The sequence below is a fragment of the Oncorhynchus masou genome, chromosome 18, assembly GCF_036934945.1.
Source record: "Oncorhynchus masou masou isolate Uvic2021 chromosome 18, UVic_Omas_1.1, whole genome shotgun sequence".
Taxonomy (NCBI): Eukaryota; Metazoa; Chordata; class Actinopteri; order Salmoniformes; family Salmonidae; genus Oncorhynchus; species Oncorhynchus masou.
Genome location: NC_088229.1, coordinates 62,140,605 through 62,378,546, shown reverse-complemented (window position 1 = coordinate 62,378,546; position 237,942 = coordinate 62,140,605). Strand labels below are relative to the sequence as shown.

The following is a 237,942-nucleotide window of genomic DNA, read 5'->3' as shown; positions in this document are numbered from 1 at the left end:
CCAAGTTCCCAAATGAATGCAAATCACTTTTCACCCGGTAAATGGGCGCCCGGTGCAGCTTAATCGACTCTCCTCCTTGGTGTGTCCCTATGATGTCTTGCCCCTATGCGGAAACTGATTGGCTCAATTCTTTATTACAAACCACATCCGCCCGTCAAGCGATTCCCACTGGCTACATAAAAGCACTGGTGGCAAATACATTAAATACATCACACTGACTGTACCAAATATATTTTAACTATCCCTTTTATTTGTTACTAAAATATACAGTTCCATCTTCCATATTAAACGCATTCACGTCCAGAACACGTTTGGTGTAAAGGCATGACTTTGGGTTGTCAACATACTGTGCATTAGGAAAGTATTCAGACCCCTCGACTTTTTCCACATTTATTTCTAAAATCAATGACATAGTTTCTCACCAATCTACACACAATACCCCATAATGACAAAGCAAAAACATTTATATAACTATTCATACCTTTTACTCAGTACTTTGCTTTAGCAGCAATTACAGCCTCAAGTCTTTTAGGTATGACACTACAAGCTTGGCACATCTGTATTTGGGGTGTTTCTCCCATTCTCTTCAGATTGTCTCTAGTTCTGTCAGGTTGGACCGGGAGTGTCACTGTACAGCTTTCTTCAGGTCTCTCCAGGGATGTTCAATCAGGTTCAAGTACGGGCTCTGGCTGGGACACAAGGACATTCAGAGACTTGTCCCAAAGCCACTCCTGGAGTTGTCTAGGCTGTTTGCTTAGGGCTGTTGGCCTGTTGGAAGGTGAGCCTTTGCCCCAGTCGGAGGTCCTGAGTGCTCTGGAGTAGGTTTTCATTAAGGATCTCAACTTTGCGCCGTGCATCTTTCCCTCGATCCTGACTGGTCTCCCAGTCGCTGAAAAAAAAAAAAAAAAAAAAATCACCACAAACAATGTTGCTACCATGCTTCACCGTAGGGATGGTGCCAGGTTTCCTCCAGATGTGACGCTTGGCATTCAAGCCAGAGTTAAATCTTGGTTTCATCAGACCAGAGAATCTTGTTTCTCATGGTCAGAGAGCCTTTAGGCAAACTCTAAAAGGGCTGTCATGTGCCTTTTACTGAGGAGTGGCTTCTGTCTGGCCTGATTGGTGGTGCTGCAGATATGGTTGTCCTTCTGGAGGGTTCTTCCAATGCCACAGAGGAACTCTGGAGCTCTGTCAGAGTTACCATCGAGTTCTTGGTCAACTCCCTGACCAAGGCTCCCCATCTCCCCAATTGCTCAGTTTGGCAGAGCGGTCAGCTCTGTCTTGTTGGTTCCTTCTTCCATTTAAGAATGATGGATGCCACTGTGTTCTTGGGGACCTTCAATGCTGCAGAAATCTTTTGGTACCCTTCCCCAGATCTGTGCCTCAACACAATCCTGGCTCTGCACTCTAGGAACAATTCCTTCAACCTAATGGCTTGGTTTTTGCTCTGACATTCACTGTCAAATGTGGGACTTTATATAGACAGCCTTTCCAAATCATGTCCAATCAATTGAATTTGGCACAGGTGGACTCCAATCAAGTTGTATTAACATCAAGGATAATCAATGGAAACAGGACGCACCTGAGCTCAATTTCAAGTCTCATAGCAAAGGGTTTGCATACTTAAGTAAATAAGGTATGTTTTTTAATATAAATTAGCAAACATTTCTAAAAACCTGTTTTCGCTTTGTCATTATGGGATATTGTGTAGATTTGAGGACATTTTTTTATTCCGTTTTAAAATAAGGCTGTAACATAACTACAATGTGGAAAAAGGAAGGGGTCTGAATACATTCCAAAGGCACTGTAGTTAGTACAAGTGTCCAGACAGGCCACATTGGCCAAATGTTACAATTTTCATAATCCATCATACTTCCAATGTCAAAGTTGGATTTGAGAAAACGTAAAAATATATAAAAAACTTCAGCATATGTATATTGAAATATATTAGACTTAAATTGCTTAAAAGCAACCACTATTTTTATTTGACCCATTCTAAGCCCAATGCCAAATATGTTTCAAAAGGTAAAAATATATGAAGTTATTGCATGTGATTTGTCGTGAATATTGACTGAAGTAACCTGTGCTGTCTGCGGTGGATATTTTTGGTTGTATCATAACACCAAGTCACCAGACAGACAGGACCTATCATGGCTGTTTATGTTAAATATTATGTAGAGTACTATGCATGACATCACCATGGAGAGGAAGAGATAGGAGGAACAAGAACTCAAAAAAGATGTATGGAGAGAATGTAAGGGGTGAGAGACACCCCTCAGGAGGGAGCACAGTTCCAAACCTGAATAAGCCTTGGAGATGAACAGATCACAGAGGAGAAAAAGGATAGATGAGATGATTCTCCTTCACTCTATTTCAGGATTAGTTCTATACGGTGTATCAGCAATGATGGTGCTGAAGAATGGAAATATTGCTCATTCTACAGGTAATAGACTTGCTAGGCTAAGAGTTCTCGTTTTCTCAATCCCCACTCTTTATTTTGGCCCCTATTGGAATGTATTAGGTTCCTCGTATGACCCTTTTAAATGGGTTATATAAGGGAATTTAGGTTTAAGCACCTTCTCTTCCTTTACTGACCTTAATGGGTATTGCCGTCAGACACCAGATGTTGCCATTCCTGGATTTCGTGAAGGGTCCGATGAGGTCCACCGCTAACATTTAAAGTGTTAAAGAGTAGATTACTTTATTCTTAGCCGTATCATACAGTATACAGATTTCATATGTGTAAGTATTCTTACACAACGTTCAATACTAAAAACTACTGAAGTGATGGAATAATAATGACAAATGGCAACAATATACTCATAGAAAACAAACAATGAGAATTCAAGTATACACACAGAACTTCAAGTAGCATACATGTCATTTTAGAAACACCAAAATAAAGAATAAAGCAATGTGTTAAAGTTGGTCCCCCTATGCTGCTAGAACAGCCTCCACAGGGCACCGATGTTGGTCGATTAGGCCTGACTCGCAGTCGGTGTTCCAATTCATCCCAAAGGTGTTCTATGGGGTTGAGGTCAGGGCTCTGTGCAGGCCAGTCAAGTTCTTCCACATCAATCTCGACAAACCATTTCTGTATGGACTTCGTTTTGTGCACAGGGGCATTGTCATGGTGAAACAGGAAAGGGCCTTCTCTAAACTGTTGCCACAAAGATGGAAGCACAGAATTGTCTAGAATGTCATTGTATGCTGTGGCATTAAGATCTCTTCCCTGGAACTAAGGGGCCTAGCCCGAACCATGAAAAACAGCCCCAGACCATTATTCCTCCTTCACCAACCTTTAGTTGGGATTCGCAAAACCCAGATTCATCCATCGGACTGCCAGATGGTGACGCATGATTCATCACTCCAGAGAACGCATTTCCACTGCTCAAGAGTCCAATTGTGGCGAGCTTTACACCACTCCAGCCAACGCTTGGAATGGTGATCTTAAGCTCGTGTGCAGCTGCTCGGCCATGAAAACCCATTTCATGAAGCTCCCGACGCACAGTTCTTGTCCTGACCTTGCTTCCAGAGGCCATTTGGAACTCGGTAGTGAGTGTTTGGCACCGAGGACAGGTGATTTTTTACCTGCTTCAGCACGCTTTTTTGTGTAGATGGATAGGACACACACGTCCAGGCAATCTATATACCAAACATTATTAAGATCTGATCATTTGAACATGTATTCACATGACTTGATTAATGAAATGTAGTACAATACCAAAAACTCACATTGTATACATAGGCTTTGGCCGATACTTTTTTTTCTCTTCTTCAAATGATCCATCAGTAAGCTCAGAGAACAAGTGTACCAAAGGACATTTAAAAATGTCTTATGGACATGAATGGGTTAAGTTGAGGCTTTGCAATACAATAAATCCTACATCTCTCTGTTCACATATGACAAACAAAACACTGCACAAATAGCTGAGGCATAAGTAGCACAGAATGTCAGAAGACTAGGGTAAACACTGCTGACAAAACAGGAATGTGATGTGATCCATTTAATCCAAAACTGTGTCAATTTACTGAATCAATGTATTCTTGAGTCCTTCCAGATAACTATGACTCCAGCTCAGAGCTCATCCCACCTGCAGTAAATGCAAACTACAGTACAACACAGTACACGAGAGACCTCTAGGGGATGGAAAAAAACAGTGCACCAATTGTTTTATTTTTTTTAAGCTGTACTATCCGCTCTACATTTGTTCATGGGCAGATGTGCAGCCTTGTTTTTCTCCATGTGATAAATTTTCTGGCATGTCTAGCAGGTCGAGAGAAATTACTGATCTTCAAAACATGAGACTTAAGATTTCCTCAAATGTTGCACGTTATCCTATAAGGAAATTCCTAAAAAAAATATCATGCAACAGAAAAACGGTGCTTTAGCACACATTCCTTTTGAACAAATAAGTCCAGTTTTTATTATTATGGTTGTTAATGCAGCAGTGGCTCTTCCGCCTGAACAATGATAAATAAAACACTGACAAAATTGTTTTTTTGTTTAGGGTTCCTCAAGACACCGTGAAAGAAATAACCAAATTATCATTCCACACATTTAGATTTTCCTTGACCAATGTCCATACTCAATAGAATGTTTTTCCACTTTAAAAAAAAGTCATCCAATGAGAACCTGAAGGGTGGCAGTGTTCTCCCCTGTCCATGGCCCTCAGGAGTAACTTGACGTTTTGCTGCCTACATCATCCTCCTGCGTTCCCATACTCTGAAACACACAATGTGATGCTAACCATTAGTAATAATTTCTATACTAATAACTGGAAGACCAGACGTTTCATATAGCTACTTCATATGTCTTAGAATGGGATAAAAAAAATATATATTCTAAACCCTCAAACACCTGAATTTCAAATATACTCCTCTTGGAAAACCTCTAGAGGAGCCTAGAAAACGGAACAGTTGCTTTTTACCTTCTGCACAAACTGCGGGTTTACTGTGATTTCTTGATCCATGGACTTTAGTTTCTCATCCAGCTCTATACACTTCAGCATCTGTGAAGGACACAGAACAAGGCATTTACTTCACTAAAACATTACCAAAAGAGACGCCAATGTACCTCAGTCATTTTCATACAAGGATAGATAATCAACACTGCTATTCTCTTACCTCTTGGTCAATTTTGTGAAGCATTGCGGGGTTGTTGTATTTCTCCGGGTTGTCATGGAAACAGACCATGCCATCCTTTTGGTTGATACTGGCATAGATCTCGCCATCTTCAATCTGTAAGGAACAGAAAATGTAACCAATGGGAAAAATCTAAATCAGGTAAAGCCCATTTTCTTTCAGACATTCAAAAGTGAGTGTTCTTAGGAGTACTGAGATACAGCATGCCTTTCCTCCTGCGGTCGCATTGGCTTACCATGTGCAAGACATACTTCTCCGCCTCCTGGGGCCCTGACAGCTGCACTCGACTTGCCATGTCTTGCAAGGACAGCGTCAAGAAAGTCTGCAAAAATAGAACGGTGGTCATATACAAGCTGACCATTTACTTGAAAAACTGTGTTTACACCCTGGTAACAGGGCGAAGATACGGATGTGGAAGGTTCATTTGAGGTGAAGGACAGACGGTATATTTTGAATATAGCTGAATGCGGACGGAGGGATATTAGGGTTGAGAATGGTATGTTAGGGGTAAAGGTGAGGTATTTAAGGTGAGCAGGGACTATTGGTAGACATATTAGGAGGGAGGTATATGTGAGGTGAGCATATGAAGTTAAGAAGATACATGAGCTAAAGGGGGTATATTTAAGGGAGGTATATTGGAGGTAAGACTAAGTCCATTTGGAGGTTGTGGGAGGATATATTTGGGCTGAGTTGCTAGTCAAATTTGATTGGTCGTGTCTACAGCTGAAGTCAGAAGATGACATACACCTGAGCCAACTACATTTACACTCAGTTTTTCACAATTTCTGACATTTAATCCTAGTAAACATTCCCTGTCTTAGGTCAGTTAAAATAAAGTGGTGATCCTAAGGATGTGACATGTCAGAATAATAGTAGAGAGAATTATTTATTTCAGCTTTTATTTCTTTCATCACATCCCCAGTGGGTCATACATTTACATACCAGATACTAATTGAGTGTAGCATTGCATTTAAATTGTTTAACTTGGGTCAAACATTTTTGGGTAGCCTTCCACAAGCTTCCCACAATAAGTTGGGTGAATTTTGGCCCATTCCTCCAGACAGATCTGGTGTAACTGAGTCAGGTTTGTAGGCCTCCTTGCACGCACATGCTTTTTCAGTTCTGCCCATATATTTTCTATAGGATTGAGTTCAGGGCTTTGTGATGGCCACTCCAATACCTTGACTCCTTAAGCCAATTTGCCACAACTTTGGAAGTATGCTTGGGGTCATTGTCCATTTGGAAGACCCATTTGCGACCAAGCTTTAACTTCCTGACTGATGTCTTGAGATGTTGCTTCAATATATTGTGGCAAACCTCTTCAAGGTTAGGAGCGTTTGTCACAAACTAAGTGGTAAACTGTCACCAAATCACCCAAGAATGAGAGTTCTTTCGAACAGGACAGTACCTGTGTGTTTGTTTCTTCGTCCTGGTCCACCCAGGCCGTAGGCGAGGTCAAGGATAGCAGGGTTCGGTACACGAATCGGGTTCTCGGTAGGTCCAGGTCCAAACGCCAACAGGTAAGTCCAAAACAGTCCAGCTCATACACGGTAAATCCAGCCAATCTCTATTGTCTCTTTCTCTATTGTTCATAGATCCTTCCAGCACTCTCTTCTCCTCTTCCTGGTTTTTCTTGACCCTTTATCTGTGGGTTGGCTCCACCTTCTGAGGGTTCCCCTTGCTTCTGGGACTTGTAGTTTTGGTGGTCGGCCATTTTGTGATCTGTAGTTCTGACAGGGGTGGCCATTTTAGTGATCGGGCAGAGCCACTCGACCCCTTTCTTTGCCACAATATCCACATAATTGTCCTTCCTCATGATGCCATCTATTTTGGGAAGTGCACCAGTCCCTCCTGCAGCAAAGCACCCCCACAACATGATGCTGCCACCCCCGTGCTTCAAGGTTGGGATGGAGTTCTTCGGCTTGCAAGCCTCCCCTTTTCCTCCAAACATAACGATTGGCCATAATGACAAACGGTTCTATTTTTGTTTAATCAATCTACAATCTTTGTCCCCATGTACAGTTGCAAACCGTAGTCTGGCTTTTTTATGGCAGTTTTGGTGCAGTGGCTTCTTCTTTGCTGAGCATCCTTTCAGGTTATGGTGATATAGGACTCGTTTTACTGTGGATATAGATACTTTTGTACCCGTTTCCTCCAGCATCTTCACAAGGTCCTTTGCTGTTGTTCCCGGGATTGATGTGCACTTTTCGCACCAAAGTACGTTCATCCCTAGGAGACAGAACGCGTCTCCTTCCTGAGCGGTATGGCGGCTGCGTGGTCCCATGGTGTTTATACTTGTGTACTATTGATTGTACAGATGAACGTGGTACCTTCCGGCGTTAGGAAATTTCTCCCAAGGATGAACCAGACTTGGAGGTCTAAAAATATTTTTCTGGGGTCTTGGCTTATTTCCAAGCTGTTTAAAGGCACAGTCAACTTAGTGTATGTAAACTTCTGACCCACTGGAATTGTGGTACAGTGAATTATAAGTGAAATAATCCGTCTGTAAACAATTGTTGGAAAAATCACTTGTATCATACACAAAGTAGATGTCCTAACTGGCTCGCCATAATCAGTTTGTTAACAAGAAATTTGTGGAGTGGTTGAAAAACAAGTTTTAATGACGCCAACCTAAGTGTATGTAAACTTCCGACTTCAACTGTATATGAATAGAAAAGGTGTGTACAGCAGTAGTTACAATGCATTCAGACACCTTGACTGTTTCCACATTTTGATACGTTACAGCCTTATTCTAAAATTTTAATCACAATATATATATATATATTTTTTATCAAATCAACCCTACACACACAACAGCACCTAATGACAAAACAAACTGTTAAGAATGTTCTGCAAATACATTAAAAAATTAAATACCTTACTTACATAAGTAAAACTCTTTGCTATGAGACTCAAACTTGAGGTCAGTTGCACCCTGTTTCCAATGACCATCCTTGAGATGTTTCTACAACTTCATTGGAGTCCACCTGTGGTAAATTCAATTGATTGGACATGATTTGGAAAGGCGTGGTGTGTCCGTCTATATAAGGTCCCACAGTTGACAGTGCATGTCAGAGCAAAAACCAAGCCATGAGGTGGAAGGACTTGTCAATAGAGCTCCCAGACAGGATTGTGTCGAGGTACAGATCTGGGGAAGGGTACCAAAAAATGTCTGCAGCATTGAAGGTCCCCAAGAAAGCACTGGCCTCCATCATTCTTAAAAATGGAAGAAGTGTGGAACCACCAAGACTCTTCCTAGAGCTGGCCGCCCATCCTAACTGAGCAATCGGGGGAGAAGGACTTTGGTCAGGGAGGTGACCAAGAACCCGACAGCCTGCTTGGAAAGGACTCTGACCATGAGAAACAAGATTCTCTGGTCTGATGAAACCAGGATTGAACTCTTTGGCCTGAATGCCAAGCGTCATGTCTGGAGGAAACCTGGCACCATCCCTACGGTGAACAATGGTGGTGGCAGCATCATGCTGTGGAGATGTCTTTCAGTGGCAGGGACTAGTCAGGATCAAGGGAAAGATGAATGGAGCAAAGTACAGAGAGATCCTTGATGAAAATCTGCTCAAGAGAACTCAGGACCTCAAACTGGGACAACGACCCTACGCACATTCGGGACAAGTCTCGGAATGTCCTTGCGTGGCCTAGCCAGAGCCCAGACATGAACCCAATCGAACATCTCTGGAGAGACCTGAAAATAGCTGTGCAGCTACACTCCCCATCCAACCTGGCAGAGCTTGAGAAGCTCTGCAGAGAGGAATAGGAGAAACTCCAACTACAGCTGGGCCAAGCTTGTAGCGTCATACCTAAGAGGACTCGAGGCTGTAATCGCTGCCAAAGGTGCTTCAACAAAGTACTGTGTCAAGGGTCTGAATAAATGTGATATTTCCGTTATTTTGACATTATGGGTTATTGTGTGTAAAATCCATTTTAGAATAAGGCTGTAACGTAACAAAATGTGAAAGTCAGGGGGTCTGAATACTTTCCGAATGCACTGTATATAGGATGAGCCTCGACTTGAATACAGTATGTATGCATGTATGAAGTGGGTAAAACAATATGTAAACATTATTAAAGTGACGAGTGTTCAATGACTTTGTACATAGGGCAGCAGTGTCGAAGGTGCAAGGTTGAGTGGTAGCCGGCTAGTAACAGTGACTAAAGTTCAGGGCAGCGTACTGGGCGTAGGCCGGCTAGTTGGGGAAGCTGTTTTTCCAGGCTCTCGGTCATAACTTTGATGCACTTGTACTGTCTCCAGCTTCTTGATGGTAGTGGGGTGAACAGGCTGTGGCTTGAGGGGGGGGGGGGGGTGAGGGAAGGATATCTTGGCTAAGGGTGACATGTGGTAAGGGAAGGAAGTATACCTTTGTTAGCCTCTGTATATTCTTCTTGTAGAGGGATGACAGGCACTGCTTGACAAGGCCTGTATTGTTGTCGCGTGTGAAGGTCTCGCTGTGTTTGTTCACCTGGGTGCGCAGTTCTGCTGGGTTGTTGGTGGCGTACACCTGAGCAAGCTCATGGTAGGCATTGCTGAGAGGCTGCAGAAACAAAGCAGTAGAATATGTAATACTATGTCATATGTATAGTACAAGAAGCACAACACTAGAATCGCTAAAGCAGTTATTTGGGCTGTTCATAAAATGTAAATAAATTATTACTCTGCCATTTTTAAAGTCATGCCCCCCCTCCGACCACGACTCTATATAACACATGGTTGTTAGAATATTAATATCAGACAGACTGGAGTTACAGCCAGTTGAAGGAGGGCATGTCATTTTTTGAATCGTTTTCCCTCCCAACAGTAGGTCCTGCTCCGCTCCTTCTCCCGATAGTTGAAGGTGCAGTGCTCAGTTGATGATCACCCCGCACCCCGCAGGGTTTCAGTTAGCCAGTCACTGCCGGCTTTTGGACAATATTCTTTGTTGAAAAGCAGATAAATAAAATTGGCACTGGCCAATTATCCCAGAGAAGAAAAAATCCCATTGCGAAATAACGCTTTTTAACCTATTAATTGATGGAAATAACAGTCGATGGAAATACATTTGACTGGTCATGCTTATCGGTCTACAGGTGACACTGCATCATTTTGTGCAATTAAATTGGCGCGTGTACAGTATATTCGTTATGTATCTTATGGATCACACACACCTACAGTATACAGAGCCTTTGAGTGGAAAACCTGTCAGACAGCGTGAGCTGCTGCTTCAGCATCTCAAACAGCATGCATAGGCAACAGAACAGGCTTCATCAGCACGTCACACACCACTTTGCAATGAGCTGGAGGCAGTATGCATTTTGAAAACATATACTTAATTGTTTGAAACCTGAACGTTTTACTACATATTACGAGGCATGTCTTACCTTGCTTCAAAGTAGCCTATAGCCAAAATCATATCATATCCCTGAAGGCAATTATTTGATATCAACTTTCTTTCATTGTCCAGTAACCAAAGGCACAATCCTAGTCAAATTAGCAACCCATGCTAGTTGTTGCATACGAGATCTCCCCTCTCTAAATTATTTATTTTAAGATATTTTCATCTCTGTCACATGAAAGCACTCACACATGTGGTGCGCTTTGACACCGATGTTTTCCAGTTAATTGCATTATGGAACAAACATTTGCGGTTACCCTACTGCCTTGCACGCATTGCTGCGCTTATAATGTGAAGAAATAATAGTTTATCAACAGTTTAAGCTAAATGTTCTGATCAGACTTAATATAGCCTAGGTCTACTGGTTGTACACATTTTGGATCTCTAGTCCAACAACTGTCCCAGAGTCTGTTGGGAATAGGCCATTTCCTTCTTGAAAAGCTGACCAATAGAAGAGGTCAACTTTTATACTATGGGGGATTGTAGATTGACATAGGCTAGTGATTTTTCTGTTTGTTACTTGTCTTGTCGGCTGAGGAAAGTCAATGTGGACAGTTATTCTAACATCTTCATAGTGAGCATCAGAATTTGGTGAGGACACACGCCACTGCATCCTTGACTTGCATGTTCTATTAACACAAATTACTATATTCTAACTCGGATTTCTCTCATTCTGAGCACCAGTTGCGCACCCAATGCATATGGGTCCAGTAAATTTCTCAAAATGTCCGGTAAATTAAAATGCTGCCAGTTTCCTAACGGAAACCCTGGTATGTACCCTATATCAGTCCACCCAATCCATCAGTCCACTCTGGTCTACTTGAAGTACACAGTGAGAGTGTGTGGAATTTACAGTGGCAAGAAGACCAAGACTAATAGATGCACATTTGCTACAAGATCCGAGTCGTTTTCTTTCAGAAGGCAGGGGAAGAAATTAATCATGACGTCTCTGATGATTATTCTTCTGATTCTGAGCCACAGCCTGAACCTTCACCTCTGAGGCCTAATCGTTTAAAAAAAGCCAGAATAGTGAGCAGGTGGGTGTGCCACCACCAAATGAAAATGGTGAGACAGGACAAAACAAAGCCGGTGACAATGCTGCAGCTGATTATCAGCACAAAAATATCAGAGAGCAGACCCAACATTGCAAGCAAAAAAACCCACCTGCAACGCACTCACCAGCTTTCATTGACATGAACACCCTCCAACTGATGCCATTGCATGAAGCAGCACAACATGTAAGCACAAGCTGACAATAACTGACGATTTGAGTTTACTGCGGTCATATCAAAATTATATTCATTATAATGGGGCGGCAGGGTAGCCTAGTGGTTAGAGCGTTGGACTAATAATCGAAAGGTTGCAAGATCGAGTCCCCGAGCTGACAAGGGAAAAATCTGTTGTTCTGACCCTGAGCAAGGCAGTTAACCCACTGTTCCTAGGCCATCATTGAAAATAAGAATTTGTTCTCAACTGACTTGCCTAGCTAAATAAATGTAAATAAATAATGCCATTAATGCTTTTGATTTTCATTACTCATCAGGCACACTTATGATGTTTAGGCTACTGATGTTTTTATCATTTGGCCACACGTCTTGGTGGTTGGTGTTACCGCGATCCAACACGTATGCTTTCTGTTTCATACTTAAAAAGGTACTCCACACTTGAATGTTGGTGCTTTTTCTTTTTAAAAACATAGTGTACAGTAACAAACTAATGAAAATGCTATTGTGTTATTTGAACATTTTGTTTTTTATTATTCCAATGTTCCTAAGACCTTCATAAATACAACCAAATCATATTTTTTTGCGATAGCATATATATGATGTATTAATTACACCGTTAGACTGGTGCAGTCAGAATGACTGGGGGGGTCCTTCGAGCCCCAGCGGTTCTAGTGTTCGAGATGTAATGGCACATCTAAGGATGTAAAATATGGCCCTGTTTGCATATTCACGCTCACCTTTATGAACCTCCCAACTATCTGTGATGTGTATTTGGGGAGCTGCTGCACTTTGCCGTGTAGAATCAAGGAGACCAGGATGTACTTTTTATAGGCCTCCAACATGATGTGACTGACTGCCATAGCTGGAGTGGTTATTGCCTGGGGGGGGGGGGGGGCATAAGAATATCACACAATGGAATTAGAGACGTAACCAACTACAGCCAAGTCAATGCCCTCACAGATTCAACGTCAACGCGAGGTGTAGTGTACTTGACTACTGCATGCATGCATACACCGTATCAAAATAGTAACTTCAAAAAGGTCATTTCAAATGGTATTAAGATGAACAAATGTGTTACTAGTAGTCTGCTAAATCAATTCACTTTCGATAACAGGAACACACATCCAAAACAGCTTTAGCACACACATTTTAGATTCTCAAATAAGCCAGTACCTGTTCATAAAAATACAGTGCTCTTTCAAAGTTCTTCAGACCTGTGTAGATCATGCCTCCGTAATAGTAGTAACATAGAAAGTGCTTTGCGTCGTAGGCGCCATTCTCCTTACAGATGTCCATCATGTCAAGCTCAAGAAATGGGAGGACAGGCTTGAAGCACTTTGCTAACAAGCACAGCTGTGGATGTACACACAAAATAATGGAGAGCTCATTCATGCTTAGTCTCATAGCCAAGCATCAATACATTTCAATAATCATGTAAAGTCCAAAGAGCCAGCTGACATGAGGCGGTTACACACCTGACACAGGTCCGCATGAACTGAGGTAAGTTGGTTTGTGTTCATCTGCATTTTGTCTATTGCCTGTTTTAGAATGCCGACGCCTCTCAATGGCTGTGAAGGAAAGAGATGCATTAAACCAAATGTAACAGAGACAACAATGTGCCATGAACTCACTCCACAGCTAGCTTGAAATGTCGCCAATGGTGCCATCGAGGTTCCGTTTTGGTGGCATAACTGGATAGTACATTGCCAAGCAGGGCGATCACGTGTGCTAGCAAGACAGAGGTCCACAGGTTTGAGCCTTGGTACGATCAGTTTACCCTGAGTTGTCTGGCACACGTCTGTTTCACATACCCTCCACTGCTGTGATTACAAATAAAATATCCAAGCATGGAGTTAACAGAGCCAATTCTATCCTTCTTTGAAAAAACTGCTGCATTAAACTTATTTAAAATAGAATGAACCAATATGCTTTCTCATTGGTTGGCTTTATGCTTTTTTTTTATCATGTAGAGTGGTAATGACATAAGCTGGGTCTTATCTTGTAAAAACACCAAGTCCTTTTTTCAAACAGACCAAGTTAATCGACAAGTAAGTTCATGCATTAGCTCTTCTGATTGAAATGTGTTGCTCCCATTTTGGCAAGACTTACCTGTTTCCGTTCTACAAGGGCGTTTGTCAACTGATGGCAGAGGCCGGCAACTGTGGAGACAAAAATCAAATAGTGGGTTTTGCATTTCCCAAACTAGGGGTCACCGGATATGAAAATGGGATTGAGAAACTCTGGGGGAAAAAAATACAGCACAATTGTGCTTGGTTCATAAAATCGCGGTTACATCTAATCTCTGGTAGCCGCTAGATGCGGTTGTAATTAACAGAGCCATTTCTGTTTGCTTCCTACAAGATGTGTCTCTATCCTTTTGAACGGTTTATGCTACAAAATATTACAACCACATCACTGAAAGATAACACTCTCAGGAACCCGTACCCATCTTCTGTTTCCCTCTACAATGACCACAAGCCGAGCAGGATTCACTAGAACACTAAATCATTAGGCACGAAATCAGACAGGGAAAAGAACACCAACAATGATGTTCTTTTCTACACAGATCATCATACAAAACAAGAAAACATGTCACACCCACGAATGATGCAGCACACCCCCTTGGGCCAATTGGGATATCACACATTTCAGTTCATTACTACAGCTCCCGCATTGGGCCAATCAGTATCATTTTGTAAATGCCGAATCTCTACAAGACACATCATTCACCCAAGTTACATCAAAAATCGGGCCAGTGCTGTCTGACACGCGTGTGACTAACGTACAGGGACAGATCCACAGTCCCCTCCCCGATTCCATTGCAGTTATTGCCTGATGATCTTCAGCTTGAACAGCTTCTATCTCAAGGCCATCAGACTGTTAAACAGCCACCACTAACATTGAGTGGCTGCTGCCAACACACTGACACTGACTCAACTCCAGACACTTTAATAATGGGAATTGATGGGAAATGATGTAAATATATCACTAGCCACTTTAAACAATGCTACCTTATATAATGTTACTTACCCTACATTATTCATCTCATATGCATACGTATATACTGTACTCTATATCATCGACTGCATCCTTATGTAATACATGTATCACTAGCCACTTTAACTATGCCACTTTGTTTACATTCTCATCTCATATGTATATACTGTACTCGATACCATCTACTGTATCTTGCCTATGCTGCTCTGTACCATCACTCATTCATATATCCTTATGTACATATTCTTTATCCCCTTACACTGTGTATAAGACAGTAGTTTAGGAATTGTTAGTTAGATTACTTGTTGGTTATTACTGCATTGTCGGAACTAGAAGCACAAGCATTTCGCTACACTCGCATTAACATCTGCTAACCATGTGTATGTGAAAAATAAAATTTGATTTTGATTTGATTTCTGAACATCCCAATACCTTTGATGCATTTCAGTCACTTCAAACTATGCTTCCTCAGATTGAAATACTGTCCAGAAACATACTGTAAGACTGATATGTAATAGACTGTCATAAACCAATTTAAAAAAGTAAACATTGGCCGTTGATTACCGCTTTTTTCTTTCTTTTTTCCCCCCACATGGTGGGGTCGAAAGAAATGTTGACGTCAAATGGGGTTGCAGGGCAAAAAAAAATTTGCGAACCCCTGGTTTAACAGGTTCAAGCGAAATACATTTTGCCCTGATCATTTGACCTTGAAAAACATTATCCACATTGCTTAGAAAACACTTCGATCACTACAAGACGTTAACACTGTATGGAGTAAACACATCAATACATGGCTTCGAGAAACCAAAAATAAGTTACGTTTAGACTTACAAGTGTCTGTTGCATATCTGATGTGCTCCCCATTGCAGGTACTGATAAAGAGCTGGACTTGGGAAAAGAGCGTCTCAAAGTCAGGGATGTTTGGCATGGAGAACTTCACAAACCTTTATGAAGGGAAAGTGAAAACTGGCCGTGAGTACACAAGAAACAAATGTTGTCACCGTATTAAAACAAAGAATGTAGACTGTAAAAGACAACCAGTTTCAACAGACACAATTGTATTTTAACACATTGATCTGTGTGATATTTGTATTATTTCACCAGGTAGGCTAGTTGAGAACAAGTTCTCATTTGCAACTGCGAGCTGGCCAAGATAAAGCATAGCAATTCGACACATACAACAACACAGAGATGAAATAAACAAAACATACAGTCAATAATACAGTAGAACAAAAGAAAACAAAAAGTATATATATATATATATATATTGAGTGCAAGTGAGGAAAGATGAGCCTCAAATGCACACAGGTACAGTAAGCAGAAACAGACAGTCATATCCTAGATCAGTGATTGACTTATAAAATCATTGATCAAGGATTAGATAACTGCAGAAGAGAGCAGGCTACTCACAGCACAGCCAGCACGCCCAAGGAGTGCTCCTGGATGTCCAAGGCCCCCAGTACAGTGTCCAGGTGGGACAGGTTCTTGGCCAACAGCTCCCCGCTCTTGTTGATCAGTTCACACAGCTGTGTCATCTGACCTGATATGCAACAGTAAAGACAATAGGTAAACAAACAATGCAGCACTTGATAGTTGAGCCATTAGAGCTGGTTGAAGTGTACAGGTCCAAATTAAAACGGGAGTTCATGTGTGAATATAGGATGAAGAGTCTATATCATAAATAGTTTAATTGACACAAGTGTTTCTCCCATTTTTAGATGGAGCCCTCCCAAACTATTGTCCAACAGCAGACCCACGTTACACTCATCTTACCCAGAGATGAAAGCCCATGATAGTCAGAAATAAATATTTAATTATGTTGCTCGCTTATTTCTAACAATATAATACAGACTATAATAGCAAACCTCTATAAACCTCTGTACCAACAAAATAGCCAGAATGTCAAATGAATACACCCGCATATGTAAATGATAACGTTAATCATTTAGTAATATATATTTTTTTAAAGAATATAATATTGGGTGCCACTAAGAATATTGAGCACGTTTTTATAATGGAACGCGGTCTAGCTGCATAGCTCACATTCTTTGCGGCTACTAAACTTCCCCCGTGGATGAAATCATCGTGGACTTGAGGTACTTGGCAACTGTAAAATATATCGGCCGGTCAAGTGTCCTGTCAAGGCCTGCACTGGGTACATTACCAATGGAACTATTGCATATTGCGTTACAGATGGGACTGTCGCCCAATAACATTTGACAATGGCGCTCTTCATCCAATCGCGCGTGCTTAGGGCGGAACTACCGGAAGGCATACCCCAGAAATTATTTTCTCTAACAAAAACAAAAAGTAAGATTTTAAAACACGTATTCGTTTGCAGTGTTGTTTGAGGTACACATTAGTGTCCCGGGGTAAAAACGCATCTTTGTGAACTACTTTTTTGAGGCCTCGTTCACCAAAACAATAAATTTAGCGCTGTGTTTACATGATAAAGCAAAACGGATCTATCCAGTTTGGCTACCTAGCCTAGCTAGTTGTACATGATAACAGCACAGTAACCCATTGCTTAGCATTAGCTAATAGTTCCAGCTCGTCTGAGAACTGAAACCTGTTTAGTGTCCATACCTTGAGCAGAGAGCTGCCGCACATTGTTCACGAACTGCTCCAAGGCTGAAGCCATTATTTCATCTGTCCAAAGTGGTAGCAATTCAAACTGTTTTTCATTCAAATGTCAGAAACAACTCCGTCCGTGCTGGCTGAGACAGGGGGCAACACAGCCGCCACTGAGAGAGAGAAGTGTCGTGAGATCTTCGTAAGAACAGACGGGATCTAACGAGATTTACGGTCGCAACTTTAGGCTCTGAAATTGACAGGCACAGATTTGCTAAACGCAAAATATAAATTTATCCAGAAACCTAGTTATTGCTGTTTGTTACCGTTTATTTCCTCCTTTGCTCGAAACGTACACTCCCTGAAAACATCTGCTGATTGTCTTTATGTTCTATCATGAATTTTATTCATTGGGAATTTGTCTCCCTGTGCTACCACTTTAAGGATCACACACACTAGTAAACACAGGAAGTACAGTGCAGATGCTACCGGGTTGCAGGCAAAGACATTATATAATTGGAGATTTCCCACTCGAATGCAGCCGTGGAGGCCATAGGGCAGTACTGTTTTGTTGTTGTTTCCCTAATCGGACTGATTCAAATTTAGACTGGGACACCAGTAACACAAGGTTAATTGAATAGCCCTGCACCTGTATTTTTGACTGTATGTGTGTATGAAGTCAAGTTTACTTGTCATATTCACAGGATACACATGGTACAGTACAACAATTAAAATAATACATGAATTATCATGTCTACAATGTTAGCCTTGTTTCAGATGTGATTTGGCAAAACTAGATTGGGGGCCCCTACAAGGGGACACTCAACGTCTCCTGCAGCTTAGCAACGAGCCAGAGACCTCCCCTGCTCCCTACCACAGACAATTATCAAACCACACAATAGGCCAGCACACTCCACTCTTAACTGTAGCTGCTTCTCAGAATCTCTTCATTGTTCTGGGGCCTCCTCATTGGATATGTCTTCCCATTGACCACACCTGTGTAGTCTTGCTAGCCAGATTCATGGCACTCATGGCTGTGTGGGAACTGGAAAGATTCTAGCACCTGTGTTCTCCAGAGCTGAAATTTGTCCTGTCCCAGAGGGCCCCCACCCCAACGACATTCATCACTGTTGCAGTTGTTAATATGTATATTATTACTCTTATTTCACTTTGGTCTTGCTGCTCATTCTCCCACCCCCTCAACAGGCTTTACTCTAATGGACATTTATTTATTAATCACTGCTACAGTTTGTATGGTGTATATAGTGCTATTTCTATTGTTGTTTTTATTACAATTTTCATTATTTTATTCCACTTAGTATTGCATGTTGGAGCTCAGCACCTAAGATTTTCACTGTACCCTGCAATCACACCTGCAAACCCTGTACATGTGACTATTAAACACTCTGAATCTGACTGATTCCTCCCTTCCCTGTTATTTTGCTCCCTCTGCTGCATGCATGCTCAGCTTCTTTTGATGTAAAATTTAAATGTTGTAGATGTTTTCCAGTTAACACTCCATGATACAAGAATGCCTTTTTAAACTCCACTGAGAAACTGAGGACACGTGCGTAATCTTGTTTCACGACATTGTCTTTGACTGCAGGATTTTGTACAGTAGGCGACACATCTAAGAGTATTTGTACCCAATTTCACAGCTGCTGTGCGGCTGACAATGGTTGGGAGATGCGACACTAACTGCTGAAGAACCAGTCCATACTGACAAGAATCGTAAACAAGTCCAAATACATTGCTGAAAGGCATTGGTCAAATTTGACCCTGTGCGCTAATCAATATACCGGTAGTGCTAACGTTAGCTAGCTTGCTGCCAAAGCCTGACCAATTGCAATAAAGGTTGAAACCATAAATAAATAGCTTACCGTGTCAAATAGTTAGTTACATTAGCAACGTCCCAAAATATATTTGGTTTAAATAGCACCCTGTCAGTATTAGGAAAAACACATTTTTCTCTTCTGGACTTTCGAATACTTATCTCGCGCTTCGTGAGTCTTGAAGCCATCGTTCGATCACCGACAGAAATCAGCGAGGCAAGTAAATCATGTCATTACTGCCCAAGATAGTAACGTTACGCGACAGAGGGAGGATCTTACTCCATGACCAGTTCAAGTATATTTCCGCGAAGATGTCTTCATCCTCTGGTAAGAGACTTCGGGTTCTAGTGGACATGGATGGCGTCATTGCAGACTTCGAAGGGGGATTCCTGAAGAAATACCGGGCCAGGTACCCCAATGAACCGTACATCACCCTGGAGGACAGACGAGGATTCTGGGTGTCGTCTCAGTATGGGAACTTGAGGAGTGACCTGTGTGTAAGTAGTTCCGAACTGTGCATTCTGTCTGAAAACGGGAAATATCCATACATTAATTGTCTGTACAGTCTGGCATTATGTCGCTCATTCATTTGCATCAGAAGTCCCCTGCATGTTCAAAAGGTTTCAAGAGCAGCAGCTGTCAATACATTGCATTCTGTAAATGCCAGTCACACACAGATCTGATTTATAAGAAAGTCCTTGTGCTGAGTTAACCCCTACTCACATGGTGGCTCGACAAAGTGCTTTAATTTCTGCTTTATAATGCAACCCCAGTTTCTCCAGACAGTGCTCTATTTCCACAGTATAGTCATAGCAAGCATGCACTTGATAAAGATGTCTCCCATTTCCCTATTATTGTATAATTGTATATAATACTCTCATTGTATAATGAGAGTATTAAAGTATGCCATGCGTCTAGGTCCTCAGTGTCTGCCATAAATTAACACACACACAATCTGTAAAAGTCTGGATGATAAGCAGAGGCTATATTGACTGTAGGAGAAGGCCATCAGCATTTGGGAGTCAAAGGACTTCTTTATAGAGCTGGAGCCCCTTCCTGGAGGAGTGCAGGCCGTCAAGGAGATGGCTAAGATGGAGAAGTAAGTTTGAACCATTTATGGTTATTCAAACCATATCTGAACAATACCATAGCTTATGAAATATTCTTAAAATACTCACATTTATTTCAAAGACACTTGCCCGGTGAGTCAGCTGTATTGAGTCAGCTGTTCAAAGAGAAGGAATTGCTGTTTTGCTTGTGTTCCCAAAGTGCTTTACAATGTTTTGACCCTCACCTAGAGACTATTTGCCATTTAGTCATCACCCGTTAGGCTATAAACAAATAGGGTGGAGAAGGCGGGCAGGTGGTCCTGGAGTAGCATGGTAACCCTCTCAGGAAGGGAACTGCTATGTCATGGTGTGCTCTGCTGTATGCATTTACCGTGTTAAAATGTCATCATGCTAATAGCACATTAACAGACAGATGCTTTTCTCCAAAGCGACTTAGTCATCCACGCATGCATTTTATGTATGAGTGATCCCAGGAATCGTACCCACTATCTTGGTTGGTGCAAGTGCCATGCTCTACCAACGGCTACAGAGGACCACACCGTCTTTATAGAGGGAACCTTTGCTTTAGTGTTTCATTTTGGCCGACCTTATGTCAACAACCATATAGTAGTTAACCTCAAGCAAATGCCCTCACCATGAAACAGTACATTCACAGTAACTCTGTTCCAATACTAGCCCATATCCTCATGTTAGGACATCCCCTTTGCTCACCTTTCAAAAGCGCCACGTTGTAGAAGATTTACCTTGAAAACAAATGAACCCTGTTGTGTTCTTCTCCGTTTTCCAGCACAGATGTCTTTATTTGCACCAGCCCTATAAAACATTATATCCACTGCCCTGGTGAGAAGGTAAGCTCGGAGTCAAGACAGTAATCCTTTAGGCTGGAGGCCGAGTGGTGGTTGTGGTACCTCTTTCTAACAATAGTTTGGGTCTTTGCGCTCTCCCTGTTGTGTGTTCAGTATGCCTGGATAGAGAAGCACCTGGGCTATGATTTCTTGGACCAGATCATCCTAACCAGAGACAAGACTGTGGTGACTGGGGATGTCCTCATAGATGACAAGCCAGACATCCTCGGTGAGTCAAGTGTTTGTAGCAAAGCTGGAAAACTGTGCGTGTAAATATATGTGCATGTATTTATATGATGGCGCTATATGCATGCTCGTGTCATACATATAGGTATTTTCGGTAGTTAGTATTTGACTGTTCGATTAATCTACAAGCGTTACATGACCTTTGTGATGTGCCTCTGTTGCAGGTGTAGAGCCTAACCCAAGCTGGGAGCACATCCTATTTACAGCCTGCCACAACAAGCACATACTTCCCAGCTCCAGCCACCGGCGCCTGCTCTCTTGGGCAGATGACTGGAGGGGCATCCTGGAGAACAAGAGGCTCTGAGCCCCCTCATACACACATCAACCTCCCCTTCTCCACCCTGATTACCTACACTGTATTGGGGTACAAAGGGTGAATACCTCCACTAATACACCACAGTCAATCTTGAACTTGAAGTTTAGGGTTCTACTTTACCTTATTTAGCCAATGTCAGAGAATATGAATTTGTTTTACCACTAGGGGGCACACATCGACTGAAGCATGTGGTAGAAATACTGAAAATGATTGCAGTGAAAGACCAGCAACAATATTGAGTAGAGAGTAAATGCAGAGTTTACTGTTTTGACTCACTCTTTATAGTTGTATAAGACTATTATTAGTTGTTCCTTCTACATATTTTGTTTGTATGTTGACCAGGACATTGGCCAGAGGGCAATACAGTTTTGTTTCACATATACTGTATAGGAGTGACTCCATTTTGTAAATGTTGTGTTCCAACATTGTGCCAACATGGAACAAATTGTAGCCTATATATTATTTTCTCAACTTAGTTTAGGTAGATTTTTAAAAGTGTTTTAAAGCATCCACCAATCCACAGGCAAGTGTTGAGAATGACAGATATGACTAGGTTGCATGATATTAACTTTAAAACACACATTTAGAAAAAGTGAATATACTTTATTTAAAAATATATATAAATTATATATCAAATGTATTATAAAGACATGCTAAACCTTCCTATTTTATTTCAAATTTTAACATCACGTAATCAATTTGCATTAGTCTTATGTGTCTTATTGTTTGAGACAAGAAAATGGTTGACTGAATATCATTACTTATTACACCTCAAAGTATCCAATATGCTCTGCTGTGAATATGGTCAAGCTCTTCAATCAAAACAAATGTATTTCTTTTCATAAGTGTCTTTACAGGCCTTAAAGTATATTCACAAAGCAACCTAACGTAGCAGGCGTAGCAAGACACCTGAGCGGACTCCCCACGTTTTTCAGGGGAAATGGAAGTTTGGTTGAAAATATTGTATCCCTGAAAACCAGAAACATACACTTTCTGCTGACTCCGCTGAGAGTGTTCACAAAGTGGTCCAGGGAATAAGTTATACTTACACCTAGCTGAATGTCTCTAGCCTTTTGTAAACATTTTCAAAACTGTTGAAATTGGTGCTAATGTTGTTCATTGCTAGTTCACCTATTGTGAGTATCCCTTACCCCAGTGATTCACATAGAGGGCATAGCTAGCTCTGGCCTGACCTCTATAGAGGCCCACAATGGAGGTGTCATAATACCCATAAAACCTAGTGGTCAAACAGGGAAATGGTTCCAATTGTTTTTCGACCATACATTTTTCCCATAGTGGATTTTTAGAGACGCTTAAAATAAGGGTTGTTTCGTGTAGGCTTACCATGTTGTGACATTTTGATAAACATGTAAATCTCTCTTGTACATGGTGACTTCTATCAATATACTCGGCTCTATTTACTCTGATTCAAAAATCCTAATTAGCATCAAAGTAGACACCATTCAAAACTACAAATCCCTCCAAGCTCCTGCACGTCATCTCTAATGATACCTTTGCTAACAGGTAATGTGTCAATTTAAAACGTACACAAGACAGTTCACAGAATTGTCCATTTAAAAAAATGTAGCCTATTTATTATTTACTACATTTAGCTAACATTAGATAGTTAATCCAGAGATTCTTACCTTTGCCTTGATTCGACAGTCTCATCCAGATCATCATGACATTTGTTGTTCTTTATGATATCCAGTTTAGCAGCTAATTAGCATTTTCATTTTTGGGGGTAAATATAGGCAAATATATTGATTTAAAAATGACCTTGTCCTAGAGAGATTTTCACAATTAGCAAAATGTCACGCCAGGGTAAGCCTACACGAAACACAGCCCTTATTTTAAATGTTTCTAAAATCCCCTATGGGACAAATAAATGGTGGGGAAATTATTGGAACCATTTCCCTGTTTTAGGTTGTATGGGTATTATGACTCATACTATGGTACTCTATAAGGCTCTGATTCTAACTGGTTTTAGTCTAACCCTTTCAGCATGCTGTTGTATCCTCATTAGCTAGCCACGTGTCCCAATGCCACCTCCTTTCCTCTCCTCGTATCTCATGTTAATCACATTTTAAAAGCCATGGATTCTCTTGTAATTGATTTTTTTACCCTTCCAAGTGTCTTTTCAGTTGTCATGAAGGGAAGGCGTTGTTGTCAAGACTTTTGGAAAATACTGTATGTACACAGCCTAAGTGTTACGATTGCCCTGATGATGACCCTGTCTGTGGGGTGAGTTAGGGTTAAGCGATGTGTGTAGAATCCACTGCTAGGTCAACCACTGTATCTCACAAAGTCTGTTCACTACCTGTCACTGCATCTTGTCAATGAATGTCTCATGTCTTTGGTGCTGGATGATATCTATGTCAATGTGTTTTTTGGAGAACAGAGAATATACTAAATGTTGTCGTTAACAGATCGAATAAAGAATGCAACATTGAAAATAGCAATATTCAATACTTTATAGATGTCATTTTTTTGTATAATTACATTTTTTTTTTTTTACCTTTAATTTATCTAGGCAAGTCAGTTAAGAACAAATTCTGATTTACAATGATGGCCTACCCCAGCCAAACCCTAACCCGGATGGCGCTGGGCGAATTGTGCGCCGCCCGATGGGTATACAAAGCATTAGGAACACCTTCCTAATATTGAGTTGTTTCCCCCACCGCCCTCAGAACAGCCTCTTTGTCCAGGCATGGACTCTACAAGGTGTCAAGCGTTCCACAGGGTTCCTGGCCCATTGACTCCAATGCTTCCCACAGTTGTGTCAAGTTGGTTGGATGTGCTGTGGGTGGTAGACCGTTGTTGATACACACAGGAAACTGTTGAGTGTGAAAAACCCAGCAGTGTTGCAGTTCTTGACACAAACCAGTGTGCCTGGCACCTACTACCATACCCCGTTCAAAGGCACTTAAATATTTTGTCTTGACCATTCACCCTCTGAATGGCACACATACACAATCCATGTCTCAAGGCTTAAAAATCCTTCTTTAACCCGTCTCCTCCCCTTCATCGACACTGATTTGAAGTGGATTTAACAAGTGACATAAATAAGGGATCATAGCTTTCACCTGGATACACCTGGTCAGTCTATGTCATGGAAATAGGGAAGCAGATATTCCTAATGTTTTGTACACCTGTTACGATCTGGAATGCCATTCCACAGCCACCCATAGAAGGAGCCACCACCACAGTGACATTTTCCTAAAAAAGAAGACAGGCCAGATTTGAAGCAAGAAATGCAGACAACGAGCCCCTAGCTGGCCCCTGGTCAATGCCTTGTGGTGACTATAGCGGCCCTGGGTCTGCAAAGACCAAATGCGTCAGAGGCCTGAGCATTCCCACTGGGGCTTTAAAATACAGACTGAGGATTCCATGTAATGATGACCTGGCAAGAACACAGAATGGAACTATAATGGAGGACATTCTAGCGATCAGGACTCTGTGTTTCCTATGATGGGTTGATGGGACTGTTTTTGTGTGTCTCTGTAAATATGTAGCCTTGCATGAGCGAGCGGGAATGGCTTATATAAGCAGGAACCTGTCCTGTTTCTGTAGCATGAGGCAGCTTGATCTATTAAGTAAACCCTGTGGACAGGATGCTAGTCTAACGCAGTGCCTTACCTCCATTCTATCTCCTTAATGCTGAGTGCCAAGCAGAGACGCATCAGGTACCAATTTTACAGTCTTTGGTATGACTCGGCCGGGGATTGAACTCCCAATCTCAGGTCAGACAATAAAGGCCACTGAGTTAACACTGTGTCTCTGTGGATAAGGAGTAAGGCTCTGCTGTGATTAAGTCGATCTCAATTATGAAACAGAACCTTTTGTGGAAAAAGCACTTTGTCCAGTCACTCACAAACACTGGGAATACAAGCTGGAAAAACAGGCAGAGACAGAGCACTGAGGAGTAAACAACCAAGGTACAGCATATAGCCAACCTCTGGGCTCCCTCTAAACTGTTGTTCAGTTCCTTACCATCTTTCTATTTGTCTTTTCCCACTCTGTCTATGCGCTTCATAGAGGAAGGGATCCATCTGTCTTTTCGTTGAGACAGTGTGCTTCCCAGCACTGACTGGCCCACCAGTGAAGTGTTGTACTTTGGTCCTCACAAATTGCAAGGTATCTTATCGATTTTTCTAACAAAGTCTTTATTGTAATGTTAATGTACTTTGATTATGATTTGGGTAAACGCGAGAAAATGTCTCCATGACTGCTGAAATGACATGGAACATTAAAGAGTTGTGATGATCCTGCATTTGACTTCCTGCTTCCAGACCCATGTTATGTTGTCTTAGATGATAGTGTAAACAGCTGAGTTAGGTGTTCTTACTCTTCTGTATACCTACCTGGCCTACTGTTCTCTTTACCTACGTACCTACCTACCTGGCCTACTGTTTACTTTACCTTCCTACCTACCTACCTGGCCTACTGTTTACTTTACCTTCCTACCTACCTACCTACCTGGCCCACTGTTCTCTTTACCTACCTACCTACCTACCTACCTACCTACACTACCTAACTACCTACACTACCTAACTACCTACTGTTCGCTTTACCTACCTACATACCTACCTGGCCTACTGTTCTCTTTACCTACCTACCTACTTGGCCTACTGTTCTCTTTACCTAACTACCTGGCCTACTGTTCTCTTTACCTAACTACCTGGCCTACTGTTCTCTTTACCTACCTACCTGGCCTACTGTTCTCTTTTACCTACCTACCTACCTGGCCTACTGTTTTCTTTACCTACATACCTTCCCAACTGGCCTACTGTTTTCTTTACCTTCAAACAGTTGAAGTCGGAAGTTTACATACACCTTAGCCAAATACATTTAAACTCAGTTTTTCACCATTCCTGGCATTTAATCAGAGTAAATGTAAATGTAAAAATTCCCTGTGTAAGGTCATTTAGGATCACCACTTTATTTTAAGAATGTGAAATGTCAAAATAATAGTTGAGATAATGATTTATTTCAGCTTTTATTTCTTTCATCACATTCCCAGTGGGTCAGAAGTTTACATACACTCAATTAGTATTTGGTAGCATTGTCTTTAAATTGTTTAACTTGGGTCAAATGTTTTGGGCAGCGTTCCACAAGCTTCCCACAATAAGTTGGGTGAATTTTGGCCCATTCTGCCTGACAGAGCTTGGTGTACTGAGTCAGATTTGTAGGCCTCCTTGCTCGCACACACCTTTTCAGTTCTGCCCACACATTTTCTATAGGATTGAGGTCAGGGCTTTGTGATGGCCACTCCAATACCCTGACTTTGTTGTCCTTAAGCCATTTTGACACAACTTTAGGCTTGGGGTCATTGTCCATTTGGAAGACCCATTTGCGACCAAGCTTTAACTTCCTGGCTGATGTCTTGAGATGTTGCTTCAATATATCTACATAATTTTCTTTCCTCATGATGCCATCTATTTTGTGAAGTGCACCAGTCCCTCCTGGAGTAAAGCACCCCCACAACATGATGCTGCCACTCCCGTGCTTCACGGTTGGAATGGTGTTCTTCGGTTTGCAAGCCTCCCCCTTTTTCCTCCAAACATAACGATGATCATTATGGCCATCGTTATGAGTTTGAAGGTAGCCCTTGAAAGTCATCCACAGGTACACCTCCAATTGACTTAAATGATGTCAATTAGCCTATCAGAAGCTTCTAAAGCCATGACAACATTTCTGGAATTTTCCAAGCTGTTTAAAGGTACAGTCAACTTAGCGTATGTAAACTTCTGACTCACTGGAATTGTGATACAGTGAATTATAAGTGAAATAATCTGTCTGTTAACAATTGTTGGAAAAATGACCCGTGTCATGCACAAAGTTGATGTCCTAAACGACTTGCCAAAACTATAGTTTGTTAACAAGAAATTTGTGGAGTGGTTGAAAAACGAGTTTTAATAACTCCAACCTAAGTGTATGTAAACTTCCGACTTCAACTCTACCTACCTACCTACCTACCTACCTACCTACCTACCTACCTACCTACCTACCGGGCCTACTATTCTCTTTACCTACCTACCTGGCCTACTATTCTATTTACCTACCTACCTACCTGGCCTACTATTCTCTTTACCTACCTACCTGGCCTACTATTCTCTTTACCTACCTACCTGGCCTACTATTCTATTTACCTACCTGGCCTACTATTCTCTTTACCTACCTACCTACCTACCTACCTACCCACCTACCCACCCACCCACCCACCCACCCTACTATTCTCTTTACCTTCACTACCGTTCAAAGGTTTGGGGTCACTTAGAAATGTCCTTGTTTTTGAAAGAAAATTTAAAAAAATTCCCATTAAAATAACATCAAATTGATCAGAAATACAGTGTAGACATGGTTAACGTTGTAAATGACTATTGTAGCTGGAAACGTCAGATTTTTATGGAATATCTACATAGGCATACAGAGGCCCATTATCAGCAACCATCACTCCTGTGTTCCAATGGCATGTTGTGTTAGCTCATCCAAGTTTATAATTTTAGAAGGCTAATTGATCATTAAAAGCCCTTTTTTCAGTTATGTTAGCACAGCTGAAAACTGTTGTTCTGATTAACGAAGCAATACAACTGGCCTTTAGACTAGTTGAGTATCTGGAGCATCAGCATTTGTGGGTTCGATTATAGGCTCAAAATGGCCAGAAACAAAGACCTTTCTTTTGAAACTCGTCAGTTTATTCTTGTTCTGTGAAATGAAGGCTATTCTATGCGTGAAATTGCCAGAAACTGAAGATCTCGTACAACACTGTGTACTACTCCCTTCACAGAACAGCGCAAACTGTCTCTGACCAGAATAGAAAGAGGAGTGGGAGGCCCCGGTGCACAACTGAGCAAGAGGACAAGTACATTAGAGTGTCTAGTTTGAGAAACAGATGCCTCACAAGTCCTCAACTGGCAGCTTCATTAAATGGTACCTGAAAAACACCAGTCTCAACGTCAACAGTGAAGAGGCAACTCTGGGAGGCTGGCCTTCTAGGCAGAGTTGCAAAGAAAAAGCCATATCTCAGACTGGCCAAAAAAAGAAAAGATTAAGATGGGCAAAAGAACACAGACAGAGGAATCTTGCTGTGGGGATGTTTTTCAGCGGCAGGGACTGGGAGACTAGTCAGGATCGAGGCAAAGATGAACGGAGCAAAGTACAGAGAGATCCTTGATGAAAACCTGCTCCAGAGCACTCAGGACCTCAGACTGGTTGCAAAGGTACACCTTCCAACAGGACAACGCAGGAGTGGCTTCGGGACAAGTCTCTGAATGTCCATGAGTGACCCGGACTTGAACCCGATTGAACATCTCTGACGAGACCTGAAAATAGCTCTGCAGCAACGCTCCCCATCCAACCTGACAGAGCTTGAGAGGAGCTGCAGAGAAGAATGGGAGAAACTCTCCAAATACAGGTGTGCAAAGCGTCATACCAAAGAAGACTCGAGGCTGTAATTGCTGCCAAGTGATTTAAAAAAGTACTGAGTAAAGGGTCTGAATGAGTACTTATGTAAATGTGTTATTTCAGTTTTAGCTAGAATTTCTAATATCCTGTTTTTGCTTTGTCATTATGGGGTATTGTATGAAGACATTTGAGGGGGAAAAAACTATTTAATACATTTTAGAATAAGGCTGTAACCCACCAAAATGTAGAAAAAGTCAAAGGGTCTGAATACTTTTCGAAGGCACGGTATAGCCTAATATCAGCTCTTGGCTGTTTGTCAGCCTGGCAGCAGCAGCAAGCGTGTGGAGGCAGTCTAAAGGGAGAGGAAACTTCCTCTGCAGTGGATGACGTGCCACTTTGTGCATCTTTAATCAGTGTAGATGTGATTTGAAGGGTGGGAAGAGGAAGGCGGTCAACCCACTCTATGTACACAGCTACTGTTGAGAGGGCAGTGGGATGCTTGTTTCATTACCGGTCATGGACTGGCAGGGCTTATGCATCTCTTGTGGAACATTTTTTTGTTACACACACACACACACACACACACACACACACACACACACACACACACACACACACACACACACACACACACACACACACACACACACACACACACACACACACACACACACACTCAGTGTCCATCCTTCAACAGCCTCCCATTAATTGAGTTACAGTAACTGTTTGCTCAGTGCCTGGCCCCTGTCAACACTCAGTAATAACAAGGGTCCCTAATATAATAAACTAAACAAAAAAAGAAACGTCCCTTTTTCAGGACCCTGTCTTTCATAGATAATTTAAAAAATAATAATTAAATATCTTCACAAATCTTCATTGTAAAGGGTTTAAACACTGTTTCCCATGCTTGTTCAATGAACCATAAACAATTAATGAACATGCACCAGTGGGACGGTCGTTAAGACACTAACAGCTTACAGACGGTAGGCAATTAAGGTCACAGTTATGAAAAATTAGGTCACTAAAGAGGCCTTTCTACTCACTATGAAAAACACCAAAAGAAAGATATCCAGGGTCCTTGCTCATCTGCGTGAACGTGCCTTAGAAATGCTGCAAGGAGGAATAAGGACTGCAGTTGTGGCCAGGGCAATAAATTCTAATGTCCATACTGTGAGACGCCTAAGACAGCGCTACAGGGAGACAGGACGGACAGCTGAACGTCCTCACAGTGGCAGACCACGTGTAACAACACCTGTACAGGATCAGTACATCCAAACATCACACCTGCGGGACAGATACAGGATGGCAACAACAACTGCCCGCGTTACACCAGGAACGCACAAACCCTCCATCAGTGCTCAGACTGTCCGCAATAGGCTGAGAGAGGCTGGACTGAGGGCTTGTAGGCCTGTTGTAAGGCAGGTCCTCACCAGACATCACCGGCAACAACGTCACCTATGGGCACAAACTCACCGTCGCTGGACCAGACAGGACTGGCAAAAAGTGCTCTTCACTGACGAGTCGCGGTTTTGTCCCACCAGGGGTGATGGTCGGATTCGTGGTTATTGTCGAAGGAATGAGCGTTACACCGAGGCCTGTACTCTGGAGCGGGATCGATTTGGAGGTGGAGGGTCCGTTATGGTCTGGGGCGGTGTGTCACAGCATCATCGTACTGAGCTTGTTGTCATTGCAGGCAATCTCAATGCTGTGCGTTACAGAGAAGACATCCTCCTCCCTCGTGTGGTACCCTTCCTGCAGGCTCATCCTGACATGACCCTCCGGCATGACAATGCCACCAGCCATCCTGCTAGTTCTGTGCGTGATTTCCTGCAAGACAGGAATGTCAGTGTTCTGCCATGGCCAGCGAAGAGCCCGGATCTCAATCCCATTGAGCAAGTCTGGGACCTGTTGGATTGGAGGGTGAGGGCTAGGGCCATTTCCCCTATAAATGTCCGGGAACTTGCAGGTGCCTTGGTGGAAGAGTATGGTAACATCTCACAGCAAGAACTGACAAATCTGGTGCAGTCCATGAGGAGGAGATGCACTGAAGTACTTAATGCAGCTGGTGGCCACACCAGATACTGACTGTTACTTTTTTATTTTGACCCCCCTTTTGTTCAGGGACACATTATTCCATTTCTGTTAGTCACATGTCTGTGGAACTTGTTCAGTTATTGTCTCAGTTGTTGAATGTTTACACATGTTAAGTTTGCTGAAAATAAACGCAGTTGAGAGTGAGAGGACATTTCTTTCTTTTTCTGAGTTTACATCTCTTGGACACTGACAGTGAGCCATCACAACAGAATCACATAGAGTTATAGCAACACAACGGACATTGCTTACCAGAAGGCAAACATATTATCTGAGTGACCATAACACAAGGACCAACCTACAACAAGGCAGTTGCATTGAAAGTTTTTGCATTGAAAGATGTGACAGCATGTTTGGCTGTGAGCAGTGACATTGTTTTTGAGTGTGATTTATTTTGCCTTGTTGCATCCTTGGTGCATCCTACCTTTCCAACCTACAACAACAAATTATAGGTAATTGGGTCAGAATATACTGTATTAAGTTATGTATATAAGCAGAACACATTGATATCCAAGAGGCTGGTGGGTCAACAACAATTTGCGAGGGCTTCCAAACATGAGTCATTCATGTCAATAGCGAGCTACATCAGTCAGAGCAGTGGGCTGGGTGGAGGTTTCCATAGACTGGTGGCATAAATAATACAACATGCTTAGCGGAAATAGGAAAACAACATTACAATCAATCCATACAATGCGAAAGCATACAGACATTGACGTCACTCACTGACGCATACACCCGTGAGATGTGATCGGTATACAGCTTGGGTAGAAGTGTGAGCGTGTTAGGCTTTCGAATTTTGACTTCATTGAGTCGATTAGACCATCACAAAATCTGAATTACCCAACCCATATGCATGAAGAAACACATGAATGGTAAAAATATTGGGAACTTTTTCATTTTAGTTTCCTTATTAGGTCAAATCAAATCAAATTCTATTTCTCACATGCGCCGAATACAACAGGTGTAGACCTTACAGTGAAATGCTTACTTACGAGCCCTTAACAAACGATGGTTTAAGAAGTTTCTTTTTTTTAAGTGTTAAGTAAAAAACTGAAAACAAAAGTAACAAATGATTAAACAGCAGCAGTAAAATAACAAGCGAGGCTATGTACAGGGGATACGGGTAAAGAGTCAATGTGTGGGGGCACCAGTTAGTCGAGGTAATTGAGGTAATATGTACATGTAGGTAGAGTTAAAGTGACTATGCATACATAATAAACAGAGAGTAGCAGCAGCATAAAAGAGGGGTCTGGGTAGCCCTTTGATTAGCTGTTCAGGAGTCTTATGGCTTGGGGGTAGAAGCTGTTGGACCTAGACGCGGTGCTCTGGTACAGCTTGCCGTGCGGTATTGGAGAGAACAGTCTATGACTGGGGTGGCTGGAGTCCTTGACCATTTTTAGGGTCTTCCTCTGACACTGCCTGGTACAGAGGTCCTGGATGGCAGGAAGCTTGGCCCCAGTGATGTACTGGGCGGTACGCACTACCCTCTGTAAGTGTCTTGTGGTCGGAGGCCGAGCAGTTGCCATACCAGGCAGTGATGCAACTCGTCAGGATGCTCTCGATGGTGCAGCTATAGAAACTTTTAAGGATCTGAGGACCCATGCAAAATCCTTTGGCATTGTCATGCCCTCTTCACAACTGTCTTAGTGTGTTTGGACCATGACAGCTTGTTGGTGATGTGTACACCAAGGAACTTGACGCTCTCAACCTGTTCCAATACAGCCCTGTCGATGAGAATGGGGGCGTGCTCGGTCATCTTTTTCCTGACGTCAACAATCATCTCCTTTGTCTTGATCACTTTGAGGGAGAGGTTGTTGTCCGGGCACCACACGGCCAGGTCTCTGACCTCCTCCCTATAGGCTGTCTCCTCATTTTCTGTGATCAGGCTTACCACTGTTGTGTCATCAGCAAACTTGATGATGGTGTTGGAGTTGTGCCTGGCCGTGCACTCATGAGTGAACAGGGAGTACAGGAGGGGACTGAGCACGTACCCCTGAGGGGCCTCTGTGTTGAGGATCAGTGTGGCAGATGTGTTGTTCCCTACCCTGACAAATCAAATCAAATGTTATTGGTCACATACACATGGTTAGCGGATGTTAATGTGAGTGCAGCGAAATGCTTGTGCTTCTAGTTCCCACTGTGCAGTAATATCTAACAAGTAATCTAACAATTTCACAACAACTACCTTAAACACACAAGTGTAAAGGAATGATTAAGAATATGTACATATACAGCGGGGCAAAAAAGTATTTAGTCAGCCACCAATTGTGCAAGTTCTCCCACTTAAAAAGATGAGAGAGGCCTGTAATTTTCATCATAGGTACACTTCAACAATGACAGACAAAATTAGGGAAAAAAACCCAGAAAATCACATTGTAGGATTTTTCATTTATTTATTTGCAAATTATGGTGGAAAATAAGTGGTGGCTGACTAAATACTTTTTTGCCCCACTGTACTTATTCAGACTTATTTAAAGTCCATTCACACCTGCATTTTGAAGACTCAGCTTTAAATGCAGGTAGAGAAAAACAGACAGGTTTTAGACTATAGGTGCCTCTATAGGTTCCCCTTCAAATAGAAAAATTAGAAAAATTTGGATCTTAGTCATAAGCATAAATGTTAGCGCAATGGCGAAGTCTATGGGTAGTCTCTCGGTCCCAGCTTTGATGCACCTGTACTGACCTAACCTTTTGGATGATAGCGGGGTGAACAGGCAGTGGCTCGGGTGGTTGTTGTCCTTGATGATCTTTTTGGTCTTCCTGTGACATTGAGTGGTGTAGGTGTCCTGGAGGGCAGGTAGTTTGCCCCTGGTGATGCGAGGTACAGACCTCACTACCCTCTGGAGAGACTTACGGTTGTGGGCGGAGCAGTTGCCCTACCAGAGGGTGATACAGCCCGACAAGCCACATTTCTTCAGCCTCCTGAGGTTGAAGAGGAACTTTAAACTTTCCACCTTCTCCACTACTGTCCTGCCGATGTGGATAGGGGGGTGCTCCCTCTGCTGTTTCCTGAAGTCCATGATCATATCCATATCCTGTTTTGTTGACGTTGAGTGTGAGGTTATTTTCCTGACACCACACTCCGGGGGCCCTCACCTCCTCCCTGTAGGCCGTCTTGTCGTTGTTGGTAATCAAGCCTACCACCGTAGTGCCGTCTGCAATCTCGATGATTGAGTTGGAGGCGTGCATGGCCTCGCAGTCATGGGTGAACAGGGAGTACAGGAAAGGGCTGAGAACACACCCTTGTGGTGCCCCAGTGTTGAGGATCAGCGGGGTGAAGATGTTGTTTCCTACCCTCACCACCTGGTGGGCGGCCCGTCAGAAAGCCCAGGACCCAGTTGTACAGGACGAGGTTGTGACCCAGGGTCTTGAGCTTAATGACGAGTTTGAAGGGTACTAAGGTGTTGAATGCTGAGCTGTAATCGGTGAACAGCATTCTTACATTATTCCTCTTGTCCAGATGGATTATGGCAGTGTGATTGTGATTGTGTCGTCTGTGGACCTATTGGGGTGGTAAGCAAATTGGAGTGAGTCTAGGGTGTCAGTAGGGTGGAGGTGATATGATCCTTGACTAGTCTCTCAAAGCACTTCATGATGACGGAAGTGAGTGCTACAGGGCGATAGTCGTTTAGCCCAGTTACCTTAGCTTTTTTGGGAACAGGAACAATGGTGGCCCTCTTGAAGCATGTGGGTCAGCAGACTGGGATAGGGATTGATTGACTATGTCCGTAAACACACCAGCCAGTTGGTCTGCGCATGCTCTGAGGACGCGGCTAGGGATGCCGTCTGGGCCAGCAGCCTTGCGAGGGTTAACACGTTTAAATGTTTAAATGTTTTACTCAAGTTGGTTGCGGTGAAGGAGAGCCCGCAGGTTCTGGTAGCGGGCCGTGTCAGTGGCACAGTATTGTCCTCAAAGCGAGCAAAGAAGTTGTTTAGTTGGTCTGGAAGCAAGACATCGGTGTCTGCGACGTGGCTGGTTTTCTTTTTGTAGTCCGTGATTGACTGTAGACCCTGCCACAAACGTCTCGTGTTTGAGCCGTTGAATTGCGACTCTACATTGTCTCTATACTGACGCTTAGCTTGTTTGATTGCCTTGCGGGGGGAATAGCTACACTGTATTCGGTTATGTTTCCGGTCGCCTTGCCATGATTAAAAGCAATGGTTCGTCGCGGAAATTAGAGTAGCAATGATCCATAGTTTTATTAGTCTGGGTCGCGCATTCGATATGCTGATGACATTTAGGGAGCCTTGTTTTCAGATTAGCCTTGTTAAATCCCCTGCTACAATAACTGCAGCCTCAGGATATGTGGTTTCCAGTTTACATAGAATCCAATGACATTCTTTCAGGGCCGTCGAGGTGTCTGCTTGGGGGGGAATATACACGGCTGTGATTATAATCGAAGAGAATTCTTTTGCAAGATAATGTGGTCTGCATTTGATCGTAAGGAATTCTAGGTCAGGTGAACAAAAGGACTTGAGTTCCTGTATGTTGTTATTATCACACCACAACTCGTTAATCATAAGGCATACACCCCCGCCCTTCTTCTTACCAGAGAGATGTTTGTTTCTGTCGGCGCGATGCGTGAAGAAGCCGGGTGGCTGTACCGACTCTGATAAGGTATCCCGAGTGAGCCATGTTTCCGTGAAACAAAGAATGTTACAATCTCTGATATCTCTCTGGAAGGCAACCCTGCTCGAATTTCATCTACCTTGTTGTCAAGAGACTGGACATTGGCGAGTAGTATACTTGGGAGCGGTGGGCGATGTGCCTGTCTACGGAGCCTGACCAGAAGACCGCTCCGTCTGCCCCTTCTGCGACGCCGTTGTTTTGGGTCTCCTAAGGGGATCCGATCCATTGTCTTGGGTGGTGGTCCAAACAGAGGATCTGCTTCGGGAAAGCCATATTCCTGGGGGAGGCCCGTCACGAAGTCCAAGATCAAGTTGCAGAGAGAGGTGTTTAGTGCCAGGGTCCTTAGCTTTGTGATGAGCTTTGAGGGCACTATGGTGTTGAATGCTGACCTGTAGTCAATGAATAGCATTCTCACATAGGGGTTCTATTTTTCCAGGTGGGAAAGGGCAGTGTGGAGTGCATCTGTGGATCTGTTGGGGCGGTATGCAAATTGGACTGGGTCTAGGGTTTCTGGGATAATGGTGTTGATGTGAGCCATGGCTATAGATGTGAGCGCTACGGGTCGGTAGTCATTAGGCAGGTTACCTTAGTGTTCTTGGGCACAGGGAATATGGTGGTCTGCTTGAAACATGTTGATATTACAGACTCAGTCAGGTGGAAGGAGGTTTAGATTTTAAGAGGTGTTCTTCAGATTTGAAGATTCTATGAGACATCTTATGCAGGGAAACACGTCCAAAATAGACCTGTTTTGTCTTGGCATTTAATATTTGTGTCTAAATATTTACTCTCAGACAACAATAGCCCACACCAGACAGACTCACAGATTTACGTCCTTTAGTATCAGCTGAGCAGATGGAGGATTTTACGCAGAAGAACACACACAGTGTGACACCAGGAATGATGACAAGGTGTAAGTGCGTGTGTGCGCGCCTGTGTGCATATCTGCACACGTGTCTTGCTTGTGTGTGTGTGTGTGTGTGTGTGTGTGTGTGTGTGTGTGTGTGTGTGTGTGTGTGTGTGTGTGTGTGTGTGTGTGTGTGTGTGTGTGTGTGTGTGTGTGTGTGTGTGTGTGCCAATGTTAGGCTTTGTAATATATATTTAAATGCTTCACGATAAAATGCTCCCTATAGAACTCCCTTACCAAGGGATGTGACAAACTGCTAAATTTTACAGCCAGAATTACACTAGAAAGACTGCTCCTATTACTATTGAAGGACTCAAATACCCTAAGGGATTAGCAGCAGTTATTAACAATTTCAGTAGGACAGAGAAAATTACTGTAGGCAGGGAAATTGTCATTATAGTCACATTACAGTAGCAGTGTATTCGAAAGCTTGAATAAAATACATTTGTTTCTGCAGAGCACGGGTGAATCATCACCATCCTGGAAGTTTCCATATGCTATTTAATTGGAAACACACATGGCTGTCCCTCTGCCTGACGTGGGGTTATTTTAGGCTCATGATTAACTGTTAGTGGCTTGTTTTTTTCACACTCCATATTTGGAGCACCGAGAACGTATGGACAGAGATTAAAGGCAGCTATTAACTTGGCCACAAGGCTTCCAGCCTGAAATCGATCACCAGCCCACAGCGTCCCACGCTCCTGTGTGGAGGGAGTACCAATCCGTCCATGACTAGCTCCCTCTACACACACACACACACACACACACACACACACACACACACACACACACACACACACACACACACACACACACACACACACACACACACACACACACACACACACACACACACACACACACACACACACGTGTATGCACACGCACGTCCCATCATCACGCACTCTGATTCCTTCATGCTACCACCAGTGCCAGTGATGGTGTGTATCTGTCTCCTCAACACCTTGAGGAAACACAGACTCACTCAGAATGGATGTTAGACACATGTAGCGTGTCAACCTGCGTACTAGGCTTCTGATCACGCTTCCACTTACGCACATGCCACAATTTTGCAGCATTTATTTTTGTTGCTTCCTGGGGGATTACTCATTGTAAAGTTTACTCATTGTAATCTATTTAGTCTATTTAGAGATTTCTTATCTACATGACTATATGCAAAACGGCTGAATGACAACGAGACAATCTATAGAGACAAGTGACTCACTGTTATTTTCCCATTGAACAGTTTAAGTGCGTGCAACACTAACAGTCGTTTTTATCAAGTGACATTTCGCAAATTAGTGTTCAGGCAGAGAAAAGAGAGAATGAAGACACTTTGAAGACCAACACGACACAGTCGGGAAATTGAATTAATCTAATGAAATGAGAAATGCAGAAACAGTGGGGTACCCTCCAAATGTAGGTCTCTAAGTACCTACGTGCCTTAAATTCTAAATCTCCTCACTTAACGAAAACAAATGTGACAGACACTGCCTATCTGTCCTTCTGGGAAGGGATAAGAGAATGATTCCTTGAAACCCTTGATGTGTCTATAATTGTGTTGTGCTGCCTCAATAGGTGTAATTACCAAGTCAACAATTGAGCTCTCTTACCAAAGCAATATAGAGAGGAACTGTGGGAGATAAATTAGTATAACATTTGGAAGATGCAGGAGCCTTAAAACCTCAATTTGACCTGTTGTTTCAGAATCATTTATCAGAAGTGGTGGCATTTTAGTTTTCCGTTATCCAAAGAGCACTTTCAACTGAAAGTTTAAAGTGTGTATTTTCACTGCTGACTGAGAAAGCATTTGTGTCTAAAGCTGTGTAGGTTTTCTCACAAACATACAGGAGCAATAGGTTACCTAAATATTCCAGGTTTATCTTGGAGTGTTTTAGTTCCATTAGTGCTGAGCAAATGATCCTTCACCAAACTCTAAAACCTTAGGAGTACCATATTCCATTTCCTCTAGAAGGAGTTACACAGTATGGATTAAGCTACAGACTTGGCCAAAACGTTATCACTAAATTGCCATGCTACAAAGGTCAACATTTTCGACACGAGCTGTCGGTTCGGGCTGATGGCGACCATCTAGACCAGTGTTACTCAACTCCAGTCCTCAAGTACCCCCAACAGCACACATTTTTGTTGTAGCCCGGGACAAACATACCTCATTCAACTCATTTAGGGCTTGATGGTTAGTTGACAAGTTGAATAGGTGTGCTTGTCCAGGGTTAGAATAAAAATGAGTACTGTTGGGTGTACTTGAGGAATGGAGTTGGGAGACACTGATCTCAGTGGTGTGGTTTGTAGATTGTATGGATTGTGTCCAAAATTGTGACTGGCTGTACTATACCACAATCATTGGGATTCAGAACATTTAGGGTAAAAAAAGAAAGTCCACTGAAACAATCCCTTCAAGGAAACAGCGGCCAGAACATTAGTGACGACATCAGCGGTCACCGCGAACGTGCAGTCAACGAGAGGCTCTCCAAGGGGCCTTGGACTGTGTCAAGGACGTGTACTCTTTGTTGCTGTTTCTCTCTTTTTCTCTCTCTCCTTTCTCTGTCATTATTCTAACACATCATTTTACTCATGGTCAGTGAAGAGGAATGTATGAGAAAATTGTGCCCTTTTCCTTACAAAAACCGACAGATATGTGTCAGATTACAGATATCAAGTGAGGGCAGTTACAGAGCCTTCAGAAAGTATTTATACCCCTTGACGTATTCCACATTTTGTTGTGTTACAGCCTGAATCTCACCCATCTACAGGCAGTACCCCATAATGATGAAGTGAAAACATGTTTTTAGAATTTTGGGGGGCAAATTTATTGAAAATGAAATACAGATATCTCATTTACATAACTATTCACACCCCTGAGTCAATACTTTGTGTCACGCCCTGACCTTAGTGTTCTTTGTTTTCTTTATAAATTTGGTTAGGTCAGGGTGTGACATGGGTGATGCATGTGTTTTGTTCCTGTCTAGGGGTTTTGTATGTCTATGGGTGTTTACTCGTCTCCGTGTAGTATGTAGTAGTATGGTTGCCTAGATTGGTTCTCAATTAGAGGCAGCTGTTTATCGTTGTCTCTGATTGGGAACCATATTTAGGCAGCCATATTCCTTGGGTATTTCATGGGTTAATGTCTATGGTTAGTTGCCTGTGTCTGCACTTGTTTTTATATATATAATATATATATATATATATATATATATATATATATATATATATATATATATATATATAGCTTTGTTTTGTAAAGTTTGTTTAAGTGTTCTTTGTTAATAAATATAGGAATGTATTCACATCCCGCTGTGCTTTGGTCTCCTCCATTCAACGAACGTGACACTTTGTAGAAGCACCTTTTGCAGCAATTACAGCTTTGATTCATCTTGGGTATGTCTGTATTAGCTTTGCACATCCGGACTTGGGGATTTTCTCCCATTCTTCCTTGCAGATTTCCTCAAGCTCTGTTAAGTTAGGTAGGGTGCGGTGGTAAAAAGCAAGTCTTTCCACAGATTTTCAATGGGATTCAAGTAGGGGCTTTGCTGGGCCACTCAAGGACTTTCAAATTCTTGTTCTGAAGCCATCCCAGTGTTGCTTTGACTGTATGCTTGGGGTCATTGTCCTGTTGGAATGTAAATCTTCACCCCAGACTAAGGTCGTTTGCACTCTGAAGCAGGTTCACATCAAGGATTTGCCTGTATTTGGCTCCATTCATTGTTCACTTTATCCTTACCAGTCTCCCAGTCTCTGCCGCTTAAAAGCATCCCCATAGCATGATGCTGCCACCACCATGCTTCACAGCAGGGACGGTGTTAGACGGGTGATGAGCTGTACCTGGTTTTCTCCAGACATACAGTGGGGCAAAAAAGTATTTAGTCAGCCACCAATTGTGCAAGTTCTCCCACTTAAAAAGATGAGGCCTGTAATTTTCATCATAGGTACACTTCAACTATGACAGACAAAATGAGAATTTTTTTCTCCAGAAAATCACATTGTAGGATTTTTAATGAATTTATTTGCAAATTATGGTGGAAGATAAGTATTTGGTCAATAACAAAAGTTTATCTCAATACTTTGTTATATACCCCTTGTTGGCAATGACAGAGGTTAAACGTTTTCTGTAAGTCTTCACAAGGTTTTCACACACTTTTGCTGGTATTTTGGCCCATTCCTCCATGCAGATCTCCTCTAGAGCAGTGATGTTTTGGGGCTGTTGCTGGGCAACACGGACTTTCAACTCCCTCCAAAGATTTTCTTTGGGGTTGAGATCTGGAGACTGGCTAGGCCACTCCAGGACCTTGAAATGCTTCTTACGAAGCCACTCCTTCGTTGCCCGGGCGGTGTGTTTGGGATCATTGTCATGCTGAAAGACCCAGCCACGTTTCATCTTCAATGCCCTTGCTGATGGAAGGAGGTTTTCACTCAAAATCTCACGATACATGGCCCCATTCATTCTTTCCTTTATACGGATCAGTCGTCCTGGGCCCTTTGCAGAAAAACAGCCCCAAAGCATGATGTTTCCACCCCCATGCTTCACAGTAGGTATGGTGTTCTTTGGATGCAACTCAGCATTCTTTGTCCTCCAAACACGAGTTGAGTTTTTACCAAAAAGTTCTATTTTGGTTTCCATCTGACCATATGACATTCTCCCAATCTTCTGGATCATCCAAATGCTCTCTAGCAAACTTCAGACGAGCCTGGACATGTACTAGCTTAAGCAGGGGGACACGTCTGGCACTGCAGGATTTGAGTCCCTGGCGGCGTAGTGTGTTACTGATGGTAGGCTTTGTTAATTTGGTCCCAGCTCTCTGCAGGTCATTCACTAGGTCCCCCCGGGTGGTTCTGGGATTTTTGCTCACCGTTCTTGTGATCATTTTGACCCCACGGGGTGAGATCTTGCATGGAGCCCCAGATCGAGGGAGATTATCAGTGTTCTTGTATGTCTTCCATTTCCTAATAATTGCTCCCACAGTTGATTTCTTCAAACCAAGCTGCTTACCTATTGCAGATTCAGTCTTCCCAGCCTGGTGCAGGTCTACAATTTTGTTTCTGGTGTCCTTTGACAGCTCTTTGGTCTTGGCCATAGTGGAGTTTGGAGTGTGACTGTTTGAGGTTGTGGATAGGTGTCTTTTATACTGATAACAAGTTCAAACAGGTGCCATTAATACAGGTTACGAGTGGAGGACAGAGGAGCCTCTTAAAGAAGAAGTTACAGGTCTGTGAGAGCCAGAAATCTTGCTTGTTTGTAGGTGACCAAATACTTATTTTCCACCATAATTTGCAAATAAATTCATTAAAAATCCTACAATGTGATTTTCTGGATTTTTTTTCTCATTTTGTCCGTCATAGTTGAAGTGTACCTATGATGAAAATGACAGGCCTCTCTCATCTTTTTAAGTGGGAGAACTTGCACAATTGGTGGCTGACTAAATACTTTTTTGCCCCACTGTATGTCAGTTTGTTAGAAATTCAAAAATGCCTAAAAACATATTTTTACTTTGTCATTATGTGGTATTGTATGTAGATAGGTGAGATAAAAAAATTATATCTAATCTATTTTGAACTCAGGCTTTCACACTACAAAATGTGGAATTCCTCAAGGGGTATGAATACTTTCTGAAAGCACTATGCAGCAATGAACTGTATAGGAACAGCATCATTTGCTCTCAGATGTCTCATGATATGACATAACAGATTCCAATAAAAATATTGCACTTCCAAATCTGCAATTCTGAAAGGCAGAGAGGATGCCTAGTACATTGAGTTGTCTGAAGGGTCAATCTTCAATCTTTCAGTGTAGCCAATCACAGAGTAGAATAACCATACACGCCCTCTTTGTGGCTCGTGCCATATTTCTATAGAATATCCCCTCCAAAATAACAGAAATTATGCAGCAATCGTCAACATAGTGTATGGACACACACAACATACTGTATGGACACAAACAATGTGTATACACTGAGCATACAAAACATTAAGAACTCTTTCCATGGCATGGATCGCCCAGGTGAATCCAGGTGAAAGCTATGACTCCTTACTGATGTCACTTGCTGCTTGGTTTTTCATCTCAATATTAGGAAGGTGTTCCTAATGTTTGGTATACTCGGTGTATGAGGCTTTGACTGAGAATCAATCAAGCCGTCATTTAAATGTTATTTGTATGGAGTTTAGAAATGCATGTGACACTGTGTGTGTGTGTGTGTGTGTGTGTGTGTGTGTGTGTGTGTGTGTGTGTGTGTGTGTGTGTGTGTGTGTGTGTGTGTGTGTGTGTGTGTGTGTGTGTGTGTGTGTGTGTGTGTGTGTGTGTGTGTGTGTGTTGAGCTGAGCTGAGCTGCAGGTTGGAGATGTTGAACACTGTGGGAAGGTTATTTTGAGATAGAGAGAGGAGAGCACATTTCACTCTGTGACAGTGTTGGGTCACTGAGATAAGCAGGCTGACCTTCTGCCTCCCCCCATACTCATGTACGTAGGCAGCCCTTTGCCCCCCCCTCCCCACACACACACACACACACACACATATTCACATGGAAATCGATTGATATTTATGGTATACCACCACACAATCAAGAGGTGTGCACACATAATAACTAGACATTGCTAGATCAAATCAAATGTATTCGTCACGTACACAGTTTACTGCATGTACAAACGCTGACAGTGAAATGCTTGCATGATCATACACACGCGAGCAGTTACGTACACAAAACACAACAAACAAGTTGACACTAAAAAAACTTACCTTATGTGCTTAGTGTTAGTGCTACTAGAACAATCATACACTGAAACCCTTCTCTGAGGTCTTTAATGCGTGCACACTGGGTCCTATCTTAGCCATAACTATACGATATGTACACCGACACACCGGTGTTCACACAGGCCCCAACATGGTGGAACACTGTGTCTTACCCATGCTCTCTCTGGCACAGATAAGACCACATTACAGTGTGTAATGTGTCTCTGTTCTTCCATCAAAAATGCTGCTTAGCTAGCCTCTTTCAACTGCCACTGTGTCAGTCTGATATTCCTCCTTTAAAAGTTGCGAGCTTACACCGCGGGACTTAGAGGTACCCAGCGTCACGGCTTCATTGCTCCAAACCACCACAAGGGGGAGTTAGAGCACTCATTATGCATTTGGGTCCCAAGGTTTTTATATGACCAATCATATCCAGTGGTTCTACTGACGAATTTGACGCGAGTCACCCGTCCCTGGTGACTTTATTCAGCAAAGGGGGCTGACAAAACATTACGGTGGAAGCAAATGTAAGTAATTATAATGTCATAACGAGTCAAGCAACAAAAATTACAATTGAGAGGAATATGTTAGTTAATGTAGAGACAAACGATTGTGCATACTTTTTCATTTACGAAAATTGCTATTTAGCAAGTTAGCTGACTAGCTAACATTAGCCAGCAAGCTAGCTGGTGTTATGACATGAGTATGACATTGTAATTCGTGTTGTTTAATGTTTTAGGGTGTAACGGTTCTCGTCTGTCGAAGGAGAAGCGGACCAAAATGCAGCGTGGTGGTTATTCATGTTCTTTAATAAAAATGAACTAGACATGAAAAAACGAACAAAACTAAGAACGAACGTGAAAACCTATACTGGTGAACACAGAGACAGGAACAATCACCCACGAAATACTCAAAGAATATGGCTGCCTAAATATGGTTCCCAATCAGAGACAACGATAAACACCTGCCTCTGATTGAGAACCACTCCAGACAGCCATAGACTATGCTAGATACCCCCATTAAGCCACACACCCAACACCTAACAACACCTCAAGACAAAACACACCACAATAAACCCATGTCACACCCCGGCCTGACCAAATAAATAAAGACAAACACAATATACTACGACCAGGGCGTGACATAGGGACTCCTGAGAAAACCAGCAAACCAGGCCGTCATCTTGGGAAACAGTGGATGTTAAGAATCTAGCTAGCTAATGCATTTACTGCAAATTGAATGTACAATTGTGTAAGCTTGCCTTGCCGTGCAATGCAGCTGAAGTAACATAGCGAGCTAACTATTTACTTCCTTATTGTGTAGTGGAGGATAAAAATAACTGTATGCTGCCTCCCGGGTGGCGCAGTGTTCCAGGGCACTGCATCGCAGTTCTTGCTGTGCCACCAGAGACTCTGGGTTCTGTCGCAGCCGGCTGCGACCGGGAGGTCCGTGGGGCGACGCACAATTGGCCTAGCGTCGTCCGGGTTAGGGAGGGTTTGGCCGGTAGGGATATCCTTGTCTCATCGCGCACTAGCGACTCCTGTGGCGGGCTGGGCGCAGTGCACGCTAAGCTAACCAGGTCGCCAGGTGCACGGTGTTTCCTCTGACACATTGGTGCGGCTGGTTTCCGGGTTGGATGCACGCTGTGTTAAGAAGCAGTGCAGCTTGGTTGGGTTGTGTTCCGGAGGACGCATGGCTTTTGACCTTCGTCTCTCCCGAGCCCGTACGGGAGTTGTAGCGATGAGACAAGATAGTAACTACTAACAATTGGATACCACGAAATTGGGGAGAAATTAGGTTAAATTGAAAAAAGAAATACATAAATAACTGTATGCCTATGGATGTGTAGCTAGCTACAGCATGTAGACGATCTGTGTATGGACCCTAAAACGTTAAGTTCTGAACTAATATTCATACCAATCGAGAAACCTCAGCTATCATAGTTGTTCTATCAACTTCAAATCTGAATGGCATTAATGAAGCCTGTGGATAGAGTAGAATATAATATCTTTATTGGGAGAAGGATGCGAGTCCTATATACATGTACTGTAGTTATTACCACACATGAGATCCCACACATTGTAGCCTGTACATTGAATATATTCACTGATCATGATCATGTACTTTTCCTTGGCAAATAAAGGTGTGGTTCAGGTACGAATCTCTGTGAGACAATCTTTTTCAGTCATATCCAATACCAGGTGTATTAAACTCCATTCTTTGAATGATGCTGTGTCTGCATGTATGTATTACAATTATACACTTCAACAGTGTTTACCACTCCTGCTCCTGGGACATCAATGATTACACATTGTAACTATGCAATGGACTAGAAACATGATTTAAGTAAAGGCTGATTTGTAATTCATATATACAGAAAAAAAAACGATGCATATCTAACTCCCTTTATGTGCATTAATCTGAGAACACAGGATAGTATTTGAGATACTTAATTTCAACCAGTGGAGAATGTGAAACACTTTATTGAAAGAACTTAGTTATTCAAGTGTTATAAATACATAATACATGCATTATAATTATGATAATTGTAATATTATATTATAAATACAAGTTCAATCTGTACTTCAATGCACATATGGTGTGCATTATAAAATGAGGAAGAAAGACGAGGTGGGGAGAGAGGTGTAGAAGACAGAATGGGAAAGAGGTAAGAACAGAGGCAGACAGCATATGCTTAATGAATTACAGTGCTACCCTAATATTCTCTCAGTTCATCACAATTACAGTGTCTCTAGCAGTGTCTCTAGCAGTGTCTCTAGCAGTGTCTCTAACCAGCCGTGGGCTCCCAGTTGGCCCGAAGATTATCTTAAGAGCGGGTGAGGTGGCGATGACGGGACTGGCTTCCTCTCTCACATGAAAACCTACCTGCAGACGAGAGACGGATGGATAGAGAGAGAGCATGATTAAGCCTTGTTGTTTTTTATTCTAACATGGTCGGACAGTCATAATCATCAGAAGGTGAAATGCAAAACTGACCTTGGATCATTAACTCTGGGACTACTACATCTCTTTAGTAATACTTCCTGTATAATATAAGCTGACCTTGGATCATTAACTCTGGGACTACTACATCTCTATCTGTATTTCAATGTAAAGCATCTCTTTAATAATACTTCCTGTTGTCCCAACCAAGTGACCTCTCACCTATGATCATGCTGTGCCCTCTGTGTCAGCCAGTTCAGATGCGGGAGGGGTTCACCAACACAGCTGATATAACCTAGAGGATTTAGGGAGAATGATGAACTGAAGGAGAGAGACTGTTATTGTGTGTGGTCTCACCTGGTGGCTACAGAGTACTTCATACTGAAAAGCAGACACATGAGGAGAAACAATCGAAGATAATAACATTATTAGACATAAGGCAAAAACAAAGATGTGCCTTGGTGTTGGAGCATTCCGTTATGTCACAGTTGGTGAGGTGTCAGGTACTTAAAGGGTGATTATTCCAATTCTCTGTGAAATGCTGCAGATCTGCCTGCAGACAAGGTAGGACCACATACCCCACACAGAAGAGGTGGATAGAATTCGACAGGTCAAGGTATTTTCTCATTTTGTCTGTCATAGTTGAAGTGTACCTATGATGAAAATTACAGGACTCTCTCATCTTTTTAAGTGGGAGAACTTGCACAATTGGTGGCTGACTAAATACTTTTTTGCCCCACTGTATGTATGTATGTATGTATGTATGTATGTGTGTGTGTGTGTGTGTGTGTGTGTGTACGGAAGAATGCCCAGTGCTGCTCACCTGAGATGCCAACATCACACAGTCCTTTATAGGTGTCCACTATGACTTCCTTTGTGTTGGAAAGAAAGGGTGAACAGTATTGGTTGTAGCCAAACTGACACTCAAAAAATTGTCAAAATGGAGGGTGGTTGATAGCAAAATTAAATTAGAGTTTTGTTTTCAAATACAATTATTGTTGTCAAAATATTTTGGGAGAATAAAATACATAAAATGCAAGTTTTGCGCTCTATTACAAAATTTTTGATAGCAACATTTTTTGTTTTACTTCGAAGCCTCAATTTTGCTTTCCGAAAAATTATTTTTGATTAAAAATAAAAACATTTTCCTTTCGACAAAAAGTTTGTTGCAAGTTGGGGAGGGGGGCTTATAGCTGAACAATAGACTATTCAACCTTTACTAAAGAATAGTCTAATAGCCAAGCTAGGTGTGGAGTTAGAGCACTGATTATGCTTTAGGGTCCCAATGCACTACAGTGTCTCTAACTGACAATGAATGGGCAATATAAGCCAAATAATAAACTGATAATTGTGGACAACTTCAAATGAAACAAGCAGGGAGCAGGTTTCGAACTCTCAACCTTCTTGCATGAAGTTCAGCGCGCTATTGACTGTGCACAAAAAGCATGCTCAAGGTGCAGAACCGATAGAGCGCATCCTCGCGGTAGCTTGCTACTCAATGTAATGAAGTAATGACTTTTCAAATAAGTTACAGAATAAGAACCACATAGCATATCATTACAGCAGTTTGTACCGGTATGTTAGCTAGCTACCTAACGCTAGTAGTTATATCAAACTTGCCAGTATATTAACTATAGGCTATCTAGCTACCCAATGTTTATTGACTTGATTATTCCTGTCATTCTTAGCTTAGCTAAATGGTATAGTCGTTGTGCATTCTCAATGGACATTCGGGTGCTTTCGTAAATTCGCTCTGGCTATCGACTCCGATTTCAGAGCAATCTCGTCTGAGTGTACCAGAGCGCAGAATAATGAATTGACAAACGTTCAACTCCCGTTGAATATGGCCGGTGTCAGTAAACGTCGGCAAAAAAAGCACATTTAAATTGTTTCCGGCAGCACAGTTACAGTCTCCAACGCTCTGGTTAAAAAGAAAACTGCCTAACCAGCTCTGCTAGGGTGAGTAAAATGGTCAGAGTGGTTTCATTTGTGTCTGGAAGTAGCTAGCAAGCTAGCCAACGTTAGCTTGGGTGTTTGACTGCCGTTGTGAGGCCAGAGCATCCAGCACTCTGAGAGCGAAATGGTCTGAATTTACCCAGAGGGTTTTTTGTTTCTCATGGAATAGAAATACCATAATATTAATCTAATTAATTAAGCAAGTACCAGTCAAAGGTTTGGACACACCTACTCATTCCAGGATTTGTCTTTATTTGTACTATTTTCTACATTGTAGAATAATAGTGAAGACATCGCAACTATGATGTCATTGTATTTTGTGTTTTCGTTATATATTTGGTTAGACCAGGGTGTGACATGGGTTATTATGTATTGTAGTTTCATGTTGGGATTGTAGCTGATTAGGGGTGTGTGTGTTTAATAGGTTTGGCTGCCTGAGGCGGTTCTCAATCAGAGTCAGGTGATTCTCGTTGTCTCTGATTGGGAACCGTATTTAGGTAGCCTGGGTTTCGCTTTACATTTCGTGGGTGATTGTTCCTGTCTCTGTGTTAGTTTCACCAGTCAGGCTGTAACAGGTTTCATGTTCTGTTTGTTGTTTTGTATTTATTTGTTACTTCATGTATAGTTCGTTTTGTTTGTTTCACTATTAAACATGAGTAACTTACACGCTGCATTTCGGTCCGACTCTCTTTCAACAAAAGAAGAACGCCGTTACATATGAAATAGCAGATATGGAATCAGTTAAGAACAAATTCTTATTTACATGGACTGCCTACTCCTTCCTCCCTGTCGGGGGATTGAACCCCGGTATCCCGTCCGCACGACACAGGGATTCTTTAGCTAAATAGCCCAGTATTGTACTGCCAACGGTCACGTTGTACAACGCCATATTTTCCGTCCCATCCTAACAGAAACCAAGAGGATTTTTCATGTGTCATGGAATAGAAACACCATAATATTAATCAAATCAATTAAGCAAGTACCAGTCAAAAGTTGGACACACCTACTCATTCCAGGATTTTTCTATATTTTTACTATATTCTACATTGTAGAATAATAGTGAAGATGTCACAACTATGAAATAACACATATGGAATCAGTTAAGAACAAATTCTTATTTACAAGGACTGCCTACTCCTTCCTCCCCGTCAGGAATTGAACCCCAGTCTTCAGCGTGCCCTTCCCGTCTCTGGTAATGCCAATATGAAAGACTATTGAATGCTTCTCAAAGATGCACTCTGGTGGTCAAACTAGCACGAACTTGCAAAAACAGAAAAAAATGTCTGACAATTAAATGATGTGCCACAGAATGCGGCACATCATTTAAGATGCAACTTTTAAAGGAGGAACCACTGTACAAGCTGGTGGCGCTCAAGTACAGGCAGGTCACCTGTAGTACAAGTCAGTATTCAACATCTGTCCATGTCTGAGGACATCGGGAGATGACATGGAAACCGTCCACTAGGGGGCAACAGTGAGCTCTGTTACCTTCAAGTAGGTTTCGGCTTTGCTTGTTGTGGACAAGGCTGACTGTCACGCCCTGGCCATAGAGAGGCTTTTTATTCTCTATTTTGGTTAGGCCAGGGTTTGACTAGGGTGGGCGTTCTATGTTTTTGTATTTCTTTGTTTTTGGCCGGGTATGTTTCTCAGTCAGGGACAGCTGTCTGTCGTTCTCTCTGATTGAGAACCATACTTAGGTAGCTCTTGCCCACATGGGTTTTGTGGGTAGTTGTTTTCTGTTTTGTGTGTATGCACCTTACAGGACTGTTTCGTTCACTCTCTTTGTTGTTTTGTTATTCAGTGTTCAGTTGATTTATTAAATATTAACATGGACACATACCACGCTGCGCATTGGTCCGATCTTGACTACTCTTCCTCAGATGATGAGGAGAACCATTACATTTACATTTACATTTAAGTCATTTAGCAGACGCTCTTATCCAGAGCGACTTACACTGGCGGACGGAATCTGCCTCTGATTCCAAAGGTTGGTTTAAGGTTTAGGTAAATGTCTAAACTGAAATTTAAACACTTAAACACATTAGGATCAACTTTGAAATTTGAAATTTCTGAAACATGGATGAATGTCTAATTCTGATGTAAGACTGAGAGCTTGAAGCTCAAATGAGGGTGATGGTGGTGATGATGACAATGATGACGATCACCATCGTCAACATCTTCATTATTGCCCCATTGTTGCAGATTCCTGGTAAATGTCTGAGTTCACTGAAACTACATAACTGCATGTAGAGAAACAGACAGACATTGAGCACTTTTGTTCCATACTAATGGGCCCATTTGAACAGAAGATACAACTATATTTCCCTGAACAAAAATACAACAGTGAATGTTCACATTTGGACACAAAGAGGACAATTGGCTTCTTCTTGGAATTCATTTTGGCAACTCATATTGGCATCACAATACAGTAAGTACTGCTGCTTGTACTGTAGCTACCAACCAAACTTGATCTATGCAGTGAAGAAGTACAGGACAGAGTGTTTAAGGGAATAGGAGAGAGGGAGTTATAAAGGACAACCAGGGTTGGATAGGTTACTTTCTAAATGTAATCCGTTACTAGTTACCTGTCGAAAATTGTAAAAAGTGACTTTTGGATTACCCAAACTCAGTAAAATAATTACATTCAGTTACTTTTAGATTACTTTCCCCTTAAGAGGCAAAAATGTACAGTACCAGTCAAAAGTTTGGACACACCTAGTCATTCAAGGGTTTTTCTTTATGTTTAATATTTTCTACATTGTAGAATAATAGTGAAGACATCAAAACTATGAAATTATACACATGGAATCATGTCATAACCAAAAAAGTGTTAAACAAATCAAAATATATTTCATATTTGAGATTCTTCAAAGTAGCCACCCTTTGCCTTGATGACAGGTCTGCACACACTTGACATTCTTTCAACCAGCTTCATGAGGTAGTCACCTGGAATGCATTTCAATTAACAGGTGTGACTTCTTAATTTGTGGAATTTCTTTCCTTCTTAATGTGTTTAAGCCAATCAGTTGTGTTTTGACAAGGTATGGGTGGTATACAGAAGATACCCCTATTTGGTAAAATACCAAGTCCATATTATGGCAAGAACAGCTCAAATAAGCAAAGAGAAACGACAGTCCAACATTACTTTAAGAAATGAAGGTCAGTCAATCAAGTACGTTTCAAATACGTTGAAAGTTTCTTCAAGTGCAGTCGCAAAAACCATCAAGAGCTATGATGAAACTGGCTCTCATAAGGACCATAACAGGAAAAGAAGACCCAGAGTTACCTATGCTGCAGAGGATAAGTTCACTAGAGTTAACTGCACCTCAGATTGCAGCCCAAAATAAATGCTTCACAAAGTTCAAGTAACAGACACATCTCAACATCAACTGTTCAGAGGAGAATGTGTGAATCAGGCATTCATGGTCGAATTGCTGCAAAGAAACCACTACTAAAGGACACCAATAATAAGAAGAGACTTGTTTGGGCCAAGAATTATGAGCAATGGACATTAGACCGGTGGAAATCTGTCCTTTGGTCTGATGTGTCCAAATTTTAGATTTTGGGTTCCAACTGCCCTGTCTTTGTGAGACACAGAGTAGGTGAACAGAGGATCCCTGCATGTGTAGTTCCCAGTGTGAAACATGGAGGAGGAGGTTTGATGGTGTGGGGGTGCTTTGCTGGTGACACTATCAGTGATTTATTTAGAATTCAAGGCCCACCATCATGGCTACCACAGCATTCTGCAGTGAAACACCAGCCCATTTGGTTTGCGCTTAGTGGGACTGTCATTTGTTTTTCAACAGGACATTGACCCAGCACACCTCCAGCTGTGTAAGGGCTGTTTGACCAAGAAGGGATGGAGTGCTGCATAAGATGACCTGGCCTCCACAATCACCCGACCTCAAACCAATTGAGATGGTTTGGGATGAGTTGGAAATCAGAGTGAAGGAAAAGCAGCAAACAAGTGCTCAGCATATGTGGGAACTCCTTCAAGACTGTAGAAAAAGCATTCCAGGTGAAGCTGGTTGAGAGAATGCTTTTTGGTTGACTGTGCACAGCTGTCATCAAGGCAAAGGGTAGTTACTTTAAAGAATCTCAAATATAAAATATATTTAGAATTGTTTCACACACTTTTTTGCTTACTACATGATTCTATATGTTATTTCATAGTTTTGATGTGTCCAAACTTTTGACTGGAACTGTAGGTAAACAAGTACAATCACCAGGATAACATTGGCAAAACGAAATAAGTCATGTCACAAACAGCTTTAATCACTTTTTGCAGTGAGTTTGTGAGATAATGAATAATGTGCATAGAAAAGACAATGTAAGAAAAAAAAGTTGCTCAAATTGCACTTGAAGCAGATTGTATGATCATAGCATACTTCATGCCATTGAAATCAGCTAATTTGAATAATGCAGTGTATAACCATTTTCTTTTAATTTTTTCTCTGTCATTACTCTTTGCAAATTGCATCAGTGAGCGCAGTGACATCAACACATGGATACTCATAACACATGATGTAATGGATGACATTGTATGCAGGTGATCCTATTCAATAAACAAGAGCAGTCACGACTGTCAGAATTATGCAATGACATGAACAATTACGTTTCCTATCCAATAAACAGCACTACAATGTACAAAACCACAGTTATGCACAAAGTAACTGCAGCAAGATCGGTCTCTATTTTTACGATGACTCATATCTTGACCATCTAAATCTTCACTTCCTAGTTCTTTTTGGGATGTGACGTGAGGTCACCTCGGGAAAACACCCCCATGGGAATCATGACGTCCTCACTGTCACTATAACAAACATTGTGACCACCACCAAGGAAACCCCTTCTAGAAACCTTTAGACAACTCTAGACACAGCCAGCGTTCCTCTACCTTCTTTTTGCTCCAGTTCTTTGGGCGTTTACACTGAAACTGAGTCTGACAATGGGCCAGTGTTATGCATTTAGCACAGACCAACTCTGTCAGTATCATAAGGCCCCATACCAACAAAAAAACTAATTTACCATCTTGGCCAATATTCCATGACTAAGGGCTATTCTTATGCACAACGCAACATGGAGTGCCTGGATACAGCCCTTAGCCGTGGTATATTGGCCATATACCACAAACCCCTGAGGTGCATTATTGCTATTAAAAACTGATTACCAACGTAATTAGAGCAGTAAAAATACATGCTTTGTCATAACCGTGGTACCATGTCTGATATACCATGGCGGTCAGCCAATAGCATTCAGGTCTTAAACCACCCAGTTTATAATGAAGAATAACTCGCTGTTTAAAAAAACAAATGTGTCTCCAACTGGCAGTGTCTTCTGTTGACTGTTGACATTAACACATGCCAAAGGAGGTTACTGTATCACAAAAGGGTATCTGTTGTTCATCTCGCTTACAGCCATGCACAGTAATTTACTGTTACAAGCCTGTGAACTCATCAGAGTGTACTGATGTAAAAAATTAAGTTAGCAAACTCACTTCAAAGACTTCAAACATTAACAACAGAAGGTGCTCCTATGAATACATAATGAGAGAGATCAAGACACACCCGGACTGTCACCTGGACTGTCACCTGTCTGTGCAGACTAAGATATACTTAACAAAAATATAAATGCAGCATGACCCATGTTTCATGAGCAGAAATAAAAGATCCCAGAAATGTTTCATAGGCACAAAAAGCTAATTTCTCAAAAGAAATGTTTTTTTTTACATCCCATGAGCATTTCTCCTTTGCCAAGATAATCCATTCACCTGATAGGTGTGGCATTTCAAAAAGCTGATTAAACAGCATGATCATTACACAGGTGCACCTTGTGCTGGCGACAATAAAAGGCCACTCTAAAATGTGCAGTCTTGTCACACAACACAATGCCACAGATGTCTCAAGTTTTGATGGAGAGTGCAATTGGCATTCTGACTGCAGAAATGTCCACCAGAGCTGTTGACAGATAATTTAATGTTTATTTCTCTACCATAAGCTGCCCAAATGTCATTTTAGAGAATTTGGCAGTACGTCTAACCAGCCTCACAACTGCAGACCACGTGTAATCATGCCAGCTCAGGACCTCTGCATCCGGCAACTTCACCAGCCACCCGGACAGCGGATGAAACTGTGGGTTTGCACAACCGAAGAATTTCTACACACTGTCAGGAACCATCTGGAATGAACTACAAAATTGTCTGGAACTGGAAACACATCTTCCTCACTAGCTTTAAGCACCAGCTGTCAGAGCAGCTCACAGATTACTGCACCTGTACATAGCCCATCTATAATTTAGCCCAAACAACTACCTCTTCCCCTACTGTATTTATTTATTTTGCACATTCTTCCACTGCAAATCTACCATTCCAGTGTTTAACTTGCTATATTGTATTTACTTCGCCACCATGGCCATTTTTTGCCTTTACCCCCCTTATCTCACCTCATTTTCTCACATTGTATATAGATGTCCTGACCTTAGTTCCTTTTTTATGTCTCTATTTTTGTTTGGTCAGGGTGTGAGTTGGGATGGGCATTCTATGTTTTTGTTCTATGTTTTGTATTTCTGCTTTTGGCCTGGTATGGTTTCCAATCAGAGGCAGCTGTCAATCGTTGTCTCTGATTGAGAACCATACTTAGGCAGCCTGTTTTCCCACTATGATTTGTGGGTAGTTGTTTCTTGTTGTGTTGCTGCACCTTACAGGACTGTTTCATTTTTGTTTCACTCTCTTTGTTATTTTGTTTAGTGTTTCTGTTCTAATAAATATAACATGAACACTTACCACGCTGCGCATTGGTCCGATCCATCTTATTCCTCATCAGAAGAGGAAGACAATCATTACAATAGAGTATTTTTCTACTGTATTATTGACTGTATGTTTGTTTTACTCCATGTGTAACTCTGTGTTGTTGTATGTCTCAAACTGCTTTACTTTATCTTGGCCAGGTCGCAATTGTAAATGAGAACTTGTTCTCAACTTGCCTACATGGTTAAATAAAGGTGAAATAAATCAATCAATCAATCTCAGGGAAGGTCATCTGCATGCTCATCATCCTCACCAGGGTCTTGACCTGACTGCAGTTCGCCGTCATAACCGACTTCAGTGAGTAAATGCTCACCTTCCATGGCCACTGGCACTCTTCATGGATGAATCCAGGTTTCAACTGTATCGGGCAGATGGCAGACAACGTGTAATGCATTGTGTGGGTGAGCAATTTGCTGATGTCAACGTTGTGAACAGAGTCCCCATGGTGGCAGTGGGGTTGTGGTATGGTCCAGGCATAAGCTACAGACAACACAATTGCATTTTATCAATAGCAATTTGAATTGCACAGAGATACCGTGACGAGATTCTGAGGCCCATTGTCGTGTCATTCATTCGCCGCCATTACCTCATGTTTCAGCACAACAATGCATGGCCCCATGTCTCAAGGATCTATACACACATGTTTGGGATGCTCTGGATCAACGTGTACGAAAGCCTGTTCCAGTTCCTTCCAACATCCAGCAACTTCGCACCGCCATTGAAGATTGGGACAACACTCCACAGGCCACAATCAAGAGCCTGTTCAACTCTATGCGGCGTTGATGTGCAACATTGCGTGAGGCAAATGGTGGTCACACCAGATACTGACTGGTTTTGAGACCCAAGCCCCTACCTATTTTTAAGGTATCTGTGACCAACAGATGCATATCTGTAAAATCTTTGAAATTGTTGCATGTTGCGTTTATATTTTTGTTCAGTGTATATATACAGTAACCTCCTTTGGTATGTGTTTATGTCAACAGTTAACAGAGGACACTCTCTGCCAGTAGGAGACACATTTGTTATTTTGATCATGTGACCTTACTCTCAGCGGGTTATTCTGCAAAGTCTCTCTTCTTTTGGTGCAGATCAGACACAAGCTACTGTCGCTGTAATTTGGCCTTGAGTATTGATGTTTCTGTGCACTAAACAGAAAGACGGTGTGTGAGACCTTGTATGTCAGGTAGATTCTCACAAAGTATTTCCAAAACTCAGTCCTCGGGACCCCAAGAGGTGTATATTTTAGTTTTTGCCCCTAGCACTACACAGCTGATTCAAATAATCAACTAATCCTCACGCTTTTTTGTTTCATTCTATTTTTGTTTCATCAGCCCAGAGGACATTTCTCCAAAAAGTGCGATCTTTGTCCCCATGTGCAGTTGCAAACTGTAGTCTGGCTTTTTTATGCCATTTTTGGAGCAGTGGCTTCTTCATTGCTGAGCGGCCTTTCAGGTTATGTCGATATAGGACTCGTTTTACTGTGGATATAGATTATTTTGAACCTGTTTCCTCCAGCATCTTCACAAGGTCATTTGCTGTTGCTCTGGGATTGAGTTCCACTTTTCACACCAAAGTACATTCATCTCTAGGAGACAGAACACGTCTCCTTCCTGAGCGGTATGGCGGCTGCGTGGTCCCATGGTGTTTATACTTGCGTACTATTGATTGTACAGATGAACGTGGTACCTTCAGGCATTTGGAAATTGCTCCCAAGGATGCATCAGACTTGTGGAGGACTACAAGTTTTTTTTCTGAGGTCTTGGCTGATTTCTTTTGATTTTCCCATGATGTCAAGCAAAGAGGCACTGAGTTGGAAGGTAGGCCTTGAAATACATCCACAGGTACACCTCCAATTGACTCAAATGTTGTCAATTAGCCTATCAGAAGCTTCTAAAACCATGACATAGTTTTCTGGAATTTTCCAAGCTGTTTAAAGGCACAGTCAATTTAGTGAATGTTAACTTCTGACCCACTGGAATTGTGATACAGTGAATTATAAGTGAAATCATCTGTCTGTAAACAATTGCTGGAGAAATGACTTGTGTCATGCAGAAAGTAGATAGTCCTTAACCGACTTACCAAACTATAGTTTGTCAATAAGAAATTTGTGGAGTGGTTGAAAACCTAGTTTTAATGACTCCAACCTAAGTGTATGTAAACTTCCGACTTCAACTGTATAAGAAACAGTTGACCCATAAAAACATCCGCCTTGTGCCTATCACACGGTGTTTGCAGAGGGAGGGCAACCATAACCAAGCGGTAACTCATTAATTGTTCATTATTAACGGCAAATACCTTATGAAGGGTGTACTAAACAAGCTAATTTTACATTAGAAACATAGCTACTTGGCTAGGTAAACACACTGAGGAATGGGAAGTATGTGTGAGGAAGCCATTTACTGAAACACCTTGTGTCAGCTCACAGGATGTTCCAAAGGGCCAGGATGTTGACGTTTCCATTTGGGGAGTCTGTGACCTACTCGTGCCATAGATTCTCAAGTGTCCTTTATGCCCATTCTTGCAGTCATCAGTAATGGCATTGGCAAACTCTTTTACTGTAAAGAGAAGGACATTAAAAGAACTCCACCACTTCGAATTATGCTCACCATTGAAAGGTTTGACAATAGAGCTTCTGTAAATTATGCAGGCTGTCCGTACATTACTGTGCCCTTTAGAAGAAAAAGCTTGGACTTCTCTGAACAGCCCCTCCACCCCTCCTACGCCCAATTACTAAGAAAAATGATGTGGTCAAACTTGTTCTCTTCTGACTTTCTTATTACAAGTACAAAAATTGCATTTTAATAAGGATGTGGCTTTGGATCCAAATGTCCTCAAATTTGAAAGGTCCCGAAGCTTCTGGCATGTGGGGATGGATCACATTCTGGACATGTGTTTATTCTCTAATTTATGCAGTCTCTGCTCTACTCTTCTGGCGAATGGTACTGGTTTAATAACGTTAGATCAAAACTGAATCAATGTCTGCAAGATCACATATTGATAACATTCTAGATAACATAACTGAATATAATAGCATAGTCGTTACTATAACGTTACTTAACAGCTTCTACCCCCAAGCCATAAGACTGCTGAACAATTAATCAAATGGCCAGCCGGATATTTTGCATTGAACCCCCCCAAATTTGTGCTGCTTCTTGCTGTATATTATCTATGCATAGTCACTTTTCCCCTACCTACATGTACAAATAACCTCGACGAACCTGTACCCCCGCACATTGACTCGGTACCGGTACCCTTTGTAAATAACCTCATTATTGTTATTTTATTGTGTTATTTATTTATATTTTACTTTAGTTTATTTTGTAAATATTTTCTTAACTCTATTTTCTTAAAACTGCATTGTTGGTTAATTAAGGGCCTGCAAGTAAGCATTTCACGGTTGTATTCAGTGCATTCTTTGATTAGACAAAAACACCCCAGCATTTTTCTCTTATATGGCCAAAACTCCATAGCATGTGCAACTAGGTAAAACATGGTCACGTTGGCTATGCTACAGTTTGTTAATTAAGACCATCTGAAATTCTCCCACTGTATATCATTCAACATCACTGTAGGCTACATCAAAACAACAATGTAAATCTCAATAAGATCTAAATGCATATCCCAATGAAACTGATTGAGGTCAAACGGCCGGTAAGCAGATGCTGCATGGACGTTTCACTGGAAAAAGTCGAAGAATTATCCTTCACGATTGACAGTGAGAAATGTGAAGGGAAGGAGACCACAAAAATGTGTGCGTAAGGTAAAGAAACACATGTGGAGAAAGCAACAACTGAGTAAAAATGTTCTGTCCTCGGTTGGCGGCACTCACTACCGAGTTCCAAACTGCCTCTGGAAGCAATATCAGCACAACAACTGTTGGTCGGGAGCTTCATGAAATGGGTTTCCATGGCCGAGCAGCCGCACACAAGCCTAAGATCACCATGCGCAATGCGAAACGTTGGCTGGAGTGATGTAAAGCTCACCGCCATTGGACTCTGGAGCAGTGGAAAAGTGTTCTCTGGAGTAATGAATCACGCTTCACCATCTGGCAGTCCGAAGGACTAATCTGGGATTGGCAGATGCCAGGACAACGCTACCTGCCCGAATGCATCGTGCCAACTGTAAAGTTTGGTGGAGGAGGAATAAGGGTCTGTGCTGTTTTTCTTGGTTCGGTTTAGGCCCCTTAGTTTCAGTGAAAGGAAATCTTAATGCTACAGCATTCTAGATGATCCCGTGCTTCCAACTTTGTGGCAACAGTTTGGGGAAGGCCCTTTCCTGTTTCAGCATGAAACACAAAGCGAGGTCATAGAGAAACGGTTTATTGAGATTGTTGTGGAAGAACTTGACTGGCCTGCACAGAGCCCTGACTTCAACCCCATCAAACCCCTTTGGGATGAATTGGAATGCAGACTGCGAGCCAGGCCTAATCACCCAACATCAGTGCCCGACCACTTTTGTGGCTGAATGGAAGCCCCCACAGCAATGTTCAAACATTTAGTGGAAAACCTTCCCCGAAGAGTGGAGGCTGTTATAGCAGCAATGGGGGGACCAACTCCATATTAATGCCCATGATTTTGGAATAAGATGATCGACGAGCAAGTGTCCACATACATTTGGTCATGTGGTGTATCGAATGGAGGGGTAATTTGTGCAAAGGTCCTGCTCTCCCAGCAAAGTCCTGGCGTCATTACGCACTTCCACTGCACACTCACTCAGGCTACTTCTGTAACAACTTAGGTACTTATGTTAACTCAGGAGCAAGGAAGATCATAGGATCATTTTCATGAACACACTCATTATCACCTATACATGTGATTGGACCATGGCAACCCTCATGTCAAATAGGGCGTGCTTGTCAGTGGAGGCTGCTGAGCGAAGGACAGCTCATAATAATGTCTGGAATGGAGATAATGGAAAGGCATCAAACTATGTGGTTTCCGTGAGGTTGATACCATTCCATTGACTCCATTCCGGACATTATTATGATCCGTCCTCCACTGGTGCTTGTATTTGTCCTGTTTCACACGTACAAGTGTGTGGTGTGAAATGGAAATTTATTTTTTGCATATCCCACTTCTGGAGCAATTAGGGTTACGTGCCTAGATCAAAGGCAGATTGACAGATTTCACCTAGTTGACTCGGGTCGGGTATTCGAACTAGCAACCAAGGAGATCTATAATCGGGGGTTGGACACATGATATAGTAACAAAGCATTTTGAGGCCACTTCCTGTCAAATTGAGGTCATCAGTAAAATGGGATTTTATCCATTTGGCCGATGTCCACACATTTCCAGGAAAATGTGAATCGGCCTAACTAAAAGAAATCAAAGTGATATGGTGGAGCAAGATGCACAATCACACAAACAACAGACACACCCAAACATCAGAGGTTAACTAGTCATGTATATATTGATTCAAACATAAATGAAAACATGCCAGACAAAGATCCTCAGAACATAAAAAAACACAAGGAAATTATTAAGACTGATACTCAGCACAGATATCAGGGCCTGACAGAGTCACAAGCCCTGACAGGGTGTTTATCATGGGGTTGGAGCAATTTGCATGGGTTTAGGAAGACTGGGCATGTTTTTGTGTTTAAGCGAGAGAATGCGTCAGAGAATGGCCCATCAAACCCAACCGGAACGCTTTGTGCTGATATCATCTGTAATTGAATTTATCTCTTGTTGGTTTATGGCCAGCTTCTAGCCCCAAAGCAGGCTCGGAGAAGGGGATGAAAACCACCCAATAAAAACAAGGATGATTCCATCAGAATATTTTATATCCAAAGACGAGAAAGATGCGGATGTGTCGAGGAAAGCGATTTTTGTTGTGGATCTGTGACTTAAGTGAAAATTGAATGCAAGTGCATAAAGTTTAAGTTGGACCTTTTTTTACCTCTTGAAGGAGAACGATACACTACATGAGCAAAAGCATGTGGACACCTACTCATCGAACATCTCATTCCAAAATCATGGGCATTAATATGAAGTTGATCCCCCCTTTGCTGCTATAACAGCCTCCACTCTTCTGACAAGGCTTTCCACTGTGGCTGAAATAGCCGAATCCACTAATTTGACGGGGTGTCCACATACTTTTGTATATATAGTGTAGGTCCCGATAAAGTAATTTAGGAGCACCTTGTTCAATACAGGCCTAGTCATACACAGCCCCCACCTGTGGGTGTGTGTATGCCTGTAACACTCTGTCTGTATGGTGTGTGGGTGAGTACGTGTGTGTGTGTGTGTGTGTGCGCGCGTGCGTGAGTGCGTGCGTGCATAAGTGTGTGTGTGCGTGTGTTTGTGTGTGCCTGTGTTTGTGCGTGTATGTGTGTGTGCGCGCGTGCGTGTGTGTTCGTGTGTGCGTACCTGTGTTTGTGTGTGTGTGCATGCGTGTGTGTGTGTGTGTGTGTGCCTGTGTTTGTGCGTGTGCGTGTGTTTGTGTGTGTGTGTGTGTGTGTGTGTGTGCGTGTGTGCGTGTGTGTGTGTGTGTGTGTGTGTGTGTGTGCGTGTGTGTGTGTGTGTGTGTGCGTGCGTGTGTGTGTGTGTGTGTGTGTGTGTGTGTGTTTGTGCGTGTGTGTGTGTGTGTGTGTGTGTGTGTGTGTGTGTGCGTGTGTGTGTGTGTGTGTGTGTGTGTGTTTGTGCGTGTGCGTGTGTGTGTTCGTGCGTGTGTGTGTGTGTGTGTGTGTGTGTGTGTGTGTGTGTGTGTTTGTTCATGCAGCCAGGTGTGAGGGGATGTCAACATAATAACAGCTCCAAGTTGCCCGTTCATGGATGTCCTGACCAAAGGTTCTTCTACTCATGTGATTCCCCAATTAGGGGGAGGTGGTATTTCAATGGCCATTTCTTGGAATGTAACCAAATAGACCAAACACTATCCTGCACACAGCCACTTACACATCAGCAGAATTGGCCCCTCCCTCTTCCTGTTTACTGTTTAACCAAAGTCAGGTTTAGAGCAATAGGACATCTGCATTTGTAGACCATGTCCCTAAAATGGATATTGCAGTGTTTTAGAAAAATAATTTGTAATTGACTGTTGTCTCTAACCGGATATGATGCTAGTGAGTGAATGGAATGTTCCATGCTTGTTTTTAGGCCAGACATATATCAATATACATATATACCATATGTATAATACAGTAGTTGTAAGTATTTTTCACCTACTGTAAGAAATTCCCTCTGCTGAACATGATACATTATGAGACAAAACTCCCCCCAGGACAGAGTTATGTTATTGGTATGATGCTAGTGGTCAGCAGTGTCATATTGAAACGAGAAAAGTTTCAACCTGGTCTTGGAATCACTAAGATCACATCTGCAAACCGAACACAAATCCATTTTATCTGGTAATGTACCATGGTTCACTGAAAAAGCCCATTACATTATGATTGTCATTTGGTAAATGTGATTGAATTGTGGCTTGTCACGACATGCCAATGCATATTAAGGCTGTAATGTAGATACTAGCTAACACAGTAACTAGTCAATGGGACAGTATTTTTCAGAAAGTTACAAATACAAATATATAATTAAATAAATCAAATGGGATTCATAATTAAATGGGATTTATACAGTTGGACGTACTACCAAAATCTCTGAGACGACATTGGAGGCAGTGTACGGTAGAGAAATTAACATTAAATTCTCTGGCAACAGCTCTGGAGACATCTGTGGCATTGTGTTGTGTGACAAAACTGCACATTTTAAAGTGACCTTTTATTGTCCCCAGCACAAGGTGCACCTGTGTAATGATCTTGCTGTTTAATCAGCTTCTTGATATGCCACACCTGTCAGGTGGATGGATTATTTTGGCAAAGGAGAAATGCTCACTAACAGAGATGTAAAGAAATTTGTGAACAAAATTTGAGAGAAATACACTCTGTGTTTATGGAAAGTTTCTGGGGATTTTCTTTTTGGCTCATGAAACATGGGATCATTACTTTACATGTTGTTTATATTTTCGTTCAGTGTAAATACCAAATAGAAACATATTATTTCAACCCAAATTAAATGAACATCTCTAATCGAAATCACTGTGCAGTAAGAGTATACCGGTATGTTAGGCCCTTGATTTATTGGATCAGTGGACCCAGGTTCAAATGCCCTGTAGCCTTGCACAGACACCACCCCCTATCATTGGCCCATCCAAATGAGGCACTTCATTCTTATTTAATAGGATCATCCAAACAACTGGAGGCCTTCTTCAATTGACTCTCCAAACAACAAGCACAATGTTATTTGAAGCATGAGGTCTCTACGTTGACCTCCTGATCCAAATCAGTTGCTGTAACTGTGCTGCAATGTGCTTAAGGGTCATTTAAACCCTGTTACATCACAACGTGTTTCTTGGTAGTCTTAAACAAATCTACGCATACACCTCACACGCATTGTTATTGGCTTAAAAAAAAGAAGCCAGCTGTATCATTTCAAAATTAGAGTTGAAATGTATTACATTTTGCATCCCAATATTACACTTTATACACAGTACCAGTCAAACGTTCGAACACCCAGTCATTCAAGGGTTTTTATTTATTTGGACTATTTTCTACATTGTCAAAACTATGAAATAACACATATGGAATCATGTAGTAACCAAGTGTAAAACAAATAAAAATATATTTTAGATTCTTAAAAGTAAAAACCCTTTGCCTTGATGGCAGCTGTGCACACTCTTGACATTCTCTCAACCAGCTTCACCTGGAATGCTTTTCCAGCAGTCTTGAAGGAGTTCCCACATATGCTGAGCAGTTGTTGGCTGCTTTTCCTTCACTCTGCGGTCTGACTCATCCCAAACCATCTCAATTGGGTTGAGGTTGGGTGATTGTGGGGGCAGGTAATCTGATGTAGCACTCCATCACTCTCCTTCTTGGTCAAATAGCCATTTCACAGCCTGGAGGTGTGTTGGGCCATTGCCCTGTTGAAAAACAAATGATAGTCCCACTAAGCCACTCGGGGCTCAGCAGTCTAGGGCACCTCATCTCAGTGCTAGAGGCGTCACTACAGACCCTGGTTCGATTCCAGGCTGTATCACAACCACCTGTGATTGGGAGTCCCATAGGGCTGCGCACTATTGGCCCAGTGTTGTCCAGGTTAGGGTTTAGCCAGGGTAGGCCGTCATTGTAAATAAGAAATTGTTCTTAACTGACTTGCCTAGTTAATTGATGGTGAAATAAAAAATGAAATAAAAAATAAGTGCAAACCAGATGGGATGGCGTATTGCTGCAGAATGCTGTGGTAGCCATGCTGGTTAAGTGTGCCTTGAATTCTAAATACATCACTGACAGTGTCACCAGAAAAGCACCCCCACACTATCACACCTCCTCCTCCATGCTTCACTGTGGGAATCACACATGCTGAGATCATCCGTTCAGACATGGCGGTTGGAACCAAAAATCGCAAATTTGGAGTCATCAGACCAAAGGACAGATGTCCATTGCTCGTGTTTCTTGGCCCAAGCAAGTCTCTTCTTATTATTGGTGTCCTTTAGTAGTGGTTTCTTTGCAGCAAATTGAACAAGAAGGCCTGATTCACGCAGTCTCCTTTGACCAGTTGATGTTGAGATGTGTCTGTTACTTGAACTCTGAAGCATTTATTTGGGCTGCAATTTCTGAGGCTGGTAACTCTGTTGAACTTATTCTCTGCAGCAGAGGTAACTCTGGGTCTTCCTTTCCTGTGGCGGTCCTCATGGCGGTCCTGTGGCGGTCCTCATGGCGGTCTTGTGGCGGTCCTCATTACATTTACATTTACATTTAAGTCATTTAGCAGACGCTCTTATCCAGAGCGACTTACAAATTGGTGAATTCACCTTCTGACATCCAGTGGAACAGCCACTTTACAATAGTGCATCTAAATCATTTAAGGGGGGGGGGGTGAGAAGGATTACTTTATCCTATCCTAGGTATTCCTTGAAGAGGTGGGGTTTCAGGTGTCTCCTCATGGCGGTCCTGTGGCGGTCCTCATGGCGGTCCTGTGGCGGTCCCGTGGCGGCCCTGTGGCGGTCCTCATGGCGGTCCTGTGGCGGTCCTCATGGCGGTCCTCATGGCGGTCCTGTGGCGGTCCTCATGGCGGTCCTGTGGCGGTCCCGTGGCGGCCCTGTGGCGGTCCTCATGGCGGTCCTGTGGCGGTCCTCATGGCGGTCCTGTGGCGGTCCTCATGGCGGTCCTGTGGCGGTCCTCATGGCGGTCCTTTGGCGGTCCTCATGGCGGTCCTGTGGCGGTCCTCATGGCGGCCCTGTGGCGGTCCTCATGGCGGTCCTGTGGCGGTCCTCATGGCGGTCCTGTGGCGGTCCTCATGGCGGTCCTGTGGCGGTCCTCATGGCGGTCCTCATGGCGGTCCTGTGGCGGTCCCGTGGCGGCCCTGTGGCGGTCCTCATGGCGGTCCTCATGGCGGTCCTGTGGCGGTCCTCATGGCGGTCCTTTGGCGGTCCTTATGGCGGTCCTGTGGCGGAGCCAGTTTCATCACCAGTGCTTGATGGTTTTTGCGACTGTACATGAAGAAACTTTCAAAGTTCTTGACATTTTGATGATTGACTGACATTCGTGTCTCAAAGTAATGATGGACTGTCATTGCTTATTTGAGCTGTTCTTGCCATAATATGGACTTGGTATTTTACAAAATATGACTATCTTTTCTATACCACCCCTGCCTTGACAAAACACAACTGATTGCCTTAAACACATTAAGAAGGAAAGAAATTCAACAAATTAACAAGGCACAACTGTTAATTGAAATGCATTCCAGGTGACTACCCCATGAAGCTAGTTGAGAGAACGCCAAGAGTGTCCAAAGCTGTCATTAAGGCACAGGGTGGCTACTTAGAAGAATATAAAACATATTTTAACTACATGATTTCATATGTGTTATTTCATAGTTTTGATGTATTCTACAATGTAGAATAATAGTAAAAATAAATAAAAACCCTGGAATGAGTAGGTGTGTCCAAACTTTTGACTGGTACTGTAGCTTTTTGTTCAAACTCACCTGTTTTGTATTCTAGGGACTCACAATCAATCCTTTCTCCAGTACAGTGCTATATTTGTACTGTACCAGGCAACCCACTTTAAGCTGTCTGACCGCAGTAAAAGTCCAGCAACAGTGTCCCATGAAATCAAATCAAATTGACAACATATATGGATTGTACAGACGCTACTTAGTATTCCCTCAAATACTTTTACTGTGGCGCCTAGAATAGTTTTTTACTCTATAAGCCAATATGTATTCCATATACAGTACATAGTTTGAGTAAAAGGTCAGCAACACTCCGTATTATTCAGAGCCCCATGAAATTACACCATTTACATTCTACACAGGCACATATGGAATACATATTGAGTACTCCTCACCCCACTTTCACATCAGCGCAAGAAATCGTTTTTTAAATTTTATTTAAATTTTACCCAATTTCGTGGTATCCAATTGTTACAACTCCCGTATGGGCTTGGGAGAGACAAAGGTCAGAGAGCCATGCGTCTTCCGAAACACAACCCAACCAAGCCGCACTGCTTCTTAACACAGCACGCATTTCAAAATTTCATCCTTGAACAATAGCACCAGTTAATAAACAAGAATCATACAATCTAAATGATGATTTATTTTGTCATTTCTAAATGTTTTACCAGTAGGCTATTATTATGTTCTTGACATTAATTTACTTAAGCTCCAACCATTTCTCAATGTGCTCCACCTTATGCTATTATTTTTTAAATTAAATTAATTTATTTCACCTTTATTTAACCAGGTAGGCTAGTTGAGAACACGTTCTCATTTGCAACTGCGACCTGGCCAAGATAAAGCATAGCAGTGTGAACAGACAACACAGAGTTACACATGGAGTAAACAATTAACAAGTCAATAACACAGTAAAAAAAAGAGAGTCTATATACATTGTGTGCAAAAGGCATGAGGAGGTAGTCAAATAATTACAATTTTGCAGATTAACACTGGAGTGATAAATGATCAGATGGTCATGTACAGGTAGAGATATTGGTGTGCAAAAGAGCAGAAAAGTAAATAAATAAAAACAGTATGGGGATGAGGTAGGTAAAATTGGGTGGGCTATTTACCGATAGACTATGTACAGCTGCAGTGATCGGTTAGCTGATCAGATAGCAGATGTTTGAAATTGGTGAAGGAGATAAAAGTTCTCAACTTCAGCGATTTTTGCAATTCGTTCCAGTCACAGGCAGCAGAGAACTGGAACGAAAGGCGGACAAATGAGGTGTTGGCTTTAGGGATGATCAGTGAGATACACCTTCTGGAGCGCATGCTAAGGGTGGGTGTTGCCATCGTGACCAGTGAACTGAGATAAGGCGGAGCTTTACCTTGCATGGACTTGTAGATGACCTGGAGCCAGTGGGTCTGGCGACGAATATGTAGCGAGGGCCAGCCGACTAGAGCATACAGGTCGCAGTGGTGGGTGGTATAAGGTGCTTTAGTAACAAAACGGATGGCACTGTGATAAACTGCATCCAGTTTGCTGAGTAGAGTGTTGGAAGCTATTTTGTAGATGACATCGTCGAAGTCGAGGATCGGTAGGATAGTCAGTTTTACTAGGGTAAGTTTGGCGGCATGAGTGAAGGAGGCTTTGTTGCGGAATAGAAAACCGACTCTAGATTTGATTTTAGATTGGAGATGTTTGATATGAGTCTGGAAGGAGAGTTTACAGTCGAGCCAGACACCTAGGTACTTATAGATGTCCACATATTCTAGGTCGGAACCATCCAGGGTGGTGATGCTAGTCGGGCATGCAGGTGCAGGCAGCGAACGGTTGAAAAGCATGCATTTGGTTTTACTAGCGTTTAAGAGCAGTTGGAGGCCACGGAAGGAGTGTTGTATGGCATTGAAGCTCGTTTGGAGGTTAGATAGCACAGTGTCCAAGGATGGGCCGGAAGTATACAGAATAGTGTCGTCTGCGTAGAGGTGGATCAGGGAATCGCCCGCAGCAAGAGCAACATCATTGATATATACAGAGAAAAGAGTCGGCCTGAGAATTGAACCCTGTGGCACCCCCATAGAGACTGCCAGAGGACCAGACAGCATGCCCTCCGATTTGCCACACTGAATTCTGTCTGCAAAGTAGTTGGTGAACCAAGCAAGGCAGTCATCAGAAAAACCGAGGCTACTGAGTCTGCCGATAAGAATATGGTGATTGACAGAGTCCAAAGCCTTGGCAAGGTCGATGAAGACGGCTGCACAGTACTGTCTTTTATCGATGGCGGTTATGATATCGTTTAGTACCTTGAGCGTGGCTGAGGTGCACCCGTGACCGGCTCGGACACCAGATTGCACAGTGGAGAAGGTACAGTGGGATTCGAGATGGTCAGTGACCTGTTTGTTGACTTGGCTTTCGAAGACCTTAGATAGGCAGGGCAGGATGGATATAGGTCTGTAACAGTTTGGGTCCAGGGTGTCTCCCCCTTTGAAGAGGGGGATGAATGCAGCAGCTTTCCAATCCTTGGGGATCTCAGACAATATGAAAGCGAGGTTGAACAGGCTGGTAATAGGTGTTGCGACAATGGCGGCGGATAGTTTCAGAAATAGAGGGTCCAGATTGTCAAGCCCAGCTGATTTGTATGGGTCCAGGTTTTGCAGCTCTTTCAGAACATATGCTATCTGGATTTGGGTAAAGGAGAACCTGGAGAGGCTTGGGCGAGTAGCTGCGGGGGGGGGCGGAGCTTTTGGCCTGAGGTTGGAGTAGCCAGGAGGAAGGCATGGCCAGCCGTTGAGAAATGCTTGTTGAAGTTATAATCATGGATTTATCGGTGGTGACCGTGTTACCTAGCCTCAGTGCTGTGGGCAGCTGGGAGGAGGTGCTGTTGTTCTCCATGGACTTCACAGTGTCCCAGAACTTTTTGGAGTTAGAGCTACAGGATGCAAATTTCTGCCTGAAGAAGCTGGCCTTTGCTTTCCTGACTGACTGTGTGTATTGGTTCCTGACTTCCCTGAACAGTTGCATATCGCGGGGACTATTCGATGCTATTGCAGTCCGCCACAGGATGTTTTTGTGCTGGTCGAGGACAGTCAGGTCTGGAGTGAACCAAGGGCTATATCTGTTCCTAGTTCTGCATTTTTTGAACGGAGCATGCTTATCTAAAATGGTGAGGAAGTTACTTTTAAAGAATGACCAGGCATCCTCAACTGACAGGATGAGGTCAATATCCTTCCAGGATACCCAGGTCAGGTCGATTAGAAAGGCCTGCTCACAGAAGTGTTTTAGGGAGCGTTTGACAGTGATGAGGGGTGGTCGTTTGACTGCGGATCCGTAGCGGATACAGGCAATGAGGCAGTGATCGCTGAGATCCTGGTTGAAGACAGCGGAGGTGTATTTGGAGGGCCAGTTGGTCAGGATGATGTCTATGAGGGTGCCCATGTTTACAGATTTAGGGTTGTACCTGGTGGGTTCCTTGATGATTTGTGTGAGATTGAGGACATCTAGCTTAGATTGTAGGACTGCCGGGGTGTTAAGCATATCCCAGTTTAGGTCACCTAACAGAACAAACTCTGAAGCTAGATGGGGGGCGATCAATTCACAAATGGTGTCCAGGGCACAGCTGGGAGCTGAGGGGGATCGGTAGCAGGCGGCAACAGTGAGAGACTTATTTCTGGAGAGAGTAATTTTTTAAAATTAGTAGTTCGAACTGTTTGGGTATGGACCTGGAAAGTATGACATTACTTTGCAGACTATCTCTGCAGTAGACTGCAACTCCTCCCCCTTTGGCAGTTCTATCTTGACGGAAAATGTTATAGTTGGGTATGGAAATCTCAGAATTTTTGGTGGCCTTCCTGAGCCAGGATTCAGACACTGCAAAGACATCAGGGTTAGCAGAGTGTGCTAAAGCAGTGAGTAAAGCAAACTTAGGGAGGAGGCTTCTGATGTTGACATGCATGAAACCAAGGCTTTTTCGATCACAGAAGTCAACAAATGAGGGTGCCTGGGGACATGCAGGGCCTGGGTTTACCTCCACATCACCCGCGGAACAGAGGAGAAGTAGTATGAGGGTGCGGCTAAAGGCTATCAAAACTGGTCGCCTAGAGCGTTGGATAAAAGGAGCAGATTTCTTGTATAAAGTAGTAATTCCCTTTTAGTTTAGATTTTTCCCCCATGTAGTTACACGAGTTTCTGTTACATTGGTTTAACATTATGCAAAAATATTGATTTCGTATCATACACAGCGTTTTAGCACAGACTTCTACATCCGAAAACTGGAAGTCTTATGGCGGATAGGATCCAGCTAGTGTTGCTGCCATGATGCTAATGTGAAGCTACACTGGGCTCAGCATTTGCAAGCTGCACGAAGCGCCCTGAACCAGAGCTACATCTTTGAGCCAATAACACTTCATAATGAATTACTATGTTGCCTAAAGTCTTACAGAAATATCCAGATTGTAACCCTGGTCCTCCAGAACCCCCAACAGTACACATTTAGATTGTAACCCTGGTCCTCCAGTACCCCCAACAGTACACATTTAGATTGTAACCCTGGTCCTCCAGTACCCCAACAGTACACATTTAGATTGTAACCCTGGTCCTCCAGTACCCCAACAGTACACATTTAGATTGTAACCCTGGTCCTCCAGTACCCCAACAGTACACATTTAGATTGTAACCCTGGTCCTCCAGTACCCCAACAGTACACATTTAGATTGTAACCCTGGTCCTCCAGTACCCCAACAGTACACATTTAGATTGTAACCCTGGTCCTCCAGTACCCCAACAGTACACATTTAGATTGTAACCCTGGTCCTCCAGTACCCCAACAGTACACATTTAGATTGTAACCCTGGTCCTCCAGTACCCCCAACAGTACACATTTAGATTGTAACCCTGGTCCTCCAGTACCCCAACAGTACACATTTAGATTGTAACCCTGGTCCTCCAGTACCCCAACAGTACACATTTAGATTGTAACCCTGGTCCTCCAGTACCCCAACAGTACACATTTAGATTGTAACCCTGGTCCTCCAGTACCCCAACAGTACACATTTAGATTGTAACCCTGGTCCTCCAGTACCCCAACAGTACACATTTAGATTGTAACCCTGGTCCTCCAGTACCCCAACAGTACACATTTAGATTGTAACCCTGGTCCTCCAGTACCCCAACAGTACACATTTAGATTGTAACCCTGGTCCTCCAGTACCCCAACAGTACACATTTAGATTGTAACCCTGGTCCTCCAGTACCCCCAACAGTACACATTTAGATTGTAACCCTGGTCCTCCAGTACCCCAACAGTACACATTTAGATTGTAACCCTGGTCCTCCAGTACCCCAACAGTACACATTTAGATTGTAACCCTGGTCCTCCAGTACCCCAACAGTACACATTTAGATTGTAACCCTGGTCCTCCAGTACCCCAACAGTACACATTTAGATTGTAACCCTGGTCCTCCAGTACCCCAACAGTACACATTTAGATTGTAACCCTGGTCCTCCAGTACCCCCAACAGTACACATTTAGATTGTAACCCTGGTCCTCCAGTACCCCAACAGTACACATTTAGATTGTAACCCTGGTCCTCCAGTACCCCAACAGTACACATTTAGATTGTAACCCTGGTCCTCCAGTACCCCAACAGTACACATTTAGATTGTAACCCTGGTCCTCCAGTACCCCCCAACAGTATACATTTAGATTGTAACCCTGGTCCTCCAGTACCCCCAACAGTACACATTTAGATTGTAACCCTGGTCCTCCAGTACCCCAACAGTACACATTTAGATTGTAACCCTGGTCCTCCAGTACCCCAACAGTACACATTTAGATTGTAACCCTGGTCCTCCAGTACCCCAACAGTACACATTTAGATTGTAACCCTGGTCCTCCAGTACCCCCAACAGTACACATTTAGATTGTAACCCTGGTCCTCCAGTACCCCAACAGTACACATTTAGATTGTAACCCTGGTCCTCCAGTACCCCAACAGTACACATTTAGATTGTAACCCTGGTCCTCCAGTACCCCAACAGTACACATTTAGATTGTAACCCTGGTCCTCCAGTACCCCAACAGTACACATTTAGATTGTAACCCTGGTCCTCCAGTACCCCAACAGTACACATTTAGATTGTAACCCTGGTCCTCCAGTACCCCAACAGTACACATTTAGATTGTAACCCTGGTCCTCCAGTACCCCAACAGTACACATTTAGTAACCCTGGTCCTGTAACCCTGGTCCTCCAGTACCCCAACAGTACACATTTAGATTGTAACCCTGGTCCTCCAGTACCCCAACAGTACACATTTAGATTGTAACCCTGGTCCTCCAGTACCCCAACAGTACACATTTAGATTGTAACCCTGGTCCTCAGTACCCCAACAGTACATTTAGATTGTAACCCTGGTCCTCCAGTACCCCCAACAGTACACATTTAGATTGTAACCCTGGTCCTCCAGTACCCCCAACAGTACACATTTATATTGTAACCCTGGTCCTCCAGTACCCCAACAGTACACATTTAGATTGTAACCCTGGTCCTCCAGTACCCCCAACAGTACACATTTAGATTGTAACCCTGGTCCTCCAGTACCCCCAACAGTACACATTTAGATTGTAACCCTGGTCCTCCAGTACCCCCAACAGTACACATTTAGATTGTAAACCTGGTCCTCCAGTACCCCAACAGTACACATTTAGATTGTAAACCTGGTCCTCCAGTACCCCAACAGTACACATTTAGATTGTAACCCTGGTCCTCCAGTACCCCAACAGTACACATTTAGATTGTAACCCTGGTCCTCCAGTTCCCCCAACAGTACACATTTAGATTGTAACCCTGGTCCTCCAGTACCCCCAACAGTACACATTTAGATTGTAACCCTGGTCCTCCAGTACCCCAACAGTACACATTTAGATTGTAACCCTGGTCCTCCAGTACCCCAACAGTACACATTTAGATTGTAACCCTGGTGCTCCAGTACCCCAACAGTACACATTTAGATTGTAACCCTGGTGCTCCAGTACCCCAACAGTACACATTTAGATTGTAACCCTGGTCCTCCAGTACCCCAACGGTACACATTTTTGTTGCAGCCCCGGACAAGCACACCTGATTAAACTTGTCAAATAATCATCAAGCCCTCAATGAGTTGATTCAGGTGTTTTTATCAGGGGCTATAACAAAAATGTGTGCTGTCGGGGAACTGGAGGAGTCGGGAACCACTGTAATATAGGACAGTTAGAGAACAGAATTATCATGAATAACAGCTGATAAGAGGTGTTAAATAGTATATATTTTACAGATTGTATGGTTGAATTTAAGACATATTGTAGAAATAAACATTCTCATTGTAGGAATATGTTTTTTTCTCCTCAGTCATGTATGCTACCTGAAGTATTCGCTGATAACAATGATTGATAGACACACCAAAGCAAATTCCTAGACAGGCCTAGTCCATTGAAGTATCTCTATTGTTCAGGTGCTGTACTGTATGTGCAGTGCCTGGAATTCACACCCATCCACATTTACAATGTGACACTGGTGCCTTGTGTCATTTCTCTACAAATGGGGGTGGGGGCTGTGAATTTCATCCCAGAATTGTTCATATTGTAATGTTACATTTTGGGACACTGTGGTCTTTGGAAAATGTCAGTAAGATCTATTTAATACATGATGGTACATGGCCTATATTGATTCTAGGCAGTTGGCCAATAGTACAACCTGCTTGTGTCCTATGATAAGGCGTCATGGAGCGCTAAATAATATTGGCAAACACAAAGCAGTCACCTGCCAAGAGAGAACTGTGCATATTAATCAGCGTCGTAATAATGCATTTTAGCAATTAAACCAGATGGACAAACAGAATGTTACAGAAAGCAGGGGGATTATTTCGCTGGAACGGTTCTAGAAGATCTTGTCCCAGTCTTTGTAGGATAATCAAGACATGTCACCGTTCTTCTGTATGAATTTACAGGATATACGTATAGGCCTAGGCCCCTAAAATTCAACTCAGGACCTTGAAGTCAGTTCCACTCTTTTTAAAAATTGTTCCCCTCTAATAAGGGACTTATTTAGAGCTGGGACACCAGGTGGGTGCTGCTCAGATAGAACAGGGCCAGCGGGATCCGGACCTCGTTGGGGAAGAGTTGAATAACCCTGTTCCAGACTATACATTATTTCCATGATTTATTGTGTGACGTTTCACACGTTTGTGTCTGGCACCAAGGAGAGAGACATCTGCACACTGCAAAGTTTGAACTCAGAAGTCTTTAAAAAATATATATTTATTGTAGTATGTAGGCCAAGAAAAAACAATAGTGCAAAAGGTGAAAAAGCTGACATTGTGCATGTCCCTTTAAATACACAAAAACAGGCGTGGACACCCCTTCAAATTAATGGATTTGACTATTTCAGCCACACCTGTTGATGACAAGTGTATAAAATCGAGCACACTGCCATGCAATCTCCAAAGACAAACATTGGCAGTAGACTGATCCATACTGAAGAGCTCAGTGACTTTCAACTTAGCACCACCTTTCCAAAAAGTCAGTTCGTCAAATTTCTGCCCTGCTAGAGCTTCCCCGGTCAACTGTCAGTGCTGTTATTGGGAGGTGGAAATGTCTAGGAGCAACAACGGCTCAGAGCGAAGTGGTAGGCCACACAAGCTCACAGAATGAGACCATTGAGTGCTGAAGCGCGTACCATGTAAAAATCGTCTGTCCTTGGTTGCAATGTTCACTAGCAAGTTCCAAACTGCGTCTGGAAGAAACATCAGCACAAGAACTGCTTGCCGGGAACTTCATGAAATTAGTTTCCATGGCCGAGCAGTCACACACAAGCCTTAGATCACCATGCGCAATGCCAAGCGTCGGCTGGAGTGGTGTAAAGCTCACCACCATTGGACTGTGGAGCAGAGTAAAACACATTCTCTGGAGTGATGAATCATACTTCACCATCTGACAGTCCAACGGACAAATCTAGGTTTAGTGGATGCCAGGAGAACGCTACCTGCACCGAATGCATAAAGACAACTGAAAGGTTTGGTGTAGGAGGAATAATGGTCTGGATCTGTTTTCATGGTTCGAGCTAGGCCTCTTAGTTCCATTGAAGGGAAATCTTAATGCTACGGCATACAATGACATTCTAGACAATTCTGTGCTTTCAACTTTGTGGCAACAGTTTTGGGAACGCCCTTTCCTGTTTCAGCATAAAAATACCCCTGTGCACAAAGCGAGGTCTATACATTAATGGTGTGTCGAGATCAGTGTGGAAGAACTTGACTGGCCTGAACAGAGCCCTGATCTCAACCCCACCGAACACCTTCGGAATGAATTGGAACACTGACTGCGCCAGGCCAAATCGCTGAACATTAGTGCCTGACCTCATTAATGCTCTTGTGGCTGAATGGAAGCAAGTCCCAGCAGCAATATTCCAACATCTAGTGGAAAGCCTTCCCAGAAGAACAGAGGCTGTTATAGCAGCAAAGTGGTGGACCAACTCCATATTAATGCCCATGATTTTAGGATTAGATGTTCGACAAGCAGGTGTCCACATACTTTTGGCCATGTAGTGTATGTTCCATCACTGGGTAATTATAGTTCTGACATCAATTAGGCTGCATTCTTTATCAATCACTAACCATGTGGTGTGGTAGGGGACCATTTGGCTAGCAGCTGTCATGAATTCATGCTTTGATGTTTAGCCTAAGTAGTTTCCCTGGATCTCTAGGCCTACTGCTAGGTAGGTGTATGGAGTGATGAGTGAAGTGTGGGCCATTTCAAAACACTTGTAAGAGAAGAAAACATGAAGAAACAGAAGATTCAGATTATGTGTATTTATTTTTTTCAGTTTTTTTTTTTTTTTTTGCAAAAGTTGACTGACACAAAATATACATTCACAATATTAAATGTTTCAGGTTGCAACAATCAAGTATTAATTATCTGTTATAAAATGTGTTCCAAAATGTAAAACTATTCTCAACATTGCACACGCCAGAATTCTCTTTTCTCGCCTGTCTGTAAAGGCTGATGTCAAAACAATACATTTTACCCATTTGTGAAGAATATCATAATATTTTAAGCCACATCACAAAAGGCTCTTAACAGAACAAAGTAACATTCTTAAAAGTCTCGTGAACAAGCGCTTCCACGTGTGCGGAGTGTCTGAATCTTGTCAGTGTCATTGCGCCCGGAGCACATCCGCTCTCGGCATCGCTGTCTCAAGTGTCCTCACTACGGAGCGACGGTAAGCTGCATGGGCAGCCTTGCGCGCCCAAGCCCCGTCTGTCATGTGCATCAAAAATGAAGCACACCTTTTTGGTTTCAAGATCTATAAGATTAATCTCAGTCTTAACTGATAGTACATCTCTCTTTATCCTTTCCCTGTCCGCCGATCGCCTTCTCCTTTATGTACATCAAATCACTGTGGACGCTCGGCCGCCGGGCGAATGGTGCCACGATGCCGTAGGCGTCTCCATTGTCCTTCTTGTTCTTGTGTTTCAGGGACTTACTGCGAAGCATGTCGCAGTACTGCACTGAGACCTTACGGTGGAGGTCCGGGCTCATCTCATTGGGCAGCTTGGCCATGGTGAATAGGGTCTGGAACATTTGATCCACGTTGGTGTTGCGCTTGGCTGAGATCTCAAAGTATGCGCACTGCTCGTCTCCCGCCACCAACTGCTCAATCTCTTCCTTCTGCACCTCCCGGTAAAACTCCCGGTCGCCCTTGTTTCCGCAGATAACAAGAGGAACGTCAATGTTCTCCTTGGTCTTGTTTTTCAGGCACGACTTTGTCTCAATTATCTGTTGCTTGAGCCTCTGCACCTCCTGGAAAGAGTCTCTGTTGTCTAAGCTGAAGACCAGGATAAAGACATCACCTGAAGGGAAACAAGAGGAGCAACGCATTTAGTATTTTAGCTTCTAAGAAACACATTGACATAGGCTATAGTATTTACATGCGTAATGGCACCAGTGGCGCGTTGTGCAGCCAATGCAAAATTCGCGCACAGTACATACACCCTTGAGGCTACAAAAATGCACGACTATAGATTGCTATTGGACATGCACTCTTTGAGCCGCATTAACTAGAGATGGAATATTTACCTGTCAGTATGGATAGTCTCCTCATTGCAGGGAACGGGTGGTTGCCTGAGGTATCCAATATGTCCAGTTGGTATACATCTCCCTTAATGCTATACAGTTTCCTGTGAAAGTCCTCGATGGTCGGCGTGTACTGCTCCTCATCGAATCTTCCGTTCAGAAACCGGGACACGATGGCTGTTTTGCCCACCTTGGTGGATCCCAAAATCACCATCCTGCAGCAATTCTTTGCCGGGATATCGAAATCGTTCTCTGAAGGAGACATTTTCTTGATCATGATTCTAAAGTAGCCTAAATAGTTGCCTAGAGTGAGTCAAATGTGTTCGGACACTTCGTTTCGTTTGATAGATTCAGCCAAAGTTGGATTTAACAGTAGGCTACCGTTCGATAGTTCTTAGTGTGCTCTGTTGCGTCTGTCTGAACTACAGTGAGCGCCTGATATTTAAGGTGAAAGCGGAGCCCTCCCTCTCCCGACGTCACGGGTTTCAGTGCTCCATTGAGCAGAATGTAAAATGTAATATAGGTGCCCACTGATGCATCAGTCAGTTCCAGTCTGAGACTGAGAACGGCTGACCAACTACCTACCTTGGGGACTGGGACAGCAAAGCATTGTAGCTTAAAGCACATGAGAAGACGGAGATAAACAAAGCATTGACTCGACTTTGACAGTTGGGCATCCGCATATTTATCTTCTTCTATTGTTAGTAATATTGTGCGTAATGCCCGCTTTCTGCAATATTACATTGTTAATAAATTACACCATTTCCGTCATTTAGACTACTCTGGGACATTCTGTTTGGAATGATGATGGACCTTGGACAACATTAGTAATAGTAAATCTACAGAACGGAAGTGAGGACTTGTGACTCAAAATAACACTCCATACCAGCCAATTCCTATGCGTCAGAGCAGTGGGCCCTACACAATCTGTCCTTTTACTATTTAACTGTGTCAGATCGTTTGTTTGATTAAAAGGAAACCTGTCCATGCACATTCAGACAGGTGGAAATGAAATTGTCATTCTAGACATTAACTAATTTAATTAAAGTGTAACAAAATGTAGCCTTGTATTATTCAAGTGCACTTAGTTGATTCCTATTAAGCTAACACGAATACGTTTTGTTAAAGGGGCATGTTGGTTTCCTACCCTGTAAGCAGTCTATGGAAAAGGTATGACAGCAATCCATGCTTTGGTTTTGTTTACCTGGGCACTGTTTCAATTGCAAACTGCTTATTGGCATTTATGGCACAAATCCAACGCAAGTCAATGGTACCTATATTAGTATTTTTGCGCTTCATGCCCAATCAATTCTAAAGTACCTATAACCACATTATATGTTATAGTTCTTAATTCAAGGCCTGTCAAAAAAGTGTTGTTGTGCACGAAGTACATATGTATTTACAAAGCCTACCACAAGGGGGCACTCATGTTATGACCCATACATGTGCCTTGGCAAACATGCTTTGTGTGATTATTAGCCATAGACACCGTATTTAGAGATGGTTCCCTCAGTGTGTGGCTGCATAATCCATAGCCATTGTGTGACACATATCTGCGCTTACATGTGTTCCTGTACGCATATTTGTCCTGTTTCACTGCATGTACAAGTGTGAGGTGTGAAATGGAAATGAGTTTTTTTGCATATCCCAACTCCCTGTGAGACTAGGGTCACAGCCAATGGTTGCGTGCCATGTCATCAAGTATGTCATCGACTGACAGATTGCTATAACATATGTGGTTAGCTGCTACATGAGATAGCTATCCAGGCATTGTAAGATCAAGCACACGTCAGTTATGCCTGGGCAGAGGAATGCACCCAAGGCATGGGCCAAATGTCCCCTCTCTGTTCCGAAATTCGAAATATGCTAACAAAGTTCTTCGATAGTCGTTGCATCCAGATACCTTCCTTTTACGTGCGCCTGTCCACGAGAGACTAGGTATAGGCTAGAGGCAAGGCCTCCCACATGTTTGAGATGCCCATACCCAAGGTAGAACAAAACACACCTGTGTTTTTTCACATGCCTAATAACCATATATGAAATGGATGGTTGTGTAGAAATATTTCACTGCAAAAGTGGTTAAATTGATATCGTGACACACAGTCAAAAAGTACAGAATATGCCTGGCTGGAGGGGGGATTAGCAACATAAATTCATGTAACCCATTAGTGCTGATATTGCAAAATTTGGACTAGTGGAGTGGGCCTATCGAGGAAGGTGTTTTTGATGATTGGCCACTAGCCTAGTAATCGGTATGTAACTTCAACCCTCCCTGAGGTGGAGGGTGGCAGAGGCATCCCCGCTGGCTGACTCACTGAAGGGGACTTCCAAGTGGGACGTGTGTCGGCCTCTCAGCGAAACCACTGGTGGGTTATGAAAGAGAGAATCCAGAGGTACTGTGACCCAACGTACCCACATCCTGTTTATGATGACTTACCCAGGGTCTCTCTGACCCGGAGCCTGGTGCACAGGTAATGACCCAATATTAGAAACAGGTCAATAATATACCATGATGAGTTTGATTGATTGGAGAAAAAAAATCACCACTGTAAAGTGTCAAGCAGCTACTGGCTTTATGTGGTTTCGCACCACAGGGCTCCTCAGTGTCCCCCCGCTGTTAAATAGCTTTTGATTGTGCCCGGTCCCCAGAGGCAGCCGGCCAGCCTCATGGTAAACGGGAAAGAGTTGAGCACAGCTTGTAAGAAGAACGGGGGAAAAGGTATTGAACCTCCCTTTCCCTGCAATTTATCCTCGTTCCCTTTTCATCGGTCGGAAATGTATTACTCTGGTCTGCAGTAACAGCTCACTAACTGCTCTCTCTTTCTCTTTGCGGTGTTTGCTGAGGAGAGGTAGCTACTGTACAGTGCATTCGGGAAGTATTCAGACCCCTTGCCTTTTCCCACATAGTTTGTTACTGCCTTATTATAAAATTGATTAAATATAGATTTTTCCTCACTATACCCCATAATGACAAAGCGAAAACAGGTTATACATTTTTGCAAATGCATTAAAAACAACAAACTGAAATATCACATGGACATACAACCGCCGTTCAAAAGTTTGGGGTCACTTAGAAATGTCCTTGTTTTCCATGAAAATGTACATGAAATGAGTTGCAAAATGAATAGGAAATATAGTCAAGATGTTGACAAGATAATAAATAATGATTTTGAATTGAAATATAAATTCTGTCCTTCAAACTTTGCTTCGTCAAATAATCCTCCATTTGCAGCAATTACAGCCTTGCAGACCTTTGGCTTCTAGTTGGCAATTTGTTGAGGTCATCTGAAGAGATTTCACTCCATGCTTCCTGAAGCACGTTCCACAAATTGGATTGGATTGATGGGCACTTCTTACATACCATACGGTCAAACTGCTCCCACAACAGCACAATAGGGTTGAGATCCGGTGACTGTGCTGGCCACGCCATTATAGACAGAATACCAGCTGACTGCTTCTTCCCTAAATAGTTATTGCATAGTTTGGAGCTGTGCTTTGGGTCATTGTCCTGTTGTAGGAAGAAATTGGCTTCAATTAAGGACCGTCCACAGGGTATGGCGTTGCAAAATGGAATGATATCCTTCCTTCTTCAAGATCCCTTTTACCCTGTGCAAATCTCCCACTTTACCACCACCAAAGCACCCCCAGACCATCACATTGCCTCCACCATGCTTGACAGATGGCGTCAAGCAATCCTCCAGCATATTTTCATTTTTTCTGCGTCTTACAAATGTTCTTCTTTGTGATCCGAACTCCTCAAACTTAGATTCGTCTGTCCATAAAACTTTGTTCCAATCTTCCTCTGTCCAGTGTGTGTTCTTTTGCCCATCTTAATCTTTTCTTTTTATTGGCCAGTCTGAGATATGTCTTTTTCTTTGTAACTCTGCCCAGATGGCCAGCATCCCGGAGTCGCCTCTTCACTGTTGACGTTGAGACTGGTGTTTTGCGGGTACTATTTAATGAAGCTGCCAGTTGAGGACTTGTGAGGCGTCTGTTTCTCAAACTAGACACTCTAATGTACTTGTCCTCTTGCTCAGTTGTGCACCGGGGCCTGCCACTCTTCTTTGAGCTGTTCTGTGAAGGGAGTAGTACACAGCGTTGTACGAGATCTTCCGTTTCCTGTCAATTTCTCGCATGGAATAGCCTTCATTTACGTTTCTTATTTTTAATACATTTGCAAAAATGTCTAAAAAACTGTTTTTGCTTTGTCATTATGGGGTATTGTGTGTAGATTGATGAGGGGGAAAAACTATTTAATTAATTTTAGAATAATGCTGTAACAGAACAAAATGTGGAAAGTCAAGGGGTCTGAATACTTTCCGAATGCACCGTATATTCACAAGCGCTCCAATGTATACATGTTTTGAAAGCTTAAAACAAGCATTTCATAAATGTAAATGTTCCTATGTTGTATTCCTATGACTAGCGAAATATTGGTGATGAGATAATATTTTGTAAAAAGCTATTTTAGCACGCACAGTATCTGGACTTTCCCTTTTTCTACTGCAGCTTCATTTTAGTTGAGTCATTTAGCAGTTACTCTCATCCATCACTCTTATAAAGAGTGACTTATAGGAGGATTTAGCGTAAAGTTCCAGATTTTTTCAAGTAGTCTGCTTGGGATTTGAACCAGTAACCTTGGTTATTGGCCCAACGCTTTTAACTGCTAGGCTACCTGCTGCTCTGTAATAGACTGGTACTATGTAGTCAGCTAGCTAGCTATACATATTGCCAGCCAGCAAATAAATAATTTAGCTAATAAAAGCAGAATCTAATTTGTGTTAATAAGCTAACCCCATCCATTTTTTGTCATAATGGTATTTGGTCCTATTATTATGGCAGGGGTCAAAGACAGGCAGTAGTGAGAGTGAGAGAGCGTCACCCATGCTGAGGCAGGGAGAGGACGAACAGATCGTCAGGTGAGATTTTCAATTATAAGGCACTATCAGTTCAACTCCTCATCTTTGCTGACTAAGTGCTATAACAAATGTTGCCTACATTCGGATTTAATTTGGTTGTCATGGTAGGGGCCAGAGTGAGAGGGAAGCGTGGTGAAGGGTACACAAAGAATAATTGTTTTTGACATTAACGGGCTCAAATCAATCAGATCCGCTTTAGCCAACATCCGCACAGAGCTGGAACTGGGTTAGAGGTGTCAAATCCACAAGTGGCTCCCGGCATTACACCTAAAGTGGACATTGCCAGAAATCCCATGCAGCCTGGTTTACGAACACTGGAATGTCAGATGTAACCTACACCTCGATTAGGATGACACAAATCCTAATTATTTCCTTTAATTATTTTTCAATTTGAGCTGAATTATTTCTATATAGCCTACACTTTCTCGTTCTAATAACAGGAGTGGGGTGGATGTAGCTTCGTGACAATGATCGCGAGAGCAGCTTCTCACCGATTGGACGGCTCCAACTCCTGACAATGCCAAAACATCCGACACTGCCAAAATATCTGGGTGGCTAACGCTTGACCTGATTGAATCTAGGCCTAAATGTATAAAAACGGGGTGTGGTGGTGACTTTCTGAACTGTTAAAGAGATTCTTCAGAACTTTTTAACCAGTAGTTCTGAAAGTAGCTCTCATGAGCCAAAACTGGTCCCTGAAAATTGCGAACTGAGTCACATATGTTCAGATATGTGCACCAAGTCACTGCTCGCTCTCTCACTCTTCTATGTGTGCATCTTGCTAGCTGTCACTCAAATGGCGAGGGGCTGAAGCTCATTGGCTGAAACTCGAATTGCTAGGAGGCTGGCCTACATGGGGGAAAATATAGGGAAAATGGCGCAGCACAACTTCCAGAAAACAGTCATTTTACAACTTTTGTGGCAATTTGAGGTAAAACAGTCATTCTGCTCATAGATTATGCATGTACTGTATGAACTTAACATTGACACATCCAACCCAAAGTCTCATATTTCAAAAACAGTTACTCCTTGACAAAGTTCCAGAGCATGTCTTTAAAGGCTCAATGCAGCCGTTTTTATATCAATATCACAATTAAGTACCTTAATGTAATACTTTTCTAATAAAATTGACAAAAATAGCTTTTTAACAAAAAACTTTCTCAAGCAAGAATTTTGCTAGGACTGTCTGGGAGTGGTCAGAGTGGAGAGGGGAAAATTTTCTAACTAGCTGTTATTGGCGATATTGGTGATGTCACCAGGCAAGCCAAAACTCTTGCTGGTTGAAAGTACAAATGACAAAAAATGTCTCTATTCAATCTGTAAAGCTAAAATGTTGCAGAGTTCAAAATATACATTTTAAGTTCATTTGTGATGGAACCGACATATGCAGCGTTTATCGTGAATAACGTCTCTGCGAAAGCAGGAACATTGTCTTCAAATTTAAATCCCGCTGTAAAGCTGAACTTCTGCAATGCAGATTTTATAGAGCCCTTAGTTGCATCAGCTGTTGTATAATATTATACAAAATACAGGAAAACAGAATTTGGGCCTTTAAAAGTAAGGGGAAAGAGGGATACCTTGTCAGTTGTACAACAATGCCTTTTGGTTACTGGCCGAACGCTATAACCATTAGGTTACCTGCCACCTAAGAACACAGTAATAGTAATATAGAAAAAAATAGTATTTCAGTTGTGATTGGGGTATATTTTTGGATGTCAACCCCCCAATATGCAATCAAAAGTTACGCCCTTGTCTCTAAAGGAATACAGGCACATAGCAATGGAACACACTCAGTGCCAATGGCTCCACGGAAACAGCAGAAGACACTGAACCTTTTAATCATGATACATTTTGCATGTTTATTTCACGCAATAGACTAGAACAAACAATTGACTGTATAGATATGCCATTGTGTGCGAGAGAGGCTGCAGAAGAGACAGTCAAGCAGAGCTAAATAAAAAAGAGCCCTTTCTGATAGCATGGCGAAGGATTTCTAAGAAATGACAGTGAATGCAGACAAGACATGACACATTAAAATGGAGTAAAAAAAAAAAAAAAAAAAAACGTATAACCGGTTAGGTAGCGGTGGACACAGAGGGCCTTTATTACAGAGCTTAAGGGATGAGACAGAACATTGACACAGAGAGAAGGAGAGGTGATCTCTCTAACACTCTAGGAGGGAACCAGGGAAGGAGACAGGGCCCTGACATGAAGGGTCCAATTTCCCACTGCTGTATCCACCCATCCTTCACCTCCCTCGTTCCACATTACCAATGAGAGGAAGAAATGACATCACTTTCACTGTGAATATGAAAAAAAAAACTATGCCCGGAGCGAGACCACAAAACACACATAGAAAAAAAGATGACCATTGGGCCATTTTAATGTCAGATAACAATCTGTGATAGGAGAAGACAAGGATGCAGGTAACTGGTTACGGGTCCAGAGGCGATGAAGGAGAATAATGTGGAACACAAAATGTACAAAGCAAACAGAGGACTTCAAACAGCCGGATTACAAAGGACTCTGGATGTGTGGGAAAGAGAGAAGCAGAAGCAGGCAGGGGACACACAGCTTGGTGCATCAGCGGTTGCAGCCATGCTGGGGGATTGCTACACAGACGGTGATGGGAATACAACACTCACACTGGTAAGTTGCCCTGTACAAACACGGGTTCCCACAAGCTGCAAAACATGGGGTGTCCAGAGTTCACATTACACTTAACACTGGCCAGCTGCTGGATGCAGGAGGTGTGTTGATCTGGTGTTTGAGACAGTTTTTTGTAAGCAGATGTAATTCTGTAAGTCACAGGGCTCTCCAACCCTTTTCCTGGAGAGCGACCCTCCTCTTATACGTTTTCACTTCAACCCTAGTTGTAACTAACCTGATTCAGGTGATCAACCAGCTAATTATTAGAATCAGGTGTGCTAGATTAGGGTTGGAGTGAACAGGAAATAGGTTGGAGAGCCCTGGTGTAAGACAAGTTACACAATCCATTTTGTAATGTTCAGTAGATGCCACTAGTTTCTAATATACCTTCTCTGCATTCACCTCTTCCAGACATGTTCAAACATCTTATGGCCATTGGTGAAGTGAACGTTCGTGTATCTGGTAGTTTCTAGTGTGTGTTTATACCTTTTTTGGTCGTTTTTAATGGTCTCGTTAAACATTCCTTGCAACCACCCATCCCTTCCAGTCAAAACCCCAAACAATGACTGAAGGCATACTAGTATATATCTGGTAGTTTCTAGTGTGTAGTTATACCAAGTTTGGTAGTTTTTAGGGTCTAGTTATACCTTCCCTGCACCCACCCATCCCTTCCAGACAGAACCCCAGACCATGACTCATGGCAGAGCTGCTGTTCCATCAATGTTTATTAAGGGTTTGCATAGCAACAAGTCTGACTGTGTGTGACTACCTGGTCCCATCATAACCCAGTTAACTAAATTACAAGCAGACTTAATAATTACATACTATTATTCAAATAATATCATCAGTCAAGCAATCAATCTGGCAAGTGTGCTTAAGAGCGTCTGGGAGAGTCTTCATTGGTCAGATTTCCTGGTCTGATTGTAAACAGACTGGGTAATAAATGGTCTGGTATACTTGTTTGGCGGCGTAACTGTGAGCAGCTGCTGTTACGGTCATTGTCACTGAAACCACACACACCAGTCCGTCCATACATCCACCCAGTATCATTTGATTTACACATCATGCCTACCACTTTGAAGATGCAAAATATTTTTTATTGTGAAACAAACAAGAAATAAGAGAAAAAAACAGAACACTTGAGCATGTGTAACTATTCACCCCCCCCCCCAAAGTCAATACTTTGTGGAGCCACCTTTTGCAGCAATTACAGCTGCAAGCCTCTTGGGGTATGTCTCCATAAGCTTGGCACATCTAGCCACTGGGATTTATTTTGATTCTTCAAGGCAAAACTGCTCCACCTCCTTCAAGTTAGACGGGTTCCACTGGTGTTCAGCAATCTTTAATACCACAGATTCTCAATTGGATTGAGGTTTGGGCTTTGACTAGGCCATTCCAAGACATTTAAATGTTTCCACTTCAACCATTCGAGTGTTGCTTAAGCAGTATGCTTAGGGTCATTGTCCTGCTGGAAGGTGAACCTCGGTCCCAGTCTCAAATCACTGGAAGACAAACAGGTTTCCCTCAAGAATATCCACGTATTTAGAGCTATCCATCATTCCTTCAATTCGGACCTGATTCCCAGTCCCTAACGATAAAAAACATCCCCACAACATGCTGCCACCACCATGCTTCACTGTGGGGATGGTGTTCGACGTGATGAGAGGTGTTGGGTTTGCGCCAGACATAGCATTTTCCTTGATGGCAAAAAAGCTCAAATTTAGTCTCATCTGACCAGAGTACCTTCTTCCATATGTTTGAGGAGTCTCCCACGTGCCTTTTCACGAACACCAAACGTGTTTGCTTATTTTTTTCTTTAAGCAATGGCTTTTTTTTCTGGCCACTCTTCTGTAAAGCCCATCTCTGTGGAGTGTATGGCTTAAAGTGGTCCTATGGATAGATACTCCAATCTCCACTGTGGAGCTTTGCAGCTCCTTCAGGGTTATCTTTGGTCTTTTTTTGCCTCTCTGATTAATGCCCTCCTTGCCTGGTCTGTGAGTTTTGGTGTGTGGCCCTCTCTTGGCAGGTTTATTGTGGTGCCATATTCTTTCTATTTTTAAATAACAGATTTAAATGGTGCTCCTTGGGTTGTTCAAAGTTTGATATATTTTTAAACGCAACCCTGACCTGTACTTCTCCACAACTTTATCCCTGACCTGTTTGGAGAGCTCCTTGGTCTTCATGGTGCCGCTTGCTTGGTGGTGTCCCTCGCTTAGTGATGTTGCAGACTCTGGAGCCATTCAGAACAGGTGTAAATATATTGAGATCATGTGACACTTAGATTGCACACAGATTGACTTCATTTAACTAATTATGTGACTTCTGAAGGTAATTGGTTGCACCAGATCTTAACTAGGGGCTTCATTGCAAAGGGGGTGAATACACATGCACGCACCACTTTCCTGTTTATATTTTAGAATTTTTTTAAACCAGTAATTTTTTTCATTTCTCTTCACCAATGTGGACTATTTTGTCCATTACATGAAATCCAAATAAAAATCCATTTAAATTACAGGTTGTAATGCAACAAAATAGGAAAAACGCCAAGGGGGTTGAGTATTTTTGCAAGGCACTGTATAAGCCTCAAAGGTCTCTGGTCAAAAGTAGTGCACTTAATAGGGGATGTGGTGCTATTTAGAACATATACTTCAGTTATAATGTTGATGGTGTGTTAATCAACAACACAGAACACAAGACAGACAGACTGGTAATGAAACAACAGTTCAGGTAGTTATGGGATCAGATCTGTATTTACAGTTTCATTAAGATACATGGGACTCTGCAAACATAGCCATGCAGAAGATATTATGGAATGATTGTCATTGGCTTTTGAGATAAAAACTACACGACTAAATAGTATGAAATATGAAAACTACAGAGCATTCAATTTAAAAGCTGAAAACGATTGATCCAGCCCTTGCATTGTTAAGACTTGCTATTCAAATACTGCAAGCAGGGATCAAAGTCTTTATAAAGAGAAGTAGAATATCTTGGAATTGGGCCAGGAGGAAGACTGTGTACTTGATCTTAGCCAGAATACAAAAACACCCTCCATCCTTTCTCTCTCTCTCTCTCTCTAGCCCACCTCTCGTGCTCTGTGTAGCAGGCTGACGTGGTGTGTGGCCTGGTAGTCAGTCTGGTAGTCTCTGATCTGTAGGTATGATCCTCGGACAAACACAGTTCATCCTTCCTCTTTATTTGTGCTTGCAGCACTGTGCTCTCTGTCGATAGATATCCTCGGTGAAAGGTCTGTAAAAACCAGAGAAAAAACCCCACATAAACAGGAGAAGAGAGTATTACTGTTCCTCCACCGTACCAACCCGTGCCTGGAGCCCCGTGTGTGTCTGTAAAAGGTGTACCTCATCCTGCATGTTATCCATTGATGTACAATTTTCTGCACCATTGAGCCTCCTTCTAAGGCCACGTCCTATACAGAAATTTAACTGCAGGGCCACTCTTCCTCCCTACCGATGGACTGACAACAGGTAGGTGGAGACTGGGGAGGGATAAGTTTTGAGTGGGAAGGACAGGGACAGGTACAGTAAACAGAGCTACCTATTATTTTACTAGTCTGTAAAGGAGTGGGAGGTAGGACATCAAATATTGAGGGATGTTTGGGATGAGAATTGAGCTTACAAATGTATGTTAACAATAACGCTTATTTAAATTCAACGTGAATCAACAATATCTGTGAACGCCTTGAGGGGAATACAATGGCATAGAAATGTAATCTCATCCTCGTTCTGCAGTGGCACCTGACTGAAATAGAACACGGACTTGATTGACACTTAGTTTCATGGAGAGTGATTGTGAATGCAGTATCAGGGAAATGCAATCTCAGCATCATCAGATGCATATCTTCTTCCATGAGTCTCTTTGATGTTTGTTTTGATAGGTGAGTAAATGAGTATGTCTTTATGTGTCCCTGTGTTGATGACCGGTCTGGTGTGTCATCCAAAGACAGGCAGCAAACAATCACCTTTCTGTTGTCCATCACTGGGGTGTTGATGTCTCTTGCTCACACACACCCACATGCTCCACCGACAGCACGCACGCACACACATACATACCACACCCACAAGCTGAGTGAAGGAAAAGCAGCCAACAAGTGTGCAGCATATGTTTGGAACTCCTTCAAGGATATTGGAAAAGCATTCCAGGTGAAGCTGGTTGAGAAAATGCCAAGAGTGTGCAAAGCAGTCATCAAGGTAAAGGGAGCTGCTTTGAAGAATATAAAATATATTTTGATTAACAATTTTTTGGTTACAACATGTGTTATTTCATAGTTTTGATGTCTTCACTATTATTTCACAATGTAGAAAATAGTCAAAATAAAGAAAAACCCTTGAATGAGTAGGTGTGTCCAAACTTTTGACTGGTATTGTACTAAACTAAAATATAAACGCAACATATAAAGTGTTGGTCCCATGTTTCATGAGCTGAAATAAAACATACCAGAAATGTTCCACACAACCCCAGGACCTCCACATCCGTCTTTTTATTTATTTAGCCTTTATTTAACTAGGCAAGTCAGTTAAGAACAAATTCTTATTTACAATTAGGCCTACCCCGGCCAAACCCTCCCCTAACCCGGACGACGCTGGGCCAATTGTGCGCCGCCCTATGGGACTCCCGGTCACGGCCGGTTGTGATACAGTAGTAGTGATGCCTCCAGCACTGAGATGCAGTGCCTTAGACCGCTTACCCACTCGGGAGCCCTGCCGGATCAGAGACTTGTCCCAAAGCCATTCCTGCATCGTCTTTGCTGTTTGCTTAGGGTTGTTGCAAACTACTAGTCGGCTGTCATGTGCCTTTTACTGAGGAGTGGCTTCCGTCTGGTCACTCAACCAGAAAAGGCCAGAATGGCGCAGTGCTGCAGAGATGGTTGCCCTTCCCCAGATCTGTGCCTCGACACAATCCTGTCCCAGAGTGCTGACATGCTCTATAAACTGTTGGACCTTATTTAGGCAGGTGCCTTCTGGAACGTTCCTCCATCTCTGACACTCTCCATCCAAGCTTGTAGTGTCATACCCAAGAAGACTCAAGGCTGTAATCGCTGCCAAAGTACTGAGTAAATGGTCTGAATACTTGTGATATTAACGTGATATTTTTGGCTTTGTCATTAGGGTATTATGTGTAGATTGATGTGGGAAAAAAATAACTTAATCCATTTTAGAATAAGGCTGTAACGTAACAAAATGTGGAAAGGGTGAAGGGGTTTGAATACTTTTTGAAAGCACATAAATACAGTGTATGTATGTGGACCCCCATTCAAATGAGTGGATTGGGCTATTTCAGCCACAACCGTTGCTGACAGGTGTATGAATGAAATCGAATACACAGCCATGCAATCACCATAGACAAAACATTGGCAGTAGAATGGCCTTACTGAAGAGCTCAGTGACTTTCGATGAGGCACCGTCATAGGATGCCACCTTTTCAACAAGTCAGTTTGTCAAATTTCTGCCTTGCGAGAGCTGCCCTGGTCAACTGTACTTGCTGTTATTGGAAAGTGGAAACATCTAGGAGCAACAACGGCTCAGCCGTGAAGATGTAGGCCACACAAGCTCACAGAACGGGACCGCCAAGTGCTGAAGCACGTAGCCCATCCTCTTTCTATTCTGGCTAGAGCCCGTTTGCTCTGTTCTGTGAAGGGAGTAGTACACAGCATTGTACGAAATCTTCAGTTTCTTGGCAATTTCTCGCATGGAATAGCCTTCATTTCTCCGAAGAAAGTTCTTTGTTTCTGGCCATTTTGAGCCTGTAATCGAATCCACAAATGCTGATGCTCCAGATACTCAACTAGTCTAAAAGCCAGTTTTATTGCTTCTTTAATCAGTACAACATAACTGCAGAAGGGTTTTCTAATGATCAATTAGCCTTCTAAAATGATACACTTGGATTAGCTAACACAACGTGCCATTGGAACACAGGAGTGATGGTTGCTGATAATGGGCCTCTGTACGCCTTTGTAGAGACTCCATAAAGTTAAAAAAATCAATAATAAAAAAAAGTAGTAAAATAATAATAATAATCTTCCGCTACAATAGTCAATTACAACATTAACAATGTCTACACTGTACTTTTTATCAATTTGATGTAATTTTAATGGACAAAAAAAAAATAGCTTTCTAAGTAAGCCCAAACTTTTGAATGGTAGTGTGTGTATATATATAAAAATTACCCATCCACCTCTATGGAGGATAAAAATAAACGTTTTGAAACATTTTTTATTTTATTTTATGTCTCATCGCATATTACCTACAGATTCTGAACCTGTCTGCTCACTCCATCTCTCACTAATATAACGTTGAAGAACGCTTGCGGGGGAGTTTGATCAGGGACTGGAAGACAAAACGTTTCTCTTTATCCTCACTCAACCCTTTCATGTGTGCAGCACGAGGGAGTGTGGATTTGTATGGGCTTGATGTGACTCAGCATTGAGACAGATGTTGGTCTGCTAACAGTAACAACTGTTATAGAAACTGTAAAGTTAAACTTCTGTCATTGTAAAAACCAAGGGAAAAACCCATAGGGAGGCTGGATTGGGATCAGCCTATTGGGCTTTTTTTATTTATTCAACTTAGTTGTATAAGTCATCCCACATCATCATGATTAAAATCACATTGATCTGATGCAACGCATGCTAAGAAACAACCAAACTTAACAAGGCCAAGGCCAATCAAGGAGATCAACATGTAACTTTATTTATGTCAATTTTAGTCATTTAGCACAGTGGTCCTCAACTGGTTTGGCCTCGGGACCCAAATTGAACCAGTTTGTTTCATTCGCGACCCAGTATTTGAATCGCAAAAACAAATTGACAAAATACATGGAACATTTTTGTTTATGCTATATTGATAGTAAATGTAGCAATTATATGACAAGAGAACAACATCCCCACCTCTTTCATTGTCAATAATACAATTTTGCTCATATTTTTGATGAATAATGTTAAACTCACTGGCTTGAGACCATAAAATCAACCAAAATAGTGCTGCTAATAGCTCTATATTGAAAATGCTGTGATTGGAGAAACATTTTTCAGATATTAAAGTATTAAAAAAATGTAAGTTCATTATCATTTCTACTCACTTTCTACCTGGTTTAAGTTGTTAATGTTCAGACTGGAGTATTTTTTCACCAGATTTTTTATAATAATTTGTAACTCAAGATACCGGCGACCCATTAAAAAAATGTGGGTTGTGACTCACCACTTGAGAATAGCTGATTTAGCAGACGCTCTTATCCAGAGCGACATATAGGAGCAATTAGGGTTAAGTGCCTTGCCCAAGGGCACATTGACAGATTTTTCTTTTTTTGACTAGAATTTGAACCAGAGACCTTTCGGTTAATGGCCCGACACTCTTACCTAGGCTACCTCCTGCCCTGTACGTGTCAGTCCATTTAACTGAATGTGATCTGATAGTGTCTGCATTGACGCAGCCAGCTTGTTCAGCGCCTCTCAAGGCTACAAACCCTGTTCACCGCTGAGACAGAAGAGTGTGATAAGATAGCCACAGTGAACAGACAGAAAACAAGAGAGATGCTTACCCCTCAAAAATGATGGCCACTTGGTATGATATGGCAACCACTGCTGTCAGCACCAACCCCACCGGACTGGCATTCCTGAAGGAGGGAGAGGAGCATTATAATATGTTCACAATATGTACATTTATTCGTAAATATGTTATTCCACTGGCAAATGATACAATCCGATTATCTAGGTCAGGGGTGGGGAACGTCCGGCCTCCAGGCCGTTTACGGCCTACAAGACCGTTTGATCAGGCCCCTGAGCCAATTCATAAATAAAAAATAATTTAATTTAAAAAAAAAATGTTTTTTAAAATCCACCCACACACCTCCCCCAAAGCCTTGGCGGTACCAGACTGCTCGTCATCATCGAGCACCTGTAGATCATAAAAATGACTATCGTAAAGAAAAGAAAAGTAGATGCGGAGTGTCATGCTTTCCAAGAAAAATTTATATTTTTTTGTCGAAGTGAAAGGCAAACCTGTATGCCTAGTTTGTGGGGATGCACTTGCAGTAGTGAAAAAGGCGAATTTGGAGCGTCATTGCAGCTCGAAACATGCTAAACCGAATGAGTTGCAAGAACAACTTCGCGTGGATAAAGTCATTGCTCTTCAGTGGGGCGTGGTTGCCCAACAAGCCGCCTTTACGAAACCTCATTTGGATGAGGAAAATGTTATGCAAGCAAGTTGCGGTGAGCGAGCTTATCGCAAAGAAACTGAAGCCTCATTCGGAAGGAAAAAACATTGAAGGACTCCGCAAGACATTTCTTTGGCATGTGACGAAACGACTGACAACAAAAAATGGGCACTTTGCAATTTTTATGCGTGGGATTACCGCTGAGTTTGACACAGGGGAGGAATTGCTGTCTTTAGAAGCCATGCATGGCACCACCAGAGGTGCGGACTTGTTTGAGAGACTTGGCTTGAGCAAATTTGAGCTACGGTTTGAAAAATGATGTGGCCTTACGACAGATGGAGTACCAGCCATGGTTGGCTCGAAAAAGGGGTTAACCTCATTAGTGAAAAAAGACGTGTCGTCTCAATCTTGATCCAAGTGTATGCAACTGCATCAGAAAGTCTGTGTGTACAGTCCCTAAAGCCGAACAATGTAATGGCAACTGTAGTGTCGACCATTAAGTTTATCAAAAGCAAAGGGCTGAACAACCGGCAGTTTAAGGAGCTATTGAGTGATCTTGAATCGGAGTATGGTGATCTGATTTACCACTGAGGTGTGATGGTTGAGCCGTGGAAACATACTTTCACGGTTTTCAGACTGAAGGATGAAGTAAAACAATTCATGGAGATGAAGGGGAAACCTGTCGCGGAACTGAGTGATGACAAGTGGATGTGTGATTTGGCCTTCATGGTGGACATGACTTGAACGTCAAGATTCAAGGGCCGAACCAGCTTTTCAGCGATCTGCCATTAAATGTGAAATTGTTCGAAGCGAAATTAAAGCTGTGGCAAGTCCAACTAGAAAGGGGTAACACAGTTCATTTTCCTACTCTGCAAGGACAAGAGTAGGAGATTATGTCGGAATATGCCGGTGAGTGTGGAAAGCTCGCAAAGGCATTTTGTGAGCGGTTTAAGGATGTGAAAAGTAAACAACTGGAGTTGAACATATTTGCAACCCCGTTTAACGTCAAACCAGCGGATGTGCCAGATGGCCTACAACACGAAGTCATTGAGCTGAAAAGCAATAATGAGCTCAAAGCCAGGTATAACAACCTCCCTCTCCTTGAGCTCTACAAAATGTATGTTAGCGCTGAGCATTTTCCTGTTCTGAGGAGACATGCACTTAAATTTGCATCTGTGTTCGGGACGACCAAACTGACTCTCGCAAAGACTCGATTCTGCTCAAGACTAACTGACACAAACCTGGAAAAGCAGCTGCGAGTAGCGTCATCTTCTCTGCCAGCTGACATCAAACGCCTCGTCAAAGATAAGCAGTTTCAGCCATCGCATTAGAGGTGAGCTTGAACAAGTAATCATAATAACAACAACATTATTTACAATACTAATATTTATTTAAATAGGATTTGCACTTTTCTAAATACTCAAGGACACAAGAAACGTCATAAAAGTCATATTTAAACTATAAGACCAATGTCAGTGATTAAAGTCACATTAAAACATGAATAAAGCAGAAAATAGCACATTTTAATAAGGCCGCTGAATTAATTTATAAATATCCAAATGGCCCTTGATAGAAAAAAGGTTCCCCACCACTGATGTAGATGATACTTTCATGATACTAGTTGATTATATACAGTGTTTTTAAAGGGGGAGTGTGAATGAATGATGTTGTGGGATCATTAGGATGACAAACAACAGGAGATGATCAGGCTGGATTCAAGCCATGTGTTTTGTAATCGGATGTCAATTTCAGGCGCCTGTGTTATCGGCAATTATAGTAATTATAGAGGATATGGACAAAGCTGAAAGAAGTTGTACGGAGCTGGACAACAAGAGAAGGAGAGAGAGAGAGTTACTCGGGCTTACATATCCTCCATGTAAGGGGAACAACTGAAGACTATTTATTTTCTACACCAGCGATTACTAACGGAGCAAATGACCACTCTGCTTTCAGATGGAGTTTGGCCACGCTTCATGTGGACTCAATTAGGCACTAATCACACACATATTGAGCAGCAGTAGCATTTACAGTGAGGGATGAGATATGGAAGGCTTTTGGGAATGAAATGGAAGGCGCGCGCGCACGCACACACACACACACACACACACACACACACACACACACACACACACACACACACACACACACACACACACACGTCTCTTGACCTGGCTGAAGGTCTGCTGGGGGTTAAACGAAACATGGGCATTGCTGGTCAAAGTGCCCTTTTCCATTGACTTTCATTCAGAGACAACTGAATGATAATTGTAAGACAAAGCGTCACCTTGAGTAATCCAGCCTAACCTTTGCTTCTGTGCAAAGTCTGTACTCATTATTTTGCAGTGGGTTTCAAACATAGCGAGAAGTTGGAACAAAGGTGAAATAAAGGTGAAGTTAAAGGGATACGGGGCCTTTTACCTACTTCCCCAGTGTAAGATGAACTAGTTAGCATGTCTCTGTGTCCAGTATGAAGGCAGTTTCGCAAGTCAACGCTAACTAGCGCTAGCGCAATGACTGGAAGTCTATGGGTATCTGCACGCTAGTCTATCGTGGATACCCTAAGACTTCCAGTCATCGCGCTAGCGCTAGTTAGCATTGGCTCGAGAAACTACCTCGTCAAGAAAAGTGTAAACAAGGACTTGTTGATGGACTTTTCTGTTACCATCTGGTGCAAACATATAATAAATTAATACCTTATTCAGCACCAGAACCTGAAGTGAGCCACATTCATTATACAGATCAAATAAATATCTATCTATTCTATGCAGCTGACAAACCCCACTCGATAATATGGGTCACAAGCTATATTTCGACATCCCCATTGCCCTACATCCCACACTGTCCAATGTTATATGAGCCGTGAATTGACCGTGCAGAGCCAGACAAGTAAAGTACTGTAACTAGAGCTTTTCACTGACTCAGAACAGCAGCATGTGTCAGACTCACCCAGTCTGGACGTGACTAAAATGCCACACAACATGGCCTGCATATCAGTGTGAGCTGTTTGTCGGGCCTCTACTACAGACTGTGGCTACATGTCAGATGACATTCCCTATGATGTACTACTTTTAGACTATAGCCTTATGTGACTTGGGTCAATTTTATAGAGAGTAATGTGGAGTGGTTTGGTGCTCTAAGATCGGTATAAAATCTTCAGAAAACTTTTGCCTGTTGTCGTCATACCATACCGTCAGAGTTATGGTCAAAGTTGGCTAAAACACATATAGATCTGGGGTGCATAGATTACCAAAGTATGAGTCATAATACCCATAAAACCTAGTAGTCAAACAAGCAAATGGTTCCAATTGTTTTCCCACCATTTATTTGTCCCATATGGGATTTTAGAAACATTTAAAATAAGGGCTGTGTTTCATGTAGGCTTACGTTTGTGTGACGTTTTGATAACCGTGAAAATTCTCTCTAGGAAAAGGTGACTTATCAATATATTCACCTGTATTTACCCCCCAAACATGAAATGCTAATTAGCTGCTAATTAGCTGCTAAAGAACTACAAATGCCATTATGATCTGGACGAGACTGCCAAATCGAGGCAAAGGTGAGAATCTCTAGATTGACTAATGTTAGCTAAATTTTGTAAATAATAAATTGGCAAAATTTAATTTAATTGACAATTCTGTGAACTGTCTTGTACAAGTTTTAACTTAACACAGTACCTGTTAGCAAAGGTGTCAGCAAGAGATGATGTGCAGATGCTTGCAGGGATTTGTAGTCTTACATGATGTCTACTTTGATGCTAATGATAATTTTCTGATCTGAGAGTAAATAGTGCCGAATATATTGTCAGAGAGAGATTTACAAGGTCATCAAAACATCGCCAGGGTAAGCCTTATATTAAGTGTATCTAAAATTTCCCATGGGAAAAATGAACAGTGGAAAAATGATTGAAACCATTTCCCTGTTTGACTGCTAGGTTTTATGGGTATTATGACACTGTGGAGCTCTATTCAAATAAAAAAAGTTTAATGACTTCATTATTAAAGTGACCAGTGTGTGTGTGTGTGTGTGTGTGTGTGTGTGTGTGTGTGTGTGTGTGTGTGTGTGTGTGTGTGTGTGTGTGTGTGTGTGTGTATGTATACACACACACACACACACACAGGTCACTTTAATAATGTTTACGTACAGTTGAAGTCAGAAGTTTACATACACTTAGGTTGGAGTCATTAAAACTTGTTTTTCAACCATTCCATTCCACACATTTCGTGTTAAATTATAGTTTTGGCAATTCGGTTAGGACATCTACTTTGTGCATGACACAAGTCATTTTTCCAACAATTGTTTACAGAGATTATTTCACTTATAATTCACTGTATCACAATTCCAGTGGGTCAGAAGTTTACATACACTAAGTTGACTGTGCCTTTAAACAGCTTGAAAAATTGCAGAAAATGATGTCATGGCTTTAGAAGCTTCTGATAGGCTAATTGACACCATTTGAGTCAATCGAAGACCTCAGATAAAAAAACTGTAGACCTCCACAAGTCTGGTTCATCCTTGGGAGCACTTTCCAAATGCCTGAAGGTACAAGCAATAGTACGCAAGTTTAAACACCATGGGACCACGCAGCCGTCAGACCGCTCAGGAAGGAGACGCGTTCTGTCTCCTAGAGATGAATGTACTTTGGTGCGAAAGGCGCAAATCAATCCCAGAACAACAGCAAAGGACCCTGTGAAGATACTGGAGGAAAACAGGTACCAAAGTATCTAAATCCACAGTAAAAACGAGTCCTATATCGACAGAATCTGAAAGGCCGCTCAGCAAGGAAGAAGCCACTGCTCAAACAACTCTATAAAAAAAGACAGACTATGGTTTGGAACTGCACATGGGGACAAAGATCATACTTTTTGGAGAAATGTCCTCAGGCCTGATAAAACAAAAATAGAACTGTTTGGCCATAATGGCCATCATTATGTTTGGAGGAAAAAGGGGGAGGCTTGCAAGCCAAAGAACACCATCCCAACCGTGAAGCACGGGGGTGGCAGCATCATGATGTGGTGGTGTTTTGCTGCAGGAGGGACTGGTGCACTTCACAAAATAGATGGCATCCTGAGGTAGGAAAATTATGTGGATATATTGAAGCAACATCAAGACATCAGTCAGGTTAAAGCTTGGTCGCAAACGGGTCTTCCAAATGGACAATGACCCCATACTTCCAAAGTTGTGGCAGGACAACAAAGTCAAGGTATTGGAGTGGCCATCACAAAGCCCTCAATCCTATAGAAAATTTGTGGGCAGAACTGAAAAAGCGTGTGCAAGCAAGGAGGCCTACAAACCTGATTCAGTTACACCAGCTCTGTCAGGAGGAATGGGCCAAAATTCACCCAACTTATTGTGGGAAGCTTGTAGAAGTTAAACAATTTAAAGGCAATGCTACCAAATACTAAATGAGTGTATGTAAACTTCGGACCCACTGGGAATGTGATGAAGGAAATAAAAGCTGAAATAAATCACTCTCTACTATTATTCTGACATTTCACATTCTTATAATAAATTATCCAAACTGACCTAAGACAGGGAATTTTTACTAGGATTAAGGTGTATGTAAACTTCCGACTTCAACTGTATTCTAGTCAAGGCCATCCTATTCAACTATTGCTGTATATATACTATTCTATCCACGTATTCTTCAGATAAACTATATAGTATATGCACAGAAATTGTTGAAAAGGATGGCCTTGACTAGAATACAGTATATACCCATTTTCATATGCAAAACAGTATTTAACATGATTAAAGTGACCAGTGTTCCATGTCTATGTACATAGGGCAGCAGCCTCTAAGGTGCAGGGATCAGTAACCAGGTGGTAGCCGGATAGTGACATTGACCAAATTTAGGGCAGCGTACTGGGTGGAGCCCGGCTAGTGGCAGTCTGGACGGCCTTGAGAAGAAAGTTGTTTTTCAGTCTCTCAGTCCCTGCTTTAAAGCACCTGTACTGACCTCGCCTTCTGGATGATAGCGGGGTTACAAGGCTGTGGCTCGGGTGGTTGAGGTCCTTGATGATCTTCTTGGCCTTCCTGTGACACTGGGTGCTGTAGATGTCCTGAAGGACAGGTAGTGTGCTCCCGGTAATGTGTTGGGCTGACCGCACCACCCTCTCAGAGGTGTATCTGTAAAAGTTTGTGAGGGTCTTAGGGGCCAAGACAATTTCTTCAGCCTCCCGATGTTGAAGAGGCATTGTTGTGCCTTCTTCGCCACACTGTCTGTGTGGGTGGAACCTTTCAGATTGTCAGTGATATGTACACAGAGGAACTTGAAGCTTTTCACCTTCTCCACTGCGGTCCCATCGATGTGGATAGGGGCATGCTCCCTCTGCCGTCTCCTGAAGTCCACGATCAGCCCCTTCATTTTGCTGAGGGAGAGTATTTTCCTGGCACCACTCCGCCAGGTCTCTCACCTCCTCCCTGTAGGCTGTCTCATCGTGGTTGGAGGTGTGAGTTGGAGGCGTGCATGGCCACGCAGTCATGGGTAAACAGGGAGTACAGGAGGGGGCTGAGCACGCACCCTTGAGGGGCCCCTGTGTTGAGGAACAGCGAAGTGGAAGTGTTATTGCCTAACTTCACCACTTGGGGCGGCCAGTCAGGAAGTTCAGGACCTAGTTGCACGGGGCGGCCAGTCAGGAAGTTCAGGACCCAGTTGCACAGGGCGGGATTCAGACCCAGGTCCCCGAGCTTAATGATGAGCTTGGAGGGTACTATGGTGTTGAAGGCTGAGCTGTCGTCAATGAACAGCATTCTTACATAGGTATTCCTCGTGTGCAGTGCGATGGCTATTGCTTCACCCGTGGATCTATTGGGGCGGTATGCAAATTGCAGTGGTTCTAGGGTGTCGGGTAAGGTGGAGGTGATATGGTCCTTAACTAGCCTCTCAAAGCCCTCCATGATGACAGAAGTGAGTGCTACTGGGCGATAGACATTAAGTTCAGTTACCTTCGCTTTCTTGGGTGCAGGAGCAATGGTGGACATCGAGAAGAAAATCAATTCACCTCAATGTTTTGCTTCGTTGCGTGTTGGTTTGTACTGAACAACACCGAAATGGTGTGCACCCTTCTTCAACAGCCTTTGGGGGTCACCATTTGAAATCGATCTTCCTATTGCTTTTCAACCCTTTTCCCCAATCTCCACCCAGAGAAATATGACATTTGTGATGTCAGGTAAAAAAAAGATAATCCTTTATCTCTCGTGTAACTTTGGGGTTATCGCTGGGAGGCCATGACAATAGACATTCTCATTCCCACCAATAGGAAAAGGGGATTACTTTTTGTCCTTCTCCATTTTCAAACTTGTATCTCAGGGCAATGTGTTACATATACTGTACATATACAGTGTGTGGGTTGGATAACAAACAACGTACAGTATTCTTCACATTATGAAAGGATACATTATCATTGCTTTAGACGATAAAGGAGGACCTGGCCTGGTATGGCTGCCACTGTAGTAGACGCAACCAGGCCGGCAGACGTAACCAGGCCGGCAGACGTAACCAGGCCGGCAGGCGCAACCAGGCCGGCAGGCGCAACCAGGCCGGCAGGCGCAACCAGGCCGACCTAACCAGGCCGCAACCAGGCCGGCAGACGCAACCAGGCCGGCAGACGCAACCAGGCCGGCAGACGTAACCAGGCCGGCAGACCTAACCAGGCCGGCAGACCTAACCAGGCCGGCAGACCTAACCAGGCCGGCAGACCTAACCAGGCCGGCAGACCTAACCAGGCCGGCAGACGCAACCAGGCCGGCAGAACCAGGCCGGCAGGCGCAACCAGGCCCCAACGCAGCCAGGCCGGCAGACGCAACCAGGCCGGCAGACGCAACCAGGCCGGCAGACGCAACCAGGCCGGCAGACGCAACCAGGCCGGCAGACGTAACCAGGCCGGCAGACGTAACCAGGCCGGCTCTCACGCAGGATCCCTCCTCTGCATTTCATTGAGTTACATTCATCTTTATATCTCCTGTTATCTGATTACCTTTCTTAATTGGAGCAGTGGGATCAATGATAATTTGATTCCCGCTGTCCTGTTCTGGACCAGGAGAGAGGTGGATGACAGACCGAAGGAGACAAAATGAGAGGGAGAGAAGATGAGTGAATGAAAGTCAGTGGGAAAATGAGGAGGAGGTTTGGATACTTGGGTCAAGGTGACCACGACACACCTGAAGGACACTCTTTGTCTGATGACGTGACCAAGCCACCCACCTCTGGAATACAACAAGCGTGTATACATATCCCCACATGCTCAGAGAACACCCACAGACACTCACACAGAGGTAAATTCAGAATAACTGTATGAGAACAGTGACTACCTGGGAATTGCTTTGGTCCTCTGTTTTGCTTCACAACCTACTGAAGTTAACCATTGTGTAAAAACATCCTGAACTTATTGTGCCAAAATGACAAAGATTATAGATTCAGAATTCAGCACAAGAGCTAATCTAACAAACGCCTTTGCACATGTATTATCACTACAGAAAGGCGAGTGCAAACACTGACCTGACCCCCCCCCCCCCCCACACACACACACACTCACACAACTCCCCCACACACACACAATGGCCGTCATCTAGGCAAAGTGTCATCTCATATTGAGCAGCAGAAAGTGGGTCAATGAGATTCCGTCGAGGGAACAGGGTGACAGGTTGTCGGTGTTGTCGCTGCAGACCAGATCGCTGGGTGGGTGACTCTTGCTAACGCTCTGCTCAATACGGACCTTTTTTCCATTCCATACGTGTCCATCCGCCATGCAGGCAGGGTGGAAGGCCTCAGTCAGGGACAGCTGGCTAGAACAGAAACGTCATCTGCCAGGATGACCACAGGAGAGAGAGGAGCGGATAGGAAGGAGGAGAAGGTAACAGAGGGATTGAGACTTGAATAGAAGGGCAACCCTGGGGGATTTGAGACCAACATAAAACCTAGATGATATGCTACGGGGTTTGAGACTAAAATAAAACCTAGATGACTTGCTGGGGGATTTGAGACCAAAATAAAACCTAGATGACATGCTGGGGGATTTGAGACCAAAATAAAACCAAGATGACATGCTGGGGGATTTGAGACCAAAATAAAACCTAGATGACATGCTGGGGGATTTGAGACCAAAATAAAACCAAGATGACATGCTGGGGGATTTGAGACCAAAATAAAACCTAGATGACATGCTGGGGGATTTGAGACCAAAATAAAACTAGATGACATGCTGGGGGATTTGAGACCAAACAAAATCATTTACATTTTTATTTGTCATACGCTACATAAACAACAGGTGTCACTAATAGTGAAATGCTTAGTTACGTTACGGGTCTTCCCAACAATGCAGAGACAAAAAAAGAGAAATAATTTAAAAAAATAACGGCAAGGAAGAAACACACAATGAGTCGATGTCCAGGGGTACAAGGGTATTTGTGTTTAGATATGTACGTATACTGTAGGTAGGGGTAAAGTGACTAGGCAACATGAGAGATAAACAGTAGCAGCAGTGTACGTGATGAGTCAAAAGAGTTCAAAAAGGGTCAATGCAGATAGTCCGGGTAGCTGTTGGTTAACTATTTAACTTACTATTTAGCAGTCTTATGTCTTGGGGGTAGAAGCTGTTCAGGGTCTTGTGTGCAATAATAGTGCAATAGTAATGTTTAACATGATTTTTGAATGACTACCTATCTCTGTACCCACACATACAGATAATTGTAAGGTCCCTCAGTCGAGCAGTGAATTTCAAACACAGATTCAACCACAAAGACCAGGGAGGTTTTCCAATGCCTTGCAAAGAAGGGCACCTATTGGGACATGGGTGGAAGAAAAAGCAGACATTTAATATCCCATGAAAAATGATGAAGTTATTATTACCATTTGGATGGTGTATCAATACACCCAGTCACTACAAAATACAGGCGTCCTTCCTAGCACAGTTGTCAGAGAGGAAGGAAATCGCTCAGGGATTTAACCATGAGGCCAATGGTGACTTTAAAGCAGTTATAGAGTTGAATGGCTGCGATAGGAGAAAACCTAGGATAGATCAACAACAACATTGTAGTTACTCCACAACACTAACCTAATTGTGATGGATAAACAACATAGTTACTCCACAATACTAACCTAATTGACAGAGTGAAAAGAAGGAAGCCTGTACAGAATACAAATATTCTAAAACATGCATCCTGTTTGCAACAAGGTACTAAAGTAATACTGCAAAAAATGTGGCAAAGCAATTCACTTTTTGTCCTGAATACAAAGTGTTGTTTGGGATAAAATCAATACAACACAATACTGAGTACCACTCCATATTTTCAAGCATAGTGCTGGCTGCATCATGTTATGGATATGCTTGTAATCATTAAGGACTTTGGAATTTTTCAGGATAAAAAAAAGAAACAAACTAAGCACAGGCAAAATCCTAGAGGAAGACCTGGTTCAGTCTGCTTTCCACCAGACACTGGCAGGGGAATTCACATTTCAGCAGGACAATAACCTAAAACACAAGTCCAAATCTACACTGGAGTTGCTTACCATGTAGACAGTAAATGTTCCTGAGTGGCCGAGCTACAGTATTGACTTAAATCTACTTGAAAATCTATGGCAAGACGTGAAGATGGATGCCTATCAATGATCAAGGACCATTTGACAGAGCTCGAAACACAATCCAGGTGTGGAAAGCGCTGAGAGACTTATCCAGAAAGATTCACAGCTGAAATCACTGCCAAATGTGCTTCTACAAAGTATTGAGAGTTGCTTCTACAAAGATGTGTGAATACCTATGTAAATTAGATATTTCTGTATTTCATTTTCAATAAATGTGCAAAAATTTCACTTTTCATTATGGGGTGTTGTGTGTAGATGGGAGAGAGAAAACAATCTAATCCATGCACAGTATTCAGCCCTAGACTTTTTCCACATTTTGTTGTGTTACAACCTGAACTCAAAATGGATTAAATAGTTTCCCCCCCACTCTTATTTCTCTCTTACAGCCTTATTCTAAAATAAATAAATAAATAAAAATCCTCAGACATCTACACACAACACCCCATAATGGCAAATCGAAAACAAGTTGACATTTTTGAAAATGAAAAACCTTATTTACCTAAGTATTCAGACCCTTTGCTATGAGACTCGTAATTGAGCTCAGATGTATCCTGTTTCCATTGATCATCCTTGAGATGTTTCTACAACTTGATTGGAGTCCACCTGTGGTAAATTCAATTGATTGGACATGATTTGGAAAGGCACACACCCATCTATAGAAGGTTCCACAGTTGACAGTGCATGTCAGAGCAAAAACCAAGCCATGTGGTGGAAGGAATTGTCCGTAGAGCTCCGAGACCAGATTGTGTCGAGGCACAGATCTGGGGAAGGGTACCAAAACATGTCTGCAGCATTGAAGGTCCCAAAGAACAGCGGCCTTCATCATTCTTAAATGGAAGTTTGGAAATACCAGGATTCCTCAAGGAGGTGACCAAGAACCCGATGGTCACTCTGACAGAGCTCCAGAGTTACTCTGTGGAGATGGGAGAATCTTCCAGAAGGACAACCATCTCTGCAGCACTCCACCAATCAGGCCTTTATGGTAGAGTGGCCAGACGGAAGCCAGTCATCCTCAGTAAAAAGGCACATGACAGGCCGCTTGGAGTTTGCCAAAAGGCACCCAAAGGACTCTCAGACCATGAGAAACAAGATTCTCTGGTCGGATGAAAACAAGATTCAACTCTTTGGCCTGAATACCAAGTGTCACGTCTGGTGGAAACCTGGCACCATCCCTACAGTGAAGCATGGTGGTGGCAGCATGATGCTGTGGGTGTGTTTTTCAGCAGCAGGGACTGGGAGACTAGTCAGGATCCAGGCAAAGATGAACGTAGCAAAGTACAGAGAACTCATTGATGAAAACCTTCTCCAGAGTGCTCAGGCTGAGGCAAAGGTTCACCTTCCAACAGGACAACGACCTTAAGCACTGCTAAGACAAAGCAAGAGTGGCTTAGGGACAAGTCTCTGAATGTCCTTGAGTGGCTCAGCCAGAGCCTGGATTTGAACCCGTCTCTGGAGAGACCTGAAAACAGCAACGCTTCCTATTCAACCTGACAGAGCTTGAGAGGATCTGCAGAGAAGAATGGAAAAACTCCCCAAACACAGGTGTGCCAAGCTTGTTGCTTCATACCCAAGAAGACTTGATGCTGTAATTGCTGCCAAAAGTGCTTCAACAAATTACTGAGTAAAGGGTCTGAATACTTATGTAAATGTCATATTTCAGTTTACATTTGATTTATAAATCAGCAAAAAAAAATGAAAAAAAAAGTTTTTGCTATGTCATTATGGTGCATTGATGAGAAAAAAACAACGATTTATGTGGAAAACGTCTGGGGTCTGAATACTCTGAAGGCACTGTATAAGCAGAGTCAGGAAGGATATTAGGAGAGCAAGGGAAAATGAAGGAGAGAAGAAGGAGGTGTGAAAAATGTTATAAGGTGAGGATGGCGAGAATGTATTGGGGGTTGACAAACACAGGAGGACGGTTTCCAGGTGCTGGTGAATGAGGGAGGTCTCTGTTAGAGCCAGATGGATATGGATAACAGGTAAAGTGTTAAAACCTACTCGTGACAATACTGCATCAGTCTCAATGCATCTGCTAATCTCCTTTAGGTCATGGGATGGACAGAGGTAGAGTAAGTGGATGTGTGTGTGTGTATGGGGGTGGGGGGTCAGTTGGGTGAGTGTGTGGCGGTGCTTTGCCTGGATGAGCTAAGGAGAGCAAGGGAAGCAGAAATTGTAGCCTACGTGAAAATCTATTTTGTGGCAATGGAGACAGAGAGGTGGTTAAATCCCTTAAAAAAAACTAGGCACCAGGCACCTGTTAAGAATGATCCCAGGAGATGAAGCCTCATAACTGTTGAACAGTCATGTGACGTTAAGAAATGAATGAACATGCAGTAATGCAACATCTCCAGTACTGTATCAGTCTGCATCATTGATACAATGGTGCAGTGCTATAGTTTGTGTGACTAAACAGCCTTTCGAAACCAATATCTGACCACTAAGCCACACGGTCACCAGTTCACATATGAGTGGCCGGCACACCTCATGGTCCGACTGTAGCCCTTTCATCCCTGGGGTTACTGACGCTCGAGCGCGGGGGGATGCTGGAACGGCACAGGGGCGACACCGCTGCCTAGCAACTCAAACGATTTGAAAATGGAGGGAAAGAGGAGTGCAGGGAGAAAAGTAGGGAAAAAAGGGAGCTGCAGGAAAGGAGGATAATAGGTTGCAGTGATTGGCTGCTCTCTCCTGCTGTGTCTGCCTAGCAACAGTGCCAAGCCACTCACCAGTGGTTTGGTCACTGTTGTCATGGAGACCACACACACATACAGTTTTCCACTCCTGAAGGAGAAGTGATTCGAAACTCATAAACAGCAATACACAGAGTGACGTTTGACATTTGTAGTGCTCGTCATTGTTCCCCAGCTCCAAAATTCTAATCTAATTGAGTCTTTATTTATACAGATTAGACGCAATTCCCTCAAGGTTTTGCATCCCTATGTTTCATCATGTACCGAAATGCAATTGTTTCTTTGCTGCAGGTAGAGTTTTTTGTGTCCTGCATGAACAGGAAATAAATCAAATCAAAGTTTATTTGTCACGTGCGCTGAATACAACAGGTGTAGACCGTACAGTGAAATGCTTACTTACAGGCGCTAACCAATAGTGCAAAAAAAGGTATTAGGTGAACAATAGGTACAGAAATAAAAGAAATAAAACAACAGTAAAAAGACAGGCTATATACACAGTAGCGAGGCTATAAAAGTAGCGAGGCTATAAAAGTAGCGAGGCTACATACAGACACCGGTTAGTCAGGCTGATTGAGGTAGTATGTACATGTAGATATGGTTTAAGTGGCTATGCATATATGATGACCAGAGAATAGCAGTAGCGTAAAAGAGGGGTTGGCGGGTGGTGGGTGGGACACAATGCAGATAGCCTGGTTAGCCAATGTGCTGGAGCACTGTTTGGTCGGACAAATTGAGGTAATATGTACATGAATGTATAGTTAAAATGACTATGCATATATGATAAACAGAGAGTAGCAACAGCGTAAAAGGCGGGGTTGGGGTGGGGGCACACAATGCAAATAGTCCGGTTAGCCATTTGATTACATGTTCAGGAGTCTTATGGCTTGGGGGTAAAAACTGTTGAGAAGCCTTTTTGTCCTAGACTTGGCACTTCAGTACAGCTTGCCATGCGTTAGTAGAGAGAACAGTCTACGACTGGGGTGTCTGGAGTCGGAGACAGTTTTTAGGGTCTTCCTCTGACACTGTCTGGTAAGACCCTCTGACACTGTCTGGTACAGAGGACCTGGATGGCAGACAGCTTTGCCCCAGTGATGTACGCGGTCCGAGGCCTAGCAGTTGCCGTACCAGGCAGTGATGCAACTAGTCAGGATGCTCTCGCTGTTGCAGCTGTAGAACCTTTTGAGGATCTCAGGACCCATGCCAAATCTTTTTAGTTTCCTGAGGGGGAATAGGCTTTGTTGTGCCCTCTTCACGACTGTCTTGGTGTGTTTGTACCATTCTAGTTTGTTGTTGATGTGGACACCAAGGAACTTGAAGCGCTCAACCTGCTCCACTACAGCCCCATCGATGAGAATGGGGGCGTGCTCGGTCCTCCTTCTCCTGTAGTCCACAATGATCTGCTTAGTCTTGGTTACGTTGAGGGATAGGTTGTTATTCTGGCACCACCCGGCCAGGTCTCTGACTTCCTCCCTATAGGCTGTCTCGTCGTTGTCGGTGATCAGGCCTACCACTGTTGTGTCGTCTGCAAACGTAATGATGGTGTTGGAGTTGTGCCTGGCCACGCAGTCGTGGGTGAACAGGGAGTACAGGAGGGGACTGAGCACTCACCACTGGGGAGCTCCAGTGTTGAGGATCAGCGTGGCAGATGTGTTGCTGCCTATTCTTACCACCTGGGCGGGCGGCCAGTCAGGAAGTCCAGGATCCAGTTGCAGAGGGAGGTGTTTTGTCCCAGGATCCTTAGCTTAGTGATGAGATTTGATGGTACTATGGTGTTGAACACTGAGCTGTAGTCAATGAATAGCATTCTCATGTAAGTGTTCCATTTGTCCAGGTGGGAAAGGGCAGTGTGGAGTGCAATAGAGATTGCATCATCTGTGGATCTTTTCAGGTGTTAAGCAAATTGGAGTGGGTCTATGGTTTCTGGGATAATGGTGTTGATGTTAGCAATTACCAATCTTTCAAATCACTTCATGGCTACAGACGTGAGTGCTACGGGTCTGTAGTCATTTAGGCAGGTTGGGTTTGCGTTCTTGTGCACAAGGACTATGGTGGTCTGCTTGAAACATGTTGTTATCACAGACTTAAATCAGGGACATGTTGAAAATGTCAGTGAAGACACCTGCCAGTTGGTCAGCACACGTCCTGGTAATCCATCTGGCCCCGCAGCCTTGTGTATGTTGACCTGTTTAAAGGTCTTACTCACGTTGGCTACGGAGAACGTGACCACACAGTCGCCTGGAACAACTGATGTTCTCATGCATGCCCTAGTGTTGTTTGCCTCGAAGCGAGCATAGGAGTGATTTAGCTCGTCTGGCATCAGATGTAGGTGTAGGCTCGGGTCATTGGGCAGCTCACAGCTGCTTCCCTTTGTAGTCTGTAATGGTTTGCAAGTCCTGCCACATAAGACGAGCATCGGAGCCGGTGTAGTATGATTCAATCTTAGCCCTGTACTGACGCTTTGCCTGTTTGATGGTTCGTCACAGGGCATTGTAGGATGTTTTGTAAGCTTCCGGGTTAGAGTCCCACACCTTGAAAGCGGCAGCTTTACCCTTAAACTCAGTGTGAATGTTGCCTGTAATCCATGGCTTCTGGTTAGGGTATGTACGTACAGTCACTGTGGGGACTACGTCCTCGATGCACTATTTGATAAAGCCAGTGACTGATGTGGTGTACTCCTCAATGCCACAGGAAGAATCCCGGAACATGTTCCAGTCTGTGATAGCAAAACGGTCCTGTCATTTAGCATCTGCTTCATCTGACCACTTTTTTATAGACTGAGTCACTGGTGCTTCCTGCTTTAATTTTTGCTTGTAAGCAAGAATCAGGAGGATAGAGTTGTGGTCGGATTATCCAAATGGAGGGCGAGGGAGAGCTTTGTACGTGTCTCTGTGTGTGGAGTACAGGTGATCTAGAATTATTTTCCCTCTGGTTGCACATTTAACATGTTGATGGAATAGTTAACATCCTAATGACAAGAGAATGAACCGTTTATACCATCATAAATCTAATTCCATATAATGGGAGTACAAGACAGTGTGCAGGAAGGAACAACAGTGGAAAGAGCAACAGCAGACAATATGTTGTATTTTACACTGAGTGCAGGCTGATTTGGGGCTGCAGTCTAGGCTACCAACTGAGCCCTAGTGCACACTGAGACATCCAATAGGGGTAATTCTGGCCTTCCTGTTCTGTCTGATGAGTAGAGAATATGTAGCCCCCACCATCTCATGTGCTGTCTGTACAATTTTCATGCATTTACATTTTTGTCATTTAGCAGATGCTAAAGAACATACATTTACATACTTTTTTCATACTAGTGGAACCCGCAACCCTGGCGTTGGAAGTGCCATGCTCTACAAACTATGCTACATGGGACTACACCTGGGGCCGCATGGCAAATGGCCCAGGAGCACAAGAACAATACTTGAGGGCCAGTCAGTCCTCCCCCTGTCAAGAGGAAAGAAATCTCTCAAGGAAAGACGCAAGCAGGTTTATCAAATCAAGCACACAGCCATGTAATCTCCATAGACAAACATTGGCAGTCGAATGGCCTTACTGAAGAGCTCAATGACGTTCAAAGTGGCACCATCATAGGATGCCACCTTTCCAACAAGTCAGTTTGTCAAATTTCTGCCCTGCTAGAGCTGCAACGGTCAACTGTAAGTGTTATTATTGTGAAGTGGAAACGTCTAGGAGAAATAACGTCTCAGTTGCGAAGTGGTAGGCCACACAAGCTCACAGAACGGGACTGCTGAGTGCTGAAGCACTTACTACCAAGTTCCAAACTGCCTCTGGAAACAACGTCAGCACAAGAACTGTTCATCGGAAGCTTTATGAAATGGGTTTCCATGACTGAGCAGTCACACACAAGTCGAAGATCACCATGTGTGATACCAAGCATCAGATGTAGGTGTGTAAACCTCGTCGCCATTGGACTCAGAAGCAGTGGAAACGCGTTCTCTGGAGTAATGAATCACACTTCTCCATCTAGCAGTCTGACGGAAGAATTTGGGTTTGCCAGACACCAGGAGAAAGCTACCTGCCCCAATGCATAGTGCCAACTGTAAAGTTTGGTAGAGGAGGAATAATGGTCTGGGGCTGTTTTTCATGGTTCGGGCTAGGCCCCTTAGTTCCAGTGAAGGGAAATCTTAACGCTACAGCATACAATGACATTCCAGACGATTCTGTGCTTCCAACTTTGTGGCAACAGTTTGGGGAAGGCCCTTTCCTGTTTCAGCATGACAATGCCCCGGTGCACAAAGCGAGGTCCATACAGAAATGGTTTGTCGAGATCGGTGTGGAAGAACTTGACTGGCTTGCACAGAGCCATGACCTCAACCCTATTGAACACCTTTGGGATGAAATGGAACGGTGACTGCGAGCCAGGCCTAATCGTCAAACATCAGCCCGACCTCACTAACGCTTGTGGCTGAATGGAAGGAAGTCCCTGCAGCAATGTTCCGACATCTAGTAGAAAGCCTTCCCAGAAGAGTGGAGGCTGTTACAGCAGCGAAGGGGGTACCAACTCCATATTAATACCCATGATTTTGGAATGAGATGTTCGATGAGCAGGTGTTCACATACTTTTGGTCATGTAATGTATGTCCTACGGAGCCATTGTACCGACTTCCTGTTATTGTCACGCCCCGGTCTAAGTATATTGTGTTTGTCTGCATTTATTTGGTCAGGCCAGGGTGTGACATGAGTTTTTTGTGGTGTGTTTTGTCTTGGGGGTGTCTAGCATAGTCTATGGCTGCCTGAGGCGGTTCTCAATCAGAGTCAGGTGATTATCGTTGTCTCTGATTGGGAACCATATTTAGGCAGCCATATTCTTTGAGCATTTCGTGGGTGATTGTTCCTGTCTCTGTGTTTATTGTCACCAGATAGGCTGTATAGAGGTTTTCACGTTCCGTTTGTTGTTTTTGTATTGTTTGTTTTCAATCATCATTAAACATGTCTCAAAAATACCACGCTGCATTTTGGTCCGCTTCTCCTTCACCAGACGAGAACCGTTACAGTTATGATGAATATTACTTCACTACAAAGTGAAGTGCTGTCATTATGTCTGGCCAATCAGACAGTGTGAGTGGGTCTGGGACCGGAGAATTATGGGTTTTCAGCTAGCCAAACAAACAAACCAATGCACACACACCTAGCACAAACATACACTCAAACATACTCTCTCTCACACCCACGAGCTCTCTCTCTCACACACACAGACACGGACACACAGACTTACATGAATGCGAGTCCCAGATAGTTGGCAGTGCTGCCCCAGTACATAGGGTTCTCAGTTACATTGAAGGGGAAACCTTTCACTTTCTCTTCCATCAGGATCCCAAAATAGTCACCTGGAAGAAACACACAGACATAAGATATTCAATACATCACACTACAGGTGACCAGATACACTACCCTCACAAGGCACACTGATAAGCTTTAATATTGCAGATAGATTGTGGCTCTATTAATGTTATTGTCTGCATCATTTCCAATCACCAATATACACTGAAAAAAATATAAACGCAACATGTAATGTGTTGGTCCATGTTTCATGAGCTGAAGTGAAAGATCCCAGAAATGTTCCATATGCACAAAAATCTTATTTCATAAAAAAATGGCACAAATTCATTTACATTCCTGTTAGTGAGCATTTCTCCTTTGCCAAGATAATCCATCCACCTGACAGGTGTGAAATATCAAGAAGCTGTTTAAACAGCATGATCATTACACAAATGCACCTTGTGCTGGGGACAATAAAAAGCCACTATAAAATGTGCAGTTTGGTCACACAACACAATGCCACAGATGTCTCACTTTTTGAAGGAATGTGCAATTAGCATGCTGACTGAAGGAATATCCACCAGAGCAGTTGCCAGAGAATTGAATGTTAGTTTCTCTAACATAAGCAGACTCCAACGCCATTTTAGAGAACTTGTCAGTATGTCCAACCGGACTCACAACCGCAGACCACTTGAAACCACACCAGCCAAGGACCTCCACATCCAGCTTCTTCACCTGCGGGATTGTCTGAGACAAGCAACCTGAACAGCTGATGAAACTGAGGAGTATTTCTGTCTGTCCTTTTGAGGGGAAAAAACAAATTCCAAATGACTCAGCCTGGCTCCTAAGTGGGTGGGCCTATCCCCTCCCAGGCCCACCCAAGGCTGCACCCTGCCCAGTCATGTGAAATCAATAGATTAGGGCCCAATTAATTTATTTCAATTGACTGATTTCCTTTTATGAACTGGAACTAAGTAAAACATTTAAATTGTTGCATGTTGCGTTTATATATATTTTTCAGTATATTTCTTTGTAAATATATCATTTTAAATACTGTACATATATTTTTAAACAACCCCTCCCCTAATTGGAGTAAACTAATGGACAACAATACTTAGATTTCTTCGCCCAGCTTATAAATACTATATACATTTTGCAGACCGTATATTTTACATCAGTTATATTTTGTTTGTTTTTAGTCTGAGCCGTCAGCTACCCTTAACCCCTCCTATCTATCTCTTAAGACCATCCAGTTTTGATTTCTAACTGCCATATATGTATTTTCCACTCTGTGCTGTGATGTTTTACAAAGGTTCTGAAACTTTATATGCTCAGATTGTAAATTAAATAAATATTTTTGCTAAGAGATGTATTATATTACTGATTGATTGACTATGACTTTTCAAATCACCCAGAAGTGCTCTTTTCAGAGGTAGCTCCTAATAAATGTTTATCTCTTTTTTTTTTACCATTCCTGAACCTTCGACCAAAAACAAGCTACATATACACATACCAAAACAAGTGATCTGATGATTCTGTCTCTTTGCAGCAAAATCTGCAGGGCTGGGATGGTTGTATCCTCCGTATATATACAGTGGGCAAAAAAGTATTTAGTCAGCCACCAATTGTGCAAATTCTCCCACTTAAAAAGATGAGAGAGGCCTGTAATTTTCATCCGAGGTACACTTCAACTATGACAGACAAAATGAGAAAATGTTGGATTTTTAATTAATTTATTTGCAAATTATGGTGGAAAATAAGTATTTGGTCACCTACAAACAAGCAAGATTTCTGGCTCTCACAGACCTGTAACTTCTTCTTGAAGAGGCTCCTCTGTCCTCCACTCGTTACCTGTATTAATGGCACCTGTTTGAACTTGTTATCAGTATAAAAGACACATATCCACAACCTCAAACAGTCACACTCCAAACTCCACTATGGCCAAGACCAAAGAGCTGTCAAAGGACACCAGAAACAAAATTGTAGACCTCCACCAGGCTGGGAAGACTGAATCTGCAATAGGTAAACAGCTTGGTTTGAAGAAATCAACTGTGGGAGCAATTATTAGGAAATGGAAGACATACAAGACCACTGATAATCTCCCTCAATCTGGGGCTCCACGCAAGATGTCACCCCGTGGGGTCAAAATGATCCCAAGAACGGTGAGTAAAAATCCCAGAACCACACGGGGGGACCTAGTGAATGACCTGCAGAGAGCTGGGACCAAAATAACAAAGCCTACCATCAGTAACACACTACGCCGCCAGGGACTCAAATCCTGCAGTGCCAGACGTGTCCCCCTGCTTAAGACAGTACATGTCCAGGCCTGTCTGAAGTTTGGTAGAGAGCATTTAGATGATCCAGAAGAAGATTGGGAGAATGTCATATGATCAGATGAAACCAAAATATAATATTTTGGTAAAAACTCAACTCGTCGTGTTTCGTAAGAAGCATTTCAAGGTCCTGGAGTGGCCTAGCCAGTCTCCAGATCTCAACCCCATAGAACATCTTTGGAGGGAGTTGAAAGTCCGTGTTGCCCAGCAACAGTCCCAAAACATCACTGCTCTAGAGGAGATCTGCATGGAGGAATGGGCCAAAATACCAGCAACAGTGTGTGAAAACATTGTGAAGACTAACAGAAAATGTTTAACCTCTGTCATTGCCAACAAAGGGTATATAACAAAGTATTGAGATAAATGTTTGTTATTGACCAAATACTTATTTTCCACCATAATTTGCAAATAAATTCATAACAAATCCTACAATGTGATTTTCTGGATTTTTTTTCCTTCTCATTTTGTCTGTCATAGTTGAAGTGTACCTATGATGAAGATTACAGGCCTCTCATCTTTTTAAGTGGGAGAACTTGCACAATTGGTGGCTGACGAAATACGTTTTTGGCCCATTGTATATGAATAACATTTTATTGATTGCAAGAATTTTATATAATAATTTAAATTAAGTTTTGAATCCGGTGTCGTTTTATGCATCAATTCATGAACCATGTGCCATGGAATCGCTACATGGAAAATCTCCTCCCAACTATTTTGCAACCTGTATGCTGCAGCTGTACATTGTTTGGTCCTAAAATAAAAAAGTACACCAGTTTTATTTATCACAATCTTTAACCAATTTTGGTCTTTAATGCAGGACAGACAAGTTCCTTATCTTCTCCCCCTTCCACTTGCCTCCTACATTTTTGTGGTAATGCTGCAATCAGTTGGTTGTATCTTCGGATTGAGCAGATATTTCCTTATATTTTTGTTAACTGCATGTGACATACATGAACTCCAACAGTTCGATTTATGATAAAAAAACGTATCTTTGTCAATTTATTTTTAAATTCTCAAAAAATCATGTTGTTTTTTAAATCAATGTGTATGTTTGAGATGAACCATAATATTTGTTCTGTCTTTTCGGGTGGAATAAAACAAAAAAAATGGTTTTAAAAATAGCAATATTTTGGAGATTCATTCATTTTCAAAAGGCCATTCTTGCTAATCTGCTAGAGAACCAGTTTGGATTTAAGTATAGTTTTGTATGACTGAAGCCTTTAGTGAGAGGTCTAATGCATGAATATGTAATCATTTCTGCCCTCCAAATTATATATAATAATTATAAATATTAATTATATAAATAGGCCCATTGAATTTTGTCTGGCTTGCCATTCCAAATAAAGTGGAACATTTTTTGCTCATGTAATTGAAGTGATCATTCATACAAGTACGAATGATTATATGAATATAAAAGTACAGAATATGTTGACTTTCGTATCAGGGTGCTAATGGCTAAATATTTTGGCTTGGTGGATGGTTATAAAATGGAGGAAGGTGGAGGGAATGTATGAGTGAAGCTGGTGGCAGGAGTCTCTGATCTGGGGCATAACTTATTGAGCACCTGGCTGCCGACTGCATAACCTGCCAGTGGGAGCTCTCCCACCATACACAGACGACACAAAAATGCACTATTATGGTTGGTTTGGCAACATCTCTGGATTTTTGCATTAGGGTGAAGAGGGGTATACTATGACGTTACAGTTGAAGTCGGAAGTTCACATACACTTAGGTTGGAGTCATTAAAACTAGTTTTTCAACCACACCACACATTTCTTGTTAACAAACTATAGTTTTGGCAAGTCGGTTAGGACATCTACTTTGTGCATGACACAAGTCATTTTTCCAACAATTGTTTACAGACAGATTATTTCACTGTATCACAATTCCAGTGCGTCAGAAGTTTACATACACTAAGTTGACTGTGCCTTTAAACAGCTTGGAAAATCCCAGAAAATGATGTCATGGCTTTAGAAGCTTCTGATAGGCTAGTTGACATAATTTGGGACAATCGAAGGTGTACCTGTGAATGTATTTCAAGGCCTACCTTCAAACTCAGTGCCTCTTTGCTTGACATCATGGGAAATATCAAAAGAAATCAGCCAAGACCTCAGAAAAACTATTGTAGACCTCCACATGTCTGGTGCATCCTTGGGAGCAATTTCCAAACACCTGAAAGTACCACGTTCATCTGTACAAGCAATAGTACGCAAGTATAAACACCATGGGAACACGCAGCCATCATACCGCCCAGGAAAGAGATGCGTTCTGTCCTAGAGATGAACGTACTTTGGTGCGAAAAGTGCAAATCAATCCCAGAACAACAGCAAAGGACCTTGTGAAGATGCTGGAGGAAACAGGCACAAAAGTATCTATATCCACAGTAAAACGAGTCCTATATCGACATAACCTGAAAGGCTGCTCAGTAAGGAAGCCACTGCTCCAAAACCGCCATAAAAAAGCCAGACTCCGGTTTGCAACTGCACATGGGGACAAAGATCATACTTTTTGGAGAAATGTCCTCATGTCTGATGAAACAAAAATATAACTGTTTGGCCATAATGACCATCATTATGTTTGGAGGAAAAAGGGGGAGGCTTGCAAACTGAAGAACACCATCCCATGAAGCACGGGAGTGGCAGCATCATGTTGTGGGGGTGCTTTGCTGCAGGAGGGACTGGTGCACTTCACAAAATAGATGTCATCATGAGGATGGAAAATTATGTGGATATATTGAAGCAACATCAAGACATCAGTCAGGAAGTTAAAGCTTGGTCGCAAATGGGTCTTCCAAATGCACAATGACCCAAAGTTGTAGCAAAATGGCTTAAGGACAATAAAGTCAAGGTATTGGAGTGGCCATCACAAAGCCCTGACCCTCAATCCTATAGAACATTTGTGGGCAGAACTGAAAAAGCGTGTGCCAGCAAGGAGGCCTACAAATCTGACTCAGTTTCACCAGCTCTGTCAGGAGGAATGGTCCAACATTCACCCTACTTATTGTGGGAAGCTTATGGAAGGCTACCCGAAACATTTGACCCCCATTAAAGGCAATGCTACCAAATACTAATTGAGTGTATGTAAACTTCTGACCCACTGGGAATGTGATGAAAGAAATAAAAGCTTAAATAAATAATTCTCTCTGCTATTATTCTGATATTTGACATTCTTAAAAACTCTTTAGGGCTGCAATCCCGTTGAACGGGATCGATATGACAACAGTCAGTGAAAGTGCAGGGCGCCAAATTCAAAACAACAGAAATCTCATAATTAACATTCCTCAAACATCTTATACCATTTTAAAGTTAATCTTGTTGTTAATCCCACCACAGTGTCCGATTTCAAATAGGCTTTACAGCGAAAGCACCACAAATGATTATGTTAGGTGACCACCAACTCACAGAAAAACAGCCATTTTTCCAGCCAAAGAGAGGAGTCACAAAAAGCACAAAGAGATAAAATGAATCCCTAACCTTTGACGATCTTCATCAGATGACACTCATAGGACTTCATGTTACACAATACATGTATGTTTTGTTTGATAAAGTTCATATTTATATAAAAAAATCTCAGTATACATTGGTATGTTACGTTCACTAGTTCCAAAAACATCCCGTGATATTGCAGAGAGCCACATCATTTTACAGAAATACTCATTATAAATGTCGATAAATACAATTGTTAGACATGGAAATATAGATATGCCCCTCCTTAATGCAACCGCTGTGTCAGATTTCAAAACAACTTTACGGAAAAAGCAAACCATGCATAATCTCAGACAGAGCTCAGAACATAAATAAAATTATTCGCCATGTTAAGGTCAACAGAAATCAGAAATCACATTATAAATATTCGCTTACCTTTGACGATCTTCATCAGAATGCACTCCCAGGAATCCTAGTTCCACAATAAATGATTGATTCATTTGTCAGAAATAGCTACTTCTGTTAGCCCGTTTAGTACAAAAATACAAAAGCTTGTGCAGGTCCATCCAAACGTTGGACGAAAACATCAAAACGTTATATTATAGGTCGAAGAAACTTGTCAAACTAAGTATAGAATCAATCTTTAGCATCTTGTTATCATAAATCTTCAATAAAATTCCAACCAGAGAATTCCTATGTCTGTAGAGAAGCCATGGAACACGTCGCTATTATGTGAAATGCGCGTGACCAGGACCTGGCTTTCTGCCAGACCACTGACTCAAAGAGCTCCCATCCGGCTCCACAACACAGTAGAAGCCCCATTCAAGTTTTTAAAGACGGTTGACATCTAGTGGAAGCCCTAGGAAGTGCAACTTTATCCATATCCCACTGTGTATTCAATAGGGGCTGGGTTGAAAATCAACCAACCTCAGATTTCCCACTTCCTGTTTGGATTTCTTCTCAGGTTTTTGCCTGCCATATGAGTTCTGTTATACTCACAGACATCATTGAAACAGTTTTAGAAACTTCAGTGTTTTTTCTATCCAATACTAATAATAATATGCATATATTAGCAACTGGGAGTGAGGTGCAGGCCGTGGACTCTGGGCAACTTTCATCCTAGCTACTCAATACTGCCCCTGCAGCCATAAGAAGTTCAAATAAAATGGTGATCCTAACTGACCTAAGACAGGGAATTTTTACTAGGATTAAATGTCAGGAATTGTGAAAAACCGAGTTGAAATGTATTTGGCTACGGTGCATGTAAACTTCAGACTTCAACTGCAGGTAGATCTGTCAGGATTTTCTCAAGCGAGCCAGCTTCATCTTGCTTCACATTCCAACTCAGGCTTCATCCATGTTACCAAGGTGGATATTGATCCTGCCGCTAACTCAAACCAGGATTGCAACTGCACATGTGTCGCAGCTGTATAGCACAACGAGTCGAACGCCAAACTCTTCATTGAGACAATGCTGGAACAGCAATTTACTCTAGGGGCAAATCCGTGACATATTTTTTCCAAATTTTTTCTAGTTAATAAACTGGGTGTTTTGAACCTCTGATGAGAGACAAATTATCCTGTCAAAATTCATGGTGGCCTATGGTGGTTAATAAACTTCAAGGAATACCTAGGGATAAGTAATCCTTCTCACCCCCCCCCTTAAATGATTTAGATGCACTATTGTAAACACTCTGATGCTGATTGGCTTAAATGTTAAAAAGACGTGGTATATCAGACCGTTTACCATGGGTATGACAAAACCTGTATTTTTTCTGCTCTAATTACATTGGTAAACAGTTTAAAATGGCAATAAGGCACCCCGGGTGTTTGTGGTACATTGCCAACATACCATGGGCTTTATCCAGGCACTCAGAGCTGCATCGTGCTTAAGAACAGCTCTTAGCTGTGGTATATTGGCCATATACCAAGCCCCCTCAGGCCTTATTTCTTAATTAGAAGTGCCATCTTTCTTTTGTTACACGTATCGTTAATGCCGTCTTATCAATGGCACCCTTTTTTCCAATCCTATTGATCAAATAATGGTCATACAAAATTCCATTGCTAAATTTGCGGTTTGATCGGTATTTTAATATTAATATTTTTAACAAAATATTTGAACAATCAAATATTTACTCAGTCTTTTTCCTCAAATGAAAGTGAGGATGATGTAATTTTTGTGAGAGGGAGAGAATCTGATTTCTGGCAAAAATGTGAGTCACCTTCGTGGCAACGGTTATCCCGAGTTTAACTCTGAATTTAGTTTAGCTCTTCTATCCCGCTTCGAAGTATACCCCTCAGCTGTTTGGTTTGGTAGGTGAAAGGTGGAGAGCGGTAGGGGCGAAGGGCGGTGTCATGACGTTTGCCTGGGGGTAGGTTTATGACAGTCATAAATTCCTCCTTCCCCCTTTTTCCTCCCTCTACCCAACTGATGTTACATTTGCAAAACCCTTGGTTAACATAGAGATTCTAGGAACATCAGAAGGTGGGGGAAAATTAACTATATTCTGGTAATCTGACCAATTGAACATATGCGGTGGTACTTACTGAATATGATGTCAGTTCGGTTGTCATCTGAGACATTCTCATCAATGATAAGATGACATAATTCTGATGTGTAGACTTTCCACTGTAGAGTTTATCGGATTCACATGGAATTGTTGTTCAATTTAAATGTTTGAATATGAAATTATTCGTGATGGGATGAAATGTGATTTTAGCTTCTAAAATGTAAGATTTGGGTTTTCATAAGGTAGGGCTCTGCTCAATCAGTGGCCCGCCCCTGTGAAGGGACATGGGCTATAAAACTTTTCAAACACGCCCTCCTCTCCCTTCCTATATAAAGCCTTGACGACAATATAACCTCCTGTTCCGAGGATGTGGGGACAACGGTCCGATGTCAGAATGGTTCAGATAATAACTTCAGAATGAAGCCAACATCAACGTGAGCTTTGGCTGCGAATGGTATGAACGTAGAACTCTTATTCACTACAGAAGTGATACCTCCTAGCTGTTGAGTTAGCAACAGACGCTGCAAACGAGGGTTTGGAAGGAACAGACAGAGTATCCCGTCTACCACACAACGGCATTACTACAACGTATCCAATTGACAACCAGAGACATTCTTCAAAGGACAAAGGACTCAGTTGGACAACACGGCCTTCCATCTACCACCAACCTACCGAAGCGCAGCTCAGAGTAAATATTTATTGCATTTTCCTTTTCCAAATGGGCGGTAATTTAGAATGCATAAGATACTGTATTTACAATAGCACAGCTTCGCCCTTTGTTCCTCAGTCTTCCCGCTCTTTCACTCAAACCCAGCCCCTTTTCTTTTGTGTAGCAAGCTGTCATATCTGTTCCGCCCGCTAGGGACATTTTACTTTATGACTTTATTTTTTATTTTACCTTTATTTAACCAGGCAAGTCAGTTAAGAACAAATTCTTATTTTCAATGACGGCCTGGGAACACTGGGTTAACTGCCTGTTCAGGGGCAGAACGACAGATTTGTACCTTGTCAGCTCAGGGGTTTGAACTCGCAACCTTCCGGTTACTAGGCCAACACTCTAAACACTAGGCTACCCTGCAAGTTATGATTTAATTATGTGTAATTCTGTGTGATTAGTTAGGTATTTAGTAAATAAATAATTAAACCCAATTTTGTATTGCTGATTCAACTTGTTAGCCAGGGTTCGTGCAGATAACTGTCACGCTCTGGCCTTAGTATTCTGTGTTTTTGTTCGTATTTTGGTGAGGCCAGGGTGTGACATTGGGGATTTATGTGTTTTCTTTGTCTGGGGCTGTTTGTAGAGTATGGGATTGTGGTTAGAGTAGAACTCTAGGTAAGTCTATGGTTGCCTAGAGTGGTTCTCAATCAGAGGCAGGTGTTTATCGTTGTCTCTGATTGGGAACCATATTTAGGCAGCCATATTCTTTAGGTCTCTTGTGGGTGATTGTTCCTGTCTTTGTGTTTGTGGCACCAGATAGGACTGTTTCGGTTTTTTTCACGTTTCTTGTTTTGTAGATTGTTGTATTTTCATCTTTATTAAAGATGTACAAAACTAACCACGCTGCATTTTGGTCCAATCCTTACTACACCTCTTCAGAGGAGGAGGAAGAAGAGAACCGTTACAGAATCACCCACCAACCAAGGACCAAGCGGCGTGGTAAACAGAGGCAGCAGCAGGAGAAGCAACAGGTGCAGCAGGAGCAACAGCAGCAGCAGCAAAAGCAGCGGCAGTAGGAGCTAGCACGGCAGAGCGGCTGGAAGCCCGAGAGGCAGCCCCAAAAATTTCTTGGGGGAGGCACAGGGAGAGTGTGGCAGAGTCAGGAGTCAGACCTGAGCCAACTCCCCCTGTTTACTGTAAGGAGCCATGGATGGAATTGGAGCTGTCGGCGAAGCTGAGTGCTGAGTCTGAGAGTATTGAGGATGTATTGGACAGAAAAGAGAGAAGGTTGTTGGGTTGGCATAGTATGCAAGGCATTCGCCCTGAGGTGCGTGTCCCCAGCCCGGTACCACCAGCGCCGGCACCCCGCTGTCTCTCCGTCCCATCAACATAGGTGCTCCCGCCTGTCCGGCACTACCGGAGTTTCCGCCCCTCAGTCCAGAGGCGCCAGAGCCCCTCAGTCCAGAGGCGCCAGAGCCCCTCAGTCCAGAGGCGCCAGAGCCCCTCAGTCCAGAGGCGCCAGAGCCCCTCAGTCCAGAGGCGCCAGAGCCCCTCAGTCCAGAGGCGCCAGAGCTCCTCAGTCCAGAGGCGCCAGAGCTCCTCAGTCCAGAGGCGCCAGAGCTCCTCAGTCCAGCGCTGCCGGAGCCTTCCTCTCCAGCGTTGCCGGAGCTACCCGTCTGCCCAGCGCCATCAGCGCCGCCAGTGCCACCCGTCTGCAAGGAGCCGCCAGTGCCGCCAGTCTGCAAGGAGCCGCCAGTGCCGCCAGTCTGCAAGGAGCCGCCAGTGCCGCCAGTCTGCAAGGAGCCGCCAGTGCCGCCAGTCTGCAAGGAGCCGCCAGTGCCGCCAGTCTGCAAGGAGCCGCCAGTGACGCCAGTCTGCCAAGAGCCGCCAGTCTGCCAGGAGCCGCCAGTCAGCCAGGAGCCGCCAGGATCCGTCAGATCCGCCAGTCAGCCAGGATCCGCCATTCAGCCAGGATCCGCCAGAGCCGACAGGATCCGTTAGATCCGCCAGTCAGCCAGGAGCCGCCAGTCAGCCAGGATCTGCCAGGACTGCCAGTCAGCCAGGACCCGCCAGTCAGCCAGGACCCGCCAGTCAGCCAGGATCTGCCAGAACTACCAGTCAGCCAGGAGCCGCCAGTCTGCCAGGATCCGTCAGATCTACCAGTCAGCCAGGAGCCGCCAGTCTGCCAGGATCCGCCAGGAGCCGCCAGTCTGCCAGGATCCGTCAGATCCGCCAGTCAGCCAGGATCCGCCAGTCAGCCAGGATCTGCCGGAACCGCCAGTCAGCCAGGATCTGCCGGAACCGCCAGTCAGCCAGGATCTGCCGGAACCGCCAGTCAGCCAGGATCTGCCGGAAATGCCAGTCAGCCAGGATCTGCCGGAACCGCCAGCCAGCCAGGATCTGCCGGTACCGCCAGTCAGCCAGGATCTGCCGGAACCGCCAGTCAGCCAGGATCTGCCGGAACCGCCAGTCAGCCAGGATCTGCCGGAACCGCCAGTCAGCCAGGATCTGCCGGAACCGCCAGTCAGCCAGGATCTGCCGGAACCGCCAGTCAGCCAGGATCTGCCGGAACCGCCAGTCAGCCAGGATCTGCCGGAACCGCCAGTCAGCCAGGATCTGCCGGAACTGCCAGTCAGCCAGGATCTGCCGGAACTGCCAGTCAGCCAGGATCTGCCGGAACCACCAGCCAGCCAGGATCTGCCAGATCCATCAACTTGCCTGAGCTTCCCCTCAGTCCTGAGCTTCCCCCCAGTCCTGAGCTTCCCCCCAGTCCAGATGGGCCCTTTGTTGGGGTTAGTCGGCCTGGGTCGCCAATCAAGGGACGCGAAGGAGGTGGACAGAGACTATGTTGGAATGGGGTCCACGTCCAACGCCAGAGCCGCCACCGTGGACAGACACCTACCCAGACCCTCCCCATGGATTTAGGTGGCGGCCGGGAGTCCGCTCCTTTGGGGTGGGGGTGGGGGGGGGGGGGTGGTACTGTCACGCCCTGGTCTTAGTATTCTGTGTTTTCGTTAGTATTTTGGTGAGGACAGGGTGTGACATGGGGATTTATGTGGTTTGTTTTGTCTGGGGTTGTTTGTAGTTATGGGATTGTGGTTAGAGTAGTACTCTAGGCAACCATAGACTTACCTAGAGTGGTTCTCAATCATAGGCAGGTGTTTATTGTTGTCTCTGATTGGGAACCATATTTAGGCAGCCATATTCTTTAGGTCTCTTGTGGGTGATTGTTCCTGTCTTTGTGTTTGTGGCACCAGATAGGACTGTTTAGTTTTTTTCACGTTTCTTGTTTTGTAGATTGTTGTATTTTCATCTTTATTAAAGATGTACAAAACTAACCACGCTGCATTTTGGTCCGCCTCTCTTTCACCAGAAGAAAACTGTTACAATAACCAAGAATTTACAACTTTCAGATGAGACTGAATTAAGATAACGATTAATATTGACTGCTATTGATGTAAAATCTTACTAGGTCTTTCAGAGTTTATTCGGAAGATAACAGCTCTATAAATATTATTTAGTGGTAGCCGACTCTCTAGTTCATCACTTAATCCGGCATAGCCAGAGACACGACAGAGGTTACACTAAAGTAAGGTGTCGGCTGAGGCATTGCTCAGTGTAACTGGAGAACCCGCATGGCTCCGACTGCAGTGTGGATTATTTTCCATACGAACAGTACCTCTCTAAGTAAAACAGACAAGTTGATCTTTTCTAATTCACACAGATGGCCATTTTCATTTTCTCTTTAAAATACCAAATGTAAGAAGAGGCAGGTAAATACATGTTTTTATATATAATGGGTTACATTATGTAGTCTGTGTGATTGACTTACATCACCAAATCTTTGCTGAATAGAAACCTGGCTTTTAGGGGGTCATAACAAAACCATGGTAAGCTAAATTGACTTTCTCTGCGTCACTTTAGAAGATAACTATATTTTTCAATTTGGTTACGAGACTTCAAACCCAGATTTGTTGACAAATGACCAAAGTCACTGAAGGAGGGTTTCTTTACAGTACACTACATTATCTAGAGACTCCAAGCCCCCCCACCAAACTGATGTGGCTCTGCTTTATGTATTCTTTGAGTATTAGAAATACCGGTCTCTTGACGTTAAAAAAAAACTAATGACACTCAGCATTCACATGATGGCTTAAAGGTGAAAAATATAAAAGTGGTAAGCTCATGTTCTCTGTCTACATGATAAAGAGAGTTTCAGAGAAAACATGAATGCAAGAGCTGTGGTATATGGACAAAAACCCATTAGAATGATACGTTTAAAACAATAATGTGCACCTCCGTTACTTTTTTACATTACCCTTAAAACTACTACTAATTTGAATGGCATTGCTATCAACGTACCCATTAGCAATTGGCCATATTAGCAGACTTAATTCATTTCAAACATCACATTTCCGTATAGGTAAACTATTTATATTTACTGACATCCTCGGTAAGTGGTCAGTTCGGTCGTCACGATAATTTTCTGTTTATCATCCCCGCTCTTATGAACACAATTTCGAAACGGTGTCGCTGCACACACCCAACAGGAACATTTTAGAGGTTTGGAGGCCCCACAAACACTTACTCTTTTCGGAATCACCTCAAAGCGCACTAGTCAGTTTACCTCCCCTCATGTCAATTGGTATGTTATTCGTCCTAGTCTACCCACCTAAAAATCCACCTTCACACGTTACGAGGATAAACACTAACTTCATAAACAGCCATCATTGTTCACTTATCTGCTCCACAGCCAATGGGCTTGGTTTCACTTTAGGAGCTATTCTAAATCACAGTTACCCACTCACACCTTATGGCAGTAAACACAAGTAACCGCTGCATCATTTAATTATTCCGTAATGTTGACACCTTTATCTTCCTTCAGGGCCTATTGACCTCCGCAGTAGAAGACATAAAAAAGAAACATAGAAACTGACATAAGAATTGGACCCAGGAGCTTCAAAACATTGTGGGATTCAGAGTGAGTCAACATTGAGTTATAGTTATTTTTAAACAAGCACTGAGGCAGGGAGAAAAAGGGACCTGAGCAATACAAAAACATTTAAAACAACAACAAGAGGCCTTAGGAGGACAACAGACTGAGCGTGAACAGAGGCTGAGTAAGCAGCTGAGCCCCTATGGATGTTTGATACCAAATCATAGAGCGGCGTAAAATCACAGGGCAGCATGTAGCCTAGCGGGCCAGTAACCGAAAAGTCGCTGGTTCGAATCCCCGAGCCGACTAGGTGAAAAATCTATCGATGTGCCCTTGAGCAAGGCACTTGACCCTAATTGTTTCTGTAAGTCGATTTGGATTTACAGGCTCTCTCGCGCGGGATCAATCTGGTTCTCAAAGTAGGTGGTGAGGAGGTCGTCCTTGAAAACAAGCCCAGCTGGGGTAATATTCTGATATTAGTTCGTTGTTGATACGAATGTGTTTGTTTGCGCAGTTGGACTGTAGGATAATGGGTCTGGTAGTCTGATCGACATACTTTGCAACAGTACTAAAATGGCGGAATAGAGATTGACAAATAGTAGATAGTGAAGGGTTTGACCTTGAAAAGAAGTACATCTGGTGATAGATTTTTTTCCCATTGTTAATAAGTGTTTGTTTGCGTCAGTGGAATTAAAATAAAGTGTACTGGGGTTGGTAGTCCGGTCAGCCATACAACAGATTATGTATGTATTATGTACAGTATATATGCATTAAGAGATGGGTGATGGGGGTTGAGGAAGATGAGCGAGGCGAGGGCAGGGGGTACAGAGTATGAACGCACAGCCACTGACATGACCAGATTTCTGCCTGAAAGGTTACGTATGTATAGTGCCTAACGTGTATGAATAGTCACAACACAGCAAAGGGTTTTTCTGACCAACTTATAAGAGCTCTCTCAGCCTATTGCCGAGAGTCTGAGCACTGATGAAGGGATTGTGCGTTCCTGGAGTAACTCGTGCAGATGTTGTGACTAATCCTGTACCTGTCCCGCAGGTGTGATGTTCAGATGTACCGATCCTGTGCAGGTGTTGTTACACGTGGTCTGCCACAGCGAGGACGATCATCTGTCCGTCCTGTAGCGCTGTCTTAGGCATCTCACAGTACGGACATTGCAATTTATCGCCCTGGCCACATCTGTTGTTTTTCAGAGTCAGTAGATGGCCTCTTTAGTGTCCTAAGTTTTCATAACTGTGACCTTAATTGCCCACCGTCTTTAAGCGGTTATTTTCTTAACGACCATTCCACAGGTGAATGTTCATTAATTGTTTATGGTTCATTGAACAAGCATGAGAAACAGTGTTTAAACCCTTTACAATGAAAATCTGTGAAGTTGTTTGGATTTTTAGGAATTATCTTTGAAAGACAGGGTCCTGAAAAAGGCCGTTTCGTTTTTTGCTGAGTTTATAATAACAAATACAAAAAAGCACTCCTCTACAAAAAAAAAAAATTACAATGACCACTCACTTGTGTCCATAAGCAAACAGCACAAAAATTAACACATCTATACACTCAATGAAATGAGTGAAATTGAACATTGGCTATGTCATGAAGTGGCCCTTTCTGGGTATAGATAGTGGCTTCCCCCTCTCTCTCACTCTCTCCTACACCCAGGTTCTGTTATCTCAGGCCATAAATTCCCGGCTGAGACTCTCTCCCCCTGGTCATGCAGAAAGGGAGACACAGAGAGAACGAAGGATTTCACATGGCGAACTCCTAAATCCCCAAAATGGGAATTTGAAACAAAATGTACATTTCTCAATTATGGGGTTTGCATCTAATTCTTGTATAGAATGAATGTGTAAAGATGAAACTATTTGCGTAATTATGTCATGTGTTGTTAAACCTTTAATTGAGAAAATTGTATACCCTTTAAAGTTTAACTAAGTCATTGACCCGCCCCCGTGAGCACAGCTATGATCTGGCATCATAGAACTGCCTTTTCTATTGTTACAAATAAAAAACCATCCTGAGGAAATCCTCTTCACACACCAAAAACATCAGTTTAAGCTAAGGTGGCAATGGTTGTTGAATTCCTAACCATACCACGTGGAGCATTGGCTACACGATGGGAAATAGTTCAACTCAGACTATCGATACCAACAGAATAAGAGCAAATCTTAGATACTAATTACTAGTCTGCAGCTAGAAATTATGTAAACCTGGGATGCTGTTACCGATAACTGTTGAAGCATCTATTCTATGAGAACATTTCTGAATGGTACTCTGAAGTATCCATTCTAACCACGAAATACTGATCGTCAGGAAAGCAGAGAGAAAGAGACTCGGATGAACTCTTCAAAAGACGGACTGACGATTCCGACAGAGATCACGACGAAACATTGGGCGTAAATATATATTGATTGCAATTATTCCCGAATGAGTGAGCGTTCATGTGCAAAGGATTAGCATTTCAATTAATATAATTATCAACTGTGTAGGGATTCCTTTTGTCTTTCCCGCATGTTCTCAGTCCACACCCACTTTCCTTTGTCCACCAAGCCGTCATATCAGCTTAGCCCACTAGGGAACCTCCCCTATCATTTCCTTGTAACCATATCTACTGTTTGTTTGTTTATGCATTTCTGTGATTATTTAGTTAGTTAACTAAATAATGATGAAGCCAATTGGTGTATGGATGATTCATAGTAAAGGCTGGGTTCGTGCAGATAACCAACAGTTTACGACGTTTGGAATGAGACTAACGTGAGGTAAAGAATAATTGATTAATTAGAAGACTAATTGATCAGATATTTATATATCTGAAGAGATATATTAGGAAAATTATAACTTTGTAATCTGAAGATTTTCATTGGTGCCCCAACTTCCTAGTTAATTACATTTACATGATTAGTTTAATCACATAATAATTACAGAGAATTGATTTGATAAAATAACAGTCTTCACTTTTAATGATGCCAAAGAGACGACAGCTACATAACTGCAAGTATAATACAAAAGTTTAAAAAACAACATTCCTCTGTACCTTATCCTACCTCATTTGCACACACTGTATATAGAATTTTCTACTGTATTATTGACTGTATGTTTGTTTATTCCATGTGTAACTCTGTTGTTGTTTGTGTCGCACTGCTACGCTTTATCTTGGCCACGTCACAGTTGTAAATGAGAACTTGTTCTCAACTAGCCTACCTGGTTAAATAAAGGTGTTCTCAACTAGCCTACCTGGTTAAATAAAGGTAAAAAAAAAGAAAAGAAAAAAAAACTGATTTTTTTTCACCCTTGTCATCCTGTTAAGAGTCATTGCATAGCTACGTCAGAGTAACCAGTAAGTAATTACCATTAGTAAACCATTAGGCGGCACAGTAACTCACTGTTCTCTGCCATCTTGTCAATGATGTCATCTTCGTCAAGTCTCATTAGACTGTTGCCATCAAAAGGTACGCTTCAAGGTTCTTGAGTGAGGGAGGTTCTTAGGCAGTTCTAAAATTTCAGGGTGAAGGTCCTCTCACAAGCCACCTGAGTGATGGATAGGGTGAGGAGGAACGTGTAGCCCAAACCAATGATGTGATACGCATCCGTGAGCAGATTGTACTGAGACAGGAGTCGATAGCAGCATATCGGGCAGTTTGAACATGTGGAACAACTTCTGCTCACCAACTCCACACTTTCATCAGGATCCTCAAAGCCTTCCCATGATTCACTGGCGGCGGCCCTGGTGTTGTACTCCTCCAATGCTGTTTCAGTCTTTCCCACCATTGTGCATCAGTTCAGCCTGCAATGCCTCAACAGTAGCATGTTCATCAAATTCCAGTAAGCATTTGCTGAGCTCCTCAATGGCTGTCTTTGGAAGGCCCTTTTCTCTGATCTCAGGAAAATGCTTCGGCTTCATGCAGGAGACATCTGCACACAGCGCTGCGTTTGCTGCATAATGGTGGTGAATACATTCAACAACAGTGTCCAGTACCACATTGTGGATCTTGATTTTGTAATCCATGTCTGCATTAGCAATGGGCTCGTCTTCTGCCAACTCACCTGGTTCTCTTCTTTTTTTCGTTCTTTTCTCTGGGAGAGCAATCTGAGCTTCGGCATCACAGTCCTACTACTCCTCCAGAAAGCCATTGGCCCACTCAACAAAGTCATCTGCTGCCCTCTTCACACACTCAAAGTCTCGGGCACACTTTCTCAGGTTATCCTCTGTTCCCGTCACCAAGTGCTGTGCTGTTACGATATCCATGCCACTTGTTTGCAAGTATTTAGAGAGAGGGGGGACATCTGCTCAAAAATCCGGAGAAAAACCTCAGCTGTAAGTATGGTTTCATACTTTAGGAGAGCATCCTTGTACCCTTGGGCCTTGCAGGTTAAAGTGCACAGTCAGGCTTTACAAAGCTTCCAAATACTTTCCTCAAGGCCTCGTCTTTGGCCCACCAGCGTGTTTCACCAATTACATCAAGCCGCCGGTGTCTCCGTCTTCACTGGTTTCCTCCCATAGCTTCCTGTGCTTGTAGGAATCTCGAACGAACACTGCAATGTCATTCAGTAGTGAGAAAAGGGATTCACTTGCGTTGAGGACATGTGAGTAACACCATATGTGTACTTGGTTAGGAGTCTCCTGTGAGCAATGCAGAGAAGCCCCTGTATTGTCCTGCATATTAGCTACTCCGTCTGTTGCATTACCAACACACTGTTTGATATCGATGTCCATCTTCTCAAGGGTCTGTTTCACAAGGTCCACAAAGTACTGTCCAGTCGATGACTCCCAGTCAATGACCGCAATGAGTCTCTCATGGACAACATCAGTGACATATCGCAGAACTACTGCACACTTGTCTTTGGATGTTAAATCCTGTGTTGTGTCCATTTGTACTGAGAACATCCCTGCCTTTCTCACTTCAACAGCAATTGTCTGCTGAATCAACATTCTGATGACTTTATTTGCTGTTGTTTTGGACCCTCTTCCTTACTTCCCATCGGCTTCTTGCTCTTCTCAATACAATCACTAACATGCTCTTGTAGGCAGACATAAGCTCAAGAAACTTGCCATGATTGACTGCGATGTTTCCCAAGTTATATGCAGCGTCGTGTCTGTGTCCTCTGTAGCTAAGCCCACATTTACCAATAACTTTAACTACAGTTGAAGTCAGAAGTTTACATACACTTTAGTTGGAGTCATTAAAACTAGTTTTTCAACCACTCCACAAATTTCTTGTTAACAAACTGTAGTTTTGGCAAGTCGGTTAGGACATCTACTTTGTGCATGACACAAGTCATTTTTCCAACAATTGTTTACAGAAAGATTATTTCACTTATAATTCACTGTATCACAATTCCAATGGGTCAGAAGTTTACATACACTAAGTTGACTGTGCCTTTAAACAGCTTGGAAAATTCCAGAAAATTATGTCATGGCTTTAGAAGCTTCTGATAAATGATGTCAATTGGAGGTGTGCCTGTGGATGTATTTCAAGGCCTACCTTCAAACTCAGTGCCTCTTTGCTTGATATCATGGGAAAATCTAAAGAAATCAACCAAGACCTCAGACAAAAAAACTGTAGACCTCCACAAGTCTGGTTCATCCTTGGGAGCAATTTCCAAATGCCTGAAAGTACCACGTTCATCTGTACAAACAATAGTACGCCAGTATAAACACCATGGGATCACACAGCCATCTTACCGCTCAGGAAGGAGATGCGTTCTGTCTCCTAGAGATGAACATACTTTGGTGCGAAAAGTGCAAATCAATCCTAGAACAACAACAAAGGACCTTGTGAAGATGCTGGAGGAAACAGGTACAAAAGTATCTATATCCACAGTAAAACAAGTCCCATATCGACATAACCCGAAAGGCCGCTCAGCAAGGAAGAAACCACTGCTCCAAAACCGCCATAAAAAAGCTGGACTCCGGTTTGCAACTGCACAAGGGGATAAAATTTGTACTTTCTGGAGAAATGTCCTCTGGTCTGATGAAACAAAAATTGAACTGTTTGGCCATAATGACCATCATTATTTTTGGAGGGAAAAGGGGGAAGCTTGCAAGCCGAAGAACACCATCCCAACCGTGAAGCACGGGGGTGGCAGCATTATGTTGTGTGGGTGCTTTGCTGCAGGAGGGACTTATGCACTTCACAAAATAATGGCTTCATGAGGATGGAATATTATGTGGATATATTGAAGCAACATCTCAAGACATCAGTCAGGAAGTTAAAGCTTGGTCGCAAATGGGTCTTCCAAATGGACAATGACCCCAAGCATACTTACAAAGTTGTGGCAAAATGGCTTAAGGACAACAAAGTCAAGGTATTGGAGTGGCCATCTAAAGCCCTGACCTCAATCCCATAGAAAATCTCTGGGCAGAACTGAAAAAGCGTGTGCGAGTAAGGAGGCCTACAAATCTGACTCAGTTACACCAGCTCTGTCATGTGGAATGGGCCAAAATTCACCCAACTTATTGTGGGTATTTTGTGGAAGGCTACCCGACACGTTTGACCCAATTTAAACAATGTACAGGCAATTCTACCATATACTAAGTGTATGTAAACGTCTGACCCACTGGGAATGTGATGAAAGAAATAAAAGCTGAAATAAATCATTCTATCTATTATTATTCTGACACTTCACATTCTTAAAATAAAGTGGTGATCCTAACTGACTTAAGACAATTAATTTTTACTAGGATTTAATGTCAGGAATTGTGAAAAACGGAGTTTAAATGTATTTGGCTAAGGTGTATGTAAACTTCAGACTTCAACTGTTTATAGGACCTTCCACCCCCACCTGGGATAAGCATGCCTGATGAAGACCTCGAAGGGTCGAAATGTTGTTATAGTAAAATCACCTGGAAGCATGAGCAGCAGTGCGCGGCATTTTCCTTTTTCATGAATTCACCGAAAACTCCAGCACCTGCAAAACGTACCTGGATGGGCGTATGTTCTTCAGCTTTTGTTCATGCAATAGAATTCTACTCCAATGCACTCTGCCTAGAAGAACATCTCTTGCATAGTTTGTTTTGCATACTATGGCTTGCATAGTTTGTTTTGTTATGGTATGTTTATTGAAAGTGGCTAATATTGCGTTGATTCGATCACAATTCCAACAGTAGTGCTGTTGGACTCTCAGCTTTGGACTCTCAGTGTACATGTATTAAAAGAAGCTCCCCACACACTGCACTTTTTAAGTCTTATGTATTTACTGTGCTAACGTCTCACAACCTTTCTGCGAGAGCACAGCATTTGCACATATGTCACCACAATAAAAACAAATGAAACACAAATTTAAGAAAAATAATAGGTCTATAATATATTCTGAAAAGCAGTGGAGAGAAACTTTAAGACCCACCCAGGAAGGTCCCGGTGAATCCGAGAGCCAGGAAGCTGGTGACCACCAAGACAGAGCCCAGGGCCATGAGAGCTGCCCCCGCGTAGAACACCTCTGGGTTGGCCATCACCTCCCACCTCGCCTGGGCCTTCATCGCCACTGTCATACTGGAGACAGGGAAGGGGCGTGGGGGAGAAGGGGAGGATTAAGGGGTAGGAAGAGGTAAAGGTGCAGATGGAGAGGAGGAAAAGAGGAGATGAAAGAACAGAGAGAAGCAAAGGGAGATTGAGAGAGAAGTAGAGATAGACGAGAGAAGGAAGAACAGAGAAGAAGGGGGAAAGGGGAGATAAGGCTAGAAATTAGCAGGCAGCCTGGTTTCTGTTAACATAATCATACATATGAAACAGGAGAGATGATTCAACATGTATGTCAATGAAGTACGCAAAGCTGGCCTAGTTTCTTAAGGTCAACACATCACTGAAATTAAACTTAGGTTAATGTTTTGTTGAGAAGAGCAAGCACAAACAATTTAAGCAATGTATCTGATAATGATGGCCAAAAGTAAACTTTCCCAGGGGTTTGGATTGAAAAACACAGACACTGTGTATACTCTGAGCCCTCTACGCACAGTACCCATAACATGTTTAGAGTTTCATGATAAATGATCAGGGAACACCAGCGATATAACGCAGAATGATCTTGATTACATTTAATATCAAAGTACACAGTAAAACTTTGAAGGACTCCCAACTTAACCCATGATCTGATAAGAAAACGTTTCCCATGACTTTATTTGGTTGTGATTTATTTGCTGTTGTCATGGACACTATGCAACAGGCTCTCACAGTCTCACTGCAGAATTAGACTTTCATCTACTTGGTCCAAACATTACATTTCGAAGTTGGTTGTTGCTCCTACTGTTCTGTATCATTCCATTTCTCCAAATGTAAACATTTTTAAAAGTTAAGGCACTCATTCTGAATGGGTAAGGTAAGGGTTAAGGTTTTGGATAGGGTTTAAACAAAAAAATTAAAAGCAGTTTCCACGACTGGGATCATGTACCACCCCCATTCAAAACACCCTAATAAAACCAGAGCCTACATGATGGAAATAGCTCACTGTTGCCTCTAGTGGCCAGTTTTGAAAGCATATCCCGAAATCCTCAGGACATGGATAGACATCCAACTTCGACATCAATCTTGAACTATCTCCCTGAGTTGATGTCAACCAGACAGAGTTTAAAGGTGACATTCATTTTTCTTGTTATTTTCACCCAAAAAAAGCTGGTGACAAATGACAGACAGAAACTTACCTTCAACTGAAGCAAAAATAATGAACAATGACCAATGAAAATGACAGTAACATAGAATTACTCCTCCCCTTCCATCTCAAATCACAGCTGCCACAGTGAGTCTTCGGCAGCAGGTGTTCCTACCAGGATCCCAGCACCCACACACAATTCCTGGTAGTCTGCCTTTGAAGTTGAATGCAATGCAACAGAAATGTGCACATCACAACAACACAGACCCTCCTACCAGCTTTTCTAACCAAGTTTTCTTCTGATACCAACCTCGTTTCCCCTTATGGTCTGGCAAATAGTTTTCCATACATAATGTACACATGCACAAACCAAAGCTATGCGCACACACACACAGGCCAGGGATCTACGGTAACCTATTTTATTTATTTATTATTTAGATATTTTATTTTTTACAAAGAGCACGTTTGCAGCTAAAATGAAAAAAATGTAAGCGCCCACAAAGAAATGTAGGAGCACAATGAAAACATAAAAAAATGTCAGTGTCAGCATTACCCACCACCACCAAAAAAACACCAAATGATGGAATTCCTTATGGAAGAATGGTGTCGCATTCCTCCAAGAGGTCCAGACACTTATAGAGTCTATGTCAAGGCGCATTGGAGCTGTTCTGGCGGCCCAACACCTTATTGAGGACCTTTATGTTGGCGTTTCCTTTATTCTGGCAGTTACCTGTACATACACACATGCACAAACAAAAGCTACACACGCAGACACAGATAAGCATGGAACGGAGGGCATTACGAAACAGAAGGAATGACGAATCTCCAGATTCGTAGAGAAGAGTCAGCCGGGGTGTAGCTTCAATCTCATATTTTCTAGGTCTCTGGGCCACTATGTCAGCTAGGAGTCATCATGGATAAAAACAGTGAACTAAACCCACTCCAAACCCTCTTAGAACACAGGCAGAGACAAGACGTCCGACAAGACAACACATACTGTATGAGTCTTCATCGACATGGAGCATGTTTTCACTCTTACTAATACACAGCTATAGAACACAACAGACATGATGAATAACTAGACAATCGAAGCATATTCTTTAATTGAAAAGGGACCCGTTTTCATGCAGTGCATTGATTTTCATCGCAACTGTTTTTGTCCTTGAAGAAAATATCAGAGCTGGAAAAATTTAATAATAATAATAATAATAATAATAATAATAATAATAATAGTGGGCCATTTTCCCTACACCATATACACTGAGTGTACAAACATTAGGAACACCTTCCTAATATGGAGTTGCACCCCCTTTAGCCCTCAGAAAAGCCTCAATTCGTCAGGGCATGACTCTACAAGGTGTTGAAAGCGTTCCACAGGGATGCTGGCCCATGTTGACTCAAATGCTTTCCACAGTTGTGTCAAGTTGACTGGATGTCCATTGGGTGGTGGAGAATTATTGATACACACAGGTAACTGTTGAGCATGAAAAACCCAGCAGCATTGAGCTTGGCACCAACTACCATACCCCTTTCAAAGGGCACTTCAAATCTGCTGTCTTGTCCATTCATCCTCTGAATGGCACACACACAGTGCATTTGGAATGTATTCAGACCCCTTCACTTTTCCACATTTTTGTTATGTGGATTAAATTGTTACCCCCCCCCCCCCCATCAATCTACACACAATACCCCATTATGACAAAACAAAAACAGGATTTCAGACAAGTATTTAAAAAAGGAAATATCACATTTATTTAAGTATTCAAACCTTTTACTCAGTACTTTGTTGAAGCACCTTTGGAAGCAATTACAGCCTTGAGTCTTCTTCTTGGGTGTGACGCTACAAGCTTGGCACACCTGTATTTGGGGAGTTTGTCCCATTCCTCTCCGCAGATCCTCTCAAGCTCTGTCAGGTTGGATGGGGAGCGTTGCCGCAATGCTATTTTCAGATTTCTCCAGAGATGTTCGATCGGGTTCAATTCCGGGGTCTGGCTGGGCTACTTGAGGACATTCAGAGATTTGTCCCAAAGCCACTCCTGCGTTGTCTTGGCTGTGTTGGAAGAACCTTTGCGCCAGTCTGAGGTCCTGAGCGCTCTGGAGAAGGTTTATCATCAAGGATGTCTCTGTACTTTGCTTTGCTCTGTTCATCTTTCCCTCGATCCTAACTAGTCTCCCAGTTCCTGCCGCTTAAAACATCCCCACAGCATGATGCTGCCAACACCATGATTCATCGTAGGGATGGTGCCAGGTTTCCTCCTGATGTGACACTTGGCATTTAGGCCAAAGAGTTCAATCTTGGATTCATCAGACCAGAGAATCTTGTTTCTCATGGTCTAAGAGTCTTCAGGTGCCTTTAGGAAAACTCTAAACGGGCTGTCATCGTCACAGATGATCTCTAGAGCGCTGTCACTGACCATTGGGTTCATGGCAGTGATGTAAAGTACTTGAAAGCACTAATTAATAGTTTTTTGGGGTATCTGTACTTCACTTTTACTTCACTACCATCCTTAAGAAAATAATGTACATTTTACTTCATACATTTTCCTTGACACCCAAAAGTATTCATTTTGAATGCTTAGCAAGACAGGAAAATGGTTCAGTTCACTTAAGAGAACATCCTGGTCATCCCTACAGCCTCGGATCTGGCGGACTCACTAAACACATATGCTTCGTTTGTAAATTACAGTACCAGTCAAAAGTTTGGACACACCTACTCATTCAAGGGTTTTTCTTTATTTTTACTATTTTCTAAATTGTAGCATAATAGTGAAGACATCAAAAACAATGAAATAACACATGGAATCATGTAGTAAGCAAAAAAGTATATTTTATATAAGAGAGTCTTCAAAGTAACCACCCTTTGCCTTGACAGCTTTGCATACTCTTGGCATTCTCTCAACCAGCTTCATGCTTCAAAGAAACCACTATTAAAGGACACCAAGAAGAAGAAGAGACTAGCTTTGGCCAAGAAACATGAGCAATGGACATTGGACCATTGGAAACTTAAATTTGAGATGTTTGGTTCCAACCGCCCTGTCTTTGTGAGACGCGTTGTAGGTGAACAGATGATTTCTGCATGCGTGGTTCCCACCGTGAAGCACGGAGGTGGTGTGATGGTTTTCTTAGAATTCAAGGCACATTTTACAAGCATGGCTACCACAGCATTCTGCAGCGATACGCCATCCCATCTGGTTTGCACTCAGTGGGACTATCATTTGTTTTCAACAGGACAATGACCCAACACACCTCCAGGCTTTGTAAGAGCTATTTGACCAAGGAGAGTGATGAGTGCTGCATCAGATGACCTGGCCTCCACAATCACCTGACAGCCCTATCTTGACATGGTTTGAGAGGAGTTGGACCACAGAGTAAAGGAAAAGCAGCCAACAAGTGCTCAGCATATGTGGGAACTCCTTTAACCTCTTGAAACTCCCCATCCCGGATCCGGGATCGTGACTAAAGCCTAAGGCTCATTAGCATAACGCAACGTTAACGATTTCTGAAAATCGCAAATAAAATTAAAATAATGCGTTTGCTCTCAAGCTTAGCCTTTTCTTAACAACACTGTCATCTCAGATTTTCAAAATATGCTTTTGAACCATAGAAATTGACTAATTTGTGTAAGAGTATGCAAAGCTAGCATAGCATTTTGTGTAGCATGTAGCACGCAACATTTTCACAAAAACCAGATAACCAAATAAATAAAATCATTTACCTTTGAAGAGCTTCTGATGTTTTCAATGAGGAGAGTCTCAGTCACATACCAAATGCGCAGTGTTTCCTGAAAGCGTCTGTGTGTAGGAGAAATCGTTCCGTTTTCTACATTGCGTCTGGCTACCGAAACGAACCGAAAATGCAGTCACCTACAACGTGAAACTTTTCCGGATTAACTACATAATATCGACCGAAACATGGCAAACGTTGTTTGGAATCAATCCTCAAGGTGTTTTTTCACATATCTCTTCATTGACATGCAGTTCGTGGAAGCTTGCTTTCCTCTCTGTGTCCCATGGAAAAATACTGGCAGGTGACTTTTGCGCACCAATTTCGGCGCAGGACACTGGGCGGACACGTGGTAAATGTGGTCTGTTATGGTCAATCTTCCAATGATCTGCCCACAAATACGTCACAATGCTGCAGACACCTTGGGGAAACGACAGAAAGGGCTGACTAATTCCTCTTGCGTTCACAGCCATATAAGGAGATCTTGAAAAACAGAGCCTCAAAAATCCTTGTCATTTCCTGGATGCCATCTCATCTTGGTTTTGCCTGAAGCTCACGTTTTAGGGCACGCACAGAGAAGATCTTTGTATTTCTGGACACGTCAGAGTGTTTTCTTTCGAACGGTAGCAATTATATGCATAGTCGAGCATCTTTTTGTGACAAAATATCTTGTTTAAAACGGGAACGTTTTTCATCCAAAAATGAAATTGCGCCCCCAGAGCATCAACAGGTTAATACTGTTGGCATTCCAGGTGAAGCTGGTTGAGAGAATGCCAAGAGTGTGCAAAGCTGTCAAGGCAAAGGGTGGCTACTTTAAGAATCTCAAATTATTTGTTCAACACTGTTTTTTGGTTACTACATGATTCCATGTGTTATTTCATAGTTTGTCTTCACTATCTACAATGCAGAAAATAGCAAAAATAAAGAAAAATGGAATGAGTAGGTGTGTCCAAACCTTTGACAGGTACTGTATATATAATTTTTCTTCCACTTTGACATAACAGAGTACTTGGCAAAGATTGTTAACAAAAAATCACAAATACATTTTAATCCCACTTTGTAACACAAAATGTGAAGAAATCCAAGGGGTCTGAATACTTTTGTAAGGCACTCTCGCAGCTTGAGACGCCTGTCACTTGGTTGACTGAATAGGGTCTCCTGAGGCCCAGAAAGTTGTCATGGTACCTTAGGTGTTAAACATAACAGATTCTATAAACATACTCCCCACTCAAGAGAGTGAGTCATCATACTGCAACAATTTGTGACAGTTAAAGAGTTAGACCTGATTATAACAGCATCTTGAAGCAGCATCTGAAGGAAACTGGGATGTCGAGAAGGTGAGTAGTGAACATTTTTTCTCTGACATTGAGATACATACAGTACAAAAGAACCTTCAATTCTTCGGTCCCATCATGAGAGACTGAGAGCGAGCATAGCATAGATGTGAATGAACAGTGGAGATCAAAATAAATAACCGTTATCCTATGAAGGAAGGGATTTATTGATTACTTTATTGATTTATTGTTTCCAGTGAGTGGGAGAAATACAGAAGCCGTAATAGTCAGGAGAGGCTGAGTCCGGGGAGTTTGGGGGGAATAGCTTCTCTTGAGGACAGCAGGGTTTTCATTTAGACACAGAACGCTCTGGACGGGTCATAATAATGTCCGGAACAGAGCGAATGGAATGGCATCCAACATTACCGCGATCCCGTCCTACCAGGTTAAGGTGCTAACAACCTCCTGTGGTGGGATGTGATGTTAAGGGCCACAGAAGAAAAAGACAAAAAAAAACCCACTGTCAAACACTGAAGCATCTACAAACACTATTATAACCGAAGCCTCGAAGCAACTACTACAACTATTGCTTCTTATAACCAGACACTTGAATAACTTCATTTAAGACAGCTATACCTGTATACACTATTGAGAGAGGTGGATGGGGGACTCGTATACTTAATGGAGGCACAAAGACCACTCGGAGGTGTTATGTGACGTAGTGTTGTATCCTTGCACATGCACAAATAGACGCACACGCGAACACGCGTTGCATTACACGGTGCCTTCGGAAAGAATTCAGACCCCTTCCCCCTTTCCACATCTAGATTAAATCATTTTTTATACCTCAATTTACACACAATACCCCATAACGACAAAGCAAAAACTGTTTTAGACATTATTGCAAAACTATTAAAAATAGAAAACAGAAACAACATACCACGCCGGACGAGATGTCTGCCTTTTTACGGTCCTCTAACAAACTGTGCTATTGTATGCGTTTTTCCGTGTTATTGGTAACTTATTTTGTACATAATGTTCCGCCACCGTATCTTATGACCGAAAAGAGCTTCTAGATATCAGGAGAGCGTTGGTGTCGAGGGCCTCCTTTTTCGAACACGCCTTTTCAGTTCTGCCAACAAATTTTCTATAGGATTGAGGTCAGGGCTTTGTGATGGCCTCTCCAATACCTTGACTTTGTTGTCCTTAAGCCAATTTGCAACAACTTTGGAAGTATGCTTGGGGTCACTGTCCATTTGGAAGACCCTATTTCGACCAAGCTTTAACTGGTGTCTTGAGATGTTGCTTTAATATATCAACATACATTTCTTTCCTCATGATGCCATCTATTTTGTGAAGTGCACGAGTCCCTCCTGCAGCAAAGTACCCCCACAACATGATGCTGCCACCCCCGTGCATCACGGTTGGGATGGTGTTCTTTGGCTTGCAAGCATCCCCCTTTTTCCTCCAAACATAAAATGGTCATTATGGCCAAACAGCTCTATTTTTGTTTCATCAGACCAGAGGACATATCTCCAAAAAGTACAATCTTTATCCTCATGTGCAGTTTCAAGCCGTAGTCTGTCTTTTTTATGGCGGTTTTGGAGCAGTGGCTTCTTCCTTGCTGAGTGGACTTTCAGGTTTGTCGATATAGGATTCGTTTTACTGTGGATATAGATAATTTTGTACCGGTTTCCTCCAATTGACTCAAATGATGTCAATTAGCCTATCAGAAGCTTCTAAAGCCATGACATAATTTTCTGGAATTTTCCAAGCTGGTTAAAGGCACAGTCAACTTAGCGTATGTAAACTTCTGGCCCACTAGAATTGTGAGACAGTGAATTATAAGTGAATATAATCTGTCTGTAAACAATTGTTGGAAAAATTACTTGTCATGCACAAAGTAGATGTCCTAACCAACTTGCCAAAACTATAGTTTGTTAACAAGAAATTTGTGGAGTGGTTGAAAAACACGTTTTTGTATGTAAACTTCCGATTTCCACTGTATATCCTACCAACGGGACATTAAAAACTGTAATATCTTATGTTTCACCGAGTCATGGCTGAACGATGACATGAATAACATACAGCTAAGGGGGGGTTTAAAAGTTTTTCGGCAGGATAGAACAGCAGCCTCTGGAAAGCCGCCTACATATATTTGTAAACAACAGCTGGTGCACAAAATCTAAGGAAGTCTTGAGGTTTTGCATGCCTGAGGTAGAGTATCTCATGATAAGCTGTAGACCACACTATTTACTGGAAATTGACCGATAAATCAGAATGATTAATCAGATTAATTAGGGCCGATTTCAAGTTTTCATAAACAATCGGAAATCGGTATTTTTGGGCGCTGATTTCCGATTTAAAAAATGTATTTTTAGTATATTTCTTAATACCTTTATTTAACTAGGCAAGTCAGTTAAGAACACATTCTTATTTTCAATGACAGTTAACTGCCTTGCTCAGGGGCAGAACGACAGATTTTCAGCTTGTCAGCTCAGGGGATCTAATCTTTCAACCTTACAGTTAACTAGTCCAACGCTCTAACCACATGCACTCCACGAGGAGCCTGCCTGTTACTCGAATGCAGTAGAAGCCAAGGTAAGTTGCTAGCTAGCATTAAACTTATCTTATAAAAACCAATCAATCATAATCACTAGTTATAACTACTAATCCAGGTTAGCAGGCAATATTAACCAGGTGAAATTGGAACCACCAAGACTCTTCCTAGAGCTGGCTGCCTGGCCAAACTGAGTATTCAGGGAAGAAGGGTCTTGGTCAGGGAGGTGACCAAGAAACCAATGGTCACTGACAGAGCTCCAGAGTTCGTCTGTGGAGATGAGCGACCATCTCTGCAGCACTCTACCAAACAGGACTTTATGGTGGTGTGGCTAGACAGAAGCCACTCCTCCGTAAAAGGCACATGACAGCCCACTTGGAGTTTGCCAAAAGGCACCCAAAGGACTCTCAGACCATGAAAAACAAGATTCTCTGGTCTGATGAAACCAAGATTGAACTCTTCAGCCTGAATGCCAAAGGTCACACCTGGAGGAAACCTGGCACCATCCATACAGTGAAGCATGGTGGTGGCAGTATCATGCTGTGGGAAGGTTTTTCAGTGGCAGGGACTGGGACACCAGTCAGGATAAAGGGAAAGATTAACGGAGCAAAGTACAGAGAGATGCTTGATGAAAACCTGCTCCAAACTGGGGCGAAGGTTCACCTGCCAACAGGACAATGACCCTAAGCACACAGCCATGAAAACGCAGGAGTGGCTTCGGGACAAGTCTCAATGTCCTTGAGTGGACCAACCAGAGCTCAGACTTGAACCCAATCGAACATCTCTGGAGAGACCTAAAAATAGCTTTGCAGCAACGCTCTCCATCCAACCTGACAGAGCTAGAGAAGCTCTGCAGAGAAGAATGGGAGAAACTCCAAACACAGCTGTGCCAAGCTCGTAGCGTCATACCTAAGAGGACTCGAGGATGTAATCGCTGACAAAGGTGCTTCAACAAAGTACAGAGTAAAGGGTCTGAATACTTATTTATAAATGTGATATTTCAGTAGTTTTTTTATACAATTGCAAACATTTCTAAAAACCTGTTTTTGCTTTGTCATTATGGGGTACTGTGTGTAGATTGATGTGGGGAAAAAACGATGTTATCCATTTTAGAATAAGGCTGTAATGTAACATGTGGTAAAGGTCAAGGGGTCTGAATTATTTCCGTATGCACTGTAAATGTTTATAAAAACTTGAGAGCACTCTGGTGCCAGTACAGCACAAAGGGTCTCTCATCCTCGTTTGAGCTTTTAGGGCTCATAAACTGGTAAAGTCCTAATAATCTAGACACTTCAATTGAGTCATCATCAAGGGAGTCTAAATCAAGAGCTCTTAGAGAATTATAGTGCTGTTCATAGGCATTGATTTGTTTTTTATACACTACCGTTCAAAAGTTTGGGGTGACTTAGAAATGTCCTTGTTTTTGAAAGAAAAGGACATTTTTTTGTCCATTAAAATAACATCAAATTGATCAGAAATTCAGTGTAGACATTATTAATGTTGTCAATTACTATTATAGCTGGAAACGGCAGAATATTTATGGATAATCAACAAAGGCATACAGAGGCCCATTATCAGCAAACATCACTCCTGTGTTCAAGTGGTACGTTGTGTTAGCTAATCCAAGTTTATAATTTTAGAAGGCTAATTGATCATTAGAAAACTATTTTGCAACTATGTTAGCACAGCTGAAAGTTGTTGTTCTGATTAAAAAAGCAATAAAACTGGTCTAAAGACAAAGTTGAGTATCTGGAGCATCAGCATTTGTGGGTTTGATTACAGGCTCAAAAAGGCCAGAAACAAAGAGCTTTCTTCTGAAATTCTTCAGTCTATTCTTGTTCTGAGAAAGGAAGGCTATTCCATGCGAGAAATTACCTAAAAACTGAGGATCTCATAAAACGCTCTGTACTACTCCCTTCACAGAACAGAGCAAACTGTCTCTAAACAGAATAGAAAGAGGAGTGGGAGGCCCCGGTGCACAACTGAGCAAGAGGACAAGTACATTAGAGTGTCTAGTTTGAGAAACAGACGCCTCACAAGTCCTCAACTGGCAGCTTCATTAAATAATACCTGGAAAACACCAGTCTCAACATCAACAGTGAAGAGGTGACTCCGGGATGCTGGCCATCTGGGCAATAAAAATAAGATTAAGATGGGCAAAAGAACACAGACACTGGACAGAGGAACCTCTTCACTGTTGTAAATAGTCATTTACAACATTAACAATGTCTTCACTGTATTTGTTACTTAAATGGACTTTTTATTTTGTATTTTTTTTATTTCAGAAACAAGTATATTTCTAAGTGATCCCAAACTTTTGAATGTCAGTGTATATATAATGTATTCCTATCTCATCCTTAAAGGTCAGAGGGAAAAATCATTCACAAACGTCTTCATTAAAAATGCTAATTTATGAAGTTCTCCATGGCTCGGTTAGTGTTGTTGTTGTTGACTGGTGCCCACAGGGAGGTGGTGACAAAATAGCTGTGGCGTTGCGGGCAAGAGGGACTGGCATGGCTTTTAGAAAATTAGCATGGCATTCATGCAATTATTCACAATGTTGTTGCGTGTGTGTGTGCATGAGTGTTAATCTTCATATAAGCTGTGCATGTCCGTGGTGCTTCTGTGTGCACACAAACTAACTTTCTAACTCTATGATACTCAGAGCTCAGACGCACCATGCTGGGACAGAAGGGTTTTGTCAGCAACAGACTAAGCCACGAGGTGAGCTAGCGAGAGTGTGTGTGTTGTGCAATTGAAGAGGTCAGGTCACACTACTCTAACTTAAGGGTTTAACACACTGCTCCATCTGTCAATCTCTGTTCATTCAGTACGTCAGAGGTGAAGGCAGGTTATAAATACAAGCACAAAAGCTGTGTTCCACATCCCTTCTACTCCCCACACCTCTGAGAGCTGTCATTATGTCTAAATGGGCTACCAGACAGGGAGAGATGGGAGGGTGGAGGCTGGAAATTGAAACTGTCAGATAAATTGGTGTTGGGTACTTTCTGAATACGTCTTTCAAAACCAGCTCTGCATACCTGGAAAAGGGGCACAACCCTCACCCCTACTCGCCCCTCACGACCAGGTTAGTGCAAGGACAGTCTTGGGGTGGGAAAGCCATCCATTCCAGGAAACTAGAAGTAACTTGTGCATCATTTAGTTTCGCTAAGTAAAAGTGGGTCTGTCTGTCTAAACTGATGGAGTAAGTCAGACAAGTAGCTCTCTATGAATGGATAGTTACTCCTCACAAACACAAACAGGAAAATACCAGAAGCAGTAAACTGTTGGTCATTCTGTCCAAATATGGAGAGGAGCTGAGAGGTCCATTCATTTCAATGAAAGTTGTATATTTTCCAAAGAGCATTTTCCACTTCAATCATAATGGCCAACTATGCGAATGATTTGGAAAAATTGAAGAGACCGTCACTTCTTGGGGAAACCCCTAAAGGTCTCTCCACTTTGTGCTAATACTGTTTCATGTGATACTTGACAGAGATAGATATGGTATTAGCTATGACTTAAGATCACTTTGTCTTGGGAGCCACAGCCTTGAGCTACACTTGTACTCCAACATACTGCAGAAACATACAGCGATTTAGAACTCAAATGTGCATCGCCACGACGGACATTCTACAGCAGTTACAGGTCACCAGTACAAAAAGTTACCGTTGTACAGCCTTCAGCCATAAGACTGACCATAGGGTGGATTCAACACGACTGGTCACAGCGGAAATTGAAGTGCGAAGAGTGTGACGAAGGAGAAGGCTGTTTTTCCCTTCACTATCAGAGATAAATACAACATAACCTTGATCTACTACCACTCACACAAACGCAAGTAACCAACCCCCCTCCCTGTCTTTAAAGTAAACAAGGAGGATAACAATCACCTGGAGGGAGGGAGAGAGAAAGCGAGCGAGTGACAGCGCAGAGAGAGAGAGAGAGAGAGCGGCAGAGAGAGTGGCAGAGAGAGTGCGCAGAGAGAGAGCGCAGAGAGAGCGCAGAGAGAGAGCGCAGAGAGAGCGCGCAGAGAGAGCAAGAGCTAGAGAAAGTGAGCAAGAAAGAGCGCAGAAAGAGAAAGTGCAGAGAGGCAGAGAGCGCAGAGAGATGGACACCAACCTGTGGCTGCGGTAGACATTGAGGAGGATGATGAGGGTGCCTAGGCAGTAGCAGGCCAGATAGGGACCCCCAAACAGTCTGGTCAAACCTCTCGTACGATGCTCCCAACGCGCCACCTGCAACACAAGTTTTACTTCATGAATAAAGTGCCTTTTTGGTCATATAACTAAATATGTAATATAACTAAAATAACTATTTATTTCAACATTGTTATAAAAAGTATAGGTTCAACTTCATAACAAACATGTTTTCCCCATCTCCAGAGATTAAATAAAAAATGACAATAAAAAAGGTGACAATTAAAGTGAGTGGGTTGACCGTAAAGAGGGCGGACAATGTCATCTTAATAAATCTGCCATGAATCCACAAGTGACAGGGGGAATAGAAGATTGTTGTGTACAACAGGGAGTGGCAATTGAATGCAAGCTTAAAACATGTCTAGCACATCTATGGGCAACAGGGTTGACGTGTCATGCTCGACAGTTAGTTTTCCACCACAAAACAGAAAATAGATAAATATATCTTCAGAAATGACTTTGTCAAAGCAAAACAATAACTTGGGCTTCACAATTACAGTGCCTTCAGAAAGTTTTGATACCCCTTGATTTACTCCGCATGTTGTTGTGTTACAGCCTGAATTTAAAAAGGATCAAGAAATTCTCACCCATCTGCCCACAATACCCCATAATGACAAAGTGAATGTTTAGACATTTTTGCAAATTTATTTAAATGAAACACAGAAATAATCCATTTACATAACTATTCCCACCACTGAGTCAATACATGTTAGAATATATTTTAAGTATATTTAAAATTACCTAAATTGGAACAATTAAAAAAAAATGTAATGCATTTAATGTTCATTTTATTAGCATTTAAGTATATTAAATACATATAAAATCATCTAAATTGAGACATTTTTTTGTACTTATTGTTATTATATTAGATAAAGAGCAAAATATATATAATATGAAATACAACTTATAAATTAGAAATATACTAAAGTGGTATTTGAGTCAGAATTCCTGTATTTTCTTTACAAAAAAAAGTGCATTTATAATGTGTTTCATGTATACTTCTACAAATACCACTTCTACTCATTAACCACATTAGCTACTGTATTGAGCCATGTAAAGGTTACCTTTACCATTAACACTTGAGATATATGCACCATTGGGATTTCACACTTTAGTTGTTCACATACATTTTTGGTAATAAATGATCATTTCAAAAAAATGTGGAATGTATATGTAATTAAAAGTACGACATTATTCAGTTCTAAAATGAATTTCAAAAGATTTGAATAAGCTAAATATGAGAAACAATATCATATTATAAATCAATCAAATCAAAATAAATCCAACTGCAGAAAATGATGCTGGGGAATAAGCCAATGTTTGTGCACATGCATTTTTTTGAGTATGCTTCAAATATATTTTGTGGACATGTAAGTTAAATACGTTTTTGAAAGTATACTTAAGTATATTTTCTTGCAATATGAAAAAGTATACTCTCAGGAAGCATGTTCCTCAGCTGTGCAATATCATGGTCACCTTTCTCTGCACTCTATTCATACCCCTTGGATTTATTCACACTGTTGTCCTACTGAAAGGGACATTTGTATCCCAGTGTCTGTTGGAAAGCAGACTGAAATAGGTTTTCCCTCTCGGAGTTTAACTATTCCGTTTCTTTTTATCATAAAAAACTCCCTAGTTGCAGTCTAAGGCACTGCGTCGCAGTGTTTGGGCGTTCGGGAGTCCCATAGGGCGGCGCACAACTGGTCCAGGGTCGTCCGGGTTAGGGGGGGGTCATTATTTGGTGCATCGCACTCTAGCGACTCCTTGTGACAGTCTTCAGTTGAACAGTGTTTCCTCCAACACGTTGGTGCAGCTGGCTTCATGTTTTGGAGGACGCATGACTCGACCTTCTCCTCTCCCGAGCCCATTGGGGAGTTGCAGCGATGAGACAAAAATGTAACCACAAGATGGGAGAAAAAGGGAGCAAAAATGTGTAAACCCATAACATGATGCATCCACCATCATGCTGGGAAATATGAAGTGGTTCTTAGTGATGTGTTCTGGATTTGTCCCAAAATAACACTTTGTATTCAGGAATAAAGAAAAAAAATGGCCACATTATTTGCAGTTTTACTTTAGTGTCTTATTGCAAATAGGATATTTTTTATTCTGTACAGGCTTCCTTCTTTTCACACTGTCAATTAGGTTCATATTGTAGAGTAACTACAATATTGTAGAACATAAGTCCACTTTGACAATATGGGTTATTGGTTGTAGGTCAGTAATAAAAAAATCTCTCGATGTAATTAATTTTAAATTCAGGCACAACAAAATGTGGGAAATAAGTCAATGGGTAAATATTTTCTGAAGGCCCTGTTTTAATAATAATAATAATAATAATAATAATACACTTTTAGGCCTAAGTGCAAAGCCTTATGTTAGCGGCAAATCCAACAACACATCACTGAGTAACTACCTCCTTATTTTCAAGCATGGTAGTGGCTGCATCATGGTATGGGTATGCTTGACATCGGCAAAGACTGGGGAGTTTTTCAGGATGAAAAGACATTGGATGGAGCTTAGCACAGGCAAAATCCCAGAGGAAAACATGCGTCAGTCTGCTTTTACAACAGACACTGGGAGAGGAATTCGCCTTTCAGCAGGACAATAACCTACAACACAAGGTCAAATCTACACTGGAGTTGCTTACCAAGAAGACAATGAATGTTCCAGAGTGGCCAAGTCACAGTTTTGACTTAAATCTGTCTGAAAATCTATGGCAAGACTTTAAAACGTATGTTTAACCATGATCCCCAACACCTTGACAGAGCTTGAAGAATTATGAAAATAATAAAATGGGCAAATATATCACAACACAGGTAGCTTATGAGACTTACTTACCCAAGACGACTGTTGTTCGTATTTCTAACATGTATTGACTCGGGGGGGCGAATACTTATCTAACCAAGGTATATTAGCATTTAATTTTTCATCCATCTTTAGACAATGTTAGAATTTTCTTTCACTTTGATATTACAGAATATTTGCACCTTGTGTCTGGAACTCTATTGGAGGGATGCGACACCATACTTCCATGAGAAATTTCACCATGTAGTCAGGCAGAGCTCCAGAATATCCCATAAGTGATCAAATGGGTTTACATCCTCATCAAACCATTCAGTGACCACTCGTGCCCTGTGGATAGGGGCATTGTCATCCTATGGGGGTACAGCCATGGTATCCAAAATAATGCCCTGCCCAGCAATTTTATACATGCCCCTAAGCATAATGGGATATGAATTGCATAATTAACTCAGGAACCACATATGTATGGAAGTACCTGCCTTTAATTCCTTTTGTATCCCTCAATTACTAAGTGTTTCCATTATTTTGGCAGTTAACTGTACCTTATATGCTTTATGACAGAAGATACTATGAATACACAGGTAGATCAAAGCTTTACCACACTGTGTGAATGCATTCTGTGCCAGCACCATTCACAGATTCAATCAAGGCTTTAGGTAACAGCCTGGACAGGCCTCTCCATCCAGTTACTTACCACGGGTGTATTTCTGACAACAAGGTCCTGGCTCGTCTCTGATATGATGCATTAGGAGCTCTTAAATGTGTTTGTGTGGGCTCTATTACAGAGGTACTGAGTGTCTTAGCGGGTGCAGGCTCAGTCCCCCGGGGCCCGGTTCTCTGACAGGGCCTTAGAACCAGCCTAATCACCACATGAGATTCATGCCCCGTATTAATGCACGGCCGCGCTCCGTCCCTGTCCCCAGCCCAGGGAAACAGAGGGAACAGAACATGCCCTAATCACATGCATAACAGGCTACACATTAGAACTCCTCCTCCCCTCCTACAGCTATGCTATTTACTGTTTAACCATTTCAGAAAATGAAATTAGAGCATCTGTCTTAGATCAGATCCTATTCCTATCTCATCCAATCACACAGACTATACCAGAAATGTCAGCCTTCGACAGTTAGTCTAGATCAACAGTTGATATATAACTAAACAACCAAAAGACAAAACCATTACTGTCTTGTCTAAAAAGCGATACTAATACCTTCTCCCCTGTCAAGGTGTGAACCTCATCTATAGCACACCGTGGCTGTTGTTCCAGTAGACATTTATATTTCTTTCATTTAGCAGATGCTCTTATCCAGGAACAACTAGGGTTAATTGCCTTGCTCAAGTGCACAGATGGGGTTTTCACCTTGTCAGTTCAGGGATTCGAACTAGAGACTTTTCAGATACTGGCCCAACGCCCTTAACCACTTGGCTACCTATGCTACAGTACTCAGTCCTGACTAGTCAAAGCCTTGGGGAAAATAATACATGCAGGCTGCAGAGAAAAGCCAGAGTTTAGAATTCTAGACAAAATGGTTATGAAACACACACACAGAGAGACAGACAGAGAGACAGAGAGAGAGAGAGAGAATGACCTTATCCCCACTCGACAAGACAGAAGAGCTGAATCCTATATTGAAATTCAACGCCACAAAACCAGCAGCAATGGTTTCCATGCAAACCGTTGTTTGTGCTCCTACAGTCTGACTCCACTGGCTATCGTGAGGACGAATCAGCTATGGAGACAAACAAACATTGCATTATTTGAGCAGGAGATCGAGACTATCAAATCGGTTATCCATCCATAATCATTTTAAATCAAAAGTGAAATCATGAATCTAAAGCACTTTAATTCTAAATATACTCCACCGGTCAAAAGTATTGACACACCTACTGATTCCAGGGTTTTTCTTTATTTGTACTTTTTTCTACATTGTAGAATATAGGGAAGACATCAAAACTATGAAATAACACACGGAATCATGCAGTAGTAACCAAAAAAAAAAGTGTTAAACAAGTCTAAATATATTTTATATTTGAGATTTTACAAATAGCCACCCTTTGCCTTGATGACAGCTTTGCACACTCTTGGCATTCTCTCAACCATCTTCATGAGGTCAATTAACAGGTGTGCCTTGTTAAAAGTTCATTTTTGGAAGAACAAGAACAGCTCAACCAAGCAAAGAGAAAATGACAGTCCATGATTACTTTAAGACATGAAAGTCAATCAATGCGGAACATTTCAAGAACTTTGAAGGTTTCTTCAAGTGCAGTCGCAAAAACCATCAAGAGCTATGATGAAACTGGCTCTCATGAGGACCGCCACAGGAAAGGAAGACCCAGAGGTATCTCTGCTGGAGAGGTTAAGTTCGTTAGAGTTACCAGCCTCAGAAATTGCAACCCAAATAAATGCTTCAGAGTTCAAGTAACAGACGCATCTTAACATCAACTGTTCATAGTCGAATTGCTGAAAAGAAACCAATACTAAAAGGACACCAATAAGAAGAGACTTGGTTGGGCCAAGAAACACAAGCATTGGATATTACACCGGTGGAAATGTGTCATTTGGTCTGGAGTCCAAATTGGAGATTTTTGGTTCCAACAGCCGTGTCTTTGTGAGACGCAGTGTGGGTGAACGGATGATCTCTGCATGTGTATTTCACACCGTAAAGCATGGAGGAGATGTTATAGTGTGGTGGTGCTTTGCTGGTGACAATGTCTGTGATTTATTTAGAATTCAACGCACACTTAACCAGCATGGCTACCACAGATTTCTGCAGCGATACGCCATACCATCTGGTTTAGGCTTAGTGTGACAATCATTTGTTTTTCAACAGGACAATGAGCCAACACACCTTCTTTGGCCAAGAAGGAGAGTGATGGAGTGCGGCATCAGATGACATCACCTCCACAATCCCCCGACCTCAACCCAATGGAGATGGTTTGGGATGAGTTGGACCGCAGCGTGGACAAGCAGCCAACAAAAGTTCAGCATATGTGGGAACTCCTTCAAGACTGTTGGAAAAGCATTCCAGGGGAAGCTGTTTTTTTATTTCACCTTAATTTAACCAGATAGGCCAGTTGAGAACAAGTTCTCATTTACAACTGTGACCTGGCCGAGATAAAGCAAAGCAATGCGACAAAAACAAAAGACACAGTTACACATGGTATAAACAAACGTACAGTCAATAACACAATAGAAAAATCTGTATCCAGTGTGTGAAAATGAAGTAAGGAGGTAAGGCAATACATAGGCCAATAGTGGCAAAGTAATTACAAATTAGCAATTTACACTGGAGTAATAGATGTGCAGATGAGAATGTGCAAGTAGAAATACTGGTGTGCAAAAGAGCAGAAAAACAAAAAGAACACAAATATGAGGATGAGGTAGGTAGTTGGTTGGATGGGCTATTTACAGATTTGTTGCAGCTGTGCACAGCCATCTGTAAGCTGCATTGACAGCTGATGCTTAAAGTTAGTGAGGGAGATATAAATCTCCAACTTCAGTGATTTTTGCAATTCTTTCATTGGCAGCAGAGAACTGGAAGGAAAGGCAGCCAAAGGAGGTGTTGGCTTTGCGGATGACCAGTGAAATATACCTGTCTGAGCGCGTGCTACGGGTTGGTATTGCTATGGTGATTAGTGAGCTGAGATAAGGCGGAGACTTAGCAAAGACTTATAGATGACCTGGAGCCAGTGGGTTTGGCGACGAATATTTAGCAAGGGCCAGCCAACGAGAGCATACAGGTCGCAGTGGTGGGTAGAATATGGGGCTTAAGTGAATAAGTGAATTTGCTGAGTAGAGTATTGGAGGAAAATTTGTAAATGACATCGCCGAAAGTCAAGAATCAGTAGGATAGTCAGTTTTACGAGGGTAAGTTTGGCAGCATGAGTGAAGGAGGCTTTGTTGCAAAATAGAAAGCCAAATCTAGATTTATGATTCTGCAGTAGTTTGTGTGTTGGGGGGCTAGGGTCAGTTTGTTATATCTGGAGTACTTCTCCTGTCTTATCCGGTGTCCTCTGTGAATTTAAGTATGCTCTCTCTAATTCTCTCTCTCGGAGGAGGAGGACCTGAACCCTAGGACCATGCCTCAGGACTACCTGGCATGATGACTCCTTGCTGTCCCCAGTCCACCTGGCCGTACTGCTGCTCCAGTTTCAACTGTTCTGCCTGCGGCTATGGAATCCTGACCTGTTCACCAGACGTGCTACCTGTCCCAGACCTGCTGTTCTCAACTCTCTAGAGACAGCAGGAGTGGTAGAGATACTCTTAATGATCGGCTATGAAAAGCCAACTGACATTTACTCCCGAGGTGCTGACTTGCTGCACCCTCGACAACTACTGTGATTATTATTATTTGACTATGCTGGTCATTTATGAACATTTGAACATCTTGGCCATGTTCTGTTATAATCCCCACCTGACACAGCCAGAAAAGGACTGGCCACCCCTCATAGCCTGGTTCCTCTCAAGGTTTCTTCCTAGGTTTTGGCCTTTCTAGAGAGTTTTTCCTAGCCACCGCACTTCTACACCTGCATTGCTTGCTGTTTGGTGTTTTAGGCTGGGTTTCTGTACAGCACTTTGAGATATCAGCTGTTGTACGAAGGGCTATATAAATACATTTGATTTGATTTAACTTTGGATTGGAGATGCTTACTGTGAGTCTGGAAGGAGAGTTTACAGTCCAGCCAGACAGCTAGGTATTTATAGTTGTCCACATATTCTAAGTCAGAACCGTCCAAAGTAGTGATGCTAGTCAGGTGGGCGGGTGCAGGCAGTGATTGGTTGAAGAGCATGCATTTCATTTTACTAGCATTTCACCCTTTTCACTCCATTCCAAATATCTCTAACGGTCGCCCCAGCGCGAGTTCTTTTATGCACGTTATGTTAGAGCGTTCTCTCCATTCCAGAATGTGATTGTTACGCAACAGTACATTTAATCCACTCTGCCCTCAAACCAAGGCACGCAGCCTGTTTTTATTTATAGGCTGTTTCAACTTCAAATTATTTGCAAACAAGTTTTTATTTTCTAAGAACAGTTTGAATTGGGGTGTGTTCCGCCTCCTCATTCATTCACAGAAAAACAGTCATTTTTACTTCTGCGGACAATTCATTTTTGGGACATTTCTGACCCGGACAATATTCCCATACACACTTCAATTGTTTGCATGCATTCCAATTACTGCATAGATTGTAATGGGCACATATGTGTGTAAAATATATTTTTTGTAGGTTGTACTGATTATGATGAGCTAAGAGAATTCCAGCTGTGTGTATCCATGTTTGTTGACATACAATGCATTCTGGGTTTCAGGTAATCGTCTGTTGGACCAAAGATGTTATAACAAAATGAGGTGAGTAAGGGTTCACAAATTTTTTGAGGACTTCTGGAAATTAATGATGTGATGTCGACAATATTGGACGATACCCCCCCTCCCTTGAACATGCATACTATAAACAGACCAAACTCATCTTGTCTCCTCTTATAATCTATGGTTTCTGTGAGGGAAACAAAAAAAAGGGCAGCGCGCAAAAATTACCCATTGTCCGGATTTCTAGAGAGTATTTTACTCAATTATTTCAATCAATGGTGAGCTCACCCGTGATGTGATTAATTATAGTCATTGCTATTAGCTAATTCATATTGTAGTTTGTCAGCGAGGGTTATACAAATATGACCGCTTGTGTTACGTCAATCTTTCCTCAGTTAGTACTAGGACAAATGTAGACTACATTCTTTCTGGTTTGGATGATTGTGTTATGCTGTAGATACTTTTGTGAATGTCTGAAAATTGCATCCAAAAATAAACCTCACATTCTGGACATAACTTTGTAAGGACTGTGTTTGTGCAAAATGTTTCTGAAAAAAGTGTGGGCCGCTCAAATGCTGATTGTTGCATCATTCGAAACTGGCCGTTCTAAATAAGCGTTCTAAACACACCGGTTTGATCGTACGCTACAGGGACCATTGTAGGATGATCACACCCGTGTGTTGGTATGTGTGAAAAGGTTAAGAGCAGTTGGTGGCCAAGGAGTGATGTATGGCGTTGAAGCTCATTTGGAGGTTTTTTGTTAAGTGTCCAAAGAAGTTCCAGATGTATACAGAATGGTGTCGTCTGCGTAGAGGTGGATCAAAGAATCAACCGCAGCAAGAGCGACATCATTGATATATACGGAGAAAAATGCCGGCCCGAGAATTGAACCCTGTGGCACCCCCACAGAGACTGCCGATAGGAATATGGTGATTGACAGAGTCGAAAGCCTTGGCTAAGTCGATGAAGACGGCTGCACAGTACTGTCTTTTATCAATGGCGGTTATGATATTTTTAGGACCTTGAGCGTGGCTGAGGTGCACCCGTGACCAGCTCTGAAACCAGATAGCGGAGAAGGTACGGTGGGATTCGAAATGGTCGGTGATCTGTTTGTTCACTTTGCTTTCAAAGACTTTAGAAAGGCAGGGCAGGATGGATATTGGTCTGTAACAGTTTGGGTCTAGAGTGTCTCCCCTTTGAAGAGGGGAAGACAGCTGCCGCTTTCCAATCTTTAGGAATCTCAGATGATATGAAAGAGGTTGAACAGACTAGTAATAGGGGTTGCAACAATGCTGGCAGATAATTTTAGGATGAGAGGGTCCAGCTGATTTGTAGGGATCCAGATTGTGCAGCTCTTTCAGAACATCAGCTGTCTGGGTTTGGGCGAAGGCTTGGGCCAGTTGCTGAGGGGGGTGCAGAGCTTTTTACCGGGGTTGGGGTAGCCAGGTGGAAAGCATGGCCAGCCATAGAGAAACGCTTTTTGAAATTCTCGTTTATCGTTTGACAGTGTTTCCTAGCCTCAGTGCAGTGGGCAGCTGGAAGGAGGTACTCTTATTCTCCATGGACTTTACAGTGTCCAAAACATTTTGTAATTAGTGCTGTAGGATGCAAATTTCTGTTTGAAAACACTAGCCTTTGCTTTCCTAACTGACTGTGAGTATTGGTACCTGACTTCCCTGAAAATGTGCATATCGTAGGCACTATTTGATGATAGTACGCCACAGGGTGTTTTTGTGCTGGTCAAGGGCAGTCAAGTCTGGAGTGAACCAAGGGTTATATCTGTTCTTAGTAAAACATTTTTTGAAAGGGGTATGCTTATTTAAGATGGTGAGGAAGGCACTTTTGAAGAACAACCAGGCATCCTCTACTGACGGGATGAAGTCAATATCCTTCCAGGATACCCGGGCCAGGTCGATTAGAAAGGCCTACTCGCATTAGTGTTTTAGGGAGCGTTTGACAGTGATGAGGGGTGGTCATTTGACCGCGGACCCATAACGGACGCAGGCAATGAGGCAGTGATCGCTGAGATCCTGGTTGAAAACAGCAGTGGTGTATTTAGAGTGCAAGTTGGTCAGGATGATATCTATGAGGGTGCCCATGTTTACGGATTTGGGGTTGTACCTGGTAGGTTATTTGATCATTTGTGTGAGATTGAAGGCATCTAACTTAGATTGTAGGATGGCTGGGGTGTTAAGCATATCCCAATTCAGGTCACCTAGCAGTAGGAACTCTGACGATAAATGGGGGGCAATCAATTCACATACGGTGTCCAGGGCACAGCTGGCAGCAGAGGGGGGGGGGGTCTATAACAAGAGGCAACAGTGAGGGACTTATTTCTGGAGATAAGGATTTTTAAAAGTAGAAGCTTGAATTGTTTGGGCACAGACCTGGATAGTATGACAGAACTCTGCAGGCTATCTCTACAGTAGATTGCAATTCCTCCCCCTCTAGCAGTTCTGTCTTGACGGAAAATGTAATTGGGGATGGAAATTTCAGAATTTCTGGTGGCCTTCCTAAGCCAGGATTCAGACACGGCTAGGATATCAGGGTTGGCGGAGTATGCTAAAGCAGTGAATAAAGCAAACTCGGGGAGGAGGCTTCTGATGTTAACATGCATGAACCCAAGGCTTTTACGGTTACAGAAGTCAGCAAATGAGAGCGCCTGGGGACACACAGGGCCTGGGTTAACACATCTTAGGGCTAGGGCCCTTTTTTAAGAGTTTCCGCCTGACTGATGTTCCCAAAGTAAACTGCCTGTTAGTCAGGCCCAGAAGCCATGATATGCATATAATTAGCATCATTGGATACAAAATACTTTGAAGTTTGTATAAATTTTAAAATAAGGTATGAGACAATAACACAATTGATAAGGTAGCCGACAATCCAAAGACAATCCAAAACGGAAATATTTTATTTTTTTCATGCTCTTTCAATGGAAAGCTATGGTTCCTACGTAATTTCGGCTCCCAGATTGCAATTCCAATGGCTTCCAGGACATGTCAACAGTCTTTGTTCAAGGTTTCAGGCTTGTTTCTTACAAAAAACGAGGAAGAATTTTGAGTTTTGGAACCGGGAGTCACAGTTGGATATCAGTCTGTGGACGAGCGAGGAAGAGGACACTCACTTGCTAATTTTCCTTTTCTATTGATCATACTTCTTTCCGTAGGAAATATTATAGTTTATTTACATGTTAGGGTACCTGAGGATTAAATAGAAATGCTTTCGCTGTAAAGCCTATTGTAAATCGGACAATGCAGGTAGATTACAATAATTTAAGGTTTTAACCGATTTAAGATACTTGTATGTTCAGAAATGTTTAATATTACAATTATTTATTTTAATTGCGCGCCCTCCAATTTCACCGGATGTTGTAAACAGGTGTCCAGTTGACAGGACGCCTAGCCCTAAGAATTAACCTCTACATCACCAGAGGAACAGAGGAGGAGTAGGATGAGGGTACGGCTAAAGGATTTAAGAACTGGTGATCTAGTACTTTGGGAACAGAGAATAAAAGGAGCAGATTTCTGGGCTTGGTAGGATAGATTCAGGGAATAGTGTACAGACAAGAGAATGGTAGGGTGTGAGTACAGTGGGGGTAAACCTAGGCATTGAGTGACAATGAGAGAGGTTGTATCTCTGGAGGTGTTAGTTAAGCTAGGTGCAGTCTCCGCATATGTGGGGGTGGGACAAGGGGGCTATCTGAGGCATGTTGAGCAGGACTAGGGGCTCCACAGTGAAATAAAACAATGTGAGCTGCCCTAAACAACTGTATGCAAGGCATACTGACAGAGAGAGGTATAAAGCAATCACAGCTAAGACCGCGGGTGAGACAACAATGGGTAAACAGCTAAGACAACAACGGGTAAATGGTGATAAATGGGCAGTGAGGGTCAGTTAGCTACATACAGTGCCTGAGTTCCAGGCTGGAGCCGACAGATAAATAAATGAAGTACCGTGTTAATGAACAGTCCAGCAGGCATCAACTGTGTAGCCGTGTGATTATAGGGTCCAATGAGCAGCAATAGATGAAACAGGGAGCCGTTCCGTAGTCAATTGCTACGCTAGGTGAGAGGGAGACAGTTTTCATGAAGCTAGCGGGCCGGGGCTAGCAGATGGATCTTCACCACATCCACGATGCTTAGGCCGGTTGAGAGCACGTCGGCCGAATTACGTCAGCAGATCAGCAGACCAGTAATGATGGATCGGCGGGGCTCCGTGTTGACAAAGGGTCCAGGCCAAATTGGCAAGAGAGGCATTGTAGTTGGTGTACTTCACTTGCTAGCCGGGAGATGGGCCTAACTCGAGGCTAACTGGTGCATGCTTCTGGACAACGGTGTTAGCCACAATAGCCACATGGTAGCAGCTAGCTAGCTGCGAAGATCCGGTGCAATGGTCCAGAGCTTGCGGCAGGAATCCGGTGATGTAGTGGAAAAAAGTCGCTGTCCGATATGCTCAGGGCTGATATCGCACTGTGCAGACTGGCAGGTATTATCCGGGCTAAAGTGGCTGGTGTCTGTGCTAAAAGGTAAAGACCGCTAGCAGTGGCTAACAATGACTAAATAGCTAGTGGCTAATTAGCTGGCTAGCTTCTGATGGAGGTTCCAGTTATTAAGTCTAAAAAATATCAGATTCGTACCACATTGTGCGAGGCGGGTTGCAGGATGGTATATTTACTTTGAAAATGGAAAAAAAAGAGTAGAAATATAATGAAATGTATACCAGAAAAACAAAGAAGACTGAATATTTACATGGGACAAAAACAAATACGTCTTACTGCTGCACCATCTTGATTGAGAGAATGCCAAGAGTGTGCAAAGCTGTCATCAAAGCCAAGGGTGACTATTTGAAGAATCGAAAATCTATTGTGATTTGTTTAACACTTTCTTTGTTACTACATGATTCCATGTGTTATTTTATAGTTTAGATGTCTTCACTATTTTTCTACAATGTATAAAATTGTAAAAATAAAGAAAAACTCTTGAAGGAGTAGGTGTTCTCAAACTTTTGACCGGTAGTGTAAGTAATGCAGATTCTCAAAATCTCCGAACACTTATTTATTTCACCTTTATTTAACCGGGTAGGCAAGTTGAGAACAAGTTCTCATTTGCAACTGCGACCTGGCCAAGATAAAGCATAGCAGTTCGACACATACAACAACACAGTTACACAAGGAATAAACAAAACATACAGTCAATAACACAGTAGAAAAAGTCTATATACAGTGAGTGTAAATAAGGTTTTGAATTAATGAACACCTGGGTTGGGCATTGAGGCTACCATATTGAATCTGGCCTTTAACATAGTCTTGTTTATCCAGGTGAATTCCTAATTCATAGGAAACCCTGAAAAAACAGTCTAGCTCTCAACCACCTGCAGCTGGTTGTAGGACATATGAATGTTAAGTAAAAATGCACACAGTGGTTCGTCCTTTGTGGCGTACCTCGGCGCAGCTTACATGGTGCCACAGAATTCTGTGCAAATTGATTACTTAAAAATCATACAATGTGATTTTCTGGATTTTTGTTTTAGATTCCGGCTCACAGTTGAAGTGTACCTATGATAAAAATTACAGACCTCTACATGCTTTGTAGGAAAACCTGCAAAATCGGCAGTGTATCAAATACTTGTTCTCCCCACTGTATATATTTTTTATTGCAGGAAATTGGCTGTAAAACACTTCTTGCGCGGGACCGAATTCAGCCACGCCAACGGGCTGACCATGGTCATTGCCACGACGCCGCCACGTCCACCACTTAAGCCCCTTTTTGAGCCAGGAAAAAAACCTGTGGGTGTGGGTGTGCATGCATGTGTGGCTGGGTTCGGAGCTAGCTGCAAAAAATGTGAGTGTACACACACACGCTCCATAGCTGTCATATCCAAAGGAACGCTAAACATCCAAGCTAATAAATTAGGCTAAATATAACTAATTACGTTTAAATGTCAGATAAGATCATGGTGGCCCAATTATATGCAAAGGGCTGTATGGTGCAGCAGCTCATAAGAATATCATTTTGTGATTGTGATTGCATTTTTGGACTTTAAAATTAATGGTATATTTAAATGGTATTGATTACTGCAGATTATAATTTCTAAATTCCTTGTGAGATCAATTGTTGTATCCCATAAAAACCAAAAATAACCTTGTTTACCCTATAACTATAATCTAAAATCTAAATAAAAAAACACTGTATAGTCTCAAAACATGGTTAAAACTATCATTTTGATCTCATGGATAGTCAGACAGCGGTATGAATGCAAAGACTATGAATTTGAGAGTGATTACATTTCTCCAGCACCATCCCTCAGCTACATACCAAAACACTAGCGGGGTGGTCACAATCTTGTTGTTTGAACTGCAGATTGCCCCATTAAATTCAACGTCCCTGGTCCACTTGACAGTCTGAAGTAGTAACAAAGTAACCTTGGCAATAATAACATTAATAGATTGTTATGTCGGCAGCCAATGGAAAGACATGGAGTAGCTACCATCTAAGATGAAGAGTTGCCCAATGTTGCTTTATAGTGAAAATTCAGAATTCAAAACTATTCATTCAGATGAGCACAGGTGGAACCTTGAATCCCAGACTACTACACGTGAGGCTTCATGCAGAATCCCCATCATGTTTCTCTTCACTTTGTTTCACGTTTTGCTCCCTTGCCCTCATCTCCCCTCCATTTCACTTTTCCATTGAAATGAAAAGTAATCTTACTTCCTTTCTATTCCACCCTGTAAAACATATTTTTATTATTTATTTTTTACCTGCCCAAATGGTCAGTACATCTCCCTGCTAGACTTTTATTATATTGTGCTTCTCCTCTCATCCCTTCCCCCCTCTTTTCTTATCCTTTGTCAGCTAGTTCTGCTAAGCTCCTTTCATTCTTGCTGACGAATGGTCTGGTTGATTGTTCTGGGCTGTGGCCATCAGGCCAACTCGGGCACTCAATAAAACACCCAAGGGGTGAAAAGGGGTCCTTCGGCCCTGCTGGCTAATGGGCTGGCACCCATTCTACATCAGTTGCATTTTCCACCTCTAGGCCTGAGAGGCAGCTTATTAAAACGGGCATAGGAGTGAGGCACCTGTGGTGTTGGTGAGTGTGAAAGGTGGATGGGAGCGAGGTTTGATTGCAGTTTTTCACAAACATTGTTTTTCCTTCAACACCGCTTGATAACTCCAATGCAACCAACGTCGCCCACCAACTTACATCAAGCCTCCTCATTCACCTCAGAGAATGAGTGAAAACTGTCATGTCAAAAACTCAACAAGGGTCTGTATGCTATTGTGTTAGGGAGGTGTTGGGCGCTGTGTGGGTGAAAAGGCATGCTGTACCAGAGTGTATGTTGCCATTTCAGAATCCACTGTATAAATGAAGAGGGTCTTTTAGGGTGATGTATTGTTTAAATATTTTGCATTACTCATCTCATATGTACAGCTGAAGTCAGAAGTTTACATACACCTTAGCCAAATACATTTAAAACTTTGTTTTCCACAATTCCTGACATGTAATCAAGGTAAACATTACGTTACTTTAAGAATGTGAAATGTCAGAACAATGGAAGAGAGAATGATTTATTTCAGCTTTTATTTCTCTCATCACATTCCCAGTGGGTCAGAAGTTTACATACACTCAATTATTATTTGGTAGCATTGCCTTTAAATTGTTGAACTTGGGTCAAATGTTTCGGGTAGCCTTCCACAAGCTTCCCACAATAAGTTGGGTACATTTTTGCCCATTCATCCTGACAGAGCTGCTGTAACTGAGTCAGGTTAGTAGGCCTCCTTGCTCGCACATGCTTATCAGTTCTGCCAACAAATTTTCTGTGGGATTGCGGTCAGGGCTTTGTGATGGCCACTCCAATACCTTGACTTTGTTGTCCTGAAGCCATTTTGCCACAACTTCGTAAGTATGTTTGTGGTCATTGTCCATTTGGAAGACCCATTTGTAACCAAGCCTTAACTTCCTGATTGATGTCTTGAGATGTTGCTTCAATAAATCCACATAATCTTCCATCCTCATGATGCCATTTATTTTGTGAAGTGCACGAGTCCCTCCTGCAGAAAAGCACCCCCACAACATGATGCTTAACGGTTGGGATGGTGTTCTTCAGCTTGCAAGCATCCCCCTTTTTCCTCCAAACATAACGGTGGTCATTATGGCTAAACAGTTATATTTTTGTTTCACCAGACATGAGGACATTTCTTCAAAAAGTACGATCTTTGTCCCCATGTGCAGTTGCAAACTGTAGTCTGGCTTTCTGATGGTGGTTTTGGAGCAGTGGCTTCTTCCTTGCTGATCGGCCTTTCAGGTTATGTCGATATAGGACTAGTTTTACTGTGGATATAGATACTTTTGTACCAGTTTCCTCCAGCATCTTCACAAGGTCCTTTGCTGTTGTTCTGGGATTTGCACTTGTCGCACCAAAGTACGTTTATCTCTAGGAGACAGAACGCATCTCCTTCCTGAGCGGTATGATGGCTGCTTGGTCCCATGGTGATTATACTTGCATACTACAGTTTGTATAAATGAACGTGGTACCTTCAGGCGTTTGGAAATTGCTCCCAAGGATGAACCAGACATGTGGAGGTCTACAATTGTTTTTCTGGGGTCTTGGCTGATATACTACCTGTATATACTATATTCTATCCTACTGTGTCTTAGTCCATGCCAGTCTGACATTGCTAGTCCAAATATTTATATATTCTTAATTCCATTCCTTTAACTTTAGATTGTGTGTATTGTTAGATATTCCTTGTTAGATATTACTGCACTGTTGGAGCTAGAAACAGAAGCATTTCGCTACACCCGCAATAACAACTGCTAAACACGTGTATGCGGCCAATAAAATGTGATTTGAATTTGATATTTCATTGACTGTACAGGAGCCGTGAGCAGCATGTGCAGGAGCAGGTCGAGCTTCAACTTGGTGGGAGAAGCTGTGCTGTTACTGTGTGGCAGCGTTTCATAAACTCGGTCCTGCGGACCTTAAGGGGTGCACGTTTTAGTTTTTGCGCTAGCACTACACAGCTGATTCAAATAATCAAATCATGATGATTAGTTGAATCAGCTGGGTAGTGCTCAAGGAAAAAAAATGTGCACTTGGGGTCCCGGGGACAGAGTTTGGGAAAGAGTTAGAGATACTGGGGTGCAAAGGAGCAAGATAAATAAAATACAGTATGGAGATGAGGTAGTTGGATGGGCTGTTTACAGATGGGCTATGTACAGGTGCAGTGATCTGTGAGCTGCTCTGACAGCTGGTGCTTAAAGCTAGTGAGGGAGATATGGGTCTCCAGCTTCAGTGATTTTTGCAGTTCAATCCAGTCAGTCAGTCAGTCAGTCATCGGCAGCAGAGAACTGGAAGGAGAGGGGGCCAAAGGAAGAATTGGTTTTGGGGGTGACCAGTGAGCTACGGGTGGGTGCTGCTATGGTGACCAGTGAGCTGAGATAAGGCGGGGTTTTACCTAGCAGAGACTTGTAGATGACCTGGAGCCAGTGGGTTTGGCGACGAGTATGAAGCGAGGGCCAGCCAACGAGAGCGTACAGGTTGCAGTGGTGGGTAGAATATGGGGTTTTGGTGACAAAATGGATGGCACTGTGATAGACAACATCCAATTTGTTGAGTTGAGTGTTGGAGGCTATTTTGTAAATGACATCGCCAAAGTCGAGGATCGGTAGGATGGTGAGTTTTACGAGGGTGTGTTTGGCAGCATGAGTGGAGGATGCTTTGTTTGCGAAATAGGAAGCCAATTCTAGATTAAATTTGGATTGGAGATGTTTAATATGAGTCTGGAAGGATAATTTACAGTCTAACCAGACACTTAGAATATGTGGACAACTACATATACCTAAGTCAAAACCATCCAGAGTAGTGATGCTGGACGGGCGGGCGGGTAGCGATCGGTTGAAGAGCATGCATTTAGTTTTACTTGCATTTAAGAGCAGTTGGAGGCCACGGAAGGAGAGTTGTATGGCATTGAAGCTCTTCTGGAGGTTAGTTAACACAATGTCCAAAGAAGTGCCAGAGGTATGCAGAATGGTGTCGTCTGCGTAGAGGTGGATCAGAGAATCACCAGCAGCGAGAGCGACATCATTGATGTATACAGAGAAGAGAGTCGGCCCGAGAATTGAACCCTGTGGCACCCCCATAGAGACTGCCAGAGGTCCAGACAACAGGCCCTCCGATTTGACACACTGAACTCTGTCTGAGAAGTAGTTGGTGAACCAGGCGAAGCAATCATTTTGAGAAACCAAGGCTGTTGAGTCTGCCAATAAGAATGTTGTGATTGACCAGAGTCGAAAGCCTTAGCCAGGTCGATGAATACAGCTGCACAGTACTGCCTTTTATCGTGGCGGTTATGATATCATTTAGGACCTTGAGCGTGGCTGAGGTGCACCCATGACCAGATCTGAAACCAGATTGCATAGCGGAGTAGTTACGCTGGGATTCAAACTGGTCGGTAATCTGTTTGTTAACAGATTTTGAAGACCTTAGAAAGGCAGGATAGGATAGATATAGGTCTGTAGCAGTTTGGGTCTAGAGTGTCTCCCCCTTTGAAGAAGGGGATGACCGCGGCAACTTTCCAATCTATGGGAATCTCAGACGATACAAAATAGAGGTTGTGAGAGAGTGTAATCAGTATTGTGTAATCTGGTTGACGTTAGCGCCACCAGCTAGCCATAGAGTCAGAGAGATAAGAATGAAGAAGAGGGACAGGCTGACCCTGCCATTACCTCAATGTCAACATGGCTGACTGAGCCCGCTGCAGAGGAACGTAAGGGGTAGGGCGGGCACACAGTCCTGTCCAGACCTTGAGGCTGAGCTGCTACACAACTCAAATCTCATGAACCACCGACCTGCTAACTATCATTTCTCCTCTGCAATGATCAATTATGGTCACAGTGATTGCCTTGAGTGCATACACCTAGTTACTCAGGTCATTATCAAATCGCTGAATAAAAAGAACGAAAACCAAGAGTAAATGGACACAGCCATTGAGGACCAGCGCTGAAATATCTCACTGAGCTCACTTCCCTTCTCTGCACAGCTAGAACACAAACTTGTCTCAAGTCTATGGGTGCAACCCATGTCTGGGGCACAAATAAATATTGGACGCAGCTATGGTGGGACTAGCTAACTCATGTCTGACTACAACAATGTACTAACTGTGAAACACTTTGACACCTTGTAGAGTCCATGCCTCGACGAATTGAGGTGGTTCTGGGGGGCAAAGGGGGGTGCAACTCAATATTAGGAAGGTGTTCCTAATATTTTGTGCACTCTGCAAATTATATACACTAAGGCAACAGCCAAAGGGTATTCAAACAAACCCTGTACAGGTGTCAAATCCTCCATGTACATTCACAATTTTTACAAGTGCTCAGAATATTTTGCTTTCAATTAAAGGCCAGTGGACATTTATAGGCTAAAGAAAGGTTGGGTAAGATGTTTGTGAAAAGAAGCTCTACCCTTTCCTCTGATATTATATAAAAGGTTCTATTGAATAGCCTCTATTGAATAGAGTTTTTATTTCCCCTTTCCCGCAGACCCACTTGAATGCTTTTAGGTTATTCTCACAGAGAGAGAGAGAGAGAGGACACATGCTGTACCGATTCAATGGAATTCTATGCTGTTCTCTCACAGTCAGAACATCTCAAGTTGGTTTATATTTCTCTACCTCGGTCTCCCTTAGTCTCTACTTATGGTGAGAGTTTTGCTGACTTTGTTTCATGTGTTAAGATTATTTTCTGAACAACAGATATGAATGACTGGCAAAAAAAGATCTGAGTAACCCACACAGAAAAAGACCTGAAGAACTGGCTGTAAACTTCAGAGACCACTCGGGCTTGGTGCTGCTTGCCCAAAACTCTCCACTCTACTCTTAGAAGAATACCACTAGTTGCTACAAAACAAATGCCGACAAACTATGACCTCTTTCATGACGTTTAGTGTGCCAAGTGTTATTGTTATCAACCAGTTGACGGGGGAAATCACTCAAAGTCAATGTTGTTTTGGTGTTTCAATATTACATCTGAGTCTAAAAGATAAAAGCGTTATATAACCAGCTGATAATGCATGTTAAGGGCGTGCATTTGCATAACCAGCCCAGATAAACGTGTCATGTTGTCCTCCTAAACCTGGGGCAGATCCTCGGTCTCTGCAAATGTGTTGAAGGCATGGCCTTAAAACCAGATGACTTCTTTCAGCATGTTATCCAATAGACAACTAACAATTTGGTCAGTTTCATTGAATTAACTACCAACAATGATTGCTTTGATATGTAAACTGAGGAACTGTGAAATAAATGGGTTGGGAGAAATAGAGGGAGAAGAACAGAGCAAAGAGAAGAGATGGCCAGGAAAGACAGGCGAGTAACAGAGAGAGGTTGGGAGAGGCTTTTAACTGTATGGTATACAGCTATGGACAGAATCAGTGTTGAAGTACTAGGGAGCGGTCTCCAGACTACATTCTTGTCTCGGTGTCGGATACCTTTGACTCGGTCTCGATAGTGAAGACTCGTAATTTCTTCTAGTCAGAATTATCAGCTTCCATTCAGTCAGAGCATAAAACCGAGTCGCCAGGCCAAATATATACACTCCTTTCTTGAAACAATATCTTAACAGTCTTTATATGTATTATAGACATGTTCGCACAGTGGCAAACCTATATGGCTTCAGTGTGCGACGGGTTCGTGATTCTGAAAGGATAGTAAGCATAATACGAGCTCACTCATGTAGGGAAGTGCACTTTTTGCAAAACACAAAGGGCCAGTGGTGTAGTGGAAGGTATACCCAGGTATAAGCCGTATACCCACGTTTTTGATGCGAATCAAAGTAGTTTAGTGGAGGTATACGAAAAATTACATGGGTAGCCGGTAGGGTAGAAAATACATTTTAGCATATGATATCTACCAGTAAATGCTAACTGAGGCAACAATGGATACGCAAACCAGGTAAAGAATTTTTTAGGTGTTGGTTAAATTATTAATGTTGTTTTTTTTAAACTAAGAATCTTGAAAGTGAAAATCTGAAAAAAAAGAATGTTTCACACAGGGTGCCCTTCCTTCACTGGGAGGGCAGTTAGAGAACTATTTTGCAAAATTAGAGTACTCCCATTTTTCCAGGCACCATAAGGCTGATGTAAATGTTTATCTTTATTTAGCCATCTTACATATAAAACCTTATTTGTTCATCAGAAACTGTGCAAAACTCACCACAGGTTAATGAGAAGGGTGTGCATGAAAGGATGTTGGGTTGTATTCGAGAGAGTCTCAGTCTTAAATTATTTTCCACATAGTCTGTGCCTGTATTTCGTTGGCATGCTCGTGAGGGCCGAGAATCAAGTTGACATACACTTAGGTTGGAGTCATTAAAACTAGTTTTTCAACAACTCCACAAATTTCTTATTTGCAAACTATAGTTTTGGCAAGTTTGTTGCATGATAAGACATTTTTCCAACAATTGTTTACAGACAGATTATTTCACTTATTTCACATAATTCACTGTATCACAATTCCAGTGGGTCAGAAGTTTACATACAGTAAATTGACTCTGCCTTCAAACAGCCTGGAAAATTCCAGAAAATGTCATGAAGCTTCTGATAGGCCTAATTGACATAACTTGAGTCAATTGGAGGTGTGCCTGTGGATGTATTTCAAGGCCTACCATCAAACTCAGTGCCTCTTGGCTGATTTCTTTTAATTTTCCCATGATGTCAAGCAAAGACCCCAGAAAAACAATTGTAGACCTCCACAAGTCTGGTTCATCCTTGGGAGCAATTTCCTAACGCCTGAAGGTACCACTTTCATCTGTACAAACAATAGTATGCAAGTATAAACACCATGGGACCACACAGCCGTCATACCGCTCAGGAAGGAGACGCGTTCTGTTTCCTAGAGATGAACGTACTTTGGTGCGAAAAATGCAAATCAATCCCAGAACAGCAGCAAATGACCTTGTGAAGATGCTGGAGGAAACGGGTACAAAAGTATCTATATACACAGTAAAACGAGTCCTATATCGACATAACCTGAAAGGCTGCTCAGCAAGGAAGAAGCCACTGCTCCAAAACTGCCATAAAAAAACAGACTACGGTTTGCAACTGCACATTGGGACAAAGATTGTACTTTTTGTCCTCTGGTCTGATGAAACAAAAATAGAACTGTTTGGCCATAATGACCATCGTTATGTTTGGAAGAATAAGGTGGAGGCTTGCAAGCCAAAGATTACCATCCCAACCATGAAGCACGGAAGTGGCAGCATCATGTTGTGGGGGTGCTTTGCTGCAGGAGGGACTGGTGCACTTCACAAAAGATGACATCATGAAGAAGGAAAATTATGTGAATATATTGAAGCAACATCTCAAGACATCAGTTAGGAAGTTAAAGCCTGGTCCCAAATGGGTCTTCCAAATGAACAATGACCTCAAGCATGCTTTCAAAGTTGTGGCAAAATGGCTTAAGGACAACAAAGTCAAGGTATTGGCGTGGCCATCACAAAGCCCTGACCTCAATCCGATAGAACATTTGTTGGCAGAACTGACAAAGCATGTGCGAGCAAGAAGGCCTACAAACCTGACTCAGTTACACCAGCTCTGTCAGGAGGAATGGACCCAAAATCACCCAACCTAATGTGGGATGCTTGTGGAAGGCTACCCGAAACATTTGACCCAAGTTAAACCATGAAAAGGCAATATACTCAATTAGTATTTGGTAGCATGTACACTTCTGACCTACTGGGAACTAGATGAAAGAAATAAAAACTGAAAGAAATAATTCTCTCTACTATTATTCTGACATTTCACATTCTTAAAATAAAGTTGTGATCCTAACTGACCCAAGACAGGGGATTTTTTTACTAGGATTAAATGTCAGGAATTGTGAAAAACTGAGTTTAAACGTATTTGGCTAAGGTGTATGTAAACTTCCGACTTCAACTGTAATACATCTGTTAAAGTGTGTATGCGACGAATAAACTTTAATTGGATTTTCAATATGTACTGTTTGAGGTACTCGAGGACCGGATTTGGGAACACTGCTCTCTAGTTATATGATAAATAGAATTACGCCAGAACAGCCACTAAACATTTGAATGTGAAGGTCCATTCTATTAATTTTATTTCTATGCATCGGCTACTCACTACTCATCATTAGAATGGAAATCATGTCTATGAATTTTACATCTATGCTTTGATTACTCACCACATTCCAGAAGAAAGGGTTGAAGATGATGGCGATGACAGCAACACAGAACCTGGGGTCATAGACATCTATGTGCTTCAGAACATCCTCCATTACTGACATGTCCACCTGACAGACATAGAAAAAGAGAAATATCAGAAGCACAGAAATAGAATTCTATGTCAAAGTTCAAAAGACAGTTTCACTTTGACCTTTGGAGTTTTTTTACTGATGAGTGCCTAAAGGTTTTCTTTCAGTGTATGAACAGAGTTGTAGGCCTTTTCTAGATGGGAAAATGAACTGTAGGTATTTTAATTCGGTCAGAGTGTTAAATAGTATTTCAGTATGACTGATGACTTATGTGGTCAATTTTGGATATCATTCACGGCTTTATGCAGAATATTTATAGGGCAGCAGGTAGCCTAGCGGTTAGAGCATTGGGCCAGTACCTAAGGGTACATCTGTCAATGTGCCCTTGAGCAAGGAACTTAACCCTAATTTGCCCCAGGGGCACCGTCCTACTATGGCTGACCCTGTTAAACACATTTCACTGCACCTATCCGGTGTATGTGACAATAATATACAGTACCAGTCAAAAGTTTGGACACACCTAATCATTCAAGGGTTTTTCATTATTTTTTTTACATTGTAGAATAATAGTGAAGACATTACAACTATGAAATAACACATATGGATTCATGTAGCAACCAAAAAAGTGTTAATAAAACTATATTTTATATTTGAGATTCTTCAAAATAGCCACCCTTTGCCTTGATGACAGTTTTGCACACTCTTGGCATTCTATCAACCAGCTTCATGAGGGAGTCACCTGGAAAACATTTCAATTAACAGGTGTGCCTTGTTGAAAGTTAATTTGAGGAATTTCTTTACACTTAATGCATTTGAGTCAATCATATGTGTTGAGATAAGGTAGGGGTGGTATACCCAATTTGTTAAAAGACCAAGTCTATATTATGGCAAGAACAGGCCCAGTGATGACAACTTAGCCATTTTTAAAAAATGCATTTGGAACCTTTAGAAACTTTTGAAAAGTCACTCAAATGCTAAAATGCACGCAATTTCCCTCTAAATGACACAAAAACGATTTTCTCTGTCAAACACTCACAACACAACTGCCAGGCTGCAAAAGTGCATTGAGAGTAACGTCAGCAGCAGGCGCTCAGCTCGTGCACAGGCAGAAGCAGGTCAGCAGCATTTTCAGCAAATTACAAATCATTGTTGGCTGACGGCAGCAGCAAGATTGTAGGCTTTCAACGAGACAAACCCAAAGAATATAAACTCAAAAAAAAAAAGGAATGTCCCCTTTTCAGGACCCTGTCTTTCAATGATAATTGGTAAAAATCAAAATAACTTCACAGATCTTCATTGTAAAGGGTTTAAACACTGTTTCCTATGCTTGTTCAATGAACCATAAACAATTAATGAACATTCACCTGTGGAACGGTCGTTAAGACACTCACAGCTTAAGGTCAGTTAAGGCCACAGTTAGGACACTAAACTTAAGACACTAAAAAGAGGCCTTTCTACTGAGTCTGAAAAACACCAAAAGAAAAATGCCCAGGGTCCCTGCTCATCTGTATGAACGTGCCTTAGGGATGCTGCAAGGAGGCATAAAGACTGCAGATATGGCCAGGGCAATATATATATATTGCAATATATTGCCTAAGACAGCGCTACAGGGAGACAGGATGGACAGCTGATCGTTCTCGCAGTGGCAGACTACATGTAACAACACCTGTACAGGATTGGTACATACGAATATCACAGCTGCAGGACAGGTACAGGATGGCAACAACTGCCCCAGTTACACCAGGAACGCACAATACTTCCATCAGTCCTCAGACTTTCCGCAATAGGCAGAGAGAGGCTGGACTGAGGGCGTGTAGGCCTGTTGTAAGGCAGGTCCTCACCAGACATCACCGGCAACAACGTCACCTCTGGGCACAAACCCACCATTGCTGGACCAGACAGGACTGGCAAAAAGTGCTCTTCACTGACGGGTCGTGGTTGTGTCTCACCAGGGGTGATTGTCGGAGTCGCGTTTATTGTTGAAGGAACGTGCGTTACACCGAGGCCTGTACTCTGGAGCGGGATAGATCTGGAGGTGGAGGGTCAATCATGGTCTGGGGCGGTGAGTCACAGCATCATCGGAATGAGCTTGTTGTCATTGCAGGCAATCTCAATATTGTGCGTTACAGGGAAGACATCCTCCTCCCTCACGTGGTACCCTTCCTGCAGGCTCATCCTGACATTACCCTCCAGCATGACAATGCCACCAGCCATACTGCTCATTCTGTGCGTGATTTCCTGCAAGACAGGCATGTCAGTGTTCTGCCATGGCCAGCGAAGAGCCCGGATCTCAATCCCATTGAGCACTTCTGGGACCTGTTGGATCACAGGGTGAGGGTTAGGGCCATTCCACCCAGAAATGCCCTGGAATTTGCAGGTTCCTTGGTGGAAGACTGGTGTAACATCTCACAGCAATAACTGGCAAATCTGGTGCAGTCCATGAGGAGGAGATGCATTGCAGTAGTTAATGCAGTTGGTGGCCACACTAGATACTGACTGTTAATTTTGATTTTGACCCCGCCCCTTTGTTCATCAAAACATTCTTCCGTTTCTGTTCGTCACATGTCTGTGGAACTTGTTCAGTTTATGTCTCAGTTGTTGAATCTTATGTTCATACATATATTTACACACGTTAAGTTTGCTGAAAATAAACAGTTGACAGTGAGTGAGATATTTCTTTTTTTGCGTTTTGTTGTTCACAAATGTTAGATCTTGAACAGAACTTACATCAACCAACATGTCTCAATCAAAAGAGTCTGTACTGTACCTGAATTTAAAAAGGGTGGCTGAAGTCAGTAATTGGGGATGATTGTCGGGCATACCGTGCGTACTGCAAATCAGATGTACTTGCAAAAATGTATGACATCAAAAAACATTGTGCTACAGCAAAGCATATAAATAAATCAAAACCGTACAACCCCGCAATGCAGTCTACATTACCAGTAGGTTAAGAAAGTGGATAACTGCAAAAGCACAGAGGCTACTATGGCAATGGCCATTGCGGAGCATTGTTTGCTGCTAGCATGTGACCATTTAGGGAAGGTTTGCAAATCTGCCTTTTCAGATTCTGTGGCAGCAACACATTTCCAAATGCACCGCACCAAGTGCACAGAAATGATTAGGGGAGTACTGGCTCTTTATTTTCTCAAAAGGGTAACATCAGATGTGGGGGATGAGAAGTTCAGTCTCCTTTTGGATGAGTCCACTGAAGTCAGTATCTCAAAATACCTGGGTGTGGTGATTTGGTATTTCAGTGCTAAAAAAAATAACCGTTGTGTCCACATTTCTCAGGCTGGTTGAATTGGAGGGGGAGGGGGGTGGGTGCGATGCCAGATCAATAGCAAAAGCGGTAGTTGAGTTTCTTGAGAAGTGTAACCTTACAAAAAGAGGATCTTGGGGGCCTCCCAGGTGGTGCAGTGGTCTAGGGCCACCAGAGACTCTGGGTGCGCGCCGAGGCTCTGTCGCAGCCGGCCGCGACCGGGAGGTCCGTGGGGCAGCGCACAATTGGCCTAGCGTCGTCCGGGTTTGGCTGGTTGGGATATCCTTGCCTCATCGCGCATTAGCGACTCCTGTTGCAGGCCGGGCGCAGTGCACGCTAACCAGGTCGACAGGTGCACTGTGTTTCCTCCGACACATTGGTGCAGCTGGCTTCCAGTTTGGATGCACGCTGTGTTAAGAAGCAATGTGGCTTGGTTGGGTTGTGTTTCGGAGGACGCATGGATTTCGACCTTCGTCTCTCCCGAGCCCGTACGGGAGTTGTAGCGAGTGTTGAGAACTTAGTCAGGAACACCGACAACTGGTTTTCAATTTCCCCAAAACGACGTGAGGTGTACAAAGCAGTGTATGCCACCATTAATTGTGGCCAGAAACCCCTGCAGATCCCAAAGTGTGTGCCAGACGTTGGCTATCGATTGAGCCTGCGGTAACTCGTATATTGAGCCAGTGGGAAGACGTGAAACTCCACTTTGAGTTGACCAAGGCCAGTGAGCATTGCTCTACATGGCGGATGTGCTCCATGCCATGTACAAGACCAAATATGTCTACCTGACATTCTTTAAATCAATCTTGTCTGACATACAAGTTGCAGTAAAGTCATTTGAGGGAAAGCAAACAGATCCTGTCAAGCTTTTGGACAATCTGATACACCTCTTAAAATAAATTTGCAGCAGAGTAGTCAATCCTACGGCAAAAATGATTGTGCTGAAGGATGCCATTGATGGACATCTCAGTCCATCACCATTCCTTGGGTACCTTTTGAGAGCACGGTGTACCAACTCAGTCTTGCGACAGAGGACGAAAAGGTCATTCGGAGAGAGTGCATCAACTACATTGTTGCTTTAAGCAAGGAGCTGCAAGCAAGGCTCCCAGACATCCTAGAAGCCTTGCAAGACATGGCCTTGTTCAGTGTTAAGGAAACGCTAAAGCACAATAAAGGCACCAGTGAAATTATTAAAGTAGTTGAGTTACTGGGGTACCAGTAATACAATTGTTTCCCAATGAAATGTTTAGGTGGGACTCAGTCGCATTTTGGAGTGAAGTGAATAACTACCCAGACTCTTCCGGGTCAAATCCATTTGAAGAACTGTGCAAAGCTGCACACGCTTCCCTCTCCTTGCCAAACCCAAATGTGAAGTTTGAATGGCTGTTCAACCAAATGAGTGTGGTCAAGTCAAAGTTAAGAAATAGAATGTCACTGCACACTCAACTCCATACTCCCGGTGCGGTATGGACTGAAGCTGGCTGATGATACCTGTTACCAGCATAAACTACCAAGTGAAGTTCTGCAGCAGTTTGGCACCACAGCAGCAGACAGCTTAAAGGGCACTCCATCCTCTTCTGCTGGTTCTGACTCCGTGACAATGCAGTTGGACAGTGAAGATGAAGAGGATTTCATTGCCAATCTATGATCATGATCATCATACTTACAGTACGTATGCAAGGAGTGGACTTTCTGGAACTGGCGGAGACACAGCTGATGTGGCAGTGTGCACTGCAGTGTAAGCGAGAACAGTGGAAATATTTGGAGGAAACCACTGAGCAGCTAGCCAGCCAGAAAGCACAACAACCTGGAGAGAGATGCCTAGCGCACACATCATTATTTGAGTTAAGTTGCTTGTTCAATACCATAGCATACCTTGTTATTAGCTTGTACCTCTAATTGTTGATCAGTTAGGTACCATGTTAACTTCTTTGATATAGGGGGCGCTCTTTTAATTTTTGGATAAAAAAACATTCCCGTTTTAAACAAGATATTTTGTCACGAAAAGATGCTCGACTATGCATATAATTGACAGCTTTGGAAAGAAAACACTCTGACGTTTCCAAAACTGCAAAGATGTTGTCTGTGAGTGCCCCAGAACTAATGCTACAGGCGAAACCAAGATGAAATTTCATACAGGAAATGCCCCAGATTTTGAATGCGCTGTGTTCCAATGTCTCCTTATATGGCTGTGAATGCGCCAGGAATGAGCCTACACTTTCTGTCGTTTCCCCAAGGTGTCTGCAGCATTGTGACGTATTTGTACGCATATCATTGGAAGATTGACCATAAGAGACTACATTTACCAGGTGTCCGCTTGGTGTCCTCCGTCGAAATTGGTGCGTCATTTTCAGCTGCTGGTATTTTTCCATGCGATTCTGAGGGGAAAGCAGGCTTCCACGAACTGCATATCAATGAAGAGATATGTGAAAAAACACCTTGAGGATTGATTCTAAACAACGTTTGCCATGTTTCGGTCGATATTATGGAGTTAATTCGGAAAAAGTTTGACGTTTTGGTGACTGAATTTTCGGTTCGTTTCGGTAGCCAAATGTGATGTACAAAACGGAGCGATTTCTCCTACACAAAGATTCTTTCAGGAAAAACTGAACATTTGCTATGTAACTGAGTCTCCTCATTGAAAACATCCGAAGCTCTTCAAAGGTAAATGATTTTATTTATTTGGTTATCTGGTTTTTGTGAAAATGTTGCGTGCTAAATGCTACGCAAAATGCTAAGCTAGCTTGCAATACTCTTACACAAATGATTGATTTGCTATGGTTCTAAAGCATATTTTGAAAATCTGAGATGACAGTGTTGTTAAGAAAAGGCTAAGCTTGAGAGCAGGCGCATTATTTTCATTTTATTTGCGATTTTCAGAAATCGTTAACGTTGCGTTATGCTAATGAGCCTGAGGCTTTATTCACGATCCCGGGTCCGGGATGGGGAGTATCAAGAGGTTCCAAACGTGATGAACAAAACGGAGCGATTTCTCCTACACAAATAATATTTTTGGAAAAACTGAACATTTGCTATCTAACAGAGAGTCTCCTCATTGAAAACAAGTTCTTCAAAGGTAAATGATTTTATTTGAATGCTTTTCTTATTTTTGTGAAAATGTTGCCTGCTGAATGCTAGGCTTAATGCTATGCTAGCTATCAATACTCTTACACAAATGCCTTTGTAGCTATGGTTGAAAAGCATATTTGGAAAATCTGAGATGACAGTGTTGTTAACAAAAGGCTAAGCTTGTGAGCCAATATATTTATTTCATTTCATTTGCGATTTTCATGAATAGTTAACGTTGCGTTATGCTAATGAGCTTGAGGCTATGATTACGCTCCCGGATACGGGATTGCTCGATGCTAGAAGTTAAGAGTGTGCTCCTAATCTCAGCTCGTTACCTGTATGAAAGACACCTGTGAGCCAGAAATCTTTCTGATTGATAGGGCGTCAAATACTTATTTCCCTCATAAAAATGCAAATCAATTTATAACATTTTTGACATGCGTTTTTCTGGATTTTTGTTGTTGTTCTTCTGTCTCTCACTGTTCAAATAAACCTACCATCAAAATTATAGACTGATCATTTGTTTGTCAGTGGGCAAACATACAGAATCAGCAGGGGATCAAATACTTTTTCCCCTCACTGTAACTCTGGGTCTCCCTTTCCTGTGGCGGTCCTCATGAGAGCCAGTTTCATCGTAGCGCTTGATGGTTTTTGCAACTGCACTTGAAGACACTTTCAAAGTTCTTGAGCTTTTCTGGATTGACTGACCTTCATGTATTAAAGTAATGATGGACCGTCATTTATCTTAGCTTATTTGATGTGTTCTTGCCATAATATGGATTTGATCTTTTACAAAACAGGGCTCTCTACTGTATACCACCCCTACCTTGTCACAACTGATTGGTTCAAATGCACTAAGGAAAGAAATTCCTCAAATTAACTTTTAACAAGGCACACCAGTTAATATACACACTTTAAAAAAAAATTTTTTTTAAGTTGAATGTGTCGGTGTCCAAACTTTTGACTGGTACTGTATATATATTTTTAATTGCAAGTCCAAGACCCTTGCAAGACTGAGTAGTGACACCATGTTCACCTCCAATTCAAACATGAACATACGCCGCTGCTTGTTTGGGTTTCCCCACACTGAGGCATAGTGCCTTCTTCACCTGATACTTGTTGTTTTTAGACATACCCGACTTTGAACTGGGCTTTGAATGGGGGAGGAGAGGGGCCAGGGTTCAGTAAATTTTAGAGTTCCATTACCACAAGGCAAACACTTTATTTTTCATTTTGAAAAGAGCTTTTGACTCCCCCACAGACACAATGACCTAGCCTGCAAAGCCCAGCAAACCACTTGAACTGGTCATGTCCAAGCCTACTCTGTGGTGATACGGAATTAAGTAGCCTACATTACATCAGTTGACCATGTGTACCCACCTGCACGTGTTACTGGTTTGACGCTATAATTTGCACTAGTAAATGTAGCCTACATTTCCAGCATGTTGTAGGAAACAATGGTTTAAGCAGGTAAGCTAATACTTCAGTTCAAGGTCTGCTTATAACCAAAACAACATGGTTGTTTGTAAAGCATTAGTCTAGATATAACTTGTTAGTCATTAACAAGATTCAAAACATTGTATTATGAAGGACAGTAGGCTAATCCTTTGTTAATCATGTGAGAGGCTAGTGGTTAAATGATTAAATAGGTAGCCAGTTTATAAGTAGACATTAAACCTCCCTCATCCCCATATGTGTTTATTCCTGCTCTTTCGCACACCAGTATTTATACTTGCACACCCTCATCTGCACATCTATCACTCCAGTGTTAATTGCTAAATTGTAATACCTTCACCACTATGGCCTATTTATTGCCTCACCTCATTTGCACACACTGTATACAGATTTTCGATTGTGTTATTGACTGTACATTTGTTTATCCCATGTGTAACTCTGTGTTGTTGTTTTTGTCACACTGCTTTGCTTCATCTTGCCCAGGTCGCAGTTGTAAATGAGAACTTGTTCTCAACTGGCCTACCTGGTTAAATAAAGTTGGAAAATAAATAAGGCTTACGTGCAGGCTGGTCTCATAGGCAAGACGTAACATCGTAAACAAAAATCCATGACCTCAAATTAGCATGACATGTTACGTTTGATATGGTTATATGAGACAGAAGGTCGGGGTGGGAGTATAACGCAAACATCAGGAGGATGGTTGTTCGGGATGGACGGGTGAGGGTATAACGCGAACGTCTAGCAACCCAAAGGTTGGATGTTCAAATCTCATCACAGACAACTTTAGCATTTTAGTAACTACTTAATACTTTTTTAGCTATTTTGCAACTACTTAGAATGCTAGTTAACCCTTCCCCTAACCCAGCTAATGTTAGCCACCTAGCCACAACAAATTGTAATTTGTAACATATCATACGTATTGAAAATGTGTAACATATTGTACAAATTGTAATTTAGAAAATATCATGGTACCTGTAATACATACCTTACAAAATGTAACATTTCATTCTAATTTGAGTGTCCCTGATTTACTATGTTACGTCTAACCCCGGAGTCCAGGTTGCAAAGTGATACCCAGAGACGGTCCAGCCATGCAGGCTTGAGCAATATCCAGAAGAAGTAGGCTATAATATTATTTGTATAAACTGTCAGACCCACAACTCTCCAGCAGCTTGACTCTACACCATGGCGACACTGTAGCCTACTACCTAAAACGTGTTATGCACTGCGTTGTTGCTAAACCAACTCGGTCACATCTCACATACACTCACGGAATGCAACACTCTGCGCAGTGTGCACTGAACATTATTATCTATGACAGAGACAATGGTCGATGTCACGTTATAGCGGTTGTGTGGCAATTCATTCGTTTCGATACATTCTTTGCCTAAAACGGGTTACTGTGTGGCGAATGATAACAAATCAACGATAGTTAGTTGTTGAGTAGACCATCCCAATTTTTGCCCTCTCTGAATGTCATGCGCATACACTAGTACCATATGTATCACCCACTCACTCGTGTACCTTACTGTAATCCACGTTATTCAGCCCTCCGCAACAATCCAGCACGGGATTTCTCTTGTCGGCAACGCCGCTCATACACACACCACGGTAGAAAGAACGACTGACGGAGAACTTGAATGCTTTATATGTGCTGATAGCAACGCATTTCAGAATAACTGAGCTAAATGTATGACAACATCTTAACCAAGATGAGTAGTAGAACAGATACAACAGCCAACTCTAACCCACTGAAGCCGACAGCGCAGTGTTTTCTGGGTAACGGGGTTCAAAGGTCATCGTCATTGAGCAACGACAGACAGAACCGCGAGACACAACCAGGTAGGCCATCTATTTACCAGAATCACTGTTGCGATGACCAACATTTTAGTATGAAACGCATTGTATACCGCGTAGCCAACTGAAATGTTCTGCAGGCAGACAGTCTAACAGGTTGCTGTATAACATGCATTGATATTACTCAAAAACATTATCTGGATCTCACTACTGCCATCTAGCCAACTACCATTACTGCTTGCAGGCTAAATTAACAGGCGTTTGACACTAAATGCATTTAAAGTAGAGGATGAATGAGACCACAATGGAAATTAGTCTCTTACTTTATTGTGCTATCCTGGTCACGTTTTTAAAATGTATGTACTGTATATGTACTTTTTTCACTGGCAAATGAAAATCAATCAATGATGGATACATTAATACATGTATTTTCTGTGGATGATTACGTTAAGGAATAAACAGAGACATGATCCCATATCTTAGCCTGACAACACTAAATTCTTCCACTGCTCTGCCGTTCACTACATATTTTATTTCACCTTTATTTAACCAGGTAGGCTAGTTGAGAACAAGTTCTCATTTGCAACTGCGACCTGGCCAAGATAAGTCTGGAAGGTGAGTTTACAGTCTAACCAGACACCTAGGTATTTGTAGTTGTCCACATATTCTAAATCAGAACCGTCCAGAGTAGTGATGCTGGACGGGCAAGCAGGTGCAAACAGCGATCGGTTGAAGTGCATGCATTTAGTTTACTTGCATTTAAGAGCAGTTGGAGGGTTGTATGCATTGAAGCTCGCCTGGAGGGTGTCCAAAGAAGGGCCAGAGGTATGCAGAATGGTGTCGTCTGCGTAGAGGTGGATCAAATAATCACCAGCAGCGAGAGCGACATCATTGATGTATACAGAGAAGAGAGTCGGCCCAAGAATTGAACCCTGTGGCACCCCCATAGACTGCCAGAGGTCCGGACAACAGGCCCTCCGATTTGACATACTGAACTCTATCAGAGAAGTAGTTGGTGAACCAGGCAAGGCAATCATTTGAGAAACTAAGGCTGTTGAGTCTACCAATAAGAATGTGATTGACAGAGTCGAAAGCCTTAGCCAGGTCGATGAATACGGCTGCACAGTAATGTCTCTTATCAAAAGCGGTTATGATATCGTTTAGGACCTTGAGCATGGCTGAGGTGCACCCATGACCAATGCATAGCGGAGAAGGTACGGTGAGATTTGTAATGGTCAGTAATCTGTTTGTTAACTTGGCTTTCAAAGACCCTAGAAAGGCAGGGTAGAATAGATATAGGTCTGTAGCAGTTTGGGTCTGGAGTGTCTCCCCCTTTGAAGAGGGGGATGACTGTGGCAGCTTTCCAATCTAAGGCTATAAGAACTGGCTGTCTAGCACGTTTGGAACAGAGAGTAAAGGGAGCAGGTTTCTGGACACGATAGCATAGATTCAAGGCATAATGTACAGACAAAGGTATGGTAGGAAGAGAGTACATTGAAGGTAAACCTAGGCATTGAGTAATGATGAGAGAGCTATAGTCTCTAGAGTCGTTTAAACCAGGAGATGTCATTGCATATGTGGGAGGTGGAACAACATGGTTGGTTAAGGCATATTGAGCAGGGCTAGAGGCTCTACAGTGAAATAAGACAGTAATCACTAACCAGAACAGTAATGGACAAAGCATATTGATATTAGGTAGAGGCATGCATAGCCAAGTGATTGCATGGGTCCAGTGAGTGGTTGGGCTGGCTGGGGACACAGCGATTCAGACAGTTTTTTTTTTTTTACCTTTATTTAACCAGGCAAGTCAGTTAAGAACAAATTCTTATTTTCAATGACGGCCTGGGAACAGTGGGTTAACTGCCTGTTCAGGGCAGAATGACAGATTTTGTACCTTGTCAGCTCGGGGGTTTGAACTCTCAACCTTGCGGTTACTAGTCCAACGCTCTAACCACTAGGCTACACTGCCGCCCCAGGCCGGGGCTAGCAAGATGGAGGGACGTTGCAATGGGGGAAAGTATGTTTTTGCCTCCTTGTGCAGTGATGTCGATAGACCAGTCGTGGGATTAGTAGGGTTCCAAGTACCAGAGGGGTCCAAGTCCAATTGGCAAAATGGGTAAAGTGGTCCAAGAAACTGGCTGATGGATCAGCTAACAGTCCAATATGCTCTATATAGCTAGCAGGCCACGATTAGTAGAACGGGCCTTCAGGGGACGTCGCGCCTGAGGGGCCTGTTGGGATCTTCAGGCAGATTATGTCGGTATTCCAGTCGTGAAGGATCGGCAGGGTTCCATGCCCCGTACCGGTATTAGAAGGGGTCCGGATATTGTAGCTGAGGAGTGGGCTTTAGGAGTAGCCAGGAGTAGTCAACCCGGGTTGCGGTTAGCTAACTGCGATGAATCAGATGAAAAGGTTCAGAGTTTGCGGTAGGAATCCGGGGATATGGAGAGAAAAATAGGTCCGGTATGCTCTGGTTTGAAACGCGATGTACGAACTGATGAGAGCTTTCGGAGCTAAAGGTTAGCTGATGACCACTAGCAGTGGTTAGCTGACTGATAGCTGGTAGCTAGCTAGCTTCAGTTGAGGTATTCCAGTTCGGAGGTAAATAGAAATACTTTAAGGAAATAAACAGATCCACACCACATAAGGTGAGGCGGGATGCAGGAGAGTATTTTGAAGTTGAGGTTCAGGAAAAATATTAAAAAGAATGTGAAGAAAAAGATATGAAAGATATATACAAGGGACGAGAGAAGACAAAGTCGTCTGACTGCTACGCCATCTTGGAAACCAAGTACTTTAGTCTGATACTGCCATCAATCAAGTAGTTTGTGGTGGCGCGGGGCACGAGGGGCATTGTACAAAATAAAGTAATCAGCGATAGGATCGTCTTTAACCAACCAAAGCCAATGGTGAATTTGTTTGCATTCGGTGAAGGGTCAGGGAGGTACTCCGAAACCAGACTCATTACAAAGAAGAAACTTAACTTCCGTGTGTGTGGTGTAGCCAGGCAACATATCACTGATTGTCTCACCATCCCCCACCTTACCCCCTGATACTGAAGTCTCAGTTAACCATTCATGTTATGATCGGGACATAGAAGCACGTCATGGCATTGAGGGACTCAACATGACACAACGACATGGAGGGAATGGGATTGAAACATGTGGAGACAAGAAGTTTCAAGTTTTAATGTCACGTGCACAAGTATAGTGAAATCCCTTTATTGCAAGCTCCAAAGAATATGATATTCAGCAGCATAGCAACAGTATATTTATCACTCTGGTAAATGAATCTTTATTTTATTCATATTGGCCCAGTCCATCTCCTAGAGAACAGTGGGTAAACATGCTCCTGTGAACTCCTCTCGCGCTGCTTATCTCCATGGTTAAGTGTGCGTAAGAGTTAAGCGTGCGTAAATGGAACGTATTTCCTTTTCTCTGCTATTTTCTCTCTGCGTATTCTGACCTTGAACTTGAGCATGAAAATAGCATGCTATTCACCCGCTATTCGTTTAAGATGGAGCTTGAATAAATTAATGTGTGGAGGAGGTGTGTCTAGAGATGTGCCGTATTCTGACCTTGACTTAATTCCACCACCTTTACGCGCGAGGAAATCATGAATAAAGTCGAGCGAACCTGTCGGTTCCAAGTGCAAAAGCATATACTTATAAATAACTGCAATCTCCATGCATAAAAATTGATAAGATCTAGGTAAATAAGTAATCTGATTGGAGAAGGGGATTGTAAATACATTTTTTTTATATATATATTTTTTTAACCTTTATTTAAAAAGGCAAGTCAGTTAAGAACAAATTCTTATTTTCAATGACGGCCTAGGAACTGCCTGTTCAGGGGCAGAACGACAGATTAGTACCTTGTCAGCTCAGGGGTTTGAACTTGCAACCTTCCGGTTACTAGTCCAACACTCTAACCACTAGGATACCCTGCCGCCCCACATAGCAATCGTTTTAGAGGATTTTTCCTCATTATCCCTGGAGATAAATATGAAACCAGCCATATGGAAGTAAACTGAAAATCATATCAACATATGTATTGCAGCCCCTTTTCCACAGTTAAATAAGATATAAATAGCTGTGCCGTTTTTCAGAATTTGAATTGTGTGCCCTCATTATTTGCGTGGCTAAAATGTGGAGACCCAGGCGGCTATAGGCTTCTGGAGGGCTGGACCTGCTGAGTTGATGTATGCACTTGAGAATGTTTTGATCATATCCCAGGCTTTTCTATGTTTTATTTTACAATTTGTATCATGTTAAATATTAGCTATTATTGGGAGACACCGTCAGTAATGACCACATACAGTACATTCAGAAAGTATTCAGACCCCTTCACTTTTTCCAAATGTTGTTACATTACAGCCTTATTCTAAAATGTAGTTAAAAAGTTAAAATCATCAATCTATACTCAATATCCCATAAAGACAAAGCAAAAACAGATTTTTATAAATGTTTGCAAATCTCTCCAAAAAAATTTATGAAATATTTATTTTACATTAGTATTCAGACCCTTTACTTTGTTGAAGCACCTTTGGCAGCGATTACAGCCTCAAGTCTTCATGGGTATGATGCTACAAGCTTGACACACCAGTATTTGGGGAGTTTCTCTCATTTTTCTCTGCAGATCCTCTCAAGCTCTTTCAGGTTGGATGGGGAGCATCGCTGCACAGCTATTTTCAGGTCTCTCCAGAGATGTTCGATCAGGTTCAAGACCGGGCTCTGGATGGGCCACACAAGGACATTCAGAGACTTCTCCCGAAGCCCCTCCTGCGTTGTCTTGGCTGTGTGCTTATGGTCATTGTACTGTTGGAGGATGAATCTTCACCCCAGTCTGAAGTCCTGAGCGCTCTGGAGCAGGTTTTAATCAACTGTGGGACCTTATATAGACAGGTGTGTGCCTTTCCAAATTACATTTACATTTAAGTCATTTAGCAGACGCTCTTATCCAGAGCGACTTACAAATTGGTGAATTCACCTTCTGACATCCAGTGGAACACCAAATCATGTCCAATCAATAGAATTTACCACAGGTGGACTCCAATCAAGTTGTAGAAACATTTCAAGGATAATAAATGGAAACAGGATACACCTGAGCTCATTTTCGAGTCTCATAGTAAAAGGTCTGAATACTTATGTAAATAAGGTATTTCTGGTTTTTATTTTTTATAAATTTGCTAAAATGTCTAAAAACCGCTTTGACATTATGGGGTATTGTGTGTAGATTGATGAGGGAAAAAAAAAATATTTAATCAATTTTAGAATAAGACTGTACTTTCCGAATGCACTGTAGGTAAGTCACAGAGGCTAAGAAATACAGTATATAATCATATACAGCAAGCCATTTACCAAACACTTTTATCCAAAGCAACTTAGTCATTTGTGCATATATTTTTAAATATGGGCGGCCCCAGCTGAAATCAAACCCACAACCATTGGCGTTGCAAGTGCCATGCTCTACTGACAGAGCCACACAGGACCACAAAGTCAACAGCCTTTGACGCTAAATGCTTTGACAGTAGGTGTAGACAGGATGAGATGTGGATAGACACAGAGGATGATGATAAAAGAATGAACTGATTTTCCCTGGATGATTACGTTAAGGAAGCAACAAAGTCGTCATCCCATATCTCTAGCCATTTACGGTATGCTCTTCTGAATCATCTTCAGGGATCATCTGGCCAGAGCTCAATGACTAACCACAGGGGATCTCATTAGGACGGTAAGTGTCGGAAGCCTTCCTCCTCCTCTCCCTCCGTTTACCTCAACTCACCTTTCCAGCATTACTGACTGAGCGCAAGGTGTTCACTCATCAACATCTTCAAGGTTTTCTGAGGTAGCTGCCTCTTACGTGTTGATTCTTTTCACCTGAGAAAGTACACAATATCCTATAGCATATCCTGTTTGATGAGTGATGTTTCTCAGGGCACACTTCTATCAACGCCTCCCATCATTACATCCGTTTACCTATAGGCATCCATGTGTGGTGATGTGAAGTGCAAGGACCTTTTCATTAGAATTTTGTATTTATTCATTGTTATTCTTTTTATTTTTGTATCTTGCTCTTTGAACTGGAGATCAGTCACAGTATATAACACGTGCACCAAGAGGGAAACGCAGGTGTAAGTTAACGTTAGACCTTTGGCTCTGTTAACAGACAGTTAATCAGATAAGAGAGACATTATGTTTACATCTGTGCTAGTAATACACACATATACAGTGCAGTGTCGTAAGTTACAGTATACGAATGTTTACCTAATGTGGGGTAACTAGTAGGCTTCAGATGTCAGTGTTCAGCAAGTTAACATTCAGCAATTTGAAATCCATTAACTCAGTTAGATTTTCGTACTTGAACTCGAAACAAACAATTGTTATTATCAATCTGTTAACGTTACTCAAAAAATGACCACAATTTGCAGATAGCCTGTTTGCTATCGTAAAGATGTAAGAAATTATAGCTAGCTAAGTTACTTACTGCAGAGTAGGGCTAGCCATGATCTAACTAGTAACTTAGGCTGGTAGTTGATTTTAAGGGAGGACAGAAAAATAGTGACCAAAGTGTTGGTGAGAGCTTCCAAAGAGCTATCTCTTATCAGGTGCTTGACAGTCTCACAGCTGAGCTGCAGAGGTGTTTTTAAAAGAAGAAGAGTGCAACATTCTTGAATGAGGAGCCTCTGTTTGACTTTGCTTAGACCTTTGAGTCAGATTTAGAGGACCTCAAACATGAGGTTCATCAAACCAAGCGGCTTCTTGATAGGAGAGAGAAAAGTGGAAGGGACAGACCGTCTACTCTCCTTGACTTTGTTGTGTTTCTAGAACCTTATAAAGAGGTCTTCCATGAGCTATTTCCACTTTGTAAGATTTCTGTTGTTACACCAGTCAGCAGTGCTTCTTGCAGGAGAGGAGCTTCTCAGCTTTAAAACTGATTTAAAACCCACCTCTGGACAACAATGGTTGATGACAGGTTGTCACCTCGGAATTCTGTGTTGAGTCAAGGAGGGCACGGTCACTCAACATGGATTAGTTTGTGAAACATTTTGCTAGTTCTCACCAGAACCGCATAATTATGTAGATTTAAATCTACCTTGGAAAATTTGGCACTTAGGCGGTCCCTCTGGTCATGATTAAAACCTGCAATGTGTACTAGCTCGTACACTGACATTCTAAAAAGATAAATCCAAATGGTATCATGTCACACAGATTTAATTGATGAGGCCAATTCTAAAACGTTTCTTTACTATTAGTTAACATAATACATATGAGCATAAATATTATACTGTAAGTTTGTAATATTGATGGGCACCAAAATATTTTGTTTTTAAGTTTAATTTATGTAAAAGACCCAGATTATATATTCATGAAAACAGAGTGACCAAGTCTCTCGTGTGTGTGTGTGTGTGTGTGTGTGTGTGTGTGTGTGTGTGTGTGTGTGTGTGTGTGTGTGTGTGTGTGTGTGTGTGTGTGTGTGTGTGTGTGTGTGTGTGTGTGTGTGAGAGAGAAAGAAATTGAGCTGCAGTTCTGAGGTAGAGACACTGACTAGTCATAGTATGTTAAAGAATTCTAGTGAAGTAACCCTTTTGGACCACACTATCTGTCACATTGAAGAACTCCGGGTTAAGTGAATTATCACTTCTACCTCTAATCAGCAATCATAGGATTCATTCATGCTCCTTAGATGCCAGGTTAGGGTTACACACACATTTTATGTCATGGTCTATGAACCCCCTGAAGTAGGGGCCACCCCATGTATAAAACTCTACTTCCGTCATCGCTTATAGGACGGATGTGCTACAATGTTGTTTAGGCTTTATGGAAGTGCGTCATAGCATTGAGGAACTCAACATGAAACGACGACATGGAGTGACTATGACCAAAACATGGGACAAGTCACAGAGGGTTGTAAAGCAAAGTTCCTTCTCATCTTTTGAGGCACTGAGCAAATTTCAGCTCTGCTGAGTGCAAACTTGAACGTTGTGAAATTTCTGTGCAACTTCCAGTGTGATTTTTCCTGTGAACACTGAGGATGTACCCGCTTTAAGTTACAGTTTTATCAGTGGCCAAGTAGGGTACTGTGGCTATTTGATCATAATGTAGGCCTGCCAGATTGGGCTACCATCAAAAACAATGGAGAAAATGCATCCCATAACATTTTAAGATGGAAATAGATGTTCTATCATTCAGCCTACCATAGCAGCCAATGTGTGGTGTTCAATGTAGGCCTACATTCCATGAGACTTTTTTTTTAAACATGCAGGACTTGACATGAACCTCTTTATCCACTTGTCCTTCAGAAAAGGAGGTGACTGAAACTGTTGTTTAATGCAAAAAAAACACTGTACAAAATAAAATGTATTATTATTCCCATACCATTATTACAATGAATCATACAACATATGCTACCCTCTGCCTATTGGCTACTTAGCTTATTCAAGTCTGTCTTCAAATACAACACTACCCCGTTAAGACAAAAAAATGCTAATTTACCTGACTCACTTGTGCTCTTGTAGGAAGCAATCACTCCCCTAGGCTGGGCCTAATATAGTGTGTAAGAGTTCATACAATAAGTTTTGTAGTGATTCCTATGTTATTGAGTGGTGTGTAATGAGGAGCAAACAGACACTGCACATTTATGAAATTGCTTATTCGAGTTGCTGTCACATTCTGACCTTTATTTTCCTTTGTTTTGTCTTTATTTAGTATGGTCAGGGCGTGAGTTGGGGTGGGCAGTCTGTTTTGTGTTTCTATGTTTGGTTTCTGTTTCGGCCTAGTATGGTTTTCAATCAGATGCAGGTGTCGTTAGTTGTCTCTGATTGAGAATGATACTTTGGTAGCCCGGGTTTCACTGTTGGTTTGTTGGTGTTTGTTTCCATGTGTGTGTTTGTCGCCACACGGTACTGTTTCGGTTTGGTTAATGGTCACATTTATTGTTTTGTATTTCTTAGTGTTCAGTTTGTTTGATAATAAACGATATGGACACTTACCACGCTGCGTTTTGGTCCGATCCCTGCTACACCTCCTCTTCAGACGAAGAGGAGGAAATCTGCCGTTACAGTTGCTAATAAGCATGCACCCATTAAGAAAATTACTGTGAAAACTATTAAATCCTTGTGGATTGATGAGGAATTGAAAAATTGTATGGTTGAGAGGGATGAGGCAAAAGGAATGGCAAATAAGTCTGGCTGCACAACCGATTGGCAAATTGAGAAATCATGTGACTAAACTGAATAAAAATAAACTATACTATGGAACAAAGTCAAATGAAATAAAGAATGATAGTAAAAAGCTTTGGATCACCTTAAATTAATTTCTGGGGAAAAAAGCAAACTCAGCTCCATAATTCATTGAATCAGATTTCTCATTCATCACAACAACAAGTGATATTGCCAACTACTTTAATGAGTTTTTTTCATTGTCAAGATTAGCAAATTTAGGCATGACATGCCAGCAACAAATGCTGACATCCAAGTATATCTGACCAAATTATGAAAGACAACCATTATAATTTTAAATTCTGTAAAGTTAGTGTGGAAGAGGTGAAGAAATTATTGTTGTCTATCGACAATGACAAACCACCAGGGTCTTACAACTTGAATGGAAAATTACTGAGGATAATAGAGGACGATATTGCCACTCCTATTTGCAATTTAAGCCTACTAGAATGTGTGTCTAGGCCCATTACTTCTTTCAATCTTTACTAATGAATTGCCACAGGCATTGAGGAAAGCCAGAGTGTCTATGTATGTGGATGACTCAACACTATACTTGTCAGCTACTACAGTGACTGAAATACTTTTTATTTAACCTTCATTTAACTAGGCAAGTCAGTTAAGAACAAATTCTTATTTACAATGGGAACAGTGGGGTAACTGCCGTGTTACGGGGCAGAACAACACATTTTTACCTTGTCAGCTCGGGGATTCAATCCAGCAACCTTTCGGTTACTGGCCCAATGCTCTAACCACTTGTCTACCTGCCACCCAAAGAGTTACAGTTCGTTTCAGAGTGGGTGGCAAGGAATAAGTTAGTCCTAAGTATTTCTAAAACTAAAAGCATTGTATTTGAGCCAAATCATTCACTAAACCCCAAACCTCAACTAAATCTTGTAATAAATAATGTGGAAATTGAGCAGGTTGAGGTGACTAAATTACTTGGAGTAACCCTGGATTGTAAACTGTCATGGTCAAAACATATTGATACTGTCTGTCCATAATAAAGTGTTGCTCTGCATTCTAAACAGCATTATCAGCAAGACAGAACCTACTGGCCCTAGTTTTGTCGCACCTGGACTACTGTTCAGTCGTGTGGTCAGGTGCCACAGAAAGGACTTAGGCCTAGAAGGCCAGCTTCCCGGAGTCGCCTCTTCACTGTTGATGTTGAGACTGGTGTTTTCCAGGTACTATTTAATGAAGCTTCCAGTTTAGGACTTGTGAGGCGTCTGTTTCTCGAACTAGACACTCTAATGTACTTGTCTTCTTGCTCAGTTGTGAACCGGGGACTCCCACTCCTCTTTCTATTCTGGTTAGAGCCCGTTTGCGCTGTTCTGTGAAGGGAGTAGTACAGAGCGTTGTACGAGATCTTCAGTTACTTGGCAATTTCTCGCATGGAATAGCCTTCATTTCTCAGAACAAGAATAGATTGATGAGTTTCAGAAGAAAGGTCTTTGTTTCTGGCCATTTTGAGCCTGGATTCAAACCCACATATGCTGATGCTCCAGATACTCAACTAGTCTAAAGAAGGCCAGCATATTGCTTCTTCAATCAGAACAACAGTTTTCAGCTGTGCTAACATAATTGCAAAATGGTTTTCTAATGAACAATTGGCATTTTAAAATGATAAACTTGGATTAGCTAACACAACGTGCCATTGGAACACATGAGTGATGGTTGCTGATAATGGGCCTCTGTACGCCTATGTAGATATTCCATTAAAAATCAGCTGTTCCAGCTACAATAATAATTTACAACATTAGCAATGTCTACACTGTATTTTGGATACATTTTCTGTTATTTTAATGGACAAAGGACATTTCTAAGTGACCTCAAACTTTTGAATGGTGGTGTAGATCCTGGATGGCAGGAAGCTTGGCCCCAGTGATGTACTGGGCCGTACGCACTACCCTCTGTAGCACCTTATGGTCAGATGCCGAGCAGTTGCCATACCAGGAGGCGACGCAACCGATCAGGATGCTCTCGATGGTGCAGCACAGACACATGCATACACACACACACACACACACACACACACACACACATGATAGCATACGCACTATACACACATACACATGGATTTTGTACTGTATATATGTGGTAGTGGTGGAGTAGAGTAGGGGCCTGAGGGCACACAGTCTGTGAATGTATTGTAATGTTTTTTAAATTGTTTAAACTGCCTTAATTCTGCTGGACCACAGGAAGAGTAGCTCCTGCGTTTGCAGCAGCTAATGGGGATCCATAATAAATACAAATACTACAGATGATCTATAACTCACTAACTAGCCAAGGATATGAACAAAATGTGCACGTGGCTACATGCATCTCTTGCTTAGATCTCAAAACAAGCGCATCTACTCACAACCACAGCTGTAAACACAGTCCAGTACAAAGTAAACGGCACAGATCTATGTATGGCAATTGACTATTTGCATATATGCCTACTGCGGCTCTGATTGGTTATGCCGCACAGGTCTGTGTAGAGTACGCGCTGCGCAACAGTCTTGCGCAATATAATCCTACTCCGATTTATTGTGCCTTCAACAAAATCTCTTGCATAGATCGTTTTGTTTCGGTACGATGCATTGAAAGTGGCTAATATTGCGTTGACTCGATCACAATTGCTACAGTAAAGGGAAACGTTGATACTGTTAATTTACAGGGGAAACTCTAGAAAGTTGAGTGAAGTTCAATCTCGTGCTTTTCTCCTTGGGCTGATATTTCTTCTCATGCACTCTGTGCAGCAGTCCTGGGGAGCTGCACAGCAGTCTCAAGGCTACTGCGCGGCACGCACACAGTTTAGAGGGAACATTGGTTGTAATAGAGGTTGGTGCAGGGGTGGATGTTTATGAATGGCAGACCTTGAGATATAGAAAAGAGAACAAAGCAAATACTATTTCTTAGAGACATTTTAATTTGTCTTTAAGCATATGATCTGTATGCAGTACCTCATCTTTCCATTTAAATGACTGAATGCACAGCAATGAATGATAGTTACAGTACTGTGTATCCTAAAACGAGTAATTGAAAAAGCCTATACACAACAGTTCATTCTGATCATTTCCTTAAAAGTTTTCTCATGATGTACAGTACCAGTTTGGACACACCTACTCATTTCAGGGTCTTTCATTATTTTTTCAAACTAGTTTCTACATTGTTGAATAATAGGGAAGACATCAAAACGATGAAATAACACACATGGAATCATGTCGTAACCAGTGTTAAACATATCAAAATATATTTTATATTTGAGATTCTTCAAAGGAGCCACCTTTTGCCTTGATAACAGCTTTGCACACATTGCAAACTGTTGACTGGTACTGTGTGTCCTTTTTCAGACATCAAGCAGACTAACATCCTGCCATGCAAGATGGTCGGTTTCACTTTAAGAAGGTCAGTTTGTTTGTGAATGTGTTTTATCACAACGTGAAGACCAGTAGAGATTGGGCAAAAGGAGATTATACATTTGTACTTCTGAGCTGATCAGTCAGACAGAGGAAGAGGATAAAGGAAGAGTTATGCTCGAAAAGAGAAAGAAACAGAGTGATAAAGGGAGAAGTAGAAGACAGAGAGAGATGAAGGGAACAGAGATTGACTGATAGCCATGAGCAATGTTCTGTATTTCTAATACTCCAAGCGTACTGATACCCACGGACTTACTCCCTCCTGCCTCCCACCCGGCAACAGTGTGATGTTCGTGGCCTGCCACCTCTTCCCTATACGCACACAGACACGTGCAGACTGAACGGCACTGCACTCAACCCCCTCCCTACCAACTAATCCCTCTCCCCCTTCGATTTGGCACTGGTTAAAGACAGTGCAGAGTACATTAGCGACTACACTACAGGGGTCATAGAGAAAGCAAGAGAGAGTGGGAAATAAAAGAGAGGTCAGGTGCTTCTACAGTTAATACCTATCTCACGGCAACCAGATTATCCAGCTGTAAATGGGAATCTTCAGCTGGGACCACTGCCTGGGACTCTTTACCGAGCCCTGGCCACCTGCAGGTCCCGCAGAACCACACTGATGTAACACAGCACAGAGGTGGGATTATAGGGACCATAGTGACCCATCCCTATCTTGTTGCACACGTATGATAGCTGTTGATTAGGATGATTTTTTTTTGTCTTTTGTCACAGATCGGGAAGCTATGACATGATTCTGTTGGAGACGTTAAGTAGTGAGAGGTTTTGGATGGGGGTAGAAGTACGTTTACATTTTAGTCATTTAGCAGATGCTCTTATCCATACCCAGTGGGCAAAAATTGGTTGAATCAATGTGATGACGTTGAATCAATGTGGAAAACATATTGGATTTGCAAAAAGTCATCAACGTAATGGCATTTTGGATATTTTTCACTTAACTTTTAACCTACACTGAACAAAAATATAAACACAACATGTAAAGTGTTGGTCCCATATTTCATGAGCTGAAATTAAAGATCCCAGAAATATTCCATACACACACAAAGTTTATTTCTCTCAAATGTTGTGTACAAATGTGTTTACGTCGCTGTTAGTGAGCATTTCTCCTTTGCCAAGGTAATCCATCCACCTGGCAGGGGTGGCATATCAAGAAGCTGATTAAACAGCATGATCATTACAGGTGCACCTTGTGCTGGGGACAATAAAAGGCCACTCTAAAATGTGCAGTTTTGTCACACAACACAATGCTACAGATGTCTCAAGTTTTAAGGGAGCGTGCAATTGACATACTGACTGCGGGAATGTTTACCAAAGCTGTTGCAAGATAATTGAATGTTAATTTCTCTACCATAAGCCGCCTCCAATGCTGTTTTAGAGAATATGGCAGTACGTCCAACCCGCCACAATCTTCACCTGCGGGATCGTCTGAGACCAGCGACTGGACAGCTGATGAAACTGAGGAGCATTTCTGTCTGTAACAAAAACTATTTTGTGGGAAAAAAACTAATTCTGATTGGCTGGGCCTGGGTCTCCAGTGGATGGACCTGGCTCTCAAATGGGTGGGCCTATGCCCTCCCAGGCCCATCCATGGCTGCGGCCCTGCCCAGTCATGTGATATCTATAGATTAGAGCCTAATGAATTCATTTAAATTGACAGATTTCCTATATGAACTGTAACTCAGTAAAATCATTGAAATTGTTGCATGTTGTGTTTTATGTTTGTTCAGTAAAAATCCAATGATATGGTGCTATTTTTTTGTTGATTTCACATTGAATTCACAATAGTTGACAACTCAACAAAATGTAAATCAAAACTAGACGTTGTAGTGACATCTGTGCCCAGTGGGGAGTGACTTATAGTTATCACTAGGAGAGCCTCCCTCCCGAGTGGCACAGTGGTCTAAGGCACTGCATTGTAGTGATAGCTGTGCCACTAGAGATTCTGGGTTCGAGACCAGGCTCATGGGGCTGTGCACAATTGGCCCAGCGTCGTCCGGGTTAGGGGAGGGTTTGGCCGGCAGCGATGTCCTTGTCCCATCGCGCACAAGCAACTCCTGTGTCAGGCCGGGCACAGTGCACGCTGACACGGTCGCCAGGTGTACGGTGTTTCCTCCGACACATTGGTGCGGCTGGCTTCCGGGTTAAGTGTCAAGAAGCAGTGCGGTTGGCTTGTGTTTAGGAGGATGCGTGGCTCTCGACCTTCGCCTCTCCTGAGTCCATACGGGAGTTGCAGCAATGAGGCAAGACTGTAACTACCAATTTGGATACCACAAAATTGGGGAGCTACTTAAAAAAAAGGAGCTAGGAGAGCCAACCTTGTATCACAGTTATAGTATCAGCAAAGTTAGTGCTATTAAGAAAAGACAAGTAGTGAAAGAAAGGTTATAAATATATTTTTTAAATTGTGCAATTAGCAATGAATATTAGTACTTTAATCACCTGTTTTCGCAGCTATAAGCTGAAATAACGGCGGTTTTGCCTAGTTGTTCTGCAGAATTATTCGAGGAAAGAAAGAGAAAAAGGGTCCGCACCACTCTCACATGAGTATCTTACCTAGTTATTTTCGGATCTCATTCTGCTCTTTTGTAGCTTTGGCAACTACAGTATGTGTGTTTAAAAAAATCCCAATTCACTCCTCTCCCTCTAGGCTTTATAGACGCTCCCCACCCCTTGGCTGCAATTCTTCTAATTTACTGTACCCTGCTCGCCCGACCCATGTGAAATTCCTGGTCTCTGGCAGCGTTAGGAACTGCCGATCTGCAGTCAAGAACGCAGAGTTCATCTCAATTGAAATACATTCTAACAGTCATCTCAACTCACTATGACATACTTTTAATGTGGGGCTATGACAGTCAATTGCAAATTAGCCTGACATAGTGTATCTTATCTCACCACCACTAATGAGATGTGCTTGATGCATGTTGCGTCAGAGTTTCTCAAAGTTAGGGAGCGTGGTCGACATTGCGCATCTCATCTCTGCTGTCACATTCAACCTGGATCGATATTTGGTTGTAATGCAGAGGAGAGCACTGAATTGAACTTCACACAGATATGAGCTGGTGAAGTGTACCATGAGTTTTATGGTGCTTTCAAGACAACTGGGAAAAATACGAAATCATGATGTCAGTGATCTTGAGGTTGGAAAGTCAGAGCTCTAGAAAGAGGCCTGAGTTCCTGAGTTGGAATATCGAGTTGGATAACCGTTCAAAAAAGAAAATCTTTTTTTCCCAGTTGTCTTGAAATTACTGAAGTTGGAAGTCTGAGATTTCCGAGTTCCCAGTTGTCTTGATTGCAGCATTAATGCTCAGAGGGAGAAGGCAGGGTATTCCATTTTAAGTCAGGAACCAAAACTCCCCCGTAGTGACGTGAATGCGTTGTCTGCAGCATTCGGTCACATGACAGCTTGATCATCTGTTCGATTTCGCTTACCGGCACGTCAACTGAGCCAGGATCACAGTCAAACGGATTGGAAAGTAGGTCCAATTGTTCTCTTCCATTCATTGGGGCGGCAGGGTAGCTTAGTGGTTAGAGCATTGGACGAGTAACCAGGAGGGTTGCAAGTTCAAACCCCCGAGCCGACAAGGTACAAATCTGCCGTTCTGCCCCTGAAGAGGCAGTTAACCCACTGTTGTCATTGAAAATAAGATTTTTTTCTTAACTGACTTGCCTAGTTAAATACAGGTTAAAAATAAGAATTTGTTCTTAACTGACTTGCCTAGTTAAATAAAGATTTTAAAAAAAATTGGAGGTGAGCAGCCTTCACTCGTGTGGGACACCGGCCTGGTCTCATAGCACCTGGGACACTTACTGATGCTGTTTTCGGTTAGATACATGCACCGCTGAGGGAAGGGAGCATGGTTCACTTTTGAACGACTCTCCAATAGGGCTGCAAAGGGTCGGAAACCTTCCGGTAAATGTCTGCTAGTTGGGTTTCTGCTAGTTGGGTTTTGCTACCATGTGGGTTTTAGCTTGCTTGAGCCTGCTAACTGAGGAGTGTTAATTCACCTGTGCCCATGCATGTTTCATTTTAAAACATTTATCTTACAAAGGAGTTGTTTCATCTAACTTCTTAACTATTTATCTGTACATGGAATTGTATTTGTTTTTTTTACTCATTTATTTTCTAATCTATACAGGAAAATGCCACAGGCACTATCTGATGTGTGGAGACATTTCACTAATGTAGAAGGAAAAGCTGTTTACATTTGCAAATACTGTGCCAAATCATATGTGAAGAATACAACAAAGAATCATCTGGCCAAGTGCATAAAGTTCCCTCAACACTCACAACAAGCAACCTCTGACAAAAGTCCCTCTACTTCTATTCAAGGTGAAAATGATGCATCAGACACCTTATCGATAGCAACAGCTCATGATCCTCCTAGAATCAGAAGTTTTTTTGACTCAATGGAGGAACGTAGTCAGAGAAATGCTGATGAATGTCTTGCTCGAGCTGTGTATGCAACTGGTTCACCTCTGATGCTCACAGGCAATGTGTATTGGAAGAGATTTCTAAATGTTCTTCGCCCAGCATACACCCTTCCAACCAGACATGCTTTATCTACCAATTTGCTGGATGCAGAGTTCAAATGAAGGTCAAGCAAATCATAGAGAAAGCAGACTGAATTGCAATCATCTCTGATGGGTGGTTGAACATTCGTGGGCAAGGAATAGTTAACTACATCATCTCCATCCTTCAACCAGTATTATACAAGAGCACAGACAGAAGGGTCAACAGACACACCGATCTCTACATTGCAGATGAGCTGAAGGCAGTCATCAATGACCTTGGACCACAGAAGGTATTTGCACTTCCTCCTCCACTACACCCCGGGCATTACAGCCGAGCCCTAAGAATATGCATTCCAGGTGACGTTGTGAGAATTGTGAATTGTGAGAATGCCAAGAGTGTGCAAAGCTGTCATCAAAGCAAAGGGAGGCTATTTGAAGAATCTCAGATATAAAATATATTTAGATTTTTTTAAACACTTTTTTGGTTACTACATGATTCCATATGTGTTATTTCATCGTTTTGATGTCTTCACTATTTTCTACAATTTAGAAAATTGTAAAAAAAATAAAGAAAAACCCTTGAATGAGTAGGCATTCTAAAACTTTTTTCCGATAGTGTATAGCGAATCAGTCAATGCATGGGCCTTTCAGCCCTCACAGCTAACGCCCATTTGGAGAGCAAAAGCAGGGGAGTTTGAGTTGTTGTAAGAATTTCCTCTTCATTGTTAGCAAAAGCATGAATTCTTTGTTTAACAGTGTTATCTGACAAAGGTATTGATATGAGTTTCTTTGCCTCTGCTTCCTCACACATTTTTCTCATCATATCATTTGCCCCATTTCTATCCATATCTGTCTAATATTGTGTGGTTTCATAGTGTAGCAGGCCTAGCCATTCACTGTGGGAATGGTTCAAGTGCAACAGGAAGTGCAGACTTTTCCCATGATCTAAATGGCGCTATATGGTTGAAATGTACCTTTTATATTTTATTTTAATTGAGATTTTTAAGGTTTAACCACATTACAATGATTTTGAGATACAAAGTCGATATTAGAAATTCTCCCACGACCCCATTTTCATATCAGGTGACCCCACATGGGGTAGGCCCCCCTAGTTTGGGATCCGGTGCCTTAGAGAGTTACTCAATGAGCTTGACACCTTGATAAGCTCATTTCCTGATGATGGCCTAGCGCTCTTTATACTTGGCGACTTCAACCTCCTGACGTCTCCCTTCGATTCATTTGTTCCCAACTCTCTCTTTCCCCTCCTTGCCACTTTTGACCTCACCCTTTAATATTCCCTCCCACTCACAAGGCAGGCAATATGCTTGACCTCATCTTTACGAGAGGCTGTTCGCCTACTAATATCACTGCAAACCCTTCTAGGTCTCTGATCACTACTTTGATTCCTTTTCTGTCTCCCTTTTCTCAATCTCTAGCCACTCAGCCCCTACCCAGATGGTCATGCACCATCGCAATCTTTGCTTTCTCTTTCCCACCACACTCTCCTCTTCTATTATATCATATCTTCCTTCTGCTAAATCCTTCTCGCTCCTGTCTCCTGATTCTGCCTCTTCAATCGTACTCCTCTCTTTCTGCATCCTATGATTCACACTGTCCCAGGACAACACCCTGTAATTTTCCACAAACATCAAAGCAGTGACTCGCTTCTGCATGTTCATGCTCTACAACATCTGTAGAGTACGATCCTACCTCACAGAGGAAGCGGTGCAGGTCCTAATCCAGGAAATTGTTATCTCACATCTGGACTACTGGAACTCGCAGTTGGCCAGGCTCCACGCCATCAAACCCTTGAAACTTATCCAGAATGCTGGTGTTCAACCTTCCCAAGTTATCCCATGTCACCCCGCTCCTCCTCACACTCCACTGGTTTCCAGTCGAAGCTCGCATCCACTGCAAGACCATGGTACTTGCCTACGTAGCAGCAAGAGAAACTTACCTACCTTCAGGCTATGCTCAAACCCTTCACCCCAGCCCTAGCCCTCTGTTCTGCCTCCTCTGGTCTCTTGACCCACGAGACGGCAGTTCCCACTCAGCCCAGTCCAAACTCTTCTCTGTCTTGGCAAATCACAAACTAACACTCGCACTTTACTCTTTTTCCCCCCTTACTAGCTCTGCCTTTGCTGATAGCTACTTTGTTGAGGAAAAATGTATGTGATATGTGGTTTTCCCACCTAGCTATCTTAAGATGACTGCACTAACTGTATGTTGATCTGGATAAGAGCATCTGCTAAATGACTGAAATGTACCAACATTTGTTTTCCAAAAAATATCCCTTAAATGTCTACATATACCTTTACTGTAACATATTTGAGACATCAGCAAACAGGACCTCATGAGTATCCAAAAGAAGTAGGCTGCAGAAGAGGAAGCTTGTCACCTTTAGTGCACTACGGTAGAACTATAGAAGACATAAAGAAATGTGACTGACAGTGAACAGAACAGTGAGTCAAGATGAGAATCTCTTCTCTGAGTGTCTGGAAAGTTATTTTAAGTCTAGACATTCATGTAAGATGGCCTATGACTGCATGCAACAGGCCTGAGCTTGCAGCTCCTGGTTTATATCTGGTTCTACAGAGACTGAGGGAAAACCAGAATAAAACTAGCTGTTTTGGTCCACCTTCCTTTGAACACGAAGGCAAATTACATTTTGTGGCTTGGTAGTGTATTTATTTTTAGACAATCTCTTATCTGCCAAGCAGCCTAGTACTTGGTCATAGCTTTGATGATGAAGTAGAGAAATGTTTGGTAAGACGGTCATAGGTCAACATTCCAGACTGTCAATTCAAATTGTTACACACAGTTATGACTGTACCTCAGAACCCCATGGCAGTCTGAACCACAAGGTTGACCCATCCAAAGGAGCTTAAAGCTTCTTTTTTTTTACAACCAAATCTCTTCTTTTTTCCCCCTAAATGGTATGTTATAGAAGGGCCCTGACACCTTTTTGTTTTTTAATTTCACTTATTTTTGCGATACTTACCACAACAAAATGTAACATCATTTTGCGGATAAAGTTCGGAATGACTTGTGTACAACATCTAAAGATGTGCATCACTATACTTCTGTTTCTAAAAGGACGTACAGTATTTATTTATTTTGTTTTTGGAGCATCTGTTTATGTTTTTTCAGAGTCCTGCTTGTTTCTCACAAACAAGTGGAAAATAAAGTTTTATTTTTAAAAAAGGGTCTGGACCCTTCTATAACATGCCATTTACATCAAAAATAGAGATTTGGTCATACAAAAGCTAAATTCTCCTTTAAGTTAGAGAAAGAGATAAAGTTCTTATGTGAATAATTTTTGTCTGTCTGCTCTGAGTGAACAAGAATGACAGTAAACTGGTTCATTCTTGCCTGGATGCAAAGAGCAGATACATATTGAGGAATCCATGGCAACGGCTTCAGGCGAGGGCAGACCTGTCTGCTTTCAAAACAGACTGACAGACAAACGAACGGGCAGAGACAGACAGACAGGTGGGAGTTACTCATGTCTACCCAAACAGACCGACTGACAGAAATATAGCCAGTATGATGTATTTTGCATCATATGATGCAAAATGCAGCATTGTGTGATGCAATAGGCATCATACCGGCTGTATTTCTGTATTTTGAAAGTTATATATCTAGAAAACTTTATCTGACATGCAAAACAGTTTGGGACTATATCAACAATGGACTAATGAAACAAATACCAAAAGAGTTTTCCTTTAACAAAACAGAGCTTTTATGTCAAACATTTTCTTCCACCTTTGCTTGCTACTTTTCAGTTCTTTTCAGTTCTCTGTGGCTACATGTGTATATTGCTCAGGTTGAGTTACTCATCTGTTCAGCGACCCCATATCCTGGATTAGGGTTGTTAGAACAGACAAACTCCACAACCTTCAGAGCAGAAAACATACTGTATCATATGTCCTACACTAATCTGCATATTGGAGTTGTATGTTTTCCACATTGCGTCAGAACAGAGTGGTCAGCTAAGTGAGGGGGGTTCATGTGTTTTACATGTGTCTCTCCTGGACCATCCAGCACCAGCCTTGCCCCAGGCTCCACTGTGTGAATATTTTGATGCAATCGCTCCCGTGTGTGTCACCCTCCTCAGCTCTTACGATGCTGAATGTGCTCAGGAGACCTGGTGTCACAAGGGGCTGGTGGGTCGCAGTGTCTCAACCTCAGCATGGTAAGGAAAGTCCCTATTAATTAACTATGACTCAATGGAACAGTTCAACCCACTATGTAAATGGGAGTAGATTCACTCACAAGTTCTTTCAATAAATCAACGGAATGTCAATGTGAGAACCAGCAAAAGCTCATACATTTCAGTTGGTTTGCTGGGATTGAAAATAAAAAACAAGGTGCTCTGTATACATCACATCTCTTTCTGGGAAAGCAGACAATATGAATCAAGACTGCTATTGTTTGTACAGTAGAATGTCAAGAGCGTGCTCGTAACAGACGAACGAGGGGAGAAAACATCCACCAGATAAGGTAGGCCTACTCCACATTGGTTTCATCTCTCCCTCTCTTTGTTGACTGTTTCAAACCTACTACTGATAAAACTGAGATTGGTAGGAGATAATCACATTTCCTCTCAAATATTTTTCTGTCGAAGCTCAAAACCAATGTCACCAAGGAAATCATCGCTAAGATCACCACTACAATGGTTACGGGGATACGAGCACAGGACAATGTGATTTAGACCTAGTATAGGGTGGAGATCAGGGTGGAGATGGGCAGCTCGGTGTGTTTCAGAGGTGTGCTTTCCACTAAATACACATTCCATGTCTTCAAACCACTTAAGTTTGGTGAAAGCTAAAGGAAAGACAAGGAGCAGACATAAAAATTGAATTGTAAAATATGTTGAATTCTAATCGGACTGTTTTGATGGATCATATCCAATTGTGTTATTTTTGGGACTGGTTGATAGTGACACACCACATGTGTCACACACTCTCATGTCCAGCTTATTATATGGTTGTTCCGATAAAAATAGCAAAGCTCCGAGCAGAACACACAATTACACCTTCTGTAAGGGTAGGTAACAACACGTCTGCTACGCTGATCCTCAACACTGGGGCCCCTCAGTCGTGCTTAGACCCCTCCTGTACTCCCTGTTCACCCACGACTGCTTGGCCAAACACGACCTATATACTAGGCCGTGTCAGAGGAAAGTCCAAAAAATTGACTCTCGTCACCCAAGTCATAGACTGTTCTCTCTGATGACCCCCCCCCCCTCCATTTGTATTTTACACTGCTGCTACTTGCTGTTTATTATCTATGCAATGTCACTTCACCCCTACCTACATGTACAAACTACCTCGACTAACCTGTACCCCCGCACATTGACTCGGTACCAGTACTCCCTGTATATAGCCTCGTTATTGTATTGTGTTACTTTTTGATTATTTTTTGGTAAATATTTTCTTAACTCTTTCTTGAACTGCACAGTTGGTTAAGGGCTTGTAAGTAAGCATTTCACGGTAAGGTCTACACCTGTTGTATTCGGCGCATGTGACATAAAGTTTGATTTGATTTGTCTCTTACCTCCGCTCTATCACACACACACACACCGCGACTCCACAAACGCCAACAAAACATGTGACCACCCACAACAAATTAACACCTTTAGATGTTTGAGTGATTGACCTCTGACCCCTGCATGTTAGTAATGAAGCAGAGAGAAGAACAAAACACACTCATCCTCTATGGTTTCAGCCATTAATGTGGGCCACTTACAGAGAGTGCAAACTAGGGCAGTCTGACAGCGATGAAGGCACCAAAAACAAGAGTGGGATGAATTTCCATGTTGCTATAGTAACACAAATAAATACAAAATGGATCGTGAATTAGCGAGAATGAAATGGAGAGACGACAATAGAAGAAGGATAGAGAGCACTAGATGTGGGGGGGGGGGGAAATGAGACAAAGGCGATATAAGCTCAAATCAAATTTTATTTGTCACATACAAATGGTTAGCAGATGTTAATGTGAGTGAAGCGAAATGCTTGTGCTTCTAGTTCTGACAATGCAGTAATAACCAACGAGTAATCTAACCTAACAATTCCACAACAACTACCTTATACACAAGTGTAAAGGGATGAAGAATATGTACATAAGAATATATGAATGAGTAATGGTACAGAACGGCATAGGCAAGATACAGTAGATGGTATTGAGTACAGTATATACATATGAGATGAGTAATGTAGGGTATGTAAACATAAAAGTGGCATTGTTTAAAGTGGCTAGTGATACATGTATTACATATAGATGGCAAGATACAGTAGATGGTATAGATTACAGTATATACATATGAGATGAGTAATGTAGGGTATGTAAGCATTATATTAAATGGCATTGTTTAAAATGGCTAGTGATACATTTTTACATCAATTTTTCCATTATTGAAGTGGCTGGAGTTGAGTCAGTATGTTGGCAGAAGCCACTCAATGTTAGTGGTGGCTGTTTAACAGTCTGATGGCCTTGAGATAGAAGCTGTTTTTCAGTCTCTCGGTCCCTGCTTTGATGCACCTGTACTGACCTCGCCTTCTGGATGATAGCGGGGTGAACAGGCAGTGGCTCGGGTGGTTGTTGTCCTTAATGATCTTTATGGCTTTCCTTTGACATCGGGTGGTGTAGGTGTCCTGGAGGGCAGGTAGTTTGCCCCCGGGGATGCGTTCTGCAGACCTCACTACCCTCTGGAAAGCCTTACGGTTGTGGGCGGAGCAGTTGTCGTACCAGGCGGTGATAATGCCCGACAGGATGCTCTCGATTGTGCATCTGTAAAAGTTAGTGAGTGCTTTTGGTGACAAGCCGAATTTCTTCAGCCTCCTGAGGTTGAAGAGGCGCTGATTGCGCCTTCTTCACCACGCTGTCTGTGTGAGTGGACCAATTCAGTTTGTCTGTGATGTGTATGCCGAGGAACTTAAAACTTACTACCCTCTCCACTACTGTCCCGTCGATGTGGATAGGGGGGTGCTCCCTCTGCTGTTTCCTGAAGTCCACAATCATCTCCATTATTTTGCTGACGTTGAGTGTGAGGTTATTTTCCTGACACCACACTCCAAGGGCCTTCACCTCCTCCCTGTAGGTCGTCTCGTCGTTGTTGGTAACCAAGCCTACCACTGTAGTGTCGTCTGCAAACTTGATGATTGAGTTGGCGGCGTGCATGGCCAAGCAGTCGTGGGTGAACAGGGAGTACCAGTGATCCTCCCCAGTGTTGAGGATCAGCGGGGTGGAGATGTTGTTACCTACCCTCACCACCTGGGGGCGGCCCGTCAGGAAGTCCAGTACCCAGTTGCACAGGGCGGGGTTGAGACCCAGGGTTTCGAGCTTGATGACAAGTTTGGAGTGTACTATGGTGTTAAATGCTGAGCTTTAGTCAATGAACAGCATTCTCACATAGCATTCTTGTCCAGATGGGTTAGGGCAGTGTGCAGTGTGGTTGCGATTGCGTCATCTGTGGACTTATTGGGGCGGTAAGCAAATTGGAGTGGGTCTAGGGTGTCAGGTAGGGTGGAGGTGATATGGTCCTTGACTAGTCTCTCAAAGCACTTCATGATGATGGAAGTGAGTGCTACGGGGCGGTAGTCGTTTAGCTCAGTTACCTTAGCTTTCTTGGGAATAGGAACAATGGTGGCCCTCTTGAAGCATGTGGAAACAGCAGACTGGGATAAGGATTGATTGAATATGTCAGTAAACACAGCAGCCAGCTGTTCTGCACATGCTCTGAGGACGTGGCTGGGGATGCCGTCTGGGCCTGCAGCCCTGCGAGGGTTAGCACGTTTAAATGTTTTACTCACTTCTGCTGCAGTGAATGAGAGTCCACAGGTTTTAGTAGCGGGCCAAGTCAGTGGCACTGTATTGTCCTCAACGCAAGCAAAGAAGTTGCTTAGTCTGTCTGGGAGCAAGACATCCTGGTCTGTGACGGGGCTGGTTTTCTTTTTGTAATCCGTGATTGACTGTAGACTCTGCCACATACCTCTTGTGTCTGAGCCGTTGAATTGCAACTCTACTTTGTCTCTTTACTGACGCTAATCTTGTTTGATTGTCTTGCGGAGGGAATACACTGTTTCCGGTCACCTTGCCCTGGTTAAAAGCAGTGGTTCGCACTTTCAGTTTTGCGCAAATGCTGCCATCAATCCACAGTTTCTGGTTTGGGAATGTTTTAATAGTTGCTGTGGGTACGACATCGCTGATGCACTTGCTAGTAAACTCACACACCGAATCAGCGTATACATCAATGTTGTTGTTTGACGCAGTGCAGAACATATCCCAATCCACGTGATCGAAGCAATATGGAAGCATGGAATCAGATTGGCCAGACCAGCGTTGAACAGACCTGAGTGCGGGAGATTCCGGTTTTAGTCTCTGTCTATAAGCTGGGAGCAACAAAATGGAGTCGTGGTCAGCTTTTCCAAAAGGAGGGCGGGGGAGGGTCTTATATGCGCCGTGGAAGTTAGAATAACAATGATCCAGGGTTTTACAAGCCATGGTAACACAATCGATATGCGGATAGAATTTAGGGAGTCTTGTTTTCGGATTATCCTTGTTAAAATCCCCAGCTACAATGAATGCAGCCTCATGATATGTGGTTTCCAGTTTAAATAGAGTCAAATAAAGTTTGTTCAGGGCCGTCTGTATCTGCTTGGGAGGGAATATATGCGGCTCTGATTATAATCGAAGAGAATTCTCTTGGTAGATAATGCGGTCGACATTTGATTGTGAGGAATTCTAAGTCAGGTGAACAAAAGGACTTGAGTTCCTGTATGTTGTTATGATCACACCACATCTCATTAATCATAAGGCATACCCCCCCCCCGCCCCTCTTCTTACCAGAAAGATGCTTGTTTCTGTCAGCACGATGCGTGAAGAAACCAGCTGGTTGTACCGACTCCCATAGCGTGTCTCGAGTGAGCCATGTTTCCGTGAAGCAAAGAACGTAAGTCTCTTATGTCTCTCTGGAATGCTACCCTTGCTCGGATTTCATCAACCTTGCTGTCAAGAGACTGGACATTGGCGAGTAGTATGCTCGGGAGCGGTGCGCGATGTGCCCGTCTCCGTAGCCTGACCAGAAGACCGCTTCGTCTGCCCCTTTTACGGTGACGTTGTTTTGGTTCGCTGGCTGGGATCCGATCCATTGTCCTGGGTGGTGGGCAAAACAGAGGAGCCGCTTCGGAACGTCGTATTCCTGGTCGTAATGATGGTGAGTTGACGTTGCTCTTATATCCAGTAGTACCTTCCAACTGTATGTAATAAAGCCTAAGATTACCTGGGGTACCAATGTAAGAAATAACACTTAAAAAAACAAAATACTGCATAGTTTCCTAGGAACGCGAAGCGAGGCGGCCGTCTCTGTCGGCGCCAGAGGTTAGAGATGAGGGCACAGAAATAGGTAACAGAAGATGACGCTCGCTTTTGTCTTTCATCCTTGATATGCCAAGCTTTTTTTCTGCATTTCTCTCTGCTCCGATGTGAAATAGAGGATGTGGAGTGGAAAGAAAAACATGGTCTGTTATTGACTGTAAACATCTAATTGTTTTTTAAATTTACCACTGATCAGTGCACTGCGCCCATCCCGCCACAGGAGTCGCTGGTGCGCAATGAGACAAAGATATCCCTACCGGCCAAACCCTCCCTAACCCGGATGACGCTAGGCCAATTGTGCGTCGCCCCACGCACCTCCCGGTCACGGCCAGCTGCGACGGAGCCTGGGCACGAACCCAGAGTCTTTGGTGGCACAGCTAGTGCTGCGATGCAGTACTAGCTGTGCCTAGACCTGCAGACCTCTTCTAGACCTCTTCATCCTCACCAGGGTCTTGACCTGACTGCAGTTTGGCGTCGTAACCGACTTCAGTGGGCAAATGCTCACCTTCAATGGCCACTTGCACACTGGAGAAGTGTGCTCTTCACAGATGCATCCAGGTTTCAACTGTACTGAGCAGATGGCAGACAGCGTGTATGGATTCGTGTGGGTGAGCAGTTTGCTGATGTCAACGTTGTGAACAGAGTGCCCCATGGTGGTGGTGGGGTTATGGCATTGGCAGGCATAAGCTACGGATAATGAACACAATTGCATTTTATCGATGGCAATTTAAATGCACAGAGATACTGTGACGAGATCCTGAGGACCATTGTCGTGCCGTTCATCCGCCGCCATCACCTCATGTTTCAGCATGATAATGCACAGCCCCATGTCAAAAAGGATCTGTACACAATTCCTGGTAGCGGAAAATGTCCCAGATCTTCCTTGGTTTGCATGATAGAGGTTGACACAGGAGTGAAAATTCATTCCTGTCCCGTGTTGTCAGTTTTTTCCCTGTACAGTCCTGATCCCACAACAGTTCTATACCCTCGAGAACTTTCCTGTACTCTTCCAGATAAAAACCACACCCGTCCTGTCCCGTGCTCAGTTTTGCGTGCAGAAATATGAGGCTATTGTGTTTGTTTAGGAAGTATTGAAAATAATTTCAGTAATACAATATGCGACTGTGATATGTGGTTGTCTTACCTATTTTAGTTCAATGCACTGACTGTAGTCTCTCTGGATAAGAGCGTATTCTAAATGACCTAAATGTAGATGGTTTAAGCTGGAAGATGAGGACAGAGAACCCAGCAGAATGGTCTGCTCAGCACAGCACTGGCATGAATCTGTAGCCTACAGCTGAGCACATATGAACACTTACAACAGATTAACATTTACAACATGAACATAAAAAATACACGCAAAAAAGCAGAGCGGCTGTACTGCATAAATCAATCTAGTTTTATTTCACTCTTCACCTCAGATGGCACGGGTTGTCACGTTCTGACCTTTATTTCCTTTGTTTTGTCATTATTTAGTATGGTCAGGGCGTGAGTTGGGGTGGGCAGTCTATGTTTGTTTTTCTATGATTTGGGTATTTCTATGTTTCGGCCTCGTGTGGTTCTCAATCAGAGGCAGGTGTCATTAGTTGTCTGATTGAGAATCATACTTCGGTAGCCTGGGTTTTACTGTGTGTTTGTGGGTGATTGTTCCTGTCTCTGTGTTTGCACCAGATAGGGCTGTTTTGTTTTTTCACATTTCTTGTTTTGTTAGTTTATTCATGTATAGTGTCTATATTAAAGAACCATGAATAACCACCACGCTGCGTTTTGGTCCGCCTCTCCTTCACCACAAGAAAACCGTTAACACGGGTTTAGTTAAATACACAAACAATTGGGCTTGACGATAACGTTTTTAGGAGTAGAGCAGCTATGCCACTTTTCCCGCTCTCTGGTTGGTAGCCTATTTGATTAAACTACATCATTTTTTACAAACAGTGTACTTGGTTCCTTCTTTGTCAAAGACAACTCCATAAAATTCAGCTAAAACATTGCTATTTGCTTGGCTCTAATGTTAGTGATGGGTCCTGGGCTGCAACAAGACATTGCAATTCATCTATTGAAGGCCTCACCAGTTAGCCTACTGATGTCGGTTGGCATCTGAGGTAGCCTATTGACTAGCTACAACTGGGGCGAGGCGCGAGAGTGAGCTGACTGAACGGGGAGGAGGGAAATCACCTTTTTTATTAACTATATTAGGCCTAGCCTACCCTGTTTTTTAAAATTAAATGCTCTAAACATGACATATTTCTGCCCAAAAAACTCCACATAACTATTCCTGTACTGCCCATTCCTATAGACTGTTGCTCCTCCTGTCCTGTCCTGTCCTGTCCCACATTTGACTCTCGACCTTGACTCTCATTCCTGCCAGAATCCTGTGGGACCTGTGTTCTGTGTCAACCTCTACTGCATAATCACCAGACATGTCACCCCATTGAACATGTTTTGGATGCTCTGGATCGACATGTAAAACAGTGTATTCCAGCTCCCGCCAATATCCAGCAACTTCGCACAGCCATTGAAGAGTGGAGCAGCATTCCACAGGCCACAATCAACAACTCAATGTGAAGGAGATGTGCCACGTCGCATGAGGCAAATCGTCACACCAAATACTGACTGGTTTTCTGATCCAAGCTCCTACTATTTAAAAATAAAATAAATTGTATCTATGACCAACATCTGTGTTCCCAGTATTGTGAAATCCATAGATTAGGGCTTAATGTGTCACGCCCTGACCTTAGAGCTTTTTATGTCTCTATTTTGGGTTTGGTCAGGGTGTGATTTGGGTGGGCATTCTATGTTCTATTTTCTATGTTTTTGTATCTCTATGTTTTGGCCGGGTATGGTTCTCATTCAGGGACAGCTGTCTATCGTTGTCTCTGATTGGGAACCATACTTAGGTAGCCCTTTTCCCTCCTTTCTGTGTGGGAAGTCTTTGTTTGTGTGCTGGTAGTTTGCACAATGAAGCTGTTCGGTCGTTATGTTCTTTATTGCTTTGTCTTTTCTAAAGTTTCACTTCGTTAATAAATTATGTGGAACTCAAAGTACGCTGCGCCTTGGTCTCATCCTTCATCCGACGACACCCGTGACATAATACATTTATTTAAATTGACTGATTTCATTATATGAACTGCAACTCGTTACAATCTTTGAAATTGTTTTATGTTGCGTTTATATTTTTGTTCAGTGTAGCATCATGGAATATTTAAGGTTTTAATTACATGCCCACAACACAAGATATTTTTGAACTCAGGAAATCTGAGGAGAAGAGCAAGGAAACTGATAAGGAGGAACCATAATTAGAGAAACCCAGTTATATCCAGTTTTGATCACTGCATCCCAGCAGTGGAACCGAATGTATACGTCAGAGTGTAACAGATCTATTAGGAAAATGAAGAATGGGATAATGCCTGGATATATCAAGCCTTCAGGACCAAACAAACACTCAGCAGCCTTTTACCCTTGTTCTATCTTGACCAATCAGTGATGAGAAAAGGGGAAATAAACAAACCATTTAGTTGTCTTTTCGGTGCAGGAGATTGGCCAATGGATAGCAACAAATTGATTCTCAACAAACAGATTTCCTTTGAATTTCCACGGTTTGCAATGCTCAAATGGTATCCCAAATGTTGGGCAATCAAAGCAATTTAAGAAGTTACACTTGTTCGTTAACATTAAATCCAGCAGTGGGTGTTTGTTGGATCATTGGAAATAAGTACACTTTATGACCAAAAGTGCTTGTCGAACATCTCATTCCAAAATCATGGACATTAATATGGAGTTGGTCCCCCCTGAGCTGCTATAACAGCCTCTACTCTTTTGTGATGGCTTTCCGCTAGGTGTTGGAACATTGCTGCGGGGACTGCAGCCACTAGAGCATTAGTGAGGTCGGTGTTCAATGAGGTTGAGGTCAGGGCTCTGTGCAGTCCAGTCAAGTTCTTCCACACCGATCTCGACAAACCATTTCTGTATTGACCTCACTTGGTGCATGGTGGCATTGTCATACTGAAACAGGAAAGGGCCTTCCCCAAACTGTTGCCGCAAAGTTTGAAGCACACAATTGTCGAGAATGTCATTGTATGATGTAGCGTTAAGATTTCCCTTCACTGGAACTAAGGGGCCTAGCCCGAACCATGAAAAACAGCCCCAGACCATTATTCCTCCTCCAACAAACTTTACAGTGGGCACTATGCATTTGGGCAGGTAGCGTTCTCATGGCATCCGCCAAACCCAGATTTGTCCGTTGGATTGCCAGATGGTGAAGCGTGATTCATCACTCCAGAGAACTCGTTTCCACTGCTCCAGTCCAATGGAGTTTTACACCCCTCCAGCCAATGCTTGACATTGCACATGGGTGATTTTAGGCTTGTGTGCATGTGGCTGCTCAGCCATGAGAACCTATTTCATGAAGCTCCCGGACTAACAGTTGTGCTGACATTGCTTCCAGATGCAGTTTGGAAGTCAGTATTGAGTGTTGCAAACGAGGACAGACGATTCTTACACGCTAAGTGCTTCAGCACACGGGTGTCCCGATCTGTGAGCTTGTGTGGCCTACGACTTCGTGGCTGAGCCGTTGTTTCTCCTAGATGTTTCCACTTCACAATAACAGCAAGTACAGTTGACTGGGGCAGCTCAAGCAGGGCATCAATTTGACAAACTGACTTGTTGGAAAGGTGACATCCAATGACGGTGCCATGTTGAAAGTCACTGAACTCTTCAGGCCATTCTACTGCCAATGTCTACTGCCAAGCTTTTTATACAGAACATGTGTATAAAACCTGTGTAAACTCTACATGATTTATATGACAATATTTTAGTTTAACAATAATTATATTACACAATTTCTGATAAATCACATGCCTTTGTTTTATTTTCCTGCATAAGTCAAATCTGTACTATGCCTCGATTGCCATTCATTCCAATTAGACTGGTTTGGATTTCTCCCTGACCAATATGGCTGCATTGTTCACCCCATTCTGGAACTTCAAGGATGTATGACAGCGCCCCTCTAGTAATTTAATAGGATTTCTATGGTGCATCCCCCCCCCTCCTCCTCCTCGAATTACAGGAAAATAGCTGTAAAACTGCTCCAAAAAACTGTGGTACGCAGCTGACAAGAGATGCTTTCTGCCCAGAGCCAAGACTTAATGTTGATTGCGGGGGCGAAATCTGGTTTACTTCCCATGGGTGGTTGCAAAATGCACTCTGCCCATCTCTTGGACAGGTATTGAATTACCAACATTTTAAAGTAGTCCTGACAAAGTAATGTAACCAACGATAATCATTGGGGCTTCTTTAGCATAGAACCAGAAGAGGAGAGAGATGGTAGTTTTGCAACCTCAGTCTGGTGCCAATTAAGATACAACAATAGCTTCAAAAAGATTAGCATTTAAGATCACAAGATTTTAAAAACAATAACTTTTTGTAACCTTGGTTAAATGCACTATACACTAGTGGCTCATAGATGTGTTCCCACAATGTTTAACTAATGTTTCACTGTAAAATATTGCATGGTTAATCCTAGGTCAACTACAAGGTGAGCTTTCATTGGAAGATGGGATGAAGGTCAAGAGGAAATGAGAGGTCTGTTTATTGGAGGTGGGAGGCTATAAAAAAAATATTGACAAAAAAAAGAATGAAGCTAGCCAGTCAGACATATCAGATGGTTACCATGACGATATGAAGAGGCCGATTATCTCTGTAGAAAGTAGAGACATTATTTATTTATTTTTTGTAGCCGTATAGTGGACATTAGACAACATTCTAGGAATTTCTAAGAAACAAGGCCTGTATTTGGATGCTCTAAAATTAAACTGTTGCTCTCAACCTGAAAATGGGTTAACAGGTAAACATGGAGCATGACTTTATGAATTCTGACTGACTTAAAACCAATGTCATGGAATAAAGAATGATCCAGGTCTGTGTTAGAAACTTCAGCTGTACAATTGAGCTAGGCACGGTGATGCACTTACAGTATTTTTTTCTATTCAATACAATTTTTAACAACTTGATTGTCCATTTGCTCTGACGTTTTCACATAGTTGCACACTGAATTTCTAAAATACGTCTCAACAATACACTAACCATATGAATATTTCCACAGCATTTGGTGGCACTACTTTTAAAAAACCTCTTTCAGTTGATTGAAAAGACCAACTCCCACTCAGTTTGTACAGTACATCATGACTCATAGCCAGTATATAAGGGGAAAATATACAGTAACAAAAGACACAATCTGTTTTTCACTCTCCCAGTCTTGCTGGTCAAGGTCCTTTCTGATATGCCAATGTTTGTCAGCTCCATTACAATATATCATTACATTATGTCATTACATATTTGACATTTCATTTCCTGTTTTGACCTGGTAGTATTGTATGCAACAGAGAGCCTCAGTCTTGTCCACAGAAGCCAAAGGAATGTACTAATTTGATGATTACGTAACAACCTCCGCTCTTTGTATTCAGCCCCTCGTCACTCCTCCACACTAACACAGTCTTCACAGGAGGGAGAGAGAGATAGATAGAGAGGGCTACCATATGTGAGAACAGGTGCAGAACAGCAATGCCTTCAAAGAAATACCTTTAAATCAATGCATTTGCAGCAATGTCTTTTAACAAAAACATTAACATCAAAGCCTTCTGTGAGGGTCACAAATATCCGGAAAAGTAACATTAGTACAAAAAGCTTAATTATCTCAACTTTTGTGCACAAATTTGTTTACATCTGTTGTTAGTGAGCATTTTTCCTTTGCCATAACTCATTCTAATTGGCCGGGACTGGCTCCCCAGTGGGTAGGCCCTGCTACCAAGTGGATAGGCCTATGCCCTCTCAAAGGGGTTTATTATTTTATTTTTGTTCAGTGTATATATACATTTTCCTCAATAGTGTAGCTATCAGCAAGGTCAGAGTTAGTAAGGGGGCACAAAAAAGTTAATGTTAATTCACAAAAGTATTTTTTGGGGGGTAGGGGGGATTATTTAAGATACTCTTTGAAGAGGTTGGGTAATGACACTGTTGTCCTAGCTTCAGGGGAAAGCTGGATCCACAGTTTTGGTGCCAGGACAGAAAAGAGATTGGACTGGGGCTGAGGGGGAGCTGGCCTTCTTTAGGGGTGGGAGGGCCAAGAGAACAGAGGTGACAGAATGGAATGCTCAGGTTGGGGTGTAGAGTTTGAGCATAGCCTGAAGGTAGGGAGGGGAACTTGCACTTACGTCTCCGTTTGCTCCACAGGAGTTTGTTGGCACAAGCAGGGAGCTCGGCCAGTAGTCCAGACAGGAGAGGACAAGCGTCTGGATTAGGACCTGTGCCGCATTCTGTCTGAGGTAGAGTTATACTCTACACATGTTGTTGAGAATGAACCTGCAGGAGCGAGTCATTGCTTTGATGTTTGCAGAGAACAATAGGGTGTTGTCTAGGGTCACGCCAAGGTTCTTTACGCTCTGGGAGGGGGACACCGTGAGGTTCTCAACCTTCATGGAGAGGTCTTGGAGCGGGCAGGCCTTCCCCAGGAAGAAAAGCAGCTCCGTCTAGTTGAGGGTAAGGTGTTGGGCTGACGTCCAAATGGAGATATCTGCCAGGCACGCAGAGATGCGTGTCACCACCTAGGTGGGAAGGAAAAAAGTAGTTGAGTGTCATCCCCATAGCAATGACAGGAGAGACCATGTGAGGATATGACAGAAGCCTGGGAGATGCCAGTAGTGAGAGTATGTGGTGCAGATCATCTCCACATCACCTGGTAGGAGCGGCCTGCCAGGTAGAATGCAATGAGAATCCCAGCCCTGGGGGGGAATGTGATTGTTGACGGTGTTGAAGTTAGCGGATAAATCTAGGAGTATGAGAACAGAGGAGAGAGAGTCGGGCTTTGGCAGTTTGGAGAGCCTCCGTGACACAGACAAGAGCAGTTTCGGGTGAGTGACCCAACTTGAAGCCTGACTGGTTACAGTCAAGAAGATCGTTCTAAGAGAGATAGCACGAGAGTTGATCAGGGACAGCACGCACAAGTGTTTTGGAAAGAAAATAAAGGGATTCAGGTCTGTAGTTTTTGACATCAGATGAGTCTGTTGTTTTCTTGATGAGTGACTCGGGCCATTTTGAAATTAGATGGGATGCAGCCAAGGGTCAATGATGTGCTGATGGAGGAATGGGAGATGGTCTCTGGAAATGATATGAAGACGGGGTTAAGTGGGCAGGGAGAGAGAGAGAGAGAGAGAGAGAGAGAGTGGAGAGAGAGAGAGAGAGAGAGAGAGAGAGAGAGAGAGAGAGAGAGAGAGAGAGAGAGAGAGAGAGAGAGAGAGAGAGAGAGAGAGAGAGAGAGAGAGAGAGAGAGAGAGAGAGAGAGAGAGAGAGAGAGAGAGAGAGAGTGAGATTCAATAGGCTGAGGGAATGAGGAGCGGATGTAATCAACCTTCTTTTCAAAGTGGTTGACAAAGTCGTCCGCAGAGAGGGAGGAGGTGGAGGATTAAGGGAAAAGAGTTTCCTAGGGTTAAAAAAAGTGGATTTAGCAGTAGATACAGGTAGAGAGGAGGTAATGAAATGATGATAGGTCCTCCAGAAACAAACAGCAGACTGTTAGCTTGGGTTTCTGTATCCTCTCTAGGGTATTGGGACGCTACCAGCCCATCTGGCCAACATCCAGTGAGATTGCAGAGCGCCAAATTCAAATACAGAAATACTCATTATAAAAATTCAGAAAACAAAACATATTTTACATAGGTTAAAAGATGAACTTCTTGTGAATCCAACCACGGTGTCAGATTTTAAAAATGCTTTACGGCAAAAGCATACCTTATGATTATTTGAGAACATAGCCCAGTTGAGAAATTATTACAAACAGTATCCAGCCAAGCAGAAGCATTACAAAACTCAGAAATAGAGATATAATTAATCCCTTACCTTTGATGTTCTTCATATGGTTGCACTCAGAAGACATTCAATTACTCAAATGTTCCTTTTGTTCGATAAAGTCTCTTTATATCCAAGAACCTCAGTTTTGTTTGCGCATTTTCTTCAGTAATCCACAGGCTCAAACGCAGTCAAAACAGGCAGTCAAAAAAATCCAAATTGTATCCTTAAAGTTCATAGAAACATGTCAAACCAATGTTTATATTCAATCCTCAGGTTGTTTTTTTCCTAAAGAATCTATAATATTTCAACCGGACAATAACGTTGTCAATATAAAAGGTAAACCAGAAATGCACTCTCTCGGGGTTGAGCATGAAAAAGCTCTGTGACACGTCAGGGTCCACGCAATCAGACTGGTCTTACTCCCTCATTTATAAGAATATAAGCCTGTAACAATTTCTAAAGAATGTTGACATCTAGTGGAAGGCATAGGAACTGCACATTGAGTCCTAAGTCAATGGATACTGTAATGGCATTGAATAGAAAACTACAAAACCCCCCCAAAAAAATACTTCCTGAATGGATTTGTCTCAGGTTTTCGCCTGCCACTATTTTAACAGTTTTGGAAATGTTACACTGTTTTCTATCCAAATCTACCAGTTATATGTATATCATATCTTCTGGGCCCGAGTAGCAGGCCGTTTAATTTGGGCATGCTTTTCATCCAAAATTCCAAATGCTGCCCCCAACCCTAGAGAAGGTATAGCACTTTGTGACATTGGCTGATGTAAAAAAGGATTAAAAAATACATTTGATTGATTGAAGGAACCAAGCAAGCTTCAAGCTTCATAAATAAGAATTTGTTCTTAACTGACTTGCCTAGTTCAATAAAGGTTCAATAAAAACTAAAAACATGTAATTGCCTACACAACACTGCCCCCACGGCTATGGAAGGGATGATACAGAGCGTAAAATGCTTGTGGCACGGGAGTACGTTGAATGTCAGAGCGCACTGCTTCTTCTTCTTTGGTATCACAGTTGATAACCATGGCAATATATGCTAAGAAGCAAACCTTACTGAAGCACAAATTCGTATTACTCTGTATTGGCCTATCTATCTCAATTCCGTTCAATTTCTTTCTTTCTATACATTGTTCCATAAATATAATTTTCTCTTACTTCATGCTAGTTACAATAGCACAAAAACATACCAACACATCAAAGAAAACAAAAAGGGCATAGAAAGTGGTGCAGACCAGGAGGCAGGCATCAATTTCCTCAAGTTCTCATTGAAGCTTAAACTCCATTAGCTATGTGCTCTCACCAGACATAGAGCCACCATGCCTCTGGACTGCATCACTCCCTGTGGGCGCCTGCCTGGAACACAAAAACATGGGGGGTTTACACAGAGTTAAAGATAGCGTTCCCCTAATCATACGTTGCATGCATAAACCAATGGTTGCGTGCTACATCATAGACTGTGCTGTTGGGCACCAGATTGCTATAACATGTTATGTGGTTAGCTGATATGTAAAATACCTATCCAGGCATTGTGAGATCTGGCATGCGTCAGCAATGCCTGGGCAAAGGAATGTGCCCAATATCAGAGTTAAAATCACATGATCTATAACCAATAAAAATGCTTTACTTAGTCCATGCAAAACTGTGACACATACAGTACGCTTATACACACACAAGTGTGTATGTGTTTATGCATGCATGTGTATGCAAGTGTACCTGTATATCCTGTGCTTTCTTGTGCCCTTACACAATCACAGGTCCCTGTATTATATGTTGGATAAAAGAATCAAGACCGACACCAATGTCAAGCTCAATAGCCTTGTTCAAGCATTGTATAAGTCCCTACACACAGAGTCAGGGGAACAGCCCTTCTAGTCGATTACCTATCAACTAGACTCTGTAACATCATCCTTTTCAATAGACAGTGCAAACATAACGGCAGAACATTCAAGTCATAACAATTGATTTTTTTCTTTTTATTGCTGTATCATAAACAGAGGACAAGTTAACACAGTCCCTTGCTTAAGCCTGTCCGGTGGCTTGCAAAGCCGACCCACCCGTGAGTAAGTATGGGGTCTGATGGGTAGGATTAGGGCCACGAGCTGGAAAGCTTGGTCGGGTAGATGCAGTTGGCCCATGTCTCAATTCTGCGCCCCTTGACCTTAGGCCTGGACTGTGATCCAGCTCATCTAGGTGAGTGTATGGTGTGTTCTGGTTGGTCTGCTCTGCTACGCTCAGATCCACCCAATTGCGATGATAGAGGGAGCCACCAACATCCACCCGGTTAGAACGTGGTGCAACTCTCTGTAGGCACATGCCCAGCCTCCAAAATCCTGTGTGGTCTCCCAGCAGCGGTTTCATCCTTCATCTTTTCACCCACGTCCAGCTCTGGTAGGTCTCGAGCAGTGCAGTCGTAGAAGCACTTAGCGAGCTGCTTTCTGTGTCGCAGTTTGTCCATGACGCCAACCATGACACAGGGCTCAAGTAGCTTGTTAGCTACCGGGATGGTAGTCTTCAGATGTCGGGACAGAAGGTGTTGCGCTGGGCTGTTAATGTTCCTCCACTGTAAGATGGCTTTCCATGGGCCATTGCTGTCACGCAAGGCCCTGCTTAACAGGTTTTTTGCAATCTTGACAGCTGACTCTGCCTTGCCTTTGGGTGTCTTGGAGAGGAGATCACGTGGACAAACTCCCATTCTGAGGCGTAACGCTTGAACTGTGCAGCGAATTGTGGGCCATTGACAGTGATGACCTTGTCAGGCTGGCCTTGCCTTGCAAACTGCACCTTGCGGCGCTTTAGCACCCTCTCTGCAGACAAGTCAATTTGCCCAAAACCAGAGTAATGATCAACAATGAGAAGATATTTTGTCTGTCAATTTGTCTGTGCCTGAATAAGTCCATACTGACGATTTGCCAGGCCCTTGTGGGCAGTTTGTGGTTTCCTTTTGCTGTTCATTAGCGTACTCGTTGCATGTGGTACAGCTGCTGACATAGTCTTTAATTTCTGCTTGCATGTTTGACCAGTATAATGTTTCACGAGTAAAAGCATCTCTGGACGTAGTGATTTGGGGAAAATGACCCTCTGACCTCTGAACAAGATGCAATTTTGCATGCTGATCTCATCTCGAAAGGTCCAGTATTCTCTCACTGTGAAAGGTGTCTTATGTCATGCAATAAAATGCAAATGAATTACTTAAAAATCATACAATGTTATTTTCTGGATTTTTGTTTTAGATTCCGTCTCTCACAGTTGAAGTGTGCCTATGATAAAAATTACAGACCTCTACATGCTTTGAAAGTAGGAAACACTGCCGATTTTGCAGGTTATCAAATACTTGTTCTCCCCACTGTAAATGTCACTTTCACTGTTCTGAACACTGAGTGACATCATCAACACAGTGAATCTTGTTCTCACTCTTCTTTTGCTTTTGACACACATTTTTGCAAGTGATTATTAGTTCCACAAGCTCTGCATGGTTTTCCGTAGGCAAGGCAGTGCTCTTTGCCCCGTGCATGTGCATTTCCACAGTATTTGCATGCTATGGGGATCTCTGTGTTCACCATTTGCAGTGAATTACTCTGCCTCGATTGGTTTTGTCTGAATGTCTGAATGTCTGCCTGGCAACAGCGTGAACAGTATCAGCATCTGAGCGTGGGGTTTCCATTTCCCTTGCTCTCATTCTCATGTCAGTGACTTCGGCAGTGCTGCACATTTCAATGGCAGTTAGTAATGATAAGCCTCTCTCTCTTAGTAGATGCCGGCGTGTATCCTCTTTGCAATTCCCAGTACTATTTTGGCACGAATCAGTTCATCTTTCAATCCCCCATATTCACAAGTAGCGGATCTTTTTCTCAAATGGGGTACAAAGTTGTGTACTGACTCAACCTCTTCCTGTTTGCAGCTTCCAAAGGACAAACCGCTCGTAAATGACGTTCCTTGTGGGTTTGAAGTGATTCTCCAATGCATCCAGTATAGCCTTTGTATCACTCTGTTGTTGTGCTGTGAGGGTGAGATTGTGCTGGTAAATATGCCTGTATTCGCTGCCCATTAAGCTCCTCAGAGTTGCCGCTTGGACCTCTTTGGGTTTCTCATGTAGACCAGTGGCCAGCGCATAGTCCTCAAATTTATCCCTAAAGTTCTCCCAATTAGTATTTCAGTCTCTGAGAACCATGGGATTTGGTGGCAGAATGTTCGCTGCCATAACGATGAAATAGGAGATGTCTTTGCCTTCAGCCTTTGAGGTAGGTTTAGATGCTAGCTAGCCAGCTAACAACGAGTTGATTAGTGGTGTAACTAATGCTAGCAGTAGGAAACAGTGTGTGTTCGCAGATTGGCCATAATGGCGCCCATACCGTACTGCTGTAAAAATAACAAACGTGTGGTTTTCGAGCCACTTCTGAGGTAGTCACCTGGAATGCATTTCAATTTACAGATGTGCCTTGTTAAAAGTTAATTGTGGAATTTCTTTCCTTCTTAATGCTTTTAAGCAAATCAGTTGTGTTGTGACAAGGTACGCGTGGTATACAGCAGATATCCCTATTTGGTAAAAGACCAAGTCCATATTATGGCAAGAACAGCTCAAATAAGCAAAGAGAAACGACAGTCCATCATTACTTTAAGACACGGAGGTCAGTCAATGCAAAATATTTAAAGAACATTGAAAGTTCCTTGTACAGTCGCAAAAACCATCAAATGCTATGATGAAACTGGCTCTCATGACGAATGCAACAGGAAAGGAAGACACAGAGTTACCTCTGCTGCAGAGGATAAATTCAATAGAGTTAACTACACCTCAGATTGCAGCCCAAATAAATGCTTCAGAGAGTTCAAGTAATAAACACATCTCAACATCAACTGTTGAGAGGAGACTGCATGAATTAGGCTTCATGGTCGAATTGCTGCAAATAAATCACTAAAGGACACCTATAAGAAGAAGAGACTTGCTTGGGTCAAGAAACACGAGCAATGGACATTAGAATGGTGGAAATCTGTCCTTTGGTTTGATGAGTGCAAATTTGAGATTGTTTGTTCCAACCTCCGTGTTGTTGTGAGATGCAGAGTAGGATGAACAGATCTTTGCATGTCTGGTTCCCACTGTGAAGCATGGAGGAGGAGGTGTGATGGTGTGGGGGTGCTTTGCTGGTGACACTGTCAGGGATTTATTTCGAATTCAAGGCACACTTAACCAGCATGGCTACCACAGCATTTTTCAGCGATACGCCATCCCATTTGGTTTTCATTTCTCAGCAGGACAATGGCCCAAAGCACACCTCCAGACTGTGTAAGGCCTATTTGACCAAGAAGGTGATTGGTGAAGTGCTGCAACAAATGACCTGGCTTCCACAATCACTGACCTCAACCCAATTGAGATGGTTTGGGATGAGTTGGACTGCAGAGTGAAGAAAAAAGCAGCTAACAAGTGCTCAGAATATGTGGGAACCCAGTCAAGACTGTTGGAAAAGCATTCCTCACAAAGCTGGTTGAGAGAATACCAAGAGTCTGCAAAGCTGTCAAGGCAAAGGGTGGCTACTTTGAAGAATTGAACATCTAAAATATATTTTGAATTGTTTAACACTTTTTTGGTTACTACATGATTCCATGTTTTATGTCATAGTTTTGATGTCTTCACTATTATTCAAAAATGTAGAAAATAGTAAAAATAAAGAAAAACCCTTGAATGAGTTTTTTTTAACTGGTACTGTACCTGATGCCTGTCAGTCAAGATGAGTGCACTAAATTGAGCCTCCTCTTCCTCGGTGAGAGTGGAAAAGATAATGGAAGTTGGTTTAATTAATTGGTGTACTTGCATGACTCACCAACTCTTTCTATGACTGAGATGTAACCACAAGACAGTCAGAAATATCTCTTTAATCTTAGAAATCACAGTCTGATTGCGTTACATCGAGGATATTACACGTATAATGATACAATTTGAATTAAATAACTGGTCTAATTCTATGAGTAGAATTGCAGATATACCGCCCACGGAGAGATGACACATACATCTCCGAATGTACTCAAGGAAGCAATCAAAGCTTGAATCAACTTCGCTTACTTTCAGCCTTATACCCACAAATGGACCCATAACCCATGTAATAATTTTCCATCGGTCTGCTGCTGTGTCCACAGAGAAGCCTATCAGCCGTATCAATGGGGTAAATAGGAGCACTCATCATCCCTGTTTACTCATACCTGTTCCACAGCATATCTCAGCCAATCAAACAGGACTGTTGAGTATTGACTGGAAGTATTGACTGGAAGAAGGAGGGAGAGGGAGAAGGGGGGGGGTAGAGCGAGGGAAAGGGAGAAAGAAAAGCGAGAGATGGAAGGAGAGGGAGTGAAAGAGAAGAGGAGAGGGAAAGAGGCAGCGAGAGAGACGAGCGAGAGGGAAGGAGAGGGAGAGGGAAGGACCCAATTTTACCCACCCAATTTTACCTACCTCTTCCCCATACTGTTTATATTTATTTACTTTAATGCTCTTTTGCACACCAATATCTCTACCTGTACATGACCATCTGATCATTTATCACTCCAGTGTTAATCTGCTAAAATGTAATTATTCGCCTCACACAATGTATATAGACTCTCTTTTTCTTCTTCTTTCTTTATTGACTTGTTTATTATTTACTCCATGTGTAACTCTGTGTTGTTGTCTGTTCACACTGCTGTGCTTTATCTTGGCCAGGTCGCAGTTGCAAATGAGAACTTGTTCTCAACTAGCCCACCTGGTTAAATAAAGGTGAAATAATAATCAAAATAAAAAGGAGAGGGAGCAAAATATAAGAGCGAAAGGGAAGGAGAGGGAGGGAAAGAGAGGGAGCGAGAGAAGAGCGAGAGGGAGAGAACAGAGAGAGGGAAGGAGCGAGACAGAGTGAGAGAACCTTGACCATATCCCCACTCGACGAGACAGAAGGACAGAGGACTGCATCCCATTTTGAAATTCAAACCTACAAAACCGGAGCAGTGCTTTCCATTCAAACTGTTGTCAGTGCTGCTACAGTATGCCTCCACGAATCGGCTATGGAGACAAACACTGTATAATCTGTGCAGGGGATCGAAACTATCAATCGGTAATCCATCCGTAATCATGAGAGAACCTGTGGCCCCGAGTTACTGATCAAACACCCTTTTTGTCTTTGTTTTATTTGCCCACATGTAGGAGGAAGGAAAAACCTCCCAACAAAACAATAAGGGAGCTCTGTAAGACAAACAAAATAGATGAATACTTGACATGAACGGTTTACTGGCTGATCCACTGGATGAATATCTACTGTATCCAATCAAATCAATTCAGGAAATACGTTTCCGGTGATATAGCCTACTCCACTGAGAGCCCACGACAATGTATTATCTGTCAATAGGCAATGTGCTACCTGCCTGGAAAAGAAGCACTCCAACCCAGAAGACATTTATATCGTAATCGGATTTTGTATCTTTCTTATGGTCCCTCCCAGCACTAGTCATAACCCAATAGAGAGTCTGTGATGAGGTTTCCTCCTCAAGATGATTGGGACTGACTCTACTGTGGAAATATGTACACACACACACGCGCACGCACGCACTTGCGTGCATGTAAGTACGCACATGCATGCATTTAGACACTAATGTGTACACACACACACACACACAGGGTAAATGGATCTGCAGAGCATGTATCTCTATGTAATACATTGTATTCCATAACCCTATCAGCTGATGACACAATCAAGCAAGTGACCAGATGCTTCCAAGGCATGCGTTCCACTCATTAAACTCTCATCTTTCGCTCTGTCCTTTCATTCTCTCATTCTCTCCATCCCTGTCCAGGGTCAATTGGTCCACCATCTGCCCTGTCAACATATTGCCAATTGCTTTTTCCCAATTTGTTTCGAGTGAATTGAAGTGAACTTCCAATAGCTTTTTTTCCCAATTTAATGCCTCTCCTTGCTAGTCCCTATTGAGCATGTGCATTCACTCTAACACTCACAATGTCATCTCTAGTACATCTTATTTTAGAAAGAACACAGAGGACACAAATTAGGATTGGTCAGAGACGATGGAAACTATGGTGTAATAACGATGGGCACACGCACACAAAGAGAGAGAGAGAGAGAGACAGACATCAATAGGGTGAGAGAGAGGTAAAAATAGGACAAGACAGAGTGTCAGAGAGAAAGAGTGACTCTCCAGTCACAAGGTGTTGCTATGTGCTATATAACACCAGTCAGCTGAAACAGAATATTACATATGAAGACATCACAATACGTGACAGAGAAAATGCTATTCAAATAATGTTCATGGTGTCATTGGAATCTGTCTCTGTGAGCCATAGTTTACTTTCATAAAAACCTTCACAATCCCCAGTCTTCTTCATATAGGGTGTTGTTCATCAGGGGACTCCTTAAGTCCAGGTTGCCTCACCCTGTTTCAGTCCATTGTCTTCTGTTTTCTGCTAAATTAACACAACCCTGCTCTGGGCTACTCTATAATGCTGTTACTGGCTGGAGATAGGAAGGGAAGTATGACTAAATTACTTTGACCTTTGACTTCGTAGCGGATGAGACCTGAGGCTCCCCACAAATCAGAAAAAAATACTTCTGTTTCCATTACATAACAAAGGTCAGCAAATATACAAATATAAATAAAATAGACACAGAATATAAATGACACCTAGAGGAGATGAAATGTGTGTACGGTAACCGTGTGTAGATGTGTGGAGAGCACTTATTAGTTATGTGGATGATTCAATGCTCTCTATGGGAATATGGCGATTCGGCTTCGGCAGTAAATCAAACAGTGACTTCTGTTTGTCATTTTTCCCTTTCTCTCCGTTTCCATTGAAAAAGGCATATAGAGGAAATTATGTGAAAGAAACTCTGCTTGGATAGGGTGTGTTTAGCTGTGTACAGTACAGGTGTGTGTGTGTGTGTGTGTGTGTGTGTGTGTGTGTGTGTGTGTGTGTGTGTGTGTGTGTGTGTGTGTGTGTGTGTGTGTGTGTGTGTGTGTGTGTGTTCGTCTGTAAGGCTGAGACAGGTGGGTGAGTAAACAGTCTCTTTCTCTATGCCTCTCCTTGACTTTCTGCCAACCTCATTTCTCTTTCTCAGGTACCTTCTGCCTCTATGTTGCACACTCTCTCAGGTTGAATGAGGGTGTGAGCATGTGTGGATAAAAACACAAACGTGATTTTCTCATTTACTCTACGGAAATGCAAACAATGTGTGTGTGTGCATAGGTCTGTTATGGAGACGGGAGGACCAGTAGCCACACAGGCCCATTAAGATAAGCCCTGCCTCCCTTTCAGACAAAGTACATAAACAAACCCTGAGACCTCCTGCTGTGCTCCCGTCATATCTCTCTCTCACACACACACACACACACACACACACACACACACACACACACACACACACACACACACAGTAGACCTACTATTCTCTACAGGCATAGAGAGGATCAGACACACATGTATTTATTCATTTAGTTATTTTTGATTTAACCTTTAATTTACCAGGGAGTCATGCTGAGACCAAAGTTGGACCTCAGAGTGAAGTAAAAGCGGTCAACAAGTGCTCCGCATATATGGGAACTCCTTTAAGACTGTTGGAAAAGCATTCCAGGTGAAGCTGGTTGAGAGAATGCCAAGAGTGTGCAAAGCTGTCATCAAGGCAAAGGGTGGCTACTTTGAATATATTTTGATTTGTTTAACACTTTTTTGATTACTACATAATTCCACATGTATTATTTCATAGTTTTGATGTCTTCACTATCATTCTACAATGTAGAAAATGTTAAAAATAAAGAAAAACCCTTGAATGAGTAACTGTGCAAGAAATCATAGTGGGCAGAGAGCTGCAGCAATATGGATCAAGCATATCAGCCCTAGTGGATTTTTAAAAACATAAATCTGCAAGTAATCTAGCACATCATGCATAGTACAGTGAGGGAAAAAAGTAGTTGATCTCCTGCTGATTTTTTTACATTTGCCCACTGACAAGGAAATGATCCGTCTATAATTTTAATTGTAGGTTTATTTGAAAAGTGAGAGACAGAATAACAACAAAAAAATCCAGAAAAATGCATGTCAAAAAATGTTATAAATTGATTTGCATTTTAAAGAAGGAAATAAGTATTTGACCCCCTCGCAATCAGAAAGATTTCTGGATCCCAGGTGTATTTTATACAGGTAACGAGCTGAGATTAGCAGCACACACTTAAAGGGAGTGCTCCTAATCTCAGTTTGTTACCTGTATAAAACACACCTGTCCACAGAAGCAATCAATAAATCAGATTCCAAACACTCCACCATGTCAGGGACAAGATTGTAGACCTACACAAGGCTGGAATGGGCTCCAAGACCATCACCAAGCAGCTTGGTGAGAAGGTGACAACAGTTGGTGCGATTATTCGCAAATGGAAAAAACACAAAAGAACTGTCAAACTGTCAATCTTCCTCGGCCTGGGGCTCCATGCAAGATCTCACCTCGTAGAGTTGCAATGATCATGAGAACGGTAAGGAATCAGCCCAGAACTACACGGAGGGGGATCTTGTCAATGATCTCAAGGCAGCTGGGACCATAGTCGCCAAGAAATCAATTGGTAACACACTACGCCGTGAAGGACTGAAATCCTGCAGCGCCCGCAAGGTCCCCTGCTCAAGAAAGCACACATACATGCCCGTCTGAAGTTTGCCAATGAACATCTGAATGATTTAGAGGACAACTGGGTGAAAGTGTTGTGGTCAGATGAGACCAAAATGGAGCTCTTTGGCATCAACTCAACTCGGAGGAATGCTGCCTATGACCCCAAGAACACCATCCCCACTGTCAAACATGGAGGTGGAAACTTTATGCTTTGGGAGTGTTTTTCTGCTAAGGGGACAGGACAACTTCACCGCATCAAAGGGACGATGGACGGGGCCATGTACCATCAAATCCTGGGTGAGAACCTCCTTCCCTCAGCCAGGGCATTGAAAATGGGTCATGGATGGGTATTCCAGCTTGACAATGATCCAAAACATACGGCCAAGGCAACAAAGGAGTGGCTCAAGAATAAGCACATGAAGGTCCTGGAGTGGCCTCGCCAGTCTCCAGACCTTAATATAATAGAAAATTTGTGGAGGGAGCTGAAGGTTCGAGTTGCCAAACGTCAGCCTCGAAACCTCAATGACTCGGAGAAGATCTGCAAAGAGGAGTGGGACAAAATCCTTCCTGAGATGTGTGGAAACCTGGTTGCCAATTACAAGAAATGTCTGACCTGATTGCCAACAAGGGTTTTGCCACCAAGTACTAAGTCATGTTTTGCAGATGGGTCAAATACTTATTTCCCTCATTAAAATGCAAATCCATTTGCAACATTTTTGACATGCGTTGTTCTGGATTTTTGTTGTTGTTATTCTGTCTCTCACTGTTCAAATAAATCTACCATTAAAATTATAGACTGATCATTTCTTTGTCAGTGGGCAAACGTACAAAATCAGCAAGGGATGAGATACTTTTTTCCCTCACTTTAGATTGTTGAAATGAAAACAAAGATTCACTAGAAGTTGACAGGTTAACCACTGAGTCAGCTAGAGGCTGAATCAAATAAAAAGCTTGCAGAGATAAAATTATGATTAAAAGTATCACTTATCCCATTATTCTTAGTTATGATGCCAGAGTCAGACAGAACTTGCTTAGCTAGGCAAGAAGAGGATTTTTTAAAGCTTCAGTGCATTTTCTGTTTTCCAAGGATCAGCAATGTACGGTGCATATTTCCATTTTATACTCCAACAGAATTTTGGAGGACGTATTGAGTCTGAGTAAATATACAGAGGTTGAATTGAAGAGGGACAGTTTATATACACAGTGGAAATCAAATTAACCTGGTAAGAAAGATCATGGAACATCAACACCATTTTGGAGACAGTCTCACCACCTACAAAATCCCAAGCTCCAGTCTTATACACAATTGAAAACGAATGAGTAGTAAATCAAATCCAACTGAAAAGTCTTATAATTGTCACAGCTGAGATAAAGGCTACTGCAAAAGGCATCAAAAGTTACATGGGCATTCACTATCTGACACTGTATTTGACTGACTTGGTATTTGTATTTTATATTTATTATGGTTTTCCCTTTAGCTGCTGGCAGCAGCTACTCTTCCTGGGGTCCAGCAAAATTGAGGCAGTTTCACATTTTTTTAAACATTACAATACATTCACAACAGATTTTACAACATGTATGCCCTCAGGCCCCTATTCTACTACCACATATCTACAACACAAAACCCATGTGTACGTATGTATAGTGCGTATGTTATTGTGTGTTTGTATGCATGTGTCTGTGCCTATGTTTGTGTTGCTTCACAGTCCGCTGTTCTATAAGGTGTATATCTATCTGTTTTTTAAATGTAATTTTACTGCTTGCATGAGTTACTTGATGGGCAATAGAGTTCCATGTAGTCATGGCTCTATGTAGTACTGTGCACCTCCCAAACTTGGGGACTGTGAAGAGAACTCTGGTGGCATGTCTTGTGGGGCATGGGTGTCCGAGCTGTGTGCCAGTAGTTCAAACAGACAGCTCGGTGCATTGAACATGTCAATACCTCTCACAAATACAAGTAGTGAAGAAGTCAATCTCTCCTCCACTTTGAGCCAGAAGAGATTGACATATTATTAAGGTTAGCTCTCTGTGTACATCCAAGGGCCAGCCGTGCTGCCCTGTTCTGAGCCAATTGGAATTTTGGAAGTGTTTACAAATTGGAAGTCCCTCTTTGTGGCACCTGACCACACGACTGCACAGTAGTCAGGTGAGCCTAAAACTAGGGCCTGTTGATAGTTCTGTTAAGAATGCAGAGCAGCGCTTTATTATTGACAGACTTCTCCCCATTCTAGCTGCTTTTATATCAATATGTTTTGACCATGACAGTTTACAAACCAGGGTTACTCCAAGCAGTTGTCCCCTCAAATTTCTCAATTACCATATTATTCATTACAAGATTTAGTTTGGGTTTAGGGTTTAGTGAATGATTTGTCCCAAATACAACGCTTTTAGTTTTTGAAACATTTTGGACTAATTTCTTCCTTGCCACTTATTCTGAAACTAATTGCAACTCTTTGTTAAGTGTTGCAGTCATTTCAGTTGCTGTGACAGCTGACGTGTGTAGTGTTGAGAGGGTTGGGGAGTAACGGATTACAAGTAATTCGTTACATGTAAGAGATTACAAAAAACGGTAACTGTAATCCGTTACGTTACCAGCAAAAATATTGTAATCAGATTACAGATACTTTTGAAAAACTACATGATTACTTCGAGGACTACTTCTAAATTCAGAATGGATGTTTGCAAAAAAAATATTTGACACATTTTTTTATTTAACTAGACAAGTCAGTTAAGAACAAATTCTTAATTACAATGACGGCCTACCCCTGCCAAACCCTACCCCCGCAAACCCTAACCCGGACGACGGCATCACCATATTGAGATAAAAATGACGACATCGGACAAGTACTTTTAGGTAATGATAGGCTAGCTAGCATGTTTCACATGCAGCAGTGACTCAAGACTCCACTCAACTACACTACATGAACATACAGGACTTGGAAGAGGTGGGGCTGGAATTCATTGCAGGGCACATTATAATGTAGCGCACTATAACAGACTTTTAAAGGTAATTTACGATTGAGCCGACGTGAACAGTGTTTACCGTGAATGCGATCCCCGCAAACGTCTGGGGAAATGATGTTAAAAGCTATCGCGGGACTAGAATTAAATTGTAGTGCATCACAGCATGGAAAAAGTCAAGAAAACATGCATGACGATTGTGTTCTGGCCTTGGGCTTACATACTGAAGGAAGGACCAATACAAACAGTAGTCACCTGATTTTAGTGGGCACCTGAATGAAAACGCACCAGATGTGCCTCTTGAGTTAGACCCCACACCAACACAAGCACACACGGACACACAGGCATGCACACGCACACACCCACACCCACACATGTACACACACCACAGGAGGCTGCTGAGGGGAGGACAGCTCATAGTAATGGCTGGAATGGAGTAAATGGAATGGTATCAAACACATGGAAACCAAATGTTTGATGTGTTCAATACTATTTCATTTATTCTGGTCCAGCAATTACTATGAGCCTGTCCTCCCCAATTAAGGTTTCACCGGCCGCATGTGACACACACACACACACACATCATTGAGTGATGTCATGGATTACTTGGAGATCATACATCAGGGCTGGTGTGAGAGTGTTGCTACTTAACTACAGTGAAGCGCAGTGAGCAGCTTGGTGAAGGGTGAAGCCGCTCTAGTCATTGGGGTCATAACGCCCTCTAATACAGCTGATGATATGGAGAGCAAGCCAAGCAACAGATGTCCTGCTTGGCCTATATACACACACACACACACACACACACACACACACACACACACACACACACACACACACACACACACACACTGTCATTGAAAATAAGAATTTGTTCTTAACTGACTTGCCTAGTTAAATAAAGGTTCAAAAAAATATATCGGATTGAGTTACTGAGTTTGGGTAATCCAAAAGTTCTGTTACTGATTTCAATTTTGATAGGTACTGTAACGGATTACATTTATAAAGTAACCTACCCAACCCGAGTATATACACACATTGGCTTTAACCTCTTGAAACTAGGGGGCACTATTTTTATTTTTGGAAAAATAACGTTCCCAAAGTAAACTGCCTATTTCTCAGGACCAGATGCTAGAATATGCATATTATTGACAGCTTAGGATAGAAAACACTCTAACATTTCCAAAACTGTCAAAATATTGTCTGTGAGTATAACAGAACTGATATTGCAGGCGAAATCCTGAGGAAAATCCAATTTAGTAAGTGACCCTTATTTTGAAACCCCTGTCTTTCTATGCATGCCTATTGGCCATTGAAAGGGATATCGACCAGATTCCTTTTTCTACGTATTCCCTAAGGCGTCTACAGCCTTTCGACATAGTTTCACGCCTTTATGTTGAAGAATGAGCGTAAACGATTGCATTGCGTAAGTGGCCAGCTGATGGCTCTCAGAGTGATTCTTGCGTAAAAGACAGGTAGTCATTTTTCCTCTCGCTCCTACTGAAAAGCCAATTGTCCCGGTTGATATATTATCGAATAGATATTTGAAAAACACCTTGAGGATTGATTATAAAAAAAAACATTTTCCATGTTTCTGTCGATATTATGGATATAATTTGGAACATTTTTCAGCGTTGTCGTGACCGCTATTTCCGGTGGATTTCTGAACATAATGTGACAAACAAACAGAGCTTTTTTGGGTCTAAAAATAATCTTTATGGAACAAAAGGAACATTTGCTGTCTAACTGGGAGTCTCATCAGTGAAAACATCCGAAGATCATCAAAGGTAAACGGTTAATTTCATTGCTTTTCTGATTTTCGTGACCATGCTTCCTGCTCCTAGCTGGACATAATGCTATGCTAGGCTATCGATAAACTTACACAAATGCTTGTCTTGCTATTGCTGTAAAGCATAATTTCAAAATCTGAGACGACAGGGTGATTAACAAAAGGCTAAGCTGTGTTTCGCTATATTTCAGTTGTGATTTCATGAATATTAATATTTTCTTGTAAGATTATTTGACCGCTATGCTAATTAGTGTAGTTGCTGACAATTCTCCCAGATCCGGGATGGGTAGTTCCAAGAATTAAAGCCAGTGGCATGTCATTAGTAAAGATTGAAAAGGGGGCCAAGACAGCTGCCCTGGGGAATTCCTGATTATACCTGAATTTTGTTGGAGAGGCATCCATTAAAGAACACCCTCTGTTTTCTGTTCGATAGGTAACTCTATCCACAATATAGCAGGGGGTATAAAGCCATAACACATACGTTTTTCCAGCAACAGACTATGACTGATAATGTCAAAAGCCGCACTGAAGTCTAACAAAACAGCCCTCACAATCTTTCAAATATGTTTGTTTACTGTAAAATAGCATTGTATCTGGTCAAACACAATTTTTTCAAAAAGTTTACTAAAGGTTGATTGGTCAGCTTTTTGAGCCAGTAAATGAGCCTTTACTATTCTTTGGTAGGGGAATAACTTTTGCTTCCCTCCAGGCCTGAGGGCACACAATTTCTAGTAGGGTAGCCTAGTGGTTAGAGTGTTGGACTAGTAACCGGAAGGTTGCAAGTTCAAACTCCCGAGCTGACAAGGTACAAATCTGTCGTTCTGCACCTGAACAGGCAGTTAACCCACTGTTCCTAGGCCGTCATTGTAAATAAGAGTCTGTTCTTAACTGACTTGCCTAGTAAAATTAAGGTAAAATAAAAAATTAAAAAATTGAAGATGAGGCAAATAGGAGTGGCAATTCCGTCCTCTATTATCCTCAGTGGTGACATCATTATAACCCTATGTATAATGCAGAACACCAGAACACCTCTTCAAATAAGTGAATGATTACAGTAAGCCTGCATTAGTTAAGGGCCCAGGGCAGTCAAAATGTAATTTCCCTGTTTAATTTATATTTCCGCACTATGAGGTTCTAATAATACTGTGAAATTGTGAAAGTTATGATAATGCCCTTGGTGTGATGAAGTTTTGGCCTGCCTGGTGGCATCATCATATTGAGATAAAAAATGATGGCATTGGACCTTTAAGTACTTTTAGGTAATGATAGGCTAGACTTTTAAAAGTAATTTACAACTGAGCCGACGTGCAGAGTGTTTACCTTGAATGCGACCCCCGCAAATGTCTGGGAAAATGAACTTAAAAGCTCTCACAGGACTAGAATTCAATATTAGTGCATCACAGCTTGGAACAAGTCAAGAAAACATGCATGACGATTGTGTTCTGGCTTTGGGCTTACATACTGAAGGAAGGACCAATACAAACACAAACAGTAGTCACCAGATTTTAGTGGGCACCTGAATGAAAACGCACCAGATGTGCCCTTTGAGTTTGACCCCACACCAACACAAGCACACACAGACACACAGGCATGCACACACCCACACCCACACATGTACACACACCACAGGAGGCTGCTGAGGGGAGGACGGCTCATAGTAATGGCTGGAATGGAGTAAATGGAATGGTATCAAACACATGGAAACCATGTTTAATATGTTCAATACTATTTCATTTAGTCTGGTACACACACACACACACACACACACACACACACACACACACACACACACACACACACACACACACACACACACACACACACACAACATTGAGGGATGTCATGGATTACCTTGAGACCATACATCAGGGCTGGTATGAGAGTGTTGCTGCTTAACTACATTGAAGAGCAGTGATCAGCTTGGTGAGTGGTGAAGGGTGAAAGCCACTCTAGTCATTGGGGTCATAACGACCTCTAATACAGCTAATGATATGGAGAGCAAGCCAAGCAACAGATGTCCTGCTTGTCCTATACACACACACACATATGCATGCGCACACACACACACACACACACACACACACACACACACACACACACACACACACACACACACACACACACACACACACACACACACACACACACACACACACACACACACAAATATTAGCCAAAACAAAGACAAGCCACAAGATGTACTTAGGCTTCGGTTAGAGATATCATGCAGAGACAAGCATAAAGCTGGGACAGAAAAAGGATCTTTATTTTTTCCATACTCATGTATCTCTCTAGCTCTGCGTTCCCTCTCTGTCTATCTACAGCACCAAAAGTATTGGGACAGTGCCACATTTGTTGTTGTTTTGGCTCTGTACTCCAGCACTTTGGATTTTAAATGATACTATGAGGTTAAAGTGCAGACTGTCAGCTTTAATTTGAGGGTGTTTTACGGTACGTTTTCCACATAGTCCCACTTATGTCTATTAAAGTAGTAAGAAGTTAAATATTTGGGCCCATATACCTAGCACGCAATGACTACATCAAGCTTGTGACTCTACAAACTTGTTGGATGCATTTGCTGTTTGTTTTGTTTGTGTTTCAGATTATTTTGTGCCCAATGGAAATTAATGGTAAATAATGTATTGTGCCATTTTGGAGTCCTTTTTATTGTAAATAAGAATAAAATATGTTTCAAAAACACTTCTGCATTCATGTGGATTCTACAATGATTATGGATAATCCTGAATGAGTCCTAAATAATGATTAGTGAGAAAGTTACAGACGCACAAATATCATACCACCAAGACATGCAAATCTCCCACCATTACAATAATAGGGGAGGTTAGCATTTTTATATTTGTGCTTCTGTAACATTCTCACTCATCATTATTCACGATTCATTCAGGATTATCCGTAATCATGGTAACATCCACATTAATGTAAACTCTTACAGCTACCCCCCTACTTTTTTCAAATTCCGCCTGAAGACATACCCAAATCTAACTGCCTGTAGCTCAGGCTCAGAACCAAGGATATGCATATTATTGATTTCATTTGAAAGAAAACATTCTGAGGTTTGTGTAAATGTGAATTGAGTGTAGGAGAATATAACACAATAGATCTGGTTTAGATAATACAATGAAAAAAACCATACGTTTTTTCATTTTTATTGTTGTATCATCATCTTTAAAATGAACATGACAAAACAAACATTCAAATAGGATGATGGGGACAATTTCAGTGAAAACCATAAGAGGGCAACAGTACGTGTGCAAAGTTTCAGAATGATAACTTCCAAAATGAGTGTGCTACATGACATTTATCATGACGTTTCCCAGGTGTCCCACACAAGTAGCCCAAATGTACCCAAGTGGCCAAATTGGTGAAGTTATACATTTTGAATTGAATAACTATATACAAAATACCAAAATGGTATTTTAACACTTTAACCTCTACATTTTTTAACACTTTAACCTCTTGATGCTATGGGTGCGCTATTTCATTTTTGGATAAAAAGACGTGCCCGTTTTAAGCGCAATATTTTGTCACACAAAGATGCTCGACTATGCATATAATTGATAGCTTTGGAAAGAAAACACTATGACGTTTCCAGAACTGCAAAGATATTGTCTGTGAGTGCCCCAGAACAGATGCTACAGGCAAAACCAAGATGAAACTTCAACCAGGAAATGAGCAGGATTTTTGAGGCTCTGTTTTTCATTGTCTCCTTATATGGCTGTGAATGCGCAAGGAATGAGCCTGCCCGATCTATCGTTTCCTCAAGGTGTCTGCAGCATTGTGACGTATTTGTAGGCATATCATTGGAATATTGACCATAAGAGACTACATTTGCCAGGTGTCCGCCTGGTGTCCTCCGTCGAAATTGGTACGTCATCTTCAACTGCACGTCTTTTTCCAAGCGATTCACCGGAGAAAGGAGACTTCCACGAACGATATATCAATGAAGAGATGTGTGAAAAACACATTGAGGATTGATTCTAAACAGCGTTTGCCGTGTTTCAGTCGATATTATGGAGTTAATTTGGAAAACAGTTTGCCGTTTTGATGACTGAATTTTGGGTTTTTTTGGTACCCAGACGTGATGTACAAAACGGAGCGATTTCTGATGTAAAATATATCACTAGCCACTTTAAACAATGCTACTTAATATAATGTTTACATACCCTCCATTATTTATCTCATATGTATACGTATATACTGTACTCTATATCATCTACTGCATCTTTATGTAATACATGTATCACTAGCCACTTTGTTTACATACTCATCTCATATGTATATACTGTACTCGATACCATCTACTGCATCTTGCCTATGCCGCTCTGTACCATCACTCATTCATATATCTTTATGTACATATTCTTTATCCCTTTACACTTGTGTGTATAAGTTTTGGAATTGTTAATTCTGGTAGTTTTGGAATAAATGTTAGTTAGATTACTCGTTGGTTATTACTGCATTGTCGGAACTAGAAGCACAAGCATTTCGCCACACTCGCATTAACATCTGCTAACCATGTGTATGTGACAAATAAAATTTGTCCTCTACACAATATTGTGCTACTGATGCCAGGTGCCATCGCAGTCTCTTTCTGCTGTAAAGCAGAGGGTTACCAAGCATGTGGCGCAGGTGATGGGGGACTTCATTTTTCTAAGAACACAACGACGCCTCCATGCTGTGCCCTTTTGGTCCTGAGGCACATCCATGCCTGCAGAAATACATTTGGGCAGATGAACACCACTTGTGGCAGGAGCTGGATGAACCAGCTTCAGTGGGGGATGGACGCCTTGGCACTGGGGGCTCCCATTCGGAGTCATTGTCACTGTGAAAGAAAATGTTCAGTTAGAATAGTTTCACATATGATCCCTGTATCAACAGGTGTGTATATATATATATATATATATACAGGGAACATAAGGTTGAATATATTATTATAGACCAGCTATATCTACTGTCTCCATTTCACTTTGGCCATTGTTGTGGGCCTGCCCTCCCCTCAACAGCCTCAAATAGGCTATTTCATGTGGGGGTGGGGTGGGGCGGCAGACACGCATCTCACATTTCATTACATTACATTTTTATAGATTGCTACTAAAATTTTAAAAAAGCACAAATAATATTTTCCATTATTAATTTCAAACAACGGCATTAGCATGAGAAGAACTTACCAGTCCAAAACGATGTCCTCCATTTGGGAATCGCAAAATGAATCGTCCTCCAACAATCTCTGTCTCACTTTCCGGATCAATTTCTTCTAAAATTGTGTGTACATCTGTATATCTAGACTAGATTTAGCTTTCCCTGACTTAGTCGCCATACTGATTGATATATAAATAGCTGAAGATGCTCTTTACCAAAACAAATATGCATTGCTCCTTCCGGTATGAAACTTCAATGGCGAATGACCCTCTTTACGCCGGAGTTTACTACATGGGTTGGTCTTCCAACACATAACTATTACATATTGCCGTTTACCTCTGCTCATTGGCTATCTACCCGGCTAGATTTCAAGACGATCAGTGGTCATTGGGTTAAAATACAGTCAATCAATGAAACAGCGGTCATATCATTGGTGGACAATGATGTCATTACTTGTTGTCTTCAAATCGGTTTCTTTCAGTCAATACGTCCCGTGAAATGACCCATCAAGTTTGGTTGTGTTACAAACAAACCAGTTGATTGCAATGAAACCAAACATGACTGGAAAAGACTGTGTATTTACATCGAATGTGTCGTCGAAAATGGAATGAGACGGAATTCACGACACAAGCGGTTCACAAAATGTTTAGTGTTAGGCTATAAAAATTGATTTGATCAAACAAAAGACCATTCATTGTGTAACAATGAGCATTGGGATTGCAAACAGAGGAAGATCGTCAAAGGTAGACAATTTATTGCAGTTTGTGATTTTGTTACGCCTGTGCTGGTTGAAATAGTTGTTTTTATGGGGCTCTATCCTCAGATAATCGCATCGTATTCTTTCGCAGTCAATCCTTTTTTAAATCTGATAACTCAGTTGGATAAGCAAGATTCTAGGCTTTCGAAACATGTGAGACACTTGTATTTTCATGAATGTTTAATATGACTATTTATGTAGCGATCACCGTATGTTGTTGAATTTCATCCCGCTAACGGGTTCGGTGCGCAGAGAGGTTAAAGTGTTTAGAAACACATTCTGTTCTTATTTACAATAAAAGTAGTACATTATTTACCATTCATTTCCATTGGGCACAAAATAATCTGAAACATTAGCAAAACAAACAGCAAATGCATCCAAGCTTGATGTCGTCATTGCGTACTATGAATATGGGACCAAATACATTTTACTACCTTAATACACACAAGTGAATTTGTCCCAAAACTCTCCTAAAACGGGGGACGATGTCCCAATAGTTTTGGAGCTCACTGTATTTCCCTCAAAACATCAGTTAGAGTGGAAGCCACCCTGTTGTGGTGGAAATGGTTTCCCATGAGAAACTATGGTACAAGCCTGCCCTCAACTGTTCATTTGAGAGATGACACACAATGCTGGATCAGAGACACACAAGGTCACTAAAGAGAGATGATTTTTGCTCTGTGTTGACATCAAATGAATCATGTTGTAACTTTAATACAATTGAAAATGACATTGTCTGAGAACCAAAAGCAGAGGTGACGGGTAATTAATAATCAGTTAGTATATGTGTATTACACAGTCGTTACACCGCTGAACTCTGTAATTAATAATCAGTTAGTATATATGTATTACACAGTCGTTACACCGCTGATCTCTGTAATTAATAATCAGTTAGTATATGTGTATTACACAGTCGTTACACCACTGAACTCTAATTAATAATCAGTTAGTATATATGTATTACACAGTCGTTACACCGCTGAACTCTAATTAATAATCAGTTAGTATGTGTATTACACAGTCGTTACACCGCTGAACTCTGTAATTAATAATCAGTTAGTATATATGTATTACACAGTCGTTACACCGCTGAACTCTAATTAATAATCAGTTAGTATGTGTATTACACAGTCGTTACACCGCTGAACTCTGTAATTAATAATCAGTTAGTATGTGTATTACAGTCGTTACACCGCTGAACTCTAATTAATAATCAGTTAGTATATATGTATTACACAGTCGTAATTAATAACACACGCTGAACTCTGTAATTAATAATCAGTTAGTATGTGTATTACACAGTCGTTACACCGCTGAACTCTAATTAATAATCAGTTAGTATATGTGTATTACACAGTCGTTACACCGCTGAACTCTGTAATTAATAATCAGTTAGTATGTGTATTACACAGTCGTTACACCGCTGAACTCTAATTAATAATCAGTTAGTATATATGTATTACACAGTCGTTACACCGCTGAACTCTGTAATTAATAATCAGTTAGTATATATGTATTACACAGTCGTTACACCGCTGAACTCTGTAATTAATAATCAGTTAGTATATGTGTATTACACAGTCGTTACACCGCTGAACTCTAATTAATAATCAGTTAGTATATATGTATTACACAGTCGTTACACCGCTGAACTCTGTAATTAATAATCAGTATATATGTATTACACAGTCGTATTACACAGTCGTTACACCGCTGAACTCTGTAATTAATAATCAGTTAGTATATATGTATTACACAGTCGTTACACCGCTGAACTCTAATTAATAATCAGTTAGTATATATGTATTACACAGTCGTTACACCGCTGAACTCTGTAATTAATAATCAGTTAGTATATGTGTATTACACAGTCGTTACACCGCTGAACTCTGTAATTAATAATCAGTTAGTATATATGTATTACACAGTCGTTACACCGCTGAACTCTGTAATTAATAATCAGTTAGTATATATGTATTACACAGTCGTTACACCGCTGAACTCTGTAATTAATAATCAGTTAGTATATGTGTATTACACAGTCGTTACACCGCTGAACTCTGTAATTAATAATCAGTTAGTATATATGTATTACACAGTCGTTACACCGCTGAACTCTAATTAATAATCAGTTAGTATATATGTATTACACAGTCGTTACACCGCTGAACTCTGTAATTAATAATCAGTTAGTATATATGTATTACACAGTCGTTACAGTTAGTATACCGCTGAACTCTGTAATTAATAATCAGTTAGTATATGTATTACACAGTCGTTACACTGCTGAACTCTGTAATTAATAATCAGTTAGTATGTGTATTGAACTGAACTGTAATTAATAATCAGTTAGTATATATGTATTACACAGTCGTTACACCGCTGAACTCTAATTAATAATCAGTTAGTATATGTGTATTACACAGTCGTTACACCGCTGAACTCTAATTAATAATCAGTTAGTATATATGTATTACACAGTCGTTACACCGCTGAACTCTGTAATTAATAATCAGTTAGTATGTGTATTACACAGTCGTTACACCGCTGAACTCTAATTAATAATCAGTTAGTATATATGTATTACACAGTCGTTACACTGAACTCTGTAATTAATAATCAGTAGTATGTATTACACAGTGAACTCTGTAATTAATAATCA

General features: G+C 42.3%; 4 protein-coding genes and 1 long non-coding RNA gene across 10 annotated transcripts; 2 read left to right on the top strand and 3 right to left on the bottom strand.

The window, feature by feature from the left end:
- Positions 1-4,143: 4,143 nt before the first annotated feature.
- On the bottom strand, positions 4,144-19,291 carry cops3 (COP9 signalosome subunit 3). Of its 2 annotated transcripts, XM_064924139.1 has the most exons (13): positions 17,650-18,937; positions 17,339-17,542; positions 16,163-16,292; positions 15,584-15,696; positions 13,865-13,914; positions 13,231-13,323; positions 12,929-13,108; positions 12,493-12,633; positions 9,519-9,692; positions 5,381-5,467; positions 5,128-5,241; positions 4,932-5,012; positions 4,144-4,726 (listed from the first exon to the last, which is right to left on the bottom strand). In XM_064924139.1, the coding sequence occupies exons 2-13, from the start codon at positions 17,391-17,393 to the stop codon at positions 4,673-4,675; spliced, it is 1,272 nt and encodes a 423-aa protein (XP_064780211.1). In that variant the 5' UTR covers positions 17,394-17,542; positions 17,650-18,937; the 3' UTR covers positions 4,144-4,672. The 2 variants fall into 2 exon arrangements, with proteins under 2 accessions (XP_064780211.1, XP_064780212.1); XM_064924140.1 differs by lacking the exons at positions 17,339-17,542; positions 17,650-18,937 and adding an exon at positions 19,204-19,291.
- Positions 19,292-19,382: 91 nt separating this feature from the next.
- Positions 19,383-24,090, top strand: LOC135505075 (5'(3')-deoxyribonucleotidase, mitochondrial-like). The gene is made up of 5 exons (XM_064924141.1): positions 19,383-19,652; positions 20,154-20,254; positions 21,013-21,073; positions 21,185-21,299; positions 21,481-24,090. The coding sequence occupies exons 1-5, from the start codon at positions 19,383-19,385 to the stop codon at positions 21,618-21,620; spliced, it is 687 nt and encodes a 228-aa protein (XP_064780213.1). The 3' UTR covers positions 21,621-24,090.
- A 51,721-nt stretch (positions 24,091-75,811) lies between these two features.
- LOC135503752 (dexamethasone-induced Ras-related protein 1-like) lies at positions 75,812-77,561 on the bottom strand. Its single transcript, XM_064921893.1, has 2 exons — positions 77,155-77,561; positions 75,812-76,928 (listed from the first exon to the last, which is right to left on the bottom strand). Exons 1-2 carry the CDS (start codon positions 77,426-77,428, stop codon positions 76,402-76,404), a joined length of 801 nt encoding a protein of 266 aa, XP_064777965.1. The 5' UTR covers positions 77,429-77,561; the 3' UTR covers positions 75,812-76,401.
- A 9,884-nt stretch (positions 77,562-87,445) lies between these two features.
- pemt (phosphatidylethanolamine N-methyltransferase) lies at positions 87,446-178,590 on the bottom strand. 5 transcript variants are annotated; one of them, XM_064924136.1, is made up of 7 exons: positions 178,324-178,590; positions 168,956-169,063; positions 145,573-145,688; positions 132,658-132,803; positions 111,400-111,511; positions 92,274-92,348; positions 87,446-87,968 (listed from the first exon to the last, which is right to left on the bottom strand). In XM_064924136.1, exons 2-7 carry the CDS (start codon positions 169,055-169,057, stop codon positions 87,914-87,916), a joined length of 606 nt encoding a protein of 201 aa, XP_064780208.1. In that variant the 5' UTR covers positions 169,058-169,063; positions 178,324-178,590; the 3' UTR covers positions 87,446-87,913. The 5 variants fall into 5 exon arrangements, with proteins under 5 accessions (XP_064780208.1, XP_064780206.1, XP_064780209.1 ...); XM_064924134.1 differs by having other exon boundaries at positions 178,332-178,590; XM_064924137.1 differs by having other exon boundaries at positions 178,337-178,590.
- A 21,281-nt stretch (positions 178,591-199,871) lies between these two features.
- Positions 199,872-208,173, top strand: LOC135505071 (uncharacterized). The gene is made up of 3 exons (XR_010450207.1): positions 199,872-199,952; positions 200,200-200,260; positions 207,507-208,173. It is a non-coding gene; the product is annotated as an uncharacterized LOC135505071 (long non-coding RNA).
- Positions 208,174-237,942: the final 29,769 nt, after the last annotated feature.

Coding starts and splice junctions, on each gene's coding strand:
- pemt (XM_064924134.1), bottom strand. CDS start 178,406: ATGAGCGGCGTTGCCGACAAGAGAAATCCCGTGCTGGATTGTTGCGGA. Junction 169,064..178,331: donor ATAACGTGGATTACAGTAAG/GTACACGAGTGA, acceptor TATGTCTGTCAG/GTGGACATGTCAGTAATGGA. Junction 145,689..168,955: donor ACCCTTTCTTCTGGAATGTG/GTGAGTAATCAA, acceptor CTTGTGTTGCAG/GTGGCGCGTTGGGAGCATCG.
- cops3 (XM_064924139.1), bottom strand. CDS start 17,393: ATGGCTTCAGCCTTGGAGCAGTTCGTGAACAATGTGCGGCAGCTCTCT. Junction 13,915..15,583: donor CAGATATGCAACAGACACTT/GTAAGTCTAAAC, acceptor TTGTCTCCACAG/TTGCCGGCCTCTGCCATCAG. Junction 5,242..5,380: donor AGAAGTATGTCTTGCACATG/GTAAGCCAATGC, acceptor TGTTCCTTACAG/ATTGAAGATGGCGAGATCTA.
- LOC135505075 (XM_064924141.1), top strand. CDS start 19,383: ATGTCATTACTGCCCAAGATAGTAACGTTACGCGACAGAGGGAGGATC. Junction 19,653..20,153: donor ACTTGAGGAGTGACCTGTGT/GTAAGTAGTTCC, acceptor TATTGACTGTAG/GAGAAGGCCATCAGCATTTG. Junction 20,255..21,012: donor GAGATGGCTAAGATGGAGAA/GTAAGTTTGAAC, acceptor TCCGTTTTCCAG/CACAGATGTCTTTATTTGCA.
- LOC135503752 (XM_064921893.1), bottom strand. CDS start 77,428: ATGATCAAGAAAATGTCTCCTTCAGAGAACGATTTCGATATCCCGGCA. Junction 76,929..77,154: donor GAGACTATCCATACTGACAG/GTAAATATTCCA, acceptor GTTTCCCTTCAG/GTGATGTCTTTATCCTGGTC.